Below are 288,358 nucleotides of genomic sequence, written 5' to 3' on the forward strand. Positions count from 1 at the left end.
TTGATATATTTCACGGATTATGTTGAAATGTAATTTTAAAATATTAATAATTTTATTTGAAAGGCAGAGTTTATTCGAAGTGCAGAATGAGAGACAAAGATCTTCCATCTACCAGTTCACCCTGAAATGGCCATAACTCCAAAGCCATGAGCCAGGAGTTTCTTCCTGGTCTCCCATGTCGGTGCAGGGGCCCAACATCTTGCCTTCTTTCCCAGGCTACAGGCAGGACATTGAATCAGAACTGAAGGGACATGAACTGGCGCCCATATGGTATGCTGGCACTGCAGACAGAAGCTTAGCCACTAAGACATGTTGCTGGCCCACGAAATATAATTTTTTAAGCATTTCTTGATTTTTATTTGAAGAACAGAGAGATGAGACAGAGACATTTTTCATCCATTGGCATACTCCTGAAATGATTGCAATAGACAGAGAGCTAAGCTGATCTGAAGCCAGGAGCCAGCAGTTTCTACCAGGTCTCCCATATGGGTGCAGGAGCCCAAGAACTTGAGCCATCCTTCAATGATTTCCCAGGTACATTAGCAGGGAACTAGATTAGCCGGGACTTCAACCTGGCTTCCATATGGGATGCTGGCGCTACAGGCAGAGATTTTGTGCTCCATATCATGGCACAAGACCCCAGGGTACAATTTTATGCCCTGTGAGTCTTATATTAAAAGGGAACATGTACTTTTTGTCTTTCTTTCACTCATAATTTGTCGATTTTATAAAAGTTACCAAACCTTTGGATATTTTTTTAAAATCTGATTTTTCGCAATAATTTGAAAAGCACTGTTCTCTGCTATTCACTTGACTTACCAAATCATCAAAAGCAGAGAAATGAGTAACTTTTCTAAAATCAATATAATCCTTATGAAGTTTTATTGTCTATAATTATATTGCCCCAAACACTGCAAACCTGAACCACTGTTTATGAATCCGCTATTAAGAAAGGCTTGAAAGTTAAGTAACAATTAATGCATTCACAGCCATATCTACAGATCTCATCCACCATCCTGGACTCTTAGAAGTGGAAAATCTCCCAGAAAACATCACCTTGAAATTGCGATGCCTTCCCAGCACCATCCTAAGCATGTGTCCCCTGGTGTGAGCCTTGGTGGTGGGCTGAGAGGGACTTCAGCAGTGCATGGGAACCACCACTCTGTCTCAGATCCATTTTGAGGAACAAATTCTCTCACTGATCCCATAAAATGAACACCATAGTTTGGCCTGGCAGCTCTAAACTGGAGGTGGGGGAAGCTTTATCTCCTTATCCAACATTTATCAATCCAGGAGTACTTTCCTATATTCTGGGATGATGAAGACTTGAAAAAGATTAAATAAAAAGAGAAAGGCTGTCAGCAATAAGAATAACTGCCAGTGTATTTCAGGAAAAAATGAATAAGCACATTCATGCTTTAAAGAAATCTTCATAGAAGTGTAATCCATATCACACACAATTCACCCCCATGAAATGTACTTACCTATGTAGTGGCTTTTAGAGTAGTGTTAGAGTTGTACAACTATCACCACCATCTAAGTTTGGAATATTTTAATGCATTCACTTTTAGATATACATGAATCGTGCACACATACCTATTCTAGGTTTTATTGAATAGAAAAACAAACCTGTGGTCACCTCCCAGGAATTGAAATACCTGCCCAAAGGAGCTTGGCTTCCTGCCACCTGCCTGTTTATTGCTCCAGATGGAGTCAGGTGAGCAGCCCAGGGCCTCACAGGTGGGCTGGAGCAAGCGCCTGTCTCCCCTGCTGAGACTCTATCCTGGCTGAGTGGTCCTGAGCAGGCCCAGGCAGGTGTTGGCTGCAGCCGGGTCTGGCCAGCCTGAAGTCACCCGTGCTAGCCTCTCCTCAGTGTTGCCTCTTGTCTGGTTGCAATGACCAATGAATTTTTTTTTCCAACAAATGACACTGATTTATTTTTAATAAAATTTCAGTTCTGATGCTACACTTGAAAATCTATGGGATCATGAAATATAGAAGTTGAAATTGTATAATAGGTGGAAACATTACAATAAAAAATCCATGGAACTGGAGAGAATTCAAAGGGCCAAATGACTGGATTTAGGAAGGAAGGGAAGTCTTCACGATAAAGGAAAAGAAGACTGAATGGAAGATGGAAGCGGTCTTTCATAATCAGTGTCGCGAAGTTAGAGGAATATCCACACAAATGAGTTGACGGTTAAGTTCTGTGTGGGGAGAAGGTGATCAAAATTCAATACAATTCAAATAATGATTGATTTGCATCAGTAATATCCATAGTGGAAAAAGTTATTTGTCTTTCCATCAAAGAGCCCATTATGACAGACCAGGGCCTGTAAATCATAGCAAATAGCCCCCAACCACAGAGCGTAAGATAATGAATTTCCTTCCCACTAAGCTGAATTCGGTTCAAACTGGTTGTCCAGAGAGAACATCTAGGTTTCCTCATTTCCTCCTTTCCTGTGTGTCAGCCCCTAAATTTCTTAAACCACTTCCTCCTTCCAAACAGTGATCCCCACTCCCCTTGATTCTCATCCTTTCCTTTGACTCCAGGAAATGGGATTACCACTCTTGGGAGGGTATCTGGGATAAATGGCTTTGATGATCAGTTATTATTTTAGTGGATAGGCATTCAGCCAGAAAAATATTTTCCTAGATGCAAATAGTACATTCCTCTTCTAGTACACCACCCTCAGAGTGTCCTAAGGGCAACCCCAGCCTCACATGGAAAGCTTTGTGGATTAAAACAATAAATGTGTTCATCTGGGAAGAAGGAAGCAAATGAAAATGTTATTTTATCGGAAAATCCAAATGATTTAAAAATAAATAGAGAGAAAATATAGCTCCCTAATGTAAACTTCACTGTGAAAAGGCAAACATCATAAAACTGTGGTCTCTGCTTCAGGTGTTCTGGAAACACGCTCACTTACAGGGTGTGGGGAGCCCGTCCAAGCAGCGACAGAAGGAACAAATCCTGTGTTTGCAGACCCGTGTTGTGCCTTCCTTCCGTCCTTTCTCCAATAATCTTTTCTACCTTGCAAATCCTTAAGGCTAAATTTGGGTTCTGATAAGTAGTTCATCAGTGGCTTCGATAACATGCATTAACATAATACAACATTTGAAAATATTAAATAAAAAAAATACCAGCTTACTTATCTACCAGGAATTGACTGAAAATAATTGTCTGTGTAAAAAACTTGGATGGTAAAACCACAACCTGAAGAAGAGCCCCTCTGTGTTTTTGGAATTCCCACCATGAGTCAGTACTGGCCAAGAGTCCAACGGGACCGGCTCTCACAGAGTGAAACACTCTAGAGTAGTTCATAAGCAGCCATTAGAAAGCAGAAGGACTCAATACTGATTCCACCTGGGGCCATGGCAGAGAGCCTACCGAAGGAAGGAACCCTCTCAGAGTGGAGGTGAAACACGGGGTTCTTACAAGGAAAATGAGTTGTGTCTCATTGCCTCACTGTAGCATCAGCAGACACCAATCCGAACACAAACCTACCTTCTCTTTCAGTCCAGTGAGAAGCACTCTCCCCAAACCCAGGAAACTTCCAAGAGAAAAATAAATATCGCCTGAACCCATCTGAAAGGAGAGTATTTTCTGTTTTGTTTTGTTTTATTTTTTGACAATGAAGGATATCAATTGCAAGTTTTCCAAACAGGAGCAAACTGGCCATGGTTTCCAGTCATTTTTTCCTCCGATTTTCTCAATTTTTCCAGCATCTGTTTCTACTCTGTTTGCTAGGGTTTTCACTAGAAAAAAAATACTGCATATACAATTCCTTTTTGTTATTAATACATATTGTCTTTTCTGAATGATGAATTCAGACAACTAAAGTCTTTCTGTCTTTATTTTCCATCATTCTTAGTCATAAATCCTGCAACCTACAAGTGATAATGTGGTTTGGCTTCATATAATTGTGCTGGCTGGAGCTCTGGACTGTCATGGCTCCAGTTTTATTGTGTTGGGAAGACAGACAACTCTTCCAAGTTGCTGATGGAGATGTTGGCGGTGGCCCAGCTCTCTTGGGTGATGATATGTGGTCTGCTCTTGCTAAGGGATTGGTGTCTTCCAGCAAGAAATTCCCCTCACAACTCTGTGTTCATCCTTTCTTTGCAAGACTACAAATTCAGCAGACATAAGTCCCCTTTATCAGTGAATGACAGACTGAGGATGAAAGAGTATGCTGAGTTTGACAGCCTCAAAGAAACCAAGAAGTCACCTTAAATGCATGCACATGGATTCTACTACTCTTTTCTCTCACTTCTCTTCGCTCCCTCCCTCATTCCTTCCTTATTCTTTCTTCCTTCCCTCCCTCCTTTCATCCTTTCTTGCTTCCTTCTCTATTTTCTACCTCCCTTAACTCCTGCCACATGTGTTTGTTAGATATTATATATATATGTCCTGCACTACACTACACATAAAATTCTTACAGGAATTTTATGGTCTGTTATGGGAGAGACAGCTACAATGAGACATTCAGGGAGGAGTGTCAGTTTTGATACTTCTGTGTCAGGTTGATTTTAGTTGCTATAGCAATAAATTTCAGAACTTCAATGATTTTGCACCCCAGAAGATGAATATACACATGCTAGTCCAAAGCAGATGTTCCTTAGCTGTGGGAGATGTTCCTCCATGTGATGATAAAGGTCTCGGGCTACTGTTGTCAGGCCTTTCCTTACTCTGCAACTTCAGATTTGCTTCCAGTTCTCAGTGAGCAGAGAAGGCAGAGCCACTTCTTAGACACCCAACTCGGCTGAGTTTTCATTGATGAGAACTTGCCACGTGATGCCAGCAAGGTGCTAGCCACAGGGTGGAGGAAACAGAAAAGCTGAGTGGGCAGCCACAGCAGATGAGTGAATGCTCTCTCTTAATGATGTTTAGATGACAAGAGGACAGTCGGTAGCGAGACTGACAGACATACAGGGACAAGACTGAAATAGAACAAGGATAGTTGTTGGTCCAAAGGCATGAAAACACACATCCAACCTCCTGTTTTTCAACTTAGGTCATAAAATCATATTCATGACTCTTTTCTTTGTCAAATCCTCCAGTACAGTGTGATTTGGCTCATTGTTATGTTCTTTTTTTTTTTTCAATGAAGGGATCATAAAAATTAAGCCCCAAATAAACACAATTCTTCAGTTAGCAGGTTCGGCTGCCCTTTAAGACACCTAATTTACCAAGCTCCCTCTAATGACTTGGTGTCTTAACTCAGGGAAATGAGCCACTACCTGCGGAGTCAGGTTTGTTGGTTTTGTTTTTGCCTCAATCTCCTCCATTTTTTCTCACAGCTTCAGTAAGCACAGTTTCTTTTCATCCTAATGTGGCAGGGGAGAAAATGAAAGGAAATATCCCTTGATGCAATAGTGAAACTTTCCAGTTGTGAAGCACTTAGAAATGCAAACTAATTAATAAACACAACTTTGCGCTAAAGCAGTCAAGGTTGCTGTTCTCAATTTTCACAGCTGAGAAAATTGCAGTTAGAAGAGTTGGCCCCAGGCTGTGTACCTTGTCTATGGAAGAACTTGGAGGCGCCAGCCCTGTATTCTCTCAGGATAGCATATTGCCTCTCTGGAGAGTAATAGAGCTCTCTTACACGGGTTGGAGCTAAGAATGACTTCCTCAATGACTCCACAGTGCCCTTGGCACCAGCCAGGCAATTAGTAATGTTCTTACCACAAAGTGTGAGTGACCCAATGAAGAAATAAAGGAAGAGCAGCTCACTTGATGGTCCTATCACTCAGAGACTGAAGAAGCACATTGCCGTCCTAAGTACCTCTGCTAAGTGGGGAATCTGAAAGTTAAGAAATGTATTCTTGCTATTTCACAGATAGACATGACTGCTGTCACTGCTAAGTCACTAGTGGACCTCTCATCCCCATGCCATCCTTTTCTCTCATTATTCACACTGTGGCAATGTACTACTGTACATGAATGGCACTGCTGCTATTTCAGTAAGACAAATCTTGTCAGAGGTGACATTATGTGAGAGGGTTTCCCTTGGCTACATTATTTGGGATGGAGTAACTGGTTTCAAAGTGTACAGTAGCTGCACAGTAATGAATTAGATCCACGGTGACAAATCTGTAGCCAGCCTGTGAAATCCCAAGTGCTTTTTATTGCTCTTACAGTTAAATGGTTATTTTTTCCAAGACTGTCTCATAGTTTGGTTATGAGGTATGGGACCTGTCATTATAAACACCACTGGCTGTCATAAATAAGAGAAATCTGAGAATACAACATAGCTCTTTTTCTCTCCTTTCTTGGCATACATGCTATTTATGGAAGAGACAGATTAGCAGTCACGGGGAAACCCAGCCAGGACACTCTGGGTTCATTTTCATTTGTGACCATAGTGACATTTGCTGTTGATGTTATAAAACCACATTGTTGAACATGAGAGCCACTAGCTACCTGTGGGTAATGGGCAAGGCAATGAGGTTGGCACAAATCAAGAAATGTCTTAAATCAAAAACAAAACAAAATTGAATTTTGAAGATTTTTTTGTGAAAACAAGGTGGCAAAATATCTCATTACTTTTTAATGTGGATCACATATTGAAATAATAATATTTTGGAAATATTAGATTAAGTGCTATATATCATGATAGCTCATTTGACTTGTTTGCTGTATCTCTCACTATGTCACTACTAAGAAATTGAAATTATCTATATGGATCTCATATTTCTACTAGAAATTGTTGTTGTAGAAACTGAACCTTGTAGGAGTTTGCTAAGTAAAAGACATTGAGACTAGCAGAGTTTCAGTTGTTAGCAACAGTTTCCTTTACAAGGCACAGGAAAATAATATTCAAGGGAAAGAATGTTTCTAACATTAGGATTTTAAAGAACACAGATCTTTCTTTGCTCCTGGGCAAACTCCTACACATCCTCCAAGACAGTTCCACGACACTGTCATTTGGAAATCTTGCCTCACTTTCCATTATTGTGTGGCCAGAAGCTTGGTCAGACACTCCCAGTTTGTAATACCGGTATGGTATCACAATTATAACCATTCAGCTATTTGTCTCCTCCTTCTGCTTTCTATAAAACACTCAGGTCAGAGCCTCTGACTTTGCTTTGTGCATTTCTCATGTAGCTCAGTGCCTTGGAAGCATTAACTGGAAAATGAATGAGTAATAATAATCCCTTAGTTGCCATTCATAACAGCAACTACTATCACCAACATTTATACAAGTTACATTTGCACAAAAAAAACAATTGGAGGGAAATCCTTCCTGAATAGAATTACCATATTGTATGATCATAATTCTTTGTAATTATTTTACTTGAATTCAGGAATACTGTGTGAAAATAATACTAAGAACTATATAAAACTAATAAAGTAAAAATGTTTATGTATTGATATGGCACAAACCAGATCAATTGGTAATAGAAACATTATAGTATGCTACAATTAAGTATTATAAAGTACATTAAGTATTTTGCAGAAGTTCAGAAGATACCTATAGAAAAATTAATGTGTTTGGGACACCATGTACTGCACTGTGCAAACTCAGACACTTTGAGAGTTGCAGGGAGTGTTAATTATTCTAGCATAAACTGGAATGTCAGAAACAAGCAGGGAGCAATGTCCACCCTAGTTCTGTTAAATGAGAACCATTTCTCAAGCAAGTGACCTAAAGTACACAAAGGAGAGCTGGATTCTCCCTACAGGTTGATGGGAAGGAAGGACACTCACTCTAAATGGGAGTCAAGAGTTAGAACCAGTGGTCCAAGCATCTGTCTTTTCTGATGGCCCCTCCCTACTTAATGGATGAATCCTTTCAACAGTTTCCAGTGGGTGGGGAAAGCTCATGGTCTCTGTGATTCAAAACCCATTTGAAATTGCTAGAATAAATCTGTCCCATCAGTTGCAGGGAGAGTCCTTCTTTGACCCATGCTTAAGTACCCAACCATTTTGCTCTTGCTTTCCACTCTCCTGTCAAAGAGCCTGGAGGGAAGAAGCTGTCACTCTTGCCACCAGTCTCTGTCACCCTGCAATTCGTTCCTACTGGCCTTGGAGAAAAAATAACAGCCAAGGTATCTTGATCAGTGCTTTCAAGGAAAAAACATGACTATGGCCTTCAGCCTTCATGTGCGCTATAAGGAAAGCATGACTGTGAGATTTTAAGAGATTTGCCCACAGCCTCATGGTGAAGCATTCTGAGACCCAGATAGAATGTACTTCATACTGCATGGTGAAGTCTACATTGGCATGATCTTATTTATAATAGAAACTTGGAAGATTTGCAAAGAAATAAAACATGTTGGTCACTGTCTCCAACAGATGTGGTTTTTACCTGAGTCCTTTTCCAGGTTTTCCCCTCTGGGTTGGATGTGACTTGGTGCAGTTTGTAAGCATGGTAAGTCTAGCAGAAGCCTCTGCTGCTGGGCTCCGTGGATGCCGACTAGCATTATGTAAGTTTTCATTCAAAACCTCCTTTAGGATACCTTCTGTGCACCGAAAGTGCCCATTCAAGAAGATCAACAAATGGCTGAAGACAGATTTTTCAGCCAGAGGAAAGAATTATTACTTTACCATCAGTCTAATGAAAACAGAGGTGAAATACCAACCTGCACTAGATAAACAGCACACCAAGCCATCCATCACACTCAGCTGCACTGAGCAGAACACCCTAAACGATTTCAACTGACTTTACTGAGCCTCCCGAAGACAGGCGTCCAAAGCATCAGAGAGCTGGGACCTTTTCTGGCAAGTTTCTGTCTGAATAAAGACCTAGACAGGAATCCTTTAAGTCATTCCCTCTCACAATCTAAACTCCCTTTTCTTCTAACCACCTACATCAATAGTTTCTTGGGGACTTGCTTCTCATTCCCATGCTCTGTTAAGCTGATGTGCCTTGTAGAGAACTGGGCTTCTACCAGTGGGTCTATTTAGTATCTTCCATGGCACCTCTCTCTCCAGACCTCCCAGCTGAAAATGAGCATGTCCACTCACTCAAGAGAAATAGAAATCTAGATAACAGACACTCTGTGCAGAGAGATAAAAGCCCTTCCAAGAACTCAGAGTCTATGGGATAAAATGGAAATTTTGCAGATTTTTTTTTAGGGTTTATTTATTTTTCTGAGAGGCAAAATTTCAGAATGTGATTCACTCTCCAAAGGTTACAATGGTCAGGACTGGACCGGGCTACGTCCACTTGAGCCATTCTCAGGCCTCAGGCAGGAAGTGGATCGGAAGAGGAGCAGCAGCAATTTCAACATGTGCCCATATGTGATGCTGGCCCTGAAGCTGGGAGACTAATGCCATGGCAGAGGCCCCAGATAGCAGTTTTAAAAGCATAATCCATGTTTTACATATTGTTAACTTTTGAAGATGTATGTATGTGTTTGACCTACAAACCAATGCCAGGGAAATTCATCCTGATGTTCTCTATTTAGTGTCCCTCACTAATATTTAGTCTTGTAAAAGATGAGATATGACAATATAAATAACCAACTATTTTCAATTATATTTCAGAGAGGTAGAAGTTCATGATGGTCTTCATTGGTTCAATAATGAGATTGATCAAATTTATCTGAAGTACAGAATAAAATCTTTAAAGTAGGGATTGTATCAACATCCTACTTGAGTTTTGCTCAAGTGACTTCCATGTGTGTTTGACTGTGTTTTCCAACAGCAGGTAAAAGAAAGCACTGCACATTTTATTAACAATGGTCTGATGAGGAATGCAGTTGAAGAGTTCTCACAGATGATAAAGTCGTGTTGAAGTCTGTCATCTTTGAAGAAAAAATAATATAAAGAAATAACATAAATAAAACTGAATATTAAATGTTTCTGCAATGCTGATGGCAAGCATTAAACATACATTATCTTCTTATCTTTATCTTAGAATGTTAACAAATATGACTTTTACAAAAATGCTGGAATGATGATGGAATACGACAGACCTGAAAAAACATAAATGTAAACACAACGTAAATTGGCATCATGGGGCTCAGCGCGCTAGCCTAGTAACTAAAATCCTCACCTTGTACTTTCCAGGATCCCATTGGGCTCTGGTACATGTCTCAGCTGCCAACTTTCCATCCAGCTTCCTGCTTGTGGCCTGGGAAAACAGGCCAAAGCCTTGGAACTCTGTATCCGCATGGCAGACTTGGAAGAAGTTCCTGGTTCCTGGCTTTGGATTGGCTCAGCTCTGGCCGTTGTTGCCACTTGGGGAGTGAATCATCAGACAGAAGATCTTCCTCTCTGTATATCTGACTTTCCAATAAAAATAAATAAATCTTTAAGAAAAATTGGCATTGTGACCATGGGAGATCATTGCAAGCTGGTTTGGGAAGTATTGTAGGATTGTGTTTTTCAGGGTAATGGGAATATTTTCAAAAATTTGTGGGAAAATGAAATTAAAAGATGCTCATTTTGTGTAAAAAAGTTTTGAAATCTATGTATATAAGAGATCTTTTAAAATTTCATTGCAAATGTGTATTATGAAAGCACTAGGTTTGCATTAAAGTTTTCGTACTAAAATAAGCTTATGTTTTTTCCTTTTAAAACATGCATCTTATTGCTAACTCATTATGCATATGATTTAATTTTATATGAACTTTCTAAAGTACCCTTATACTCATGTTTCTATAGTTACTTTTCCCATTTATCTTCCTCAATTATGCATTTATTCAAATAACTTAATGAGTAGAGATCAACCATTTTCCCTATTTTCAATCCCCAGAAAGACACCTCACTGTCAGCACCAAGTATGATCTACTATTTATTTCCATTACTTCTACCACTTGGTTGGGGAAAAACATTTGCATATTCATCATTTCCCTGGGACTGTGTCGAACCATACTAGCATCTCACACACTGTGGCTGCCTTATAAAATGTCAAATAGTAAGAAAGGCTGAGATTTTTAAAAAATTTTTCCTTTATAAACGTGAAACTTGAAAGTAATCCAGTTATTGGGTCAAAACCAAACTTCAGCTGCATAGTTTCAGATCCACCAAGTGTACCAAATGCAAAGATCAAATTATACAGTTAGGTGTGGAAATAGGGGAAACTGAAGTGGCCAGAAGACTACATTAAGTTGAGTACTGCTGGGCAGGAATTATCAACCAAAGGGGCTAGATACTTCTCAATGTGCACAGTTCAAGATCAAACCTAGCAAGACCTTGCCTGTAGCTGAAAGGCACACTGAGGGCACACTTGATGTATGATCTGAACTTTGTTGGCGCTGACCTGAGTGTTGACAATGGACTTTGATCATGTTGCTCCAAAAAGCCACAGCATTTCAGACCAAATTGAAGCTCAACTACCTCTCTAATAAAGACAAGAGGTGGAGGAGACTAAAGGAAAACAAGAAATGCCCCAAAGTTCAGTCATATGCTGGGGAAATAACACCATGTTGAGAAGCAGGTGATGCATCCCATTTTCCTCTAGTTATTAAGTTCATGAACGTTAAATAGTTTTTACACGCACAGTAGTATTTATTTCTCCTGTGCATTTACACTTTGTAAGCCACATCGTACACTAGGGCAATCTGAGATGTTTAACATTGCCCAGACTCTGAACAAGTATAACAAGAATGTATTTCGACAGAGGCCAAACCAAGCTCTTGGCTGAAGAGCGGTCCCATGATTTTGGAGAAAGGTGTGGAATCTGTCCTTTTTTGTGTGCGCATTTTCTTAGGAGGTTTGGCTCAGGGAGTCTGGGAGCAAGTGTTGAGAGAAGAGAAGCTGGTGATTGTGGCGTGTGCTGATGGAGCAGGGGCGGCCTGGGGAGCCAGTGAGGGCTGTGCTGAATGACGCTCCACACTGTTAGCCTAGACCAGATGTCAAGTACAGAAGGGATCTGTGGGCTCCATACAAGTTATGAACTCTGGGGCCTGAAGCCATTGAAATTGCTTCTGCTGGCATCTCCCTCTGGCATGTCTAGCAGGAGGCATTCCCAGCACACAGAGTAACTATGATGTCACTGGTGAAACAGTTCCTTTAACAGCTAATTGATGAGTACTACAGGAGACACAGTACTAGCTCCAGATGCCTCTCAAGATTACAAAATTATAATGACCTCTGCATTGTGTGATTACATAATTTTTCACCCCCTGCCTTTGCCTATGAAAGCAACTCCTTGTCACTAACATCATCTACCCCCATCTGCAGGCATGAATCTCCTAAAAAAGCAATGATAAAGAATTACATGCTGAGCACATTGCACATGAGAGTTTGGCCTTTTACGTAACAGGTGTTTGCTTGTGTTGGGATTCTTTTACTCAACAGGCCTACAAATAACTGAGTGTTGCTCCAGGATGAATTATATAATTGTTTCAAAGCACTGCCATTTAAGATAGTCCTCAAACCAAAAAGACATAGCCTTACAAAAAGACATCTTTTGACCTAAAATGCAGCACTTATTAAGTAATAAAGACCTCACTCCTTTCATAATCATGTACATAGTTACAGGAATAGTGTCCCCACTCCACCTTGGCCACCCTAGTGGGAGCTCCCCCAACCCCAAACACCGTTCATTCTCTCTCCTTGATTTTTTCTCCTAAGCATTTCTGCTTATACTATAGATATATACAAACTGTATATTTCATTTTTATCTTGTTTGAGAGTTTTTCATCCCAAGCAGAATAGGAAGATGGAGTATTTTTGTTTTGTTTCACGGTGAGTTACTCAATAGAAATTTTTGAGTGACTGAAGTGAATGAGCACATGGGAACCAGACTGTCTGGTGGCCACTCATGATCCAGTCAAATACAATTTCTCATCATGAGGAGTTTACCATTTCCACTGGAGACTGGAAATCACACAATAGGTTGCCTTTCACTTAGTAGCATTCATTGGCATGTCTTCCATTGCAGTACATGGCTTGAGAGCTCATTTCTTCTCAGTGCTGAATAGTATGCCATGATCTGGATGTACCAGTTTAGTCATCCATTCACCTACTGAAGAACATCTTATCTGCTTCCAAGTTCTAGCAATTATGAATAAAGCCACAGAATAGATGACTTTCTAGATGTTTTCACGCAGACACACACGTTAAATACGCAACATCTGTCTTTTCCATGAGACTAGATCTGACTATAATTTAAACAGGTTTTTGAAGGCTCCTTATATGCATAGACTTTAAAACATTTTTTGCACCAACTTACCTTTTAAATTCCTTTTTCCACAAAGTTTTAACTGCCCTTACAGTTCTGTAGGTTTATCCAAACAGCACCATGGATGAATCCTGATATAAACTCTATCTGGGTGATAATAATGTGTGACTGACTATAGGTTCATCAGTTAAAAAATGTATCTCGGATGGAGAGGGGGAGGATGTTTGAAGAAGGTGGGAGTATATAAGAGGTTTCTGTACCTTGCATTCAATTCTTTTATGAATCTAAAATTGCTTGAGAAAATAGTCAAAAGACAGACAAGTGTACAAACAATGTATGAGCAAATGTAAGTGTCAACAAGATAACTAGTTTGCACATGAAAGGGGAAGTGCATTACTGTTGGTTAAAAGTTTATTGTAGGTATCTGGCCATGGAGGCTTTCTCGAGCTCCCTGTAAAGTGATGACTAAACCAAGGTCTGGGCTTTATGTGCAGGGCCAGAGGTGACACATGATATGGCAGGTTCCAGGAATGGAAATAATAATAGCAAGTCCCAGATGGCTGAAGCTCAGTGCAAGAAGTGAGAAGGTCTCAATCATGCAGTGAAGTTCAAGGGGAAAGCCGAACCAGGCTGCAAAGACCTGGTCCATGATCTTCAGGAAACTGAGTGATGGAAAACCTGGATGGCTGTCAGCAGGGAAACAATATAAAGAATAATATTTTGGCAAATTTGCAGGAAATAAGAGCAAAAGCTAAAATGAAGTAGATCTCTGCATGTACAGACCATCAAATCTGTCCCTGCAAAAGCTAACTGACTCTGCACAGACAAAATTACTAAGTCCCTAGAATGTAAAAATGAAATAATTTCTTTTTAAAAAAAGATTTATTTATTTTTATTGGAAAGTCAGATGTACAGAGAGGAGGAGAGACAAAGAGGAAGATCTTCCATCCGATGATTCACTCCCCAAGTGAGCCGCAACAGCCAGTGCTGTGCCGATCCGAAGCCAGGAGCCAGGAGCCAGGAGCTCTTCTGGGTCTCCCACACGGGTGCAGGGTCCCAAGGCTTTGGGCCATCTTCGACTGCTTTCCCAGGCCACAAGCAGGGAATTAAAAGGGAAGAGGAGCTGCCGGGATTAGAACCGGCGTCCATATGGGATCCCGATGCGTTCAAGGCCAGGACTTCAGCCGCTAGGCCACGCTGCCGGGCCCAAAATGAAATAATTCCTAAGGATTCCTATAGTTATGGGAACACACTGACTCCAGCCCAGCCTCAGCATTTCTACCCACCATGTCTTCCCGGTTGGAAACATTCCTTTTAGCCATCTAAACCATCTCACCTTTCAGAAACACAGGTGCATCCTACCTTGGCTGGAGATCCCTTTTATAGCTCTTCCTGTCCTCATTAGTGTTTCTTTCCTTTGATCTGGAGCACTCAAACACAGGGTACAGGCCATACAATTTAGTTCTTCATGGTCCACATTTTTGGATCACCTGTTACCTTATTACCCCAAGTATGGCATCCCCTACTCCCTAACAAGGACTTGTACATCCCATCCCCCTCTTTCCACCTACCTACAGCAGGGATGAGAACACTTTATGAAACACACTGCAGTTTTATATTGACATCTTGAAGAGTCACACTTTATAAAGGATAACAGAGGATATATGTGGGCCAGCAGTGAAAGCCAAGGGAAGCACTGGGCATTAGATTTGCTGTGGGCAATTCTAGCATAGTTGAGTACCCCCACCCCCAAAACTTAAAAAGCACCCTAAGATAGTTTAGTATTTGTGAATAACAAAGGCAGAATATCCAAAATTGAGGGGCAACTATCTGAAATGAGGCAACTATCACAAGCATACCCAACAGGGCCAGAAAACCAAACTTCAATGAAATTTGGTCACCATATTCATTCCACTGCAGTCAGCATTGGCATCCAAAATAATGAGTTAGACACACAAGAATAGCTCTACTTCTGGAGTCTGACACCATAGCCCTCTTTCCCCCTCTCCCTCCCTCTTTCTGACACTGAAAATACTAGGAACAAATTAACTGGGGTGTACTTCAATCCCATGTGTTTCCAATGTCTGGCTGTCAAGGACCAGGCCACAGATCAGTATCAAATACTGTGGCTTCTACTGAGTCCAGTTTCAAAATCTGAGGAGCCTGTAGTAAGCTAGCCTTCAGTGGGAATTTGATGATGTCTTAGTAAGCCCTTGTTGAGAGACAACAATGAATGGGTTCCACATTGCTAATGGTGACCCTGTCATTTGTCAAGTGGTACAATGCACTCATCCATATTAGTTACAGTAGGCTCTCCCCCTGAACAGGGCAGCAATTAGCCTCGGTTTATTTTGTGTATCTGTTTCAGTCTGATGGGGCTGCCAATCACCCAGCTCTAGTTACAGGTGTGTCAGCATTTCTATTCTAGGTCTTTATATTCAAGAGTTTGTAACTTGGCCATCAAAAGTACTCACAGAATGAATTGTAGCATAACAAAGTCACTTCCCAGAAGAATTTTCTTTTTTAAATACAAACCAAGACATAGCTCTTCATGCTTTACTGCTCTGACATTACCCATGGGCTCCCAAGCGAATAAACAAAACTTTATCCCTTTTTTTTTTTCTCTGTGAAGGAAATGGTGTCCCCCACAGCCTTTTGGTAGATTTTGAACTTATCTGGTAACGATAATCACTTGGCATGAACAGCATTAAGCTCTCCAGTGTTACACAAAAATACTTTCTTCAACACAGTGATGGGGGGAAGGAAAGTTGAATCTCACTGAAGCCTCAAGTTTGAGTTCAAGGCTATATTTCTGAATGTAAATAAGATGTTAATGTTGCCATCATGCATTTAGATGCAGTCTTTTTTTCTGAAACAGTCTCAAATTTTAGTTAATGTCAGAACCAAGATTCAATCTTGTTTGACCTGGCAGATTCAGTAAAAGGTATTGACTGCCTGCCAACGATATCCTAAATATTTTGTGAACATTATGCCATTTAATACTCACGCTAGCACTTGTTTTAGCAATGAGGAAACCGAGTCTCAGACCAGTTAATCTGTCAGGGGTCACACAGGGTGGAGGCAAAACTCAGGCCCATAGGCAAAATAAAAATCTGTGAATTCCATTCATCAAAAGAGATGTTGGTCATGCTAGAGAGCGTCAGTACTTAGCCGAAACAAACTTCTCATAGTTCAATACATAGTGCAAAGGACTTGAGGCTGAGCCTAAGTAAAACGCTAACAAAGGCAACCCCTCCAGGCAGCATGCCCATTTTTGTCCTCAGTATCTTTGGCAATTTCTCTAATTGTCTTTATTCAGAACATTTACTCTAACTGTGAATTATTCCTGATTGCTGGGAGGTAGTATTAACTCAAAACGAGAAATGTTTTTGCTAGCAAAGGCAGCTCCAATTTGGGGACCTGGGCATAGCCAAGTTTAGAGGCTATGCTCAAATGATGATCCATATGCATGCAAGTTGAACTTGTCCTCAAATAGCTGCTTATTAAGGCTTAACTTTGATCGTCTTCTCCAATATTTAGTAGTAAAAGTCCAATTTATTCAGATTCCCAGGTTTGTCACTTTTCCATGGTAAGCAATTTTAATGAAAAGAGAAAAGGGAAAAAAATCTCAAAAACATGACAGTTTACCACCTTTCATGCTTTTTATAGTATATTTATTTTTATCATAAGCTGGACAGGCAAAGATGACATCAGTTTCAAGATTTGTGATAAAGCTTGCTGTGCTATTAATGATAAAATATCAATCATTATTGTAACTCATTTTGTTGTTCTTAGGTGAATATTTTTTTATAGCTTTCATAAGCTGCTTGAGCATGTAAGATGAGTAGTTTAAAGTCTAAATTCATATTTGTGCCAAATATGTAGCACATATTTTTCATAATTGTTCTTGTCCCTAGAGTCAGTAATATAGTTTATAATCATCATAAAATTTTATTCTTAATTCTTTTTAATTTATTGGAATGAAAATATGTATGGTTATTACCCAATTAAAATACTCCTGATGCTTTTAAGGTAGACATGAGGTTTAGGGGAGGGCATTCACTGAAGATAATTAGAGAAAGAAACAACAGCTGTAGGACTTCAAGTCGTTTGGAGGGCCCTCAGTTTGTGGGGATATTCAGCTGTTTCACAGTGCTCTGTTCCCACCCTTCCTGATCTCACCTCACCTGTGATGCATTCCGGCGGGCCTGAAATGCGTTACCCATGCAGGAGGTACTGAGTGTGTGACCAGAGGTAGGACTGTCATTTGGGAGCCCTAGTGAATCCTTGCTAGTGCTTGACCGCCTTGGCCTGCAGGTACTAAGTGCAGGAACTAAAGAGAGAGTCACCAAGACACTCTAGACCAGTAAGAGCCTCTGAGTCTACGTCCTTGGTTGGACCACATGTCGCCTGTTTTATTTGAGACCCAGAAGTTTGTCTTGGGGATAGATGCTTTGTGATAGCACTTGCTGAAGGCGTTTTTCTCCTGATAATTCACACACGACTAGTTCAAAGATGGTTGGGTTGTTGGCTGGACACAACACAGCAGAAAGTGCTCTCTGACAAGTCCAAACTTTCTTCTAGGAAAAATGAGTCAATGGGTTTATATCCATAAAAAGAAAGTGCATGGTCATCAAATTGCATTCCAATTCGTGATGAAAGAATTTCAAGCAGAATTGAGACTGACATTCCTTTGACAAGCTTACCTGCTTGTCTGGTTTCTTTTCTAGCTGATCATAATCTGAAATCAGAACTGTGTTGAAATCCAGTTTTCTTTCCCTCTTATCAGAATATCTTAATTTCATGTGCAGGTGTACTTGGTTCTGACACAGTTCATAAACTCTAAATGTTTATTATCAAGGTGAAAACATTCTTGATGAGAAGCACTGTGATGGTGCCTTATTTGTGCCCAGGGTATAAACAATTTGGAGCTCCTTCAAGGAGAACAAGCTGATCTTGGCAGTGGCAGGGAGCCCAAGGATTAATTCATGCACATGGTAGAGACAAATCATGGTAAGTAACACATGCAAATAATTTTCAGTTGCAGGGTGTATTAGAGCTGACAAAGAACTTTGGCATAGGTTGTGTCATTTAGTAAAAGTAAGCACACCTACAGTTCCTGAAAGCAATTCAGTTATCTCCTGATACATGGCTCGCTCTAAGCTGACACTTGGTTTTTCATTTGCATTTATTTTCAACGTACTTCATAGGCAGAGAGAGACAAAAGAGATTTTCCATCTATTGGTCCAATCTTCCCAGAAGATCCAATGTTGGGCCAGGCTGAAACCGGAAGATTATACCCAATCCAGGTCTCCCATGTGGGGAGCAGGGACCGAACCACTGCAGCCATCACGTGCCGCCTCCAAGAGCAGTAACAGGAAGCTGGAATTGGCACTGCAACACAGGATATGGATGTTCCAACTGGCATTCCGACCTATACAGTCAGCACTCAACCCAATACTGTCTTTTTAAACAGGTATATGTTTACTGAACCATGCAACTGTTTGATCCATATTATACAACATGGTAAAGTAAGATACATTCAATTTTTTCTTAAAAATTCTTTATTTTTAGCTTACTTGAAAGGCAAAGGGACAGAGACATGGAGAAAAAGCGAGATTTTTTTTTTCCATCTGCTGGTTTGCTTCCTAAACACCCGCAATAGCCAGGGTTGGGCCAGGTTTAAACTAGGAGCCAGGAAATTCATCTAGGTCTCCCATGTGGGTGGCAAGGAGCCCATATACTTGAGTTAGCTATCATCTGCTGCCTTCCCGGGTGCATAAACCGGAATCTAGACTGGCAGTGGAGGAGCCTTGACTAACACCAGCACTACAATATGGGATGCAGGTGTCACAGAAAGGCAAATTATTCTGTTAAGCCACAACATTCACCTCAGGATACATTCTTAGATGAAAATAAAATTGCATTTTACAAAGGATGTTTGTTGGGTTATTGCCTAAACAGGTTCCACCATCCCAGCCACGATGACACGTTTGGCACCAGTGATGTGTTTTGCTTTAGCATGCAACTGTAGTGCCCTGTGGACCAGTTACTCCGGTTCTAAAATGCTTAGGATCTTGATATACAGCTCCTTGCTATGAAAGCTTATCTTTCGAAGGCTTCACCCAGATATGACTCCGGGCTTTTCTTTTAGGCTCTTCGACCTGGAGGAATGAAACTTAAAACACCAGTCTGCAGGCACTGACTTGCAAAGCAGAGTCCCACAGACACAGTGTTCAGTGAGCTGGTAAACTCCAGCCAGGAGTCATTCAGAAACAGCCCATGGCCCCCAGCTCTTAAGGAGGCCAGCCAAAGAGGTACTTCAAAGACAGGAAATCCCTTCAAACATTAAGTTGTTAGGGACACACAGTAACCTACGTACAGGAAAACGGTGAACTAGTAATTTCGTATCATGTTTGTTCCAGCTTAATGAAGCGTGCTTGGTAGATAGTAACTGGTCCCTACTCCAAGGAGCCGCAGCCTTTTCCTGCAGAAATCAACATTGCCAAGAGCTTATTTTTAAAAAGCCACTTGAGTTCTCATCAGATGGAAATGACCATGTAAAGACTCTCTCTGGGCCAGTTTTCACCCTTCACATGAGCCTGGTTTAAGATTACAATTACTAAGAATGTTTGCGAAACTATGAAATTGGTTTCAAGTCATTGTGAACATCAAAATGAAGGGAAAGCTACAGTGGCAGCCTTGGAAAGTGTGCAAATGGCTTTGCCTGGAAGTACCCCCCTGATAAAAGGACTCTGGATCTCCCCAGTCTTTCTGCCCAGTTAAGAATGCAAAGTCTAGATGTATATCTTGCCAATCCTCAAAAGTGCTTAGGGCTGTGCTAACAATATGAACCATGCATCAGTATTAAATTCCTGTCCAATTTGCTCAGAATTAAGAGAGGGGTGGGGAGGAGGGGGGCATTGCGGAGGAATGGCGCGTGCTGCTTTCTCAGCCTCTGACTCCCCACATGTGGACAAATGATTCAACGAATATGCAAGCGGCAGGGAAGTGGACGAGGGACAGCCAATCCCAGAACAGAAACAGTTGCCCTTCCATGTTTACATGTTCAAAAAGGGAAAATCCAAAAGGGGTTGAGATTGGAAAATTCCTGGGAAACCAAAAAGCTTAAGCCGCATTCCAAAGTTTTATCAAGTTAAGCCTGTTGGAGCAAGAAGGTCAACGTGAACTCTGCCGCTCGCTCACAAAGGGAGTGGACTTATTTTGTATGTATGGCTATACACTGTTTGCAAGTTCCCTAAGTCAGGCACTCAGGATGAATTATGAATGGAATTAGCTCCCTTGACTTGGAATTTCCTCACTTTTACTGGTCTTTAAACAAGATTTTTATACATGTGCATGTAATCGATGGGACCAACACATGAAATGGCCCCTCACATAAAACACTCTGCTTTGGAGCGGTTTTGCAGCAAAGTCCACTGAAATCTGAACTTTCAGTGTGGAAAAGGTGGATTTTACATGCTGCCTTGAGGTGGAACTGGAAAACTGATGAGCTGGCCACAAGATTTGTGTCAGAAGTTGAAATGAAGTTTGTATTTTAAAATACAATTTCAAATGCTAGCTTGCTTTCATATGAGCCAATCTGTTTCTCATAGCCTTACCTTAAGAATACATAAATGTGGCACTTGGTTCTCGAGTTTTGAAGTTGTAGGTTTGAATAACTTAGATATTCATAAACAGCTAAAGAAAATCCTTCCCCAGTGTAAAACCACCTTTAAAATGGCCGTCCAAAGGAGGGGGTGCTACACCTTCCCATTTAATTTCCATTACTAGTTACTTCATACCTCAAATTAATATTCCTCCACCTAGAATCAGCACTGTCTTCAAATGCTCCTACAACCAACACGTCCAAATTGATTTCAACAGCAATTTGTGTGCATGAAAGGAAAAAAAATCAGATGATGTGCAATGCCAGGTTTTAGAGAGAGAAAGTGGACTTGGATTAATTTTTACACCAAGGAAGATGTTCAGATTTTGTCCCATGGATATCAAAAAGAAGATTAATTTTAGGGACTCAGCTGTTTATGCAGAAGTTAAAGCGGAAAAAAGTCCAAAAATTTTGTTTATCCAGAAACTTATACAAAGGCACTAATGAAAACACACAGGAGATTTTCAAAGTAAAAAAAAAAAAAAAGTGCTGGAAAAGCAGTTCTGCAACTTAGAATGTAAGTGAAGGGGTCGAGTTCCTGTGGTGTGCAGGGGCAGAATGTACTTCTACACTCTTCTCAACGTTGAAATGGTCAGGAATATTCTCTCTTCACAAGCCTTAGGAAGCATCTGCCACCTTCAAAGAGCTGTAAGAGTAATCACAGTTTTAATACCTGATCATTCTGTTTCTATAGGATTAAAAATAGTCACTGATTTTTCAGAAAGAGGAGAATGACTGTAAACCAATTCTCATATAGTTGTGATGTTTTAAAACTCCTGGAAATATCTTTTTCAGGACACATGAACTTCAGCCCGAAACGTGAGCACACAGCAGTCTCAGACAGGCAGCATTCATCAGCGAAGACGTGTTCATCGTAAATTCTTGAACACAGCTCTCGGGGTCTGCGCCACTGAGAAAACCTTGGGTAGTAGAATAGGACTTCTGATCTTCCACGGACACGGACACTTGCAGCCTTCAAAGACGTGAGGGACCCTCCACGCTCTCAGAAACACCGGCAGCAAGGGTTGCTACCCCTCTGGAGGCAGGCCCTTTGAGTCAAGATGGAATTCTTTTAAATAAATTTCCATTTCCTATCATTCTGTCTTTAATCAGCTGTCAAAGTGTTTGATGGCTTTGAAACATTTGATTGTACCTGCTTTTTAAACTCTTCCCGCTCCAGGCTGTTTCAAATGCAATCCAGTACTTAATCAATGATAATCTGAACAAACAAATCGTGAAGCTCCCCTTTCAAATAACTTATGACCAAATGAAAAAATTTCCAAAACACGCAGCATACACTCTCACCTAGGAATGAATTGTTTTAGGCTAGAAACAGCCAGTGAAGCCGGCTTAGCTAGAGAACCTAGGTTCTCTGCCCATCCCTGAAACACAGCTTGGCCGCTGCAGGACCAGCTCCCAGACGCGCTGCTGAGTACCTGCGCTGCCTCACTGGGCAGCTGGACGAATCCTTTCAAGTCCCCTTGAGGTGGTTCTTCCAGGGTTTAGGGACGGACTTATCTTAAAACACACACACACTTCTTTATATTTTTAACTGTCAAAAATAAAGTTACTGCTTTAAAAAGTTATTTAAAAGCTTGGCCCTCCCCAGAAGCAAGCCGAGCGATATCACGGAAAGGTGTCTGCCCATTTATTTCTGATTCCTCCGACTTGTACTTCGCCCCCTGCTCCTGGCTCCGGAGATGCAGCGTCAGCGGTTTGGGGAGCTGCACGCGGGACCTGGCACGTGGGTGTCAGTTCGGGCCAGAAATGGCCCTTCTCCCCTGTCCCTGGTCACGGTAAGCTATGCCTTCTCCCTACAAGAACTGCTTTTCGGAGCTTTTACTGGCTTTACCAACCTGCAAGGGCCTCTGGGGGGATGGAGAGGCGAAACTCGGGGAGGGAGTCGCTCTCTTCGGCAAAGCCAAGGCCGCCTGCCAGGGCGCGCGCGGGGCGCTCAAGCCGTTTCCAGCGTCGGCTCGGAGCAGCCTGGAGACGGCATGGATGCTTTCCTGGGCGAAGCTTCCACGATGGGCTCGGAGGGGAGCCATTTCCCTGGCGTAGGGGTGGACATGGGCCGGGGGCATGGCCAAGGCACAGCAGGAGCGATGAGCGCCCCACCGCAACCATCCCGAAGCAAGACGCGCAGGGGTTCGAGCCCCAGGCAAGCGGTCCCGTGAAGCTGGGAAGTCCGCGGAGAGGGGGGCTCTCCTCCAAGTTCGTGGGACACCCTGAACTTCGGAGAGAGGGGCCGGGCTGGGGAGAACTCGCTTTGGGAGCTGCGATGCTCACCTCAAACGCACTTGAACCAGCCGGACGTCGGCCTGGCTTGCTTCTTGGTTTCCCAGTCCTGGGAAGCTCGCCCGCGCGCAACACCCTGACCCTCCCCTATTCCGCCCCGGGGCCTAGTGCCTCCAAGGAGGAGAGCATCCCTCTCCCGAACCCCCTACCTCAAAGCCTAGACCCAGGGCCCGTCTGCTGCAAAGCTCGACTTACACTTCATTTTCTTTTGATTTGAAGAAAGTGTCAGCGGCGAGGGGAACACACACACCACACATACACACACGCCCCCGAACCTAACTGTAAATACTTTTGGGGGCCGGGAGGAGTTGGGGGGGAAGGTGAGGGCGAGGACCGCGTGGCTGCTGGCGCGGGGCGGGCAGCTTGGGCGCGGGTGCGGGGTATTCCCGGTCTCGCAGCGCGCCCTAGTGGACACCCTTCGGCTCCCCGCCGTCCCCACCCGCTCGCCGGGTCTCCCGTGCTCATTACGATCTGCAATATATTATTTCTTCTCAAGTATTGACAATGTGTGAGACTGCAGTAACCCCGCCCCCCCCCCCAGCTCTTGTCTGTAATCGGCACATTCATTCGCATCGGGCAGGAGGTGGGGATGCGAATTCAGTCCCTGCGACCCTGATTGCATTCCGTCGTCCTCCCCCCTCCTCTTTTAAATCCACCCCACACTGCTTCTCTGTCTATTACATGCTAATTTAATTTTACTGTGGACGATATTTTCAGCATTTGCTGAGGACAGTAAATTTTGTAGTTTATGTTATTTCACTTTTTATGACTTTTTAACACTTAATAAAATTTTATTAGAGCACTTTTGTGTTTACAAGGCCACAAAACTCTTGGCAGGTTGTCAGAAGTCCTTTTTATTATGATCCTACTGATATACTGCGAGTAATGAAATAATCATGTCCAGAAATGTACCAAAGGCCAGAGGGATTATGCCACTTCATAGCTCCACAGATGCGCCCAGAAGAATGCCGGCCCGCGGCAGGACGCGCAGCAAGGCTGCGGCAGGCAGGAGGCGGCCCCTCTCTCTGGTGTTCACCACTTCGCTTGCTTTCCTAAAAGAGTAACAGCAGGGTCATGTGACTTTCCGTTGTCTCAATAAAAAGAAAAAAAAATAGAATTTATTCTATTGCAAAATGTGCTTTTCCTTTTATTCTCCTTGTGTGGGCATTTCAGGATGCTCTAGTGGCAGTGGGGCTGGCTCTGCATATCCGTGTCTGTCACTTTCCTCCCTAAATGTACTTTTTGTGACACTGAAGCGGGCGGTGGTGACATTGGTGTTGAGGCCAGCGGCTTTCCAAGCCCCTGCTGCAGGCACTGGGAGGGACCAGGAAGGGCACAGGTGTGTTATGATCCTCCTCCTCCCAGCCAATACCTTTTTACCATTGCTTTTAGGGTTTACTGTTTTGCAAAACAGGGGAAAGGGGATTCCAGTTCTCTGCCTTGTGCCTTGTTGCAGCTTTTATTTTCACTTAATTTGGGGGAGGTTGATAAGAGGTGCTACGATAACTGAGCTTTTATTTCTTTAAAACATTTTCCCATTCTTTTCACTAGATCCATCATCGCTTCACAAGCGGGTGCTAAGTTCATCCAGGCTGCAGAAGGAGAGCCTTGTATTTCCTGACCCTGAAGGCAAGGTGGGTGGCTTTGTTTTCTAATTAAATGTTCTGTCCCCAGCTTCCTATTTCTCTTCCTCTGGTATTTCCTAAATAGTGTGCCAAAGCCATGGACGAGATCCGGCATCCACTCACACATGGAGGGATTTTGAAATCATTGGCACTATGTCCACAGCATGTGTTCTTCTAAACTTTGGCTTTGTTTTTCACGAGAAAGTGTGTGTGTGTGTGTGTGTGTGTGTGTGTGTGTGTGTGTTCTAGCACATCATGTTTGCATTGGGTCATCAGTCATTGCTTAAACCGACCCCTGGGAAACAAGTACCTCTCTGGAGCCCCCCTACCACACACATGTGTGTTGTTCCTAAGTAGATCTACCCAAAGCTGCTCCTGGGGGCACTTTGATTTCCACTCCAGGGGAACAGTTTTTGTTCTTTGTAAGTCATTTGCTAAGCACGGGTACACAGAGCTCCTGATCCAGCGGGCTTCTGCTTAGCTATGATGGTCTGCTTCTGCAAGGAGCTGCTGAAGGCTTGCTCCTCTCTGTTTAAAAAATTATGCGTTGGGACTGTTGGGGAAGCCATTTTTCTCTTTTAATGGTGTTTGCCATTTGCAAATATCAGGCCGTTTTTCTTCTTTCTCTTTTTTAGATGAATTCTTTAACAGGGTTGAAGAACTGAGAAAGGAAGTGATGGCAGGCTCTAAGTAAACATTCTCCCTTCCTTCTGATCTTTACTGATGGTCTGTGTTCTTTGTCTTTTATCACAAGAGATACACAACTTGTCAGAGAAAAGGGTTCAGATCGTAGCTGTCCAAATTTCTGAGTGTTTTACGTGAGGGAATTTATGCCCTGGTGCAAAAATCAAGAGGAGCATATTAATTTTTATTCTGCTATAAAGTGACAGTTCCATTCTATAAGTAATTTGTGTCTAGAACAATTTAAATAATACTCCAGAGGCTACAAGAGCTTTTCTATTAGAAATCTATTTTATGAGGTTATGAAGTAAATCTCCTCTAAGGTGGATATTTTTAGTTCATCCAGGTTTGTATTCTTGTGACTCTTTATTTGAAAAAGGAGAGCAATCGGCTTAAATAAAACTCAAGCAACACAGCCTGGTCCATGGAAGGTCTACCTGGTGTCTGCGAGGATTTCTCAGATACTTTGTGAAGTGTGAAGTGTGGAAAGGGAAGACCTAAACCCCCAGTGCTGTCACCCAGCGAGTCCCATTTTTTCACACAGTAAAGCCACCACGCCTGAAGCATGAAACAGTCCCTTGTGTGGACAGGTGCTAGCAGAAAGCAAGAAGGCGTGGGACCCAGTGGGGTAGCCTTGGGGCTGCTTGCTCCATCCCCATCCTGTTCTGCTGTGTGTTACCTGTGTGTCTTCCTCTCTGTGCTTGGTTTCTTCCATTGTATGATGAAGTGGATGCTAGCACTCACCTGCTAGCTTTTTTGAAGCATTGTAAGAGTTCTTCCACGTGGTATGCTTCCAACAGCTCCTTCAGCCCCAGGAAGATTGACCGGCACGCCACCTGGCACAGCACTTGGCACTTGGTGGATCCATAAATGTTGGTTGCCTAAGTGCCAAGCAGATTATTGCATTGACTGCTAGAAGTTGTTCAGAGACGACCATGGGGCACGAGGGTCAGCCTTCAGTGTGGACTTGACTTTGCTGGGACTAGAGGGATCTCTAGAAGATGTGTCCAATTGTTGTTTTGTTGTGTCTGTGGGGTTCTGTGCTGTCTGCTGATAAGCAATTGTATCTCATTTGTTTTGGAGGAAGGGGTCAGTTCAAAAGTGTGAGCGTTGCCATTCCACCCAGTTCAGTGCTTTGTCCATAAGTAACAGATTCTTTGGAAACAACCTAATAGACCATGCAGATCAAAGCACTCCAGCATCATCTGTGATTCTCCGGCCAATAGTTGCATGGATTGTGCTAAATCCTTTGCCTACATGGTCTCATATCATCCTCACACAGAACTCTCGCAATCCTTATTTTTAGAGATGGAAAGTATGAGACACAGGGAAGTTGAGTGACTTACCCAGGGTCACACAGTAAATGACAGATCTGGGAGTTTAGCCCAGTGAATGTCAAAGGTTCAAGGTTAGCATTAATGCATACTGCCTCCCAGGCTTTGGGGTTTTATAGACAGAACTCCTGATTAGTTTGACCATTCGTTGTGTAAACCATGATGAAGATGGGAATGGCGAGTATCTGGGATCATCCTCTATATTTGAATTATCTTAAGTCTTGACTCAAACAGTGGTCTCAGGGGAGTGAAACACAGGCCTGCCCCTCAGGAACTTGTTCCTTCTAAGCTGCTTCCGCTGTGACCAGTGGGAAGCGCCAGCACTGGCGTCAGGTTGCTTTTCCCTCATTCGGAAAAAAAAAAAAAATCATTAACCTGAATTTATCTCCACGAAGCATTAATGCTTCAAGTGAATGGATTTACATGGCTATTAAAGACTAAGAAAGTAGAACTTGGACAAGTGGTGGCAGGGAAATTTTTCCTTTTAAGCAAAAGGTTTTTTTTTTTTTTTTTTTTTTTTTTAATGGGTTTCAAGGGTATTAATTCTCCCAAGGTACTTGGTGGGTGTTCGGGCTATTTCAGGAAACGGAGAACAGTCTGAGATAGTCAGGCAAGCCTTGATCCATGTACAAGGTTATTTAATGAGTAAGCAAAGGGTCATGCAAGAGTACTCGGCTTGAACCGCATGATTAATTGTGCACCCTGGAAACGAATGCATGCAGAACTCCCCACCCCCACCCCCACCCCCGGAGCGGGGGGTGGATCTAAAAATCTCATGAGTTGGTCTTGAGAATGTTCAATGCCCTTCTGGCCCAAAACTCATCCATGGCTAAGATTCAAAAGTGGATGATGGGCTGATGAAAGCTAACCGCAGCTGTGCGGTGAATCCTCTGCTTTGCCTCAGAACCAAGGGCGCAGGCGCGGGCATGGCGGGCCCCTTCACACGAAGTCTGCCTGGACTCCTGACTTCGCGGTTGGTATTGCTGGGGACCCCGGGGGAAGACATGAGCGCTCCTGCCGAGAAACCAACAGAGAGAAGCACTCTGCTTGTGGAATAGCACAGTCCATGTCCACATTTGTTTCTTCGGAGGGTAGGGCTGGGCCAAGGTGTTGGCAGTGTTGCTGGGACTGCGTCCTGAGGTTTACCAGTTCTCTGAGACAGGTGGCTCTGGGACTTAAGGTCATCTTTTTCTGTTGCTGCCTTTACCACGGGGAAGAGAAAAGTCATCAGAAATTAAAACCACGTTTATGGTTTTCTTTTTTTTTAATTTCGGAACATTTAGAGTTGGTGTTGAGCATTTCACTATGAAGTCTCCATATTTTTATTTTTTTAAACAGATGAAGAACTTACTGTGTCTTCAGAACCAGAGAAAATGAAAAAAGCAGTATCAATTGTTTCAGTTGCTAAATTCAGTCCCACCACAGTATTGATGCCACACAATATATGTTGAACGAGAGATTAAAAATTTCTAGAGAGGAGTATGAAGAGACTAGAGCGCAGCCCACAACACATCAGAGGTAATTTTTTTTTAAAGATTTATTTATTTTTATTGGAAAGCAAGATGTACAGAGAGGAGGAGAGACAGAGAGGAAGATCTTCCATCCGATGATTCACTCCCCAAGTGGCGATGATGGCTGAGCTAAGCTGATCCAAAGCCAGGAACTAGGAGCCTCTTCGGGTCTCCCACATGGGTGCAGGGTCCCAAGGCTTTGGGTCGACCTCGACTGCTTTCCCAGGCCACAAGCAGGGAGTTAAAAGGGAAGTGGGGCCACTGGGACACGAACCAGTGCCCATATGGGATCTTGGTGGGTTTAAGGCAAGGACTTTAGCCACTAGGCTACCGTGCTGGGCCCAGAGGTAATTTATATATATATTTACACACATATGTATATACATATATACATGTATATGTGTATACATCTATTTTAAAATATATATACATATATATTTATTAGTTTGTTTACTTTGAAAGTCAGAGTTACAGAAACACAGAGACAGCAATCTTCCATCTGCTCCTTCACTTCCCAGATACCTACAATAATTAGGCCTGGCCAAGTCAAAGCCAGGGGGCAGGAGCTTCATCTGGGTCTCCCAAATAAGTGGACCATCTTCCACTGCTTCTCCCAGGCCATTTGCAGGGAAAAATGAATTGGAAGTGAAACCACTGGGATATGAATGGCACCCATACGGGTTGCTGTTGTCACATGCAGTGGCTTTATTCACTGTACCACAACACTGGCCCCACTGGAAATAATTTTAAACCATCATAACTTTTAAGGCCCTTTAGCCTTTTTCTTCAAATTTGATTTGCCTGTGTTTCTGTGTCTGTAAATTTGCCAAGTTCAAGTTTATTGCTCTAAGAGGCAGTGAATGATAGGGCATGTCTTTTAAAAATATCTGAATACTTTATAATGATCTGACGCAAAGGATACTTTCACTTGCTTGCCTGTCTTTCCAACTAGCTCTGATGTAACTAAAATCTTTCACCAATGTATGTGCTCTTTGTAGGCTGATCTCAAATGTTTCATTACACGAAAGTCACAGGTGACAGCTGAGCCCTGTTCTGGACGAAATGGAATCTCAGCTACAATCCAGGTAGCCCACCTGTAGATTGACCTGCCTGTATTAGTGAAGTTTCAGATGTGTAAAAGTGAAACAAAACAAATGAACAAACAAACAAATAAAAATAAAACAAAAAAACCCCACAGCATGCAGCCAAAGCCAAAATGCAAAAGCCCAGGCAACAAAGCAATGAGCAGAGGCAGGCTCCTGGGACAGGAAGCCGCTGGAATCCGGTTGCTAGGAGACACCCGTCTTTGCTGGCAGCAGGAAGATGTCCTTGAGCATGCTTCCCCTGTGGCTGGCTTTGGACAAGCCATGAATCAGACTGTCCTCTTTGGTGCCGCCCTCCCAGCAGGCCGACCAGCTCACGGTACAGGTGCCAGCAAGGCACAAGGGTGGGTCCTCCCTCTTGGAGAGTTCCTCACGAATAACCTGCTCTTCTGCTGTCTTCTTCAGGAATCAACACAAAACACTGGTTCTCCTTTGGGCTGTGAGAACATGGAAAATACAGCTTTCTGGGTGGTGCTTCATTTTGTGGGAAGTTTACCAAAACAGATTTATACTCTAAACAGTGATGAAGCAAGGGCTACAGGGAGTGAAGGGCAAGAAAATCCATGGTAATTGAAAGGGGTTTTACAGAGGAGGAAGGCATGGATTCTGGCATGGGACCCTCCCATCTCCTGGGGTGAGCTCTCTTGGGAGGCCTGGAGAGTAGCAGAGTTGTCTTTTCTGCTCACGGAAGCACCCCAGGACCTAGGACAGAGCTTGGGCAAGAGATTAGAGTTGAATGTGAGCAGGAATACAAAGATACTGAGAGATGGGGCAAGGGTGGATTGCACCTGCTAGCTACTCAGAGAAGGTGAGGTGAAGGCCGGCCTTGCATCAGAGGCTCTGTAACAAAAAATGCTGAAAGATGCTGTTGGCCAAATAGGTGCAGCCTACCTTAAAATGCAGCCACCACATGGCTTCATAACCATGAGGAAGCTGCGACAGGATTTTGAGCGTGATAGAGATCAAAGTTTTACGGTTTACATATGTTCTTTCAAAGGCATTATCTCTTAAGTATGTGCAGTTGATTACATGCCAATTAGAGCTCAGTAAAGCTGCTAAAAATGCATCCTCTCATTAGATGTTCACTACTTGATTAAATGGACCTTACCATTATTGCATTTTTACAGATGAGGAAACTGCAGTTTGTGGCTTGCTCAAGTCCACCAGTTTCAAGGTTCTAGGTCTCCTGCCCCCAGGCACCCATTTGCTCCTCTGTGATAGCAACTATGCACAAAGAGACTTGAGACCTGGCTGGCCTCTGGCTAGGGAGGCCCTGCTGGGAAGCAGTGATGTGTGTCTATTAGTGAGGGGACCCCAGAGAGGAAAGTGGGAATGTAGCTTTCCATTGGTTCCTCCCTCAGCAGGTCCACCTCCACTCTTGCTTGCGGCCTCTCTGGCCCTCAGCCTCCCAGGGACTTTCCTGCAGATCTCTCTGTGGGTGGGCCCCTTGGCTGCCACTGCCTCTGTTGGAGAGCCAGCGCTGGCGCAACACTGTATGGCCCTGGACCAGAAAGAGCTGTGTGTTTTGGCTTAGAAATCATACCGGCGGCACCTCTTAGGAGAGATCTGATGGAAAGGAAAAGTTAAGCAATGAGTTTTGCAGTCCACAAACAATATTTGTGTAATTTGTATAATATAGTATTTGAAATTGTGCATTTAAATAAGCATTTAAAAAATCATCTAGGGCCCAGTACGATAGCCTAGTGGTTAAAATCCTCGCCTTGCATGACATTTCTAATCCCAGTGGCCCCGCTTCCCATCCAGCTCCCTGCTTGTGGCCTGGAAAAGCAGTCGAGGACAGCCCAAAGCCTTGGGACCGTGCACCCACATGGGAGACCCAGAAGAGGCTCCTGGCTCCTGGCTTCAGATCAGCTCAGTTCCAGCGATTGCAGCCATTTGGGGAGTGAATCAGCCTATGGAAGATCTTCCTTTCTTTCTCTCCTCCTCTTTGTATATCTGACTTTCCAATAAAAATAAATAAATCTTATTTTTTTTTAAAAAAATGTATGTAAGCCATTATCCAACTCTCAATGTGTGTGTGGGGGGAGAAAAGAACATTAGATTTTGACTGAATGTGAAGTGGCCTTTATTCTCAGTAGCTGGACCCACTGTGGGCTGCATAGGCAGATGATTGAAGCTGGGATCCACACTGTGTCATTTACCATTACTTAAACCTCTCTGAGCCTCAGTCTTCCCATCTGTAAATTAGAAGTGATGAGTTCTGTTTAACAATTCTGCTGGGGGCGGTGGCACAACAAAGTAAACTGCAAACCCTCCCCCAGTAAAAGGGGTTCCCAGTGTCCTTGTCGGTCTTTGAAACTCTGACTGCTCCATGCTCTTCACTCTGCCAAGGGTGAAACTTAAATTCTTAATGCTACCACGTTAATAAGCATTCCCTTTGCTGCTCTATTGGCCACCTTTCTTTTTGACTCCCTTGCCCACATGGAGCTATTTGCAAAACAGACAGATGATTTCTTAGTGTCAGTGTGTGAAATGAACACTACTTCATTCAGAGCAAGTACATTTTCTCTCCCTGGTTCCAATGAGGATTCATCTGGTCTCGAGGGGTGGGGCAGTGGTTGGCATGCGATGTTGGTAAGTAGGAGGGATATGGCACAGGTGGTTCTGTGGCATCAAGAACTTCTTTATGCCATCAGCACAATCATTTGGAAATACCTTTTCTGCAAGGTAACCAGTTGGCAAAGCAAAATCTAGTTAATTACTTCTTTCATGGAAAATATTCAAGTTACAAGGTATTTTTCTCCCACTAATCCAATACCACAGCGTCCTAGTTAGATTGACTCATTGTTTCTTCCTGGCAGGCTTGGCACCAAGACTCCAAGACTCGTGAACAATGTTCTTTCCGTCCCCTAAACACTTTGCCAACTGACCCCACCCCTTAGTCTTACTGGTTCTAATGGTTGTTTCATTGTGGAATCCCAGCATGCATCATGGGCAAGGAAGAGCTGTAGAACATTAGTGTTAAGCAGTTGAATACAGAAGAAATGGGAATAGAATATAAAGCAAGCATGGAAACACCAAGAAAGGTCAAGAAGCCTGCCAGAGTAAAGACACTTTGGACCAAGACACAGCTTCGCGATGATTATTCTATAAACTACTATAAACAAGAAATCTCTTCTTAATAACAGTCAGAAAAACACACCCTTGAATCCTTTAGTTATACCTTGAAGATAATTTTTTAAAATGTATTGAGCCTGTAGTTTCATTATGATCATGCATCTTTCTTCTACATTCTTTTAAGAGTGCTAGCACCAATGAAAAGTTTGAACAAATTCTAAGATCCCGGAAAACCTTACTTTACAAGGCTCTTCATCTGAGGCTCAAATCACCATGCCAGCATCTGTTTTGAGGCCTGTCACAGCTAATACAGGTTTAGTTTTCTCTTGAACCATCATAGCTGAGGATTTAGACCTGTGTTTCTTCAAATATTCTCAACCCAAATGTCTCATCCTAAATGAATATCAAACTAGACTATCAAGATTTGTGTCTGAAAAACATTTCTTTTGCCAGCATACATTTGTTTCTATCTATCCACCCCTGCTTTGCTTGTCTACCCATCCGTTTGTCAGTTAGAGAACTTTACACATATTATATGCTCTAATAGAGACCATGTCTGCCTTCTTAATCTTTAAAATTTAACCCATGATTGGCACGGGGTAACACTAAAAGGCATATTTCATCAATAAATGAATGGATAGTTACCAAAACCCACTCTGTATTTTGAACAAGGAGTACTAATAGGACAAATCAGTTTGTGATGCTCACTCTGATTTTCCAGGATGGTTCTCGTACCCTATGAAACAAAAACAGATTTCTCGGCTTCTAAGGCATTTGACATTCAATTGGTAGGCAGTTTCAAAACTTTAGGGTATGATACACTCAAAACAGATGCACAGTTCTCCTAAGAGAGAAATGAGGGTGAGAAACAACCCAAACAACTTCACATCAGACAAACTCAGATCCTTTATTCCTAAAAGCACAGCACCTCCAGGCACTAATGGTTGAAAGAGATTTTGGGGGACACTTGTCTTAATGCACCATTTCCTACAGGTCTTGTTAGTTCCTGAAACCATCTGTAAGAAGTTATGCTATTTGCGTTCCTTAAACCGTATTTTTAAAGCAAGACATCTAATTAGTGCTTGTTAAGGTGTTCCGGGTGTTCCGGCCACTTCTCTCACCCCTGCTGTTCTGCTGGGTCAGCAGGTTTTCCGGATGTGTTGTTTCCGGGAGAGGGCATCAGATGCTGTGGCTCAGGGTAGAGGATGCCTGTGTGCACCCTCAGAGTGAATTCCTGGTGCGGATGAAGCAAATGTCAGGCTGGCTGACCAGCACAGGCCTCTGGCTGCCCAGCAACTGCTTTTAAAGGCTTCTGCTTTGGACATTTGATGGGTTGAGACCGCAAGGTGGGGTTGGGACTACTGCAGGAGTGTCTCCTGGAGTGCTAGGGAAGAATGGCACAAAAAGGACATGATTTCCACGTACTAAATCTAAGAACCTTTCTAAAGACTTCAACAGGAGAGTTCACTTGGAGGGACACCAATTTTTAGTTACTCTAAGAAACATTATAAAGCTACAAAAATGGTTCATGGTATTGAAAATTCTACCGATGCTCATTACATGAATGAATGCATTGAATATAGTTCCCTTATTTTTTTTTTCAAATAATTAATGCCCTAAAATCAATTAAAATTTCAGATGGTTTCTGAAAATAATTATAATTCTGAGTTTTCCTGAAAGTTCTTTGTCCATATTTACATTCAACTGGCTTTGTATCTGCCTAATTTATGAAACACAATTACGTATCAAATCTGGTTAGATAAAGAAGTTAGTTCAAAGCAAAGCAGTCTGAAAATGAAGAGAAAAGGAAACAAAAGTAGATGAAGCAATGTTGTATAACCTACTAAGAGAATTTATTCATTTTTTTCAAAATATATATATATTACAGAAGCCAAATGTTTCATTCTGATCATTGTTTTAATGCTAATTTGATGATTGTTCTTTCTCTCTGTATTTTACTGTGCTCCTCTAAGGGAAACCTTGATTAATAAGAAAGTACAATAGATGTAATATACACTTAGCCAAAGTATTATGGCTCTATATTCCATATATATAGTAATGTATATTAGGATATATTTTCCCTCCATAATCTAAACATTTAAATATAGTAAAAGCTTCAGTCCAGGACTAGCATTTAACAATGGTTGTCAAAAACTTCCCTGCTGAGTCCCCAAACCACTAACAAGCTCTTTGGAAGAAAATGGAGGAAGATGGGGAGGAGAAGTGTTGAGTTGGCCAACTCTTGACATCTGATACCTTCATCCATCACAGCAACTTCCTCTCTGCGTTGTTGATTTGTTTATACATCTATCATTCACTCAGACTCAGTGTTTAGTTGCAAAAGGCCTCAAGACCATCTGCAACCTTGATGGGTAGCTGAAGTGGCGGGACCAGACATCAGCTAGAGAATTCGAATTGTATCCCAGCTCCTGAAGTTGTGGCTGGATCACGCCCTGCCGTGGTGCAGCAGTGCAGTTTTAGGCCAGGGCAGTGAGGCACTGAGTCAGTTCCTGGCTTTGGGCTAGTTGGAAACAAGATTTATGCAATGAGGCAGGCTATCCATTTTGCAAAAAGGGAGGCTGTTTTCGTCTGCACGGGCTTCGTGAGACAGCGTTTTCCTCTGCAGCCTCCGCGATTCACTCGTTGAACATACAGAGAAATAGTGCATCTGAAAATTATTTCCGTGGCGTTGCCATGTTTACTGTTTCCTGTTGTCTTTGCCAGAAAGTGTTTTGAACAAAAATTAGGGTCCAGCGTTAAAAATATCTGAAAGAGGGGATGAAAGGAGTTGTTGTTGTGTTTCCTTTCCAGGTTAATGTGGCCGCCTTTGATTTAAGCACCATCGACCCAGGACAGGATATGACACCAATTAAAAACATGAACCTTAATTTTTTTGGACTAAACAATCACGTAATCCTTCTTCTGGTATCTGGTTGAAGGTTACTGACATGGCATTTATTTCTGAGCTGCGATTCTAAATTTATAGGGTTGGCTTTATTTAAGGTACATGGGGCAACTAATATTAGTGCATGTAAAAAGCCTCACAATGTCTCAGAATGTAAAGCAGCTATTATAAAGGGAACATATTTTTTCCTGATGACTCTGTTTGAGGTCAAGACACGTGCAAACTTACTCCGTGAGTCCCAGACGCACTCATCTTGGTTGGAGGCAGATTTTGATTTAAGGCCTAAATTGAAAAACAAATCAAATAATTTTATCCCCTGAAGTACAAGGGGGAATGTTTTTGGAACTAATAACTTCTCCTTAGTCTTAAATTTAAGTTGCATTTCTCTCAAGAGAGCTTTCGACTTTCCTGAAAATAAAGTTCAGATCATAATCACGATACATTAATTGAAAAAAGGAAAAGCAGTGTATTTGGGTAGTATATTTCAAAGATAAAATTGCGTTTTACTGTTTAATGCACAGAATCATTAAAATGGAGGCATGCAAATATAATGAGCCAGGTCAACCTCCCCATCTTTTCACGTTGACACCTTGTTTAACTCTAGCTAATGATCCTATGAAAAAAGTATTAGCAGTTCCAGCTCAGCCCCTGGTGGTCTATGTCACATATTGCATAACCTGCTGGAGGGTCGTCCAGGGCTATTTCTCACTCCCAGACAGTAGCCTTTTATAATTTTGTCTGGAGATGGAGCAGGGAAAGAGGGTGTCCTCTTTTAACCTATTCATTATACACTTGAAAATAGTGAAAATGTTTCTAGAACAAAGTCGAATTAAATACTCTAAAGACACATTGTTACATTTGCATGTTCAGATTTGAATCTGCCACTCTAGCAAGTATTCAAGTAATGTCATTATGTTTAAAAGAAACAAAGCACTCGTGGCTTCTGGTCCATGTGGAAAATTACCAAAGGCTGCAGTTTCTCAAACCACAAACATTCCCATTTCCCATGTGGGTTGGTTAGCCCTGCATTGTGTCCCCAACGAGTCTGGGTGCATCTGAAGCCACTGCAGAAAACGGGAATGTCCAAGGCAGCGTTTGGAATCATTAAAAATAAGGAAAGGGAAGGATTGATTCTTGCTTTTCTCTTTCTCAGGTAAAAGATAAGAAAAAAGATTGTGGGGTGCCCAGGTGAGAGTTAAATGTGAACTTGCTTTTAATTCTTACAAGACATTAGGATACAAACAAACAAACAAAGAAGATAAGGTAAGAATAAAACAAAAAAACCAAAAAACCCACCTCTCTTTAATGTCCGAACTCCAAGTTGCACGTAATGAGTGCTGAAATGCAGGGGCCATCACGGCCAAACGCACTGGGCAGGCTTTGTGAGCGGCTAGAAGCCTTTTCCAGGAACTGTGCTCTGTCAGGTTTGCTTTCACTCTCAGCTGGAGTGTTAATTTTTGACTAGTCCTCTCTATCCTTGTATCAAATGTGCACGGTGGCTGCTTTGGGGGTTGCTCCTGTGTGCACACACAATCTCTACAAATTTCAAGGAAACAAGCAATTCTAGTCCCATGGTTAAAAGGAGGGGGGGAGAAAGAGAAAGAGGAATGCAGCTTGCTACTTGGATTTGAGCGTAGGCAACTCTCGTGGGCACAATGTGCTAACTGCGTGCAGTGCCACCATTTTATTGTGTGCGAGCGGACAGCAAGATGGTGGGTGCGGCATTTTGTTGCAGGAGGGCGCCTGTGTGTTCAGTGTGCGTTCTGCCAATGGAAAAGCCAGATTGCTCGGTTCTAGGGGCTGTTTAATGGCACATCCACACAGATCCCCTTCCAGTCACTGTTTGACAAATGCTTATGCAACAATTTTAGATATATAAATACAACGAGAATAAATTTTGCTGGAAATAAAAAATGCGATCTAAATGAGATTTCATTTAACTATGTAAGCTCATGGTGTTGGTAAATGCGTCTGTTATTAATAGATCTTCCTGTGTCATAGTTAGTAATCTACCTTGAGAAAAGATCCAGGACAGAGTTAACGTAGGGAATGTGAATGTTTTACTTGTGAATAAACGATCCTTCCAGATCAAGGTTGAGGTCATTGGCAAGCTAGTTTAGGTGAGCTCATTCCGCAATTATTTGCACATGCAAATCGAGGTTCTATTTTTTAATATATATATTACTGCCTTTTGTGAATATGAAGAACTCAGATTTATTTATTAAGATGAGAAGTGTTCAAATAACTGAACAACGTACTTTTGCTAATGGCATTCAGTTTTCATTAGTCCTAGAACAGAACAGAAGCTAAGATGAATTTTGACTTAGCCTGAACTGGATCTCAAATTGAAGAGAGATGAATTTGACTAACAGAAGGATCTGACATTGCCTTCTCTTACCCACGGCTGAATTACCACTCTCTTTTGTCTGAAGAAAAACATTTTCTTTCCAATGAGGTCACTATTTTTAATACTGAAGAAAACATAGGCTTATATTCTATTGTGAGGTTTTCTTTACTTTGGGGTGTTGTGTGGCCCTTCGATTGCAGTTGTCAAACATTTGAGATTATAAAAATGCTCCTGCTGCATAAAGTAGTTCTGCAACAGCACTGTTTATGGCACACACAGCAACATTATTTTCTGCTGTTTCGTGTGCCCTAGTTGTAAATAGGAAAACGCGTAAGCCATTGAATCTAGTAGCAATAGGACTCCAAAGTGAGGTTTATTATACAATGCATTAAAAGCTTTACTTTTTATCTCTCTGTGTTAAATTTTCATGTTGGCAACAGTATTGTAGCTCTGGAGATAGTTATCTGGTAGCATCGTAGGGGGTTGGGGAAAAGAAAATGGACAGATGTCCATAAACATAGGGCTCCACCTGGTGGTAAAGAGGAGGCATGATTGTTGGGGAGAAGTAAGGCTGCAAGGAAAAACAGATGGAAGGACAGCAGTGTGTGTGTGTGTGTGTGTGTGTGTGTGTGTGTGTACATGCATGCTATACATCTTTTATAATGAATTTGTTCAAATGACAGAGAGCACTACAATTCCCCCACTTTGAATTCCATTGTTGTTTCAGTTTTCTAGCTAGCATAATTTGATTATTTCAAATTCCTTTCTTTCCATGCTTTTACACATTATTTTATTCCAAATACATACAGCTGAATAAACATCAACACGTGTCCTGACAGATATTAAGTGCAACAGAAGGCAAATTATCCCTAATATCATGGGATTATCACACCTTTTAAGTAGAATGCTGTCCAGCAGACACATTTAAACAAAGAAAGCATTTGCACCCACATGCAAGTGTTCTCTTTGGAAGATTTAGTGGTTCACTTTGGAAAACTTGCAAAGGATGTTGTGCAGGGCTTGATAAAGGTTTCAAATCCATCTTTTCCCATTCCTTCCTTGTGCATTTGAAGCCTTTACTGAGCCCTGCACCACATCCTTTGAATCTGTCTTGTGACTCAGCCACCTTTTCACATTCTAAAGTCATTGCAGGAATTACATATATCAAGTGCTTATATGTAAGATGTAAAATGGGCACCCTGTTTATGACTCTCTATGTAAGGCAGAAATTAAATCTTGAGCTTCCAATGAAATTGTACTTTTGTAATAAAACTGCTGTGCCTTGACGCTGAACTACATTGAATCCCAAATTAAACACCCCATTTCCTGGACCAGAGCGAGCATGAGCATTTGCAATACTGAACAACACTGGGGATGGGAAAACGCATATGCTTTTGCTTTATCATATACATAGCATTTCCAAAAACTGTCTCATTCCCCACCTCCTTCTTAGGATGCAACATATATCAATGACGACAGTTTTAAGGCTTGTCTTTCATTGCTAAAATGCATTTTGGTCCCAAATTCTATCAATCAGCATCTGTGATGAGGCCTGAGAAGTCAATCAGGTAGAATCTTTACAGCATCCCACTGCATTTCAGGGATAACTCACGCTAGTAAGTAGGGACAGCTGGTGTGCTGAAGGCTGAGTACATTTCTGGATGCATTATATAAGATGTAGATGCTTTCCCCCCCGCACACACAGGTACTATTGTCTCCATAGCCACATCTGCAACCTCTACACACTGATCCCTAACCCCCGCAGGTTTCCAACGTAGGCTCTGCTCCTACATGGTAGGCTCTGCTCCTACATGGTAGGCTCTGCTCCTACATGGTAGGCTCTGCTCCTACATGGTAGGCTTTGCTCCTACATGGTGTGTGTTCCTCTCACCCAGTAGTGTTGAGTTAGAAGAATCATCCTGGAGGGTCTCATGGAGACGATCTAATACAGGTGGTTCCCCTCTGCCCACCAGGCCGTGGGCCAGCCCGGGCTGACTTTTGGCACCTCTGAAGTGCCTTCACTAGAAATGCAAACCTGCAGAGGGTGGGGACCGGAGAGCCGTGGATACTAAAATCTCCCTTCCCACATCAGGCGTGGAAGAGCCAGGCAGGGAGCGAGCCTCCCTTGCCTCTCCCCAGCTACCCTCTAGTGGACGGAGAAGGGAATGTCCTTTCCGCGCCACCGCCACCTCACCCTGCTCGCTTCATTTCATAAATATGCTCTGCTCCCAGCCCCTCCCCAACTCCCCGGAGATGGTTGGATATTATTAACCTTCAAGCACGATACAGTGAGATGAATGTTAATCATGAAGGGATTTCTAATCAAGTTTAATGGTGTAGGACATAGAGAAGTTGTGTTAGCAGTTTTAGTCCTACTAAAAATGCTAATTGTTGGGTTTCGTGTGGTAGGTGAGGATAACATGGAAGAGGTGACAGCTTTTGCATTTCAGTTTGGAAGCTGTCGCCCATAATTTTGAGCCCGATGTGGAGGAAGGAGAGAGACTGCTTCATTTGAAGGGCTTGTCAAGAAGTTAATTCAGGATTGCTTTTTCATAGAGACTTGACGACTACTCAGGAAAAGAAGTCCCTTTGGGGGATAGGGAAGTTCGTAGTGTCAGAAGTCAATGGAAGAACTTTTAGCCCTGGAAACTATACATTGCAAAGGTCGTGGTACATTGCTGCTTTTGTCAATGGTAATTTTTAAAGGGGTAGATACTTCATCCTGACCTAGGAATCAAGAAGTCCCCTTTTGGTGTTTGCTTCTCCTAAATTTTGCAGCATGTAGGTCTTGAACACTTCCCTGGTATTTTCCTACTTTACAGATTTCATTTCAGTGTAGAAAATATCCAAATGATAAATACAGTTGATCAAAAATAATCTGCTAAGGAGCCTATATGGATGCAGATTATTTAAATGGTATTATCCTGGAGTCCAGATGTAGCCTTCATCATGATCTTTTAAAGATTCTAAAAAATAGATTCACCATAGAAGAGGCATGGTTGACATTCGGAAACCACAATGAGGTATGATACCAGTAACCAACATGATTTTCTCATCCATAATGATAATAATACTAATTAGTTCAGGCCTCACACCTGTGCAAAACCCTTATCCCTATTTTACAGATGTAGTAACTGAGATATTAAAGGTTAATTGCTTGCCCCAAGCTATGCAGCAACTCTGCGAGTACCATAGTTCACATCTCACATCCTTGCTGCTTTGGCAATGGAACAACTACATCTCTCTGTAAAGAAGGAACATTATTATTGCTTGTATCACTAGAGATTGGTGTTGATGAACAACAGAGAAAGAGATCACACATTATTTTTTTGTGGAAAAAATAATTTGGATTCTTTTTTTAAGTATTTATTTTTAATTTAGTTTTATTTCATTATTATTTTATGATACAGTTCTATAGGCACTGGGATTTCCCCTCTCCCTCCCCCAAACCCCTCCCTCTCACTGATTTCCCCTTTATGATTACAATGTGTAGTCCTTTATGAACAGTCATAAGTCCATTATTCTGCTATTTAAGTGTATCCTGACATTATAGATATGGATAATGGCAGCGAGTCCAGCATCTTATTGTCAGGATTTATTTGACAGCTTCATTGGGAGTCCATCTTTGATTTGATGTAGAGATGCATACTGCATTGTGTCTTCATATCTGGACAGGACAGCCTCTGTTACACTTTGACTGCACATCCCCTTTTTTAAAAGTTAGAAAATAAAGCCCACAACAGAAAGAATAGTAAATTTAGAGCAGCATGAAGTTAAATGTGTTACAGAATGACCAATGTATCACTAAAGTGATGATAAAGAAAATAAAAAACCTTCTTGAAGAAAATGATGGTACTTCATTACCCATGTGGCATTGAATAAATCAGTAAGAAAAGGAAAACAACAAACCAAAAAAACCCTTTTGTGAAGAAATTGCAATAAAAACAAAAATATCAAAACTCATGAATGTAGCCAAGACAGTATTGAAAGGGATGTTTATAACATCAGATGCTTACAAACATCTGAAATGTATCAAACAGATGATTTAATAATGCCTCTCAAGGACTTATTTTAAAAAGAAAAATGAGCAGGAAGCATGAAATGATACTAATTACATCACAAATACATAGAATTGAAACTAAAAAGCTACAAGTTTCAACACAGGTCATTTTTTAAGATAAGCAAAATGAACATTTAGCCATACTAGCATAGAACAGCATGAGAGAAGAAACAATTAAAATTAGAAATGAAAACCAAATGACTCAAAACAGCCAGGGACTGGTACAAAAACAGAGAGGAAGATCAGTGGAGCAGAGTAGAATCACCAGAAGAGAGCCCACACATGTACAGTCATCTAATCTACAAGAGAACAGAAAACAACCCAGGGAAAAAAGATGGTCTCTTCAACAAATGCTGTTGGGACAACTGGGTAGCAGCCTGCAGAAGAACAAGACCCTCACGTTTCACCGTAACCCTAACCACCACCCACTTTTTAAAAGAGTGCAAGGGGTTTTTATTTTTCTTTCACTTGTTATGCCATGAATTCATAAGGAATGGGGGCTAGCAGCTCAAGTTCCTAAATCTAAATGGATCAAGGACCTAACCCTATTAGAAGAAAACATAGGAAATACTCTACAGGATATAGACACAGGCAAAAACTTCCTAGGAAAATCATTGAAAGCACAGGCAGTCAAGACCAAAATAATCAAATGGGACTACATCAAACTGAGACACTTCTGCACAGCAAAGGAAACAAACAGTGAAGTGAAAAAGCAACCAACAGAGTGGGAAAAAATATTTGCACACTATACAATAGATAGGGAATTAATATACAGGACAAAGAAAGAACTCCAAAAACACAGTGAGAATAAAACAAGCAAACCAGTTAAAAAATGGGCAAAGGGAATGAGTAGACATTTTTCAAAGGAACAAATCCAAATGGCTAACAAACATCAGAAAAAAATGCTCAAGCTCCCTAGCAATAAGGGGAATTCAAATAAAAACCACACTGAGGTTTCACTTAACTCCAGTTAGAATAGCCCATACACAAAAAACTACCAACAACACCTGCTGGCGAGGATGTGGGGAAAAAGGTGTCCTACCCCACTGCTGGTGGGACTCTAGACTGGTGTAGCCATTTTGGAAAATCAGTGTGGAGAATACTCAGGCACCAGAAAATTCACCTACCATATAACCCAGTAATCTGTTCCTGGGAATATATCCAAAAGATCTGATAAATACACATGAGAAAGCAACCTGTATTCATGTATTCATTGTAGCACAATGAACAATTGCAAAATCAACCTAGATGCCCAGTGAAGTAGGACTGGATAAAGAAACTGTAGTGCATCTACTCTATGGAATACTACTCAGCTATTAAAAAGAGTAAAATCTTACCATTTGCAAATGAATGGCCCTAATTAGAGACCATTATGCTCAGTAAAATGAGCCAATTCCAACAGGACAAATATCATATCTCAGTTCTAATAGGGGACAACCCCCGTGGAAGATATAAAACAAAAAATAAAAGTAAATAAACACATACATGTAATCCCACAAACAAAGGCGGTAATGGAGACCAGAGTACCAAGAATCAAAGAAAATTGATAGAATGCATCTCTTCTGTGGAATAAAAGTAGACTCCCAGTGAAATTTAAAATACATAGACAACAAAGTATTGGACTTTATACCGTTGCCTGTACCAATAATATGACCCACATAAAGAACAGAAAGTTGGAGACAGTATTTGAAGTTGTCAGCTCTTCTTTGTAGAGTCTTCCACTGTGTTTTCAAAATCTTAGTTACATTAGTATCAAATCCTCCAACTTTGAGCAAAATCCAGTAGTTTTCCATGTAAGTGAAGAGAAAGTGATTTGATATAGGACCAACCTGAACATATCCACAGATAGTGTAAATTCCTTGAGCTACCTAATTCTTTTCAACATCTTACACAGAAGAATATGTGGGTTTTACCCAGCAATGAAAACTGTAGTTGTGTACTGAGAGGCAGCTTTGCATATGTGTGTTCAGAGGACAATGTGTAGCATTTATCCCTTGGGATTAAAAAAAAAAATCACAATAACAAATCTAAAAACAGATGGTTCTGATACAGTCTGATAAGAATGTAAACAGGAAAATAGCTTTGTTGACTTATTTCTTAGTAATCAGTAATAATTAGTTATTGTCTAGAGATGAATTGTAGATTTCACAACCCTGGCCAGGAGCAGCTTCTGAAAAGCAAAACTAAATTTCTAACATCAATGAAGAATTAATGATTCCTGCTGAAGCTTCCTCATTAACATTCCCCTTGGTTGATACAGCAGAGTAAAAGCCTTCACAAGGATAGTCCTGCATTCTTTGTTGTTTCTTTGATCATCATTTGAATTACAGATATTAGACCCTACCAACGAATCCAAAACTGACTTCATTTTAAAAAAAACTGGAAATTTCTTTACAGCTTAGAGTCAGATTGGTGTTTCTATGTGTCATAATCCTTTGCCAGAGTTTTTCTTTCTTCATGGTTGTTTAGATTTTGTAAGCACTGCATGAATGCTTCTTATTTGCCATATCTGTGCTAGGCAGTGGACTGTAAAGTGGAATCAGACACACTTTCTTCTGTTTGGAGCTCATAGCACAGCTGAAGGGGCTGGTACATGAACAACTGTTACTTAGTTGGTTGAGGTGTGGCTAAGTGGCATGGCAAGAAATGAGAATGATTTGTTCTTTGGGAGAGCAGGGAGCTTTGCAGAGGAAGCATTAGACCAGATATTAGATATTCTGATCATTGAGCCTGGTTGGAGAGACACCTAGGCTGTTGACCATGGCATCCTGAAATTCAAGTTGCTGACCAGCTGTACTGCTTCACAATAGTTGTAATATTTAGAAAATAATGTCAATACTATAAACTTCGACAATGTTAATACTATGCCATGATAGAAGGCCAGAGATGAAGTATGTTACTTTCTTAGGCAAAAATATTAAGGTCAGTAACTATTTCCTAAAGCTGCCAGATTCAGAAATGGAAGTATAATTATATCACTTAAAATTATACAGCTACTCAACTGAAGTACCAAAAGAATCATGAATGAACACAAATTGAGGAGAATATGAGACGAGAAGGAAAGCATATAAATGAGTGAAATTCATCTTTCATGGAGAGAAGTCAATAGCGCCTGTCTTTTTGAAAAATCAAGGAAGAGAACTGTAGGCATATTATTTATTTTAGAGTTAAATGAGAAGCCACGGTAAGAACTAAAATATAAATTTATCAATAGTGGCTCCTTTTGGATAATAGTTGATGTAAGAGATGGGGTTAGAAGGAAGGTATAATTTGACATAAACTTGGCTAGAGAAAAATCTGGCATTCCAAAAATATATGGTTCATTAACCCAGAGATGGCATTGGGAAAGCAATATTATTTTGGGCAGTGTTAAGATAAGTTATACTGGACAGCTGGCAAATAATATTTGCATAAAACTTATCATAGGTCAGATTCTAATTTGAATATTATGCTTTGGATCTGTAACTTAAAAGATACGTGTGAAAATTGTAGAGCATTCATGCTCAGAAAGAGGGAAATGATGACGGGGGTTGGAGAGTATGTACAAAAGGGAAGGAGGTGCGTTGTTTATCTTGGAGGACAGAAGGCTGGAGGGAGACAAAATTAACGACCTACAGGCAGTGAGGTGGAACCTTGGAGAACACTAACCAGCTGGCTCCATCTCACTGGACCGAGTGAAAGCAAATGGGGTTAGTTCTCATGAAGGGAGAGTCTATTTTTATTATTATCATTATTATTTTTTTACTTGAAAGGAAGAGTGAGCAAGAGAAAGGACTTTCTTCTGCTAATTCCTTCTCCAAATGCCCAGAATCACTGGGACTAGGCCAGGCTGAAACCAAGAGCTGGAAAGTTAGTGAGGCTATCCCACATGGGTGGCAGGAGCCAAGTCCATGAGCCATTGCTGATGCCTCCCAGGGGTCTCCATTAGCAGGAAGCTAGAGGGAAAAATTGAAGCTGTAAGTCGAACCCAAGTACTCTGACAGGCAGCGTGGGTGTCATAAGTGCTAGGTCAAATGCTTGCTCCCAAGGCTGTTTTTTTTTTAAGACTAAGTGAAGACTTGCTGATCTGTTAGTGGGACTGAACCAGAGAACAGGGCTGTTCCAACACTTTTAGAGTATTTTAAAACTAAGGTAAAACTACTCAACTTCAAATTAAGCGTAGTACTAGACTTGAAATATTTGTGGAGATGTACCACACACAGCCTATAGCCAAATGTCTGTGATTTTACATATGGAGAAAGGTTAATGCCAAAGTAGTCTAGATCATCCCACCTTGGCTGTAATTCCCAAGTAATGTTTCATTAATGGGAAAAATCAATAGTCACACTTTTTTTTCCTGAAGTTCTAACTGTTGGTTCCTTAAAAACATTTATGCATACATATATGCACATTACTTTATATATAATATTTGAAAGAAATTTATCTATTAGAGGTAGGGTTCTTGGTTTGTGTCATTAAACTACGAGGGCACTTTAAAAATTCATTGAAAGTGAAGTAAAAAGAAGCTTATTCCAGTGCAAAAACTTTGAAATCCATATGTACAAGAGGTTTTCATAAAGTTCATAGAAATATGTATTATGAATAACCATCTGTGAATTTTTAAAAGCAGCAGAATAAACTTATCGTTTAATTTTATCTTTCTATGAACTTGAAAAATTTTAGAAGTTAACTAATTTGTATTTATTTGAAAGAGACAGAAAAATCTCCCAGCCAAAACTGGGCTGGACTGAGACTTGAAGCCCAGAACTCAACATGAGTCTCCGACATGGCTGACATTGGCCCAGTTACTTGAACCTCACCTGCCTCCTGGGCTGTGTCTGAGCGGAAAAGTGGAGTTGGAAGAAGAGGTGACATTTGAACTCAGACCCTCTCAACACAGGATGCCAGCATTCCAAGCAGCATCTTCACCACTACGTTAAAAACCCCTCCCATTTAAAAAAATCTTTGGAATTATTCTCATATTTATGATTTAAGTGTATAACAATAACTTGAATGTTTTTGGTGCTTTCAAAAATTTTTGACCACACAGCCCAAGAAGCAAACAGAAACCTGCTAATGAATTTGGCCCTGCCTTAGCCTGAGTGTGGCTGAGGGGTCCGTCTGGCTCTCCCTTTGACAAGGGTTGGTTTCTTGGATTCCTCCTTTAGGCAGCGAGGAAAGAGTGCATGGTGGGTTGCGCTCAGGCTTCATCGTGTTTCCTCACTGCAATCAGATCTTGTTTCCTTCAACTCTGACACCTATGTGTGGGAGTAATTAGAAATGCAGCCACCACAGAGTGTTGACTTCCTGGCACCTAAATCAGGGGCACTCCCTTTTGCGTCGGATCCCTCCACTTAAAGCTTTGGGTCTGAAGACAGAAGAACCCTGTCCACTGACAGTAAAGGATGCTGGAGATTTCACGCAGAGGGGCAGGGACAGGGAGGGAAGGAATCATTGTTGGTTCTTTCCCCAGCAGTGCCAGGATTGCAAAGGTAAGGGTGCTGGAAAATTGTGAACCATTACTGGTCCAGGTGTCCGGGCACTTACTGGCCACATTATTTTACTAACTAGACTTGAATATTTGTCTGGTCTTATATCAATGAATATAGACTTGAATTATGTGTTTAGTCTCATGTCAGTGCGGTTCTCATCTTGCCCATCACCTCTGCCAGCTCTGCTTAAATTGCTGAGTCAAAATGATATCGAGTTTCTCTTGTTTTTCTCCTATTGCTACAATGACCATTCAGGAAATGTAGGTGCTAGAGTCCTTATTTGTTAAGCTGATGCTACAATATGCTTACATTTTAGGTCTCTTTCTGCTTACTAACTCTTGGCTGGTTGAAACTGCTATCAGCACACACACAAACACACACACACATGAACTTCATACAATTGCTCCCTGGCCCTGCAGATTGAGCTCAAAGAAGTTTAGCAATAGAAGGAAACTTTATAATTTTAGACTTTTCATTTGCAGATTAAAAAAACAAAAACAAGATCCAGAGACTGAGGGTGTCACCTCAGCACATCCATCTGCTTCCTGGCAAATCTAAGACTACAACTTGGGTCACCCATTTCCTAGGATCTGGCTGCTTCCTCCAACAAGAATGGCCAGAGAAGCCAATCAAGGGCAGCTGTATGTTCTCCTGGGCCCTCATGTTCTTTTCTGATCTGAAGCTGTCAGAGGCACCAAAGCATTCTCTGGTGAGAGCTGCAGGTTCCTAAGTGTTGATAGTTCAGTATTTAAGGAAAGTTGCTATTATTAGATATCCTGTGTAACATAGCGAATAGATTTATGGTATTTATGTATAGTAACCAGAGCTTTATATGAGGAGATCTGTGCAAAAAATTACTTTATGATACCAACCAATTTTTTTTATCCTTCTCAGTTTCAAAAATTCTCAAACAGCACATTATTCTTGTCCTTCCAGTTTTCAATTTCCTTTCCATAAAATAAAGAAATATGAGAAGGTCTCTGAAGATTCTTTTCAAATCTTGATGACCTTGAATCTCTGCTTGCTGGTTTTCAGAGGAGTAAGACTTAGGGGCCTAATTGAGAATACTTCAAAATGAAACCATCTAAGATACATTGTAGACAGGATGTAGGCTCCCCAGGGTGAGCCAAGATCAAGTGCAAGAAAGTTCCCATGCAATTGGTTATCTACCAACAGCAACAACTGCAGGCCTAACACCACATTCACAGCCATGCAGTTTTCAGTTTTTACATTAGAAGTGGTTTTTGTTTCCAAAATAGTGGAAAAGCAACAGGAAGAGAAGATGACCCCAAAGCCACTAATGATAGGGGAAATTGGCCAATGGCAAAAGTCAAGTGCCTTTTTACAACCAAAATGTTTTCATTATTTTTTCCTACTTCTGTCATCTGCACTTCCCTCTGAGTGTGTTTCTTCTGTGCTCATCTTGGTCTAATGTGTGGCCAGTCTAACCACAGGGGATGATACCAGGGGAGGACCCCTACAGCTCAGGAATGGAAAATAACCCACAGAACTCAAAGTTTCTTGTCCAGGGATAGTGTCAATCAGAGACTCTAACATCTTGGTTCATTTATGTAGAATGTGGATTTGGTGCATCAGTAGTAGGATTCTAAACACATAAAGGTTCTCTGACATGAAAACTAGAGTACTTCTAAAAGTTCACGGAAAAATGGAATTAGAAATACGAATTTATTTTTATCTAAACTTTTTGAAATCCACCCATGATAATATGCATTTTCCAATATTATGAAAAAAAGTTTTTGCACCATAATAGCCTCAACGTTTTAACTTCATTTTCCAAGAACATATTGGCTTATTTCTTAGTTGATTCTAATCTCTAGTTCTTGTTGCTGCGTGACCTTCTCTAACACTCCTGTCGTGACTTGCTCAAAGGAAATGACTTTAAACTGCCCTCTCTAGACTGGGAGAGATGGAAGGATGTGGACTCCAAGAACCAGGGCAGCAAAATATTACTGTCTAGTCTTGTCTCAAATCGGTCCAAGACCCAGCCAACCTACCACTCTAATTACTTTCATACTTGACTCCATCTTCAGTTGTGGAAGCTTGAAAATATCACAGATATTCACCTTTAGTTGAGTAGAATCGAGACACACATGCATTATACGATATACAGATATAAATGTGTATATATTATATAACTATAGGTAATGCATATAATACATACATATTATCAGGTACCTGCATGAGAAACACACACAAAGCAGAGATAACAATTTGAGAAGCCAAGGGAACTTTTTATTTTATGTAATCAAAACCATTGGGAAGGATTCAAGAGGAGGCAAGAGTCCACCGGGGCATGTGGATACATGCTTCGCAAAAGTTTTAGTTGAGAAGAGCATTTGCGAAAATTTCACTGGGTAGGTATGAGATATGGGAACAACATGCAGTGAGAGGAGTTAGAGGTATTTTGCTGGGTAGTCTTCCCTGTCAGCTTTCCTTGTCACTGCTGACACGCCGCAGTCTATGTCTATGTGACTTTTCCTTGGTTTTGGAGTCTGTGCAGTGAGAGATCCCTCTCCCAGCTCCCAACTCACTTGAAGTTGAATTGTCTGTATTCAGCAGCAGATATTGTCATTGACAAGAACAGAAAGGCACCCACAGACAACGTCAGAACACCGAAGTTGAATACGCAGCTCCATACTCCACCCCCGCAGTCTCGGTTGCAATCTTCCCTTGGGGTCTACTTTACTTAATAGTTATAAACCCCCATAAAGGTTGTGTTGAACACTGCCTTGTGCATTAAAAAAAGTGCCTATAAGAACAAAACGGGAGCATTCTAGCCAGCTGTCTAATTTTGGAAAATCGTTTAAGCTCCCTGGGTCTTGTTTTTTGTGTCTATAAAAGGAGCTTAAAATGTCTATGATTCCAAGCAGCTGGGCATTAAACTCACGACTAGCACACCTGTGGCACAAATGTATTTTGGAGTTCGTCATGCTGTTTGAATGAGAAATTGATGGGTAAGGCAATCTTTGTTGTTAACCCACAAAAAAGATGTTGACCTTTGTCACTTCCAGGCTCTTGAGTAGCAAAAGAGAGACCAAGCATGCCCTTGTGGCTTTGCCAAGGAATTGATTCCGTCCTGGGGCCTGATCTGCATCCTACCACAAAAATAGGAAGAGAGTAGGGCTGTATTTTCACCAATGGGGGCCTGCAGCAATTTTATGCTTCCTTCTCTGGGAGGTGGAAAATTCCATTCCTGTGAGCAAGACTGTCCCAGTGGTCAGGATGGACTTCAGCGTGAAGTATAGGATTTCCACTTACCCTTCATGGACTCAGAGTTCATCAAGGACCTCCTCTTTAGGGCTGGTTTACCACTTAGATATACCTACAGGGAGAGAATAGCTGAAATATTTTGGCTCCTATGACAGAGCTCATTGTAAATTTTTCAAAAAGAGGAATAGCTGAGAGTGATGAAGACAGAATTTGAAGAGATAGGATATAGAAGAGATAGAGAAAAGCCAACAGTGGAGAAGAATTGAACAAGATGGGCATCCTTGAGTGATCCTGAAAGAAATTTTGTACAACACAGGAGTAAGATAGGAGGGTCTCAGTGCATTTGTGATGCTGGGTTCTTTATAGACTCTTGTGGAAATGTCAACTGTGGATTTGCCGTATAATTAATGTGACATTTTGTGATTATCTCTAGTAAAGGATTTCAATAGCTTATTAAAAATTGCTTTGTACATGAATAATATTTATTGCAAATAAATAAAGAATACAGAGGCTGACACATCAAGTAGCAAGGTAAGTCTCTGCCTGCTGTGGTGCAAGCATCCTGTGTGGGCAATGGTTCAAGTCCCAGCTGCTCTACTTCCATACAGCTCCCTGATATTGTGCCTGGGAAGGCAGTGGAGGATGGCTCAAATTCCTGGACCCCTGAACCCATGTGAGAGACCCAGAAAAAGCTCCTGGTTTCTGGCTTTGGGCTGGCTCAACTCTGGCTGTTGCAGCAATTTCAAGAGTAAATGAACAAGTGGAAGATTCTCTGGCTCTCTTTCTCTCCCAGTTGTACATCTGTCTTTTTAATAAAAGAAAATACACTTTTAAAAAAAGAGTAGAGTGGTTGGGCCCGGCGGCGTGGCCTAGCGGCTAAAGTCCTCGCCCTGAACGCGCCGGGATCCCATATGGGCGCAGGTTCTAATCCCAGCAGCTCCACTTCCCATCCAGCTCTCTGCTTGTGGCCTGGGAAAGCAGTTGAAGACAGCCCAAAGCCTTGGGTTCCTGCACCCGCATGGGAGACCTGGAGGAGGTTCCAGGTTCCTGGCTTCGGATCAGTGCAGCACCGGCCGTTGCGGCTCACTTGGGGAGTGAATCATCGGATGGAAGATCTTCCTCTCTGTCTCTCCTCCTCTATGTATATCTGCCTTTCCAATAAAAATAAATAAATCTTAAAGAAAAAGAGTAGAGCGGTCAAAAATCAAATGAATATGAATCAATTTAAAGCTGGAACCAGTAGATATTGCTGAAGAGAGATCTTGACTGAGAATTTAAAAATCTCTAAGATGTGAAAAGTCCGTATTTGTTCTGTATTTGTATGTTGACCAACTTTTCCACTTAAACTTGTACTAACGACAGAAAAGCTTGACTTTCCAAAATTGAATAGATTTCCAGAGACCTCCAGTAAGATGTGAAACGTTAGTAGCTAGCAGGGGATCTATATTTCTTAAAGGTCACTTAAAAAGTATTATAACAACTATGAAATAAGTATGTAGATGTATCTATCTTAAATTGCAAACTAAAAATCTTCAAGATAACATGAACACAGATAGCCTCAATCAAAAAAGTGGGGGTTACGTCTTAGCAGCATAAGAAAACTATAATTACAGAAGCCCAATTTAGGCATAACTGCAATTATTTTAACATATGCTTATAATTTGCTTTCAATGGTAGGATTGGGTTATTAGCATACAATTTACTTCCCTTAGTAATCATATTAGCAGAAATAAAACATCCAGAAACTTTAGGAAGTTGACTAGTAATCTACATTCTTTATTAATGGGATAGGGGGCATATTACAGATTATAAATGTACAAGACAAAAATCCCAGGTTACCAAGTGCAAAAAAATAAGTTTTCATATACTGTGACAGGCATTGCTTGCTCTTAACTATTTATAATACTTTAGAGTGTACTAGCACTTTTTTGGTAATATAAAAAGTAATAGAATCTTAGTAATATGAGGTCCCACTGGAGATATTTGCTATTAAATTGTTGCTGAGTGTGCTGAGTTTTTGGTGAGAATTATCGAGTTTGCAGATTAGCAAAGCAGGTTTTGGCAATGTTTTAAAATTGAATCAGTGATACTTTAAAATGGGGTGTATTTTAAGGATCCACAATAAGAATTTTAAAATAGATGAAGAGGTTGGCTTGTTATCCTCAAACAGTAGATGGTAATTAGTGTTTTTATGTAAACTAATTTCATGTTGATCTACAAGTTTAAACTTACCCAAACAAAGGAATAGGGAGTGAGGCAGAATTTGGGAGAGACTAATTGAAAATTAGGTGCGGTATTGATTTGAAATATTTTCCCATATCCTGCCTTTTTGTTTGATCTTTCCCTTTCAACCATTTTTCAGAGCTGCAAAGCATTGCATCGTATGAAAATAAACTTTTGTCTATGCTTCTAATTCTGAATTTAATGTACTTTCAATTTCACTGTGCATATTATCAGTGCAATGTCTTCTTTCCTGAATACTATAGTCCTGTGGCCATGCTAAAAGGAAGCATTTTCCAGAGTGTCCCTGTGGGATTTTCCACAGGGACTCTTTCACCTGTGAGTGAAGTTGTACCAAGAGAATAAAGCTAATGTTGATGGCAGAAGTGTTCGATCTAATATCTTACCTGTGTCTACCAGTTTAGAAATATAAAGAATATAAAGGACAGTGACAAGACAGAATTCCTCACAGTTACCAAGCAAGTGTTTGAATTGTTTTTATTAGTCTATGTACCACCTAGGGTTACTGGAAGCTCAAGAAAGAAATACTAGTAGTTTTACAGTATAAATTTTCAGCAGCTGTGTTTAAAATTTAAGATGGTTATTTAGGGAATGGTATTTGGCATAGCTGTTAAGGTCCTTCTGGTAAATTTGCATTAAATATTGGGATTCTCAAGTTCAAGTTATGCCTTTGCTTTGGGTTCCAGCTGCCTGCTAATGTGTATCCCAGGAGGCACCAGGTAGTGATTCAAGTTTTGGGGTATCTTCCACTCACATGAGAAACCCAGACTGAGTTCCCAAGCCTGGGCTGTTGTGGGCATATAAGGAGTGAACCAACCCAAGAAAGGTCCCTGTCTCTCAGCCTTTCAAAGAAGATAAAATAAGTAAGTACATAAATAAAACTATTGTTTAAATCAGAATTTGTTATTTGGCCAAATATAAGCCATTTTGATTTGCAAGGATCCTGACAAATTTTCCAATTTAACTTCCATCTTCAGAGAAATTGGGCTGAAGCATTTTCTTATTGAAAATAATTCCTTCTGCCCACACCTTAATTGAAGCTTTCCTTCCTCAGAAGGCATCCTAAATGCTTTCTGTGCTGAATAGGTGGTAGTTAGAATTAGTCTCCCTGGATTGTAGTTTTTATGCCTGTATCCTAACTCTCAAACTAGAGTGCCAGCCTTCCGATCTGATTTTTGCCTTTCCCCCTTTCTTAAGATTGTGATCTATCACAGACAATTCTCATTATCCTTCAAGAATGATCATATAGATTTATCTTGGAGTCTTTGGTACTTTCTTGATATTTTATCAACAACTTGAATTCTAAAATAGTTGTTTCTCAGCTTCAGAAACAGATTTGTAACCTAGTGGTATCTGAATCCCACAGGGAAGTTATGGGTCCCATGCCTGACTCCTGACTCCAGCTTTGTGCCAGTGCAAACCCTGGGAGGCAACAGTGATAGTTCAAAGAGTTGGGTCCTGCTACTGGGTTTTGTACTTGAGCCTTGCGGGTGTCTGTAGAGTGGGAAAATGTATAGGAACTCTGTTTCTCAAGGAAGTGAAAAGAACTTTAAAACATGTTTGGGACCTTGGAGATACTCTAGTCTCTATTTTACAGAAAATGATACTGAGTAAAGCTCAGAATCCAAAATCACTTGTCTAAGACACATTGCTAGCATTTGACAGAATTTGGAGAATTTCAGTTTCATTAGCTGCTGTTCAAAGTCTCTCCTTTTGGGATAGATTGAATGTTAATGCCAGAGTACAGGCCTGACTTTGGGATCCAGCTTCATTGAATCTAACTCTGCTCCCTTTAGGTTTGTTCATTTGAATGGATGAGCAGATCCTTATGATGGTTAAGGTGCCAGCCCTTGGCACAGTCACTGACAGGCATATTGTGTAACGCTACAGTGCAGTGTTAGATCAGCTAGTGACTCCAGAAACTCATTTACAACAGTCAGGTTGAGCATATGATCTTCTTCCAATTTTTAGCTTTTTTTTTTTTTCCTGTTGCTCATGATGTGAGGGTTTGCGAAAGAGCTTTTCAACATTCACTGCTGATACAAGCTTGGAAATTCAGGTCAGTGAAATTGTACATCTGTATGGGTTGGGGCTATTGGAAGCATTCTCAGACATGTAGCTAAGCAAGTCTGGGGCTCCCTGACGTTTCCTCATTTCTCTGCTAAACCAAAGATCTCGTTAAGTTTGTTGTTCATCACATCTTGTGTTGGATTGGGAGGGTGTTTGTGCTAAATTCGGTTTCATCCTTTGCCAACCTCTTGGTGTAACCCTGCACTGTAAAGCTGTCTTTCAGGCGCAACTGCTTTTGTAAGACACTGCTGGGAGAGTTTGCAGTGAATGAGTACAACGTAGAGTTTTCATTTGAGACAGATGTTATCTTTCTTTTTCAAAATGGGTAGGAAAAGCACCACCCATTTTTCTCTGACTCAAAAAAAAAAAAAGATGAAAAGATCTTCCCAGCATGAATAATAGCAAAAAAAAAAAAAAAAAGCACATGACCATTGAAGCTTTTGAACTCTCCAACAGATGGGGTGCTCAGCATCACAGTGCTGTTCTTTAATGACTACAGAACACCATGTGTGTTACCATCCAGGTAGACTGAGATCTTAAGCAGCCCTGGTATCACGTGGGGAGTTTGTCTTGACCTAGTAGACTGTCTGGTTGGAAATGAATGTCCCATCATGAACAACAAACTAGGTACAGGCAGGTTGGCTAAAGCCTTCACTGGCTTTGGGACATCTGCTCTTCAGTGTCTCGAAGTACTGTTTGAATCTGGGAATGAAATGATTCTGAAGTTGCTCGGTGAATAAGTGTGTAGTTGTGAAAACGAGGATTCAAAGTGCAGCCCATGTGAGCATAACAATAAATAGAAACAGATTGTGAAAACTTTACCTGTAGACAGTAACACACACAACAAGTTGCAGACCCGGGTAGGAGAGGCCCATCTGGGTTTTCTCTAGCTCTGTTCAGGCAGTCATGACAGCAACAGGAGGGCATTGTGGCTTGTGGTGGGAGAGCTCATTCACTTGGATGAGGGTGGGCTAAGAAGCCAGGCGCTGTGGTCTGCCCATTACTTTACGTTGGCATTTTATGAACTAGAAGAGTTTCCAAAATTAGTTTGAGGTACAATGAAGAATTGCCCTCTTACTCCCAGTCCAATGAAAGTGAGTGAGCACACCCTGTCTCTTTTCTCCCATGTTTTATGCAGGGATAGAACTTTTTGTACCACAGTAGAAGACCACCATGACTTAGAAATGAAGTAGTTCAAGTGGGATAAATTTAAGTTTATGTTAAAGCTTCTATACTGTCCCTTTGAAAAATATTTGCTCCTGTTCTGTGAAAATCTTGGCATACAGTTCCCTTTGGGAAATCACTGTTGTAGCATGGACAACATAGACAACTCACTCTGCTTCTGGACATAGCACAGCGTGGTTCCCAGCCCAGGATGACTCTCTGGGCACTTGATGCTCTCATTACAATTCCTATTGAATGGCAACCGGTGCTGGCTGGAGCCCTCTTCTGTAGCTTTGCAGGCTGCTTGTTGCTGGTATCATCTGCATCGATCCGTTGGCCCATTTGCTTACTTTTAACTGGCCAGAGAGAATAAGATAAATGTGTTATCCTCCAGGAGTCTATAGTTGTTTTTCAGCGATATGTTAATATTCTTTAAAAAAATATTTATTCGTTTAACTTGAAGGTCACAGTTACAGGGAGAGAAGGAGGAGAGGCAAAGAGAGAAAAAGTTTCCACCTGTTTTTTCACTTCCCAAAAGGTAGCAATGGCCAGAGCTGGGCTGATCTGAAGCCAGGAGCTAAGAGCTTCATCCAGGTCTCTCACATGAATTCAGGGTCTCAAGGACTTAAGCCATCCTCTTCTGCTTTTCCCAGACATATCACAGAACTGCATCACAGTGGGGAACAGCCAGGACTTGAACCAGTGTTCATAAGGGATGCCAACACTGAAGTGAGAGGATTAGTGTGCTATGTTACCACACCAGCCCCAAAAATCTGTTAATATTTTAAACTATCCTTTTATGTGTTCCATGTGGGTTTAAATAGAACACAAGCAGACATTATGAGTATTTGTATAGATCCTATCTATTTTATTGGCAATTCTCTTCCCCCCTCTCTTTTTCCTCTGTACTATTCAATGAGACATCATTTTTGGTAAGGGAAGGTAGAAGTAACTCATATAGATAAGGTTCTGATAATAAGAGTCAAGTCACAGAATCAAAATTCAGGAACATTTAGAGAATGCCCAACCCCTGGCATTTAGTCACTCAATCACCACAGTTTAAGGAATGTTCATTACTCTCCCAACTTCTAAGTAAACCAATCACTAAGAAAAACAAGGGTTTTTGTTGTTGTTTTGTTTTTGTTTTTTAAGAGTTAAAAGAGGAAGCTCTCTTTAGTGGAATCAATTATTTTGTTTTATTTTCCACAATAACAACATTAAGTAACCATTTGCCAAATAGCTGTATTACTTTGTGCTGTGCAGATCCAGACTTGGATTGTCGGGCAAAATCTCTCATGGCTGATGAGGCTAAGAAACGACTTCTATTTTTAATAGAACAAGGAATATTCAAAATCTTCCTCAGTTAAATTCCACCGATGGCATGTTTACAATGGAAAGGTTTTTATGTAAGTTTTTAAAATTAGATTGCATTTCAAAACTGTGCTTTGCCCACTGGACAAATTTTTGCTCACAATTTGAGATTAAACTAAAGGAGTCTTTAGGCAACCTGGACATCACTAAGTACTTGGAGATATACTGCTACCTGGTGAAGACCAAGCATGTGTTTTGCTGATGAATAAATAAGTAAATGGATTTGATTAATGGGTTAAATGAATTATCACATCCTCTTGCATTGCTATCTTGCTTCATATGGTATGATCTCATATTTATCCTTGCAGTAACATTTTAAGTAATTAGGAATTAATTTAGCATTTTGGATTCAAATTTAAAGATGTGAAGTCACCTAATATGACCTTGGTGTACAGTGAAAAGCATAATAGAAATGTTCTAGAAGTATGAATAATTAGAAAACAGAACAAAAATACATATGAAAACCTTAGCAAATAAATTAAAGCTAAGTTAGGAATTCAAATGGTGAATTGAAAACTCATGCTGCATTTTTTTAAAAGACTTATTTATTTGTATTAGAAAGTTAGATCAGATTTATGGAAAGAAGGAAAGACAGAGAGAAACCCTTCCGTCATTCCCAAATGTCAGCCACTACTGGAGCTGAGCGGATCCAAAGCCAGGATCCAGGAGTTTCTTCCAAGTATTCCATGTGGATGTAGGTTCCAGGGCTTTGGACCATCCTGTACTGCTTTCCCAGGCCATAAACATGGAGCTGGATGGGAAGTGGAACAGCTGGGATTAGAACCAGCGTCCATAAGGGATCTCAGTGTGTGCAAGGTGAGGATTTAGTCATTGAACCATTGTATCAGGCCCCATCAAGCTGCAGTTTTTTAAAAATATATTTTTTATTTCCTTTTAAAAGATTTATTCTATTTGAAATGTGGCAGAGTTACAGAGCGAGAAGGAGAGACAGAGATCCATCCACAGATTCACTCTCCAAATCATCACACAACCAGTGCTAGGCCAGAAGGCAGGAGTGCCATGTGGGTCCCCCATGTGGGCGGCAGGAAACGAAGTAGTTCGTCCATCTTCCACTGTTTTCCTATTTGCATCAACAGACTGGAAGTGGAGCAGCCCTAAGTGGATGCTTCCCGGGTCCCAGTTCCAAAATGTCCCCAGGCACAATCTCTCTTTCAAAATCAGTTGCAAAAGAGAGAAAAAAAAAGATATTAAGAAGAAGACTCAATGTTTGTAGGAAGGTAAAAACATTTTTCCACCACTAGCTTTTATGTATCAAGTGGCTCATGAACAATCAGTTACAAGCTCACATCAAAGGAGATTATGACTTAGTAGGAGACATATTTAAAACCAGAGGATGTGGGCTCCCTCCCAGTAACTCTTCTTCCCCTTAACAGCTGAGTATCTCTGGGCAAATCACTTGGCCCACTGGAGCCTCCTCTGTAGCACATCCTCAGTTTTTTTGAGGATATGTTGAAATAACTAGAGCAAAGGTCTTTCTCTACTATAAAGTGATGTCCAAACAGGTGCTAATATTGGTAGTTATAGGCTGTATGAGACTGATCCTTTTGTAATGAAAACAATAGATTGCATCACAGGACATTATAGAATTACATGAGCTGCCATGTGCTGAAGACAGGGCATGGTGGGCAGGGGTGTGGACAGATGTGGATTCTAGCAAAGCCAAAGACTGTGCCTGTGCTTTTTAGGCTTGCAGCCCTAATTTTTGCCCACTTGTTCAGAAACTCTGTTTTGACACTGTGAGTGTTGACAATCTGTTCACAGTGTCGAAACCCTGAGAACTGCTTGAAGAGTTTCTAGCAAAATGAGCTTCAGAAGTAACCAGCCATAAAAATTGTGGATTCCAGAAATCCGCAAGACATCCTGGTACTGGAAAGAGAACTGGTCTAGAAACCAGGAGCAGTGCATTCGTCCTACTCATTTGCTAGTTCTTCACTTTACTGGACCTCTGCTCATCTACAAAATAGCCCGTTTGAAATACTTCCTCTTAGAAGAGATTCCAGGGGTAGCTTGTGTGAGTTCTTGGTCAGCCATGGCTCTGGGCTTGTCAAGCACCAACAACTGGCCCACCAGAAAGGTAAGATCCACTTGGTGTCAGATGAGGTCACTTCTCGTGACATTCCAGGTGCCTTCATTACACTAGATGCCACCACCACGTCCCCTAAAAGACAGAGGAGGAAGACTAGCCGATGAGCCTGGGATGAGATGATAGCCTGCTGCTCAGTTTCAAGAGTCTCCACTTTTCTCCTGTTTCCCACACTAGACTGAAACATCCACAAATGCAGTTAGAAAGCTAGAAGTGGAGTTGGTTACAGATTTCCCCCCAGGAGAACAAGAATTACTGAAGTTGGCTAGAGAAGATGAGAATCCATGAGATGAGGTAAAGACACAGAAATAGCTGTTGCAGAGGGACCAGAACTGGAAAAGGATCACAACTATGCTAGACAGTTCAGAAACACTAGCTTGCAGCCTATCCGGAACCCCCAGAGTGTTCTGGAATGAAAAGTTCTTAGAGTGTCTAAATACTGACCTACAGACCTGAAGTTTTCCAGTCCAGTATCAACACCAACATCAACAATGATCAAACCTGGCTTTTATATGGTATTTGGTCTCGTTAATATTTGTTCATAAGAGGCAATTTACTGAAAAGGTTGGTCAGAGCTCATAATAGCACAGTGAAACATAGAACCTTTTTAATTCTTTAAACGTATCATCATGGATATTTGCCCATCCAGATTATCAAATATTAAAATGCAATCTCTCAATAAATAGTTTTGCTTTCATTTTAATGAAGAGCAGTTTGTATCATGCTTTGAAATACCTGGAAAGGGAAAAAAAACCCTACAGATGATTAAAAGTGCATTCTTAAAAGCATAAGAAATCTAAAAAGTGGATTTTCATTGAAATGTAAGTTGAAAAGGTAACTTGCCAAAGTAAGAAGTCTGTTATAATATTACTGGAATGGTCTTCCTCACTGAACCAGTAACACCTTTCGTTTCAAATTAAAGGGAGGTGGATGTACTGACATTGCATTCTTCACAAATATTCTGGTTGTTTAATAGTAATTTATTGTAGTTTTACTGGAAATTTCTTCCTTTTGGTTCTTAAAAGGTTTTATAGGAGCAATTAGCACCTTTACTCCTAATGATCAATATTGGTTTTTACTGTATTCATTTTACTTCTAAAAAAGAATTATCTTGAACTCAGATCTCAGGTCATCTTAAAGCCACATACCTCATTAGAAATAATCAGGCTCATGGGGTAGACTTTCACCATTCTCTGGAAAATGATGGATTTCTATTTGTTGGAGATGGGTCCTTTATTCCAAAAACAAATTACAGTCCTGTGTAATATGGGCTTTGTAGATTCTAAATTGCTGGCAAAAATATATAAGAAGAATATGTGCATCATTTTCCAATATCTTCATAGAACTGGGAGGCAGGGGTTATTTTTAATTACATTGCAGGTTGTGTTTTTAGTCTGCCTATTTCTCTTTGCACTGTAGCATGTTTCGGGTGTCAAGGGGCTGTTTCTCCCACTCAGAACTCATGCTGATCTTGCATAGCGTATTGTCCAGCTGGGGCTCACAGAGCGGGCCCCCAGAGTGTTTTGAGATGTCCTTGGTGAGGATGAGAGACACTCCGCAGTGACTCCTGTTCATCCAATGTGTTGTGATAGTGAGGTGGATGTACCTGTGAGTTTTACATTCTTAGACATTATCTCCGCCTACCTCTTTTCCATACCTGGCTTTTCTCTAATCACATGGGACCCATGGCATCCAGGAGGTAAATGTTTCACCAAAACTATTGTGTGGCATTCAGTTTCATCTTTTGAAATAAAAAACAAATCAGGGTTTGGATTTGCTTGCTTGGTGCTCATTTTTGGTTCTTTTTGGCATTCAGCAACACTTAATAGGAAGATCATTTTTAAGGACTCCGTGTTCCAGTCACACACTTGACAAACATCTGAGCTCCCTCAGCTTGGCCAGGAAATGTCTACCGCCACCTTAGTGATGTGATAATGGGCTGCACATATCACCTAGATGTTCATAGCATTGAATAACTTCCTGAAAGCAGCCCTGTTCTCAGCTGGCATCTTCCACCTTGTTCTGAGCACAGGGAACTTTGTGTCACAGAGGTGAAAGTCAGAGCCTATATTCCTCTTATTCGTTGGTGTGTGTCTGCGTGTGTTTCATCTCTACTGAACGAGTCCACTGATGCTTGATGGAAATGACTCAAACCCAGTGAGTTGCATAAAGCATTCCAGGGTCTCCAATCTGCTCTGCTTTGTGACACTGTGAAACTTCTAATGACTGGGGACCTCTAACTGCTGCCATAGCCTATCAAAGGTGCAACTTTACTCTCTCCTAACAGCACTGTAAGGTGATGAACAGTCATATCTGAAAACGTTTCCCTGAACTGTGCAGATGTGGCTGTAAAAGAGGCCTGGATGCCATTGTCTATTTATAATTTGCCTCCAGAAATTAGGTTGCCTTCTGATAATGGCCGAGTGACTGCCGCATAAAACTTCCTACAGGTGCACACCCATGAAAACAAACAAACAAAAAGCACAGTCTGAAAATCAGGAGCTGCAAAATAAGGACAAATCAGGACTATTATTAACTGTAAAGGCATTTGCCAAGGAATTTTACAAACAAAAATATTCTTCAGTGTATTAATGATATTTTTCAATGAACCAAAATTAGATGTGTAGGTATTTTTCAGACAGGAACCTGTCACATAAATGGAGACACAGACATTCTTCAATAATTGGTTTTGTGGGATTTTGTGGCAGGGAGGGAGAAATGTAAGCTGTGAATTGATATGTTGTTGATAAGCTTATTTAAAACTTGGCCATCATCTGTTTTATCTGAAAAAAAAAGCAGGCCTTGAATTATTGTTCAGAAAAGTAAAATGCATGCTTTCTAAAACTCTTTTGAGTTTTAACCTATTTCTCCTCTGAGGACTGTGGACTTGTGAATAGCATACATTCTTCATTTTGCCTTCCCCGTCTAATCTGGCTCTTCAGCAATCACACAGATAGGTGTAAACAGATAAATAGTCACCATACACCATTGACTGCCACAGCTCATTTTTCATCTTTTGAAATAAAAGCCCAGGAGAATTTTTGTCGGGATAAATTGGGTTTTTTTTTTTAAAAAAGGACTCTTTTGAAGTGAATACTTTGAACATGGCAGATTTGTGGAAAATTTTTCTTTTGATTTGACTCCTTTAAGAACTAGAAGTCTCTCCAAAACCAAAATTTTATTATGTTTCCCTACATGGCAGATATGATTTTATGTTAACGAACAACATTGGAGCCAAGACTGGAGTTGTTGTAGTTTTGGTAATTTCAGATATGTCTATCAGGTTTAACAAGAAATATAAACATTATAAATTAGTTGACTTTCCCCTTAATTAGCCATAGCTATAGTGCACTAGAAATGCTGAATAGCTAAATACTTGCATTCCCCTTTACAGAAACCTAATGACATTATTATCACAAACAATACCTCCTTAATGATGCTTTGAACAATATTGTCTGTGTTTTCTTCCTCCGTGAAGACTTTCCATAAATGTAGTCGACATCAAGGCAAACAGTGCATTCAGCACATTGTGCGATACGGAGGAAGGCAAGTTGGAGAAAACAAGAGGACCACGCCTCTGTACTTGTTACCAGCTTCTGGACCTCTAAACTGTCAGATTCATACTAGATATGGACGTTGCTCATCGGAGTCTTTTATCATCCCCTTCATACAATGCCATCCATCACATTTCTAAGGAAGGCAAATTACTCACAGGAAGATCTGAAGATCAGAAACACTCATCTCAGTGTGGTGACATCGAGAACATAAACTAGGCAATGAATAATAACATTATTACTGCTAATAAAGGAAACACATTGGCCAGATTAGTGGTCATATTTTACCAAAGTCTTCTTAGTTAAGGCCCCAAAGGCCCTATCATTTCTGATCTATCTTCCTTGTTGAAAACAAAATAAAACAACACTTCCAGCAAATCCCTCTAGACACTTTAAATCCTATGTAGGATACACCAGAATTAAGGAGCATTACATAGACTTTCAGATGGCAAAGCTACAGAATTATTATCCATTGCATTACACAAAGTAGCTTTTCCTCGAGCCCAGGGTTTGTGTGTTGTTTTTTTCCTGTAGTCAACGCTTAACATAGCAGTTCAATGAGCAATTCAATGTGTCAGTTTTACTTTTCCAAAGAAATTTCTGTTCAAAGGATTATGTTGTGGCCTAGTGACACACATTGCTCTTCAATACGAATTTCTTTATTTTCCAAAATTCGGTTTGGCTCTGTATTCACTTTTCATGGACTGCTTGGGCTCACACGCAAAAAATATCTTTATACGTGCCACATGCCATGGACTCATGACATAAATTACATGATGTGAATTCAAATACATATCCTTTTCCCATTCATTTCCATTCTCAGTGCCAACTTTGACTTCATAAACAATGACCGTCAGCTTAGCATGAAGGAAGCAGCAGTACGTAATGTACGGAGCAGTGCCCCTCCAGAGAATGAAATCCTTCAGAATGGCCAGAAAAGAAGCAAAGACAGCAGACTGTGGAGCCAGGGAAATTCAGCCATCTGAAGCCAGAGCAGCAAACTATGGAGAGTTTGGGAAACATTTATTTGGCACAGTTTTGCTGATCAGTGTTTAAAACATGACCCACAAATTATCCCCAACGCTATAAATGAACCGAGGACCTGAAATGGCCATGGAATTGAACAAGAATGGAGACTACCTGATTTATTTCTTACAGCACACACTCCAGTCTCCCCAAGAAGCAAATGGAAGCATTAATTCTTTCCACATTGTTCAAAAACATGTTCCAAAAGATTAAGGAAGTAAAGGTGGTATAGGCACAAATTGCTGCTTCACTGGGACGCTTTTCTGGCCTGGGAGACCTCATGTGGTACCCTGGAAGAGCATGTTTATTGATTTCCTAGTTGAGTTGGCCCCAAAGACTTATTGCAACCTCCATGGTGACAAATTTACTCATTGCAAATGAATTGTGTTAGGAAAACACTTTCCTATCTGGAAATAAAGTTGTAGCATAAATCCTGTTCTCTTCAGTAACTTGTCTAGGGAGGTTCCAAAGGAAGCAGCTAAAAAAAAGAGACTTCCTTTTATTCTAAAAACTTTTGTAGATTGAACACAGTCTTGGAGCTCCAAAACCTTAGGCTTCATACTCCTGTGCATTTCTATATAAGCATATTATATTATGTGAAATATATATATATACACATATATAGTACATGTGTGTATTTATATATTTCTGATCCTAATGATCTAGATTCAGGCCATAGTACTTTCATTTCTCACTGATTTTCACCAAATTAATTTCATGTCTGTAAGCCTCAGTAATGTCCTCTGCGGAACTCAAGTAAGAATTGTAGCATGTTAGAGAGTTACAATAAAATAAAACCATGTTTTTAAAGGTCCTAGCATCGTGTTGGACACATTGCAAACTCTCCAGAAGTGATGTCTCTTATTGTCTTTGGATAGACCTTTCCAGATAGTTAACCTCAAACTCCAACACAGCCACAAATGGCACTCTGAGTGATCTAGAAGAGTCCAGCAGGCAGTAGTGACATTAACATGTAAACAGTGGACTATACACATTTTTGCTGACTCTGCTCAACATCTCCTGAGCATTGATCCTGTTCTGGATAATGTCCTCTTCTGAGCGGTCCTAACATGGGAAAGTCCTGTGAAACTCCATGGAGAGAAAGGAGACTCTTTAACCCTTAAGATGGTGAAAAATATAAGGAATTACTTTTAGAACAACATAGAGCATATCTCTGCCTGTACAGATGAGCTAACCATGAATTATAAACAACTTAACCATTTGATAATAGTTAACACTCAATGAGGGCTCATCAGTAGTCAGTATTGTGTTAACTTTTTAAAGAGTTCTTTTATTTAATACTCACAAGAAGCTGAAAAGACAGATGCTATTATTATATTAGATTTAGAACCCAAGGATTTTCACTCCAGTGTCTATAGTACTGACATTATTCTAACTACTATCCAAGGGTAATATTGATTGCTAACTTATCATTTTTAATTCATGTATTTATTTGAAAGGAAGAGAGAGGGAGGGAGATAGAGTAGTCATAGCTACTGGCTCACTCCCCCAAATGCCCACAATAGCCAGAGTGGGCCAGGCCAAAGAACTCAGGAGCTTGGGACTCAGTCAGGGCTCCTGGGCTGGTAGCAGGGACAACTGCTTGAGCCCTCATGGGGCCTCCCAGGATCTGCATTACTAACAGGAAGCTGGCCTCATGAGCCAGAGCCAGAACTTGAACCCAGGCCCTCCCAAAAGGGACAGAGGTGTTCAGTTGGAGTCTTAACTCACAGGCCAAATGCCCATCTCTACTAGTCCATCTTTGGAAAGTACTAGATCCCTGTAAGTACATCTTGTCCTCTTTGCAAACTTAGTTCTTGCGCTTTGTGTTCATGCTGAGTTCCTCAAGCAGAGCTGCAGCTGTGTTAACAGCCACACTCTCTTACAGAGTCACCTGAAATTTCCTGCTAACGGACAGGTTTTATATACTTTGTTATTTAGACCCCACATTATACCAGGAAATGTTAAGGTTCTCCTTTATGTCATCCCAACCAAGAGGCCATTTCTGTCTCTCTTTTGCTCCTATAGAGCCAAGTTTCAAACAGACACTTCACTGCTGAGCAAAAGCAAGTATTACTTGAACTCAGATTTTTGGATTTAAATACATGAAGCCATCCTCGGTCTTTAAGCATTGGATATAGTTTATGAGACAGCAAAAGAGACTTTACACTTGATGAGCAAACCTTTGCATCATCCGTCTGGAGCCAGCTCATTTCCAGCACATTCAGTCAACATCATCGAGCGCCTCCCAAGTACTGTGCATTGTCAGGAGGACAGAGGTAAATCAGACACAGAGCCTGACAGTGAGGCATTTATTTGAAAGAGACAATTAGAATTTCACAGGCTAATTAATTGATTAATTAATTTTTAAAAATAGGCTATAAAGGAGGGATTGGAGGCCAGGGCATCTTCGCTGCTGAGTTGCAGCCCCTGTCATGGGAGGCGGCCACCTTAGTAGGGGAGGGAATAGATGCAGGAAAGGGCTCAGCTGCTTGACTGAAGGAAAGAGCCGGAGAAGGAACGGTGGGGAGTCAAAGGGTTCAATTTGGCACAAAAATGAACGAAAGAAAAAATAAAAGGCTGCCTCTGAATTTTATCTTTCCTACCAGCTGTTTTGTTTTCACAGAAACGGCACGAACTATTTTATGAATGCAAATGAAAGATTTCACGCACCAAACGAAAACATCTGAAGGTTCTATTTCCACTTATTTCTTAGTGTTGCCTTCATTTTAAAGTTACCCCATGCTGTGAAAGTACTGAATTGAAAACACCTCCGGCCAACATACTGAGGCAGTTTCCCTTTAAGAAAAGATTCTGGGCCTGCTTTTCAGATGGTCATTCAGTGATACAAACCTGTAGGACTGAGATAAATTGCTCCTGGAAACATTTTCCTCTTGGAAAATCACAGATGAGACTAAATGAGACATTTTATATATATAGTAGCAAACAGTCATAGGTACATTTCATCTTGAAAGTCCCATCTGTCTTACAGCTCAAACGGGTTTTGACAGTGCAGAGTGATGGCAGCACTTTAGGACATTGGAGAAACCAGAGATACACGAGACGAGTCAGGAAAGCTTGTCATGTGTTTACCGTTTGGGCATTGTGAAAACACAAAAAACCGAAAAAAAAATTTTTTAATTGCAGTTATAGTTCTTGACCTATGTATACAATTGTATTTTGCAAAGCCCTTCATGTAACTGTAGTTATTCTAACAAAAGAGAACCAGCAAAGCTTTTCCCCGGGATTAGAATTTTAATTGATATCATTAGAGCTAAAAGTTTGAACATAATGGGAATAAAGACTGTGGGTGTTTTTCAGCACCTTATTATTCATCTTACATCTTTATGTCAGCTATGTGCTCAAGTCTACAGAGTCTGTAATATTTAAATTAATAATGTAGATTTAACTATTGCCATTAAAGCAAAGAGCTAATTAGGTCCCTGCTTGCTGACTGGCAGTATGATGCGATGAGTAAAATGGTTTGTACTGATAGTCAACACTGCCAGGAAAATGCAACTTGTGTTCACTTGAGATTAAACAAGTCTGAGATTCCAAAGGAAGAGAAATAAAAAAGTGTCGAATCCCATTTTTCTAAATAAAAGAAAGTCCATGAAGATATGCAAATAGCTCATCAAGCAGCTGAGAGCAAAGTTTCTAAGATGTTGTGCAATTATTCTGTGCCTTCCATTCAATGGCTCTTTTCCCAAGCTCACTGTAGAGAAGCGATTTTTCTCAAGCATCAGTTAAAATGCATGCTTTCTTCCACAGTTTTCACGTGCTAAGCCAGCTAAGCTTTACCAGTTTCTAACACCCCTTCTAAATAAGAACTAGCATTAACAATAACAACTGTAAAGAATGAATGGGTTCCTATTTGCCATTGTTCTGATTTTCTAGAAAACAATTCAACAATAGGTAACCAAGTGGAGAGGAGAGCAAAATAACGCTTTTTTTTGGTGGTGGTGGGGGGGGGATTCAGATAAGGAGTGACTATCCCAGAACTTTTAGAAAAAGAAAAATAGTGCCGACAGCCTAAAAGGCATAAACATACTCCAATAAAAGTAGCAAAGCCTTTATGATTGTCGAAAACAGAATTTGGGTCTTCTGATGTTAGGTTTTCCTTTTGAGATGAGTATTGGTTTGCTGACCCTCACAGGTAGGTGCACTGGCAGTTTCTGTGACCTGGGACAGCCCCAGCTCTCTGCCAGCTCTCTCAGCTTTGATACCACACAGGCTGTTTGAACACTTACTAGGAAAGTCTGGCTGATCCAGTAACTCTGTCTGAAAGGCACAGTGGAACAAAAATTGGAGATGAGACAGAAAAAGGTGGTTTTGGCTCAACATGCTTTGTAAAAATAAGCTTTGGAGCCCGGCACGATAGCATAGTGGTTAAAGTCCTGGCCTTGCACACGCCGGGATCCCATGTGGGCGCCGGTTCTAATCCCGGCAGCTCCACTTCCCATCCAGCTCCCTGCTTGTGGCCTGGGAAAGCAGTCGGGGACGGCCCAATGACTTGGGACCCTGCACCCGCGTGGGAGACCTGGAGGAAGTTCCTGGCTCCTGGCTTCGGATTGGCTCAGCTCCAGCCATTGCGCCGCTTGGGGAGTGAATCATCATCGGATGGAAGATCTTCCTCTCTGTCTCTCCTCCTCTCTGTATATCTACCTTTCCAACAAAAATAAAAATAAATCTTAAAAAAATAAGCTTTGAATGTGATAAAAATAGAACAGTATTGATAAAAATTGAACAGTTCATTGAGAGGTGGTTTCATATGAAAAGACTCCATTTTTAAGGACAATGCTCTTGCTCAGAAATTTTTTTATTTGAATTGCTACAATGTAACATCAATAGATACACATCAGCCTTATTTCATTTCATCAAATGACAATTCAGACATCTGTAGTTAAGAGTATTTTCTTTTCTGCAGATTTGTTTATTTATTTGATCAGCAGAATAACAGGAGAGAAGAAAAGAGAGAGAGAATCCTTCATTCACTGGTACACTTCCCAAATATCCAAACAGGGAGAGCTGGGGAAAACTGAAGCCAGGAGCTTCTTCCTGGTCTCCCATGTGAGTGGCAAGGGCCCAAGCACTTGGCCCATCTTCTGTTGCTTTCCCAGGTGCATCAAAACAGAGCGTGAGTGGGACAGTTCAAACTGGCGCTCCCATGGGATGCCAGCATTACAGGTGGTAGCTTAACCTCCTGTGTCAGAGGGTTGGCCACAAGAATATTTTCTTCTAGTAAATTCATTTATGCTGTACTTTCTCAAAGCGTTCCCTTCCCTGCCTCCCCCTTTATAAAGTGTTACCTAGTGTTTCTTCAGGGAAGTTGTACTGATTTGTTTATTGCAGAAGTCTCTTTCATTGTGAGTAGTAAAGACACCATATACCATGAGCACTGTGAAACTTGTTCTCTGGTGTAGCAAGGCACTGGAACGAAACACAGAATAGGAGTTTTAATTCCTAACAAGTGATGCTGGGTGAAGGTGTTGGTCAAATTATTCTTCCAGAACTTATCTATATGGCATCAATGGCTTCTGTTCCAGACTGAAAATATGCTTCCTGTTTTCTTAAACCTGGTTATGTGGCCTCACTGGGGGCAATGTTGCACAGTGATTCATAAAAACAACAGCTGCTATGTGTTGAGATGCTACAGAGGTTTCACATACACAGTATCAGCTAATCTGTAGGACCAGTTCATGCCTAGCTTTGCAGTCAGATCAGCTACGTTGTCTAGGAACGTCATGTCATTGTCTTTAGGGAGGGGTAATAAGTCCTTACAGCTTTTTGTTATTGTTGTTAGGATAAAAATGAATTCATGGGCCTGGCAAGACAGCCCAGTGACTAAATCCTTGCCTTGCATATACTGAGATCCAATATTGACACCGGTTCGTGTATTGGCTGCTCCACTTCCTATCCAGCTCCCTGTTTGTGGCCTGGGAAACAAATCCCTTTTCATATTGAGACTGTGTTGGAAAGACCATTATGTTTATACCTTCAAATCTTCCTCCAAGACCACTGCCAACTCCTGAAAGCATCCAATAGACCCTCAGAACTAAAGTCTCACTGCACCAGTGCCTGGATGTATCAGCTTGAATCCAACCTCAAATCTATGGATGGATAGCTTCAGTTCTCAGTTTTGAAATATCTCGGTGCTGTGGTTTATATATTTGTCTTTTCCTCTTTATTTTGGATACTTTCCTCGGGAGTGATTTCTAGAGATAAGACTGATGACTGAATTGAGAAATGTGAACATTTTTATGGTTCTTGATTAATATTGCCAAACTGCTTTCCAATTCATAGGACATTGTGTATATTTAGTTGCAACAAGCTCTAGTCTAAGCATAAGTTCTTTTCTCTTACATAAAATCATCAATTAAAACCTATTTGCTGAGCCCGGCGGCGTGGCCTAGTGGCTAAAGTCCTCGCCTTGAAAGCCCCAGGATCCCATATGGGCGCCGGTTCTAATCCCAGCAGCTCCACTTCCCATCCAGCTCCCTGCTTGTGGCCTGGGAAAGCAGTTGAGGACGGCCCAATGCATTGGGACACTGCACCCGTGTGGGAGACCCGGAAGAGGTTCCAGGTTCCCGGCTTCGGATCGGTGCGCATCGGCCCGTTGTGGCTCACTTGGGGAGTGAATCATCGGATGGAAGATCTTCCTCTCTGTCTCTCCTCTTCTCTGTATATCTGGCTGTAATAAAAAATGAATAAATCTTTTAAAAAAAAAAACCTATTTGCTAAGGCAGCATTATGTTGAGTGATCTAAGTATTTATTGGAGGATATAATAATAAAATATATGCCTAAACTCCATGTATCTCTGGAACTTGGTAGACAAGGAAGAATTGTCATGTTACATCCAAAATCTGTAGGTAGGAGTGAAAAAATGCACTAAAAATTGTCCTGGCCTACAGGAAACATAATAGAAGAGGTAGCTGACATGCTTTTAGGTCATTCTGTAGTAGTAGTCAGGGCTATGTTTTGTCTTAACATGGAATGGCCCATCAAATCTTTTCTAACATCCCTTTGCATAGATGAGCACACTTCACTAGCATCTGCAAGTGAGCACCTGAAGCTTTCCAAAGGGAAGGGACAGACGGGTTCATCATCAACCCAATTTTCCTGTTTTGCATCCCGGTTAGCAATCGCAAGGTCTTTTCTGTTAGCCTCAGGACAGGGCCATCTCAGATGAGGTTAAGCAAGGAAGAAGTAGAAAGACTTATGAATCGGTCCCTTCCCAGAGCCCTCAGCACTGTTGATGCCACTCCGATCTACACAGAATGTGGCCCGTCTGCAAACATGGCCAAATTACATGACAGGGGTTCGTGCCAATGGACTGGCCTTCCATGAAGCCTTTCTCAGTCTCTGAAACATAAACATGCCTGCATTGCTGACCAGACCAGACCCATGGGCTTTCCTGTTTGCCTTCCCTTTCCTGAGCAAATGTATTTCTCATGGGCAATGAATGAGAAATGCCCTTTTTGTGCAGTTCCCCTTTGTCCCTCTTCCCATGCCTTGGGCCATCAGAACACAGGACTGTGACATTTTGTGGGATTTGTCTCTGAGGCACAAATGTCATGAAAGTTGCTGGGATTATTGAATGTGCCTCACCAGCCCATGTCTTTGGGGTCTTTGCATTGATTTAACTTCTGAGTTTACAAGATGCCCTGGTGGACTTTGACTTTGCTGCCATGGAGTTACTGGAACCGTGTGCATGCAGAAAAGAAAAGCGCAATTAAAGGAGAAAGAGATGGAACAGGTTGACTTCCAAAGTGCACTATGAGGTATAACTGGACCATCTGGCTTGTTATATTTCCAGATAGAGTCTCCCTTCCACCTCATCAAAACAAACATCACATTGGCCAAGTCCCACTGATCTCAGCAGGAATGCCCCAGAGCGCCCTCATGTGGCATTTTCTTGTCTCTCACGGTCCTATTTCTTCCATACTGTTTGCCCTCATTAGACATCTTCTAGTGTTACTGACTGGTTCCTCTGTTGTAGGAGTGTATGACCTTCCTGCTTCCAGGTCTCTGTCCCTGTTGATTCCTCCCTCTGCAGGTACTTTCCTCCTGACTGGGCTCTGCAATGTCATCTCTCTAGGAAGCACTCCCTAACCACCCCAAACCTGCTTACCTTTTTCTTTTATAAAAGGTCTCCTTACCCACATGCTTTTCCCATTGGCTGAAATTTCTTTTTCCTTCCCAATCTCTTCTCTAAACTACAGAAGGGTAGAGATTGGTCCTTACAATATTTTCGTACCTGCTCCTTAGAACAGTGCTTTGCTTATAGATACTGTTTTGTAAATGTTATCGTGGACATACTGACTACTGTGGCTTCCTCAGATGACCTTCACACTCACTTAAGGACATTAAACGTATAAAATATACAGAGGTAAGTATCCCACATAAACTCTAATGTGGCTGATGATGTTCCACACTCCTTCCACTCTGTTCGAACATGGACATGTAAACTTACAGAAAGCTTCCTCAAAAACAGGCTTGGTTGGGTAGTGGTTGGTTGCTCAGCTATGAAAAGGGACGTTAGAAAAGATTTGATGGGCCATTCCATGTTAAGACAAAGCATAGCCCTGACTACTACAGAATCACCTAAAGGCATATCAGCTACCTCTTCTATTATGTTTCCTGTAGGCCAGGGTGGTTTTAACATATTTTTCACTCCCACCTACCAGCTTCCTAAGATGCGTGGAGTTTGGGCAAGAGGGATTGTTTTTGAAACTCAACAGAAATCCGCACAGACAACCACCAAATAGATCATAGAAGCAGGTTGTTATTCTTGGGGCTACGTGACTATCCCAAGAGTCTTGCCAATTGATGAAAAATACAACATGCTTTCACAGAATTAAAATGCTTGCTGAGCAGATTGTTTAAGTTCAAACAGTAGCTTTGTTTGGAATCACCTGGTGAAAATTTTCTCAGTCTTCTCTGGACATGGGGTGGGAACCAGTACTTATCACCTACCTCCTGCCCGCCTAACCCAAAGTTTTTTGCATGAAGGCAGGAAAAGAAAGTTTTATGTAAATAATTTGTGAAGTTCTCTTGAGCAGACAGTGCTATATAAATGTGAAATGCTATTATTAATAATAAAAGTTGGCTAACCTAAGAATACTGTAGAATTAAAGTAATGAGGTTCTATTTTTAGGCAGACTTGCCAATAACATGCAAGTATGATAAGGCTGTGATTTAAAGCTCCCTTTAACCTCCCATACCTCTAAAGAGCACATTTTCTGGGCCACCTACACACAGCAGTCAGCTACACAAAGCTCTGCTAACAGTAATGTAACTCCAACTTGCAACCCAGAATGCCCAGAAAAAAACAAAAAGAAAAAAAAAAAGGCCTTGGTCCCCTTCCCTTGTGAGCAAGGCTCACAAATAGCTTCATTTTCAAAAGACAGGGATTAGCCCTTTGCATCACCTTGCAGACTCCAATCACAGACTTCTAAATGATTTTTTTTTAAGTCTCTGAAATGAGTTTTGAGATTTCTGTATTTCTACGACTATGCAAAAGTATCATATGTATTTGGAAGACTCAGTAATGTTTAATTGAGGGTAGGAAAGAAAATTTTAACAAAGGTCTGGGTTCCAGATGAAAAGAAGGCCCACTGCTGGGGGAAAAAAATAATTAGCTCTCTCTCCACTAATGCTCAGGTCAATGCTTTGTCAATAACAGTAACTCTTCCTCACCAATTTAGTTCAGCCTATAAAGATCATTATGACTCATAATTGCAGATACAGATTTATGTCAGAATGCATGTATAAATCTCCAGTTCTAGCTACGGGTCACCTCTTATCAGAAAAGAAGATTTGTGTAAAGTGACGTCCTCCTTGATCCGTGTGAACATTTTTCTCTTTCCATTTTGGGGATAGGATGGTAAGATGTTGCTCTCAGTGACAAAATATGCCTGAAGCACACTGCAGCTTCACAGCTGGACAGAAGGAGAAGCTGACTTTGGTGGTGGGTGATGGAGGAGGGCACAGAGCTGTGGGAATATGCTTTCTGGGATTCATGTTATCTGGCTAAACGAGGAGTACTTTCGGAATATCTGCAAGCAGAAAACTGTAAATCACAGGGAAGGTGATGACCTGAACTCAGGGAGCTGGGTTTTTAAGTGATAGAGACGCCTGAAGCTGGAGTCTGTTGCTGGGCTCCATATCGTAGGCAGGCCTGGTCCTGATGAGTTATCAGATTCCATGGAAGGCCGAGTGACCCAGTGAGGTGTCAGGCTGGCCTTGCCAAGGATACTGTCATGCTAGGATGTGGACTGTGATGCACTTTTGGCTTTAAAAGTCTGTGCTTTAAATATCACTTGGTCCCCAGAGGCAGGAAGCAGAAGTTCCCTGGTACGCAGAGGGGATGTGAAAGCTGTCTTCTCCCTTTCCATGTAAACAGGTAACTGCTGGCCTTCCTATTTGGTAGCCACTTAAAAGCTGGATCTGAGAGATAACTTTCAGAATGCCCCCAATTCCATTTTTCTGCTTATAGATCTCAACCATGTATACTATGAAATGATAATAGGTGTTTAATGTGCTGATCATTTCAGAAAGTGTTAAAAAATGCAGAGAGATGTATTCACCTGCTCTATGACCAAGCAATTTCACGTCTGGGAACATATCCAAAAGAAGCAAGTCACATATGTCCACGAGAATACTAGTGCTACGATTTATTCATCAGAGCCCAGTTCTGGGGATCTCCTGGTTGTCCATCATCAGGTGAACGGTAAACGTGTTGTCATATATCCCTGCATTCACCTTTGAAAGGCAGTGAGCTACTGATACCCCTACAACACATATGAATTTGAAAAATGTTACACAAAAGAACCTAGAGTGTGTGAATCCATTTACTATGATTTTCAAGGACAGGAAAAAACCACGCAATGGAACTCAAAGGAGATGAGCTGCTTCAGAGAGCTGAGGCTTTTGAGTAGACTGGGAACTCTCTGGGTGATGAAAATATTTTACATCTTAATCTAGGCAGTGGTTAGTATGGCAATTCATATGTAAAAAATTAATTGGGCTGCACACTTAAGAACTGTGCACTTTACTATTTGTAAATTGTAGCTCAATAAATGAACGTTTTTAAAAGCTGTGTGAAAAAACACATGGAGAAAAGCACCTCTTGTAAGGAAACAAACATGATCAAAGTCATGAAGATATTCTAAAGAGTAAGTGGAAAAGAATCAATGGAACAATATGAATCATCTTTTCTCATTTGTATCATAGGCTCTCACTTTCATCATAGAACATGAAAAATGCTGGATCTTGGGAAACTAAAATTCTATGGTATGCTTCAGAATTAACCTTCAAAAGTTATTGTGCAGAATGCTCCTCTTAAACTAGGAATTGTGGATTTACACGTTTCTCCTTAGAAATGTTGTTTAAGCATAAACAAAAACCATGGAATAGACACTTTGGGTTAATTCATCACTTAACCATTGATCAAGAAGACAATGACAATGGTAGCTTTAAGCCTGCTTTCAGTAAAATGTATTTCATTTTTTTGGAAATTTATATTAATTAAGGTAGGAAGGTATGGTGTTTGTGACAAAATTGGTATTAAATCTGCATTGCCCATTTTTCATACAATAATACCTCTGTCTTTTGTGTTTTTCTTAGGATAAAGATTTCCAGGTTATTAAAGGGTGTCTTTCTAGGGTACTTGCCTTCCTGTGTCACAATTGAAACATAAGCTTATTTTTCAGTAACAATCATGACAGAACTTCTACATGGCATCTGCTACTCATTATTCAGTTGACATTTCCATTTCTGGAATTCTGGGGTTTGTCTGAAATCATTCATGACATTTACAAAATGCTTGTTGAATTTTAAACTGGACCCGAGAGATCACCAAGTCCTTCCTCCTCATTTAAAATGAGGAAACAGTGATCAGGGAGGGGTCAGTGACTTGCCAGGGTTGTGCTTCTCTGGCTGACTGTTGTGTGGCGTTTGGATGCCTTCCTTGAACCCTGTGATAACTGGATTCTGTGATCAAAGCGATAGTGCTGTTGTGTCACTGCCAAGCACGTGCGCGTTTCACAAAGATTGTCTTTGGGAGCCTGTGCAGCTTGCTACCTCTAGATAGTTATTCCACAGTGACACTTCTGTCACTGTCTTTGGACTGGATCCATCTATCCCATTTCTCAGTAGCAATACCTCTGAACTCCAGGAACAAGAAAAATGTCTGTCGTGCAGGTTGGACATAGCCTTGCCTGGGTTCCCTTCTCATTTCACTACTTCGTCAGCTGTGGACCTGAATCTGTCGCTCTGCAAATTTTAGGTTCCTGAGCTGCCAAATGGGAATAATTTCATGGTGGCTCTTTTTAAAGGTTTTTATTAGATGATGCAAATCAAATTAGCCTGGCCTTTAGCAAATATTCAGTGTGGGATAACTGATCATTTAAAATGTTTTGGAAAGAAAGTTATATTCCATCTTAATTGGTTGGGTTTTCCCACTTCCCCAGTTTTGTGCATCCTGGTCTTTGACTCTGAATATCTTCTTCTTTCCTTAATGTCCTTGTTCAGGTTCTCTCTCAACTCCTTCCATCTTCAATCACTTTGTCTCCACTCCCTGCCTGATTTTATTTTTCTTTTGTGCTCAATGAATACTTTAAGTTGACTCTTGTAGGATTTTTTTTTAAAAGATTCATTTACTTATTTGAGAATCAGAGCTGAATCCCAGATGACCACAATGACCAGGGCTGGGGTGGGCTGAAGCCAGAATTCAGGAGCTTTATCCAGGTCTCACATGTATTGTGACAGGGGTACAAGCACTCTGTGTCATCTCCTGATGTTTTTCCCAGACTAGTAGCCAGGAGCTGGATTGGAAGTGGAACAGTCATGGCACAATTGGTAGCCATATAGGTTGCCAGGCATCAAAGGTGGTGACTTTACCTGCTATGCCACAGTGCTAGTCCCACACTCGTGGTTTAATTTATTTGAAAGAGAGGAGAGGAGAGGAGAGGAGAGGAGAGGAGAGGAGAGGAGAGGAGAGGAGAGGAGAGGAGAGGAGAAGAGAAGAGAAGAGGTCAAAGAACTCTCATCCACTCTTCAAATGGCTGGAATGGCTGGACCAAGCCAAAGCAGACTAGAACTCATGGACAAGCATGTTTTTCATAAGTGTGGTATGTATTAAGTACTTGAACCATCTCCTGCTGCCCCCTAGGGGCATGTGCATTAGTAAGAAATGAAAATGAAGAGCCAAACCAGGATTCAAATGTAGGCACTCCAATAAGCGATGTGGGTGCCCTAAACAGTGTGTTACCTTCTGTAGTATATGCCTGCCTCCCTCATGTTTTCCATAGCATATGTAACTTACAATAAATATTTTAACATCTTCAGCATGACCTGGTTCAATGAGGGGGCATATGACAAATGCTTGAGAATCATTATTAGAAATAAATTTACTAAGCAGCATCAAAGGATTAAAACACTGATTCCAGTGATGGCTACCAAAGTGTTGTAATAATTATGTTCTATAAAATCTTATTTTAAAAGTATTTTGTATGTTAGGAATGTAGTGCCCCTTCCCCCAAATTAGAAACCAAATCCTTGTTGGGAGTGGAATCATGACTTTCCTTTGCATCCAAATTCTGCAAATCTTGGGTTTCCTTTTAGTACTGTTGGACTATATTATACTTAGTATTGAAAACCAAAGTCCTGCTTTAAATTGTATGTAACATAATGATCCAAGGCCTGAGGACAATAATGAGACTATATCTCCAGCTCACATTCATAGTCCTATTCTTTCCAAAATGTCAGGAAGTGACATAGTCATCAAGAATATACCACAGCAATGCTATGATTAGGATCAGAGATTACTTTATCACAAACTATTCGGAAAGCACCCTAAACAGTTGGGCTTTATGATAATACTGCCGTGGATCCTGTCAGTCTGGTTTTTTTTTTGTTGTTGTTGTTGTTTTTTAAGGTTTATTTATTTATTTTATTGGAAAGGCAGATCAGATTTACAGAGTGAAGGAGAGACAGATCCTGCATCTGCTGGTTCAGCCCCCAAGTGGCCAAAATAGCTAAGTGGATCTGAAGTCAGGAGCCATGAGTTTCTTCTGGGTCCCTCACACAGATGAAGGTCCCAAGGCTTTGGGTCATCCTTTATTGCTTTCCCAGGCCACAAGCAGGGAGCTGGATGAGAAGCAGAACAGCCAGGATACAAACTGGTGCCTATATGGGATCCCAGCACTTGCAAGGTGAGGATTTAAATATTGAGCCATTGTGCTGGGCTCTCAGTTTGTTTTTGATCCCATGGTTTCCTAGCATCCATTTAACAGATCTTTCTCACATAAAGTAGAATTGTTTGGAGTATTACCATTTAAGCTGCAACTTGAAACACTGCAAGGCCTTGGTTCAGTTTTGTGGTTTATTTAAACAAGGAATATTTTTCTCTATTTGTATGTGTTCCTTACTAACACAGGAATCCAGATCGTAATTTTTGTGCAGTTCCTTGATAGTGGCCAAGATATCCAAAATGCCAGAGGAACAAGGCATCATGCCCTGTGCATCCCCAAGCAGTTATACCAATGTTGGGGTACTGCTCAGTATTTTTTTAAACTGGGTGTCTGTTCAGGTATTGGTGTCTGATTGCAATTATTAGAATAATGTACATATTTCAAGGCAGTCATGCAGCTACAAGACAAGAATACTGCAGAAAGTTTATGGGAAATGTAACTATAAGAAGTCTATTTTGGTGCAAAGGATTGGAAATTCATGTGTATTTTTTATAATATATGTATTCTCTGAAGTTTTAAAAAGATGCTTTACATATAGGGTATTTCTGGTATAGCCTATTAATTTTCATTGACATATAAAAATTGTGTTTGCTTGTTTTGTTCCAACATGAGATTCTTAAATATGCATATGTTGTGGAATGGGAAAAATCAAGCTGATGAATGTACACATTACTACATGTACTAGGATATTTTTGCAATGAGAACATTACAAAATCTCTCCTAGCAATTTTCAAGTGCATAATACATTGTTGTTCAGCAGATCTCTTATTCTTCCTAACTGATATCTTATATCCTTTGGGCAATATCGCTACAATCTTCTCTCTGTCCCTCCGCCTTCAGTAACCACAATTTTACTTCTTGTTTCTGTAAATTTGAAATCATACAGTATTTGCCTTTCTGTTCCTGGCTTATTTCACATAACATATTGTCCCCTAGGTTCATTCATATTTTTTTCAAATCACAGGATTTCCTTCTTTTTAAAAGTTTGAATAGTATTCCATTGCTTATACAAACCACATTTTCGTTACCCATTCATCTGTTGGTAGGCACATAGATTGATTCCATATTTTGGCAATTGTGAATGGTACTGCAATAAACCTGCAAGTGCAGATATTTTTAGAATACACCGATTTCATTTCTTTGCATATACAAAGGACTGTGAAAATATTTGTGGGAAGGTACATATGTGAAAAACTATAATTTTATTTTTAAAAAAACGTATTTATTTATTTGAAAGAAGAAGAAAGGGGGAGAGAAAGAAGGAAAGGAAGAGAGGAGAGGGAAGAAAAGAGGAGACATAAAGAGACCTCTCTTCCCTCCTCAAATACCAGGAACCAGGAATTCAATTCATGTCTTCCCATGGGTGGTGGGGTTCCAACCACTAGAACCGTCACCTGTTATCTACCTCCCAAGGTCCACACTGGGAAGGAGCTGGAATTGGAAGTGGAGCTAGGAGTCAGATTCAGGCACTCTATCATGGTCTGAGGGTGTCCTAATGGCATCATAACAACAATGTCAAAATGTATGACTGCCAAAATTTTTTTCCACAAGAATAAACACCTTTGAATCACCTGTTTTTCTATGAGGTGGATGATATAATGATTCTATTTTTTTAATTTTCTGGTATATCCTCTATTTTTTCTTTTTCCTCCATCCATTCAACTAATATGGTTGTCAAATGTGGGGCAAAGCAGAGAAGACCTCACAAGCACCCTTAGCACTCACCGAGTTTAATTCTAGAATCTTTTTTGTCTTTGTGCTTCTAGGATCTTCCTCCTCCTCCTCTTCCTTCTTCTTCTTTTTTCTTCTTCCTCCTCTTCTTCTCTTTCTTCTTCTCTCTTTTCCATAGTTCCCATCATTATGTTTTCACAACAGTAACAGTTAAATTTGCAATGATAATAACCAGTAAAAACTTTTAAGAATTACTTGTTTCAGACTATAGGACTATGCATATCTCATCGTCAAACTATTGTCCAAATTCATAATTGTTACTTTTTAAAATCTAATTTTGTTTCTTTCTTTTGACCCTCTACAATGACATTAAAGTATATAAAGGAAGCTTTTTGTTGTTTGAATGAAGAAAACTGGAATTATTTCAATTTACCTTATATATCTGAGTATCTGTGTTACTTGCACAATTTGGTTAATGGACTGATGTGTCCACTGATGTGCTTCAGAGTCTAGTTTTGTTCTTGATAAATTGTCTACTGCTTTCTTTGTGTTTGAAAATAATTTTTTGTTTGTGCCATTTGTTGCACCAATATTTCTCTTTATTACTTTATAAATACTGCCAGTGATAGCATGTAAAGTTTAGTGCTCATAGCATGTCTTCCATGTTTAAATTTGAGTGCTAGGTATGGTGTAAAGCTCACAGCCGGTGGTTTTTCTTTTTTTCTTTTTCTGTTTTCCTTCCTTCCTTCTTTTTTTTTTCTCACCATAAGTGATTAATAGAATATGCCATATGTTTTTCACACCAACATTGGTGATAACTGACATTATGCTAGGTGAAGCACAATTCAGGATGTCCTTAAGTGTTAATTGTTGCATTAAGTAATGATGACTTAATGAAGGACTAAGAAGATGAGTATAGCTTCAAGATAAGTAGAATTCCTCTGCTACAAAAGAAACTATTTTTAGAATTGCCAATGGTATGTTCATCCCTAGGACCACAGTGAGATGAACAGGAAATGGAGAAATCTTTGCTAATGAACAAGGATCAAAACCCAGGAAAAGCACAGACCCTTCCTGTTTGGAAGGGCAGTGTTTGGAAACCCCGTGACTCCCCCACATTATTCCACCCTGGAGAGGCAGTTGGTTGTTCCCATCACAGAGATGCATTCCAGGATGCAGAGCTATGCAGGAATGTAATTTGAAGCAAAGAGCAGTTGATAAGTCATGAATTGCAATTATGAATGGAAGTTATGGATTACAAAAAATTTAGTTATGTCCCTAACTATGAAAGTAAAATATTTTTTGGAATATGCTTGTATTTTCTAAACAGGAATTACACAAAATTACTTGGAATGCATAGCAAGATGAGGTGTTTTCTGTTATGAGATTAATTAAGTGAAAATAGTGAAATAAAATAATTCAGATGGACAATAATATTTTTAGAGTGGATTTCATTTGTAAAACATACTATTTACTACTAATTTTACTATTACTAATATTTACTATTTACTAATTTTACTATCTTTTATTTTGTAACCCTATGATATTAATGCTTTGTAATATTCCTTTAACAGCTGGAGAAATCACATGTCTCCCCCAGGTCTAACTGTCAGTATTTGGGATTGGGGTTCCATAGCCTATAACTATAACCATATTTCTTTTTTCTTTCTTTTTTCCTCTCTTTCTTTCTTTCTTTCTTTCTCTTCCTTCCTTCCTTCATTTCTCGCTTTCTTTTTTTTTTCTTTCTCTCTCTCTTTTTTTTTTTTTTTACAAGTAGTTTCTTTGAACTTGACTGGACAACAAGATGATGGACTCTATGTTTGGTATATGCTTGCAATGGGGGAATCACAACTGAACTTGAACTGTGGTTATGCAACAAGGTGGAGGAATCCACCATGGTAGGAGGGTTTGGGGAGGGGTGGGCAGAATCCAAGTACCTATGAAACTGTGTTACATAATACAATGTCTTTCTCTCTCTTTTTAAAATGGTGCCTCTCAGGCTGTAACAACAGAAAAGTTTGTATTATTTTCTTCTATTACTTGTGTCTTAATCAAAGGTCAAATTCATATCTTTTCCAGATGGCCTTTTTGTGGTTGTTCATGGAACCTGGCTTATGATTCCTCTCGGGCACCTCTTTGACTTAAGATGCTAATATCCAACTTTCTAAGTTCCCCTGCATGAGTAGCTTGATATGATCTGATACCTGCTTACAATACTTTTAGTAATTCCCTACTGGCTTAGGATGGCTCTGGGTGTTTGTGCTTAGTAAAACTGTCTGCTACCTGCCCTTAGAAAATATCTTGGTTTTATATCTCGCAAACTGCTTGTTGCTAAAGGCAAAATGTGGAATGGCAACTGATGGAATTTCACTGTGCTATAGAAATTAGGTGCAACTACTTATATTAAGAGTGTTATAAATCTGAACTTTGTTTTGGGGGAAAGGGAAAGAATAAAAGTAAAACATGTGACAGTGTAGGCTGCAAATTGCCAAGGTGAAAACGGTTTTCCTTAAGAAACTATTAAGCCTTTCCATCGAAAAGTCATGTTTTATCTTGAATTGCCCTTAAAATGTGAAGGAATAACCCAGGTTTCTAAACAATTAATCAATCAGTTTTCTGTAGTGCTATTCCACCTTGTTCAGGGCATTTCTCTTTGCTCTCTATTTACTTTTTTAAATTGAAAGACGAAAGAGCGAGAGAGAGAGGAGAGGGAAACTGTTCTATCCAATATACTCTCTAAATGTCCACACCAGTTGGGGCTGTGCCAGGCCTAGTCCAGGAACCAGGCCAAATCTGGGGACTCAATCCCTTGAGCTATCACCTGCTACCCCCAGGCATGCATCAGCAAGAAGTTGGAATTGGGATGTGGGCATACTAAAAAGCACCTTAATTATTTGTCAGTTGCCCACCCCTCTTTTCCAGTATTTGAAACAAAAACAACTTATTTTTAAAGTAATTCATGTTAATTGTGGAACACTAGGATACATGAGTAAAACAAAGTGTATTTAACAGAATTTATTTATACAGAAATTATTGTCAATATTTTAGTATACTATATCCTGCGAATATTTACTTTATATACACAGACACAAATTTCAGTGTAAACTGTTCTTTTTAACACAGGATCTTTCCATCTCATTAAATATTGTTTGACAGCCTTATTTTTAATGGTCATCTACTAGTCTGTGTGTAATTATATCTTAGCCAAAACTGTTGCGGTGGAAATGGATAGTTTCCAGTTTTATACTGTTACAAGCAATACGGCGCTGAATGCTTTTGTAGCTAAATTTTGGTACACATTTAAGATTGTTTTTCTTAACATAAATTTCTATAAATGAGAATATTAACAACAGGATTTGGAAATTACACAATTGCTCCTCCAGGTGACACTGATGCAATTTCACACATGGCAGTTTTTTAAATTTTTTTTTTCAGAAGTATTTTTTTCATTTCATTTCATGGCACAGTTTCATAGGCTCTGGGATTCTCCCAACCCCTCTCCAAACTCTCCCCCATATTGAATTCCTCCATATTGTTACAATAGTACAGTTCATAACCAGTCATGATTCCTTCATTACGGGTATGGACCATGCAGAGTCCAGGATCTTATTGTCCAGACCAATTCAACAGTTTCATTGGGAGACCAATCCTTGGTTTGAAAGTAGAGCTGGCAGAATATCATCCCCACCAATGAGATACCACTACACAACTTCAACAACAGGAAGAAACATGGAAATTAACAGCATCATGAAGTTAATTAACATGATATTGAGTGACCAATATGTTAGAAAATACAAGTTTTTTAACCACATCCTGTAACTATTTCCTTGACATCTCAATATTAGTATATACACAACCGGCTGCTATAAACCTAAAAATGGTTATAGAGTGCTATTCAGCTGTCTCGTGTCTATTTTCATTTTTATATTTAGCAGCTTATAGAATTCAAGAGTGATTTTTACTGTACTTCGCGAATTTTAGTATGTTCTAAACAGGCTTATAACTCTAACAAGGCATATGTCAATGATTGAGGAACAGGACAATTTTCAGAGGGGTGTGCAGAAAAATCTTCAATACCTTAGTGAGGAGTAACTGATCTTTGTGTCTTAACTAGTGAGGTATATGGTAGTCCAAGCTGACTTTTTCCTGTCTGTTCTAAGCTTTCCTTATTGCTCTCTATCTGTCTATCTGATCTAATTTTGGGGGCTCCAGAGTGACCCTGATGGTCATTGCAAGAGAGAGTAGGGAGCCAAAGTTGGAACTAACTAAGGACCAGAGAAAGCTCCTCTCCTGAGTCCCGAAGGAAGTTTACTGTTCTTCTGTTTCTGAAGACTGTTCAGGGTTCCCAGCTGTTGTTCCGATGACATTAGATCCTGTGAGGAAGGATTTGGGCTTCTTCCACCCCAAGTGGGAGATCCAATAGGGAATGGTTGACCTCAGAGTTCTTGGCCTACGAAGGCACTCCAATTCCCTCATTGACAGTTGGGATATAGTCCTTAGTGCCCATACTGATAGTCTTTGGTGAGGTACTGGGAGTCTCTGGGGTTAGGATACAAGCCTCGTCCTGTCCTCCTGTTCCACTCTGAGATCCCCTCCTGTTCTGTGCATATGTCCTCCTTTTAAGAGGCTATGACAGTTTGTTTTAAAAAATATTTATTTGAAAGAATGTGACAGAAAGAGGAGAGACATGGGAAAAAGATCTTCCATCTGTTGATTCTCCCCCTAAACAATGGTGATGGTCAGGACTAGGCCAGGCTGAAAGTAGGAGCCAGGAATACCATCTGGGTCTCCATGTGGGTTGCAGGGGTCAAAGTACTTGGGCCGTCTTCCACTGCCTTCTGAGGCACATTAGCAGGGAGCTGTATCAGAAGCAGAGCAGCCAAGACTCGAATTAGCACTGTTACATGAGATGCCAGCATCATAGGTGGTGGGTTAACACAGTGCACTACAATGCCAACCTCCAACATGACATTTTTCATCATTCTTTGGAGCGATTTGGTGTGTTTTTATTTATAGCCATAAAAACCAGGGCCATTCTTTATCTTTGTTCAATGGCAATGGATAAGCTGATTCCCAGCCACCTTTCTATCCATATCCATCTCTTCCTTGGGCTTTATGTTTTCCAGTTTGGCACTTTGGTAAGGTTAGTTCATGTAAAGGAAACCAACAATAGAAGAGCAGAGTGGAGAAAGAAGTAAACACATTATCCTGTTTGGACTTTGGTGACTGTAGGACTGTCCTTGTAATGATGTTCTGATTTTCTTCCAGTTTCCACAGTCGCTAGCATTTGAGACACATCGCTATAATAAAACCAAAGAGACAACAAATCATGTCCGTTGTTTCAAAGTTTTGCCCCGCTAAGTGCCTCCTCAGTATTATGGCCTTAGTTCTCCCTCTGCGCAAGACTCTACTTGTTCTCAATGATCCAGAGTGGCCTACCATAGTAACCTCAAATGGCTCTGGCCTTTAGAACCCCAAAGACCTTCTTTAATAATTGAGTTGGTCTCCTGCAGCGATGAAATTTGCTGTCAATCTTTAAGGGACAATTTGAAAAAATAAAATCCCAGCCTTTTACTTTTAGAAAACATGTATGGTGGCTGATCATTTTTGTCTTTCCCATGTAGATCGCACATGCATAAAGAGTAACATTAAATTCTTAGAGAGCTTGTAATAAGGGAATGGAAAATACATTTATTCAAATAAGATGAGTCCACGTAAGATAAAAATAGAGTTATTTTTGTGGTTACCAGCCTTTTATTACCCAGTAGCATAATGACACTACAGGCCAAACTGCTTTAATTTTATTTAATTTAGAGAGAGTCATACAGAAGAGAAATTCCATTTTCAGTTCTTTTTGTGAACAAGCAAAATAAGTGATTTAATGTGAAAAATCCTAGGGATTACAGCAGATGAGCTGATGTGGTTCATTGACCACAAAGAAGAAACCAGCACTCTACAATTAAACATCTAGCAAGTGGCTATAGTTAAAGCAAAGATAAGTTTTCTACCTGGATATGAGTGTAAATAACATCTATATTTCTCCAAAGAACTTACAGGAATAGGCTTAGTTCAAAGAATATGTAAAAAAAAAAAGAATTGTTACGTGTGGAGTATTAATGTGTCATAAATGGGTTACTCAATGGTTATTTGAAACTGGATTATTTAAAGGTTTTCTTCTATTCCATGTTTTCAAAAAATAGTACTGGTGCTCTACTAAATTATTCTGTGTTCTAAATGCAGTTTTCCTCAAAATTCCTCAGCTCAACCTAGGTTACTGAAGCTAATACACCCCTTTTTTAACCTATAAAAATAAAACAAAGATTTTATAACAAGTTTTATTAATGCGTCATCAGTCCTGTTATTTCCTTAAAACAGAGTTTTCTCTGATGGTATAATTTAGCAACAATCAGGACATCAATATCCCTAGCAGAAAGGAAGACTTTGGAACTACGAAATACACAGATCATGAGTTTGTTAATATCACTGGCATTCATTAAATAGCACACCCAGGTCAATGAAGGGTCTCACTCATTGGGAGTTAGAATAATTTTAACAGGCTTGAATTATGTCAGTATGGTAGCAAATTAACTAAGGTGATCTGTGGATACCTAAAAGAAGGATCTTGCAAAGTAAGAAAGTCCAGTGTTCTCTGTACTTCAAACAGGTAGAGACAACAATGGAAATATAAACAATTAAACCTCTTCCAGCAGTCCAAAGCGTACTCGGCACTTGAAATGATAGTGAATATCTTAAAATTCTGTTTAGAAATTATAACCTCTAATGAAGTCAAGCCCAAGAAAAGCAATCAAGAAATACAATGGTTCTTGAACCATGAAACCACTGAATTGTTAGAAGTTTGGCTAAGGTGTTGTGACGGGTTCTCGGAGGAAAGAGGTGTTGCTTCTCCTCTACCCAGAGTATCCCTGCTTTCATCTGAGCTGTACTCTGAAACTCTAAGTCTCAGTTAAAGGAATATTTCCTAGATATTTGTAGCAATGTTAACAATAATGATTTTATGGGCATGTGTTGTATCATTGTGGGTTAAGCTGTCATTTGCTATGCCAACATTCCACCTTGGAGATCTGGTTCAAGTTCCAGGTACTCTACTTCCAACCCATCCCTCTGCTAATGCACCTAGGAGCAGAACATGGCAGAAGGCAGCAGAACATGGACCTAGGACTTGGGCCCCTGGCACCTATTTGAGAGATCCAGATGGAGTTGCAGGCTCCTGGCCTCAATCTGGCCAAACCCAAAGCCCCACTCATGGCAGCTATTTGGGGAACCAGTAGATAGAAGATCTCGCCCTCTCTCTTTCCCCATCCTTCATATAAATAAATAAACAAATAAATATTGTTAAAAGGTTAAAATATAGAACAATATCAGGTAACCCTAAAAATGTGATCTGCTCATGCTTTAAATACGGCCAGAATAAATCCGTCATGGACACCAACACTGGAAGATTCGCTAATTGCTTATGGACTAGTTTTAGAAACTGAGTTTAAAGCAGCCCAATGACTAATAAAAATGGCTGCTTGATAAATACTGATGAAATGAATGAATAAGCTCGTAGAAGAGCGGGAGGAGTGTTGAGTGAGTTGGAAATTTGGATTCAAATTCTGATTATTTGAGGGTTTTCTCTCAGCTTCCACTTGTCAAATTCTGTTGGGGAAGTTTAAACTTTACCAGTTTTGAGCTCCTGTCCAGTTGTGTTTGGCATTTAGATCAGAAAAAAAAAATGTATGCTGTATTGGCAAGGAATTGGAAGGAGAACACATGCTGATGACCAGAGAAGCCAATAATGATCACGCCCCCAACAGCATCTGCAGTGCGCAGCAGAGCCTCCCTGACTGCCTCTTTGCTCTTCACAGATTCCCCCACAGGCTCAGAATGTCTTCATCCCCATTTCAAAAGTGGCAAAACTGAAGTTCAACAGGACGAGCCCTTTGCTTTGTGTTACCCAGTGATACAGCTGAGATTGGAAATTGCATCTTCAGGCACTCAACTATATAACAAGATTTTATAACACGGCCTCCCAGGTGGAAGGGAAGCATAAAGTGGCAGAGATTCCACAGAGTTGGATAGCTTGATTCTCCTCTCCCGAGAAGGAAGCTCGTAACCTAAGTCTCATAATTTCCCATCCAGAGTTTCATGCATGAAACTTTATGGCCTCTTGAAAGGTAAATGAGTAGGTTTGATTCATTGGAAGTCAGAAACAGCTTTTTAAACATTTGGGAATCAAGATAGGTAGTTAGTCTGCCTTGTAAAATTTTCTTAGGGATGTCACCCTCAGAAAAATTTATCTTAGTTTAGTATACTGCAAAGCTTATTCAAACCCTTCACATCTGCATAGCCAGTCATTGTGCATTAATCCTAGCTGCCTCTAATTCCCTGTGATCTGGGAAAGTAGCGACTTGTTTGCTATCACCAAGCCTCACCCATATAAAATAGGTCACCAAGATGTCACTTTTTATGAGGTTATTTACCCCATCTCTTTCTTTTTTGAGGCTGAGGATTTTGTGGTTTATTTTTCTTCTGTGTATTAGCGAGAGGAGTTCAGAGTGCTGAGTTTTGTGTGTTGAGTTTTGCTTGTTGTGAGTCCTGCGCAATTAAAAATACGTAAATAATATGAAAGACGGGTCAAGATACCTTCTAACTTTACGTAACAGTGATTGAAAAAAATCTTAAAGCAAAAAAGCTCTGCCATTCTTGATTTCCTAATTTATTTATAAATTACCAGAATCTGCACATGTAAATTTCAAAATTATTTAATTATATTTTAATAATCCTATGTGTGTCCTAGTAACTATGTAGATACACACACACATTCCAGGATAACAGTCAATTATTGATTTTTTTTAAAAGTTCTTTTCCAGTACTTGCAGTTTCTAGACATTTGGACATATAAATAATTTTCTATATATTTAAGATAGTTAGCAAACACCAAGTATGTGTCTATTAACATACTAATAACTCTAAGTTCTAGCTTGTCCTAATTGTTTCTAATCATCTTGCAGGAGACAAATATCCCCAAAAGCATGTATGTGTGGAAGATAGAAAGCAGGTTGGAAAGTACTGATTTATTACAACCCTTCATTAAGGTTAAAAGCATTCCAGGGAGATGAAGACATCTGCCTTGTATTTTCACATTGCAGAAGAAAAGTTAAGGACAGGAAGAACAAAAAGGAAGAAAACAATGTTTCAAGCTGAATTCAAGCCAGGTTTGTGGAAAGTAATTCCTGCTTCCTATCTACAAGTTTTCAAAAAAATTTTCACCAACCCTTGCTTATCACCCATTATGCCACCAAATAAGCTTCTAATTGTTTATTGACAAGGGAAATTATGCTATACGTCCTTCAATTATTTTTAAAATTTTTATGTGTAATTACACACATACATCTCAATTGTTATTTTTCTTTCTTACCAAAAATAAATAAAAAGTAGCTTCTACCAGAAGGAATTAAGATACGTTAATTATGCAACATATTAGAAAAGGGGTTTTGAAATTGAACACTTATTTCTTCTTTTAAAGGTGGGCCTGGGTAAAGTTGGCAATTAGAGGCTTTAGTGAATAGTCATTTGATATCTTGGAAATCAAAGGAAAGGGCCGCTGGAGAGAGGCTGAACATAGCTGTTGCAGGATTTTTATCTCTCTAAATGAGTGCTACTGACAGGAACCATATGTGTTGCTTGCCTGAGTTAAGGAAAAGAACACGGGTGGTTTCCCGAAGAGCTGTGAGCTGCCTGTGTGTGCATGTCTACCTGTGAGCTCATGGACAAATCTGATGTATTTATGATGTTTAATAAACGCTTAGAGACTTGAAGTCCGAAAGCTTGAAGACTATGTGTTTCTCTCCTTTGAAGGATTAGATGTGAATATCCAGGTTGATTTCACCTTAGAATTAAAATCAATCTTGGTTTTTAGTAGTGCTTAGAATTAAAATCAATGTTTGCTCTTAGTAGTGCTTGTCACTACTCCAAAATATTCATAAATGTATTTGGCTTCTTTTGAAATGACAGAAGATTGAACAGCTCCTAGGAAAGCTATGTTTTGCACACTTGAAAATAAGAAATGGTTTACGCAGAGTACATCACCCTAAACAGTAAGTCAAGGATTTCACTTGAGCAATCCAGTGAGTTTGCTTCATATTTGTTTGAAGTAATGTTTTAATTTGTGTTTTAGTAAAATAACTGTTTCTATCTTTTCAATGTTAACTTACTTATTATATACGAAGTGAATTACTTGTAGAAGCATAGCAGCAGAGTATGTCAAATGTAAAAATCCATTCTGATAACCCCTTCTGTACTGATAATATACCATTTATATTTAATATAATTGATACTATACATTTAGGTCTTTATATTTTCTATTCATTTTCTTTGCTTCCTCCTTTTTTTGTTCTGCCTTCTTTAGACTATATGAACATTTAGTTTTTTAGTGGTTGCTAGAGCGATTATATTTCGTATGCTTAAATTTTCAAAATCTATTTTAACTCAACACTTTTCTGATTTCAAGTGGAATATAGAAAATAGATGACCATACTGAATCTTTTAAAGATAAATTTTTAAAAAGATTTAATTTTTATTGGAAAGTCAGATATATAGAGAGGAGGAGAGATAGAAAGGAAGATCTTTTGTCTGTTGATTCACTCCCCAAGTAACCACAATGGCGGTAGCTAAGCTGATCCAAAGCCAGGAGCCTGGAGTCTCTTCTGACTTTGGGCTGTCCTCATCCACATTCCCAGGCCACAAGTAGGGAGCTGGATGGGAAGTGAAGCAGCCGGTACATGAACCAGCACCCATAAGGGATCCCAGTGCTTACAAGGTAAGGATTTAGCTGTTGAAAACATTGCATTGGGCCCTATGCTGGAGGTCTTGAATATTATATTATGAAACTCTGACTCTTATTAGGAATCCATGGGAGAGTATTGATACTTTTCTCATTTGGCAATCGATTCGAGGATATTCAAATTACAAATTCCAACTGTTCCATGAGCTATAGGGTCAGTTCAGCTTTGAAAGCCTAGTGTTATTCACATATCTACCGAAAATATATCATTCAACAGTAAAGTGTCGTGCCTTGGTAGGAGTTTTGTATATCCTGATCAAGATGAAATTCATGTCTGTGCAGTTTTTTGAATCTAGGAGATAATAATAATATAATTATAATAATTTTGAATCTCTTTTCATAAACTCCTGTGTTTTCTTGTTTCCATTCAGAATGGGGGCCTCTGTCATGCACTTCTGCAGCTATTCCTAGGTTCAGGGCCTCGCTGTGGGGGATAAGTAATGGAAGCTCACACCAGTTCAATGTATTTTTGATTTTAGTTTTCTATCTCAATTTCTTCTTTTTACTATTTACTCTTTGGAATCCTGAACTAACTTCCCTGTACACTTGTCCGTGTTTTACAGCTGCATTCTCATAGCAGGTGGAGCGTGTTTTCTTTGTCTAATCCTGAACCTGAATCCCAGAAGTGACATTTTCAAGTGACACTTTGTTACAATAAGCTTGTCAAGTAATTTTTCAGATGTAGGACTCTGAATTTAAAAAAGTGATTTTTAAAAGATATTTAAGTCCTTCAGTCTCTTAATCTTATAGAGAATGTCATGTTTAAGTAATAAACCCGGAAATAGCTGTGACAAAATCAATACAGTAGTGCATGGCATTATAGAGTTTTTCAGATGACTGTATAAGATACATATGCAACGCTGGAATTGCCTCATTCCAATTATTGTAGTGTGTCTACATTGGTGCTTCATACAATGATATCATGAGGTGAGATATTTTCAGCTCCCATGCAATCCTTTGGTTGTGTGTACATATATGCTATGTGTACACTCCCTGCTCCCATCACCAACTGTATTTGAAAACTGACCCATTTGAAACTAAATTCACTGAAAACTGTAGTTCTCAAACATTACCAAGTTCTACCTTTAGGATTTTTGTTCCAGTATTTCTATAGTGAGGTGTGTTTTCATTCTGATAAGATAATGCCAAATGATCCAGTGCCACTGCTTTCAACCACTCTTTGAGAATGGCTACCATAAAACAATTAACAGAATTTTATGTGACCTAACAAAAGCTTAAGCTGAAATGTGAATAGTACAAGTGAGTTTCTATTAACTTTATAGACCTTGGCTCAGGGAACATTATGACTTTATCAAGAAAAAATTCATTATAGCCTTGAGTTCCCGCAAAATTTTGAAGTTTTGACCAAAAAAAAAATGCTTTGAATAAGTTTCATTTCTGATATGGAAAGATCTGTATATTAACCAACTGCATAGTTACCATATCATATTAATGTTAGATTGATTTGAGAACAATTCGTTCAACTAAATAAATTATTTCGTTGTCCACTGTCCAAAACAAGTTTGAAAACCAGTTGCCTTAACTGATTCTCATATGTTGAATTCAATTCACTTTTAATCTAGAACAGTGTTTGCTATGTTTTTCTTGTGATCCAAACTTACCTCCTTGCCTGTTTCTATTTGACAAGTAAATGAAGAATGGCAATTGTATCTTTAAATGTTGTGATAAAAGAACAATGGGCTGCCACTGTGGCTCCTAGGGTTAGACTGCTGCCTGTGATGCCAGAAAACCACATGGGCAGAATTCCCGTCCTCACTGCTCCACTTCCAATGCAGCTACCTGCTGTGTGCCTGAAAATGCAGCTATGGTGGTTCAAGTCCTTGGGTTCCCGAACCCATGTGGGAGACCAGGAGGACATTCCTGTCTTCTGGCTTTCACCTGTCTCATCCCCAGCCATTGTGGACATTTACAGAGTGAATCAGTAGATGGAAGAGTTCTGTCTTTCTCTGTCTTCCTCTCTGTAACTCTACCTTTCAAATAAATAGACAAATAAATAAGCACAAGACAAAAGGTATGTTGCATAGAAACTGTACATGGCCTACTAAGCATAGGCTATTCGCAGTTTTGATTTTTTTTTGGTGGTGGGGGGAATGTTTGCCAACCCAGATCTAGAGCATGGTCTGGGTACATAATTGGAGCTTCATGAGATGATAAGTGACAGGATTAAGAGCAGTTGTGTTGTCAGATTGTCCTTGTTCAAGTCCTGCCTCACCTAAACACTTTGTGTAGCCTCGAGCAAGTTAACACAATCTTGCTGTGTGTTTATTTTTTGGGGGTGTGTGGGCAGCAGCGCCCCTTTATTCGGCTATTTGAGGGTGATGTGTGTGTTTATATACTTCTCTACAAAATGAAGATAACAAAAGAAAATAACTCATAAGTTTACTGTGAGTTTAAATTAGTTAATACATGAAAAGGCACATGGCATGAAACAAATATTAGTTCCATGATAGAATTCTGTGTAAATATAACATGGATAACATACTGAACATTCACAAAACATATAGATATGTCTATTCATATTAAGTGAAAAAAGAAAGCAAAGCAGAAAATGACCTGTAACTCTTTATGGAATAAACAAAACATAAAAGGATATTTCAAAAGCTCATGGACAACGGAATTAAAAGATACAAAACTATGTATTTGAAAAGAAACACAGGAAGGAAATGCTATAACTTACTGGCAGTGACCCTATTCTTTGGATGGAAGGATAGATGAATCCCCCCTGCAATTGTTCCCAATTTTCCCAAAATGTACTATGAACTTCAGCTTGATGGCTGCCCCTCAAAAATGGCTTGTATCCCTGCCAATGTGCTTATCTCCAAGATAGAATAACAAGATGAACTAAGGCTGCAGTGGTCACCATAATTCTGCCAGTATTTATTTTGATTTCTGTAAGTCGGGCCCTTCACATTCTTTGTGCATAGTTGTACTTAATTAGGACTCCAGCTAGCCATAAAATGTACATTAATTGTCTGTTATTTCATAAATGATGGCCAAAATAACAGCCCTTGATAGGAATAGTTTGAGGGTAAGCGGTAAGCACCATGTGGTCTGTTCATTTTCCAAGTCTCCCTGCCCCAAGCAAGAGATTTCTATTTGTTATCTCCTTTTATCCTGCAGAATTACTAATCCTGCACTACCATATTAAGTACCAATTAAGCAGAGATTTGTCATTCCTGCTTGAGAACATTGAGCTGGGATGTGGCTGCATATTTCACCGACTTCTGACAGGAATTATTTTAATTAGACTGTTGCTAGCAGCATTTAAAATAGTCTGTATGGCCGGAGAGAGGAAGAATAGCTCTCCAGTCAGATAATTTACTTATTTTTCTTTTTCACTCACCATAAATCTTAGATTGTGGTTATTAAACCTTTCAAGGGGGGAGGGGAGAGTGAGGAAAAGAGATGGGCTAAACTTTATCTTACTTTAAATACCAGAAGAGAAAAACTTCCCACAGCCTTAATGAAAAAGATACAGTCAGAAGGAAAATGTGTTCAAGCAAATTCTGACACCTAATTATAAATATGTAACACGCTTAACCATGAACCTTTTGTTTGTAATTAAGGCAGCTAAGTCCTTTCCTTTTTTGTCTTTGTGATGTCCCCAAAATTGAAGTCATTATTTGGTAAATATTAGATTGATCAAACACTGAGAAGCAATGTGAATAAGTAACAACTGAACTGAACTCTCCCTTTAGTAAGCTTTGATTAACGAAAACATAACCTGTATGTTATGTTTATGAGTATACATTTGATGTTATGAAACATTTGCTAAGATGAGAAATTGGAAGAGTGTTTCTGTTTTTAAACAATTTAAATTAGATTTATCCCCTCATTCACCAAAATTTCTGATCAAAACTCAGCTGACTGGTATGTTATTCAAAATTTCAAATGTTATGATTTATTTAACCAGGCCAAATTTATTTGGGCACATATTCCAAAACATCCTATAGTATTTGGCTGTAAAATGCCCTTTCTCTTTGAGCTCCTTGCTCATACATATGGTCTGTCTATGAAGCAGCTACAACTTCATCATTTTATCTTCAGTTGGCATTTTAGCGCCTTGTGGCTTCTGTGAGACATTCCCAAGGTGAAAGCCAACAGATTCTCAAATAATAGGATAAATCCACAAAATGCAGTCACCTCAAGGGCTTTGAAAAACAAGTTAAAAATCCTTTGCAAAAATCCTTTGCATGCTTACTACTTAACTGTAAGTGAAAAACATCAGTATCACGTGATTTAATGGGAAGAGTAGACAAGCAGGAGGAGAGATTTACTTACAGATATCCAAACCTCAATGAATCATCCTTCAGTGGGCCTGGCTACAACACTATGTCAACTATTTGCTGACTACTGTGTCTGTTTTCTTTTTATAGAGTTGACATGGAGGCTTATTTGCATTTCCTTTAAATTTTTTTTCTTTGAAGGGCAGTTGGAAGAGAAAAAGAAAGCAATATCTTCCATCTGCTGGTTTACTCCCCAAGGGCTGCAATAGCCAAAGCTGAGCCAGGCTGAAGTGAGGAGCCAGGAACTCCTAGATCTCCCAGGTGGGTAGCAGGGATTCAAATACTCCACTGCTTTCCCAGCTGCATTATTAGGGAACTGAATCAGAAACAGAGTAACCAGGGCTCAAATTTGCATTCTTCTATAGGTTGTAGGCATCCCAAGTAGTTGTTCAACATGCTATGCCACAACACCCTCCTTTACTGGTTGTATTTATTAATATAAAACATTATACATACAGTAGAACATTTTTAGGGGAAAAATGAGATCAAAAGTGTTATTGAATATTTCAGACTCAAAGGTGATCACGATTCAATGAGTTAAATGTTAGGGAAACAGAAATAGTGGCCATACCCAATGCAGCACCAAAGAGGGTAAATCTTCACATATGCTCAACAAGTTCTACATAAGCTCTTAGTGACCATGAGAAGATGGGCTCATGGCCAGAGGACAGACAACAATGGAGATAAAAACCTAGGTTCCTCTTGAAAGAGTTATTGGCTAGGAAATCACAATAACTGGTATGTTAATTAAGTCACAGTCTTGAACTGTTTAGCTCTTCAAAGCCATTTTCTTAAATTCAAGAAACAGACAGGGAGGAGAGTGGGAGCAGACAGGAGAGAGAGAGAGAGACTCTTATTTAATGGCTTACTCCTCAAAATACCCCCAACAGCTGTGCCAAGCTGAAGTTGGGAGCCAGGACCTCAACACAGGTCTCCCACATGGTTGGCAATAATGAACTACCTGGGCCATCATCTGCTATCTATCGGAGTCTGTTAGTAGGAAGTTGTAACCATAGCAGGACCTGATGCTCAACTCAGATACATTGATATGGGATGCAGGCATCTTAAAGCATCTTAAGCAGTGCCTTAAATGCTGGGCCAAATACCTTCCTCAAACCCACATTTTTTGAAGTGTAAATTTCTCTCAGGTAATTTTGAACATATTTTTCTGCTTCTATGTATAGTTTTACTAGAGTCTGAATATTTCAAACATACCAAATTTGCATTGGCTGATACAGAAATTTCAGACTAGTGCTTATATGTTCCTTTGGTGATAAAATGAGAGACATGTATGAGCTTGCAATTTCATGATGATTTTTTGCCATGTTTCAAAATCATTCTCTCTTCCTTGTCAACATATGTTTTGTCTGGTATCTTCTGAAATGAACCAGTTTTTATCTACATAGATTGTTAATGTTCCACCCAGACAGCACAGGAACAATTTAACCATCACAATACTTAGATTTTACACCCTGCTATAGGACTTCCCTTCATCATGTGTAGATTCACATAGCCCTTGACACTGAAGAAAAAACTTTAGCTGCTAACAAATATTATATGAGATCCATCATCACCATGAAGTCAGAAGCCAGCCCACAGACTTCTCCTGAATTACTCTCTGATTAATAGGATGCAAGTCTTGTGGCTGAACCTCTAGTCCATGGTTCTCAAAGCATGTCCCCCAGGTAGGGTTAGCATCAACTGGAAACTTGTTAGAAATGCAAATTCTTAACCTTTACTCCACACCTAACTAATCAGAAACTGGGTATTGGTCCCAGGCAGCTATAGTTCATAAAGCCTCCAGGATTTCTTATGTTAAAATTTGAGACCCACTGCCATAGCCCAAGTTTGACTGTACACTGCAATCACAGTGTACTGTGTGAGCTTTAAAAACTACTGGTACCTATGTTCCACCACTGGAAGTTCTAATTTCATTGGTTTTGGTGTGTGGCTTGGAATCCATATGTTAAAATTTCTTGGAGTCAACATGTAACAAGAGATGAAAACCACTTTAATCTTTCAAAGAAAAGTTCCTAGTTCAATTATTTTTTTCAAATAATTGTCTATCACCCATGCACACATGGGTTAAGACACATTAAACAATTACCCTTTATCGTTTAGAATTATTCTGACTACCAAATGTTTCATTCTGTGTAGGTGAGATTCAGTTTTTCCTTAGCACTTTCAGATTCTAGCCCTTTCATGTTGACAAAACGTTTACTGTTTTAATCATATTTGCACACTTATTATCTTCAGGATTCTTAATGCTTTGGTAGTTATCAACTATGATAGGTTAAAAATATTTATCAGTGTCTCCAAATGAAGTTTAGACACAACAAACATAACTTTCATAACATCTATGGATAGTAGATATATTACTGTGCCTGGTCTTTGTAGGATTATTTTACTCTCATCAGAAAATTTTTCCATTAGACAAATTATTTTACATTATTTATGTCTACATTCCCATTGAGAAATGAATTTGGGCTAGACTAGTGTACATATAGACATATCCATACATACAGCTTGAGGCTTCTTATAATGTTCCCACAAAAATATCTTTTGGTATTTAAACCAATATCATGCTTACTCACTAATCTAGTCAACAAATATTTAGTAAGAAAATACTACACAATCAATAAACATTTACATAGTAGTACTGTATTGTCCTTGATATTGACTGTAGTTCAATAGATATTAGAAAAATAACTATCTATTACTTGTCAGTTCAGTAAGAACTTCATCAAGAGTTTGCCACAGTGTCTCATTTTAGGGTTCTTACTGTTTAGTGGTAGTACTATATAGTGTTGATCCTCTAGACAGAGGCAATAAATAGGTACACAACCCCCACTTGCTACTGCCATGAAATTCAGGAGATAGCTTAAGTGTATGCTGTCTTCTACACAATTCCAGCTCAACTAATTTGATCCATATTGAACAGTAGCTATTCAACAGTTTCTGTTTCCAAGCTGCCAACCTGTATCAATAGGAAAACAGTGTTACTCACATGTTAATATAGGTAAGCACTGGTGGCCGAGGTCTGGGCTAAAGTATTCCAATTTCCGGGGTAGCCATACCTGTTTGACCATGACTGGATTATTTGGTGGTAGGTGGTTGCTGAGTCCTATGTGAATAAATACATTGTCTATTATATGCAGGTTTCACCTTGTGTGTAGCAAAGAATGTAGACTTTTTTTCATGAAAGGGGCTATTCACTGGCTAATGGCCCAATGAGATTTGGGGAATGTCTGCTATCTGACTCTCCTTTCTGGTGAGAAGTCAAAAACACGCTCGTGGGAGGACTGCCATCTGACTCAATAGTCCAACTGACTTCAGCAGCCTCTCCCCTCCAAAATGCACAAAAAGGCCCACTGTTTTCCGGGTACCGGGTGCTCTTCAGCCCTCTCCCCAGCTTGCCCATATTTCAGCTTGCCTGGCTCCACGGTCCTACTGTGTTGGTGCCATGAGTTTCCAGGGATCCCAACCTTCAACTTCAGACACTGTAGGGTTTGGGGCGTGGGACCACTGTGAACCTGGGCAGAGAGGGATGGGTGTCAGGGGATGGGACCAGGAGGAAATCAGAGCAAATTCCTTCAACACAATCCCACAGGAAATGACAGAGTATCAGCCGACTGCCGCCCCACTCCTCACTTGGCGGGGGGGAAAGTTCTTCCTAATCACGCGCCGGTGCCAGAGTGCAGTAGGTGAGGATGATGAAATAATAAAGCATTTCCCGTGTGTGTTTTTCATTAGCCCTGTTTTGTTTTTCTTTCAAGTGCTGGGGAAACAGAACAGAAGCCCGGCTCCAGGCCCACACCGCCATGGTCGCTTCCCCTGGGAGGAGCAGCTGTGCTAACAGGAGGGGCACCCTTGCTGGGGCGGGGTTCTAACACCTTCCTCATGGAAATCATGATTTGTAAAGCCCTCTTTATACCGGTTGCTACATAATTAGTGGCCCTGAAGAGCTGAAGATTAAAAATGCTGCTTTTACTCCCAGCACTTTGGACAATTTGGCAAAACATGAAAATGTTCCCTTCTGAGAGGCACACAGGGAGGGGTCTTTGGAATGGGCTCCGTGCCGGTCAGGCCGGCAGGTTGGACCAGGTCCTTGGATCGCTCAACACTTATTACACAGACATTAACTGGCTTGATGGCAATTCCTGAGAATTTGTTAGCAGGCCTGGGTCCCAAAGACCTCCCCCTTACCCAATTTTTTGGTTATTGTGGGCAGTATGGAAAGAACCTCCATTTAAGTGCACTTCTAAGCTGCCGCAGGTTGAATCACCCTTGGTGTGTGTGTGTGTGTGTGTGTTTTCAAGGCCATGGTGAATATCCATGTTGCCCATCTCTCAGAGAAGGTAATTAAGAGGGGCTCAAAAAGGAGGCTGTCTAGGGTCCAGCCTGATAGCCTAGTGGCTAAATCTTCATCTTGTGTCTGCCAGGATCCCATATGGGCGCTGGCTGGTACCCCGGCTGTTTTCACTTCCCATTCCAGCTCCCTGCTTGTGGCCTGGAAAGCAATCTGAGGATGGCCCAAGGCCTTGGGAGTCTGCATCTACTTGGGAGATCCATAGAAAGCTCCTGGCTTCACATTGGCTCAGCTCTGGTCATTGCAGCCACTTGGGGAGTGAACCAGTGAATGGAAGATCTTTCTCTCTGATCCTCCTTCTTTCTGTAGATCTGCCTTTCCAATAAGAAAAACAAATCTTTAAAAAAGGAGGCTGTCTAGAAAATTCCCTTCAGCCCTAAGACATAACCAATCCAAAATGCCTGTTGTTAAATGGGTCATAAAAGCACTGGGAAATCAATATTTGACTTTCTGTTTCAGAAATGGTGTCTGCTCCTCACAGCTTTAGATCAATCTGTGAGCATCAGGGTGCCCAATACCCAAATCATCCCTGTGTTAACCTGGACGCTTTGAAGGCAGAGAGCTCACGGGTTTATCTTTCAGTAAGTAATTACTCCTCCATCCCAATAATGGGAAGCCCATGTAGAATAAACCGTGTGATAAATACAATAAGGATTCATTTTATTAAATACCCAGGGGAAGCGCTTGGGTGACCTGAAAATGTAATTAAACCTTTAAGTAAGCAGATTACTGACTGAAAAGTGAGATTGATAGATGGACCCCTTCAGCTCAAAGGGATTGCTTAATGGACTGAGCAGCGAGCTTGGACTTTCTCCACCTCGAATCGCAGGTCCAGCATCAGGCAGGCACCGCTCCAGCACGTAGTCCTCTCCTAAGATAAATGAAGCTGCTGGAGGCCTCCTTGAGAAGAGCGCCCACAGGTGAGACCTCAGGCTGTGTGGGGACAGGCAGCCGTGCCACACTCTACCCCCCCACAACCCTGGCCACCGTCAAGAGAGCCAAAGAGGAGCAGAGCACCATTTGAAGGGATCCTCTGGACCTAGGATCTAGAGTCCTGAAGCATTTGCTCATTTCAGAAGTTTAAATTTATTTCTGACTGTTCAAGAAAAGGCTCCTAATGGCCTTAGGAAATGAGCTGAGAATGAAGTTAAAAGTCTCAGTGGGAAAAAAAAAAGTCTCAGTAGAATAAAAATAAGCTAAAATCATGAAAAATTACTAGTTGTAATGGTAATTTTATTATTAAAAAAAAGAGCAAAGAACAAAGCCAGATTGTACCCTCCTGATTGATAGGTGTGACAAAGTTTCTGACTCTAAGCTTTTTAACTTTCGTTTCTGGAGGTGGATTTTGTGTCACTTCAGTTTCAATAAAATTCAGCCTCAATTTGATAAGACTGGTGTATTTCAAGTTTAAATATGAGCAGCATTTTGAATTTATCATCTTGGTTTTATGCTTCATTTAATTTTTAAAGCAGTGAGTAACACTTCCAAAAATTGGCATTGTCAAAACACAATGTCTTTTCTTGGAGGTTAATTAGATTTTGTAACCTACCTTATCAATACAATGTATTAGGCAACAGAGGCAGCAGCCATCACTTCAGGGCTGGTTGGCCAAGTTGCAGGTACCATAGTTCACTGCTGTTTGCCATGCAGGGATCTTTGCTGTCTTGCATGATCAGTCTTCAGTCCAGCATCTCACTTGGAAATTTACTCACAGTAAGATTTGGCCCACAATGTTTACTATCAACCCTGCAAATATAACCAAATGGATTCCTTTAGTGATACACAATTTTCCTGTCTAGTTTTTCTTTTGAAGTATCACTGTGTCTCCAACTATGACAGAGAGAATTCCATCCTCTTCTCATTTCTGGAGGAGAGCAAAGATATAGTCCTCATTCATGTTAAGTCCTTGAAGGAAACCCTAAGGTCATTACCACTTGTAGAATTCAGCTAGCTAGCAAGTTGCAGTTTTCTTGGCCATGATACATGACATGGAAAAAAAAATGAGTTCAGGACACATGTCCCGATTTGGAAGGAGTGGTTCCCTATACACTAATCGCCTAAAGCTTATGCAATAATGAACTGATAATACTATGAGCACATGAATGAAGCAACAGTTTGACATCTATAATTACACATTATTTTTCTAAAGTTTACCTTAGAGAACTTTGGTAAGGGGTGCACCTTGAGTCAGAATTGAGTCCAGATCATCAATTTCTTATTGAAATAAGGCTTATGTGCTGATGTCAAGAGACGTCCTAGAGCTTCATGGTTTGATATGTAAACTCTTAAATCAGATTGTCTGGGCTGGGCCAGAGCAGTACCATCTGTTGCATTCTTGCAGACTTCTCTGGTCTTTGTGTGCCTCAGTTTTCACTATGAAAGAGGGATAGTTATAATGTCACCTGCTGTAGTTGTAAGGATTAAAAGAATTGAGGGGAGGGGTAATTATCATTATTATCTACTTGGCACATAGGAAGTGAGTTTGAGTAGGCATTAGCTGTTATGATCATTCTCTTGTCCTGCTGGGTGTCATTCTCGGCTTAGACCAGCCATGGAGGGAATTTAGCAAAGGACATCTGTAGTACCAATGGCTGTAATAACGACCCATGCATGGCACAGAGGAGCTTTATGCTCCTCTCACCAGAATTCCCTCCTTATCAGAGCTGGGGCAGTTCACTCTCAGAAAGTACTCAGTAGCCTGCTTTCTCTAGCCAAGATTCTCTCACCTTCTTCCCTCTCCCAAATCTTTCGATTTTCATCAGGAAGTGTCATGTCCGTACATGTGTAGATCAAGTAAGGCCTTTGGAGTTCCTGCAAGCTGATATTTCTACCTCTGTCCTATCCTCACAACTCATACACAGAGGAATCCTTCTTAGGAGGCAGCAGAGAGAGAAAAGTTGAGGATAATTGTACTGCTAATATTTCTAACTCTGTCATAGTTAATAACTTTCTAAAATACATGAATATGATGCAATGAATCTTTCTCATCTGAAGGCAATACTTAGAGTTGAGTCATTGGCTTATAGAGCAGTGGCAAATTTATTTTTTTAAAATACACTATTCACTGTCAAGCATTCTGGCAGCATGATAGAATCATTGCTTTATTATTATTTGTTGTTTTTAAATTACTATAGCAATCTACATTAAGAAATCTACTGAAACCTATATTTCTCTTTTTACTGGATTATCAGAATGGATTGAAATTAATTTCAAATCACTTCTTGAAAAGAATATGCAGTGTTTCCTTGTTATTCACTACTTGGATGACAAAGACAAATTCTGTTTTGAAATATTATGTGACATTACCTGATACTGTTCTCCTATAAAGAAAAAAAAGTACACCTATTTTTCTGGTTAATGAACTAGGATAACTGAAGGCTATGGCACTCAATACATCTTGTAGCTTTTATGATCTTGCCCAGTTTTGCAAGATTCATAATTTACATCTCAAAGGGAGAAGGTGGGGGTGAGTGTGAATGGAAATTACAAATCTGTTGGGTAGTACTGTTGAGTACAGAAGCTTCTTGATCATTAATTCAAAGCTCTTCTCCATATGTGCAACAAAACACCAGCAAAGACACATCCTCGCCATACCTCCATTACTACTATAGAGTAACACTCTACAACCTCCTCCTTCCAGGGTAAGCCAGAGGAGACATTTGTTGCACCTTCCCTCCTGCTGCTTGTTACCATCCATTCTCTAAGCAGCAGCCCAGATTCCTATCCCCTGGCTCCTCCTGGCCCATTCTGTTTTCATAACAGCTGCAACAGTTGACTGGCTACCAAAACTCTGTGCTACACCTTCTTTAGTGTCCTGGGGAGTGGCTGCCTGGGGGACTACATTTTCCAGCCCTACTTGTGTCTGAGTGGATCTGTGGACTAGTCCTTTCCAGTAGTGTGTGAGTGTCAAGAGCTATTCAATCTTGGCCAAGATGTTTTAAGAAATTCCTTCATGCCCTCTTTCTCCTTTTGCCACTGTCAACAGGGAATCCTTAAGGATGATAAAATTGCAGTGTTGAATGAGACTGGGTCTCTCACTTTCCATGTGGAGAAAACTGTCCATTCATCTCTGTGTCTATCTTGTTCTGTTACATAATTAAGAATGAATATCTTTTGTATCAAATCCCTAAAATTTTATGGTTTGTAAGAAAAGTACGACTTACTCTAGCCTGGACAGAAAAGCTTCAATGTCTGTTTCCTTCTCAGTTGACTAAACACGAATACCATAGAGTAAGTCAGGGGATTATAAATAAACTCCTTCCAGGGAGTTCGCTGTCCATGGGAGAATTTCCCACTCTTTTTCCCAACACAAATTCATGATTGTACATGCCGAGTATGTGGAAGCTGAACCTGTCACTCATAACGGAGAAAAAACAATACTAGTTGGAATCATGGGCCTAAGTTCTAATGACCCAAACTTTATTTGGTCCTAAAGAATTGCTAAGATTCTTGAGTAATAGTTTTCTCATCAGAAAAAAGGGAAAGGAGTACACTGTCATGAGCAAGGCCTTGGGACCTCACAGTCTCCAAAATATGATGCACAAGAAACTTTCTTAATCTTTTCAAGTCTTTGTTTTCTTCATTTTTTAACTTTTACGTTCCACTCTGCAATTTTGTAAGTATAGAGTTTCCCCTCTTTCCCTCCCTTTCTTCTCTTCCTCTTACCCTCTGCCTCTACATTGTCCTCTGTATTTCTTCATTTATACTATGTAGATAAAGGATGTCTATCTCAAGAGTGTGTTGTCACACATTCTTTTATTCATCACTTCAAAAAGTATTGAGAATCTACTTTGCCATAGACATTATGAATACAGGGGATTTAGCTATGAACAACACAAAGTGTCCTTCTGAAGCTGATGTTAGTGGATACAGCAGGCAACCATAAATAAACCCATATTTAGGGTTTATATGGGGAGGTAATGTGAGCAGTTGCCTGAAAATTGCTTACACTGTGCCTGGTACTGAGAAGTAGGGATTAAGATAAATATTAGCTATGAGTATGAAAATGTTTAGTAATTTTGTCCAATAGCATCTGAGTGTTTTTCTAAGGACTGGATGAAGTATGAGTTTGTGAGTTAGTTTTAATTATCCACTTGCAGGGTGATTAATTGAAGCAAATATTAAGAATATTTTATGTTCCTCTTCACTGTTTGCAATGTTTGTTCCCACCCAGGCTGGGGCACTTTTTGCTTGGCATGAGTTGCTTTCATCTTCAAAGCAGAGCAACCACAGACATCATCTATGCCATGTCCCATGCCGACGTGGGTCGTTTTGCTGAAATGCCTTGCACCAGGCCTCAAGCAGCAATTTTCTTATCTTGTCGCAGTGGGGTGAGAATAGCTTTCAAGTGGCCTTTGTACCCTGGCATTGGCACAGAGGGGACAAAAAGTCTCTAGATCTAGAATGCAGGTTCTGATCCGATCCAGTGTCTCTCAAAACCCTCGTGTGTAATAACTGCACATCCTGGAGGAATAAATCAGTGTAGTGCTTATTCAGGAAAGGGCAACGGGTATGAGCAGGCGGCGAAAAATAGGTGCAGAGACCTCTCTTGTTTTGAGATGCTTAGCATATAATGTTTCCACAAACTGGCAAGCAGAATGTTGGCTGATAGTTTGCATTGCTTAAATAGGCTGTCCACAAAGTTTATTATCCGTTGTGGGACACTTTTGAGAGTGAAAAGGGACAGTATTAATAATGACACAAAGAAATCAGGAGTAGGTCAAGACTATCCCAGGGCACATGTTTACCGTAGACAAAAACCTTTAGGAGTGTAGAGCCCTTAATGATTGTTACTACTTGTGGGGTGTTTTAGGAAGTGGCTAGATTAAGTAACAATATTCTATTCTTTGTCATAATGAGAGCTAAATATGTACTAAATATTTGGGACCCTCTGTCCTTATGTGAAATAACTTGCGCTGTGCCTTAGAGGAGATGTAAAGTGGGCCAAGATGTCTTCCTGGACTCCAAGGAACTTGAAATGAGAAGCTGCGCATGGTCGAGCTCATGGCAGAATGTCTCCACGCTGTGAGAGGGGAACAGCATACTGTGGGTCTTGCAGCAGATTTTCATTTCTTGTGGGAATTCCAAAAGACTGCATGAAGGAAAAACTCTTGTTGGTCTCTCATGTTTGGGTGAGAAGAAACTCGTACCGAGTGGAGGGAGAGGATACATCAGGCGAAAGGAGGCTATAAATAGTCTCTAAACCTGAAAAATCTAGTTGAGGTTAGAGATTAGTGGCAATGTAATGTTTCTCCATGGAAATGTTGGAAGGTGAGAATCCAGGTGGAGCTATGGATTGTGAACAAAGGGTAGGATGCTGTGAAGGATACTGCTAGGGTTTGGAATGTAATCCCTTTGTAAGAGGTAGAAACTTAATCCGCCTGTGGGGGTTGAACAACTGTGAAGAAGAAAGACAGCAGGGTTGGGTAGAGGGATGAGGTCCTGTGATGTAGTCATGACAAAAGCATCAGCCCTGTCCCATGGAGAGCCCTAGACTGAACAGGCCCTTCATGGCTGTCTCACATTCAGGAAAAGAAGTCAAAGTTTTGGATCCCTGTTCCCTCCATTCACATACCAGCTATGTATGTATAAATGATGCTCTCCAGTGAGGAGGCATGGCCTTGGCTAAACTGGCTCTCAGACATTGCTAAAATGTCTGCTAAGAGCTGACTCCTGCCAACCTTCCCAGAGCCTGGGGAGGAAGTCCTGCAGTCCAGAAATAGGAATTGGCCAGCACACATGGCATGCAGTGGTTCCCAAACCTTTGGATCAGAATCACTAAGAAAGTTCATTAAAATGCAGACTCCATCCCAAGTGTTTTTGATTCGTTAAGTCTGAAGTATAGGTCAGAAAAGTTGCATTTCTTGTAGGGACTCAGGCAATGCTGAGGAGGGAACCCTACTTTGAGAACCACTGTACTATACCAAGTATTCAGGGTGTCTTGTTCTGGTGTTAATAGTTCTTCAGTCCTTTAGCATATAACTGAATTGAACATTTCATGCCATTCTTTTCTAACATCTGAGTTTGTCCTGGCTGTTAGTCCAGTTCCTACTCTGGGCACTCTGAGAGGTGGCTACAATGGCTCAGAGACAATTGAGTCTCTGCCCCAGCATGGGGGAGACCTGGATGAAATTTTGAGCTGCTGGTTTTGGCGTGGTCAGCCCCAACTTCTGCAGGTATTTGTTGAGTTAACCAATTGATGAAGTATATGCTCATTCTCTAATTTCTCACTTGCTTTCTACCTTTCAAATAATGCTCCATTACATTCAGTACTGCGAGGAACAGACTACATAGACTAGTTTTCAACCCCAAACAACCTAACTACAAAAATCAAAGTAGACAAGCCCCCCACAAACCCTGCTAAGGTGTGGGTAGGATGCTGTAGTGGGAACCTTTTGGAGCAAGGTTTGCTCAGACAGCACTGAGTAGTGAAATGAGTTAGGAATGGAAGGCAAATGGAGCCACAAGTAAAAGTTCACAGTATATGTGTACCAAGTGCTCTTTTGCAAGTAGAAGAGGCTTCATCCATTTAGTCCAGGATGGAACATGCACAAAGATAATGAGATCCTAACGTATCTGACAATGTTGTATAACTATGAACAAAGTCATTGTGACTCAAACCTAACCTCTCTGCAATAGTAAGTCACATGCACTTAATTGTTGCTCTATAGATAGCCTGCTGCAAAAGCATAGCCACAATGGAGGAAACAGCAGTTTCACAAGGCAAGAAGTCACAATCTACTTATTTCACTAAAGAACACAGTGGAATAAAGTATGGATTTATACCAATTGTATATGAACTAATATGTTGTTGACCTCTATGACTTAAGAATGAGAAATTCATTTTTAAAAAAATAAAATTCAATATTGAGAATTTCTGGTGATTTTTTCCCATTCTTACTCATTTTTCTCAAGATGAAGTTTAATTTTCCATGACCATCATTTCATCAAATGATATGTATTCACAAACACATAACTTTCCTTTGAAAGAATTCAATATCATAATCACCTGCAGGGCCTTTATCTGCAGTGGAATGCTTTGTATAATTTCACACCTTGACTGAACTCTTTGAATTTGTATTGATAATTGTGTATGATTTGTTATGAGGACAAGCTCACATCAATAGGAGCATTGAATGCTACAAATTATACTTGCAAATAGAATGAAACAATCTTCTATTTTTGACATTTTTGGGGGCATACAAATTTTATGTACTTTCTCGGTGTTGAAAATGAAACTAGGTTTTAATCAATTATTCAATTACTTTGAAGCAGTTTTAAATATGGCCTTTTTTCAACTTATTAACTTTGATTTTATAATATTCCAACTAAATAAAACTATCTTAAAGATCACTGTATCTTGCTCTCTAATTTTCAAAGGATATTATTGCTGCAGTAGGAGGTTATTGATGTCTAACTGTTAATTCACAAAGTTGCTCATTTTCCCCTGACAGCCAATAACTGTTTGGTTTTTAACAAAGGTTTAATGAACAAATTCAGGGGTACTGCAGTATTGTAAGGCAAAAGGTTTGCAAAATGTGCCACAAGACATTTACTAGTAGGCAATATATGTTATCATTAGTAATTAAAATCACATTACCCTTGTCAAAATGAATGACAAAATGAATCTTACGGCATGCTACTCTTGTATTTTATCATGCCTGCTTCTCATCTGCTTATCAGTGTGCTTCATGGGGTCTCCCATTGCAGTTTATGCTTAGCCTGGTAGCAAAATTAGAGAGCAACATGAAAGAACATGATGAATTCACCGCTTGTTTATGCACCAGGGATCCACTGTGCAAATCCTATAATCTGAAGTGGGTCTCCCCAATGTCATTAGTGAGTAAAGTAAGCAAAGTTACTCTTTCTTGATTATTTCAGAAAAGTGTTCTAACTGCATCTCTTTGCTTTCCCTTAAAATTCTGGTAAACATAAATTTCCCTGGTTTGTGAAAAAATTTCCTTGAAATAGATGGTGATAAAATGGAGACAAAGAAAACAATAACCAATCTTTCCTTCCTGCAACATGCTGCCTTTTTATTTATCCTACCAAAACTTTTTGAGTATCTACCATTTCACAGAGCTGGACAAGCAATAGTTTCCATTCTGATTGGAGAGACTAATGCACAGATGAACTGATTGAACTAGAATGTCACAAATATAGTGACACAAATGTGACTCCACCACGGGCATATGTGTGGACTCTTCACATGGCAGTGAAAGGAGCACATGGGAGACATCTAGCTCAGAGGAGGACCATCCAGGAAGCCCATGTGCAAAGCCATTGGTTTGACAATTACAATCAAGGTAGAGGAGAGAGAGCAGAGCGCATTCCAAGGAGGAGCAAACCTGAACAGCCATGACTTGTGGCTAGAATGGCCAAATGTAAAGGGAACAGGGATAGAGACAGTGTTGAAAAATGGGAAATGGAATTGTGCCCTGCCACCAAGGGCAAATGTAGCATGTTGAGGCTACATTTGTAAACGTGAGTATATGGAAACAGAAGCTAAAATAGATGGATCTAAGGTTTAATAAAGTCCTAAGACTGAGATTCTGACTCGATGGAAATGGCATGCATCTAAGAAACCAGAGCCCTATAGTGAGATGAGAACTCATTTGAGCACTGGAAAAGAAGTTCCTTGTAAGCCAAGAGAAGAGGTGCCAGAAGGAAACCTAATTTGCTGGCTTCGTTTTTTTGAACCTCTTAGTCTCCAGACGTGGGAGGAATAAGCTTGTGTTTATTAAGTCACTCAGTCTGTGGTGTTCTGACCTGGCAGCTCCTGCAGTCCAGGATACTCTACGAGGCAGGGACTAAAGGGCTTGCCTGTAGTACTAAGGGATTTGGACTGGAAGCAGTAGATGGTCACTTCCCTGATGATTGTCTTGATCACATAGGGACTGTTGGAAGACTTCTCTGTTGGTAGTGGTAAGAAAGGGTGGAAGGGATGACAGACCGAGGTCATCAAATATGTGAAAGGACAAGTAAACAGAAAGACAGATTGCACAGCCCTGTTCCAGGAGCAGCAAGAGGCCTATCATTAAATCCTGCTCTTTTTCTGTCAGAAGCTGTTTTATCTTGGGATTATCTCGGTAACCTTCTGTGCCCACACTTCTACTCTTTTATAATCAAGAGAGATGTATCATAGGTGGTCACTGGGACCTCAACTAATACACTTCTTTCTCTGAAAACGTGTCCCTCCCCCTTTCCATGCTGTATTTCAACCTCCTGATCCTTCCTACCAGGCTGGAACCAACTGGATCAGAAGCATTGCTTGGATATATCTATTTCAATAGTTAGGGGCTGAAAGTCACAATGTCTCAGTACTGGAGACTACTGTGGTCTATATGTGTACATCCTCCTAGAATTGATGTGTTGACACCTAATGCAAGGACACTAAGATATGGGAATTTTGGGAGGTTATTGCCATAGAATTGAAGCCCTCATGAATGGGATTGATGCCTTTAAGTGAGCCTGCTTATTCCTTCTAGCACTTTCTAACCTCTAGAAGTAAAGGAAATGAATTTTTGTTGTCTATACATTATCCAGTTTCAAGAAACTTGAATGGACAAAACCCAAAGCACATGAATATGAAAGTTTTTGGAAACCTACTCCTGCATCCCCAGCATGGCCCTCATGTGTCCACTCCCTAAGACCTGATTGGTTCACTTTTCTTTGAGTTGGGCTTGAATTCTAACTTCCAGATATTTAAATTGTCTTCTGTTTCCTTGTTCTAGCTTGAGTCCATTCCTATTATTTATAACCTGAAAAGTGCCATTGGAACAACTTCTTAATTAACATTTGGTGAATCTTGAGACAAGGACATGACACACATTTGTGGCTGGGCCTACCATAGCCACATTCAGTCCAAGTTGGAGGAATGGTTATTAGGGCATTGTAAGATGCTAAATCTTCCTGCAAGACTTCACTCTTCTGCTCATGTGCCTGATGTCTTCACTATAGCGTGCATACCTATGCATAAAATATGTCTGCAAGGCCACTGTCAAAAATAGTCTTCGATCATTAGACTTGGTGCCTACTAATCTATTAGAAAAATGCCCCAAGGGAGGTTGTGAGGATAAAGAAAAAAATAACCAATTTTGAAAGATCAGTGGCCAAAAACAAGAGAGCCTGGATCAGTTGAGCTGGGACCTGTTGGTGGCAATCAGTGTCCAAGAGTCTCTGGAGGCGGGGCAACAGTGCACAAAATGGGGGAGTGGAAGGGGTGAAATCCAGTGCAGAACTTACATTTTTATTGTGGGTCAGTTTTGTAACTAAACGGATTCTGAGCAGAGTACTAGGAAAGTCACATGTTTTAGGTCAAAGCCTAGAGACAATGCATTTCGTACTACCTACTGATTCAAGACTTCAGGCATGTAACTCATCCTCCTGTACATTTTAGTTCCATTTCTTCCAGGGTGACTGTGAGTAGAGAGGAAACAAGTAGTTCTATAGAAAGATGATTGGTACATGTTCACATGAAAAGATAAAAATACAGCTACCAGAATTAAGTGAAATTTTCAGACACAGTTTTTAACAGGGTGTTCTTAAATGAGAGGAAACTAAGAGATAATTAGTTGTGCAGGAGAGATTGTTCAATTTGATGTTTTGCTGCCAACTGAAGGATTTAGAAATAGATTGATTCCTCAGAGAAACATTTGCACTGCGACAGCAGTCTTGCATCTCTGCCTACTGGCATTTTATGATCATTTCAGCAACATTGCTCTGCTTGGAAACCCAGGGCCTGATTTGTAATTCTGCACTTTCTGTGTGCCTTGAAGTGGATGGTCCAGCTCTCAATGCTGTAGTTTCTTTATGTCTAAAAACAAAAACAAGCCATATCTTATGGGTCCTCTATGAGAAATAATTATCAAAAATTGATAATCATTCTTTCTGTGAGTACAAGGTGCTTCAGATATATATGTATACATTTTACATTTACACACATATATACATATTGACTGTATAGTATTTTAGGTAAACTTTGGGAAATAGAGACCTATCTCCTCATCTGCACCTATCTCCTCATTTGCACTTCTGCAAATAGAATGAAAAAGTATTTGGATTTGATTAATTTCATCCTTTGATTTTGAACCACAAGGAAGAAGACTGCACTCATACATGAATACATGTGAATGGCATTAGCCACATATCACCATATACAAGTAGTACTGCTTGCAGTGGATTACCTGGAAGCCATAAGTGAACCATGCTTTTGAGTGACTTTCTAAGTGATGGAGGAAGAAACCACTGACAAATATGGGAATGGTTGATTCGTGAAGTGTGATTACTGCTGTTGCAATATGCTGGCCTTCACTGCAGCACTCCCTTGGCTGCAGTGACAAGGCTGGCTCCATCCAGAGCCTCACAGGCTTCCCTTGCATTGTTTCGGTTGGAAACAGAAGTGACAACAACCATCTGGGCTCTTCAGGGCTACTAGGTTGGCCTGTGATGCCTTCACCAATCCTTTTCCAGATGTCCAGCACACTCAGCAGCCAGAGTTTACAATCACACAGGAGCACCCTAACCATGGGAAATGGTTCCACAGTCCTTTTTTAGAACAGAGAGACAGCCCTGAGAAACTTGCACAATGTTAGAGCTACAGTTCAATGACTATGTCTTTGCTGAGCCAACAGAGGGCTGCAACTCCAGTGGGGAAAGCTGGGGTTCTCTTAATAGGTAGTCGGCAATGCTAATCTGAACCCAGTCTCTAACTCCACTAATTCAAACTGTGATCATGGACAAAGTACTCAGTCTTTCTGATCTACAGTTTCCTCAATGCTAGGATTCACAGCTGGAATCAGAGTTATATGAATAAATTAAGGGATTATATATCTATATATATATACACACATACATATATATGAAGTGTGTATATATATTTTTGAAATATATGTGAAATGTAAAATATACATTTATATATAAATATATATGAAATATATATGCATTTGTTTTCTTCTCAATTATAAAGCCATTGGATTTATTCACGCTTACGTACGGCTGCTAAGTTCATTTTTTTCTCTATGAAGCAAGTGGGTTTAACCACAATAAAACATTTGCTTTATTGACTGGACAGAGATGAACTAGCATAGACAATGAAAGCATATTTGGGGGATGAGTCTTGCCAAGGGTACTTTGATGTTTTTGTTATACAAGAGCAAAGCCAGATGGAAATGATGGAATTGGCTAAGCTTGGTGCAAAAATATGAGATGAATGTATTTTTCACTAGTTCTTATCCAAAGAAATATTCCACACTCTCCCCAAATTATGGAAGAAGATAACTTCTATTCCAAGTATGTATATGTGTGTGTGTGTATATATATATCACAACCTTTATCCAAACACTAAGAGTCCTTTAGCAAAATGTGACTGAGTTAAAAGCAGAAATGAGTTGTGAACATCTGCTTGGAGGCCTCAGTTAACACGCTTGCTTATCAAGCCTCAATCAGAAGGGATGCCAGAAACATATGGAAAAGCCTGGCTCTCTGACCTTTCCACCATAATGTTTGGAAATTAGAGGATTTGCGGTACTTTGGGATGTGTTTGAAAGACAGGTCTCTGAGTCTAAATTCAGTTCCCTGGGCATTTATCAAACCTGTCTCAAGTGCCCGACATTGTGCTGGAACATCACATTAGGAACATCACAGATGTTCCAGAAGGCACATAGTCTCCAAAGCCAAAATGGCTCAAGAGCCATGGCACCTTGGTAAATTTGCATGCACATGTTAGATTTCCATGTGACATTTCTTATTCTGTGTTGCAGATTGGTCCAGCAACAATACAGCCATTATGAATTGTCTTGTATGTGTGAGCTCACAGATTTGGGAGGCATATACAGCATGTGTTTATGGTAATTTCAAAGTTGATATTGCACCAGATCTGAAATCTCTGTCATGTGATTTAATAATAATCTAAAATCATGGGATAAATCATGAGGAGGGCAATAAGAAGAATAAATTCCTGATTTCTAAATGTTTGTACCGATTTGAAGATTAAATGGAATAGTTAATGGAACTCAGCTAATTTAGTGACCAGTCCAGCGCAGATCCCTTGATTCACACTGGGCATCATTGGATTTATAGCAGATCAGAGAATGGCCATGGCAAACAGGGCAACAAGATCATTAGTGGACTTAGGTAATAATCAAAATAATTATGAAATTTCTGAGTTGAAAGGGATTTTGGAAATTCATCTGATCTCTTCCGGTAACTAACCAAAGTGTGTCTGCCCTACTTGTGAGTCCAGCTTCTTGCCCTGTCTCAGCATGTCCAGTATGAATCAACTTTTGATTCTGTTCTTCATGAGTGTCTAACATCAGAATTGTATCTAGTTTTTTTTTTAACCAGCTACATGTGCTAGCCAGGGAAAGGTGTTTTTCCTCTAATTTCATAGTCCAACTTCAAACAGCAAGTGTCCTTACGGAAAGAATGGCCAGACACAGGAATAGATCTCTGGGAGTTGTCCTGGTTTCTTTTTAAATTAGGCAATGAATATACTTTTTGACATGCGCACAAAAGATTTGTAGCAAAAACACCCTTCTTTCATGCAACTGATTTTCCTTTAAGCCCAACTTTAATGTATATCCTTTTTGATGCATAATCTCCAATGGGCTTTGAACTAGTGAATGCTAACTTCGAATAATGAAGAAATAAATGACAGTTTACTTTACAGCTGAGTTCAGGATACATGGGATAACAGCTCACCTTTCACCTTGGCACAACAGGTAAAGTACTAAAGGGAAGTGATTAGTAAGAGGTGACAATAAGTTAATACCCAGAAGCTGAATGTTCCCAGTGCATTTGCATTCCTTGGTTTGTAAGGCAGTGTTTAAAAAAAATCACCGAGACAGAAAAACTGCTACGGTTATATCACAGCACACTGAGTTGCAAACCTTTTAATGAAAGACATAATTCTTGGGATGTCTACATCGTACTATATTCTCATGCAAAACACTTTAATGCCTGGTGTAAATTATTTTAGACGTTCTTAGCATGTATTACATTTTTTAATCATGGGTGTTCAGTTCTATTTTCCATTTGGAGTCCAGGAGAGCAATATCTAAATAAAGCCAGATGAGCCCACATCTCCAGCCTCCCCTTCTCTGGTCTGGTTCTCCCCTGACCCCTTTTTCTCTCCCCAGTACTCTGCTGTTTGCCTTCATTCACCCTGGCTTCCAGGGCAGCTCCAGTTCCTGGTGCATCTTTGTTTGGAGGTGTAATCTGGTGTTTGGTCAGGAAAACATACACAAAAGCAGCTGCTTTTCCCCGGAAGGATGTTGGAGTAAGAGGTCAGCAGAAATGCCCGGCCCAACCCATCCTAGATCCTACTGTAGAGAGAGGGGCTTTTCCAGTGGAGCCCAGCCCTCCTTAAATAATGCGGTTTACAATGGCCACAGAGAGCCATACATAGCCCATTAGCTTTCTCAGAAGGATTCTGCCAAAGGAACTGTGAAAAATTTGTGTAAAACAACATAGCCCCAGGCCCAGTGGCGGACTGGGCTATTGGCTAGGCTCCATACTCCTGTTATGGTTATTCTTCTGAAACAGCGATCAAACTAATCTTTACTAGACAAGCTGTTCATCTTTCATTTCTCCCTAAAGTGCAAAAGGACTCTTTCATATAGGGCTTTATAACATTGTCCATATTAATGTAGTTAATTTTGAAAAGGGGAGGTGGAATGTCCCATCTGCTGGGTCATTCTCCAAATACAAACAACAGCAGAGTTGGACCAGGTCAAAGTCAAAAGCCGCATCCACGTCGCCCATATTGGTGACAGAAATCCAAGTACTTATGTCATCACTTTGACGCTTCCCAAGGTGCACATTATTAGGAAGCCTGAATTCAGAACATGGACAGAATTTGAACCCAGACCCTCCAGTGTGAGTTGTGGCCATTCCAGTGAACTCTTGGCTGCTACTCAAAAAGGCTAACCCTGTCCATATACTATTCTGATAGCATGTGCCACAGTGGACTGTAGCTGGTACACAGTGTCTTCTTTGACTATAAGAAATTCTGGGACCCAGATGGATTCCCAGGGCATCTGAGGGCAATCCCAGAGCAAAGATAGTGCACATCTGTTCAGAGTTTGCTGAATGAATGTTATGTTCTATGGAAATAAATGTCAGATTTATTTATTGCCATTTAAATAGTATATATTCTCATTTCACAATCTCTAAAGTTTAAACTGAAATTAGGAAATACTCCAAGGCCATAACACAGTTCTAATATGCTGTACTCTGAACAAAATGTAATAAGAATAAAATGTTGAATGTATTTAGTATTTAAGCAAGTTTATTTCAGGACATTAGTAACCTGGCTGCATTGGAGGGCTTTTTTTTTTTTTTTTTGAGGGGGCAGGGAGTGAAAAACTTAATAAGTACTCTGCAGGAATCCCCTTTTGTCCCTGATGGAAAAAAATGCAGCTTTTACTTATTTATCTATAACCTTTGGAGGGTTCTATTTTTTCAGCTGGTTCTTCCCATCCAAATTCAGGGTCTAAGTAGGGGGTTGGTCCAAGGTTAGCTAAAGTCCTGGATGAGATGAGTTTTGGCATCTGTTCCTGTGATTATTGATTCTGGGGCTGTGCCAGGTCTCTGGGAATTGGAAAGATCCCCTATCTGAGGCCACTTGGCTACAGAAACTCTTCCTCCAACTCTTGCCAACTAAAACACAGTATGAGCAAGTGTTGTATGGCAACGGGTATAAACACAACAGTTGGAATGCTTCAGAAAGATGTCTGGATTTCCTGGTTAAGTGTATTCAATGTTAAAACAACAAGAACAGTGTTAAAAACACATTTGGGGATTGTTAAAGTGCTTTACCCACTGATTCTCATTATGACTACCAGAGGCACTGGATGCGCTGTTGTCTCTGAGAAATATTCCATAGGGACTGTGTTGGAGGCTGTGTCTATACAGACAAGATAAGGCAAAGAAATGAACTAAAATAACACCCCCAAAGTAAATGATAGTTAAACCAATGCCTTGCATTCGAGAGTATAGCATAATGCAAGGGGAGTGAGGGGGCTTGGATTCCACTTTTGACTAGAACCCTTATAAGCCAAGATTTTCAATTTCCTTATCTGTAAAATGGGTATATTATTTGTGGAAATATCTGATATGTTTTCTAGTACTGCAGCTTGGTGAGCTTTGCTGCCCTATGCAACTGATCAATGTCCTCAGCCCCACATATTTGTACTTTATTAGAGAATAAAGGCTCTTAGTTTCTAACTCATGGCTTTTGATTTTGGCAAAAGGGCAGAGAATTCTATGACTTTCTCTACTGGGGACTGCCTAGAGTGTGGAAAGGCCATGTATGGGGAGAACTATATCTAGAACCAAGAAGTCCAAACCCCATGTCTGAGAATATAACTTTATTTTAGATATAGGGGCTTCATAGACTTAAGCAAGTCCAGGTAACGTCATGGGGGTGGCTATTTCAACATGATGTGTGTGGTTATTAAATGGAGAGACTGGGGTACAGATAGAGCCTGGGAAGACATGAGTGAAGAAACAGGCAGAATGCCACATGATGAAGACAGAAGGGAGACAATACTTCCAGCAGCCAAGGATGATCTGAGGACGGCAATGTTGGAGAGGCCAGGAAGTTACCTTTTGAGACAGTTTACAATGCAGTCTCTAGAGTCAAGGCTCCCACCGGGTCATCTGGTGGGAGGGAATAGGTATTTTGCCCTGGGCCTGTGTTATTTGACATTTGCCAGGTCAAAGAGTGGACAGGAGACAAAAAGATATGAAGAGGGAAAGAGAAAGACAAAAAAATTAAAGGATAATTTGCAAGAGCATGGAGAAAGCTAGTTGTTGCCAAGGCTGATCATTAACTCATATACATAGACACAGCTAATAATAAAAGGATTTCTTTGCCAATTTGCAAGTTACCCTTGCTCTAAGTCCTGTGCCTGTCCCATGACCATTTCAACTTCCCCTGCTACTTGACTATTGCCTCTTTCTCTGAGGCTACTCCCAGATCTTCCCCCGAATCTCCCACTCCAAATTCCACCAAATAAGAGATGTAAGTGTGGTTAACTGGTACTATGCAGTTGAGCTTCTGCATCACCTAAAAACCACCTTTTGGCTTTCTGATTCTTTTCCAAGAGATCCACCATTGATAGAGAAACACAAGAAAATGTAGAAAAGAGGACCCAGTGGCGAAGGGTGAGAAAGAACCAGATTCACAGTGGAAGGGACATTAGCCAGGCCTTAATTGGGCCAGAACAGATGCTGAGACAGGTGGACCACCTCTTGTTGCTATCCACAGAAGTTTAGCAGACGGGCAAAGCTTGGCCACAGGAAGGTGTAATGATGGTGTAGCTGGCAGAAGAGTGGGTAGAGGCAGTGCTATTCCCAGTAAAGCCATTTCAACCTCTCTACCTGGATCATCTCACTTCATCCTCACAAGACCTTTAAAAAGCATGAATCATCACCATTGCGGTTTACAGTTGAGGAATCTGAAATGCAAAGATGTTACAAAATAATTTACCAAAAGGCTAGTTAGAAATGAGGCCAGGATTCAGATTTAGGTATATTTGCCTCCAACACCTGGATTGTTAACCACTGATCATATGTCTTCTGTCAATAGGCTACTTAGCCATGTGTAATTCAGAAGCCACTTATCATGTGTGTCATCATCAAACTAAATCCCCAACCAAGTAAAATCTTTGATCAGGTCAAGATGACTCATGTAGATAAAATCATGTATTAATGAGCATTAATGGATTCTATACATCTTCAACGTCTTGCTGAAGTGACAATTTAATATTTACGAATGTCCATTGTACATTGAGTATAGATAGGATGCACTACGGTCATGTACTGGCATTTCTTACAGTTCCTATTTTGAAAGCAATATAAGAATCCTAATTGTCTGCCATTAAGCAGTGATCTTGAGAGATAAAATGTTATCCTTACTCTAAAGCTATTTTTATACCTATAGGAAATAAATAAGTATTTCATAAATACAATTTGGATTTATGGGTAACATAAATCCGATTATACTAAATAAGATTTGGCTTATTCATCTGGTTGGCTCTTGAGCATTCTTACCTCTATCTATGTTTACCCAGTCAATCCTATTTGATACACACCACCCAAGCACACTCTAAAACACATAGCCTTTTGGAAATCAATGTAAATAAAATTCCACCAATATCAGCTAAGGTAATAAGATCTGAAAGGTCATAATGGTACCAGACATGCTATGAATAATAGCAGCAAATATAACTCAATGATTGATTCAACCAATGACAAGGAAGGACCTGGGAGAAGCAGGCTATGCCATTTTCTCATACTCTAGAGTGTATTTTAAAGAGCCTTGAAATTTGGCATTGGTTGTCAGGCTCATCGTGTTATCATCAATTGCATTAATATAGCAGGCAAAAGTAAAGCAAATGGAAATAGTAGAGGAACTAGATTTTATTGCCATACTGTTGTTGTTACACTCTTCTGTCATAGAAACATCCTAAATAATACTCTGTGTTTTCCTTGCTCCTGAAACACATTTCTTACAAAGGGAGATACAGTGGGAGAGGGAGAGACAAAAGGATCTTCCATCAACTGATTCACTCCACAAATGCCTGTAAGGACCAGATCTGGGCCAATCTGAAGCCAGGAGCTTCTCCTAGGTCTCCCACGTAGGTGCAGAGATGCAGAGACTTGTGCACATTAACATTGAGCTTGATTGGAGGTGGAACATTCAGGACTTAGAAATAGCACCCATGATGGGATGCTGGTGACATAGGTGGCAGCTTTACTGGCTATGCCACCCAAGGGGGATTGTGACATTTAAGCTGAGATCTAAATGAAAAGAGAAAGTCAGTCATGTGGTGACAAACTCAGCATTATGAGTTGAGATGAGGTTGTCCAAAGACTGCAAAGCTAGACAAGCTTTGTAGCTGGATGAACTTCTAGTCACAGCAAAGAATGGACTTTAAGAAATGAGGCAAGATGGACAAGACATTGTTAAGCACGTCTGAACTATAACAGTTAAACAAAGACACTATATCATAATGTGAGTTTGTTTCCTGTTTGGGAGGAATATTTTTTCTTTTTTTTTGCTCAAGTTACAGCAGTAATTCTTTAAAATCCAAAATATCAATTGACAACCTTTTTATTTTGTCATTATTTTATTTGTGTCCTTTCATATCTTTTTAATCAAAGTGTTCTGTTCCAAGATTAAAAAAAAAAAAATCAGGACCAGAACAGTAACCTAAGCAGCTAAAGTCCTCACCTTGAATGCGTCGGGATCCCATATGGGCGCTGGTTCTAATCCCGGCAGTTCCACTTCCCATCCAGCTCCCTACTTGTGGCCTGGGAAAGCAGTCAAGGATAGTCCAAAGCCTTGGCACCCTGCACCCACGTGGGAGACCCAGAAGAAGCTTGTGGCTCCTGGCTTCGAATTGGCTCAGCTCTGGCCATTGTGGTCACTTGGGGAGTGAATCATTGGATGGAAGATCTTCCTCTCTGTCTCTCCTTCTCTCTATGTGTCTGACTTTGCAATAAAAATAAATAGATATTTTTAAAAGAAAAAAGAAAAGAAATGAGGCAAGAGTTTGCCTTTTGTTTTAGGAGTAATCAGATTTTATTTGATGATTTTCAACAAGAATAAACATGACCTGATTTATGACTCAGTATATTACTTGGTTGCTCTTCTGGGAGAATGGAGGCAGCACATGAGAAGCAGGGAAACTATAAGAACGAGACTGACAAAGCGGTGAAAGCCAGAGTACAGATTAACTAATCCTCCACCTGTGGTGCTGGTATTCCATATAGCTGCTGGATGGAGTTCCAGGTGCTCTACTTCTGATGCTGACCTCTGCTAATGACCTGGCAAAGCAACAGAGGATGGGCGAAAGCTTTGTGATCTGTCAAATGCTTGGCACTTTCTTAATATTTTCTCTCTGAAATGTCCATTTTTATGCTGCCTAGGTAAGAGCAGGGAAGTGAATATTAAAATATCATATCCATACTTCAAAGCTGATGCTGCATTTTCATGTTTTATGATCTATCTTCAGCTTTTAGATTGAATGGCAGTCTGCTGTTTAATCAAGAGCCATGTGTTATTCTATAGAAGTGTACTGTATCGTAAAAGTGAATGTAAAATTAACTTCAGGATATATATTTAATTATATACCTTTATATCTGAATCAAATTGACCATTGCCACTCAAATAATAAGCTCACAGTACTTCCTTATGGTAGACCTGGAAGAAGCTCCTAGCTCTGGCTCCTGGCTTTGGATTGGCTCAGCTCTAGCCATTGTGATCACTTGGAGAGTGAGCCAGTAGACAAAAGATCTATTTCTCTGTATCTCCTTTTCTGTAAATTTGCCTTTCCAATAAAAAATAAATAAATCTTTACAAAAAAATCTTTCTAATTCTTTCTCTGTAATTCTGACTTTTATGTAGAATCAACACATTTCTAAAAAGAACAGATTGGCATATGGTTTAGAGATGGGGTCCGTGGAGCTTACTAGGGCATTGAGATTTGAAGAATAAAGGAGAGAAAATGATGCCAATATTTTCAGTTGAGTAACCTAATATATAGTAACAAAGTGGAAAAGATCTGTTGGAGAAGCCCATTTGGTGTGATGTGTGAGTCACAAGTTCTCCTTGTGCAAAGTTGAAACATGCCTATCCAAAAATCATGTCAAGATTTTAGTAAGCTGTTGTCATAGTAGTCTTTGCATTTTGTTAAAAACTCTTCTTTTTCCTCATGGCACATAGTCAACTCACTTGTTGGTGAATTACCTTGGGTATTTCTTTATGGCCACCTTTCCCTTGGCATTCAGTTTAACTAACCAGTCATTCATTCACAAAATATAGTTTTCAGAACAGGTGGTATAGATAATTACAGTTCTGGCATCTCATATACATAGTTGGTTCTCTACAGAGGCTTACAGAACAACGGATAACAACTTAATAATTCAAGTGTAGAGTAAAGAGTGGTACATTGGACAGGAAAGGTATTATAAAGAGCTGTGTGACTTTAGAAAGAGCTAGGATATTTAGGAATAATTTCTTCAGTCAGGTTCTCTTTAGGGTTCAGCACCATGTCATAGCAGGCTAAGCCTTCACCTGCAGCATCAGTATCCAATGGGAGTCCTGGTTTGAGTCCTGACTGCTCCACTTCCTATCCAGCTCTTTGCTAATGTACCTGGAAAAACAACAGCCCCTGTACTCATGTGGGAGACCTCAACGAAGTGCCTGGCTCCTGGCTTCAAACTGACCATGATCCAGCCATTGTGGCCATTTGAGGAGAGAACCAACAGATGAAAGATCTCTCCTTCCCTCTGCAACTTCGTCTTTCAAATAAAAAAAAATCATGTATATATATATATATGTTTTTAAAAAAATTAAATTTTTAGTGGGAAGGCAGATTTACAGAGAGAAGAGACAGAGAGAAAGATCTTCCATCCACTGGTTCACTTTCCAAGTGGCCACAATGGCCAGAGCTGAGCCAATCTGAAGCCAGGAAGCAGGAGTTTCCTCCAGGCCTCCCACGTGGATGCAGGGTCCCAAGGTTTTGGGCTGTTCTCTACTGCTTTCCTGAACCACAAGCAGGGCACTGCATGGGAAGTGGAGCAACCGGGACACGAAGCAGTGCCAATTAGGGATCCCGGTGAATGCAAGGCAAGGATTTAGCCAATAGGCCAGGCCCAATAGCAGGCCCAATGATAGATATTCTGTTAGGGAACTCATGAACTCCAGCAAGTCTGAGGGGAATGAGGAAGTTCTGATTATGTTCTGTTTCTTGAGTTTTCTTTGTATAGGAATGTTTAAATAAAAAATCACCTTTATTTTGTGCCATGATTTGTGTTACCTTCTTAATATATATGTGTCAAGAAATGTGAAAGGCCTGAGATTTTACCCTGCTTGCACACTTGCCAATGTTTTATGGATGCTGATAGAAGACATAACCCCCTCAGCTCAGAGACCAGGGAAAATGTATCCCTGACAGCAAGGCAAACAGCTTGAGCTTTGTCTTTTCCCCAGGGTCTCCTTGACCTCCTCTGGAGTCATAAAACAGGCTCATGCAACAGGTGTGAGGAACCCCAAATCTAGGGAACCCCAATCTTTCAGAAGTAAACAAAGCTGGCTTCCGTGTGAGAAAGAGGCATCATCTCTCTCCCAAAGATAACCTTCTCGCAAACATTCTCGAAAATTTGTCTAGAACAACATCACTGCTACTTGGCTCACGGGACATGCAGAAGCTTGACAGAATCTGGAGAACTGTCAGACACAAAACATGCTTGAATGAAGTGTCCAGTCCCAAATCTGTGGCATTTTAGCTAGTCCGTATTTGGGTATGATCAGATTAAAAGAGAAATGGCTTTTATGTCAGGAAAAATGAACCATTTTGCTTGATTAGAACTAAAGGTTTTGCCTTTGAGGGGTAAGTAAAATGAAACCCATATAAACTACAAATGTTATTTTAACTGCTTGCACAAAGGTTTGTAGAAGGGGTAAAAGGCAATCACAATGAAGAGGGAAACAAGGATTTAAGGAATAATCCTACTTAGCTTCTTCTTGCTCCTCCAACTGTGCATGAATTAGAATTATTTAGGGTTGAGATTTAGAAAATGTTTCCATCATAACATATGCACAGTTCCATAGATTTTATTTTGGAAATAAATAAATAAATAAATAAATAAATAGAAGAAATAATAAGCTCAAATGCATCTGAAAGTGTTTTATTTCCATAATTGAAATGTTTAAACCAAAATTATATTGTCCTAATTAACTTTACTTTGAAAGACAAATCTAAATTTCCCATATCTTATTTTGCAATAAATCTAGATGACCCAATAGCATTTTAAGCAGAAATGTTATGTACTTAATGCTTGACATTTTCTTATTATTTTCTCTCTGAAACATCCATTTTTATGCTACCTAGGTAAGAGCAGGGAAGTGAATATTAAAATACCATAACCATGCTTCGATGCTGATGCTGCATTTTCATGTTTTATGATCTATCTTCAGCTTTTTGATTGAATGGCAGTCTGCTGTTTAATCAAGAGCCATGTGTTATTCTATATAAGTGTACCGTATTATAAAAGTGAATGTAAAATTAATTTCAGGATATATATGTTTAATTACACAGCTTCGTGTTACATATCTGAATCAAATTGACCATTGCCACTTAATAGCTTTAAAAAGTTTAGAATTAATTTAAGCAATGGAGCTTGAGGTTTTTTTAGGAAGGCTTTTTTCAGCTCGTAACTCAGCTCTTGAAGATGGGTCTTTGGCAGTCTTTGCAATTTAGCCTCTTGAGTGGGAAAGTCAAGAGATATTACATTTATTGAATGTTTGTTATGCACCAAGCAATAGGAAAGATGGTTTATAAAAATCAGTTCACTTTAAAGCCTAACAAAATTTCGTGAGGTGAGAGTAATTATTCCCATTTTTTGATGAATAAACAAATGAGGAATAAATTACTTGAGGTCACAAATATCCAGAGCAGTCTACTCCATACTAAATTTGTCTCTTTTTTACATTATAAAAATTTATTTTGTTTATATAAAGAGAACCAATTTAATGTATTTTATATATACAGTGTTAAGAACATGAGAGTTCTCACTTTACCCTCTCTCTTACCTCCTATCTTAACTTTTAGATTTTGCAATGACATACTTTCAATCACAAGCTTAATCCTGCACTAAGTAAAGAATTCAGCAATAGCAAATAGAAGAACCACTATTCTGTAGGAAATCAGAAAAAGACTATAAACAATAAGCAATACCCAAAATATCCATTTTACTCACAAACATTATCTTACTATCACAAATCAGAGAAAACATGATGCATTTTGGGGGACTGATGTATTTCACTAAGCATAATGGTCTGCAGTTGCATACCTTTTATTGCAAACCACAGGGTTTTTTTCTTTTTATGGCAAAGTAGTATTCCATTGTGATACATGTATATGTGTGTGTGATATAGATATACATATGTATGATATATATATATCACAATTTTTTATCCTGTTCTCAGTTGATGAACATCCCGGTTGACTCCATATTTTAGCTATTGTGAATTGAGCTACTATAATCATCGGGATATGGAGAACTCTTCTGTGCTGATTTCATTTCCTTTGGGTGAATTTCCAGGCGTGAGATGACAGGATGATGTGATATCTGTACTTCAGATTTCTGAGGAATCTCCATACAGTCCTCCATAATGGTTTTACTAGTTTACATTCCCAATAGCAGTGTGTTAGGGTACCTTTAATTCAACATGCTCATCGGTGGTTTCTTTTTTGATTTTTGGAAGACATCCATTCTGTGAAGAGGTAAAATCTCATTGCAATTTTTATATGCCTTTCTGTGATGACTAGTGATCCTGAGAATTTTGGCATGTGTCTGTTGGCCATTTATATTTCCTCTCTGAAAAGTGCCTGTTTACATCATTATCCCGTTTCTTAAGTGGATTGTGTATTTTGTTATTATTGTGTTTCTATATATTGAGTTTCTATATTCTAGATATTATTCCTCTATCAGGTACATAGTTTGCAAATATTTTCTCCAATTTTGTCAGTTGCCTCTTCACTCTTTTGAGTGTTTCCTTTGCTATGCAGAAGCTCCTCAAGCTTGATGTAATTTCATCTGTCTATTTTGGCTTCTATTACATGTGCTTCTGGGTTCTTATCCAAGAAGTTCTTGCCTATGCCAATGTCTTGCAGTGTTTCCTATATGAAGATCCTTGAACCACTGAGAATTTGTGTCTAAAGTGTAAGAAAAAAATCTTGTCTCATATTTTTGCATGTGGATATCCAATTTTCTCAAAATCATTTGTTGAAGAACATGTCCTTTCTCCAAGGAGTGAGTTTAACTGGTTTGCCAAAGATATGTTTGCTGTATATCATGTGGATTAATTTTATTATGTCTCTAATCTGGACCCAGTGAGATTGCCTGGTGGATAAGTTCTCACCTTGCAAACACCAAGATCCCCATATGGATGCAGGTTCATGTCCCAGCTGCTCCACTTCCCATCCAGCTCTCTGCTTGTAGCCTGGGAAAGCAGTAGAGGGTGGCCCAAGTCTTTGGGACCCTGAACCTACATGGGAGACCCAGAAGAAGCTCCTGGCTCCTGGCTCCTGGCTCCTGGATTCAGGCCTGCCCAGCTCTGGCCATTGAGACCACTTGGGGAGTGAACCAGAAGAGGGAAGATCTTTCTCTCTTTCTCTTTCTGTCTGTAAATCTGCCTTTCCAACAGAAATAAATAAACCTTTAAAAAAGTTTTTGTGTGTATGTCTCTAATCTGTTCCATTTATCAACACTTTTGTCAATTTGTCTATTTTCGTGCCAGCACAAAGCTTTTTTGATAATAACTGATCTGTAATATGTCTTGCAATCTGGTATTGTGGTAACTCCAGGTTTCTCTCTCTCTCTCTCTCTCTCTCTCTTTTAATTAAGATTGCTTTAACTATTTGGGATAGCTTGCATTTCCATGTAAATTTTTGGACCATTTTTTCTAGCTATGTTAAGAATGTCCTTGGTATTTTCACTGGGAATGCAGTAAATCTCTAAATTGCTTTGGTAAATTTGTAAATTTACTATTGATTTCAGTGTGTTGATTTTATATCCTGAAGCTTTTCCAAACCCATGAGTACCTGCTGGTGGCCTGGAAGAGCAATGAAGGGTGGCCCCAGGGCCTTGGGAACTTGCACCCACATGGGAGACCCAGAGAAGGTTCCTGGCTCCTGGGTTCATAATGGCTCATCTCTGGTCACTTCAGCCACTTGCAGAGTGAAGCAGCAGATCAAGGATCTTTCTCTCTGTTTCTCCTTCTCTTTGTAGATCTGCCTTTCCAGTAAAATAAATAAATGAATGCATCTTAAATAAATAAATAAATGTATCATAAGACTTCAAATGAACTTGAGAAGTCATTAAAGAAGATGCTATTAACGGCAAAGGATCTATTCATTCAGTTTCATGACAGGATTTTGAGACAAACAGAAAGATCTTCTATCCACTGATTCACTTCCCAAATGGCCACAGCAGCCGGAGCCGAGCTGATCCAAAGTCAGAGGTCAGGAGCTTCATTTGGAAACCCAGGAAATGATCATATGACCTTGTGCTCCTCCAGAGACTTTAAAGATCAAGTTTGATCCAGAAGATAACCAATTCAGAATTCCACTCCAATCTGGAAAGATTTAGTGGGTCAGACTCAGGTGGCTTAATTATTACTAAATCATATAAGCGATAAAGAATCTTGCTTCTCTCTTCCTCTGCTAGTCTAAAAACGTTCTAATTGCTTATGGAAATCACCTGGAGTTATTTCATTACTCTCTCTTACAGGATTATCCTGCTGGTTATTTCTGCTTTGTTTCTAAGACTTATTAATTTGAAAGGCAGGGTGAGAGGTTGAGGATGGAGACAGACATCTCTCATCCACTGCTTCATTCCTCCAAATGCCCACACTAGTCAGGGCAGGACTGAAGTTAGGAGCCTGGAATTCCATCTAGGTCTCCCACATGGGGGCAAGGGTCCAAGGTCCAAGCACCGGGACCATCTGTTGCTACCTTCCAAGGCACATCAGCAGGAAGCTGGATCCAAAGTGGAGCATCAGGGACTTGAATCTTCACCCATACAGGATACCAGCATTCTAGGTAACAGCTTAACCTTCTGTATCACAATGCCAGCTCCTACTGAGTGTTTTATAATTAGCCCTGTATCCTGGTAACAATTTAGATCAATATTCAGTAGTCTTTTCCCTAGTAAATGTAATTGTAAATTTTCATTAGTATTTCCAAAGTTAAATTTGCTCATATGAAGCTGTTGGATAGAGAAATGTAGGGGATTATAGTAGATGTAATGGGTGTGTTATCCTTCTTCTGAACTAAGCTGCCATCCTAAAGCAGCCTGGCAACTTACAACTAAGGTCCTCCTTAGGATTTGCCCTTGATTGCTGGGATGTGGCTTACTCAAGTTTACATGCCCTTTTTAGATGCAGCCCACATCCAGTGCCTGCCTTGCCTCAGTTTTGGAATAGCCCTGAAAAGCTATCCAAGCTCCAGGTCTTCCTGCAGGATTGCATGAGCTTTCTAGGCCACCCCAGTTCAAATCCCCCATGCTCCCAGTCCTTCTTTCCTCATTTACTTACAAATATTGCTATAGAGACTCTGTCTCAGAGTGTCTTACTTGGAGAAACTGGCCGAAGACTCACTTGTTTTTCTCAAGACCTTCACCCTATCATTTTGCCACTGGTGAGCTATAGAAAGAATACCCAAAGGTGAAGATCTCAGTAAAAACTCCATGAGGCAGATTTCCAGATGAATCACTCTTCCTCTATGTGGGCTTGAGCAAGGAATTAGCCACCTAGACTCAATCAGCAAGTTTGCTCTGAAAGGTCTATAACCTTGCTCTCAAAGCCCTGGAGTCCAGAGCTGCATTGCTTGTTAGCCTCTCACTGCCAACAGCCTTTAGAGTTATAAATAAAGTGAGCATAGATATCAATCCAAGGTCAGAGACTCCAACAGATCTGAACCTTGGAATAACATACGATTGAAGGTTTCCAGTACAGGGCAGAGGAGAGATGTAACCTCATTGTGTGACCCTCTACAACACAGGATCTGTTTTTTTTTTTTTTTTTTTTTTTGAGGGTGGTACTACTTCTATTATTAATCATGTTCTACCACAAAATTGAGAGAGCCTGCTTGCTTTGAGTTTGGGTGACTGTAGTTTAAAATCTGTCCTGGACTTCAAAACATCAATACAAAAGCTAACGACATTAGGAGAGTAAGATGTCCTCAGAGGACACTTGAAGGAAGTATATTATTCCTTTGTAACATCTCTCTTTATAAAAAATATACTGGAACAGATTGCAGTGGGAAAACTTGGCCAATAAAGACTTCTGCATTTAATCACCCATGTGGAGAAATGTTTTCTTTAACATCAGCAAGAGTTATTTTCCCCAGTACTACCATGACTGTTACACATTTTGTAGAAACCACCCCACCTACAACCCAGAACTTCCCCTAGACAGGATCTGCTAGCACCATCCACACTCATATTAGTGACTGATTATCCTGAAACCCAAAAGACTCTAAGAGAAAAGCTTAAAAATAATGATGAGAGATGGCTTTCTCTCTTGCTAAATTTGTCTCTCTATGTCTCAAATAAAATTTCCTCTCATAAGCATTGCAGAAATATTTACAGTATGAAACAACTCCAATCAGTAAACTGTGTCATGGGGATACATTTGTAAAAAAAAATTCCTGTGGTCAGGCAGGGTATAATGTTCTATAAAAATCAGACTATTAAGAAAGCTGTTTAAAAAATAAAATAAATAGTTCATAACTCTCTTGTTCACATTGTTTTGCCAAAACTGAAACAAAACCATAAGTTTGACAAGGTTTTTTTCTGTTACCTAGATTACTAAGAAAATCAGAGTCAAATTTAATGTCTAATTACAAAAACCATGCTTGGCTTAGATTTTCTAATAAAATCTCTCTCCCTTTCTCCCTTCATCTTCATCCTGTCCTCCAACATACAGCAACTCCATAAATTTTAAAATGAGTGTAAAAAACTTACTCTAGCTGAAATATAAAAAGCCAAGAAATAGTTTGTTAATGTCAGCTACGAAAATATTAAATAGTGCTAGTTCAATATTTTAGGGCTGATATAGGGTAGAGTAAGTAAATCATAAGCAATTGATAGGTGAGCAATAGGGTGCAGAAGGATGCTCAAAGTGTCTCTAAAGATCAAGAATTTTCTAATGAATGATTGAATAGGGATTATAAATCCACCGTAAGAAAGAGAACAGTCTCTTCAATCAGGATCTGTTTTCCCAAACTGAATAGATCTGTGCCTCAAATAGTTCCACCAGGTAATAAATTGTGTCATAAATCTTTGAAACTGCTGGGCTAAAAACAAATTTAGATGTAAGTTTCATTTTCTATAACCTATGTTTAAGGTTTCCATTTGGGTCTTCAAAATGATTAGCTGCAATGCATTTGGTTTTGGTGTCCATTCAACTTATTAACCTGTATATAGTTTTTTGTTGATAAAAGTTCACATTAACTTCAATGATCTGGCAGCATGGAAAGCTCTCAGACTAGTTATCAACAATCTTCATGTTTTTAGCATATTCAGATTGAATGGATTGAACCTTTGCAAAAGCTGACATTATGTGATTGTTTATGTTAATGCCTGAATCAATTTTAAAACATCTTTCTGTATACTGTGAATATTGGAACCCGAGATAATGAAACATACATGTCAAGATACTGTGGGCTCTGATGTGATAAAAGCAGAACCCTGGAGCTGCAGGGACTTAGCATGATGAACCTTTATTTCTCACTCAGTTCATCCTAAGATTAGTCAACAAATTCTTTAGGACAGCTGCCTTCCACACTGAGACTAGAAAACTAGGCTGTCTGCATCTCTCCACTTCATTATCTCAGTGCATACCCTTCTTTGTATCAAACCAGGAGAAAAGAAAGCCAGATTTGCTCAGGATACTTGAATACCTTAACCTAGAAGTGACTCTTGCTCATGGCCCATTGCCCACACCCTAGTCATTTGGGAGCAGACAGATACTCAGTGAGCAAATGCTTCAGTCTTGGGGAATATTCAGCATTCTAAAGGAGCACAAAAACTTGCTTCATTTAACTCTATGAAAATATAGGCTCTGCAATCATCACTGCTCTTTTTTTTTTTTAAAGGTATAGTTTAGTAGTTATATCTGAGTGAATACATAAGAACTGTGCTTAGGGGCCAACATTGTGGTGAATAAGGTTAAATCTCTGTTTGCAAAACCAGTAGTCCATATGGATGCCTGTTCCCGACAAGCTGCTTCACTTTCTATCCAGTTCCCTGCAAATGTGCCTGGGAAAGCAGTGAAAAATAGCCCAAGTCTTTGAGCCCCCTGCACCCAACTGGGAGACCCAGAGGAAACTCTGGACTCTTGGCTTCAGCCTGGCTTAGTCCCTGCCATTCAGAATATCTGGGGAGTGAACGAGCCGGTGAAACATCTTTCCATCTCTGTCATTCCTTCTCCTCTGTAGCTCTGCTTTAAAAAAAAAAAGATCAAAAAATAAATCTTAGAAAAAGAACTATAATTTTAATTATACATCCAAAAGTATAGCATAGCTTTGTTTCATGCAAAAAATCCTCTCTGTCCTTGTTTGTAGGTGATCCAGGTTTTGTGGGCATTGATCGTTCTTTTTTTTTCTAACCGTATTATTTTATTGCTTAGCTGTAAAGATCAAACACATACTTAATGCAAACAGAAAGTAGGGAGACAGTAGAATGCTTTTCTCAAAGAGGATGACACTATTAAACCACTTCTCTTACGTATTGAGATGAAGGAACACAATAAACATACAGGGCTTGGGGAACAAGGAGCCTAGGCAGGAAGTTATCAGAGGGAGCTAATCCTTTAGAATAAAATTTAGGAGCGAGGAAATACAGGACCTGAGACCTTATTCACAACCTCACTTCTCAAAGAATACTCTCTATGGCTTAGTTTATCCTCCAGCCAACTTTTAGAAAAGATGCAGAAAGTCTTGTTAGTTTGGATGGATATTGGAATGCAGAAGGTGAGAAGATTCTCATGTAAGGCTACCTTTGAGAGACAAAGGCAGAGCTCACCTCACTGACTATCAGTGTAATGTTTGATACAATGATAGGAGGTGAATGAGAGATGAGAGAAGGGAAACAGAGGCCAGATTACATATTTGCTTCAAGGTCAATATAGAGTGACTATGCGATTTATACCATGAAAACACATGACTAGATTTTCATTCTGGGGACCTCATCTGGGAAGCTACTGCAGCAATGCAGTCTGGAAATGATGATTTTATGAACTATGACAGTGGTGGAGATGAGATCAAATATTTGGCAATAAGCTTCACAGGACTTGTTGAGCCACTGATAGTGGGAGTGGGAAAGTGGCAAGTGAAATGGGATGACTTCCAGGTTTGGGCTTGGGAAACTGTGTGGTGTTGAAGGTATGCAAACAGGGGAAGGGAAGAAGCAGGCTGAAAACAGAGAAGATAACAGACAGTTCTGTGTCTGTTGAACTTGAGCTATTTGAGACATCTTAAATAACTGAGTCTCTTACTAAAAAGAACAAAAGAACTCCTCACTCTTACAGAGGAACCTGTCTTTCTTACAAGAGACAAGTTTCTCCTGATAATTGGAACCCACAAAGAATGCTGAAGCCTCCTAAATAATGTAACATATTATATATTAATACAGGCTCAATTCTTATTCAAAGTTATCCCCATTAAAGATTGAAGACACTCGTTCTTACCCAAATCCTGATACAGTGCCCTGCACAAATAGCTGCATCTCCTTGTCTGACTGCTTGAACTGTAGCTGTATTTTCCCAATCCTCTGAAATCTACACTGGCCATCTACAGTGCTAGTACCCGCAACAACACTCAATGAGCCCTTCATTTTTTACCTTACTTCCTCAGACTCTATCTGCCCCACCCTAGATCTTGCAGTCCTGATAATCACCTAACTTGCTTCCTATTGCAGCTCTCAGGACACTGCTTGTGGCTGTGCACAGGCTAATTGCTTTCTCTGGTTTGCAATCATTCCTACTAAAGTCACATTCATCAACCACATCAGGACTATCAAAAAATATTTTTGTTATTCTCTGGACTTCAGTGAGACATTTAATTCAATGGTTAGCATATGAAAAACGCTTGGTGATTTTTTTTAATTGAAAGAATGGGTAATAAGATTAAATGAAAGCTATTGAAAAATAGACCTCTTATTGCTCTATTGATGCACCTTACATTTCCCATATATGTGAATTCTTAATAGCACCTATTACCATGGATACTTACAGCTTATCTGCAGATGAACCACACATGTAGGGGTGAATACATCTTCACTAAGCAACTGACTATAAACACCTAAACTCTTCATATATACATGTAGCCTAAACATTTTACACACAAATCAAAGAGGAATGGTAAATATGTCACCCCTGTCATGACACCACCTTACAAAAAGTAATATAATAATGATTCTGTTTACAGACAGGGAAGACATAGCAGGAAAAAGAATGATACATTTTTAATTAGGAACATTCATATTTACTCTTAATTCAGCTATGCAGCAACCATTATTAGATTTGCATCATGATGGATCTTCGGTAAGATCTGTTTTCATAAATGTAAACTTTCCTGAATATAGTTCTGATGGATCCTGACATTTTAAAATATGTCCTATTGTCCCTTTCTGTGCAGTAGACCAAGCACAGAGTGTTCACTCCTATATCATTGTCACCACACTATCAGACCAGATGGCTACTTCATCACAGAATCAAGAATTGGGAATAATTTATGCTGTTCCTTGCTCTAGAATGTGAAAACAGGCAGCATTTGCTGCCCACATGCTTGGGAACAGCAGCCCGACCCAGGGGCAGCACCACCGCAGCGGGCATTTGGTGTTGTGGCTGCACTGTCTTAATGATCCGGATTTCAGAGCCCTAGACTCAGGCACAGTGAAAATTGCCGCAACACATGAGTTGATGCTTCACCCCATAACCAAATTAAACTGATAGTGCCTCTTTGTTACAGAAAACAAGTTGCAAAGTTCTATAATGGGAAAGATGATATAGCTGAACCCTCCATTGTTTGATATTCTAGGATTTCTCCTCTCCATAGGAAAAAAAAATACACATGTTGGCTTAATATTCAGAGCAGTTGTTTTTTTGTGTCTGTGAATGTTGAATGCTAAAAACGAAAGAGCTATTTATCCTTCTGCCTGCTGAAGAAAACATTGGAAATTTCTCTTTATTGGTGTATAAATAAGAAAAGTCTGAACACACTCTTTACTGGGAGAAGTGCCCGGCAATTCATTATACACACCAACTGGCTCATCAGGATTCCTTTATCTTATATTGCCTTAAGTGTGCAGACAGAGACATAGACAAAAGAGTGGGTGTCCTCTCAGACTATCACATGTATTTAACCCAGGGACCAAACAGCATTCCGTAGGTCCGTAGGTGAAAGAAAAGAAAAATGTATAGGGAAACATAAATATTTGTAGTTAACAGGTGCTGCTGCCAAGAGAAAGCTAATGGTACAATGAACAATAACTGTAACTAAACTCTGATGTGACAAATCCAATGGTTGCTGCTTTTATTATTATAAAATCATGTACTGCCAGCTAGGAAGCATGGTACCTTTGAGCCTTGTCTATATAGAACTTAAAGTAACTGCTATATTCAGTAATTTTAAAATTATTTTATTTTTATTTATATTAGAAATATATTAATAAAAGCAAAAAAGCAATAGAATCCTCTCAAATATCAGTGAAAGATGTCTGATTGAATCCTATAGACCAAAGATCTAGTTCCATTAATTTTTATATGTAAATTATTTGTGGCTATGAACATGTAAGAAAGCTACTGAAAATGCCTCTATTATCTGAGCAATATACCCTGTTCTTTCTATCGGAATCCCTTTAATATGTCCGTGTGTACTAACTTTTTAAGACATGATAATCCACAAAACAGACAGTTGTACTAGGGGAGTTTAGTTCTGTAGACAAAACTGGAAGGTTGTCAGCATGAAAAGTGAGAACAGGCAGAGAACTGAACAGACTGGAAAGGACAACAACCAGCAATAGTCTGGTTCCCTTGCCAAGGAACGAGCTGTGCCTGCTTGTTCCCTGGATGTGATTTGAAGCTTACATTCCTATTAATGATGATACCTCTTCCATCAATATCTTGGATTATTACCAGTGTTGGGGAGAAATTTTATTGGCTGCTGCAGTTCATTGAGAATTAATTGATATGACATACTTACTCTACATGAACTTGGAAAAAAGTCTACCAAGTGAGTGATTTAATTCATTTTATGTTAATTATAAATTATGCCAGGAAACACAATTATGGATAGACTTGTTTCCAGTCCTCCGATTGCGGGTGTGAGCAGTTTGTAGTTCTGACATGCTGCACACCCTGACTTTGACTGACTGACTAACACCTTAGGAGAGGCATTAATTTGGCATTCACACTAATATTTGTAACGTGGCGTGTTCTGAAACAAATTAGGCCAGGAGGAGAGAGCAAAAAGCCCCACTTATCTTTATTTGTAATTGAACCAACATTATGAGAAACAACCTCCAAATTGATTCATTTAAAATTTCTACTCTGCATATTTTAAAATAATCTCCTAAGTGATTCATAAAACTGAAAAGGAAGTGTTTGTGTGGGGGGACGTGTAGGGTGGGATGGTGGATTCCTGCTCAATCAAGTTTAAAAATATATATATAAAAAAGGGCTGCTGGTTGCATGATGGGGTGTTGTCCTGAAGCACCCTTTACTTTCATTTCCTGTCCCATCCTACTGATGAGTGGGTGCCTCCTCTTCTCCCTCTCAGGGAGCATGCACTAGTACTTTTATTAAAAGAAGTCCATCAGAACGGGGTAGTTGTTATGCAGAAGCAGTAACTCACATAATGGGGGATGGCATTTCTTTCTACTCTTGCTGGTCCGCTGGTTCTAATAGCAACCTGGAGCTCAATTTCCTCCTCAAGAACATTGCATTTCATGTGGAATGTCAATTATTAAAATGCAGTGTCCCGTGTCTTACTTCTCACTAGATGAATTCATTTGCAAAACTTGCTAATTTATGCAAATGAGCCTTAACCTGCAACTGCCTGGAATCTATTTCATGGCTTCTAGTTTTTGGCAGCTTGAAGCCTACATGCAGGAAAGAAATTCATGAATGCAGAATTTGTCAGTTCTGTCATATTATATTGGTTATTGAGTTGTTTGGGAAAAAAAACCACCATCACCACCACCAACAGATAAAAATGTGTTATTAAGTGGAAGTCAGCTGACAGCTAAAGCTGAAAAATCTGGAGATTAAATGAAAGATAAACCAGGATGAGAGGATCTGATACCTGCATCTCCTGTCACCCCTGAGTAATGTTAGAAGCTAATGACCTCTTTTTCTGGAAGAAACTAACTGGTTAATAACCCACAGAGGGTCTATCAGCTATTGACTAAGACAGATACACAAAGAGCGGCAGGATAAAAAAATTCTTCTTGGGAGTAAGAACCGTACAAAGCACAAAAGGAATCGTATAGCTTTGAAATTTTTTCAGTCATGGATACGTGAAAGACAAGGCCACAAAAATCATGGCTTATCAGGAAGAGGATTAGCATGTGTACACGCATGTGCTGAGGTATGTGTGTGCACATGTGTGTATGGCTGTGGGAGGTATGAGCAGGCCTGCTTCGTGTTTCTGTGTTCCCACAGGTATCTCATACATCATTCCTGAGGCATTTTTGTGAGTGAATTGAATTTTATACTCGCCAACATCAGTGGTACCATAATGTAATCAGCAGCTCTGTGAAGATATGCTGTGATTTTTGCCCAGCTACTGTTAGGGTCTTTGAAAAAAAAAAAAAACGTGTTGAAAGAGTTTCTGCACTGCCTTTTCCTTTTCTTAATGGTGGTCAGGAGAAGGATTTAGTTTCCTGACCTAGCTTTGGAATCCACAGGACAGGTGCTACACAAATTCAGTTGTGCAGGCAAGATTAGAAGACTATCAGTATGAGAAGGGGGAACAGGCATCATTTTTGCTCAGCGTTCTTCATTCAGACAAGTGTAAGAAGGTTGAGAACAGCCTGCGTTGGGTTATTAGCTAAGGAGACTTGATAAGGAACCTGCCGGCTCTGTCTTTCTCTACCTCTCTGTCTCTGACAGTCCGTATATTTGTGTGTGTGAGTGCGTGCGTGCATGCACACACACGCTCATGTGCTCATGCACATGCATGCAAGATGCACAGGTGGGCCCTGGTTTGTGTAGTCACTGGACCATCAATCCATTTGATTCAACACATTTCCAAAGGTCCCCCTCCACTGTGCAGAGGGACTCTGCTGTGCTGAATATGGGCTCTGACTTCTCTCAATCCATGCTTCACCTACATGGATACAAGCTGCTGTGCAACCCACTCTTCTGCCTTGTTTTTCCTCTCTTCCACAAATACTAATAGTCGCAAAGTGGGAAGAGGGATTTATGGTGGATGTTGGAATGGATTGTTTCAACTCCACAATGGATTCCAATTAAATACAAATAAAGAATCCTCTCCTGGTAAAATGGATACTTCAAAGAATCTGTCCGAAATCCTGAAGAATAGTAATAAGGGAGTATAAATTTAATTGCTAATCTCACTCTTGTTTCTTTCAGAACCTTGTCTCTTTAAATCTGTGGAGGAAGATATTCCTTCGGGCCCACAGGATGCCAAAATGACTTGATGATTTATTTGTGCAGCGCTTGGCAGCCCATAGTCCAGATTGTGGCTGAAGCTGAATTTTATGAGCCTTCCCCTAGTGAGTATATTTTAAAATGATATTAAAAATATAGTTTTTTAAAATCTCAGTCATGTTTGGACCAGCCTCAGGCCCTGACAATGATGGTGATAGTGCTAAGGAATTAATATTATTAAGAACTTAGCTGATGAAATTTTTATTGTAAGAGCTTAGAAAACTATTAAGCTTTCATTTGGTGGAGGGAAAAAATGATATTCAGATCTAAGTGTTTTAGTGCTATTGAATGTGACCTTTTCTCTTTGTAGCAGTTGATCTGGTCATTCAGCAACTGTTTATGGGACATACTATATTCCTGGAAGTATTCTTGACTCAGGGGACTGTGAAAAGAGACACTGTCACTGCACTCCAGCAGCGGACAGATGGATGACAAACAGGTAAGTAAACACAGGGTAGGTGTGCTGGGAGGGTGGTGTCACAGTCCTGTAACAGTGGTTCCTACGTAATAAAAAGGGGCTGTCAGCTTTGACACGCCTACAAAGCGGCAGGTTTGCAGTTTTGCCCAAGCAGACAGCTTCTTAGATGTTAAATCATACAAATAGACCATCTCATAAACACAAGTTCCTGAATAATTTTACTTCTGCAAAATCCAGGCTAAACCAACAAATAGGTTCTCAAACTCAAATCAAAAGATTTAGACCAAGAGATCAGAAATTGAAGATACTAACATGACCAATATAGTCCTAAAAGTAGCTTAGAGTTCAGTGTGGCTGAATTAGTCTTGTATTTGTCATGACAGCAGAATACCTAAGGCAAAGGACACAGGCTCGTTTCTGCTTCCGGTTCTGGAGTTTCACAGGCTAAGAGTGCATTAACCTCCTTGGCTCAGCATTTCACGAGTGAGGCAATGGCGGGGAATGTGTGTAGGAACAATCACATCCAGCTAGCAATCAGAGCGAGCCATGCAGTGAAAGGCCCACCCTGGCTTCTACACCCAACTCTCTCATGAAGGCTGCCTGCACGAGCATGCCTCCAGGGATCTAAGGCCTCCCTGCTGGGCCTTCCACCTGCAGCCCTGTAAAGGATTCAGGACCCACTCCTGACTGCCACTAGCATAAGACTTTGGGGCTTAAGAATTAAGCTACATCGCTTCTCGGCCTTTTGGCTAGATCAAGTGAAGAATTAAGCTACACTGTGGCCTGGGGAGTCATATCTTATTCAAACTGTGGCAGAAGTCCAAATTTACTAATCTACACTAAGGTCAGGGGGCAGTTTTTTTTTTTTAATTCAAGATTAATTAATTTATTTATTTGAAAGAGAGAGATTGTCCATATGCTGCTTCATACTCCAAGTATTCAAATAATAGGCACTAGACCAGGATATAGCCAAGAACCGGGATCTCCCAAATGGGTAGTAGGAACCCGAGTACTTGGACAATCATTTACTACCTCCTAGATCATCATCTATCACCTACCCTCCAGACACCTGGATCAGAAACAAAGTAGCTCGGAACTGATCCCAACACTCCAATATGGGATGCCAATGTCAGAAGTAGCAGTTTAGTGTACTGTGTGCCACACTACCTGTGTGGGGTAAGGTCTTGATCAATGGAATAAAATGTAATACATTAGCGACAGGACTTAAGAATTCCGGTTGATATTTACTGACAATTGTTTCTAGGAATGCCTCCTACTTGAATGCTACTCTTTTTTTTCTAAGAATACATTTCAAGGGCCCAGCCTGGTAGCCTAGTGACTAAAGTCCTCGCCTTGTACGCACCAGGATCTCATATGGGCACAAGTTCTAATCCTGGCAGCCCAGCTTCCCATCCAGCTGCCTGCTTGTGGCCTGGGAAAGCAGTTGAGCACAGTCCAAAGACTTGGGACCCTGCACCTTCATGGGAGACCCGGAAGAAGGTTCCAGCCTCTAGCTTTGAATTGGCTCAGCTCCAGCTGTTGCAGCCGCTTGGGGAGTGAATCATCAGATGGAAGATCTTTCTCTCTGTCTCTCCTCCTCTCTGTATATTTGATTTTCCAATTTAAAAATTACATAAAAAAGAATACACTTCAAATTTTTGTATCCTGCATTTTCCACATTAATTTTGGAAAGTATTATAATTCTCATATTAGATGAAGAAACTAAGTCACAGAAGAGTCACACTAGCTTAAAATTGGTGAGATCTGGGCCCGGCGGCGTGGTCTAGCGGCTAAAGTCCTCGCCTTGAAAGCCCCGGGATCCCATATGGGCGCCGGTTCTAATCCCGGCAGCTCCACTTCCCATCCAGCTCCCTGCTTGTGGCCTGGGAAAGCAGTTGAGGATGGCCCAATGCATTGGGACACTGCACCCGCGTGGGAGACCTGGAAGAGGTTCCTGGTTCCCGGCTTCGGATCGGCGCGCATCGGCCCGTTGTGGCTCACTTGGGGAGTGAATCATCGGATGGAAGATCTTCCTCTCTGTCTCTCCTCCTCTCTGTATATCTGACTGTAATAAAATGAATAAATCTTTTTAAAAAAAAATTGGTGAGATCTGTCTTTTCGCCACAGACATTAATTCAAAAATGCAGCTACGGTAGACCAGACTAGGCAGGGCTACCACACCTGTGTGCCTCATGTGGACCAGATCAGGGAAAAACCAGGCTGGGCTGATTTTTCCTACTGGTGCAATCTACAATTGGAGTGGGTGAGTGTTGTTGGGCTTAGCCACAGCATCAGCTGGCAGAAGTTGGCACTGGGGGCTAGTTCTGTCAAGTTAAACCATATTACCACCTGAAGAGTGTACAATCTGGGAGTGGGGGTGGCCTGGGAGGGAAATAGTGAGCTCCTCCCTCTTGGGTTACCACCTCCCATGGGAGGGCACGAAAACTAGGACAGGGACTGGGGTGGCTATACAGAGAGACACCCAACAACATCTGTGAAGGCTGGATAGTTGAGCTGGTTAAACGGAACAAGGTTTTAATACCCATTGACATGTATGAGGGCAGAAGGGGATGTGGGACAGACTGGACTAGTCTGCCACACATACTGGCAAACCAGGGTAGGGTCGGGCCTGGTGGGGGTTATTGTGGGTCTCTCCGACTAGGTTGCAGCTCCCACTGGTTTATGTGAGGGCTGAGTATGTGGTGGGCAGAACCAGGCTGGACTGCAACACCCATTGGTTTCAGTGGAAGACAGGGATGGAAAACAGAACCAACCCAGCAATTGCAACCACCAGCTGATCGAGGCAAGGCACTGTGCCGGGCCCTGTTCTTGCTAGTATATACAAGAATCTGGTCTGGGAACACCTCACACAAAGTCTCTTTGGGGATTCCCCCCAATCGAATTTCCAGACTCAGAACCCTAACCATCAAGACAGAGGACGGAACAAGTCAATCAACCACCTCAGCTATATGTTGGCAATGAAAATACTGGGCAAACGGAAACTCTATGATGGACTAAATCAATCAGTGGATTCTCCAACGACCTCATCGTGCTTGGAGTGTGAGAGTGGCAGCGATTCAGAACTGTTGAACTATCAAAACCACTTGAGCAAGACCCTTGGAGCATGCCCCACATCTGGGACCTGGGATGGGTGGGAGACAGGGTGGGGCTTCTCCCTTAAAATCCCCTTTTACATCAGATAGATTAAGGAAACAATACGGAACTAATTGTCTTGCCCATCTTCCTGTAGTGCTTGAACCTTTTTACCCTAATTATGTCAAGATTGTAAAAAAATTAATTAATTAAAAAAACCAAAAAATAAAAATGCAGCTACAATTTTTTTACATTATTTTCTCTTATTATTATTATATTTTTGACAATCTTTACATAGTTAATTACGGTTAAAAAAAAAGGTTCAAGGGTTATAGGGAAGGGGTAAGACTATTATTTCCATATTGTTTCCTTCATGCATCTGAGGTAAAGGGAATATTGAGGGAGAAGCCCCACCCAGTTTCCCTCCCACCTCCAAGTCCCTGATGTGGGGCATGCTCAGAGATACTTGTTCAAGTGGTTTTGATAGTTCACCAGTTATGAATCTCTGCCAGTCTCGCCACTCCAAGCATGATGAGGTCATTGAAGAATCCACTGATTGACATAGTCCATAATAGAGTTTCTGTTTGCCCAGTATTTCACTGCCAACATATAGCTGAAATGGTTGATTGACTTGTTTTGTCTTCTGTCTATTTTTGGTTAGGGTTCTTAGTCCAGCATTTCGATTGGGGAGATCCCCAAAGAAACTTTGAGGGATTCCCAGACCAGATTCTTGTGTGTTCTAGCAAGCACAGGCCCCGGCACAGTCCATCGCCCCAATCAGCTGGTGGTTGCAATTGCTGGGTTGGTTCTGTTTTCATCCCTGTCTTCCACTGAAACCAATGGGTGTTGCAGTCCAGCCTGGTTCTGCCCAGCAAGCTACAACGCAATGTTAAAGATGATTTTATATACTGCTTCTGCAGCAGGCTGAAAAACTTCTAGTATTTTATAATTTTGATGCTAATCTTATCAATTTTATGCATAACTGAAATTATACATTTTTCTTAAAATTTTCCATCTATTTATAATAAATTGAATGTTTCATACAATACTGATTAAGAAGCAAGAGGGTTCCTCCCTTACCCTGTCTTCCCTATTTCCTCCCTCCACTTAACTTTTTTCCCCATAATATTACAATTCATTCACTTCACAGTAATAAGACTAACATTCTGGAAATTAAAGATATCATTACATAGGTAGTAGAAAAGAAAGAAAAAAATTGAAATCCTGCAGTTATATATAGCAGATAATTCCCAGTATGCTAATCTCACAGACTATGTTTTTTTGTGCTATGTGTATTAGTTGTCACAGATCAAATGATGAGATTTCTTTCATTTATGGCTGAGTAGGATTCCTTTAAGTAAATATACACCATGTTTTCTTTACCTAGTTATCAGCTGATAAGCATCTGGGTTGGTTCCATATCTTAGCCATTGCGACTTGTGCTCCTATAAACTTGGAGTTACAGGTAAATTCTCTCATATGAAGATTTCATTTCTTTGAATCAATTCCCAAGAGTGGGATGGCTGAGTCATACAGCATATCTGTTTTCAGATCTCTGAGGAATCTCCACACTGTCTTCCATAATGGTCGCACGAGTTTACAATCCCATCAAGAGTTGATTAGGCTACCTTTTTCTGTATATCCTTATTGGCATTTATGAAATACTTCCAAAGCACAAAAATAGGTGCCTTTTTCACCATAGCAGTCAAGACATGACTTGGGATGCCATCACGGTGTATCTGAATACCTGGATTTCAGTTCCAGTTCCGCTTTGATTCCAGCCTCCTGCTAATGCACACCCTGTGAGGAAACAGCTTAATGCTCACATACTTGAATCCCTGTCATGTCTGGAAGACCCGTATTGAGTTCTGGGACTCTGGCTTTGGTCTGGCCTAGCCGGAGCTACTGCGGATATATGCGAAATGATTTCTCTCTTTCTATCTCTCTGTCTTTCAAATAAAATGAAAATAAATAAATAAAATTTAGAAACTACAAAAACAACCACTTAAATAAGCAAATGAACAGCAGAAATACTAAGGCTACTTACCAAATTCCTTAAAGCAATTATTTGCTGTGAAGTCAAGCAAGTGAGGAATCAAGTTGGAAACAAGGAATCAAGTTGGAAGCCATGGTCCTGCTCTCATTGCTGACATGAGCTAACATTGCCCTTAACAGTGAAAAGTGAAGATCAAAGTGAGGCCTGGGGTTGTGTCTAAGTCTAGACCAGATGATATGATGGGCCTTGTTTCTGCTAAAAACCGAAACCAGGAACAATTGCTCCAATATAGACTTTCACTGAGGAATTGCTGGCCAAGGAAAAAATTAATCATTCAAATTAAACTCACTTAAATCATCTTAATATCCCTTTTTGGTAAACAAAGACCTTTTCTCAAACCATAAAATTGTTAGGAATTCATCACTTAGAAAGAAATGGTTGTAATTATTACCATGTAACTTTAATTGAGTGTCAAAAACATTCTAATTAATTTATTGGGTACTAGTCATGTGCAAGGATTTTGCATGGAACATGAAATTAGACACTTTCCTGCTTATTGAGTGTCCAATTATAATTCAAAGGAAAGATGCAATTCAATAGCCTTAAGCTAATATGAATCTATCACCAATAAACTTAATAGTGATTATCTTTTTTTCAGAAATACATTATTGAACAATTTCTCCTGGGTTCCACCTTGCACAGACTTTGATGTGAACTTGCTTTATGACAGAATGATGTTTGTGTCCCCTTGAATGTATTTAAGCACAGATTTTAGCTAGGATTACAGTAGTTTTCTTGTCCAAATGTATTTAAGGGGAGAAGGGTCAAATAGATGTCTGTTCTTGTATATGCACAGCTTCCAACAATGTTAAGGACTGTTAGGAAGCCTGTTTGGGTATGATCAAATCACATATTCTTGGGAACATGAAAGAAAGTTCCTGCTCTATTCTGATCAGAGTTCATAGTACTGCCTCAGGATGACAGAGTTCATGGTGCTACCTCAGGGATGACAGAGTTCATGGTACTGCCTCAGGGATGACAGAGTTCATGGTACTACCTCAGGATGACAGAGTTCATGGTGCTACCTCAGGGATGACAGAGTTCATGGTACTGCCTCAGGGATGACAGAGTTCATGGTACTACCTCAGGGATGACAGAGTTTATAGTACTGCCTCAGGACGACAGAGTTCATGGTGCGACCTCAGGATGACAGAGTTCATGGCGCTACCTCAGGATGACAGAGTTCATGGTGCTACTTCAGAGATGACAGAGTTCATGGTACTACCTCAGGGATGACAGAGTTCATGGTACTGCCACAGGAATGACAGAGCTGGGCCTCCATTTTCTACATGAATTCCTAGCTGAACCTGTCTCAGACAGCTCCATTCACGTTCCAGAGGAGAGATCTGCAGTTTGTTCAATTACTCAATCTCCTGGGATTTAATAAAATCTTAACTCATCCAGAGTCAAAACTCTGAGTTGTTTGATCTACCATTTAATACAACACTGAATTAGTCTCATCCCTTTTCTACATAATGGCTGGGTTTTATTTTAGGATTATTCTAGAAGATTCTTAGTCAAAGTTTCAGTGAGTTCAGAAAGGCTAAACAGTGAAACGATAGTATTAATGGAGAATCTAACTTTGGAATCAGCTAGATATAAATTTGAATATCACCAAGAATACGTTGTAGGTGAATGTGTGCTGTTATTACATTACTGTTTGAGCTTTAATTTCCTTATTTTTAACTGTAAATGGTCATACCTACCTTAAAGGACATTGTCTGGATGAAATGAGAAGAAAGCAAAGGCCCAGTATCTAATAAGTGCTCAAATGGCACTTTCCTTACCATTTGATTTTGAGGATCTCATCTTATAAAATTATCTCCATCTCACATTCCATTTCAAGTCACTCATACACAACAACATGGATCTTATGGCTGAGTTTTATAGGACTGCATATTTCAATTGAAATTTTCTTAGTGCTTCAGTTAGGAGAAGGGAGCTGTCCTTTGGTGCTACACTTGGATATCTTGCTGCAGTACCTTTACATAAATACAGAGATGTAGAACACTATCAGATTCCATTGGATAGGGAGGAATCAAGTTAAATCATCCCACCTTGTCACATAGTATAAGGTGAAATGAGGAAAATGAGGCCTTTAAGATCCTCAAACGTGATGTTAAATATCACTTTTCAGTTAGGATAGGACTTAACAGGACCTTTAGCATTCCAAAGCAACAGTTCAGAAAATCAAAACCTCAGGTAAAGAATTCTAAAGCATGTTATTACTACCATGAAAAAAAACTAATCAAAATGCTGTGATTCTTTCTGTCCCATCAGAAGCAGGATTGGGGTCTAGTGTGGTAGTCCAGTAACTATCGTTCTCGCTTTGCATGCGCTGGGATCCCATATGGGTCCCAGTCTATGTCCTGGATGCCCCACTTCCATCCCATCTCCTTGCTTGTGGTCTGGGAAAGCAGTCAAGGACAGCCCAAAGCCTTTGGGACCCTGCACCCACTTTGGAGACCTGGAAGAAGCTCCTGGCTTCAGACTGGCTCAAATCCAGTCGTTGTGGCCACTTGGGGAGTGAACCAGCAGACGGATCTTTCTCTATCTCTCCTCTCTGTCGATCTGCCTTTCCAATAAAAATAAACATTTAAAACAGCAGTCTTGTCTGTATAATTATATGGAATTGTCCTGAAATGAATAAGAACTTTGTGCTATTCAACCTCAGTCCTTTCTTGCCTGCTTCCCCCACCCCCTGCTGATCCAGCTGCAGCTTAGGCTACAGCTGCCCCTCCCCTGCCCAGCCCTATTGGGCTGGGGGAAGTGGCTGGGAGACCTAGGCTAACCTGAATAAACCACCTTTATGCCTTAAAAAAAAAAAAAAGCAGTCTTGTCATATGAAAAAATATTCAGACTCCCTAGCTGGCTGTCAGGGAAATACCAAAAAAACCACATTTAGGTTCCACCTAATTCTAGTGACGCTAGCCTACATTCAGAACTCTACTAACAACACCTGCTGGCATGGATGTGGGGAGAAAGGATCCCTCCTTCACTGTTGGTGGGAGAGTAGGCTAGTGCAACTATTCTGTAAGTCAGTATGGAGAGTGCTAAGAGAACTAAAAATCGATCTACCATATGACCCAGCTATTCCACTTCTGGTAATATATCCAAAGGAAATGAGATCTGCATATGAGAAAGGGATCTGTAATCCTATTTTTACAACAGCACAATCTGCAATAGCAAAGACATGGAAACAACACAGATGCCTGTCCAAAGAGGAGAGAATAAATAAACTGTGGTATCTCTACTCCATAGACTACTACTCAGATATCAGAAAGGGTGAAATTCTACCATTTGCAACCAAATGGTCCCAACTAGAGATCATTATGCTCAGTGAAATAAGTCAATCCCAAAAGGACAAATATCATATGTTCTCTCTGATGTAAGGCAAACTTCATACAAAATGCAAGATCAGCAGCCCTTTTAATACTGTTTGTGCCCCATCTCATGGTTTTTCATATTTTTATTTTCATTTTTTCAAAAAAGATTTTTCTTCTCATTAATTTCTTCACTGAATCACAGGTCATACAGTGACATCATTTTTTTCAAGGAGGTTTTGGGTTGTCTTCGGTGACACTTGGTCATTCAGTAGCATGTTATTTAACTTCATGTTGCTAGTACTTTTCTATTTTTTGTTCTTGTTGTTTGATTTTATTGTATGGCTTTTCATTTAAGGGGATATATAGTAACTGTGTAAAAGAGACTATCATATCCACATGCGAAGATACAGTGTGGTATGCATCTCTACTTCCAAATCAAAGATGAAACTGTTAAATATGTCTTGACAATAGGATGCTGGACTCTTTGCCATTGTCCATACCTACAATGTCAGGATGTACTTAAACAGCAGAATGATAAACTCAGGACTGTTTATGAAGGGCCATACTATTGTAATAATATAGGGGGAATCAGTGGGAGAGGGGAGAATTTGAGGAATGAGTAAAGGAAATTGCAGAGACTATGGAACAATATCATAAAATAATAAAATAGATTTGAAAAACACCTTAAGAAAAGCAATCATGTGATTTTCACAGAGATAAGAATTTGGTTTCTTTTTAATTAACATGAATCCTCAAAGGCAAGCTTATGAACAGACTGCAATTCCTAGGGCTGTCTATTTCCCTAAGAACCCTCTAGATAGGATCAGTGTTGTTACTCCAGGAGTTATACAATGGAATATGGGGGAGTTATAGGTAATACCTTTTTTGGAACTAGCTTGAAATAAAAATTAAATGGGCCTTGAGCGTTTGTGAATTGCAGTGTTTCATTGGGGCCATGGAACACTAAGTGAGACTCAGAAACAGGGTGTAAATTCAGGCCTAATCATTTAATTCCACTCTGTTATGCGCCGTATTTATTGCCCTCCTGGATCTGTTTTCTATGGCCTGATAAAGAGACAGTGATTCTCTGAAGCTCAGTCAGGGACCATTTTATTTATATCGTTAGCCCAATAAAAGCACTGGCTTCAGATTCCTGCTGTTATTTTCTGTTTGTAGTCCTACCATTAACTATGAAGATGCTGTTGGGCTTTTCCTCTAGGGTTGGAGTTATTTTCCTGTGGAAAAGGGTTTTGTAAGGAGTGGAACAATCAAGGGTAGAGTGTATGTAGAAAAATCAAGTTTGGTGTGACTCACTGCAAATGTCAGGGAACTAACTCATATGTTGGCAGCAAATATGAACTTTGCATTATTATGTTTATTAATGTTGTGAAAATCCACTGATATCTTACTAGAATGCATTTTATGCCCTTTTAATCAGTGATTCTGGTTTTGAGTCAGACAGATGTCCTGTTTTGTTTACTTCTTTTGAAACATTAAACCTCAATGCAACTCCCTGCAAAGTGAAAATAGTTCTAGTTTCACATGGAATGGAGTGGAATGAAGCTCTATTTTTATATATGTATATAGAATGAGGGCAAAATTTTGAAAAACCATAACACATGTACAATAAGATCACACTCACATCCTCTTTTTTGTTAAAAAAAAATACTATTAACTACATAGCTTAATTGTTTTCCTAGAGTCTCCTAGCTGTTATGCAAAGGTCCAGAAAAAGAAAATTATTGCAAAAATCAGATTTATGGAGGTTACTTGAATTAATGACTTGGCAATCAGCAGGTAACACAGGTACACTAATGTAACATCCTGTGTAATTATTAGTGTTTCCAATGGAGTTAATGTGTAGTTACCCATGTAATAATAGACATTATTTCATAGAATATATGTAATTAGCTCATATCATTGGTGTGTAGTGCACAAATGAAGCAAATCATTACTGTTGTTTCAGCACTAAAAAGTGGGGACATTTTTAAATATTTTCCAAGTCTTTCTGAGGCCTACATACCCTTGGAAAGTCAATGTGAAAATTATGAACATCAATACATGTATTAGAGTCATTAGCTCTATGCAGAAAGCTGTATTTGTGGGGATGTGAGAGAAATTGTATCAGTAGACTTGCTTGGAAGTGTGTATATCACTAAGAGTTCTCACATTTTCATTGAAAGGTAAGAAATGAACATTCATTGCTAATATCAATGAAGATCTGTTGACTGCTTTCTAGGGAAGCAGACATCTAATGATTTCACTTCTGCCTCAAAGCATGATGATGCTAGAACTTTCTTGCTATTTGCAAGGTGGCAAAAAGCTGTGGGGAAGGCAGAAATTTTCACAACCTTCAAGGCCATGCGAAGGGAGTAAAATGAGTGATATGACTGCCTCTAAATACAGACAGATCTACTTTGAATTGGGGGCAGGCTTGGAGACTGGTTTGTACAGGGACATGTAGTAAATAGTGATACCACTTCATATTGCGGAGTTGATGATTCCTATTGTTATATACTATCCTGTTCAATCTCCCATCTTCCATCTTGTGAATTAGGTGGGCCAGGATTTTCATTCCACAGCAGTGGTTAACTGAGCTTCTAAGGGCTTACATGGCTGATCCAAGGTCACCTGTCAAGACGTTGGCAGAATCAGATCTTCACATCACTAATCCAGTATAAATCTGCTGTAAATAAAGACTGTGAGAGAAGCTGTAGAAAAGAATGGTGCTTGGTCCCTGCCCACTTCTACCTTCCATGAGTGTATAGAAAGTGTCCAACCATGAGTTTTAGAGGAAAATGGAGTGTGATCAACAAATATGATCTAAAGGAAAATGTAGCAAGTGTGGGAGAGGCAATTGGATGGCATGGTGAAAACACTGGAAGTCAGTGGATTAGGGGAGGAGGAGGAGGAAAGCACAGAATCCTGAGACTCAGAAAGTAGAGCAGGTACAAAGCTTTTATGAAGAGAAGCCTGGGAAACATATATTGAATGTTAGGTAATTCCTAGATGACAGAGGCCTTGAATGCAGAAATCATCTGGAAGAACATGGAGAACAATAATAGCATCGGGTAGGAGAATGATTAAAAAAAATGGCTTCTTATGAGAATTTGTCTAGTGATGAGCAAGAAAATGTAGCTATGATTGTCAAAGATAGAAACGAAGAGCCTACAACATTGTCCAAGCATGTGGGTGAAGTAATATTGCTCAGGAGAGTATAAAGCTACAAGATTTAATAATTCCCTGGTGATTCAGAAAAAAATAGCTATTTTTAACTGTTCTAAAGTATTGCAATAAATCAGTTATAGCTGGTTCCCCTCCCTAAGAAGTAACTTCAAATCAAACTTGGTTTTCAGCAAAATTGGGTGATCACCTAAGAATATGGGTAATACCTTATTATTTAATAGGTTCTCAATACATTTTTATTTTATCATGAGGATTAAAATATTCACTGTGAGATAAAGTTCATATTCTTCTATATGTCTTTTTTTCCAGCATTCTCTATTCTGTTAAAATATGATTTATAAGGCTGCTTTAACTCATCCATGTATAGATTAAATACATAAACTGAGATTAAATAAAGGCTAAATTTGGAGGTCAATAAATGATTTTTTTTGTTCTGTCTAAGCTGAATGATGCAGAATAGTATAGGAGTAAAAATAAAGTGCGGTGGGGAGGAGATTTTGAATTGACTCTAGACTCTTTATTAGAGAAAACTCCACAGAACTGTGGCATTTGCCAGGGGTCACAATATCAATGAATTGAAACCATGACTTTAAAATTAGCCGGTCTTATTATTCATGGACAGGCTCAGGATAAATCCTGAATTAAGATAAATTAGCTTTGTGAGAGGCTGGGTTCTGCAGCATAAATTGTCACAGTCGTTGGGTAAACTTGATGAGCAGATTCCTTAATGTACTAGGTCTTAGTTTTTTCATCTGGGATATGGGGAAGATAACTGTAACATCTGTCCTTTCAGAGAAACTAGGTAAATAGCAGGGACTCTTGCAATGCATACCCTAACCCATTGAATGCCACCAGGTCCACACCATGTCTTTGCAGCAACACAGCATTGTCTCTTTGTCCAGAGCCTAGGTTCAAGTGAACTTTCCTTTCCTGACTCCCAACTCCTCCAACCCTGTGCCCTAATTTCTGCCTTAGTTGATAATCTGCTGCATGGCAAGATTTAGTAGTCTTGCCAATGTTAGTATAGTCTATTAAATAGCCTTCCTGGACATCTTACTTGCATTTTAACAGAATTTAAAACCTAAGCCTCTACACTGGCAAATCTGAACACCAGAACAGAGTGTGGGTCGAGCTGGGTTTTGTCGCGACAAAACCAGTGCACAATATGGAATGCTAGGGTGAGGTTGCCTGTACTGGATCTGACTGCAGCACCCATCCAGCACGCACGAGATCCAGGAAGGGAGGGGCAGAGCCCATGGGGGGATTAAGGGGCTGGTCCCCTCGCCAGACAGCTACTCCTACTGGAGAGCTTGGACTGGGATGGGGACAGACCAGACTAAGCAAGGCTGCAACACCTGTGTGCCGCATGTGGACTAGATCAGGGAAAAGCCAGGCTGGGCGGATTATTCCTGCTGGTGCAAGCATAAATTAGAGTGGGTGAGGGATGTTTGGGCTTAGCCGCAGCGTCAGCTGGCAGAAGCTGGCACTGGGGGCTAATTCTGTGAAGTCAAATCACGGAACCCCCCCGAAGAGTGCATAAACCGGGACTGAGAGAGACCTGGGAGGGAAATAGTGGTTTCCCCCCTCCTGGGTCACTACTCCCGCACAGGAGGGCGTGAAAACTAGGATGGGGGCTGGGGTGGCTAGACAGAGAAGCACTCAACAACATCTGTGAAGGCTGGATAGTTGAGTTGGTTAGATGGAACTAAGCTTTAATATCCACTGACAAATACAAGAGCCAAATGGGATGTGGGACAGACTGGACTAGTCTGCTATGCATACTGGCAGGTCAGGGTGGGGGGTGGGCCAGATGGGGGTTATTGTGGGTCGCCACGACTAGGCTGCAGCTCTCACTGGTTGATGCGAGGGCCGAGTATGTGCTGGGCAGAACCAGACTGGACTGCAACACCCATTGGTTCCAGTGCAAGTCGGGACTGAAAACAGAACCAACCCAGCAATTGCAACCACCAGCCGATCGTGGTGATGGACTGTGCCGGGCCCTGTGCTTGCTTGAACATACTAGAATCTGGTCTGGGAATACCTCACAGTTTCTTTGGGGATTTCCCCAATCGAAATGCTGGACTCAGAACCCTAGCCAAGAAAAGACAGAGGACAGAACAAGTCAATCAACCACCTCAGCTATATGTTGGCAGCGAAATACTGGGCAAATGAAGACCCTATGATGGACTGTGTCAATCAGTGGACGACTTCATCGAGCGGAACTGGCAGCGATTCATAATTAAACTATTAAAACCACTTGAGCAAGGATCTCAGAGCATGCCCCACATCTGGGACTTGGGGTGGGTGGAAAACTGGGTGGGGCTTTTCCGTCAATATCCCCCTCTCAGATACATGATGGAAACAATATGGACATAATACTATTACCCACTTCCCTATTCCCCCTGAACCTTTTTTTTTTTTACTGTAATTAACTATGTAAAGATTGTCAACAAGAATACAATAAATTATTAATAAAAAATAAAATAAAATAAAATAAAACCTAAGCCTCATAGTTAACTGGTACTCATCTTAAGTTTCTCAATTAGCTGGTGAGAAGATTCTAGCTAGGATGGAGAGAGGAGTTAGGAGGGAGGCGGTGCATCTATATCACACCTATCCCCTAGAGTATACTCCAGGGAACCCCTCACTTTCTGTGGCCTCTTAGTGGTTCCAAAATCAACAACTAACATGAAGCTGCTCCAGCCATATACCTGGCCCCCTGAGGTTAGTCCTGTGATTAAGTGGATTTTTCTGGTTAACAGGGTATAACCCTGGTCCTTCTGCCTACTGCAAATGCAAAGGATGTCCTTGTTGGCTTCATTCAGCATCTATGTTTCCTGTAGGGTTGGTAACAAAGGGCTGCGTTGAGGTCTACTGTTTCAGCTACAGGTAGAGCCCCAAGGTTCTCCTCCTCCTGTGTTTAAAATAGTGGCATTTAATCCACAGCTAGGCTGCCCATTGCTAGAGAAAAGTGCTGCCCGGCACCTCTACATGATAGTCGCTTTCCACTCAAACCAATTGTGGCACTTGCTGCCTCAGTGCTGGCGCCTACCTACAGCTGTGTTTACTGAAGTGCGACTGTAATTTGCTACAGCATGCCAGAGTATTAATAGACAATTATTTATTGCAAGTCTGAACCATTTATACTGTTTACTGGCTGACATAATGTAAAATTCTGATCCAAATGTTAATGTGTCCATGACATTGCATAATTCTGTTCCATGCCATGGTTTTTCTCTTCTAAATGAATCGAATTTGCAGTACAAGGAAATGGCATTTTTAATGGATGACTGATTTATAGCCACGAACTTATAAGGCTATTATTTGTGTAACTAAGGGAGAATTGGCTAATTGCAATAACACAGCAAATTAGACAAATTTAAGATTGTAGCAGGAATGAATTCATAGAGATGAAATGAGAATAACTCACAAAGTTCTTAAAGGGTAACTGAATAAATCTCACTTTAGCTTTACAGGGCAGTTGTATTTTGGGGAGATACCAGGTATTTGCAAGGCCAAACAGACTTATAAATATTCAATTGAGTAGAACATAGATAAAAATTACCTCTTCATAAAGAACCATATGTGTAGGGGGAGAGCAGTTCCAAGTCTCCAAATGTTTACCGAAATTGCCTACACAAATGTTTTCAGCACTTGGGTGAAAACAAAGAGCTTTATAGTCATGTGGGTTTTTGTGTGTGTGTGAAAATGACACCAATCTTGGCATATTTACCTTCTATTTGTTGAACATGCAACGCAATACCAAGGAAGAAAGGTTTCCTAATGGAAAGCATCGTGATTTTTTTTTCACAGCATGAAACACATCAGAATAAAATTTCTTTTTTTCTGATGTTTTTCTCTTTGGCTGTTTGTATTGATGCCTGTTATTTCATTACCTCTACCCACAGAGAGATTGTGAGGATACAATGTGCCTCCACAGAGCTCTAGTGGCCTGAAAACAGAACTGATATGTCTAAATGCAAGAACATTCAAAGTGGGAACTCCCCTGCATCTCAGTTTCCAGTCTCCCAGACAGTAGTGAAGAGAAGAAATTGAGTCATGAGTGCTCCTTAAGTAATAATAAAACATTTGTGTGTCCTTCCAAATCAAGTACAAATGGCCTTCTCTTCTTCAGATGCCAAGACCCACACTCTCTCTCATGGGCATTAGAGATGGTTTCTTTGGATTCTTTTCCTGCTGCCTGCACAGGTGGCATCTCCTTCTAATCTGTTTTCTACAACTTCTCAAACACATTTCTTATCTTGCCTGTCCTCTGCCAAAAAAAAAAAAATCCTTTCCAGAGTTAACAGCATAAAATCCAAGGGCTTTGCCATGATACATACAACCTTATAAACTAGACACTCTTGGCTTGCTCCCAGCTCCTTTGCAGCCCTCTTTCCCTGGCCCCCTGGCTAACTCATGAACAATACATTCCCAAGGTCCTGAAATTCCTTGGAACAGGCCATGTGCTCTGTCATTGCCTATTCTTGTGCCCTCTCCTTTTGTAATGTCTGCTGCATTCCATTTGCATGGCTCTGATGAATGTGTCAAGAATGGAGTTGGACTTGTGAAGATTCACGAAAGATACCCAGTGTAAGGTTGGAGGAGAGAACAGTGGAAAGGGAGTGAACTTGGGGAGATGGAAGGGAAACCCCAGTGCCTATTAAACTGTGCCTAATAATAATAATAATAATAATAATAATAATAAAGAATGGGGTTGGATGCAGTCTCCCCTGAGAAACCTTTCCTGATCCCCTTTTCAAGGGTTACTTTGTCTCATGCCAACTCCTTTCATTCAGAGTGGAGAGCTCTGAATCTTTAAACAGCTTATACACTGGGCTGCAAGCTCCTGAATGGCAGAACATGTCTCTTTTACAGGGCATGGTCACAGAATAAACACCCAGTCTGTATGTATGACCAAACTGAATGTATGTGGAAAACTGAATGTTTCTTGTGTATTTACTTTATCCCAGGCACTGGACAAGGAAAATGGCTTCTACGGTGTTCTCTCTCTCAAATAGAATACAGTTACATAAGGGTGATGGGAGAAACCCAGAAAACAGCCAAACAGAATATGACTATGGCCACAAAAAGGAAGACTTAATATAGGATTTCTGGAAATTGTGAATCATTCTTTTAAAATTCTCTCCCTCTCTCCTTCCTTTCTTCCTCTGCTTCCTCCTTCTCAACAAGTACATTTGGAATTCAATCCTATTTCAACCATTTATTAACTGTGTGATGTTGCACATTTACTCTACTTAAGCGTCAATTTTCTTCTATAAAATTAAGAAAATAATATTTATGTTATAGGGCACATGAAGATTAAGTGAGATTATTCAAAGGACCAAGTACATAGAAAAAATTCAGCAAAGGATGCTTGGAATGTTATGTTTTTAAAGAGTCTATTTTTAAAATTTTTATTGGAAAGGTAGATTTACAGAGAGAATGGGAGACAGAGAGAAAGATTTTCATCTACTGGTTCACTTCCCGAATGGCCACAGCAGTCAGAGCTAAGCCAATCCAAAGTCAGGGGTCAGGAGCTCCTTCTGAGTCTCCCACATGGGTTCAGCGGCCCAAGGACTTGAAACACCTTCTTCTGCTGTTTTCTCAGGCTATAATTAGGAAGCTGGATTAGAAGTGGTGCAGCCAGGCTGGTACAGCCTCTATGGAAATCAGTATGGAGAATATTCAAACAACTCAAATTCAACATACCGTATGATCCAGCAATAGCACTCCTAGGAATATATCCAGAACACTTGTTCTATGAGAAACCAACATGTACTCCTACGTTCATAGCAGCACAATCAGTAATTGCAAAAACATGGAAACAACCAAAATGCCCATCAAAAGAGGATTGGATAAGAAAGCTATGGTTCATCTACTCCATGGAATACTACTCAGCTATTAAAAAAAACAAAATGCAGTTCTTTGTGGCCAAATGGGCCAAACTGGAAACCATAATGCTAAGGGAAATGAGCCAATCCCAAAAGGTTAAATACCACATGTTTGCCTTAATTTAAGATGACATGATGTTATGTATAACATGTTATGTTTTGAATGTTATATGTTGTGTATAAACTAAAATTGAAGTATAGGTGAGGTGGTCACAGAAGGTGGCTGGGAACCCGCATTTACTTTTAACATATTGGTTACTCATTACTATGTCAATTAATTCCATAATGATGTAAATTTTTGCTGATGGTATGTTGGAGCTTTCAATTGACTGGGATGATACTCTGCTGGCTCTGTCATCAGACCAGAGAGGGTATACCTAAGAAACCGTTGAACTTGACGGGACAATAAGATGCTGGACTCTATGTTTGGTATACGCTTGCAATGGGGAAATCTCAACTGAACTTGAGCTGTGGTTATGCAATAAGGTGGAGGAATCCACCATGGTGGGAGGGTTTGGGGAGGGGTGGGGAGAACCCAAGTATCTATGTAACTGTGTCACATAATACAATGTAATTACTGAAGTTAAATAATAAATAATTTAAAAAAAAGAAGTGGTGCAGCCAGAACACGATCCAATACCCATATGGGATGCCAGTGCCACAGGTGGAGGCATAGTGTACTGCACCACAATGGTGGTCTCAGCTTCTCCTGTATCCACTCTCTAATTTTCAGGTTTTATTGTCAACATGGCACATTTCAGTTTTGGGGACATTCTCTTAGAACAGGAGTCTTAGCTACTCTATAACAAATAATCTGTTTTCAAATTAGGATGCTGATTCATTCCATTATTGACTGGTAATTAACAGAAAACACTGCCTTGCTACTCATAAGATTTAACTTGAATTTTTTTAAGTTCTACTTCTTTATTATTTTCTATTTTACAATTTTGCAGGCATAGGGCTTATTCCCTCTCTCCCCCTCCCCACCAATCCCTTCTCCCTCTCCCCTACTGTCCACTGTGCTTTATTATTATTATTATTATTTTATGATACAGTTCCATAGGCTCCTGGGATCTCCCTTATCCCCTCCCCAATTTCCCCCCGCTAGTTCCTCTATATCATTACTGAAGTATAGTTCTTCATACACAGTCATATGTCCATCATTGCAGGCATGGACAATGGCAGAGAGTCAAGCATCCTATTGTCAAGATATAGTAGACAGTCTCATAGTAAGTTCATCTTTGATTGGAAGTAGAGATGCATGCCACATTATATCCTCACCTCTGGATATGTCAGTCTCCATTTCACAGTTACTGTACATCCCCTTAAATGAAAGTCACAATACAAAATCAACAACAGGAAGAAAAATAGAAATTTACAATGCCATGAAGTTAAATAACATGCTACTGGATATGATAGTCTCCTTACACAGTTACTATACATCCCCTTAAATGAAAAGCCACAAAACAAAATCAACAACAACCTAACATCCAACAGGTTCCGGGAAGATCAGCACCACCAACAACCTAGCTATATAGGACACCTGGTGTCTTCCTAATCCTGGGAACTGCTCCAACCAGAAGTGGTAGAAACGTTGTACAGACAACAGTGCAGCCTCAGCTCAATAGCACAGGAGGTGGAGAGTGGTGAGCCAGGAGTTGGGGCTACAGAGACCGTGGTGGAAATCTAACTTCAGATTTAACTTGAATCTTTATGAAAAATTTTGGATACAACAACACAAATCATAGTGTATAGATTATGAGCAGTGTTTTACTGTTGAATTTCAATTGGAAAGCTTTTTGAAGTAATGATTTATTTATTCAGCACACAATTATTAAATTTAGTAGACTCTTTTGTTCCACAGACCACCATTAAGAATGGAAATGTACCAGGGAAAATAAAAATGTGAACAAGAAGTGAGTCAATGACTAAGTTGAAATTAGATTAGATTTTAGGATTTAGTTGCACTGCCCATATTGAATAATGGCCTATTGCATATTACAATAGGGGACCCAGGAGTATATGGTGGTTAGGAATTTGGGTTACAATATTAGATAGACTGGCATAAATAGGTGATTTTGTACAAATTATTTAATCTTTTTAAAACCCCAAATCTTCAACCATTTCATGGACTTATAAAACCTATCTTGTGGGTCAGCTGAAATAATGCATATAAAGCACTTAGGAGGAATGCAATGCTTTGGCGTTTTTTTTATTATCATTTTAAAGATAAATCATGGACTCTGTGGCATTTTAAAAGGCATTAAGTCAGCCAGTGTGCAAGAGACTTTTACACTGTTATTAACTGACTACCTAGTCCATTCTCCCTAGATTGTGCAATGTTGTTCTGCTCCAGACTGACAAAGAATGTGGCAGGTGGGAAACATGTATTCAAGAAACAGAATCAATAAATTTCACAATCCTTATTAAATCAATGTAAATAGCAAGACTGAACTACTTCGACAATTTCCATAGTAAAGCCTTCACCTTCATCATTTGTTCTGTCCAGGCTTTCATTCTTCACTATTTAGGAAAAACCTTCATAGAGGGTGAGACATTATAGCACATAGTGTTAAGCTGCTGCTTGGTATGAAGGTATCCAATAGTGTCATCTCTATGCTCGAGTCCCAGCTGAGCTTCTAACTCAATTTCTTGCTAATGTGCACCATGGAGTGCAGCGGGTGATGGTTCAAGTCCCTGGATCTCTGCCACCCATGTCTGAAATCTGACAAAATTCACCTAGTTTCAATCTGGCACAACCTTGAATATTAGATAAGAAGCAGGGATGGAGGCTCTCACTCCTTGTCTTGCTCTTTCAGTTGTTCTGCCTTTTAAATAAATAAAATAATATGTAAGAATTTAAAAGGAAAATATTGCCAGGAAAGAAATATTTGTAGGTTCTATCTCAGAAGTCAAGAAAATTAGTTCAATCCTCTGCCTTTAGGAAAAGTCTCAAATTGCCTTTTGAATCTCTGTAGCAACAAAGACACACTGACAAGACTGAAAGAAAAATGCAGATAAATTTCAACCTGGGGTCCCATTTTGCATCACAAGACTATTAAGAAAGACTTTTTAATACACATCATTTAAATATCATTGAAATGACAATTATCTTGCATTAAATGCATTAAATCATTAAATTTGATAATGTTTTAAAAAGATTTATTTAAAAGATAGACTTAAACAGAGAGAGGCATCTACCATTCTCTAGTTCACTTTCCAAATGGCCTCGATGTCCAGAGTGAGCTGGTCTGAAGCCAGGAACCAGGAGCTTCCTCTGGGTCTCCCACATGGGTGCAGGGTCCCAAGCACCTGGGTCTTCCTGCACTGCCTTTCTCAGGTGCATCAGGGAGTTGGATTGGAAGTGGAACAGCTGGGACACAGACTGATGCCCATAGGATATGCTGGTTTTCTGGGTGGCCTAACCCATTATGCCATAGCACAGGCCCTAAATTTGTTAATTTTATTAATTGAAAATATGCCACAAGTTTTGCAATTCTGATTAGATTCTTCCTCACTCTTTCATACTCAGAACACCATGAAATTAGTAGTAACCTGGGCTGCTATTTTGATGTCTATGAATAAAGTTCTTTTTAACTCACTCATCTGGTTAATATTTATTTTTGAGTAATGGGGATAAAATAGCCCCTTTTTTGTATTCGATGCATTTATTTTACTTTCATTTACCATTTAAGAAGAGAAACCATAAACAGGAAAATATTGGTTGAGAGTCAGTTTTTAATTACGTCCAAAGGAAGACCTCGATAAGAGTTGCATAGGCCTGTGTAATTGATGTACATCAAGAGGAATTCAAATTTTATATTATTTGTTCTAAACCAGACATTTTACTTATTATTCATAATACATGTTGAAAGCAGACACCAAAATGGCTCATTTGGAGCCTTTTTGTGCTCGCCCACTAATGCACATTAACGCCAGTACACATTCTGTATTACAGATCCATAAAATGCATTTGCATAATATTGAAATTATAATCCCAAATGTATACTAAAAACCGTTATGAAAAATTGTGACTGCTCAGCTACTATGCTGTGGCTAATTTTTAATCTTCAGCCTCTCCGCTGCGAGTAAAGATGGGGTATTCTTTAAATAAAAACCTCACGAGTAAAAGCATGGAAACTTAACTCTCTGTTCAGCAGGCTATTTTTAGGGAGAGGAATATAATACTCAAAACGTTGAACAGCTGTCTTCCTAGTGCCCGTGTCTCTGGTGGACTCTGATTGGCTCACTTCTCATACACCTGTTTGGATCACCAACGGATAAGGTTTCACGAACCCACAGTGGGAACTTCTTCCTACAAGGAAGAAAGCCTCTGGTGAAAAAGCCACGGGGCAAAGGAAGGTCGCAAGTGTTTTAGCAGAAGAAACGACTGGGCTTTCAGATCATGCTTAGTGTTCTAATGGAGGCTCCCCAGAATTAGCATCCTCAAGCATCATTCCTACCAGGCCTTTATTTGATACATTAGTTTGGTAAGAAAAACCCAAAACGGATGGGCTAAACTCTCCCTCTGTGCCTGGTGGGACTCTACTGTTCTATGGTTCTAGGCACAAGTTCACTCTCTGTGCAATATTAGGCTTTTCTAACCAACCCACAAATTGTGAAGTCAGGAAATAGTCTCTGATGCTCTCTCACCAGATTCTGACCCCTTTGTGCTCTTCCCTCTTCCGAAATTTTACAGCTACAGAAAGACAACAAGAAAACCAAAAGCAAACAGGCCCATCTCCACTGGATGCTCATCTTATACCAGTATACCAGTTAAGAATCAAGTGGCAACCAGAAATAAGGTAGAATAAATACCCCACTTAATTTGGGGGTTTGGCTTGGAAATGTGTTCTCCTATTTTATTATTTTCTCTTAGTTATTTACTTAATTTTGGTATCTTCGATTTGAATAGATTTTAGTCGCATGCTATAAATTCAAATGGCATACTAGTTAAGATGTTTTTTATATGCTAGAAAACATGTCTTTTTTCTATTTCCTTAAAATAAACAGCAAAAGTACCTTATATGTGGTATTCTGCAAGATAATTTGCCTTCATTTTTCTTAGCTTTTAACGGGGACATATAGAACTGCCTCTTTGTTTCAACTCAGATAAGCCATAACTTGTTTAATCAGTCTTGTTTTGATGGAGATTTTCATGGTTTCCAAATGTATTGGATGTTATAAACACTGTGACATTATGGGTCAGTTTGAAGTGTGCAACTAGAACTGTGAGATAAAGTCCTAGAAAGTGTAATTGCAGAATTAGAGAACATGTGCACTTTGGTTGGGGTACACGTAAGAGCCTGTCTACTCCATTCCCCTGCCCACTGGCAGCAGTGCATGAATGTCCCTAGGCCTGAATTTTACAACAAGAGGTTTTGGGGGACAATTTCTCGGGCTTGTGAGAAGTTGGATTTGGCTGAAAACTTGAAGGTCTGGCTCAGTGGATAGCTTGCTGGACAGCTAGCTTGTTTGCAGGCAAGTGACAGAAAAGAAAAACTTGGAAACTCTTGGTGAACCCATTCTATTAATTTCAAATGATTCTGAAATAAACCCAAACAGATGGGTCTCCTGTTGACTGCTAAAAATCTCCAGGAGGTAAATTTAATAGCCTTCCCTGTAAACTGTTCAGGCTCCTCACGGTTCTTCTGTAAGTCCAGGCATTTTTCCTTTATGTTTAATATAAATCTCTCCTGCATCCATCCACTTGTGAAAAACATGTGCTAATATCTCCCCTGAAGTAATTCAGGTCCAACAGGCTAGACAACATGATGCTGTAATATCATGGCTAAATATATATATATATAGTATTAATAAATATATATTTAATAATATTTAATAAATATATATTTATAATATATATACACACCCTTAAAATAGCATACAGACCCTAAATCCTTTTAGATATCTTTAGTATCTACACACAGGATAGTAGGGAACCTCTCCCCTCCCCCCTATCTTTTTAATTCCACATTTAATTTAGCTGTATACTTAACAGAGTATGTGTATGTGAGCTAGTGCATGTGCTCACAAGCACTTTAAAGTTTTGCAGTGCTCCGTTTTCTTCTTCCTGCATGTTACAATTACAGAATTATGATGCTTTCTCATTAGATGCTGATGAATGCATTGCTTTCTTAAGAGAATCTGATATCACTTCTGCTGGAGGAGACAATGTCTCCGCAACTGAGAGGCTTGTAGATCATTTCTTAGGGTATCTTTCTCCTGCTGTCTAGATACAATAACTATTTTAGGAACATTTGGCATCCAAAAAATCCTCGCATTGTGCAAATTAAAACATCTGCTTATACTTTGACACTCTCATTCTTCAAAGGTTAGTTGGATTTGCGGTTGCTTTGTTCAACAAGAGCCCAAGGATGCACATTTAATTATTGGAAAGATGTGTTTGACAGAGCTGTGGGAGAAAAAAATTACCCTTCATATTCAGACCAACATTAACATTTTTATAGAATGAGATTGCCTGTGAGTCAAAGGAGGAAGGAAATCTCTGGGAAAACAAATATGAATCTATTTGGTCACTGGTCTTCTCCTACTGATTTACAAGATGCCAACCAATGACTCCTTGCTCTGTTCCTGAGAACTCATCAGCTTGCTGTTAAACAGGCATTTCTGATTTCTGCTGAGGTTAAAGACAGCAAAGTAAACTCCGCTTGTAACAATAAATAACAGGGAGTTATTCTTTTCATTCAAACAGGCTTTAGATCACAGCCGACAGCTACAACCAGGTGCATTTAGCAACATTTATCATTGCCATGAATGCAAAACATGTTAAGAATCTGCTGCCCATGGGTCTAAATCTACCCTTTTCCTTCCTCAAATATTTTTCCATTTCCAGTTCTGGCTGAGTTGTTGTCACCCATCTCCAGCACAATAACGAAGGGCTGAGATGCCAGGGGCAAAGCCAGCACCCCCATGTTGGTTTGTTTATTTATGCAGGTCATCAAAGCCAGGTAGCAGATTGTACTCTGGAAGGCTTCCTGATACCTCACGCCAAAACTGGCAATCTTCTCCTTGGACCATGCTGAGATAACACATGTCAAGATGTGGCAGTGGCTGGTAAGCCAAAACCCATCACTCATTCACCCTCTGCCCTACCTGGCTCTGTCTTGTTGCAGTCTTTCCATTGTCATTGTAAAGGCCGCCAGACCTCAAAGGTTGGCTAAGCAGGAGAAAAAAAGGCAGAATGCATAACACGTGCAGCAATAGGGATTTGGTAAGGCAGGAACTAGCAGGTGAACTAATAATTCACTTGGAAACGCGCAGCTGGGTGTGCATTATTTTGCATCTTAGGGACCTTTCATGAAAGTGGTTTGCCCAGTTGTGTGGGTGCATCAGTTGCAGGGGTTGTGTGAAGTGGGAATGAATTCTCAGAGAGCAGAATTACCTCCTATCTAATTTGTGCACGCGTTAAGGGCAGACACACTGCTATCATCAGGGACCTGCTGCCAAAAAGCTGCATGGTTCGGAGATTTATTTTCCTTCTGCCAAGTCTATTACTTCCAAACTTGCCTTTCCAAGATCTTGCAAATCTTCTTGAAAAATGATTTAACAATTTAACAAAAAAAACCAGTAACCAAACAAAAGCCGTGCTGATGAGGGACAGAGGTAAGGTTGGGTTTGAAATGAGTGACGAACCTCATAATGAGGTGTGCAGCTTTGTATATTAAGTGATTTCTCTATGGTACTTTTCCAGATGTGATGGAATACATTTATTTTTGTGCTCATCTGAACTGAAATAATATAAATGAGATACTAAAAAGATATCATTATGTGCAGAAGTAGGCAAAGAATTTAGAATCCCCCTTCTAGAATTTAACAGCTTGTGTGAAGCAATTCGGAACTGCTTCAAGTCTGCAGGCTGCCCGGGAAGCTCCATGTAGCTTGTACAGACCAGTGATGATCTACGTGTGAATCCTGCATGTTGATGGCTCAAGGCTACTTTATTTCAGGCAAAAATAAATAGCTGGCAGTGAGAAGTCTGTCTCCCCCAAAAACCTGCAGTAGGGCTGAATATAGCTGCTGCAGCAGTGTAATAAAATGGGATGAGTTTAAAACTACCAGATGGTACCCTGTACAGTGCCTGAAATAAAATAGAGAATTAAGGTGCCCCAAGGTGTGCACAGGAAAGGCAATTACATGAAATAAATGGGCCTCGGGCCTCTAGGATGTTCAAGTATGCTACACAGGAGACATATACTACATCTGGTGAACAGATTTTATCACACACTAGAAAGCCATAAAGCACGCTGTGGAATATAGGAGCCCCATCTCACAATGACATTTTACCTGTGTTGGTATTCAGTGCTGTTTATTTTAAAAGGTGCTGTAATCTCAATGATGTGTTTTAAAAGCCTCCTTAACATTGTTTTCTACTCTGTCCCATTTTGAGGAGGACAGACTGAGACAACACAAGGAAAGACTATGGACAAATACCCGGCTCCATCGCAGGAGATCATGGTTTTATTTCATCTATCTCATTGCTGATGTGATTTGAGTAATAGGATTATACTTGTCAGCACTCCCTGTTTGGGAAAACGCCAGCATATTTTTAAAGCTAGTTCCCACATTTCCATAGCTCCAGCAGACGTGTCCTCCCCTCCCGCCCCTCCTTTTTCTTAACGTTCAAAGAAAAAGCAATTTTAGGCAGTTGGCATAGAGCCCTGTCTTGTTTCTTTCTCCACAAATGCAAATCTGTTTTGTGTTTGAAAATGGTGTGCTCCTTTTCTACTGGAAAAGAGACCCGGGATCGCATAACATTCATTATTGTTGTAAGAGTTGCCGTAATAAAATCCTCTCAGTACTTAAAGATAGTTTTAGTGTCCCTCCTAGGATTCATTCTGCTTTGATAATTGGGTAATTGCACCCCCTCCCCCACCAATAAATATTTTCACCCAATTAAGTTTAAAATGATAATAAATTCTAAAGAATTATGATCTAAAAATTCATACCCTAGAACTAGTATTAAGTATGAATATTTATCTTAAGCCCAAAAGCAGTGCAGCCTATTTATAGGCTTTTCAACCTGTGCCATGTCCCAATTCCTTGGAGCTTCTGCTGGCAGTGTTGCTGCCCAGAATATTCAGCAGGCATGCAGGGCCAGGGCCCACACAGTCCTCCAAGCCCACGTTCACACTGCTTCCAGGTGGCATTCACTTTGTTTCCATTCATTCATCCATTCATTCACTCACTCATTCCTTCCTCTGTTCAGTAACTTATTAAGTCCTTGGTCCCAGGTTTGTGGTGGGGGCTAGAAATGGAGAGAGGTGCAGAATGGAAACTGGCTACCAACATATAGTTCACGTTCCACTCTCTCCCATTTACTCCAATTCATCCAGATGAAATTTCCAGATTTATTACAAGTAAAGTCTCTCTTCTAAAAGAGCACATCCTCTTATTGTTTAAGAACAAGTAGATGACACCTGCTCTCTAACCCCCCACTCAGAATTTAAATGAATGCCAAAAGACAATGCAGTCTTTCACCCTTTAGTCCATTAGCAACTCCAAGATTCCTGTTCTTATTCTTCGAAAACAGTTGTTCAGTCACAGCTCCAAAAGCCCATAGCATTTGATATCAACCATGTTGGAGTCCTCAGACCATGAGCAAAGACCAGCTACCATTGACAAAGCTCACTCAAGCCATGTAGCTGCAGCAGGGAGACAAAGGAGAACTGACAAATGGGTAAGAGAAAGAACCAAAGAGACTATGGTTAGGCCTATGTGGTAGTGAGGAGAGATGGTTCCTAGTCTCTGGGACACAGCTGGGTACCAACCTGGTCTTCCCATCACCAGGGCTTCCCTAAAATCTGTTGCCTTCTTTTGTCCACCCTGAACCTCGCTCCTTCTATATCGTTGCCCCCAAATGCTTGATCACATCATTCCTAAGTCACCCCATCTGCCTCCACCATCATAGCTTAATATCTCTGTCCTATTTTCACCAATACTCATGCAATGAAAACTAATGGCAGTGCTACATGCCTGGGTATTCAGCCAGCATTAGCCAGGAGAATATTAACTGAACAAGCCGAAAACAATGCTGGTGATCTCCAGGTAACCTGATTTTGGGTGCTGACTCTTTTCATGAAACACGCACCAATAATGTGATTAAGTTAATGGAAAAAATGTAAGAAGGCAAGGAAAAACCTTAGGTACACACATTCCATATACAGCTCAAAAATTTCTGAGGATATCAACAGGAAAGTTGCTGTTTGAATTCAGGATTATATTCCACGTTGGCTCAACTAGCTAATCCTCTATCTGCAAGTGTCAGCATTCCTATTGACTGCTCTGCTCTACTTCCCATACAGCTCCCTGTGAGTGGCCTGGGAAAACAGCAGAGGACGGCCCAAGGCCTTGGGACCCTACACCCACATGGGAGACAAAGAAAAAGCTCCTGGCTTTGGATTGGCCCAGCTTCAGTTGTTGCTGCCATTTGGGGAATGAACCAGTGGAGAGAAGATCTTTCTATCTCTCCTTCTCTCTGTATATTTGCCTTTCCAATAACAACAACAACAAAAAAAATAAAAATTAAAAAAAACAAATTCAAGATTATAGGATCTGAAAAAATCAGAACCTATAACTCAGTTTTTTCAAAAACCTTTCTGATTGGTGGGGACTTTGGTGTTGGCAACTGGTATTTACAAAGAAGAAAATGCTAGATTCTGAAAACCAATGGCTGAGCTGGAGCTAAAGCCACTCTGGTATTTTGGCTTCTTTGCTTCATAGGCAGAGTTGATTGAGATGATGGTAATAATATTTCATGTTCTATTTAGTCTGAAATGTTTTAGACAATTGTAATTAATTTCAGAGATTTTATTCACAAAAATAAAAGTAATATATTTAGGAAAATATTCTAAAAGATAGGCAGGAAACTATTTCAGGAGAGAATTTACAAGGAATCTGTTCTTGGGTCTGAATTCAATTTTTATTGTCTTTAGATGTGTTACTAGTTCTTTATAAGCAGTATAAAGAGAGGTGGCAGGCCAGGGCAGGAGAAAGAGGTTGGTGGCTCTAGTTGGGGGAAGCTCCATGTGAGAGCTGTTTGCAAGTAGTTTTGTGATGGAGAGCATATTTGTTGTAACCTTCTCTGAGGGCAGACAGAACTGCAGGTGGCTGTCTGAATGCCAGTTTCAGTTGATGTGCCACCTGCCTCAAGGATGAAGGTTTTGGAAGGGATCAGGCCAGAATTAACCAATATTCCAGAGAGTCTCCCATGGATAGAAGTAGCCTAACTCGGTGTGGAAAAAGGTTATTTCCATGGCAGCTGTCACAAGGCAACCTGCCAGGCAGGCTGTCTGCTCCTTAGCCGACTGGATGCGAAATGTCAGAATATCTCATTTGACCCATTATGTAGGCATTCTGTAAGCAGCACTGAGGCATGATGGATAACGTGGGTGCAACTGTTTGAGTCATACTTTTCTAGTCATGTAACCTTGGCCAATTCATTCCATTGTTTTATGCCTCAGTCCTTCAATCTGTAAAATGGGTATGAAAAGTTACCTTTTACTCATAAAAATGTAATGAGAACTATATGAGATAATCCATAGAAGAGTACCAGTGCTGACTCATAGTAAGAATTCCACACTTAGTTGTTGTTACAAAAATAATAACTGTAGACAAACATGAATGAACTACAGTTGTAGAGAGATATAGAGGGAAATGAGCACTACAGAAAAACATCAGAAGGCACCGAAGAAAAAAAATGACTCAGAAGAAGGCACAGCAAGGTGGAGGGTGTACAGGTGCTAAGGAATAGAATTAGACACATTTTCCATCTAATGTCCATTATAAAGAGTCTTATCCAACAAATGAGAATCCTTTGATACAAACAGAGACGAATTAGAAAGTAGTATAGAAGCTGGCTTGATGCAATAAGTACTGAGAATTGCATGGCAGTGTGCCTGGTAGTTCCTGGATGTGGTGAAAGGTGGGTTCCTTTTATCATGGGACATGCAGATATAAAGAGGTGGGCAGTGGAAAGATGGATCCTGAAAGCTAATAGTGACTATTAGGAAGGAGGTCTAAGGTACAAGCACTCTAGGTTGTGACCCGAGAAGTGTTCCCATTGCCCTTTGGAAGTCCTCAAGGACAGGTGTCTCCAAAAGGGCCTGGGATGATGCAAACGGAAAGGCTTTGTGCTGGTTTGGACTGGTGACACTGAGGAGCACAGGAACCCTTTTGGAAGAGCTTAGATGAATATAAATGATGTCAGGTGCTGCTATTTCATTTTTTAAGGTGACAGAGTAAAATACATTTTAATTTGTAAGGAAAATAGAAATGCAGTAAAATGTGATACTTTAATTGATGTAAACATAATTCCAGTATATATGAAAAATGGTTGAAATGTCAGAATATACAAGTAATCTTATAGTGCGAAGCAGAAATTAACCAGGTTGTGGAAATATTCCCATGTCAGTCCCATTAACTACACAAATTTGAGATGTATAAAGCTTAAAGGTCAGCAGAGACCTTGCTATCACTAACTTTTCAGTGCTGGATAAGTGGGTGTTATAAAACTGAATGTTCCAGGCTGCAAACAGTGGAGAACTATGACTAGAAAAGGTAGCAGTACTTCAAAATATCCTCCATAAATGAAAGCTCCATACATACATGCCATATTTCACAGCATTTTGCAAGAGATTTCTGTTTCCTATCAACTTGCTCGTCTTACTGCCTTGCAATTTGCATCTATTTGACTCCAAAAATTTCCATGTTTCAAAAATCAATTGTGTACATATATTTATGTATTTGATGCATGTTTTTCATGAATTGGTGACATACAGGGCTCTGTGTTGGATACTGGGTGGGATGACTGCAGCCCTTGAGGAGTCTACAAACTGGGGAGATGATAGACATAATGCAAGGAAGGAGATCAATACCATGAGTTTTATAGTGACAGTGCTTTGAAGTTGTGATACAGGATGTGGGAGCTATGAACTATCATTGTGTGAATTATAAAGGATTTCAGCACAGAAGGCCGGAATGTGAGACAATGTTCTAAGCAGAAAGGCACTGGAATGGGCAGTTATGCTCTGATGATGGTCAGGATAGATAATGGTACAAATACCTTCCAACTGTAGAGGGCCAGACTTGATGTATGACCAGCTCTACGAATACCAATGATATTGTTCTCAGCCATGTGATACAGACAGATCAATAATTCCAGGGCCAAGTAACAATGACCTGTGGTGAACTGAATCTCTTGTTGAAACTGCAATAAGACAAATGGAAAGGGCAGTTGGGTTTGAAACACATGGTGGATAGAATCAAAAATGATCAAGGAGATTGGGTAAGATCTTGGGCAAGGGCTTAGAATGCAAGATTCTTTCCAAACTTTTCCTTCTCTAAGCTCTCTGATGAATATGGAATTAATTACCCCCTCTTGGCTTTGGGGAGCTTTCCTGTGTTTCTTTTAATGGGGTAGCACTACCCTGCTTGTCCTGGTCATGAGCAAAAACTTAAAAACAACCTTTGGCAAGAAGCTTGGCTTTTCCTTCCCAACATTCATCTCTTCAAAAGATTAATGTGATTTGGGTCAAGTCTGAGTTAAGTGGTAGGTCTTCAACCATGACACTTTAGCTACCACGCTGAGATCCATTCCCATGGGAGAAGAGAAAAGACAGAGACTCAGCTGCAGGTGTGTACAGATGTTACCTTAGGGAACTGAAATGTTTCTAAGACCTTCTTGGAGGACAAACTTAAGGCTATATCACAGAATGCAAAAATAGTTTGAAGTTCATTCCCAAGATAGCGAGTTTTAAATAGAGATATGATGTGGAATGGGAGACATAAATCTTCCCAGGCTTCTGCATGAAGCACACGTTTGATCCAACAGACAGCAATGAGTCTTTAAAAGCTGTAATGGCCCATAATGTCAGGGGTTATTTATGGATTTACAAAGTCTTCAGATATCTGGATCTTGTGCAAGCATGATAAAAACCCTCTGAAATTTTTGCTCAAATAAACGAGTGCTTAGCTAGCTGTGTTTCTTAAATTAAATGACTCAGCCATTGTTCATTTGTAAAATACCCAAGGGTCCTAGTCTACATTTTGGAGTAATGTGCTACAACATTTCTGTTGGATGAACAAAGCTGTTTGGGGGCTGTAGGAAATCACTAACTTCTATTTTTGCTTTTTTGCACTGCTAACTTACTAAGAAATATGCTGCTGAGTGCAAGTTGCTCTGGCAAGCATTTCTCAGGTCATGTCTCTGGTGACAAACAAGGGTGATGGGAGAAAAATAGTTTTGTATATAGAAAACTGATTTTGGATATAGGTCAACAATGTGAGGGAACAGAGATTTTGTTAGTCTCCTAAATGATAGAATTTAGAAGCTAATGGTTATAAGAATGGAAATCTGTGTAAAATCTTTGAGTTCTGTCTCTTCCACCAAGAAGTTGCATTTTTTTATTTTTGATTATCTTTCTGTCCTTCATCTTTGAGGATGAGAAAATTTGAGAGTTATTTTGTGTGTTTTCATGAAATACTTTTTTATGGTTTATTTTTAACGAGCTTTTACCAGATTTAAGGTCATTTACAAATACAATTCTAAGAGCCTGAAGATATTCCTTCCTCCTTTCCTCTCATCCTTCTTCCTTTCCTTTTCTTGATGATTTTTACTTTTTTAATTTTTTAAAGTTTTTGAGATAATAAATTCTAGATCTGGAATTAAAGTACCTTATTCTTTAAATGTTTTAAGTAAGTTCTCATAAATAAAGCCTTTGACAAGAACTTGATACTACAACAGTCAACTCTGCCAGAGGACTTTCAGCGTCCCCAGGGGCTGCTTTGTGGCATAAGCAAAGGTGTTTTTGGCTCAACTCAAAATCAAAGATCAAAGATTCTGGTTTGTATCAGGAAGATAAATCTGGATCCTAAGGCGTAACTGCTTTACAACAAAATGAAGTGCTTTCCCAACCTATACTTCTTTATGATGGTCAGTACTAGAGAGGGGCTTTTTAATTGATTATTTGTTTTGGGAATTTGAGTGTTGAAATGGGAACTTGTAACATAGTGATAGCCACCTCTGGAGCATTCTTAAGAAAGGCTGCAAGCATCATTAGCATCACTCTGACCCACCCAGGCACTCTCTTATGGTTCAGCAAAGCAGGGCTCTATAGCTTGTTGATATGGGAGCTAAGATGGAAAAGGAGTAGAGGAAAAACAAGATCTGTACGCTTAATCGTTATCAATTCATCTTACAGGCAATTTTCACTATCCCCCTTATCAAGAAGAGGGTGTGCTAAGGTTTGGATCATAGTTTGAGAGTAACCCAAAGGATTCATGGGTTAAAGGCTTGGTCTCTAAAGCTTCATAGTAATGAATAATTGATTTAAGTTAATGGTTGAGGAAATATGGATAGAGGCTTGATGCAATGATGGTGTCTGTGAGGAGGGCCTATACTGGAGATATGACTGGAAAGACTGATCTCATTAGATCATTTATTTTAAAATCCAATTCTGGCCCCGCCTCTCTCTCTGTTGTCCCCAGCTCACCATATGATCCCTCCTCTCCCAATACTCCATCATTGTCATTCTTTCAGATGCAGATAAAGGAAAACTGCTCTACCTTGGTCTGTGAGTTTCCAAAACCATAACCTAAACTAGACTTCCTGCCTTCCTAAGTAGATGGGAATTAGCTGTAGTGATGAAAAGATAACTAAGAAAACTAATACAAGACATATCTTGTCAAAGAAAAGTTCCATTTAAAAAAAAAAAGCAGCCTCCACTTCATCTTACACTTCACTTAAGTGACTGAATATTCATGGAACACTAAAAAGCCATATGGAATCGAGGCATCCCCTTAGAATCACAGAGAATTCAAGTCAAATACTAGCACACACATAAAAATGGATAGAAAGTTAGAAAGCCAGAGGCACTGGGACAGCAGAGATGATTTTGTTCTGAAAAGATAGGAGATTTAATGGAAAAAGATGAGTCTTGAATCCACTGAAGTGACTCTTCAAACAGACCCCAAAATCAACGTTGGGCAATATGTGGCTTCTCAAATGTATGTTGAAAGCCATATATGTTTTCTTGGTTAAGTGAAGGTGTTGAATCCTTCTGGCAAGACAGAGATTCATGTGTGAATTCCAACTTAATCTTTCTTCATTCAAATCACTGAGGTGTGCTTAGAGCAAGGTGTGTATACTCTAACTCTCTCTCCATATATATAATACATCTATATGTATATATATACAGACATATATGTGTATGTGTGGGTGTGAGAGAGAGTTAGAGAGAGAGAATATATATACACACACATAAATATGTGTGTGTGTGTGTGTGAGAGAGAGAGAGAGAGAGAGAGTTATTTAATCCTAGCAACAACACTATGAAATGGGTCTGGATTTTATTCCAGTATACAAAGAGGAATCCAAGGTTAAAACACAGTTTCAGAAACCTCACTAAAGCTCATTGATAGCAGATTATAGAGCAACAGAACAGCAACTCAAATCTAAGTCTTTCTAATTCCTGATGTCAAGCCCATTGACCTTGTGCCATGTAGAACATCAGCACTTCGCCGTTTCCTGCACAGATGTTACCCTATTTCTGGTCCAGTCCAATGGTATGAGAACAAACTAAGCCAAACCACACACTTCCTTCCAATTCAATACAGAGAAAGAAGTCTATCTATCCTTTATCATGGAATACTATTTGAAATTTGATCTAGAATGTGGCACTGAGATTCCAAAAGAAAGGAGTTATTGAAGAATACAGGTCTAGTGAATTCTCAGACCCATACAGCATGGGCCAGCTCTAGGTCCTATGAAAAAGGAACAGAGTGGGGCCTGGCGGCATGGCCTAGCTGCTAAAGTCCTCGCATTGAACGCCCCAGGATCCCATATGGGCGCCGGTTCTGATCCTGGCGGCTCCACTTCCCATCCGGCTCCCTGCTTGTGCCCTGGGAAAGCAGTCGAGGATGACCCAATGCCTTGGGACCCTGCACCCACGTGGGAGACCCAGAAGAAGCTCCTGGTTCGGTTCCTGGCTTCAGATCGGCACAGCACCGGCTGTTGCGCTCACTTGGGGAGTGAATCATTGGATGGAAGCTCTTCCTCTCTGTCTCTCCTCCTCTCTGTATATCTGACTTTGTAATAAAATAAATAAAATCTTTAAAAAAAAAAAAGAAAAAGGAACAGAGTGTGCCCAGCTTCAGATTGTCCCTTCTTCAAGGGTTTGCAGCAGGATTAATTCCTGTCACCTTGTAAGGACTTTCTGGCATGGACAGTTTCCAATCTCAAGTTGTGGCATTCACGAGAGAGTAGAGAATCATCATACTGGAAAGAGGCTCACAAAGTTTTGGGTCCAATTATTTTTTTTAAGATTTTTTTTATCTAAAGGCAGTATTACAGATAGAAGGAGAAAGAGTAAAAAAAACATGCATGAGAAAGAACTATCTTCCATCCACTGGTCTCATACCCTAAATGGATAGATACAATAGCCAGAACTAAGCCATGCCAAAGCCTGGGGTTCCATCTAGGCTTCTATGGCTCACAGAGGCTAGTGCTCTCCCAATGCTTTCTAAGGCACAATAGCAAAGAGCTTTACCTGAAGTGGAGCAGCTGGGACTTCAACTGGAACCCATATGGGATGCTAGCTTCACAAGTGGCAACTTAACAAGCTGTGAGCCACTATGCCAGCCTAAAACATTAATGATATGTCTGCTCCAAGCTCACTTGGCAGTCATGTCTCCCAACGAAAGCAGATCAAGCAACTAGGTCTCTAAGGCCAAGACTTCACCTACTTCAATAAATTGTCAGCTAAAAACATCATTCAGTCCCAAAGGGAGGTACTATTGTTGACCATCAGTTAACTGCACACTACGAAGAACCTCTAAGAAGTCTGATGGTATAAATAAAATAAACAAAAGATTAATATCCAACATTTACATGCATGCAATACATCATTAATGATCATTATGGAAGACTTGCTTAGTTCAAATGAGGTTCCAGAAGACAGGAAGCGTTTCACTGAAGCACCAGTATTTATAACAATCACCCTGGGGAATAGCAGGCCCATCAACTTGACATAGCTAATATGCAAGGTAATGGAAATAAGGAGAGGTGAAATGGAGCCACATGGACACTGAATTATCTTGGGAGCCAACTTCCATGCAAATAATTAGAAACCGCTCTGCTTATTAGCAAAGTGGAGAGGACATTGCCTCATACACCTTAGGTCACATTTTAACTTATCATTGAAGACTGATACACCATGTTACCCTGCTGCTTCAAATCACTGTAAAAAGCATTGGATGCAAATAATAGACAATTTTCACTAAAATTTGAGGGAGGAGTTGGTTCCCATGGTTTGGGAAGCAGCATGACAATGGCGAAGCAGGTTTTTTAAGTCCCCGTCCCAACAGACTCATTATCCAACAGTTTTCAAGTTCTTAACCCATCCTTTTAGCCATGTCAAATGTACAATGGGATGATATTGCTCAACCTCCTATCTTACAGTTTGTATAAAAAAAGATAAATGAGCCTATAACAAAGTACTTTGTAGACAGGATAAGAGCACACAAATGGCTACCTAAGCCACGTGGTGCATGTGGGACATAAGGAATTATGAGAGATTGCCTCTGGATCTCTCCCTGCTTGGCCCATGTGGGAGACCCTAGGCATACAGCACACCACATCCCTGGGGTAACCCTCTGACCAAGACCTCAACATGACCTGTTCATTGGTCATACAAGTGAGAGTGGGGGGCTGCACCCCAGTCTGTCTTTTCTGTCCTTGGATGAGCTGTGTTGGGACTTCTTAACAAGCAACTCTGACAAGTCAGTGTGGTCCCACGTTGCCTGCCAGCCACACTTAGTGTGGATGACCTTCAGCCCACCCACGTGGTGAATTTGACCTGTGGCATTCCTAACAGCTATGTATATTGTACTTGACCTGTTACATGGTTGGAGAGTCCTGAGAGATAGACATGTCTTCTAGCCAATTACAGTGTCTGCTGGATGGGAGGACTGTCAGGAGATGTCTTTCTGCCCTTCCATAACCCTATATAAGTTTGTGCTTGCTTTACAACAAACATACAAGCTTGATCAGATTGTCTCCGGTGGTTCGTACTGAAGAACACCATCAACTCACCCCTTGCTGCCTTCTGTGGAAGACCCAAGATGGGATCATGAGGATTTTGTGGACAGGTGAAAGGATAGCCTCTGGAAGAGCCCTTTGGCACTTGGTTGTCATTATATGCTGGCATGTAGTACCAGCACCATAGGCAAAGCTTCACCTGTTACAGTAAAATTGCAAATGGCATTTCTTTTTTGATGAGAAATGTTTCAATTTTCAAATGTAGCAGATAAAAAAGCACTGTTTATGTAGGCTGCATTCTGTGTCTAGCAATTAGCCATGTCCCCAATGGATCATATAGTGTAAGAACTGTTGGGAATTTTATTAGTTAACAAAAATAATAATTTCTAACACTTGGAGAATTATATAATAGAATATTTGCTGTGCCATGACACATAGAGAAACTTATTTTCTCTATCTTAATTGAGGAATAATTGACAAGCAAAAATATATTCATGATGTACATGATGATTAGACAAGAACTCTTTTTTTTTTTTTTTTTTTTTTAGTAAAGATTTTATTATTATTGGAAAGTCGGATATACAGAGAGGAGGAGATACAGACAGGAAGATCTTCCATCCGATGTTTCACTCCCCAAGTGAGCCGCAATGGGCCGGTACGCGCCGATCCGAAGCCGGGAACCAGGAACCTCTTCCAGGTCTCCCACGCGGGTGCAGTGTCCCAAAGCTTTGGGCCGTCCTCGACTGCTTTCCCAGGCCACAAGCAGGGAGCTGGATGGGAAGTGGAGCTGCCGGGATTAGAACCGGCGCCCATATGGGATCCCGGGGCTTTCAAGGCGAGGACTTTAGCCGCTAGGCCACGCCGCCGGGCCCTAGACAAGAACTCTTCAAAGCATTTTCTGAAAAGGTAATATTATAATGCTTATTTTTGTGCTCACTTCAGTAGCACATATACTATAATCTCTATTTTACACATGTAGAAACTGAATGAGATCATCTCTAACTAAAGTTACCTGAAGTCTATGGAAGTCTCAATTTAAAAAATAATAATAGTAACCTTATACTTTTAGTTCAGTAAAAAGTATGATGTAGAAGTCCTTCACTCTTACATTTTCAGAACAAACACCTTTGCTGTCATCATTTCAAGGCAGTATTTATTCCCATCTTGGTTAATTGTGGATCTTTCCCTAAGCCTATCTTTTTATTAGTTTCCTAAGCTGGAAAATGTGGATAATATTTACTAAACTCCTGGTTTGTACTCTGGATAAAACAACAAAGAAGAAACTGTAGGAGAGTGCTCTGTAGGATATAGGACAAGACAGAGACATGCAAATAGTTTTTGTTAACATTTCCATGCATCCATTTACTTTTCTTTAGCTTGCCCCAACTCATGATTAGTGTACTAAAGAAAAAATAATCTGATAATTAATTTTTATTATAACTGGGCAAAGTACTTAGTGATTGGGAAAACAATTTCTTAGCCTGACTTAGATATTGGAGCTAACATTGAAGTGGGAAAGTTATGCTGCCCAATGTCAATTGCAAGGCAACTTCAAATGCCTGGTAGTCTAGAGGTAGTACAATAATATTTTTTCTTATCATTCTTGAACATTAAAGGCCCTGCCAGAGGTCTTTGCTGGAGATCTAGAAGAGATCTTCAAGGTCTAGAAAGCTATCTCCAAAAAGTCTAGGAATAGAGAAAAAGAACACTTTCTGGATAGGAGAAAGCTACTGTTTCTCCATGAATAGGTCAAGTGATCTAGTGAGTATCTGAATGATGAAAGAAGTGATTTTATTTCTCTGTTGCTTCTCCCTTAACATGTCTTTGCCAGTTTCCTTGCTTATCAGCATGACTATCAGAGAATATCAAGAACAGTTAACAGGTAATGTGCTGGGATCAGCATTTATTGTAGCAGGACATCTGTGTAGGACACCCTCACCCCTTTACAAAGTGTCTAACTGTGAGTCTGAGCTCTTCTTTCCATCCAGCTCCTTTTGAAATGTAGAAGCTAAAGTACTCGGGTTCCCCGGAGGAGACCTGGAATGAGCCATGCTTCTAGCTTCAAGTGGAACCAATACCAACTACTGCAGGCAATTGTGGAGTAAACTAATGGATGGAAAATCTGTCTATTTATTTTTCTCTCTCTTTTTGGGACAATCAGTAGAAAAGACCAATTTAGTGGTTACTAGCAAAAGATTAACAATAAAATAAATTTCTGATTACTTAAAATCCTTAAAAATACAGAAACCTCCTGTTCCCTACCTTTCAAATTAGTCTTATTTCCCGTACGTTGCTTTTCTCTGTCATTTCCAACATTCTCTTGCATCATGGAGGTGAAAGGCTCTGAACTGATAGAGAGCCAAAAATATATATCACACAAACACTTGGCCAAGAAAATCATAAGGAAGGGAAGTTAGAATCTTACCAAGGGTGAGTGCGTGGACTTGAATGAGTCTGGTGTGCATGTGAATGACCAACTTGGACAGAAGAAAAAACACCAAGGGCAGCTCAGAGGCAAAGGGATTCATATCACCATGCCCTTGTCAGTGGGTGCAGACCTGCATCCTTTCCCTTCCCGTCACTGCCTGAGTGTTTCCCCAAGGAACCTGGAGAACAGAACAGGATGTGTGTAACCCTGGAGGGAATCTGAAACAAAAGGCAAGAAAGGAAACTTTCCTTCATGTACCCTTCTGCAAAGGAGCCCTCATTCTGAGAAGCAGAATGTGGTGTTTCCTCAGCCATCAGGGAATTCTCAGAAGCAGCCACAAGAAAAAAAAAAAAAACCTTGGGATCATGACAACTTGTAGGTAATCTTCTCAGTAACCATGAGAAAGGAAGTGGGAACCATTAGGAAATTCCCAAGAATAGGATATGCTGGGAGCAAAGGGAAGAGTGGTAGAATTGATTTAAAGAAAAAAAAATGAGTAATACATATCCTCTGTAAACCTCAAAAAGAGCTTAAGGAGTCACTGGGTCCTAAGCCCTTTCTGTCACATGTGGTGCCAGACTGTTTATAGAGTAGGGGTATACACTTGGCACCATGCTAGAAATTTTCTTTTGGTAGTCTTCAAGAAAAGGATTTTTTTTTTTTCATTAAGCAAAGTTTCATATTTGGGAGTGGCTTTAGAGAGGTCATGAGAAGTTTTCTTCATCCTGAAGCTTAATGGCAGACTGATGTCCTGGTTCTTGATTGAAGAGGGGTGAAGTGTGTAAGGCTTAATCCAGAAATGGGCATCCCAGAGGCAGCAACATTTAGGACAACAAAGAAGTCACAGAGTTTTGGAACAAGATGCAGCCTATTGCAGGCCCAAACTTAATGCTCTGGGGAGAAGCAGATCAAATTAAATTGGGGACTGGCTTTCAGTTGCCAAGTTTCACGCAACTTTTCAAGTTTTGGAAATGAAGAGTCAAGAGGCAGGCCCAGAGCAAAATGAGCTGAGTCGGAGAAGGAGAAAATAGATTCAGAATGTAAAAAGCAGAGTTCTTTGATGGGCTGAAGAACTGACACACGGAAAATGTAATGCATTATTGACAAACACGTATGCAGGCTGCAAAAATAATTAACACAAGCAGAAAATAAATAGGAATGAAATGGAGCAGAAAGACTTTGAAAGATTGTGAAGTGGCCGCTGAAATTGCCAAGATAATGTCAGAGAGATGATTAAAATTTTCCAATAGAACAGGTGAATGGGTACTTAGGAGAGTGTGATGTAAACCAAGAGAAAGTGGATCATTATATGAATCTGCACTGAGGTGCTAATCAGCATTTTATGTGCAACTTCTCATTGCACATTTTAGCAGATGGAGAAAGCTGTTAAAAGCTGATAGCTACACTGAGTCTGACTGCCTTTCTCTTCCATAATAACCATCACTGGAATGGGTACTTGTTCCAAGTGAGCAATGCAGAACCAATTCTCTAAACAGAATTCCAGAAAAATCAATATGCTCCCAAAGTTGAGAAATCTGCAGGACTCCAGAAACTAAGAAAGAAAAGAAGGAAGAGAAGGGAAAGGTTAAGTCTTCCTAAATGAGGATACCTGGTTGAACAGTCTCCAGAGAAATAAGCTGGAAGCTTGGCCATCAGAATTCAAAGTGAAGCTCAAACAGAGGCTATCAAAAGTTCTTCTCTAGGCCAAAATGTGCACATGCATGCAGGCATGCATGTCCATACACACAGGCATGCATACTCACACACATTCTTGTGGAAACTGTATTGCTGCAATAACAAAAACAGTTAGATGCTGGATTGTGGGTATATGAAGGGAGAATAATTCTTCATGATCAGAATGACTTTTTTGCCCATTCAACAGAAAAAGACTCTTATTTTTTATTTGTTGGCAAAGCCAAATTAGAAAAAATATATATCTTTACGACCACAGGAGACAAATGAGTGATACCAAATATCACTAAAAATGCTATTAATCTACAGCGATATAAAATTACCATCTCAGCACAAAGAAAGCCTATATAATCTGAATTTCTCCAGCATCATAAAAACGAATGAGAAGCGAAATTGAGAGTAAGTATGCTTTCGAGATGCCGTTAAGAGTTACATGCACTGTTAACAAATGTGGCTAGACAGACTGTGATTTACCTTGAGTAACAAATTTATACAGACACAGAAAATGTTCAAATGGGGCCAACTCATCACCCTGCGTGTTGGTTGATGAGACCTTCGAGAATGTGATTCTCTTTTCTTAGATATTTAAGTGTTGCTGATTAGCCATTGACTTTATGGATTATTTCCCTCTTTTCATTTGCTCATTTTCTATGTATTTCAAAAGCCAAAAATAGCTCTTGGTACACTGAGGATGTAAAGGAAAAGGATGTGTGTCTGCTACCTGGCTCTGAGGACCATGACTAAGGGACCTTCCGGTGTATGAACAAGGCCCACCTGCTGAGAGTCCTTCATCCCTTCTTGCTCAGTCCAGAGCAGTAGAATATCAGCCCACCCATATGTTATTCCCACAAACCTCTGGAAAAGATTGTCAGGTCAGTGTCTAACTGGAAGGAGAGGGTAGTGGCATTGGGCTGTTGAGGGGGTGAAAGTGCAAGAAACATGTGGACAGGGAGGTGGTGTAAAGAGAAGGATTGGGGGGGGTTGCTGGCGTGATGGTTCAATTGGCTAATCCTTCCCTTGTAAGCGCTGGGATCCCACGTGGGCACTGGTTCTTGCTGGCTGCTCTGATTTCCATCCATCTCCCAGTTTGTGGTCTGGGAAGGCAGCAGAGGATGACCCAAACAAAGCCTAGAGACTGTGTGGGAGACCTGGGGGAGGCTCCTGGCTCCTGACTCAGCTCTAGCTGTTGTAGCCATTTGGCGAATGAACCAGAGGATGAAGGATATTTCACTCTATCTATCCTCTCTCTAGATATTCCTTTCCAATAAAAATAAATAAATCTTAGGAAAAAGATGGAGATTAGGAGCCAGAATGAAATGAATGTTTCCATTCCTTCCAAGTTAGAGAGACAGAAACAGAGAGAAAGATTGCCACCACTAGCAATAATAGTTTGAGGATGCTTAGAAAGGGACATACAATAGTTTTCCACTTTCTAAGGGTAAATAAGTAATATATTAAAAATGATAAAGCTCTACCAATATGCTAACACTAAGCACTGGCAGTTTACTGTCAGCCAGGGATAGATGCAAGAAGGGAGAGTAATAGCCTTTTCCCTTTGTGTTGGCTATCATCTATAAAGCACAGATGTTAACATCTATGCTACAGAATCTCTTCCAGGACATTCCTGTGAGATGAACTGAGACTTTTTTTTAGAAGCCCTTTCTTTTTCTTTTTTTTATTTATTCATTTTTTATTTTTGGCCCAACCTGTCCCTGTACCCTCCCCCCTCAGTGGACCACCCCACCCGGTTGCCATATGACATTTTTGGTTTTTTGCTTTTGTTTTTGTTTTTGTTTTTGTTTTGATTATATTGCATTATGTGTCATGGTTCTATAGGCCCTGACATTCTCCCCCCCACCACCACCATAATGTATTCCTCAACCTTGTTGCACCACCACGGATCAAATTCAGCTGGGATTCCCCCACTGCGCGCATCCACCAGGCAAAAAGACCCGCATCCCATTGTCCAAATATGTCCATCAGTTTCTTGGGGAGACCATCTCTGGTCCAAAGGCAGAGCCGGCAAAGTGGTTTTGATAGTTCTACAGAACTGTATTGTTGCCAGTCTCACCACTTTAGGCACGATGCGGTCATTGGAGAATCTACCGATTGACATTGTCCATCATATAGTCTCCAGTTGCCCGATTTTTTCATTGTCAACACACAGCTGAGGTGGTCGATTGACTTGTTCTGTCCTCTGTCATTTGATGTTTATCTTCCAGAGACCGAAAGCTCGATTGCGGGGATCCTAAAAGAAACTACGAAGGAGGTGCCCACTATCTCCCTACTAGGCCTCTCGAGCTTCTGGGTCCTGTTTTGTTTGGTGGATCAGTCTGGCTCTAATAGTTCTTACGGGTGCTCTCATTCAAACCTTCAGGTCTCTGTCCCACTCTTGCCCTAGTGTTTATGGTTACTATTACTGGGAATACACAGAAAATTATCTCTCACTTACACAAAGGCTGGCCTTATTTAAGGGTGGCCCTAAGCAGCGATTTCTGATAATAAAAACTCCGAAGCTCACTGCCGGGCGGCCAGCAGGCAGAGCCTGGCACCATTTGGTGCACTGACCGCCCATAGCCAGGGACCCCCTCACTGCCTTGCAGCAGTGGTCCTGGCATGCTGAGTCCTTGTTCTCAGATCCGGCCTGGCTGGGCCGCCCCCCAGGACCACGCAGAGTCCTGTGGGGCAGCCCAGCGACTAGAAGCCCTTTCTACAGAACGTAACAGTTATCTGCCTAGAGGTTCAGAATTAGAACAGGCTAATCTAGAAATAAATGCAAGTCCACTCTGCTCCACTGCGCTTTGCCTGAAATGGAACCAGGAAACTTTTGCCAACACCCCAGTGGCAGAAATACTGTCTATCAAGACCTAAAAGTGATGAACATGACTTTAATGTCACAGCATAAGTTCCAAGGTTGGCCTCGGGGATAGCCCTGGGTTTATGGGATCTGAAGTACAGACCTATTGGGCACACATAGGAAAAAAATTCTTATAAGATGAGCTTAAAATTAGGAGTGAATCTAGAAATTTATTTTGAATAATTGCATCAAACCAAAAACTGCAGAAAACTGACAAGTATCATAATTTCAAAAATCCAGAAAAAATACATTTTAGTAATTAATTCCCTACTCCAGTTCTAAAATACTTGTTTCCATTCATTTTTTGCCATCATGTTTTTGGTTGCTTCTTACATAATGATTTTGTAATTTTCCTAGAAAGAGAATAAAAAAAAGTATTTCAGTCTTTCCACTGGTATGGTTGATCAAAACATGGTTATTGATGGTTTTGAAGTAACTTTTCACTTAAAACTTTTTATTGACAATCCATATTTCTAAATTTCTCAGCAGATTCTTGCCTGAAGCTAAAGGGTTTTTTTTTTATTTTAAATTTATCTTCATTTTATTTGAAAGAGAAGGAGGAATATTTTCTATCTGCTCTTTGATTCTCAAAATGTCCACACAATCAGGGCTGTGCCAGGCTAAAGCTGGGAGAAAGAAGACTTGAGCTGGGCCTCTCCTTTAGGTAGTAGGGACCAAAGTACTAGAGACATCCTTTTCTGATTCCTAAGGTGCACCTAAGCAGGAAGTTGAATCTAAAGCAGCAGAGCCTGGATTCAAACCAGGCACTCCACTATAAGCTATGAAATCCCTATTGTGTCTTAGCTGGTGCACCAAATGCTTGCCCCAAGGCCAAGACTTTTGGGCATGCCCATCTTCTGATCCAGCTGGGGGCAGCCCCTGGCAGTCCACTTGCTCACAGGCCTTATCTAGAAGGAAAAGAATGTGAGCCTTGAGTCACAGTTTTAGGTTTTTCCAGCTCTGCCATGCATCTGCATTAGTTAAGCAATTGTGAAGCTGATGGTTCATTTTCAGAGCCCCCTTTCTCTGTGTGTCATGTGGGAGTATAACTACAGAGAAATTCATAAGTAGGGCACTTACATAAAGGTCTAGAGCTGAAGGTTACTTCTGCAATCTATCAACAAGAAGCTGTCAAATTCTGATGAGTCTTGTGAGAGGAAAGACTGAGTTCTTTGGGAATACCTTCTGTAACAAATAGGACAGTATTGTCTTATGAAGGGTCAATCAAAGATTATGCAGCCCAAAAGTGTAAGAAAAGAATATTGTAAAGGCGTGTTCCCTCACTTCCCTGGAGCCCAGAGGAGCCCTTTCATCCCTGGGATGGACCCAGCATCGTGGAGCTTGTTCTTGACTTGCTGGAAGTGCTCACCAAGGCAATAAAAATTGCTCACTCAAGGTGTCCCTCATCTTAAGTAACTGAATGTATACAAAAAATGTTTAATATTTAACGAAAAGTGTTGGATTCAATGGAGCCAGGAGGGAAAATGTTATGATGTTGTTGGAGAGCATTTTCTGAATTAACACAAGAGACAGACATATACATGAGATTTAAGTGTTAGGAGTCAGTACCAGGTCTGAACTTAGTATGTTTAAGAATTTAGAATTGCATGTTGTGTGACAAATGTCATAACATTCTTGCTAGTCCTAGTCTCTTTGGAATGAGAAAAGGGAATTGCTAGTTATACTTAGCCTGTAGAATGTGAACGCACCTATCACAGTGCCCCACATAAGGTGCTTAGTAATGGCAATTTTCTTCCTACGACTTTTACAATCCAGGCTCTTGGATTTTACAGACAGTTTGCTATGATGTCTTTCATCTGTACTAAATGGTACATTTATGCAACTTGAATTCTTGCTGAAACCCAAGAGATCCCATTGTTCTCAAATCTTCTTCACCTAAAAACCAAATCCTGAACTCTTATTTCCATCCCATCATGCTGTGCCCATTTTGTGTGATGCTGACATTAACACTTAGAGAAAATAAGCTGACAGCATTAGATCATTTCTTTTTTTTTAAGATTTATTTAATTTTATTTCAAAGTCAGATACACAGAGAGGAGGAGAGACAGAGAGGAAGAGCTTCTGTCCGATGATTCACTCCCCAAGCGGCCGCAATGGCCCGTGCTGTGCCGATCCGAAGCCAGGAGCCAGGATCCAGGAACTTCCTCCGGGTCTCCCACATGGGTGCAGGGTCCCAAGGCTTTAGGCCGTCCTCGACTGCTTTCCCAGGCCACAAGCAGGAAGCTGGATGGGAAGTGGAGCTGCTGGGATTAGAACCGGCGGTCATATGGGATCTGGGTGCTTTCTAGGCAAGGACTTTAGCCACTGCGCTGGGCCCAACCATTTCTTTACACAACATTTGATGCTGAATCTTATTAGAAAGACTGGCAGGCTACATCTCTCTTAGGGGTGTCTCAGGTATTATGATGCCAGCTTCCACTTTTTTCTGATCCTCAGACATCTCCAGGCTACATGTGTTTCTGAGTTCAGGAGTGTTTGGAAACAGTTAAGCGTCAGGCACTCTCATATTCAACAGCCTCTGACAAAGCTGCCCATGCCCAATCAGATGATGTGCACTCATTTACTCCCAATCTTTCCTTTGAAATGGGTGCTCCAATGTTTCATACTGTCTAAAATCCATAAATATGCTTTTTCCAGATCTTTTCTTAAACCATGTTCATTTTAGGGCCTGTGGCAGAACTTTTTCTCTACCATTGGCTGTTGAAAATATATCTGGATATATGGGGGGGGAGATATTTCTGTGTCTGCTTATAGGCAGATAGAGAAGGCTGGAGAGAAGGAAGGTGATGTAGGATTATGGCTCAAAACGACTTGTTGAAAAGGTGGTGGTTACTGTTTAGATCCTTGACCTCACTCTTTATCAGAAGCAGTATTTCGAAAGGTGAAAAACCATGGCTACAAATGAATTGACAGGCATGTCAGGATGTTTAAGTAGTCCACACAGACCTGGACTAAGCATTGGCCTCTGGATGGCACAAAAAGAAAGACTAAGCTCTGCAGATTCATTGAAATGGATAAACTTAAAGGAACAAGGAAATTATTTACAGAAATTTTAACTTTGGCAAGTATGTTTGTGGCATTAGCATAGCACCTTGAGGTCTTTGGACTCAAATACTGACTAAAATTTCTTAGTTGAAGAACATTTTGGTCACAATGATAACCAGTTCTGTTATTGTATGATGTATAACAAGCTAATTTGATTTATAAAAAGATCATTTTATATTAAAGTTTCTCAGAACTTACTGGTCAATTGTCAGTGTGTTCTCACAACAAATAAACCCTTCTGAAGATTGGCATATAGCAAAATGAGTTAAGCCAATACCTATGATGTCAGCATCTCATACGAATGTTGGCTTGAGACGCAGCTGCTCTACTTCCCATCCAGCTCCCTACTAATGTGCCTGGGAAAGAAACAGAGGATGCCCCAAATTCTCAGGCCATTGCACCCACATGGGAGACCTGGGGGAAGCTCCAGGTTCTTGATTTCAGCCTACTATAGCCCTATACTTTGTGGCCATGTGGAAAGTTAACCAGCTGATGGAAAACCTCTCTCTCATCTATCTCTTTTCCTCTCTCTCCATAACACCGTCTTTCAAATAAATGAAACAGAAGTATTTAAAAATAAAGAAATACTTCTGACTATGGGAGTAAACAGACTGTGCAAATTAAATTGTCAATCAGAAATCAAAATGATTTAACCAAATCCAGTCATTTTACAGATGGAAGAACAAAAAGGCTCAAGTTGCTCAAGGAAAGCCAACATTCTTTGACCATCTGCTGTGACTACAATATGCCTACTCCAAAATTCCTATGATGGAAACTTATTCCTCAATTTAATGGTGTTGAGAATTCAGTCTTCTTGGAGATACTGGAATTTCCAGGACTCTACCCTAACCGTGGATTAATGCTCTTGTGAAATAAGCATTTAACAATGGCTTTTCCCTTTTCTGTTTATCAGCCAATTGAGACTAAAGCTCTCCTCCCATCCAAAGGACCCAGCATTTACGGTATCAACTTGGAAGCAGAAAGACTGGGCCCTAAGAAAGGAATTTCTGTTCTTTGTAAATGGACAAGGCTCAGGTATCCTGATATAATAACCTAAGCTGGACAAAGATGCCAGCATTCTCATGCAGGTGTCCTAATGTCTACTAACAGATAAAAACTGATGTAATAATATTTGTACTCCATACTGGAATAAACTAGAGGAGACTTGGGGACATGTAAATGAGCTAGGTAAAAACATTTACTGCATTTTCTTTATATTTTATTATGATGATAGTAAAAATAAAATACAGAGTATAAGAAATGGGTATTAAATATTGAGTTTGTATAAAAGCCCCAAATAAAATCTTATCCCGAATTTTTAATGAGAAAGTTGAGCTCGCTTCCATGCACATAACTATTTTATACCAAGTTTTATGTTTGAAGTGGCTACAAGCAAGTTCTGATAAAGTCTTTTTAATGATCTCTTCAAATTCTTGATAGTCAACATTGATGAGAAACTTTGTTCACCCAAGTAGGTGATAAAAAATTTAAAGCCATCTTTTACAGTCATTCAAAAATTTACAACAGCTGAAATTATCTTTAAAGAATCCAAGAGCTCTTCTTTTTTTCCTGGACTGACATAAATGTTGGGATTTCTTTTGATAATGAAAATGGATTTCAAATCCTGTCAATCCTTTTTATTCCAAGCATTTCAGAAGAAACCCATATGGGAGACACAGAATAAACTGCTGGCTTCTGGTTTCAGACCAGCTTAACTCTGGCCATGATGGCCACTGTGGGTGGGAGAGTGAGCCAGTGGATAGAAGTTCTCTCTCTCTCTCCCTTTGTTTCTCCTTTTGTCTGTAAATCTTCCTTTCAAATAAAAATAAAAGTAAGTAAATATTTATAAAAGAACACACCTTAGCAAATGGGCATAAGTACAACCATATACTTATGGTGTTTGTGTGTGTTTATGATGAGTTTTATCCCATGGATATCAAGACTCTTCAGATGCTCAATTCTCTGTGTAAAATAACTGAGTATTTCCTATAACCTATGCACATCCTCCTGTATGCTTAAATCTTCTCCTTGTCACTCAAAATACTAAAAATAATGAAACTGCTATGTAAATAGCAACCATTTGGAAATAATAACAAGCAGAAACCTTGTACATGTCCACCATAGACCATCATTTCCTCTTCCCAATGATTTTCCAATCTATGGTTGGTTGAATCTAGGGATTCACAGAGTCCACAGATACAGAAGGCCACCTGTACATGTGAAGAAAGAGCTTCACGGCAGCCTTCTGAACTATGTCTTATCTGAGTCCCACTGGTCTTCCTGCCTCCCCACCTTATGCCCTCAGGACCTGACTTGGACCACACACATTGTCCTCAAAACTCCAGGATCAGCATGTCTGCAGCCTCAGATCAGTGGGCAGCAGCTTCTCTTCCTGCAGACCACTGAGGTAGACAGCAAGGAGGATAAGCTGACAGCATTGACTGATTTGATTTTTTTAAAGACTGATTTATTTATGTTGGAAAGTCAGATAATACAAAGAGAGAGGGAGATCTTCTGCCCACTGATTGACTCCCCAAGTGGCTGCAATGGCTGGTTTTGATTTTGAGGAGACCCAGTCTTAGGAATGATTCAGAAGCTTAGTTCACCCAGGCCACAAGGCTGGACATTCACCAGGTCACAATGCACCTATGACCCCCTGTTCCAGCACAGCACCTAGAAAACCCAGAGAGTACAAATGGCTCACCAAAATCTGTATGTAGCAGTCTAGGCATAGAATTGGACTGCCTGCCCCCAGCCTATATTCTTTCCTCCTTACCAAGGCTCCTCCCCTTTAAAACTGCTGTCAATATAGTGTCTTGGAAGGCGAGAAGGAGCATCTCTCAAGTGCTACCAGTGGACCAGCAAATGTAGTTTAACTTCTCTGATCTAATAAATAACATGGTTCTGCACATTCATAGAATTAATACACAATCAAAAATTTTTATCAAGAAATTAAAAATAACAAACGACTCCCCACTGTGAGACCCAAAGGCTTACTGTCAACAGGACATGTTCCACTGACCAGGCTGAAATCAAATGATCATCGCTATGAGTAGAAAAAACAAAAACAAGCAATTTCTCTGATCATTTTTCCACACAGGCCCATTTATTATATGACTTTGCATACGCTTCATCCATTTCAATCCCCCTGGGCTGAGCAGTTTATGTTATGAAGAGCTGCAGCCTGCACTGAAAATGCCCTGCCTCCATCTTTCTTTTAAGAAAGAAAAACATTTCTTTTTTCTGTGCCTGGAAAGAAGTGCTGAGTGGACAGCCCTGGAGGCTTCTGTTTATACTGTGAGCAACTGTGGCACAAATCAGCGCCAAGTTTCTCTTGATTTCTGCCTGGAGCAGTATTACCCTGCAGGGAGCTACTGTGGGGGTCCATAGGGTGATGGATTCCTTGCTGTCAAATGGATATGCCTACGAGGGCTATTTCAGCCCCTCTGGTGCTACCCAAGACCATGCACAATGCTGGGGAGGAGGGGAGGCATCTTGCTATCACACCCTTTGCATAACCATTCAGCAGCACTGATTGAGGCCCTACTATATCCAAAGCCGCGTACTAAGTTCTACATATTAAGTACTACAGGTGCTATCTTCTGTATAGGATGGATGTAATTATAAACATTTATTGAGCATTTCCTATATGTCAGACACTAAATCAAATAATCTAATTAACCCTCACAATGATCCAATGAAGATTGCATTATTTATCCCAAATTAATACATAAGAGTAATATTACTCCCAAGATCATGGTGCCTCTAAAAAGTTCTAATTACCACATGTAATATGAATGCCCTCTCTCCCTCTGAGCTTCTTGTTTCCTTTACAATACTTATCATGCTTTTTTTAAAAAATCATTTATTGGACTAGACTCCCTTACTAGTTTATGATTCTTTTTCAGTGCTATAGTTTTGATTCTGATTGTGATAGCAGAGTTCCTGGGCACATAGTATAAATGTTAGTTGGACGAATTAACTAATCCGTGAATTAAAAGATAAATGAATAAGGTTGAATGAAGTGCCTTGCCTAATTTCTTAGGGCCAGTGAGTGACAGAGCCAGGAATTCAGTGCCCGCATATTTAAATACATATGTGTTCTCACCTAGTTACATAATAACTCCATTTAGAGATTTGAGATGTAGACATAAAAACCAATTCAGAGGACTGATGGTGGCTCTAAGGAAACTTACAGAAGCAGTCTGGAACTACTTACTATTTTAAATTCTTAGCTGAAAATGGTTTGGGATTCCTGCTAGCTGTACTAATCCACTGTCCACATCATTCATCTTTGACTTCATTGTTTCCACTTCTCTTTGCCACTCAGAAGATCCTGGGTTTTGGCTGCTCCTGGGATGAGCTGGAATGCAGCTCTTGCAATCCATCTACCATATTCCCAGTGGAAAGTACGGAGAAACTGAAGCAAGCGCTCATGAGATGACTGAGCCAGCCCACAAGCAGGAGCTATGTAGGATCATTCATTAGGAAAACTAAATTCATTATCTGATTTTGCTCTCAGGTGTATGCCCAGATGCCCACTAGCGGATTTCCACTCCACAACCCCCACTGATACCAGACCAGTTGGATGAATGGAATGATTACATTGATGCGGGAATGAGCTTACAGGCTTCCCTCACATGCTGGGCTATGAAGAGGAAGTCAAACACCGTGCTCAGGGCTTCACCCACAGTAGACACTTAACAAATATTTATTGCTTGAATAAATGAGTAATTGACTGAGTGAATAAATGTTTCCCTTCATTAATAGTGACTCTTTCTGTTAAGTTCCTCCTGCGAGAAAATTTTAATGGGAAACTCTGACTCATAATGTTGTAAATATTAGTTTCTATCTTATGCAGTTCAATTATTGCACTGTAATTATCTTTCTTGGGAGAACCTTCCCAAGAAAAATGAGACTTCTTAGACAGCCAGCTGTTTTAGGATTTGCAAAACTTGACATAGTTTAACTTCTGCAGACAATAGTCATCTTTTTTTTTTTTATTTAAAGGAGTAGCAAGTGCAATTGAGTGTCCTATCCTGAGTGAAAAATTGTGGTAATGTCCTCTTCTTCCTGTTTGGGATCAGGACGTTTTCCTGCGTTAAGAGTGGATGTGACTCACATTCACATCCAGACCATGGAGCATGGAGGGTTCTTCTCTGTCTCTGTCTTTCTGAAGAAGCATCTCCATGTGATGATTCTGAAGTTCTCAGGTTTTCTATTAAATATGAATACTATATAGAAAGAAAAGAGGCACATTATCACTAGCCTGTGAGTTTTAGCCCTGAAATGATACAGTGGAATTTCTAAAGAGGCAGTATCTTGGTGGTATTCTTCCACCAAGACCAGGTTATCTGTTGGGCCAACCCTACAGTTCAATGTAGATACCTCCACGATCAAGATAGTTTCAAGAGTACTGATGGTGGGCCAACTGGACATTTCAACCACATTGATAAAGCTATGGAATGTCTCAGTGGCCTCACCAGTTGTTTATTCAGATGCCCCCTCTTTACTAATATGATCTCAAATTTCTCTCTCTGGTACCCTTCCAACTCTGGCCTCTCTGCCAAGCCCTCCCAGTATGGCCCTGAAGAGTGTGCAAGTGACTTTTCCTTCTCACATATCTGTTCATTAGACTTGATTTCAAGCCTCAGATTGAATTCAGATCTGCTCTGTATGTTTTCTTTGTCATCTCTGGACCACCAGAATAGCCACATATTTTTCCCTCTTCTGACAGAGCCACAGGAACAACCATTCCCGTGATCATACTTCTAGTCTTTGCTACTGTCATAACTGTTAATGTCCCACTGGGCAAGGCAAGTCATGTGGCCAGACAGAACTTCTGTAAATCAGAGGGATACATCTCTCCAGGTCCAGGGAGCAGAGGGTGTGAGGATTTGGAACTAAACAGGTGCAGGATGATAAAGTCATCTATCACAACATTCCAATGCAGACCTAGATGGTTGGTAAACATGCTACCAGATGCAGTCAAGATTTTGCAGGAGACAGTCTGCACCAACACACTTGTGGGGAAGAATACATCCAGGCCTCATATTGTGGAGCCATGTACACAAATACTTCACATCAGAGCATTACCACTGGACTTTTTGGTCAGTTCCCAGATAATCTTGTTTGAAATAGTCATGGCTTGCTTAGTGAGGGATTCCCTAGTTTCCAGAACTAATTCAGCCTTGTCTGTCAAGATATCATGCCTTCTAATGAATTAATTAAAAAAAAAAAGATACCACACCTTCTTTCTCTACCTTATCTTGCATGCTCTTTGAATTGCTTGGACTTGGCATCTCCCTCTTCCTCCATTTCCAGCTATTTTGTGGTCAGACCCATTTCCCTGTTCCACAATGTTTCTGGAGAAATCAAAGGGTTAGAAATATTTTTCTGTCATTTTCTTCCTTTCAGCTTTAACTGGATGTATGTGCATGCGTGTGCACATGAGTGAGTGTGTGTCTGTGTGTATTCATTATTGGCAATGGAGCAGGAATTAAACAAAAAAACAGCAAAGACTTTTTCCACACTTGCCCCTTCCTATAGGTGGGGAGGGAACAGCACTAGGTGTTAGCAGCCTCTTGTCAAGACTGTTGTATAAGCCTTTGAGGGTGTGAAACAGCAAAGGGAAATTCTCCTTCCCTGGGACAATGACATTGCTTTTAGTCATGTTTAATTCTTCAAAGTCAATATTTGCAGAAAACTTAGGCACAGCATGATACTGCCTTTTAGTGTTGATTAATCCCTTTCTGAGGTTTCCTTTTCTTTTGTTTCCTTTTTCTTTTCAGCTCATCATTAGTCTGGTAATGGTGTGTGGGCCTGTTTATGTGAGAGCATTATCACATTGCTCTGAAGCCTAAAAATGGAACTGTGGTGAGCCTTGACTCTGGATTAAGTAAGACAGGCCATGTTTCCGTCTTGCTCCATGGTCAGTAAGAACTGAAGCAGGACTTACCCCAGCAGCTATAGGAAACAGAGATTGGCTGGCGAGACCTGAGAAAAGGAATGATTGAACTGATGCAATCTACAAGCTAGGTATGTTAGGGATGCTTGTCATCAGTTTATGAAGTTAAAATGTCACCATGAAATATGTATTCTTTGAAACCCATTCTAGGTGCAAGGCAAAGGAGGCACAAGAACATTAAATGACAAATAGGACCCGTGCTGGGAATTGGTGAAAGTCTTGAGTGAACTTTCAGAGTCTGGACTTTTCTGGTACTGCAGTCCTCAAGTTGGTCACTCAGAATTTCCCATTGTGCCAGCCCTTCCTTCTTCCCCTGGATTTCAGTTGGGAACAAGTAGAATCGGGAAAATGTATGCAATGTTGCGGGAGAAAAGTGTAAGAGAATGTGTAAGATAAAAGTGAGCCATTTTCCACCTCCTAACTACTTTCCATTCCTCTTTTCTCAAGGGTTAGGCACACTTTAATCACAAATCCACTGGGCCATCGCTTTTCCAACCCATCTGCTACTATGTAAGATAAAAAGGTTTTTTTGTGTGTGAGTCTATCTAATATGATTGCCTGTGGACTTTCAGAAGGATGTAACATTGGCTTCCTTTAAAGATTAGGGCTTTACTCTATTTTATTTTCATTTCTAAAAAGGTAGTCTGAATGTCTCAGGTTGGGACATTAAGTACCAAGATATTAGCTGAGCAAAGTGGCTCATAGAACTAAGGACAATTATCATTTCTTGCAAATCTGAAGAGAACTTCCAAGTCAAAGCCATTCAATAGATCTCATGTTAAATGCAAATTCCACTAGGTTACATAAAACCTTTTTGTATAAGGCACAATGCAAAAGATACCTTGCAAATCATTTGGAAAACCTGAAAATCATTCAGACTTCTCCAGGCACAGGCCGTCATCAGGTTTTCGGCTAATGACTGAAAGCCAAAGCAAGAAATGTGCATTCCCCACCTCATTCCCCACCAAGAGCTGAATTCAAATGCCTCATGATCTGCCTGCTTTGATTCTTCTGTGCCAGCATATCAGCTAATGTCCCAGGCGGCTTCCTTTACAGCCGCGTGATCATCTGTGTATTATTAACTAAACACAAATTAAAGTCATTACTTGGTGCTCAATTTGATGTAACATTTCTTTGTAATGTGTACAAAAGAAATTTGCTTTTAACAGGAGTTTGGTAAATAGCATGTGCCATGATTAATTAGGAAATAAAACGGGTCTGTTCACTTGAAATTAAACAATTGCACAATTTTCTTAAAAATAATATGTTAAATGGAATTTCAAGATTTCTGAGTTCTTCCCAAACGGAAAAAAGAAGAATGTATCCTGCATGGATGAACTTAATACCCTGCATCGAATCTATTTTTAAGACTTTGCCTGCTAGAAAATTCACTTTCATTTTTCTCAAATGTTTAGACACCCTACAATATAGCAACAGCCACACAAGCAGTTCTGAATCCCTTTGGGAACAAGATGGACCATAAGTGAATAAAGCAACAATCGTGAAAATAAGTAACTACTCAGAAATCTATTGCATTGCCATCTAGTCCACTCCTCACAAGCTATACAAGCTCTTTCTCTGACTACTCACAAGCCCACTCCCACATTTAAATTGCTGCACTTGTTCCTCCTGCCTGAACATCACTCCTTTCTGGATCGTCATTATCTCAAATCCCAGCCAAGGACTTTTCTGACTGTGCAAGCCAAAGATCCCTCCTTGCCCTGGATGGTATCACATCCCTGTATTTAACATCTTACAGAGCAAATCACTCAGCAACACCATCTGGCTCCATGTGTCTTCACTGTTCATCCTCTGTCATCTGCAGAAAACAAGATCCTCAAGAGGAAGCAATTGTCTGCTTTGTGATTCCTGGACTCCTCACACTACAAAAAATCCTCGGCACATTAAGAGGTGCTTAATAAATTTCTGTGAAAAGAATGAATGAGTTACATTGCCCACAAGCCAATAATTAGCCATGCCTCTAATGGAGAGAAAGCATAACTGACTCCGAAGGTTTTCTCAAAGAATGGGGCTCGTGTTTGGCTCGGCTGTTAGGACAACACTTGGAATGCCTGCATCCCATAGCTGAGTGCCTCAGTTCATGCCTCAGCTTTGCTCCTGATTCCAGCTTCCTGCTATTGTGCACCTGGGAGGCAGCAGGTGACAGCTCAGGCAGCTGGGTCTCTGCCATCTCCAGGGGAGCCCCGGCTTCAGTTCCAGGCTCCTGGCTTCAGGCTGGCCCAACTCAAGCTGTTGTGAGCATGTGGGAATTAAACAAGCAGATGGAAAATTTCTCTCTGTATGTACGTCTGCCTTTTAAATAAAAATGAACAAATAAATAAATCTCAAAAAATGTTTTCTCCAAGGAACAAAAAGACAAATGCAGTATTTGTTGACCATTCATGAGATGCCTTGTAAGGAAATGAAGAAGGAAAATGCTAACAAATTAGCTGACTGGAAGGGCAGGGTGTAAAATGGTTGTAACTAATGGCTTAGTTTGTGTGCACACTAAATACCAGCTAAGGAGTAAAGCCTTCAGTCAGTGGGCACATTCTGCTTTTGTAAACCCAACAAATAGTTCAAATGTTCCCACTAAAATGATTTAGCTAAGCCACCCTTTGCATAATAGATCAAAAGCTCTGAAGACGCTGACAAATATTAGGAAAGAAAAAACACTGGTAGGGAAATTATAAATTCATTCTCTATTCTTCCCACATTTTGAATCAACTAACTATATTTATAGCTGGATTTTTAGGATTTATACAGTGCTCTGCTACATAGAACTATGAAGAATTAGATAAAGATAGTGAGGTAATACCTCAAGAATTCCTAATCTAAAGAATTAAAATATAGAGGCTTAAATCTGCAGGTTGTACCGTACAATATGAGGGATCTTCAAAATGTTAGTGGAAAGTATACATGAATTACAAATATATAAATTCTGTATTATGGGGCCTGCTGTGATAGCCTAGTAGCTAAAGTCCTTGCCTTGCATCTGCTGGGATCCCATGTGGGCACTGGTTCATATCCTGGCTGCTCTGCTTCCCACCCAGCTCCCTGCTTGTGCCTTGAGAAAGTAGTAAGGTATGACCCAAAGCCTTGGGATACTGTGCCTGCATGGGAGACCCAGAGGAGGTGACTGGCTCCTGGCTTTGGATTGGCTCAGCTCCAGCCGTTGTGGCCACTTGGGGAGTCAATCATTGGATGGAAGATCTTTCTCCCTGTTTTTCCACCTCTCTCTATATATGCCTTTCCAATAAAATAAATAAATCTTGTTTTTAAATTATGTACTATGAATGAATTTCTGAAAAATGAACTTTTCTTTTAATTCCATTTTCTATGAATTTTCATAAGTGCTCATATTTCAGTTTTATCCTCAAAATTTAACAAACTCCTCTTTTTTCCCATAGTTGTGTCTTTCAAAACTCTTCTGTAACTCAGAAAATACAGATCTTCTGGATCAAGCCATTGAGAAGTTATCTAACCTTATTAGCAAGATTTTATTCCCAAGTTGTGAGTGGGTTCTGGGTAACTTTTCATTGCTGACAATGAACATACATCTAGATGGTTCAGTGTGCAGTGAGTCGCAACAACAACAGGTTCAAATCCCATCTCTGCCATTTTGTAATTGGAAAGTTGGGCAAGCTACCTAATTTGTTCTGACTCTCAGTTTTTGCATCTGCAAATCATTTGGATGAAATGTAAAGCATTTACATTTTTAGCAAGTTTTTTTTTATTAATTACATTGCATTATGTGACACAGTTTTATAGGTACTGGAATTTCCCAACCCCTCCCCAAACCCTCCCTCCATGGTGGATTCCTCCACCTTGTTGCATTACCACAGTTCAAAATCAGTTGAGATTCTTTCATTGCAAGCATATACCAAGCATAGAGTCCAACATCTTATTGTCCAGATAAATTCAATAGCTTGTTAGGGAGACCATCTCTGGTCTGAAGGTAGAGCCACCAGAGTATCATCCCGATCAATTAAAAGCCCCAACATAACATCAGTAACAATTTATAATGTTATGGAATTAGTGGACATAGTATTGAGTAACTAATATGTTAAAAAAATGCAAGTTCTTAACCACGTCCTGTGACTTCTTCATTGACATTTCGATTTTAGTTTATACACAACCGGGTTCTATACACCTTAAAATGGCTATAGATAACTATTCAGCTGTCTCATGTCTATTTTCATTATAGTATTTAGCATTATATAGCGTTGAAGCATAATTTTGCTGAACTTGGCTTTTTTTCCCCCCTCTCTCTTTTTTTTTTGGGTTGTCTAGACTGGCTTTTAAATATTTCCGTATATCACTTTCTACTTTATACATTTGTATTGCAGAATGTAATCTAAAAGGCTGTCTTCATCCCAGGTAATAGAGTGATTCATCCAGGATATTCTTTCTAGTTTAGTCAGGCAGTGCGAAGTGGCATTTCAGACAGTGACTGGCCATATACATGATGAGATTCTGTCACCTGGTGTGTTTTATCTGTCTTAGTTTGTATGAATGCACTTCATGATGTTCACACCAGGAGGAAACAGCTTCAGACTCATTTTGCACAACATTTCCCTGTCATTAAGCAGTACACACCTGTATTTATGTGTTTTAACTTTACACAGAGATTTCTCATCCATTTTAAACAAGAGATAGCTGCAATTTATCTCCAAGCATATGGTTACAAAGATATCCTAATACAAACATGTATGAAAAAAATCAGTATTTTCTTTTCTAGTCAAGGATATCACTGTTATCATATACTAAATTTTCATATGCAGTTAGATCACTTCAGAATTATGGAGTTCTTCCCATTTGCTTATTTTGTCATTATCACCAAGCTTTTAAAATTAGAGGTTTGGGATATGTTTTAATATTACATCTTATTGTTCTTTCTGAGAGCAAATTTTTTGGCTCTACAATCAATTTGTTCAGCTCTAGCAAAAAAGCCTGATAATATTTTTACTTCCATTTCATTAAATGTTTAAATAAATATAGAAATAACTGAGATCTTTCTGATGTTGAGATTTTGTCTGAAGATGTTTACTTTTCCAATTGTTTAAATCTAATTTTACATATTATATTTATAATTTACCTATATTGATTCTGAAATTTATTGTTAAGTTTACACAGGGAAGTTTTTTAGCTGGCAGACATGGGATCTCTGTTCTATCATATCCTCTAATTGATTTTGTTCCTACTGATTGAGTAATCATGTTGTTAGGGTAGTGCTGGTATTCTGAAATGGTTTTGTGCATAGCGTGCAATATTGTGCAATAATGTATGAACTTGTAAATAAAGTATATATTTGTCACTGAGAATTTGGATTTTCAGCTTGGGTAAGAGTAGACAGATGTAAAGTCATGGAGCTCTGAAAAAAATCTGAACTAGTAGTACTAATTCATAATTTGCTTTATATTTAAAAGTACATATTTTGGGGAGCAGGCATTTAGTCTTGTGAGTCAAATGCCAGTGTCCCACATGGGAGTACCTGGGTTCATTTCCTGTCTGTGGCTCTTGACTACAGCTTCCTGCCAAAGGGGACTCCAGGAGGCAGTGGTGACCACTCAAGGAGTTGGGTTCCCGCTGCCCATTTGGGATCACACTTCCAGCTCCCAACCTCAGCCCAGGATGTGGTGAGCATTTGGGAAGTATGGAAAGTGAATCAGTGAATGGAAGTCCTCTTTCTCTCTCTCTCTCTCTCTCTCTCTCTCTCTCTCTCTCTCTCTCTCTCTCTCAAATAAAGAGAATAATTAATGTCTTAAAGTACCCATTTTCTACTTTTGTCCACCTGAAAGATGTATAAGCAATGGATAATCACATAACAATGAGCACTCCAGAGACCCTTATTGTGTCTCTACTTTCCACCAAAAGGAACCAGGCCTCTCAAAGAAGTGGTTGATTCCAGGCCTGATGCAAGAAGTTTACTACATGAGTCTGGAAAATCTTATCCTATCAGCTAACAATAGAGCTATAAAAAACTAATAGGATTCTGTCCAAATGATTTGAGTACCAGCTTTTAAAGGATCCAAATAGGCAAAGGTAGAATAATTTGAGCATCCCTACGATGATGAATGAAATGAATGACTATATTTCAAGAGCACTGCAATCCATAAACTCAATATAATATCAAAACCTAAAGTTATCAATCACTTTTTAAGCATTCTGGTGAACCAATGTCTTTTGCTGAGAGAGAGAGAGAGAGAGACAGAGATAGAGTCAGTCTGTCCCAGTATAGCAAAGGAATACAGGCTATGTTTCTTGTTGCAGAATTTTTCAGCTATAAATAAATAGTGAATGATAGAATTCGGAAATTGGGATCCAACCATTTTACAACTTAATGTAGTTCTGGCATTGGGGGAAAAATCCCCAATTATTGTTAACATCAGAGAAAGAAAATATAATCCCTCCTACCAGAAGTACTGAATGCTATGTATGAAATATACTTGACAAGGTAACCAGACTCAATTTTCTGGAAAGTGCAGTAAAATCCTGCAGAACGCTGGTCTTTCTGAGGCATATGATATAGATAGCACATTCTTTTCCATGTGAAGCATGTATGGTCTCCTCATGGATGCTCAGCCACTTCCCAACAGGAAGAAGCCTTTCTAGGAAGATGGGGACAATAAATACATCTTTAGCTGGTGTAATGTTGACAATATCGTTATGTTACCATCTGAATCTTTGGGAAATGATGTCCTGTTCATATTAAATGTCTGACAGTACCATATCTTGGCCATAGCCCTAAAATTCCTTGTTGATAGGGTGCCCATTTCCCAGCTGTGGTCTAGTGACCTCTTAGGCCTGAATTTATCCAGACAATTATAATATCCTCAATGATCGCAAAGCATTTCTGGCCCTGTTGTCTACTTGCTATTACATCATTCTGGACCAGGCTATCAATGTAGAACCAAGAAAAAAACTGTAGTGTTTAAAGAATTATCAGGAAAACTCACTCTGTCAGACCAAATCAAATGAGGCTTATACACATCTCTGGCATTGTTTTCACATCAACAATATGCTGTGTTTGGAATCCATTTTTCTCATCAAATAGGCAGGGGCAATTCTCTGAGAGCATGACAGAATCCACATGTATTTCCTCTTCCAGCCAACTGTTCCCAGCTCCCCAACTGAAAGGTGATGGGGCTGCAGGTCCTTAGAGTTCCAATGCCAAGACCCAGAACACAGGAGTCAGACAGTTAATGAAACATTTATGCTTTCAGAACTATGCCCTTGGCCACTGAAGCCTAGAAGAGGTGGACCCACTTGTCCAGCAACTGCCCAGAGATACTGTATTTGAATCCAGGTGGGTGGTTCTCATGCATCTAATACTTGGACTGCCATTGCCCTTGGCTTGTACAGTGCCTCCAGAATCCTTACTGCCCCAGCCCAACACAAAGAATACGTACTAGGGAATGAATACACCAAAGTTGGCTTAATCCAACCAAGGTAGCAAGCAGTGCAGCAGCAACCAAAGATCCAGGCTTTTCCAGTTCTGGGTGTACCAGCCCAGACCATTCTCATTGGCACTAGCAGCTGCAAGAAGACCTAATTTTATCAACTGGGCCCTGTTTAGATCTGGATTCAAGGGAAAAAGTATCATTACGTTTGCTTTTGAAGGAAACCATGATCAGTATAGGATACATGAAGTCAGTGAAGCATGCTGTTGAAGTTATGAAGAATTAGAAACACTAGGGTTAAAAACTGGGGAGGGGTGAAAGTGAAGGCCAAATGAACTGACGTCATACACTGCCCACCTATGCAATACTTGTCACAGCCTAAGTTTCAAAGCTGCCCCTTGGTGAAATAATTGGGTCTAAATAAAAATCTCAGAATAAGGATTCCACCAAAGATTAATTGTATTAAACTGTGCACTCTATTTCGACTATAGAGAAAACTGGAGAGAAAGGATACATATCTCTAAATTCAATTCTTCTATCTACAGTGATGTTTTATGAGGAACTGATGTCATTCACAAAAGAGATGTAGTTTCCCCAAGGGAGACAGCAGGTGTGCATTTTCTCTCAAGGTTATTTAATTGCTGTCAGGAAGACATATGGTTAACAAAAACCAAATGCTGGAAATATGAAGTATAGACAATTTTAAAGTTGTTTATATAGTGGATTACAGTATATCATACAATATGTTTATTTGCCATAAACCTTTCTATCACAAACTGTTTGTGCACCTGTGCACTGGCATTAAACAGCCTATCACTTAGCTGCATGGAAATTCTGGGCTGTGGGCAAGGCCAGCAGACAAAGTAAGTAGATTTCTCTCTGGTGGCCTCCCTAAGTGACCTCCTGTGCACCAGCTTCATGGTGAGAGTTCTTTGAGCTCTAGAAGGAATGCACTATGGGGATGACTGGCCTGCTATGATCCTTGCTATCTTTGATGACATTGCCACTGCTAGTGAGGTCCGGAGTCTGTTTTCTGCTGATTCCTATGGATTTAGAGCAAGCATTTAGAACTTTTGAGAGCACTCAGTAGCAAAGTTCATGTCTGATTAGTCTTACAAAACTTTTTTTAAATGGGACTTGAATCTTGGGTGTATAGGTTGTTTCACTTTTTTTAAACATTTATTTATTTTTATTGGAAAGTCAGATATACAGAGAAAAGGAGAGATAGAGAGGAAGATCTTCCTTCCATTGATTCACTCCCCAAGTGGCTACAATGGATGGAGATGAGCCAATCCGAAGCCAGGAGCCAGGAACTTCTTTTGGGTCTTTCATGTGGGTGCAGAGTCCCAAGTCTTTGGACCATCCTCGACTGCTTTCCCAGGTCACAGGCAGGGAGCTGGGTGGGAATCAGGGCTACTGGGATTGGAATCGATGCCTATATGGGATCCCAGTGTGTGTAAGGCGAGGACTTTAGCTGCTGGGCTACCATGCTGGGCCCAGTTGTTTCACTTTGAAGTTACTTTTATGACACTCTATCAAGTATCAGTCTGTGACAGATTGCAAATTAAAGAAAGAACTGCCCATTCACCACTGATAGTTTGAGAAGCCCTGCTTTAGAAGGATGACCTATGTGCATCCTACAGCCCCAAGCTCCACCAGAACACTTTTACAACTCCGAAAAAGTGGCCAATGGCCTAAATGAGGATCCACAAAGATCACCTTCCAAAAAGAGTCACTCATTAGAACAGCAAATATCTGAACTACTACACATGTGTTAGGTTCATGCCAAGAACTGGGAGGTCTAATAAAACCAGCCCAGCTGACTTCTTGTCACTATTTATTAGACTTTTCAATAACAGTAAGCAACAGCAGTAGCAGAATGGTACAAGGAAGAGGATGAGGACAGCTAAGACTTGAACTTACTAAGAGCCAGGTGCTGCTCCATACAAACTTGCACATAGTCTCTCTCTCTTTGTAATAAAACACCCATGTATTCTAATCTACATACACCTGAAGCGAAATGTGGCATTAACTCTGCTTTCAACAGTTCACTATATAGCCATGAAAATTTACTAATCACTAATTTCTTAGTAGAATATTTATAAATATCATGCCAGACATACCAAAAGTAGTAATTAAAGAATGGAACTGTAATACCCAGGAAATAAGAATTTGGTGTTCAGATATGGGTCATAGGACAGAGCTGAAAAATTATTAATAAACATCTTCCAGTTTTGAAAATTATATGGAAGGCTCAGCATTATGGCATGATAGGCTAAGCCATGCCTGTGACGCTGGCAGACCATGTGAGTCTTGGCCACTGCTCTTCTAATCCACCTCCATGCTAATGTGCCTGGGAATGTAGTGGGGATTGGCCCAACTACTTGAGCCCTGTACATGTGTGGGAGACCAACATGAAGCTCCTGGGTCCTGGCTTGGGCCTGGCTCTACCCTGGTTGTTGCAGACATTTGAGGAGTGAACCAGAAAGTGGAGGATCACTCTAACACTCTTACTCTCTCTATATAATTCTTTGAAATTAAATAAATCATTAGAAAATAAAAATATATAGAAAGTATGACTCTTTTTGCTTTTGCATTTGAACATTTGCAACCATGAAAGACAACAAACAAATAAGAAATAAAGATAACAAACCAAAACTTGTATCACAGCATTGACATTATTCAAGATCCATTTTTTTTTAACCATAAACTCTGGATGCAACAAACAGTCTACTTGCTTTGTTCCTCTTAGAATGAGTTTTCTTAGATTCAGCTGTGGGAGCTGTTTTCTGTCTCTTCCCATAGTTCCTATAATAACCAGAGCTACACCCATTACTGTTGGCAGCCAGATTCCCTACTTGGCTTTGGAATGGTGGAAAAGGTTAATCACACATAAATTTTCTGTGTATTATCCTAGAGAGGGATTAAGGACTTCCCCCAGAGAAGCATAATTGAGGGGACAGCTACGTCCTACCTCATCTTTCCATGTCCTTTATTCCTCCTCAGGTTCAATGAAACAGCTGGTGCTTAACTTTGTGGGAAGTATGTACAGTTCCAAACCCACAAGAGAAGGAAAGGAGATGTTTTCTCCATCTGACTAAAATTTCTTCTTCCCATAAATTTAAAGCACAGTAGTAAAATGGTAATGTTAATCACAAAGAATGAATATTCACTGGGAGTCCCTAACATTCCAGAGCCATGATTCCTGTCCCCAGGAGCTTCATCCTAATTAGTCATGACTCAGAAGAGAGCCTTGCCCACAGTGTAACCTGGGAGATGAGGTCATGATTCTAGGTCCCCTTCTGAAGGTAGAGGATCAGAGGGGTGAGAGGCCAAAGGAATAGAAAGACACGAGGTGGCTAAGTCAAGAACCCAGAGGAGAAGGACATCTGTCAGTGGAGATATTTCCAGAAGTCTTTCTGCCTGTCTACCTACCTTCCTTCCTTCCATTTTTCCCCCAGCCCCAGGTTTATGTGTACTAGTAGCATAGGAGAACATCTACCCATGCAAACAGCAGTTGGGGGTGGATGGTACAGTCACACCAGTCTTCTTGTCCTCACATACAGACAGAGGTATCAAATCTGGAGCTTTCAGGATATGCCTGGACACCTTTAACAACATGATGTAGAGCCACTGTCTTAGCCAGGACCTTGGTTTGAACCTTGACCTTGGCCTTGGCCATTGGTCAGTAATGCCTGAAGCTCTTGGCAAATTGGGTATAAATACACTTCTTGAGCTTGGAATTGTTGATGCAGGAAGGTTGGTTAAATTTATGGCTTATGCTTTCTGGGATCTTGGGCTTGACTTCTTTGGACTTTACAAAGACTTTGATAGCTCTCATTCATGCCCTTGGAATTGTTGGACCACATCTTTAGGCTTTTCTTGTGAGCTTTTACATGAAGCACATTTTTCTCAAAACCTGGAAAAAACCTGTAGGCAATTAATATCTTTGCAATACAGGCTTCTTCATGCAATTTCTCTTCCACATTTGGGATTAGTTTTGTATGCTATGCTAAGGTTTCTAAAATCTTAATAAGAAATGGGGCACAGTTTACTTCTGTGTGCTATTACATATGTCTCTAGTACAGCAAGTAATAGAGTACCTCACTCAAAATACCTTCAGGACTATCATTTTGACTTCCCAACAAGGTGATGAGATAGATAATACCTGCATGTGACAGGTGAGGAAACCAAGATTTGGAAAGAGTAGGTCCCTCCCCTGGCTGACACCTTTTTGAAGCATAATCAGAATTTGACAAATGTCATTTGTCTTGCTGCCTAGTGTTGTTTGACCTTGACAGCTGCCTTGAGTGCCGTTTTCTGTGTTTTTTCTTTGGGATGTTTCACAGTCATCTCAAATCTAATTTATCTGAAACTAAATTCCTAAATCTTTTCTTTCTCTCATTGTTCTGTATATGAAATCAGGGGGTTGCAGGGGAGGAGAGTTGTCTTGACAGTTTTTCCCTCATTTTCCTGTATCTAAACTAGCACCAAGTTTCTTCTTCTTACTTGGTACTAGTTCTTCTTGTTCCACTACCCCTTTCAACCACTCTGGCATTTATTTGTTGAACAAATGTTGAAGTAGCGTGTGTCCAATTAACGAAGACAGTGGGAATACAGAGTAATTGGAGTGAAACAGATTTCCTTTTCAAAATAAAAATTTCTGAGACGTTTTCTTTATTTTTTAAAAGAAAATAAAGAGAAAGTAAGCTGATTGTCAGCATCTTTGTTTTAATAAACTGGGTAGTGTCAGCTGTAGTCATAGTAACTTCTTAAATTTGCATTTTAACTTCCCTAAGTACATCTGAGAATCTTTCTGGACCAAGCAGTTCAAATTAAATGCACTGTTATTTAATAGCAAAAGAATCTACTGTTTTAGGTAGATTAACTTCCCCCCTCAAAATCACTCTTAAAAATAGGCAGACAGATGATTTCATAATTTATGGATGGAGAAATTTGGTTCACAGAGGCACAGGGACTTGCTCAGGATCCTAGAACTGAGACTAAACTCCAGAATACTTCCATGTCCACAGGTGTTGTTTCCATGGTTTTTAACTTTATTTATCTGAATGTGTGTGAGAGAGAGAAAGCTCCTGCCCACTGCTCACTCCTCCCATGCCCAAAATAGCCAGGACTAGGCCAGGTCAAAGCCCAAGCCCAGTGCTTTAATCCACGTGTTTCATGTGTGGGTGACAAGGACCCGATGACCTGAGCCACCATCGCTGCCCTATGGTTGGCATTAACAGGGAGACAGCATGAGAAGCCCAAGCCAAGGATCAAGCCTACATCATCTGAGGTGGGATGTGAGCTCCTTAAGTGCTATGTCCAACAATTGCACCACACATGGCTGTTTCCTTCCTAATGGGTTCTGCTAAACTCTACGACGCATTCACTCCACAGAGTTTCATGCTGACAGCTGAGAAACGGCAAACAGCAATGGAAGTCACTGATCTACAGACGCCTGCACACAGAGCCCACACTTGTGGCAGTACCCTGGGAGCCAGGAGTGCCTGCAGTACACCTCCTTCTCCTCTTTCACTTCCTCTTTGTCTTCCTCCTCCTTGAAACAATGTGTGAGCTCCAAAAAATGTCATAAACAAAAACACAGATCTTCATAAGAGGCTTTCCTCGTTGGTAAAATAACAACTCTGAAGAGGAAAAAAACATAAACATATGATATATTTCTCTTTTCCTCTCTGCACAGATATTTTTTGCTCTGTATACTAATCCTTCACTAAACAGATGTAAATGCTGTCAAATCTTCAAAACATTTTCTGGAATGTTCTGTTGTGTCCTTTGTGATACGAGAAAAAACATTTTATAAAGAAATCCAGGAAGAAATCAAAAGAATTTAAAAATTCACTGGTTTCCATAGGATTGGAGCACTGCAAAGAGTCTTTTTGGTCATGTCTCTGCAGCCTAGGCAAAGTATTTATTTTCTTTCCAAGTCTATGTCATTGAAAAATTTACCATGAACTTCTCAAAAGCAGGCCTTTGTATTAAAACACACTTCTACATGTGCAGACAAAGGTTATAAATTAGGAAAAATTTCTCAGTGATGTAGTTAGAAAATTGTTAGAGCAATTCCTGAGGAGCAGAAAAAAAAACCTCCAATGTTTATATAATCCCAATGTGCACACATAGCTTCTACTATGTTTTCCTGCTAAGACTCACCTGGCTTTGCTCAAGACCCAAATACAGTGAATTCTAGACAGCACCTAATATTTATTCATGCCATTGTCAAGAGCATCTTTGCGGTTCTTGCCAAGGTCTGTCATTGCATGTGTTTATCCAGCTGCATCGGAAAAATATAATACAAAGTCATCATTTTACTCAGTCACCTACTCAATATTTTCTTTTGTGATTAAATTAACTCATAAATATTATACTTTTAATGCCAGAAAGCCATGGTTCATCCAGCCAGTTGAATGCCTGTTTGTCCATTTTCTAATGTTGCCGGGCATTTAGTCATTTCATTAGAGGGTTGAAATAATGAAAATCATTACATTTACTTAACATGCACAATAAACAAAGCAGGATCCTTCCAAGAACTCCTTTATTATGCCCAGCAAGGCCATGGAAGAAATTTTGTAAGAAGCACTGAGGAACTGTGGGAGCTGTGTTGAAAGTGATTTTGGCACATGAAAACAAATCTGTTGTGACTGTCTAAAGCCAAGGACAGAAATTCTGGCTCAGTCAGAAGCTGGCACAATTTCTTGCTCAACCAAAGTAGGTTGGAAATAAACATACACATTTTGAGCTTGCTTATTTCCAACTCACTACCAGACTGAGCTCATGAACCCTAGAGATTATTCTCATATTCTGTGCCATATCTGAGATGCCTTTGTCTTAACATCCACACTCTGTTTGGCTTTCTAAACAGTCTACAGATGGCTTTGCATGCTCCTCTTCAAAGTATAACGATTTATACTTAAGGGCTAAGATTCGCCTTTGTGTTTATGGCCTGCCCTGTAGTAACATCAGGACAATCCGTATCACAGCCCAAGAGGCAGAACTATATTCCACAAGACCCTTTTAAATTCCTTCCAAATGAGATGTTTATGGTTGGCATTGCAGGGCAGGTAACTTTTCCAGAATTACACCTAAATTTGTTCAGTCATTCTGGGAATAACCTTGGTTAGTGATTGTTCATAATGCCAAAGCTTTCGGAAACTTTTTACAGTCATTTTTGGGGGGTTTTATGTCAAAAATAAAACTTAAAGGAGCTTGAAAAGTAGGTTTTGAGATGATCACATAACAGCCTGATTTCCATGGTTTCATTTCTGTGCATTTTACTTTATGTGCAACCACTGAAATTAACCAAAATTAATCCATATTTGAACAAAGACTACAAATACAAATGAGCCCTAACTTCCAGGACTACTTGGTGTGATGCACTAGCTAAAGCATTTGAAATGCATTGGCCCTGGGAGGCGAAGAAGTTATGGCAAACAACATATGGGCTTTAAAATCTGGAACTATCCGAGATAGAACAAGAGAGCTATTTTCATTTTACTTGTTCCTTTTTTTTTCTTGCAGAAGACGAATGACTCCTAATCACATCTTATTTTCATCTTCAGAGCTGAACCCTGAAAGAGCAAGGTTGGTTTAAAAGTGCTGGTGAGTATGCAGCTTTGTCCAGTGATTACCTAATGCATTTGTGTCATCTGCTTTCCTTGTTGTGAGAAAACACACTGAGGAAATGTGTAAGTCCACTGAATTGTTCCCAACTCTTTCTTCACCTTTCAGCATGCTAGTTCCTTCCCTTGGTGTTGATATCATTAGGCATTTGTCAAAGACAGACTGTCACTTTAGGGCCTCTATTATGTGCAAGAATTGGCAACAAATTTTGCCACTGGGATTTGCTTATATCCTCTGTATGTTATTGTGCTTCTTTGGCATTCAGTAAATTCCATACCCCCTCTTCTTTGATGTTCATTCCAACTCCTAAATGTGGAAACAATGACTGAGATTTTGGATCAAAGCAGTGTGGAGATGGCAGGCAGCACAGCTCTCTGATAATTCACTAGAACAGAGAGCAGCCCTCCCCCCCTGACCATCTATGCCAATGGTCCTCCAAGAACAGCAGTGGCTTCCCCTATGCAAAGTCACGAAAGGAAGTGTAGAAAACAAGTCCAAGGTTTCAGTAAAGAAAGGAAAAAAAAAAGACTAAACTGGATAGCTCCATTGAAGCTCATGGTCATTTCTAAGTATAGAGAACACTAACTACTGTTCCAGTTGGTTTCCCTGTTTCCTCTCCCTGCCCCCAACCCCACCAGCTATGCTCTTGCTAGCACAAGAACTGGGCCAAGAATTTTCAGGTTTCGAACAGTCTCCAGAGCTAACAATGTATAATGTCAGCTACACATGATGGCCCAGACTTGCGAAGTGGATTTTTAAAGAATTTTTAAAAAAATAATTGGGGGAAAAATATCTCAGAACCACCAGAGTTTTAGTTAGTAACTTTTGCAAACTGGAATCAGCTGTCTGGAGCATACTTCCAATGTTTGCTTTTGTTTCACTCCGGGGATGCCAGTGCAAATAATTACTTCATTCAATTTATTTCACAGGTCAACTTTGACTCATAAAAGCATTAAAACAGGTAACCCTCTGGGGACGCTGAAAAGACAGATGAGTAAATAGATATGAAACAGTATGAGCAATTTGGGGATAAGGTACTTTATAAATCCAGGGTATTTTATGATTATGCTTTCAGTCCACCCCATTTGGTATCCAGAATGTGCAGGCTATAATTAATAGGCAATGTTAGGAACTATTTTAAAATTCTGCATTGCTTTTAAATATACTGAGGAAAATAATTGTGTATGGGGAATTTCATCCAGGGTAAATTAGAAGAATTCCCAGTAGAGTAGCATAATTGAGAATTGGGGTGGCGGCTCTGAATGGCAAAGAGTGTTTGACTGATAGCTTGTGTTCAATCCAAAGGCAGAGCACCAAAGAGGCAACAGCTCTTAAAATACCAGTTTCAGATTATCTCACTCTATAGGAAGTTCTTACTGCCAGATGTGTGCAACAGTGACATCCAGCGGTTACAGAGGTAATTGCAAATGTATCTTGTCCTACAACTGTAAACTAGTCTTATATTATATTCCCATCTTTTTGTGCTGGTCAGTGTCGTTTGTATTTCGTATCTTGCCAACAATGGAATGTCAATAACTCAGGCTAGATGCCAAGTTAAGCTGCATTTTTCCATTTTTCTCATGAAGTAGTTTCTAAGATCTGTTCTGTTAGTATTTTGCTGTCTTTTATGAAAATCCCAGCAACCTACCCTGACAGTCTCTGACAAGCATGAATGAGGGGGTGCAGAGCCCAACCTGCCCAGCAGACATGGGAACTGCTCTGTCCCTGGAGGAAATACTCGAGGGAAAACATCTGTGATTGTGCATTTGTTCATTTTGCAGAATTGCTTTAAGAAATGATCATAGTTTTCCCTAGGTCATTGAAAATGATGAGAATGAAAGAGGAAATAGAAGAAAAACAAAGGCTAGAAGGAATGAGAGGAAGGAAAATAAAGAGAAGGGAAGGAGAAAAAGAAAGGAGGAATAGAAGATAAGAAAGGATAGGAGAGGAAAAAGAAAAGAAATGAAGAGAAGGAGAGGAAAAGAGAGGAAAGGAAAGGGAAGGGAAGAGAGGGAGAAAGTAAGAAAGTTAGGGAGAGGAAAGGAAGAAGAGAGGAGAAAGAGCATCATTATTCACTGATCCTTAGTAAGTTTTGGCAATAAGGCCACCGATGTGACAATATACAAGAGGACTCAAAGATATCAGCCTAAAAAGTCTTCCTTATTTTAAACCACATTGTTATACTATCAAGTAAAAATCTCCGGCAGTACCACCTGTAGGAAAATGCTGGCAAAGTGCCCCCTGCCTTCCACTAGGGACAAGCCTGGGAAGGCAGATTAGCCTGTCTGCCATTAAGGTCCAGGGCAAGCTAAGGGACTCCAGTGGCCACTCTTTCAGAGACTGCTGGCTGAAGCCAGCTGTTCCTCATTGCAAAGAAACAAACATCTACCGAATTCCAATATGAAACAGTAACACAAAAAATATAACTAAAGTCTTAAAGCCTCTGAATGGCCTTTAGTTAATAAATCTTATCCTCACTCTGCCCCCGAAAGAGAAAACCATTACAGAAAAAGTGGAAGAAATAGCTCTGTGTGTGTGTGTGTGTGTGTGACACAGAGAGAGAGAGGGGGAGAGAGAGAGAGAGAGGGAGAGAAAGAGAGAGACCTGTGATTTGTGTTGGAGTCAAAGAGAAAGGGATGGTTCCCATCTGTGTCAGTGAGAATTAGGGGAAAGGTGCATTGAGACAGAGCAGGTTAGCCCACAGCCTGGAACCAGGCTGGTTTGGTTTCATAAGGGCTTTGAACTGCAAAAGCTAGATTATCCCAGATTCTGCAGAGTAAGTACCATCCTACACTCACACACACACACCGCCCTCAAAGCGTCCTCCATGAACCAACCCTCAGCCTCCTTGCCTCTCTTAGTCATTTTTGTTGTTGGGCTTCATGGGGGATATATGGAGGACTAGCATGCCAGGATCTCACTGCTCCTTTTAATTCTGCAGGAATCTGGCTGGGTTGGCTCTTACCTCCTGCACCCTGGGAACCTGATTGGATGATTTCTGGAATGGAGCCAGAGCCCGTGGAGATTGAGTTTTCCCCTTAGCAACAGCGGCCTCCTCCAGCAGCACAGCCACCCTCTCCTGCCGCATTACCAGTGCCTGCCAGTCTGAGGAGCAAGAGGCTGGTATAAAGAATCATTCCCTTCCTCCCTAAAGAAGCAGCCTGTCCTGCGGAGCTCTCTTCAGTGTTTCAGAAAGGGAGTGGGGGGCTCGGGGAAGCAGTTGCACAACCTGCACAGCCTCTCCTGGCCTACAGCTCCAGGGTATCGTTTTTACTACAACATATAATCTAATAATCCATTTAATTTCTTTAGAGAGATGTTATATATACAGGTGGCATTTGGAAGGAATCACATGTCATAAACCTGTCTGCTCCTATCCGGGTGCAGAATGCAGCAGAAAAATCTATTTTACAGGCCTTCTAGAATTTTTACATGGTCAATTGGCTGGTTTTTGTATTCTGGAACATATCTGAGCATCTGTAGGGAAAAGATATATACATATATATACATATATATTTAATCTATAAAATGATGGCAAGAGCTCTGATTTACCAAGAGTGCTTGTTTGAATTTTCACAAAAATACTTAGCTATAGGACAATGTACCAGTCGTATTCTTAAAGGTAAATAACTGCAGCCAATAAAAGTTTGGCCCATAAAGGGTCCCATCTTCCACTAGTTTTCTGCACTGAGAATTACTACCAGTATAATCACGGCTCCCTGCACACTAATATTTCCTCTGATACAGTATGATCAATGTTGTGGAAAAACATTTATTATATTTCTTCTAGCTACTTAAAGGCATTACTGAATTATGGGCATCGCAAAACGAATGCACTGTGCATTTTTTCTTTATGTGACATTTTTACAATCTTCATTTTCTGCTTTGCAGCCACTGAGCTATAGAGATCCACACTTCGTCCCTCTTACAACTGCCACCGCGGCCACCTTCTCCTTTCTGCTTTATTACATCTGGAATGCACTTCATATGATAACCTTCCTTTTCATTCTGTACTGGACTCTTCTTGCAAAGGAAGAACTTGGGAGAGGAATTAGGCCATCAGTGTGGCTGGCAACAGCCCTTCATCTCCTTACTTAACAAAGCTTATGAAGTTTAAGACTGAGAAAAGGACAAAGAGCAGAGACAGTTATTTCCTACAACCATTCCAGAAGGGCTGATGGACTCAGACTTGGTGTGAGCTTTGTGGCTTTGGCATTTAGTGAGTTTATTTACGTCTTCCCATTTGATGCACCTGTCTGCAGGATCTGCAGCTGAGAGAGGATGTCCAGCTAACAGCTCGTGTCTCAGGCCCTGCCAGGAGGATGAATCAATTAGCAAGAAAAGCCATGATGCAAATGCACCAGGGTCACTTGGGATGCTGTTGGCCTTTTTGATAAAGAAAGCCAGCTATAAATAACCTCACACCTCAGGAAATCATTCCGGGAGGCCCCGATGCCAGTGCCGGCAGGGCTGCTGTTCGGGGACGAGGACGGAAGGAATCATTCGCTCATTCTGCGTTTTTCCCCCATCGCAGTCAATGGAAGATTTGTGGTAAAATCAAAGTATGTAAAAGGAGGACAGTGTATGGTAACAGAGGCATGTTTCGTAAATTTTTTTTAGTACCAGAACCTGTGATTTACGACCCAGGGTTACAGCCAACTTTATTACAAAAATGACTTCACCTATAATAACCTTACACAAGGCTCTCTGGAGAATGACAGAGTGGTCTACAGCATTATAATCTGGCCAGTATGCACAAACAATTCCCGCCTCTGTCTCATTCCCACCTGCCCTTCCCCCCAGCAGCACCCCCAGAGCAGGTTTCCCACATTACCTGCTGGGAGAACTGGGCTTACCAGTAAGGTTTTGTGATTTTTACATGGCGATTTACTTGGATTGGCACATTTTCAGTAAACCATGACCGAGAGAGCAGATTTCTGGGTCCCAGTCATGTCCTCCCAGCCTAGCAGCCTGAGGAATTAGGGGCAGCAGATGTCCACTTGTCCTTCATCCTGCTCACCCTGTACCCCACCCCCTGAGCTTTCTCCATCCCTGAGTACTCCCACCCCTTGACTCCAGAGCTCAAATTCCCAGCACTCAAGACTGGAACACTGAGCTCCACCTCTCCTTATAATTGCCATGGTAACCGAAAGCTGCACTAAAACTGCCAGGGCTGGGTGTCCAAGCAAAGGTCCCCTGGGTGTCCCAGGATCTAGGAACTGGCTCTCCATCTTGTTAAACTCTGGTGTCAGTTGCTAGCAATTGTTTGAAATTTACATCCTCAGAGTGGCTTAGCAGGATTACGTGTCCATTTGCATTAAAACAGGTTTCTGTCATTAAACTGCCATACAATAAACTTCCTTGGGACAAATTAATGAGCTCTAAATATCATCAAGTAGAAGTTCACTTCAGCATGGCAGCGAACAAGGGGGGACTGAAGGAAGCGGCTGCTTAGAATCTTAGCCCAGGAGAACCAAGCGCCAACTAGAGAAGGGACATGTCTGTTTCTGAGTTGTCAGGTGTGTGGTCCTGTATGAAGCTGCCTGGGAGCTTTTGGCAACACTCCTGCCATTCACCAGGATACTGCAGCTCCCCTCCTCCTTTCCCCTATTCCAGACAGGTCATCAGCCTGGACCTTGTCTGACAGATGTGCTGCTGAGCAAGTGGTCTCTTCCTTCTGTGATGTGATGCAGCCCTGTGTTCTTGACCCTGTGGTTTGTCTCCCCTGGAGGAACCTGCCTCTCTGTGGCCTTAGGTGGGGGCTGGCAGGGGGAGGCAGTGTGCAACCATAATGAGAAGCCCCTGATGCTCACATGCCTGTAGGATTGTTTCTGGGTTGTCTGGCTTGTGGGTCAGGGGGTCTAGCTCCTGGAATGCCAGCTAGTATTGACAAGGAACACATTTTCTTGTCATCAAGGAGCACACTTGGGAACAGAGAATGAATTTTTTGGGGGCCTGTATTTGCCCTGCTCACAAATATTGGCGATGCTTGCCTTTGCAAATACATACATGTGTCTCTAATTTTTTTATTATATGCAAATAATCCCTGACCTTTCTCTTACATAAAAGACAGACTGCAAGACAGACTTTCTGATCCAGTTAGGCTGTGATCTCTTTTCTCCTTTCTCTGTGGCTTTAATAGGGGACAGCAATGTCTGATGGAGACACTGCTATATTTAGGAATGACAAAATGAGCATTATTAATAGCTTAATTGACATTAAGGCAATTACCCCTACCCTTATTACAGTTTGTAGAACCACACAGAAAATATTGTCTGAGGCATTTTCCCCCCTAGAGATACCCAAGGATACAGCATTTTATTTTATGCCAGATCCCGGCTTTGACATTAGATACTTAGCCATAGAATGATTCCAGTAAATCATTATAAATGCATTATAATAAAGATGTTATGAGCTATCAGATATTAACCCCCAACCCCTAAAGAGAGATAAATAGTCCAGTTGCATGATCCCCACTTTTGTTTCATAAGAAATAAGCTTTTGCAAAGAGCAACTGACTAATGAATTATAAAATGGTATGTTGAGCTCAGATAATTAAACAATGCATTTTAGTGTCTAGTGCAGGATGAACACTAAATCATTCACAAATAAAAAAGGAAAAGCCCCAAACCCCAAGCCCAACTCCTATTCTCAAATAGCATTAACATTGGCCTATCGTCCAGAAATGTTTCACCTTTTATCTGATTGGAAAGGCATATCAAAGAAAAAATCAGGACACAAGGAAGTAAACCAAACCAAAAGTCAGAACAAGAGTTCTGGAAGGGCTAATTTCAGATAATCCTACAAGGTTAATTTAATGGAGATTTTACAAAGAGATCACTTTTTCCCCCTAAAATGAACCTGGAAGTTTCCAAGTGTCTTTATACTGTCCAGCTATTATATTTTGCCTCTGAACTCATAATAAAATGTATTACTGAGGACAGGGGAGCAGGGTGAAAATTAGGGTACTGACGGTGATCTTGGCCTTCTATTGTCAAGAAGAGAAACATATGCTCTAAACTCCTCTCTGTGCTGTGGAGGTGGCAATGCAGCAAGGCTGGCTAGGGCTCCAAGCACTATCCTCACTGTCCAGCAGGGCTCCACCTCTTGGTCAACTCTCGCTCACCATGACCTTTCTTTTTGGCAGAAAAAGAGATTTTAATATAATAGAATGCGTGAATACCAATTCTACTTCTTTTCTTGTTTCCTTAATACACATAAAATTACATAAATAATCATAACTATTTTTGTGTATTATTAATGTAATGTTCAACAATAACAATGAAATGTAACAGAACAGGAGTTTTGTTTGCTGAAATTTAATTGTAGAAATCATACTCCACTAATTATCTTCTGATTGATCAGTAGGTATCAATAGTCTCTTCTGGTAAAAATCTCTACTTTGATTTAATTAAATTAGAATCTTTTTCAAAAGACATTTCATTGGCCAGCTTATTTTGATTCTTACAAGGCTTTCCTTTTTGTTTTTTTTTTGTTTGTTTGTTTTTTCTGTGTGTGTGTGTGTGTGTGTGTGTGTGTATTTGTTTTCCCTTAATAAGAAGAATATTTTATTTTCTGGGATCCAGGCATACACTAAGGAGATTGTGACATGCTTCCTCCTTCAGACTTATTTGTTACTGTAAACATTATTTATTTCTTTTTAAATACTTTTTATTAATATACAGAGAATGGGTTTTATGTATTCCATAAGTACTATTACAAGAAGACAACCTGCTCCCCCAAACCTCCTCCTTCCCTCCCATCTTCATCAGTTTTTGCTAAAACATAATTTTAATCCATTCTACATTTATAGACATAATTTACCATAAATCATAGCTCTAAAACAAGTAAAAAGTAGGAAGATAACAATTCCAGAGCAGTATAAGCAAGGTTTAAATACAACAATCATATCATTCTAATGACCAAAATGGCCATTTCAGTCTACCTTTAATTGCCACTTATCAGAGAAAACATGATATTTTTGTTTTTGAGATTGGCTTATTTCACTAAGTATAATAGCTTTCAGTTCCATACATGTTTTTGCAAAAGACAGGATTTCATTGTTTCTTATGGCTGATTAGTATTTCATGAGTTTCCAAATTTTCTTTCTTCAATCATCTGTTGATGGACATCTGGATTGGTTCCGTATCTTTGCTACTTTTAATCGAGCTTCAATAAACATGTAGAGGGTACAAATGGTTCTTTTATATGCTAATGTCATTTCCGTTGTTCTGTGACTGCCCCAGCTCTGCAGGGCGGGTTTGCCATTGGCTGTCATTTCCTGGCATGTTACTGATGCTGATTTTCTCCACAGTTTGAAGCTGTGATCCAGCATGTCTGGAGTATGTGTTATAGTCTTCTGGCTTCTCAAGGATGTGGTGACTTCCTCAGGACAGTCCCCTGCTTCTTGGTCAAAAAAAACACACCATCAGGGATGGTGTGGCCCAAATTAGAGGTTGTGTGGGCATGACCACCTGTGCTAGTGAACAGGGCTTCCTTGGGGCACTTAGGGCACCCCTTGATCAGTCCTCTTTTATGCTCCAATCAAGCTGGATCACACAGCCCAATCCTCCTTACATTTCCTCAATCCCACATCAGCCCTCACCAATTAAGTGAACTTTGGAAGATTTACAGTAAAATGCTGCCCCATAGGGCTGTGTGAACATTAAATGAGATCACTTAAGTTATGATCTAGCTATGCTAGGTCAGCCACAATTAAGTTTTGTCCACTTTTGGTTATCTTATATTTTTCTTATCCTGTGTCTTTTCTCTCCAGTCCAATTTAAAAAAATATATTTATTATTTACTAGAGAGAGAGAAAGAAAGACACACAGAGAGGGCTCCATCAACAGTTCCAATCTCCAAATGCTCGCTATGGCCGGGCCTTTTTGTGTCTTATTATATTGCATATAAGCCAGGATCTAGGAAACGCAATGATCTGAGTGGCCAGCCACAGCTTGCTCCAAAGGTGTGCACTGGTGAGATGTTGCAGCCAGAGACAGGCACTGAACCCAGGCACTCTGAGGGACGTAGGTGTCATAATCACCAGGCTAGAGGCCTACTCCCAGGCTACTCTTAGTCTTTCATCTCTGTGACTCCCTCTCTGTCCTACTCCCTACCTTTTTCTATTCCATTTTCTCTCATACATGTATGTACATGCTTACAAATATGCAAAGGCAAACTTATTCACTCAAACTTACCATACTGAGTCTAGCGTACTGTTCTGTAGAACACAATTAAACATGCTTGCTATCCTGAATAATATTAAGAATAAGTTAATAATAGTTAATCTTTTCAACTACTTAGTCTGACCCAAGCACTATGCTATGTATCTGCTCCTCATTTCATTCTCACCAGTAAATGAGGTAAGTACTCTTTACATCCTCATCTTCTAAAACTTACAAATGCTATAAAACTTGCCCAAAGCCACACACACACTCATTAAGTGGACAACAAATATGTATGGCAAGAATAGGCCTGAATTTGGGTGTTTCAGCTCCTTTTACTGTATCAAGCTGATTATGTCTGATTTTCCCCATGTCAGAGTGAGCCCCATAGAGGAACGAGTATACACCCAACCTCAGAACATTGATATCTAGAATTCCAAGAAGTCCAGATGTGTACATTCCTTCTAATTAACAGGTACTCAAAAATCATTACTCCATACAAGTAAAGCCATCCAAAAAGACTATACTCATTCATACTCCATAAAGATAACTCTAGGAGGAGGTGCCTAATGGAGATGTGGTGTTTCACCCTGTATGCATGTTGCTAGCCATGACCCTAGAGCTACCCTGTCATGCCTGACAGCCTGGAAGACTGACAGCCTCTCTTTGGTAAGGGGTGATAGGTGAAGGATGACTCCCAGTTTCATCTCAGAACACTTAAGCTCCCTAATGACCCAAAACTGATAAATCCCACACATCCCTTAATTAAACAAACAGGTTAAGAGGAGTATTTCAACCTGAAGGATGAAATATTTTACTAATTTAAGATTGGCATTTTATTAGGTAACAGGACACGCATGAGTTTATGAAAAATGCTACCTTCCTAAACAAGAACCCATAGAAGAGGTCATGCTGGGGCTGTTGTGTGGTCAAAGGCACACTTGCAAAATTGCAAGTGAAGGAGCTAGCAGTTCTGCCTACTGCCACAGATCCCAGGTTGACTAGTTATTCTACTCGTGTCCTTCAGTTTCAGAAGCCAGATGTCTGGGAGTTTTCCATAGTCTTCATTCCAAGCTCGTTTATCCTGAGGTATGTCCAGTAGTTGTAGGGGGAGCTACTCCATGTCACTTCCAGGCCAAACTATGGCTGGGAGGCAGTCTAGATTTCTTCTTCCCTGCAAAATTGATCTTGGAATCATGTGTTGAGATGACAGAGTGCACAATATCCTGAATTCCTGGTTGACCTGGTGGTTAAATCCACAGGCCCATCCTAGACATGTAACATGGGCAAGAAATAGACTTTTATTTGGCTAAACAACTGACATTTGGAAGTTGTTTATTATCACAACAAAATCCAGCCAGTCTTGACTAGTCCAGGAGCTGACTTTTTGTCCAGAAAATATAGCCCTTCTTTCCAAATCATAAACCCTTATTCCTTTTCCAATATGTTTCTTCACTCATTAAATGGCTTACACATCTTTTTGTATTTATCATCATGTTTATGTTATTGGTAGAGAACAAAGACATTATGTGAAAAATTAAATCAACCATAAGACATAGTCAAGAATCTTGAATTTTTTTTATCCTTTCAGTATATTCTCAGATGCCTAAAATTGCCACAATGACCTTGAAACTGGAAGAGTGGTAGTTTGTCCTATATCCATATCTAAATATACTCTAGAACAAATGATGGAAATAAACTTGACCTTGAAACATATCATGGCACACTATAATCATGGAAGAAAAAGAAGGAAAAGCAGAGAAAAAGAAAGAGACAAAATAAAGAATAAAAAGTGAAGGAATGTAGGCTAGGGAATTAAACAAAAGATGGATTGTTTATCTCAAGTTAGTCATAGCCAATGATTCTGGATTCCTCTCCAAAAAAAATCTCTCAGAATGACTTTGATCATCAATATCTGCATGTGAATGTGCCTAGCACACATGCCAAGATACTCATGAAATGTTGACTGAAAGGATAAAGGGATGAATCTCCTTTATATCATCTCAGAAGTATGTGTTACTATAACTGGTCTATGGCTTTGAATGAGCATTCCATCACACATTAAAAGGCAATACAAAAAGTGAGAAAGGAACTAGAAATAAATGAGTTTGAATAGCTCTTCATAACCTTTAAGTCGGAGTCCTTGAAAAGAGCAACTATGAGGTCAGAGCAATAATTCTTTGTTCTAGAAACAGGACATCACTGATAACCCAGAGCAATCTATTTAAGAATGTGTTCAAATAAGCTGGTTGCAAATGACCATATTTACTTTCCCTCTGGCTGGGCGGGTCTGGGGGTACAAACAGTACAGCCTTGGCATGGTAGGAGGTGGATAAAAATTGCTGAATAATTTAGTTTTACAAAACTTCAAATATGTAAACAAACACAATATATAGGGATTTAAAAAAAAAAAGCTGTGAGCCATTCCACTGCCAATGTCACCAACTGGGAATCCTAAGTAGAATATTCACCAGGTCATGGGTTAAATCATTTTTCCTGAAATATACAAAATGTCTGTGGTCAGGCTGCCCACAATCAAGTATACTCGGAGGTAAAGCCTAAAAACACAGGAAGCAGTTGGCTCCTTAAACCCTGGGGGAAAGTATGCATGCAAGGTCTCCTTTCTGTTGGTTTATATGTGGGTGAGGGCTCATACACAAGCCTAAGATACCCAGGATGTGGAATGAAAATGGACAGCACTGACTGAGTAACAGAAATCTACACAGAAGGATAACGAGGATGACTGTCACATAGGACAGGTGGAGAAAAGCACATCATACCGTAGGAGGTGTTTCTGTGGATTACACAGAAACACAAGAGAAGTTTTAGTCCATCCTGGTTGTAGTTTTAAATAGAAGGAAGATTTCTTAGCATCAATATCACTTGAAGATAATCACACTCTATATATCCAAATTCAAATCTATTATCTTCCTTTAACCTGTCATCCCAAGCAAAAGCAAACAAACCATTCTTATTTCCCTGCCTTAACTCTTATAATTCATGAGCTCCTCTCCCCTACTTTTCTCTTCATTCAAACTCTTCCCCTTCAAAATCTTTCCCTCTTATCTCCAACACCTTCCACCAAGAACATCTATTAGTTGGTCTACCCTATTCCAAATCATTGCCTTCCTACAGGAAATAATAGGAAGAAATTAAAGGGGGAATTTAGACCTTTGAATCCAACTATCTACTAAGGATTAAGAGTTAAACATTGTTGGAGTTAGCACAGTGACATAGTAAGCTAATCCTTAGCCAGCACCCCATATGGGCACGAGTTTGTATCTCAGTTGTTTCACTTCTGATCCAGCTCTCTGCTTATGGCCTGGGAAAGCAATGGAAGATAGTTTAAGTCCTTGGGCCCCTGAATCTGGAAGAAGCTCCTGGTTCCTGGCTTCAGCTCAATTCAGCTCTGGCCATTTCAGCCAATTGGAGAGCAAAGTAGCAGATAGAAGATCTCTGTCTCCTTTATCTCTCTTTATTCCTTTCCTCTCTGTCTCTTCTCTGTAAATCTACCTTTCAAATAAAAACAAATATTTTTAAAAAGTTAAGCATTGTCATAAATCCCATATTATATGATATCAATATATCCACCCCTGCTTTAAAAACATACTATTGTATGTATAATAAATATATGGCTTGCATATGAATATGCCAAAATGTTAAAAAATAGTTACGCCCAGTAATCACACAGGTTTAAGATACACAATTCCGTTTCCAAAGGCCCAAATTTTATCCCCAAACTTCAGCATCTGACTCTAACTTTCTGCTAAGGCAAACTCTGGAAGAAGCAGTAAATTATCAAGTAAGTGGATTTCTGTCATACACGTGGGAAACATTGGTTGAGTTCCTTCCAACTGTGACCCAGCCCTGGCCATTGCAAGCATTTTGGTAATAAACCAGCAAATAGGAGTCTCTCCTGCCACCCTCCCACCAACCCCAAATAAGGACATAACTTTAAAACAAAACAAAAAACAGGAGGAGGTAATAGGAAGATGAAAATAATGAGAAGTTGTTACCATTCCTTTTTGTTTTCGAAAGATATTTAATTGATTTGAAAGGCATCTTTACATAGAGAGGAGAAGCAGAGAGAAATTAATTTTCATCTACTGACTCACTTTCCAAATGGCCACAACAGTCAGGACTAAATCAAGCTAAATCCAGCATTTAGGAGTTTCATCCAGATCTACCACTTGGGTGAAGGGGTCCAGGGACTTGGGCCATCCTTTGCTACTTTCCCAGGCACATTAACAGGTAGCAGGTTAGAAGTGGAACTTCCAGGACTCAAACCAGCACCCATATGGAATATCAGCATCACAGGCAGTGGCTCCTACCACAAAGCCAGACACATCCTTCCTCTTAAAATTATAGCCAAGATGAAGAGCAAGATCATAATACAATGCTAAACAGCTCCCTAACTGACCCAATTCTCCTATTTCCCTCCTTCATATATAAGGGGTCTCTCGATTCTCCCCTGAATCTCCATTTTCTTATTAGAAAAAAAAAGAGTTTGAGTTAGATGGAAGTGTCATTAGCCCCGTAAATTCAAAACATTTTCTTGGTAAGTCTATTTGCTATGCAGTGTAAGCAGTCATAAGTTCCCGACTAAAACCTACACCTATTATATACCCCTTCCCCATTTTCCTGAGCATTTTTCCTATTCCCTAACATTTTATTCTGGTTATTCTATTGATCATGTCTGATGCTTCTTTCCTACTACAACGTTTCATTCTCAATACTCCTATCAACCTGTGGGAATTCTCTTTCTCCTGAGCTTTCAAGTTCGGAATTACTTGAAACATTTAAACACCAAATGGCAATTCAATACCCATGTCAGTAGGTTGGCCTTGGCTCCACTTGAAGGCCGGATGTAGGAGTGGCCACCCTCCACAGCAGCAGTACTGGTTTCCTGTTATGGTCTGAAGGACTGAATGGGAGTCACAAACTCCACACTGAGTGCTGATTCTGTGACTTGGGGTGTGACATCAGAGGAAATTGCTCCTCCTCTAGGCTTCTTTTGTAGAGTACAAGCAAGTTGTCATGCAAAGTTCTCTGAAAAGCACTTCATGCTCCAAGGCCAAATGTTAGAGTCATTAAGATAATAACAGCAGAGTCAGCTGCCCTCTGCCTGAGCCAGGACTCGGTCACTCTCAGTGTCCTCACCCATAGCCCAACCATCAGAGACATGGCAACATTCACACGGCTCAAATTCACTTTTCACATTTAAAGGAAGACGTTTTGTAGTTATTAATGGTGTATTCATATGATTACCCATGAGTGAAGGGCATTTCCATCTCCCACATCTTTAGTGGCAAGTAATTAATGATATGTTAGAAATTAACAACAATTAACCATGCATAGGAACAATGGCAGAAGGTCAGAAACTCTAAAGACATATAGTGTGGAGCTGCTCAAGCAGAATCCAGCCATTTCACAGGGAGACTCTGGGATAATGTGTTCTGTTCAACATCTTGCTATTATAGTCATTTCCTCAAATGGGAAAAACATCCACTATGGCTCCAGTGCGGTATAATAGCTTGGATTTCTCTGGTAGGCCATAAGAATCAGAAACCCAGAATGCCTCCCTTGGCAAAAATGCAACTTATTTCCAGGACATAGGCCCAGACATAATAGGTTTTTAAGACTGAAAATGTTAATGGGAAGAAGAAAATAAATACCCGGTACATCTATTAGGCTTGTTGGTTTTGCTAAACAAACAAAATATTACATGACATATTTCATCTTAGCTACATACTAATAAATATTGCTTGAACTAGAAAACAGATTTATAATTGAACAGTTACACAACCATTTTCAGATTGTAGTTGGTTCTAGTGGATTTCTAAAAATAACTCACTAAAGAGAGATAATATAAAGATATATATATATATATAAAGATATTGTATAAGTATCTTTACACTCATCCCTCAGAATCCATGCAAGTTGATTCTAGTACCCCTCATAGGTACCCAAATCAACTTTTTCTAAAGTCCTTTGTAAAAAGTGGCATGATAGGGCCCACTGCAGTAGCCTTCTAATCAAAGCAGCCCCATTTCCAATCCAGCTCCCTCTTGTGGCCTGGGAAAGCAGTTGAGGACAGTCCAAAGCCTTGGGACCCTGCACCTGCATGGGAGACCCATAAGAAGCTCCTGGCTCCTGGCTTCAGATCAGCTCAGCTCAGCTCTGGCCATTGTGGCCACTTGGGGAGTGAATCAACAGATGGAAGATCTTCCCCTCTGTCTTTCCTCCTCTCTGTATATCTGACTTTGCAATAAAAAATAAAATAAATATTTTTAAAGTGGCATGATAAATGCATATAAGTCCATCCCCCATATACTTCAAATCATCTGTAGATCATGTATAATGCTTAATGTAAATGCTACACAGATACATTAATACATGATAATATGAAAAAAATCCATCAGTGCTCAACACTGATATAATTTTTCAAAAATATTTTCACTACGGGGTTGATTAAATCCACAGATGAAGAATCCACAAATAAAGGAACAACTGTACACAGAAACTTGGAAGTGGATGTGAATATCACATTTTTAGTGGTTAGTCTAAAAGTGTTATTATAAATATGAAAATGCATTTATTGCCTTAAATTTATTTATATAATAGTGCCAACAATATTACAACTTGTGAGATCTCCCAATTTCACCTCATGATTTTTCTCCATTTTTAAAGATGCAAGTAGGAGTCCTTAGGCCAAAGTCTCATGTCACAAATAGTGCATCTAATTTGCAAATTCATGACTTGACCAAGGTATCACCAAGGGTATCCTACTACAGAGCAGGCAAAGGATATATATATATATATGTATTCTGCTTCCACCCACAAAGTAATTACAATTATAATTACATTACCTGTAATTATAAACATAATTAATTATATTCCTGCAGTGCTTTAGAGCTAACAGAGTACCTTCACATACATAAGCATTTAACCTCATCAGTACCCTGTAATGCAAGCATAGCAGAAAACCCACAACACAAAACCAAGAGCTTCATACTGAGCCCAAATTTGTCACATCCAGGTGGTCTCGTCCTTCTCCTTTATAATTATCCCCTTAAATCAAGCCTATGCTAAAAGATTGACAGGAACTCGTTTCTACAGGCAATGATGTTTCTGGTTCCTCCCAAATCTGTAAATGTGTTTTGAAGGGAAGGACAGGCCCCGGATTTGTCAGGATGTTAGTTGCAGCTACTTCAAGGATCTGGTTTGGTTCAGGTGTGCAGGAGCAGCTGCAAGAGCAGCTGAGCCCTCAGATGAGTCATTTGCAGAACAACTGACTTTGGAATTAGAACAAACATCAATAGCAGATCTCTTTTATGCACATTTCTGGGAATGCAGAGAAAAAGCCCCTGTTCCACATAGCTCGGGTCAGCTTCAAGGAACCACCAGGGTAAGGCTTTAGCTCTTGTGTTTTGCAGTTTAAGGGATCAAGTACACCCTGACCTGCTTTGCAAAGTTCTCTACACTAGTCTCTCAAGATCCAAGTCTCACAGTGAATGCGTATTGCACATTTCTGCAGGCTGACTTCCCATTGTGCCTTAGTCTCCTTCATTGTCACCTTCCTCCTCTCAGCATGCTTCCCTCTGATCCTATTCCTATGTCACTCGGTTGCAGGGCTCTTATGCTGCTGTTGTATTCAACTCTTGCCCTCCTTCAAGACCCAAAGGCCTGCCTCCTCCAGATATAAGGCAAGGTGCACATTGACTCCACATGGTCTCCTTAGAAAAGGAATTTGACTTGCACTGGCAGAAGTTAAGATGCTTAGTACCCTAAATCATTGCTAGTTGAAGTGTGACCATCATGAGAAATATCATCTGAGAAGTCATTAGATATCCAGTACCTACCTTCTGAGTAAAGATACTCGAAGCATGGCTTCAGCATGGCAGTGTACCATCCTAACCCTTGGTCTGTAGTACTGACATCCCATACGGGCACCAGTTCATGTTCCAGTGGATCCATTTCTGGTCCAGCTTTCTGCTTATGAATTGAGAAAATAGTAGAATATGGCTGAAGTTTTTGGGCCCCTGCACACATGTGGGATATGCAAGGAAACTCCTGGCTTCGAACTGGCTCAGCTCTGGCTGAGCCTAGCAGTGCAAATTCTTGGACTCCTGTCACCCCGATGTGGGAGACCCAGGTTGAGTTCTTAGTCTCAAGCTCCTGGCTTTGTTTTAGCCAAGACTGAGTTCTGGATCCTAAATGTTGTTGCCACTTGGGGTGCAAACTAGCATAAAGGACTATTCTCTCTCTCCCAAATAAATAAAGCAAGTAACAAATACATAATTTTTTAAATAACTGACCTCTGTGAAAAGTAAAAAGATGGAGTAATTTATTTCTAGGGAAGTTTTCGAAAAGACACTTATTGCTACTTGAGGGGTGACCCTTTAAGACTGATAGTATTCCAATACTCAGAGATAAAAATAACGCATGCAGAGGCAGGATGAAATCCAGGAAGGTACATGGTACGGTCTCAGGGAAGCAAAAATTCACAGAGCCAGTGATTGGGATCGCTGGAGAGGAGTTGCTGGCCATAAGGTTCCAAATACTGATGGTGCCTGATAGGCAACATTTACTATACCATGTATATATCTAGGTGCTTCATTTATGAGAATTCTCTCATGGTACTCCCACAGCCTACTGAGTAAAAAAAATATAACTAGATTATTCCCATTTAAAGATGAAAACTTGAAGAAGGTAACTGAACTACCTAAGTCATGCAGTTTGGACTCACATCTTCACAGCAATGGAGATACAAGTTGATTTTGGAGCTCAGCAGTCCCGTGGTCACAATTCAACCTTAGGGTGATTTTGGAGTGACCCAGAGATTCCTAACACACAACCAGATTATTAACGAAGAGATCAGTGTCACAGCCACTATCATGAAGGAGGACAATAAGAGAACCAGGATTAGAATTGGGGCAATGGGAATGAAAAGAAAGGGGCAGACTTCAGTGTGTGAAGGGCAAGAGGAACAGATAAAAGACATAAGAATGTAGGGGCAAGAATGTCAGAACTGCCCTGAGAGGAGGCTGGCACTCTAAACAGGACCAGAGAATAACCATGACAACAAACACATCATCCTCTTCTTCCATGTGGGATTTTGTTTATGCAACACATCTACACCAGACTCTAGTAAAAGCTTTTATGTGCCCCAGTATATTTAATTTTTGCAATCTTAAGCAGCAGTTACTGTTATTCTTCCAATTTTACAGTCCAGAAAACTGACGCAAAGAGAGTTTAAGTAACTTGCAACAGAGTATACTTTTTTTCTAGCCTAACCTTACTATAAAACAGTACTGATGTCTTTTTAACATTTGAGATTTTTGCTTCTTCAAAGAGTTTAAACAGATTTCTTTCAAACATGGAAGCAAGCAGAATGTAGCCAAGTGAAATCATGGGTGAATTCATTCAGTGGTTCTGAATATTTCTAGTGATTCAAAAATATTTACTGGGATTTCAAATCTACCAAAACTGGGATCCAAAGTGTAGAGTATAGGATTCAGTTGGGTTGTGATGAGGCAGATGCAGCATTTGCTTGTTGTTCATATCTCCCAAGATGTTTGATATACAGATAGCACAGAGATTATTGCATATATCCACTGATGAGCATTTATCACTTATCTATCATATGGTAAGAGCTGTGCCCTGTACAGTGGTAAATTCCTCTGTATTCTTCCAGGCCCTAGAGTTATTACCTTGAAGGACCTGCATGAGACTTGGGGAAAAAGAAAAATATTGGGGAGAAGAGCAGAGGGCATGAATTGAGCCAGTGACCTAGAATTCATCCCCAGATCCTGATAGGAGAAATAGGGAGGACTCCAGAAGGACAATGTTTATACTACATGAAGTAGATAAGGGAACCTCCAGAAATTGCTGTGTGAAGTTACACCTCCACTTCAGAGGTCAACTGGCATAGACCAATTTGTCATCCTCTGCCTCCCTTCTCTGCAAGTAGAGCTCTGAGTGGCTTACACATCCAGGCACAGGTCAGGCCCTGGCGCCTGCACCACTGATGGGGAGGCACATCTTTTTCTTGGCCAATGGGAAAAGAAGGAAAACATTTCAGCAGCAGCTAAATCCCTCTGTCGTTATTTGAATTTCCCTAGAACAGGCAAGTTAATGGTATTTATGACTTGAAAGAATTTCCATCTGCAAGTTTATCTTCTTGTTAAAATTCAGCCATCCCCCTATCCAAAACAACCAGAGACAATAAATCACAGCTAAAGTAAGAAGCAAAAACTCATCTTTAAAACAGGAATCCTTGCAGTTGCTACCTTACTGTTTTCCAGTATCAGACATTGTAAGAGGGTAAGTGATTGGGGGGCAACAGTGAGCTCCCCTTCAACAGGGTGCCCAGAATACATGGAAATGAGACCACTTGTTGTTAAAGCCACAGGAGGAAGAGCTGGGCTACCACTTTCTTATCATGCCAGCCCCCATCAAGGCTTTCCCTCTCTTAAATGAAAAACTGTGATATTGATTTGCTCTTTATAGATTGTGCCAGTTGATGGTCATGCTCTCCAGTCTAGTTCCTTTCTCACAGAAACAATTCTTTCAAAACAATCATGTCTCATGTATGAAGACTTAACAGATATATGGTTTTATCATTGTCATTGAGGGGATGAGAGAAGAGCTGAGCAGCACTGAACTGGTGCTGTGATTCACTACAACGGCATTAAACATTAAAAAGGTACTAGTTGGTGCCTGAGTCTGCTCTTCCAATAAGGCTCTGTTCTTCTCATCTACCTCAGTGCTCAGGCATAATATTAGCAGCAGCTGGCCCTTCCCAATGCCCAATTCTCTCCTGCTGTATACCCACATCATATCAGATGAAGTGGGGTTGAACTTCATTCATAGGAACAGTAAGAGCAGCCTATGTGAGTAAATTTTTGTTGCCAAGTATGTCTACTGATCAAGCTGCATGTCGGTAGTCTTTCTTGTCTGAAGACTTTATAAAAAAAGATTTTTTTAAATCTTTATCAATTTTCTTTTGGGAAAAAATGAGAATACTGTTTGTGCTCTCAGAACTTATAAAATGTACTTCACCCATGGAATTTAGTCGTGAATGCACTTCATCCACAACTTAACTTGCTTTTTGTCATTTATACCTTGTTCTCCTGTGATAGACAACACTCTCTCTCTCTCTCTTTCTCTTTCTCTATCTCTCACACACACAGTAGTGATGGGGGCAGCATGGAGTTTTAAACCTATAAATCAGTGTGAACATTTTGCTTGGTTTAAGACATTTGTTAATATGAGCACGTCATATATCGGAATGCCTGGATGCTATACCTGGCTTCGGCTTTCTGATAGCGCAGACCCTGAGAGGCAGTAGTGACAGCTCAAGCAATTGGAGTCATCACACCCACACGGGAGACCTTGACTGAACCGAGTTCGTGGCTCCTGGCAGCCCAGGCCCAGCCTTTGCCAGTATTGTGGAGTGAACCAGTAGAACCAGTAAACAGGCTCCCTCTCTTTTGTTTCTCTCCCTTTCTCCCTCTCCATCTATATACACATATTCCTCCCTCTAAAACAAATATTTTAAATTAAAACTTCAAGCCTGAAGTTCATGTTCGTGGAAATTCTCTGCTCTCAAACAGCATTGCCTCTTTGGCACCTAGAGCCTCAGTCTCTGCCATGATGAAAGAGGTTGCCTTTGCTTGTGAGCGATGTATTGAGGTCTGTGACGTAGACTAAGGTGAGGATTCATCAGAAAAGAAATGAGCTGTCCTTGGCAAAGTTCTCTTCCAGAGAAAGCCACACATCAGCCCAGGAATCTTTCACAAGAGAAGAGCATATTAACTGGCTCCTCCAAAGCTCAAAGGAAACTTCATTACTGGGTTCCTCTGAGAAAGTTTTCTCCCACTCCTTCCTCTTTTTCTTGAGAAATGTAAAAGATATAGAAAGGGTGAAACAAAATCTCACATTCATACTTGTGAGAATTAACAAGTGTTAACATCTGGTCATACTTTCCTCTTTTTTGGTGAAATAATGTGTTTCCGACTCCAAATCCAGGCCCTTTAGCCAGCCCACTCCTCCACACTCAAGGAAAAGCACTTTCATGAGTTGGGATCATTCCAGGTCATTAGAATAGATATGTTTTATACATCAAGAATGCCACAGGCAAGATACAGTATTGCTTTCTGTGTGGATTTTGTCATTTAAACAAATAGCATCATTTTTTGTAATTTCTGTAATCTGCTTTTTCTCAACATTAAACCTTTGGTAATCTATCCCTGTTGAGCTATATAGATCTAGTTCGTTCTTTGTCTTTGTGTACATATCATATGTCCACACTCTTGCGCAAGTCTCTTTCAGTATACACGTAAATGTTTCTTTGGAAAACACTCAGTAGCAAACCAATATAACAATACACCTTTCCACATAAGTCCACAGACATACAAAAATAACTTACACATTTCTCTATAGCTCCTTACAAATTTTAAAGACAGAACGCTATAAATTCTGTTCCAAGCTGTCTTTTTCACTTAATTATTCTGTCTTAGTTTACACAAAGCTTATTTTCTTTCTTTCCTTTTAATTTATTTTGTTTTATCTTATTGGTTTCAAAGATTTCTTTTTAAGAATGTACTAGACATTACCTAAACATTTTCTCTGATTAATTAGGTTGCCTCCAATTGTTTACTAAAAGTTTGTACTATAATGAATACACATTATTTTATACATACATAAATTTCTGTGAGATAAATTCTCAAAAGTGAAAAAATTGTGTTTAAAAACAGTATTATTAAAATGTCCTCTAAATACTCTCTACTAATTTACAACTCCACTATCATTGTCTATGTAACTGAACTTTTTATAAAATTAATGTGACAGCCTGTATTGTGGTATACCTGGTGAAGCCATTGCCTACAACACCAACATCTCACATGAATGACAGCTCAAGACCTGGCTGCTGCACTTCTAATCCAGTTCTCTACTAATGTGCCTGAGAAAGCAACAAGAAGACTTCCAAGTCCTTGGGCCCTTGTCATCCAGGTGACAGAGTCACACAGAATTCCAAGCCCCTGCTTTTGGCCTGCACCAGCCATGGTTGTGAAGACCATTTGGGGAGTAAACCAACATATGGAAGATCTCACTCTTTCTTTCTCCCCAACCCTGGCTCCCCACCCTATAGTTCTGCCTTTCAAATAAATAAATAAATAGTTAAAGAAAAAATATATTTATCAAAAGCCAGTCATGTCTACAAATCTATTACTCATGTTTTAAAGAAATCAAATGGAAAATGTCAAAATAACTAAATAACACAGAGAACTCGGGTGTGCTCTTCACCTAGCCATAATAGTTCAGAGACTATGTCAAATGTTTCCAAGGCCTGTTGGATCATTTTGCAAATAAATTCCAGGCATTGTATAATTTCATTCACAAATATTTTAGTAGTCTCTCTAGGAGATATAGATGTTCTAAAAAATAGCCACAATTATCATTATTGTATCTTTAAAATTAATAATAATCTTTATAAATACTTAATGATCAGTCAGTGTCCACACTTCCTAGTTACCCACAACATCTTTTTATAGTTATTTTTTTGGAACAGAACCCAAGAAGTCTACATATTTCATTCTGTTGCTCTGTCTCTTATCTATTTTATTCCCTAACAGTCCCCACCCTTCTCATGTTCTCTGTTTATTTGTTAACAAAAAACACATCATCTGTCCTTTCGGTTGTATTTTATCCATGTTTACAGTGGATTCTGAGTTGTGTTTTGGTTTTTGGCCATAAAGAGCACACAATGATACTATTAAATTTTAATGCCTTTCCCTCTGTGGTGTATTTTGTGTGTTTGGTTGAAAAATACTCTCCTTACTCTTGAAAGATTTTTTAATCATAGGTTTAGAATTATCTTTATTTAAGATCTCTCATCCATCTGGAATTTATGTTTGTATATTCCATGAAATAGAAATCCATTTTAGTGTTTTGCACTGGGCAGGTCTACTATGTACCTTTTTCATTGACTTACAATTTGTCTGACAAAAACTAAACTCTGGTGTTTACATGTCTCTCTCTCGTTACACTGATCTATATCTTTCCTCCTACCACAATATCAAACTGTTTTAGCAACTACAGCTTTCTAATATATCAAGTCATCATTAAAACAAATTTTAACTATCACTATCATTACTGCAAATTTGTTTTAAAATTTTGTTTAAGTGCAATAAAATCAGTCTAATAGGAGCCTCAAATCCAATGATGATGGACCTTGGTTTAAGAGAGTAACATTTGGCAGTTTGTTGGAACCGAGATGGCCACCTTTGATGTCTTAAGAGATAAAATTTAAAAGCTCGATTTACTTTGTTTGGAAACATTTTATGCTGTTTTTCTACAAGCAGAGTACTCGTGCAATGTCTTCTCAGGTCACAAAGGATTTAATTCTCTCTCCCTCTCCTCCCTTTCTTCGCTTTCTCCACATGTGTGGGCAGAAAGAAAAGCAGGCAGAAAGCTCATGAATCCAGAAGATTGGCAAAGGTAAACATTTGAATTTTTGGTTTACAGATTAAGAAAACAGAGGCCCCAGGAGTGGGAAAAAAGTCAAATCACAAGCCATAGGAGTCTTGTTATTTGCCATCATGCCAACCACTAAATTAGTGATTTTATCTAACACAAAAGCCAATAGCAAAGTGATCATGATGAATTCATCAGACACATGCTGCTTGGCCCATCTTCAGTGTGTGGGAGGAAGAGCAGCAATGAGTGAACTGATTAGCTCGCAGTTGAGAAAGGAGTGTTCCTGCTGCAAAGGAAAGAACATGCAGAGCCAGGGACCTGTCCCATATCCTCAAAAAGGATCAAGGAAACAACTTCTGCCTACCTCAGTGTTAACATCACTCCACAAACCAGGCACTGTGTTCTTTTCTTCAGGCTCCTGAGATCATTCCATAGCTTCCTAAGGTGAACTAAAGAATGTTTTGATTGTAAAGCACATCAAGGTCCAAAACTAAAAGAAATGCACCTGGGAAAATTAATTTGGGATTAGGGTACAGTATAGAATTTGAAATGTGCTTTGATACACTGTCTAGAGAAAAAAACTTACTTAAATTCTGTACTCTGATTTGATGAAGCCCAAAGAAAACAGACATCATAGCCAAGAAGAACAAAGGTGTGCTATCTCTTTAGAGATATCACAAGAGGGGTAAAAGCAGAAAAGTTCATGAATGTATATACAAGAGAGAAGAGTGAAGCTGCTGGTGATATATTATCCTAGGAAAATACAGTTTGTTTAGCAGAATGATGAGACTAATATAGGAAAAAACTCTTGTTGATTCATCCAACATTTGCTGGACCTGACTCATGCTGAGGAATCCATAAAGAATAGGGAAGGCATGTATGGTATCACTTTCCACAGTTTCCATGCCAGAGCCAAAAAGGCAAATATACTAAGAGAGGGAGAGGTATAAAAGCTGAGGGAAAGGCCAAATACAGGTAGCCTTTGAAATCACTGGGGAAGGCAGAGCTGAAGTGGGACACTTTGGTTGGGGCATGAAGCAGGCAATGGTGGGTGGCTAAATAAAGCCCATGGAGAAAAAAGTTCTTAACAGAATGAATGGTAGGTTAAGATTCTTCAATGCATAGAAGCTCAGCCTGGTTGAAGAGCTAAAAGGAAAGCAATGAGTTAGGGCCTGATAAAACTCACAGGGGATTGCAAGAAGTGGAGGTGGTTAGAGATAGGCCCTGGGGTTGGGGGACAGGGCACAGGGAGACAGTCGGAGCCTTAGGTCAAAATAATTCATCCACATTTTAATCCTAAGAGCAAAAGCCTTGGCCATTTTTAAGCAAGAGTAGTAAGAGTTGAGTTTCATTTTTAAGAATGTGGAGAGGGGATAGAGAGATATTTTCTCATGAGGGTCATATGCAAAAGGAGAGCTATTAAGTATATTTTGGAAGTGAGTTTGACTAGGTTTGTGGAGCAACTGTACTGAGCAGGCAAGGAAAAAGTAAAATTCCAGGTGACTCCTGGGTTTTTGGCTAAAGCAGCTGGATAAAAAGTTATATCTTTTACTGGTACAGGAGAAATGGAGGGAAGTAGGCACAAACTGGAAGGGGATGTCAGGTGTTCCATCTGGAAAAGTTAAATATGCCATCATGAGATTCTGAAATTCCTTGGTAGAGTTAAGTAGTGGACAAAAGAAAGGAACAGACCCAAAGTTCGAAGAGCCTCAAAATTAGAGGTGATGATACAGGACCAGAAACGCCTTGCCTGTGAAGGAAAAGAAAAAAAAAAATGGGAGAATGTCTTATTATGGAAATTGAAAGGATAGAGTATTTCAGGAAGAATATAGAAGATCAGCTTTGTTGAATACTGTGAGAATCCTAGGGGGACTGGGACTTGGTGGGTAAACTGGAAGGACACACCTGATGTTGCAGTTCCTGGCTGTCAATTCCTCAGAAAGCTTCTACTTCTCTCCCAAGACTTCTACAACAGGAATTTAGAAATGAACAGTCCAGGAAGATGTATGTATCAGTGCCCAATTGCTATCAGGGTGTTTCTTACATGGGGGCAAACTCCAATAGAGTCCATCACAAGAGGTCAGAAACTCAACCTCTCATTCCTGGGCCACCATAACAGTTCCCTTTTGGCGGCCCTGATCCTAGACTTCCTGAATTTTATTAAATGCTAGTTCAACATTATTCCTTACAGTACTGCTGAAAATTGGAGAAACATTTTTCAGAATTATTTGTCATGATCCATTACACCTTTAAATGTTTATGCATTCTGATGTGGCATTTTTGGCATTTTTATTCCTATTCCACCCTCAGGAGTTAAGGTAAGTGTTCCAGGGCAGTATTATTTGCAAGAGTAAACAACTGGACTAGTTTAAATATCCAACTGTAGGGAGGTGGTAGATAATAAAACACAGGACATTGATACATTTGAATGTTATGTAGCCTTTGGGTAAAATGCAGTCTTTCTTGATGCATCAATGTGGAAAGACAACCAAGATACATTATTTTGGTGCCTACTCAGTATACTCTTCTCTCCCTTCAGCTTCTAAGAAATTAGTCTTGTTCTTGTCTCCACCAATTCTCTATAGCAGAATTTGTGGCTCTGTTGGTAGCTAATATCCATGTTCCATTAAGAACCTTATACTGAAAATCAAGTCTTTCTTAATTCCCAAAGCTATATATTTTTAAATTGCAATCATATCACCTTCTCCTTGCCCTTGGAATAAAGACCGAAATCCTATGCATCAACTTATAAGGCTGGGCCCAGCATGTTGCCTCAAATATCTAAACCTCTACCTTCTAGCACAAGCATCCCAGATGGGCACTGTCTCATGTCCTGGCTGTTTTACTTCCCATCCAGCTCCCTGCTGAAGCCTGGGAAAGTAGTGAAGCACGTCCCAAAGTCTTGGAACCCTGCACTTATGTGGGAAACCTGGAAGAAGCTCTTGGCTCCTAGCTTTGGATTGGCTCATCTCCAGCCACTGCAACCATTTGGGGAGTGAATCAATGAATGGAAGACCTTTATCTCTGTCTCTTTAAGTAAACCTGCCTTTCCAATAAAAAATAAATAAATCTTAACAACAACAACAAAAAAGGATCTGTGAGGCCCTGTGTGATCCAGCCGGGAGTGACCATCCTTCTAACTTCATCATTCTCCTGCTGGCTCCTCAGGCTCCAGCCCTGCGGCCTCTTCTCTGTTTCTTGGATCACAACATTTCTTCCTACCACAGGACATTTGAATATACTGTTTTTTATATCACCAATTTTTAGATAGCTTGAATGTTACATTCTCAGGAGATACCCTAACACATTAGATCTGTTTTTAATGCTAGAAACCACTGTATATTTTTGCCTTGTGGTTCTTCTCATAAGGTGAATTTATACATTCTTTGTGTAGTTAGTTGGTAAGTATCATCTTCCTCACTCAACTCCGAGACCTCTAGGAAAGACTGCATCGATTTTGCTCAAAATTTTAGTGCCCACTTAATGAGACAGAGTAGGTTGCTCTATAAATGTTCAGAAACTGATTAAATCTGTAACTACATCACACACAAATTAGGGGTTTACTGACAATCAGTGAACAGAAGTCAGTTGGAAATAGGATTTTGCCTTGATCCTGCTATTATATCAATGGATATGACTTTAAGACTTAACACACATCATCCTCATTCCACCAAAGCCATGAGTAAATCCTATCAACTTTACCTCCAAAACACATTCCCAATCTTTCCACTCTCCATCATCTCCACCATTACCTTAATTCAGATCACTATCAGTCCTTACCTAGACACTTGCTAACATCCCCCAGATGCCCCGTCTCCATCTACATTCTTGTGCAGTTATACTCCAAGTGGTAGACAAATGAACCTTTTAAGTAAATCATGTCAAACTTTTGCTTAAAACCTTCACTTCCCAACATACCTAAAAACATTCCTGATATGCAGTTCAAATTCCTTTCTATGACTCCTGAAAATGTCTTCTTTTGTTTTTAAAGCATAAGGACTGAAGCTATGGACTTTGTTAGTTTTATGTTTGAGAGACATATTGTGGATCACTCCTCAAACACCCTTAAAGGCCAGGACTGAGCTGTGCTGAGACTGGCAGCCAGGAGGCTCAATCCAGGTCTTCTACATGGATGGTAAGAACACAATCACGTAAGCTGTCACGACTGCTTCCCAGAGTCTTCATTAGCAAGAAGCTCGAGTATGGAACTGGAGACAGTAATCCAGCCCAGGCATTTTGGTGTTGGATGAGTAGATCTTCATTGCTAGGCTAAATGCCAGCTTTGGCATCCACACCCTAGAAAACGTCCTTGATTTCGTCCCATAATCCTCTCAGAAACTGCCTCTACCTTATAACACACATGTTTTCCTTTCATTCCCCACTTAGGGCAATCTGTACCCACTGGTTGGTATCTTTGCTGGCAGGGCCTTCTTTGTTCAGCCATCCCTAACCACCCAGTCTAAAGTAACCACCAATCATACTCCACCACTCTGTTATAAACTATATATGGTATTTTTTTTAGTTTGTTTCTTCAGGTGTATTGCTTACTGCTCTAGTAGTAAGTAGTGTTCCTAGAACACTACCAGGGCAGTGGGAAGTGATTAATAAATTTCTGTTGAATTATTACTTTCCATAATGCTTCACAAGTGGATTTCCAACTCCGTTACTTTGCCAAAAGTACCCACTCTTTGGCACTTCCAAAACGGCTTTTTCAGGTTTCATCCTCAAGACCCTGCCTCCTTGTACCCTACTGCATATTAGACTTGCATCGTTCCTTCTAATGTTTATTTCCTTTCCTTCTGTTTTGACTCTTTCCTTCTCCCTTTCGATTTTTCTGCCACTCTCACACTTAGAACCTCTTTCACGTTGCATTCTTCCCCCTTTTCTTAAAATATCATCTGCCCAGAGATTTCTGAGGCAATCTCTGTTCTGTGACTCTGTCACCTACACCTCTCACCCTAGCGTTTCATTCTCATTTCCATCTTCTTTTATTGTCCACAATGTTCTCAAACCCCATGTGTTAAATCTCCCTTTTTCAACTAGTTTTGACTCAAAAAGTCCTCTATAAGGTTAAAAGCATTATGATTCATCCCTGCCGCCTAGTCCAGGAATTGAATTATGATTAATTCTCACTTTTCTTTTGACCTAGACAGCCAAGCTGCCATGTCTGCTTTCTAAGTCTATAATCTTGGATTCAGTAATTTTTCCATTCTCTGTGCTCACTTTTTATTTATTTATAATAAAATAAACTCTTATCACTTTCTAAACACTTCTTTTAGCTCAAAAAAATCACAGGACATTAGGGCTGGGAAAGTCCTAAGATATAAATGATCTCTCTCTCTCTCTCTCTCTTTTTTTGAGATGAAAAACTGAGTTCCCAAAATAAGCATAATTTGTTCAGTGTTGCAGTGAGGCATTCAGCTTGAGAGATATTCCCACACAGCCTGCCACACCAGCCTCTTCCTCTCCAGAATGTTTTCTCTAACTTTACTTTCTTTCCTACACATCTGTGATGTCTATCTTCCTTGAGGTGGAAAAAATTTTGTCACTCTCCTATGCAAAAACAAACAAAAAACAAACTTCACAGGTTTCTACAGCTCTAGTTAAAGGAAGATATCTACAGACTCTCCCTAAATAGACTCCCTCCAGATTTAAGCTCAAACTTGGCATTCAATTTTTCCCTAAGGGAGATACTTCTGCCAGTCTCAGAGGGAAAAAGTGGGAGTTCAACAGGAGCAACAGGTTAGGAGACAAACAGAGATTCATATGAAGATTATTAAAATGTTTCTCCAAAGCCAAGAACTCTCTGAGGCCAGGCAATATTTACAACAAATGTTGGAGAGACAGCTTTTATCATGGAGGTGGGGAAAGGAGACTGATTGAAGACCAGGATTCCTTACAACTCTGAATCCCAAAACCCTGCATCTGCTCTGTCTTACTCAGTTTGTGCTGCTGCAACATAATACTGTTAACTGGTTAGTTTAGAGAGCAGAATGCTACTTCTCACAGTTCCAGAGGTCAGCATGTCTCAAGTCAAGGTGCTTTTTGGGAGGGCCTTCTTCTTTCCAGAGTGGAAAAAGTAAGTAGTTTCTCTTGCCTCTGAGACAAATGCTCACCCTATTCATGAGGTTCCACCCTCACAACACGATTTACCTTCCAAAGCTACCACCTCCAAATGTGATCACGCTGAGGACTAAACTACAACATACAAATTGGGAGGTAGTAAAAAAAAAGAAACAAAAATTTTACTCATTACATTCATTACTCTAACTAACTTCCGTAGAAGAACAGGCATGATTATGTGAACTGAGACCAAAGAACGTGAACACCGGAGATGTGCCCACTTAACATCAGGAGGATGAAGTGGCAAAGTTGCCCCAAATATTTTTTTTCCTGAGCAATGTACTACGTGGTGAAAAGCTTATAATATGTTATGGATCCATGACTTAACACATTGGTGCAATGTCTGGATTTCCTGGTTTGCTTCTATTGACCTTTGGCTGTTAGAAAATTCGTGAATGAGATAAGAAATTGATCCTTATATGGGTTTGATGTGGACAGTGAGGCCTTTGTGCAGATTTATGCTCAGAACTTACAGAAGCTTAGGAAGAATTACAAAATTGAACGGCACAATATAAGAATTATTCCTGAGAGACAAATCACTCTGAAGCCTGGTTCCAACTGGTCTTTCTGCCTAAGCTTTCAGGCCAAATAATGGAAGACAAATATATTGCTAGAAAGTGGAGACATAGCATTTCACTCTTCCAAATATTTCCAGGAAGGTAACTTCTACAGCAGAAAAAAAAAAGTCTTCAATCAAAAGCAGAATTAAGCCAAATCTAAGACCTTCATTCATCCTGTGACTGTAGAGCGGGACAGTGAAATCAGACAGAGCTTCTGAGTATTCTGAAATAGACCAAGTGAATTCAGGTCAGGAGTGGAGAAACAGTGTTCTCCCTCCACGGAGCCCACAGAATGCTCTTCAAAGGCAGTTAGCAGCGCTGATCAAGTTATCAGTTTGCATCTCACTAACTTCCACTGTAGAAGCATTTTAAAAAGTTTTAGCAGAAGGCATAGTTTCTTCCATTCCGTACTGTGCTGATAGCTCTTTTCAAACAGTATGTTATGACCTCTAATTGTTTTTCTGCCATGCTTGCATAGAGGCAGCCCAGTTACATCTCATATTTGGCAAGTTTAATGAACTTCCTCTCCTATCTCTCTTTTCCATCGTTAAGATCATTCTTGAAACATGTAAGCAGGAGTAGGCTCAGCCTAAGAATCATAAACACTGCCCTCTTCTGCATTCTGGGTCATGCTGACCGGGTTTTGGGATAGCCACACTGTGGCTGCCTCCTATTAGCTAGCTGCACACCCAGCTAATGGTGGTGTGGCTTATATAGAATCTTCTCTAGATTACTAATGACTGTGGCACATAAATGAGCAGTAAAAGCCAGGATACGATACAAATAGAGTGTATCAACTGCTGCCTTTCAATCCATCAGGCCCTCCCATAACCACAGAACCAGACAAACAGGAAGTGTTTATTCACTGTTAACCCTATTATCCTTAAAATTTTCAAAATTATCCTTATTCTACTTCACCAGATTGAAAATAAGTATACTTTTCATTTGCTAGGTTTTGGGGTTCCAATTTTGGTCATCCGTGTTAGCACGCTCTTTTATGTTCTTGTGTAAAAACAATCACACCACACTTTCCATCTCTCGATTTTTATCATTAACATGATTCCAGACTCCTTCTTCCCCAGTATCCTCTTGTTCTGGACTGTAGTCCAGGAAAGAACACAGAGAAGCTTTCAAATGAGAGGCTGTTTCTTTTCCACAGTAACTTTGTCCAACATCTGATGGATTCAGAGCTTGTCTGTCTCCTTAGTATTGTTGTTCTCTATAAACGTGTATGGATTAAACGGCAGTCGTTAATGCCAGGCTTCAGAGGTGTGGTAGGATGCAAAGTGCCTGACTCAGACTTCCCTACAAATCTGAGAAATGAAACCAGTGAGTTCTGTTGATTCCTTAGCAACTGTCACTGAAGAAAAAAAGATGGAGAGAGAGAAACAGAGAGACAGAAAACAGATGCTCCAGTCCCACCTAACAGAGTCAAGTTTAGGACAGATGGATCTACAGCAGAACAGGCATATTCTCAAGCTTTCACCCCCAAGAACCAGCAATGGAGCACTTCCTTTTTCAAAAAAAAAAAAAAAAAAAAGATGCTCCAAAGTGGGTGCACCAGCAGCCTGTGGGACTCCACAACCCTTATCAGGAATCTAACGTTTGCCTAAACTTAGGTGTTCCATCGAGTAAAGGGAAGAATAACAAATTCCAGGTTACTATATTTAATGAAAGCCTCAAGAACACATTAGTTTCTCAATTCATTTAGGATTGAAATAGCATGCCCTAAACTCTCAAACATCAACTGAAACACAAGTTAGCTTATTTAAACCCTTTCTTATTAACACTAATAGCAATTAATTACAAGCATTTATTCTGATTTATGGACACCTGCTTAGCATCAGCAACACAGACCCACCCCTCCAATTATTTAGTGATCCAATGGCACATTCATTTTGTTCAACGAAGTCAAGACTTTTCTAATTTCCTGTGTAACCACCTTCAACTCTGTGCATATCTGCTCATTTTAAATTACCAACAGGCCTCAAACATATTTGCCTGGTTTTGAAAGCAGTAGGAGGTGCTTTTTGATGTTTCCAAAACACACGCAACATGCATGCTGGCACATGCACATGCACACACATACACACACAGAGGTCACTCAATTTATTTATTATTATTATTTTATTTTATTTTTTATTAATTATTTTGCATTATGTGACAGTTTCATAGGCTCTGGGAATCCCCCCACCCCTCCCTCTCCCCTCCCCGAGGTCACTCAATTTAAGCACAAACGATATTTTGTCACAAAAGTTTTCTGAGGACATAATAATATTCAGACATACAAACATCCTATTATGATTAGATGTGTTTCTTATTTACAACACTAACTTTTGTGGTCACAAAGAAATACAAGAGAAGTGATGACCAAAATGACTTTAGACATCAGCCTAAGACATTATTTTCTTCTATTAGTCCTTACAAATGTCAAGTCCAAAATTTAAATTAACAAGCAATTCCCTTATTGGAATGACTTCAGCACTTTTGCTGCCTTCCATTGATTTCTATTTACTTTGGCAGCCACAGGCAAGAAGAATATATTTCTGTGCCTGAAGAAGCAACCTACAACTTCACTAGGCTATACAGATGTTGCGTGTCATGATAAAATGTTGCTGTGAGGTTATTTTTTAAATTAACAAATACAAGAGAGACACTATTTATGTAGTCTTTCTCCTGATCCTACCTTCCCGTTAGTGTTGTATTAGAGTCATCTCCCAGTTATATTTCTCATATTAACACTCATTCTATAGAACTTTAACCAGGCAGTAAATATGATGTCAAAGTTAGTTTAATAGTGAATAGCTTACCTGTAAATATGTTGTATGTCAGATATTCTGGACCAGAAATTAACCTTGGCCCTTCCGTAGCTCAGTGGAAAAGAAAGTAACACTTTCAGTAAATTATAAAGTTGCTATGTGACAGGTATAAATAAGAGATAATTCTTCATTAGAAATACTAATACATAATTCTTTCATTCAAAATGAAATAAATAAAAACCAACAGAAGGGCTTGGCATGACAGCCTGTTGGCTAAATCATCACCTTGCATCTGCCAAGATCCCATATGGGTACCAGTTCATGTCCTGGATGCTCTACTTCCCATGCAGCTCCCTGCCTGTAGCCTGGGAAAGTAATAGAAGATGGTCCTTGGGACCCTGTATGCATGAGAAAGACCTGGAAGAAGCTCCTGGCTTCATCTTGGCTCTGCTCTGGCAATTGTGGTCACTTTGGGGAGTGAACCAGTAGACAGATGATCTTTTTCTTTGTATCTCCTTCTGTGTATATATGCCTTTCCAATAAAAAATAATAATAATTTTTAAAAAATCTACAGAGCTCCAAAGAAAGCCATGGACCCATTGCCCAGTGCTTTCTGATTTTTAAAAAACTGTTAACTTCAAGTTTCTTAAAATTGAAAGGGCCAATGGATGGGAAACAATCAAAATATATCTCCTCTCTTTGTTTCTCTTCCCAACTTCATCCTCTACAATAAAAATGCAATCATGTAATGACACATTTAGTTCGCCTCCAAAAGTTGACATGGACAGAAATGTGAATTCCCAAGTTTTTCTTGGACCCTGTTTATATTGTGACATTTCAACCATTTGCCAACACTCAATGGCATCACTGACCTCATCAATATTATAGAAACAGAAAGCTAATCTTAAAAAAAAAAAAACAGTTCAACTCTAGAGGACCATACAAGATATTTTTTTCATTCTGCTTTAAACTTAAAAAGATTTTGTAGATCTCATGTCAACTGAAAGCAATGGCAGGAAATATCCCTAGGATGGATGAAGAGTACCCAGGTATGTCCCCATAACCAGGAACTTGTCTTGCTTCACTTTCTTGATAAAGGTAGATGTTCTTATTCAGGTCCTAAGCAGCACTATGAGACAATATGTACAAAACTACGTTGGAAACCATACCTTCCTACTTTACCTACTGCTCTGTCTTGCCCCTTGCCTGGTCTTTTGTCATTGGGAAGCCTGTATGGTTGACAGCTGGACAGAAGAAGGGGGCACAGGCAAGAGGCAGTTAATTCAGCTGCAACTAACCCTGTGGTGTGCAGAAAGGAGAGCATGCACTCCTTTAATGTTCCCAGTTAGACCCATTTTTATGTCTTATTGCAGTAACTTGGAGAGCAGACTGTATGTTGAAGCAGCTGTGGGATCACATCTATACATCTTCTGGGGTGAGCTGTACCTCCCAATATCTTCCTCACAGGCACTCAGCCTGGGCCAAAGCCATTGACTCAAAGCAGTATCTGTAAAAGCCACTTCTTGGAATTTCTGAATTACTTTTGAATGATGCTTCAGCACTCTGAAACACTGGCCAATGATACTCAAAGGAAAACATCAGTCAGGCCCCTAAGTAAGTGAACAACTCCTGATGAAGAAGTTCCTACTGCAGAGAATATCTCACAGGTCCTCTGCCACTGTGATCGGTGGCTTCCTAAGCAATCATGCTACTAACGTCTGTCAGTAGGCATTTTTCAGTCAGTCTTCACCCTGCATCACCTCCACACTCTCTCAGCCCTTCAACTAACCTGTCTCCTGACTCCTCTGGGCTGGGTGCTGGGAATACAACCATGAGAAATTCTGACTGTGTACAGCTCTTTAATAAGCTCCTCAATTAATGCAAATAATTACTGTGAACTCAGATGAGTGCAAGCAATGTGAGAACCGAAACTGTATCAATACTAACAACAGTGGCTCTCAAGACAACTGCACAGAGGCTACTTTCAATTTAAAAGTTCACCTTTAGATGGAAAGGCAACAAGGACCTTTGACCTACTTTGGCTGAAAAGGAATGGGTCTTCCAGGCCCTGTTAGGAGTTTTACCAATACTCTTGGACATGTTGCCAGTCTAAAAACTTAATGTGGTTGTCTGTCACTTTTTAACAGAAACAAGAACTGAATTTGTTAGGCCTTTCATCTAGTGGCTGATTTCTTCATAAGTGGTATTCCTGAAGTTCAGCAGAAAACTACTCATCCATTATATAGACGACATGGTAATGCTGAATGTTATTTCTTCAGCAATCTCTTGTGTAGGCCTTTGTGCATTGGGCACCATTGTAAACACTTGATCAGTCTTAATCCATTCAAGCCTCATTGGAGTCCTATGAAGAAGGCATTTTCACTTCACTTACAGATGAGGAAAATGAACATTAAGTGGTTAAGTAACTTGCACAGGGTCACAGAGCAAGTGGTACTGGCTACTTCTGCAGGATTCTTTCAAAGCTGCACCAGTTTGCCATGGAAGCTCTCTGAAAACTACCTTTTGAGCAAACTATTCCAATTCTCAAGACTCTCCTTTCTCTGCTGCGTTTTGCAAATGCTCTTATCTGGAGCCCATGTCCAGGGCAAAACGTGTTCAATGTCAAGTGCAGCAGGTAACCACATCCTTAATATTTAAAAGTTACTGGAGATAGGAAAGAAAGATACAAAACAGAGTCCATCCCATGTTATTCCTTGGCCCTAAACTTTTGATAGGAGAATGTGGTGCCAAAAGCAATGTCAGAGGAAGACAAGATTTAACAATAAAAGCTTTAAAGCATAACAAACAGGACTTTTCCCACAAGACTTATAAAGAACCATTGCTCCAGTGCTGGGTGTCTGGAAAGCCAAGGCAGTGCAGCTGGACTCACACCCATTCTGGCAGTCAAATACCAGAGTCCTTTGTAGCCCAGCATCCTCCCTGAACCCAGAAGTGCACAGCATGAAGTTCAGACTAGAAAAGGACAAGCGCCAGTTTCTTTCAGGATTCTGGATACTGTAAGGGACTCTGACCACATCAGTGTGATAGATACCATTAGTCTAGCTCCAAGCATTTAGTGAAGAACTACACTTACATCATAGGCAGTAACTGTCTATAGTATCATATCACATTAACTGTCTGCAGTTGTCAGAACACAAGGAATAAACACTAGAGACAAAATGCAGGTGAAATCTGTTTTCAAGAGGAACAGAATGAGCTCCCTGACACTGGGAATGTTCAAGCTTCACTAGGCCCTGATGCAGTAAACAAATTCAGACATTTTTAGACGGTTGAACTAGATCAGTGTTTTCCTTGCTTACATACTCACCATGGTCTCCTAGGGAACCTTGAAATACCCACAGCCAGCTCAATGTCACCTAGTCAGTCCTTAGTCCTGGGGAGGAACTTCAGGGATGTGTAATTCCCATAAACCTTGCAGTGATTCTAGGGCTCACCAGTTTGCCAATCTTGGGACAGAATGACCTTCCTGGTTCTTTTCAATGAGAGAGTCTATGATTTCTTACCAATGCTCAGAGCCTCACCAACCACATACTGAAAGACAGAAAAATGCCTGTGTAGACTACCTGTCACTGGGGAATGGTTTTCACCCCTGAACAATGCAATGGTTTGCATATTTGCTGATGTTTCCCCCCAAAAGCATGTGGGAATGAATCATTATTGAAACAATTTACTTTCAGTTACTGCATGAATGCCTTCCCATGATGCTCTGATGCTTTGTTTGTCCTCCTATAAAAATTATTTATGACCCAAGTGTGATCTTTTAAATCAGAATACTTATTCCTGAAATCAAAGCTTTAGCATGTTAATGCAAGTAGAAACCTTGATAATTTTTCAAAGCCATGTTGAATATTCAAAAGCTGGAACTGAAGGAAAGGAGTTAACATTAATTAATATTTGAAGCAGTAAAATAAAAGCAACAGTAAAGCTAATTTTGCAGGACAATTAATCATGAGTCTTACTAATTACACATGGGATTTTGCAAATGATTTTTTTTCCTCAGGTAGCAAAGTAAAAATGATAATCCGCTACCCATCAAAATCATTGGCTTCTTACCGATGTCCCCTGCAAGAGCAATTAGTGGAAACAGCAGAGCCCTGGTAATTGCATGTCAAGAGAGGAGAACGTTCGAATTTTAATTGCCCCAAATAAAGACCACTTGCTCATATGAACACCTGATTGTCGAAAACAGCCATGTGAGCCAGAGCAAGTATGCCACTACTTCCAGGTGCCCACATAAAAATAACTCTGTGGGAGCAGCATTCTCCCAGCAACCCATGCTGTTTGTGGAAGAAAATATCAATATGCATTCCCATTCTGAACTGCAGTGTCATCACTTGAATATAAGACCTGAAAAAAATTACCCACTTGGGAAAATGTGCATATTCTTTATATTTGCCAAATATTTATTGCTGACATTTTTTTTGAAGAACTTTAACTATCTACAAGGTGCCAAGGGCTTCAAATTTACTGAATTTTAGGATCCCCAATAAAATGTTTTTAACAAGACATCTCAAGAGGGCATAAAATAAAAAATTACCATATTCATGAGTGTAAGCCTTTAAGATTGCAATGCTATAAACTGGATGTTTATAATTTGCTTGTGGCTTTCTTAATTAAAAACTGGTAATTAGAAACTCAAGTACTATTTTTACACTTCATCTTCTATACTTTACATGCTACTGTTACTTTTCGGTTTAATATATGTACACATGGATGCACACAATTGCAAATGATCAATAATATTTAACTGTGTGTCTAAAACCTAAATGATGATGGATACATTTAAATATTGCTTTCCAGGAGATTATTATTACTATGGCCATGTCGTGGCTTAAACATTTAGTTTAAGCAAGAGACCTACCATTTTTTGCTCTAACATGCATCATTTACTCTCATTTTTAAGCTGAATTGCTGAATTGCCTTTCAAGTACTTCTGGAATCTATTGTCTCCCTTACCCAGCCTTGCATCTTTAAGTACACCATATTGAGGTGCTAAACCGCCATCCACTTCGTGCTATTAACTTTGTCAGTTGGGCACAGGATGCAGAGCTGTGATCATAACTTACTACCCCATCTTCTTTGCACATCCAAAATTGTGTATGTGGTTTACTACACCAGAACTACTTAAAGGCAACCATCAGGACACAAGGAGGTCTGCTTTCTTTGTTGAGCTGCCAGAAGATCACAGGTGTGCATCCCCCAGGGAACAACACTAGGATGGTGATTTAAGCGGTTAGAAGCTAGTCCTCAAAGTCTAATCATTTATCAGATATTGCTCACAAATGATATTTATTTATCCAGCCTTCTTAAGTGATGGCTTTTGATTTTTGATGGTAGGATTTTTCTGTTCAAGGCACAACCACCATACCATCTTTATGGTTGAATTCCTTCCTCAGGCTGTAATACAAACATTATCTCACAAGACCTTCATCTAACCTTTCCCTATCTTCTCCCAGACATTCATTTGAGGCAAAAACAAGATCTAAATCAGAGCAATCATTGCTTATTTAGGAGCATTTTGCCAACAAAGAAAATGCTGCTTGTTTTTGTAGAAAGATTTTAAAGAGAGACCAGAATGAAATGACAGGAAGGAAGGAAGGAAGGAAGGAAAGAAGGAAGGAAGGAAAGAAGGAAGGAAGGAAAGAAGGAAGGAAGGAAGGAAGGAAGGAAGGAAGGAAGGAAGGAAGGAAGGAGAGAGGAAAAAAGAAAGGAAAGAAGGAAAGAAAGAGAAAAGCAGTAAGTTAAATAAAGCCTGAGGATGAGTTTTGTCTGTGCCTTGGATGGCATGGAGGAATATGGAGTGAATGACAAGATTTGTGATTAGAAAAATCAGATATTTTAAAGATCAAGATGACAGGCAAAAGAAGCAAAGAGGAAGATTCTGTTTTCCCCCTGGGCTGTGAAAATTCTCTAATAGCAGCTGAAATGCTCACATAAACACTTTGTTTCCCGGATGTCTGGTATTAGCATCCAGAGATTGATAACGTGCTATTTATAGTGCCATTCATAGACAGGAGAAGCATAAGGAAGCTTTTTGATCAAAATGTGTGATTTCCCAACACTGTGTGAGTATAAAAGAGTGTTGTAGCAGTAAGGGATTAAGTATGCCAATAGTTTCTAAGTCAAAGTCTAAAACACTTCACAGTGATGTGGCAGAAGTATTCTGAGATTACAGCTCCCCATAAGGAACAGGGCAGAGCGTGGCTTGACCTTTGCCCCTCACAGCCCCCAGGACCTTCTGTGGTTGTTTCTTGACTATAATACCAGTCCACATGTTGGTAATTCTTAGCACCACAGCAGACTTCCATGTAATAAAACAACTGTATTACCTGGACCCTTGGATGGAGTTCATGGTACCACATCAATTAAATAAAGTAGTGAGAGGGTAAGCAGACTTCCTATCACCCATCACTTGGGAAGAGATTTCTAATAAAAGTAATTTTTATGCACACCTATCTGTAACATCAGGGAAAAGCAATGAAAGTATAAGTAAAGGAGAACACAAAGGGGAAAAAATAGATATTTGACACATTGATACTTCTGGATTTCAGCCACCTCCTCAGGCTTTGGGCCAGGTCAAACATTCTTAATTGGGTTCCAAAGATTGCCTATAGGATCCACTAATTCGGCTTAATGATGATACCCATGAGTTCCCAGAAATTACATAACCAAATGTGTATTTGTACAAATACAAGTTTTTCTTGCCTCAGCTATATAGTTTTAAGGAGATTCTCAAAGAACATAATCCAGACTGAGGATAAAAAAATTACTAGAAAGTTTATTATTATTATTAGAAAAATTGCTGCTCAGGCATTTTTGGATTCTAACCCTTTACTATTGAAGGATATTTAATAACATTGTTTCTAAATGAAGGTGACTCAAAATGATTCTCATATCCAAAAACAAATCCCAGAGTTCAAATCTGTTTTTGCTGTATAGTTCTCCCCTTAATCCATGGGTTTGCTTACCTACAATGGTAAACCAAGTTCTAAGAATATTTAACAGAAAATTTCAGACAAAAACTATTTAAAAATTTCAAATCATTTTTCTTATAGCATACTGTTATAATTATCCCATCTTATTATTAGTTGTTATTGTTCCTGGGTCACTTCCTGTGTCTATGCTATAACCTTATCACTGATAATGACTATGTAGGGAGGAACATACAATATATTCAGTGTAGGGTTCAATACTATCTGGTTCAGATATCTAGTGGGGGTCTTGGAACATATCTCTCATGAATAAGGAGGAATTACTTATAATTAAATTTTTAGTATAATTGCCTTATGTGATGGCATAGTCCTAGAAATTTGAGATCCCTCAGAAAATTTCATTTTTAATCTTTGATGTCTGGCTCTCCTTTGTTGTAGTGCTTTGCTGAGCTGCATTAAAAGCCACAGAGGAAGAAAAGAAAGGAGATGAGCCCTTTCCTCTAGAGCTGGCCTTTTTGCTTTCGTGATGGCCTGAGCAGGAACAGCTCCTTTATGGGTCAGGAGTATCTCCAGAGTTCATTGAAGTTAGGCTTCATTGTTACTATAACAGCATAGCAAATTTTATTTAATCAGTTGTTGGAAATGAACTATTACTGTGATCTTCATGCAGGATATTCTGCTGTATTCTATTTTTCAGAGTTGTTCCAGCCTACATACATACCTGAGGCTTCTAAGGTGCTGATAAAATCAATCATGACTCATGTCCATGAAAAACTAAAAAGTAAAACAGCTTGGTAAACTGAAAATAACGGGGCAAATTTGGGGACAAACAAGCGGCCTGGAAGCAGCTGGAAGACATCCAGCAGGGTGAAGCAAAAGCATACACCATGAGTCACTCAAAATCATTAGCAGAAACCTGATGCGTGTTTTCTCTGATTTGTCCACAGTGTAACTTGAAGGGGAAACCAAGGCAACCAGAGGAATATAAACTGCTGGAATTTATAAACGAGAGGTCCTGACTTTGAAAATATAAACATGGTGAGATGTCTGTTTCCTTGAGTAGTGAATCGATGGGATGATCTACATGTCTCTTGCTAACATCACCAGCCTAGAACTAAATCATTAAAGATCGTCAAGAAAATAGTGTTTCAGTGAAGACTGTGCAATAAGCAGTTATTACGGAGAAGGGAGCATGCATGGTTAGTGAGGCTGTGGCAGAGCAGCCACCCAGTCTCTCCTTCCACACTCTGCATGTTCACCATTTTGTCTGTTCTTCAACAAGAACACAGAGATCTTACCTGGAAGAATTGCTATTTAGTATAGAATTAGCAACCTCAAATCCATATGATTTAGTACCTCAAACACAGAAATACACATAATGTGGCATTTTCTTTCATGGAATTTTCCATACTGGCCAATGAAAATAAAGCTTTTATTCAGACACATGAGTCCCAACAGAAGTTTCCAGTAAGGCTGAAGGACACTGTGTGAACTAAAGCAAAGCACCTCTCAGTAGCTGTGCCAGAGGTCAGCAGGTTGGGTTGTTTGTGAGTTCCCTTACCACGAGCAACCTCAAGATGTCTGGGACCACCCTCCAGGCAGGGACCACAAGGGTCAAGCCTTTGCTACCCACCGCTCCCTCTACTTCTCCCATTCCAACCACATAATTTTCCCAGGACCAGGAATTAAACCAAGCAGCCTTTACAGCAGCCAGGTCCTCCCTTTCAATGAAAACACAGTGTCTCAGTAAACCCAGAAAGTGATAAAGGGGAGAGAGAAGAGAAGGACATCTAAGGTAGAGCTGGCTGGACTAATGAGAGAGAATCCTGGTGATCCTGCAGACTTTTTCTCCTCATAAACCTCTATCATGTACAATCAAGGAAGTTAGCCAGAAGCTCTGTCACCTTTCCAGCCATTATCCACTGTCCCTCCTCTGCCCCTTGTAGGGTGGGGAAAACTCTGGCCCTCGGGCCCTGTCCTGCCCTATGTCAACTTGGCCTTCGCAGGAGCTCTCCTCTTACAAATTCCACTCATATTTATGCTCTTCTTCTCCAGAATCTGTTAAACAAGCTGCTGACCAATTTTCAAATAATGGCCACTTACAAGGCACAAGAGGTAGAGGGAGGAGCAAAAGTACTTAGGTTGCCCAGAAGAAATGGCCAAATAATGCTGTTTGTAGAGACCTCTGCTAATATCCACTGAGGTCCCAGCTACAAGAAACAGGTTAACAACAATGGCACTGCCACTGTTGATTTCAAAGTCAGGCTCCAATGCCCTATCTCCCCATTGCAAGCTTGAAAATGGTGTAGATTCCTCAGCACACTGGGTCAACTCTTCCATAATAATACAAAGGGAAAATAGAAAAAAGTCTGCCTTAAAGATGCATTCTTTTCCATTTTCTAGATATTACATTTTCATGGTTTCCCACTTTCCTCTGCAAGGGGTTATCTATGAAGTATTTATAAAGCAATTAAAGGAATAAAATTTTTACATATAGAACTTTGCACGGTAGTTTAAATGAACTACATGTCCCATGAGGTTAGGGCATAGTATGTGATTAGTAAAAATACCAAAATTTCTCGTCAGAAAGCCAAGGATCTCAGGGCACTTTGGATTATCACATTTTGTGATGGTGAGTTAAAAAAAAATTTAAATAGCTAAAAACCTAAGTAGTTAGATGACAGTCATTACATAATGCCTACACTCCATGTCTAAGTCCCTCGGTTCTCTTTCTCTCTCTCCCTAACCACTTTACCTCTCTTCTCCACCCGTGCTCTTTCAAATAAATTAAAACAAAGTAATAAGCTTTTTAAATTAAATGCTCAGCACCAAAACTCCTCTTTGGAACTAGATTATCTTTACTTATGAAAACACTTTGATGAGCTTTGAGGGGAAAATGGTGAATCCCTAAGGATTCAGGCTTAGCAGCAGTCAAAGTGACAAAAGAACTGACGTGTTTCTCAGAGGAAAAAAGAGAGAGAAAAAAAGGAAACAGAAAAGCAGAGAAGCCCAAAAGAGGGCACATGGAGGTTAAGTCACTAGTAAGAAAGGCCCTGTAGCAGGTGAGGCAAATGGTTGGAGAAAATCTTACGATGAATAAATTCATTGAGATCAATCCTCTTGCAGTGATGTAAACCCCTCCTGTGTCTCCAAAGTTTTCAGGTAAACTGTACTGAACATGTGTCTTGGATTTCTTCTCTCTTGCTAGAAGTTAGGAAATGACATCCTGTGATGGGTATCAGCAATATGGGATGCAAAACACATATTCCATTAACAACTGCAGCATGTGGATTCAGCAGAGGGCAGTCAGAGGTGCCTGTACAAATGCAAACCCTCCACCTTCCCTTCACTCCCTCTCAAGAATTTACCACGCTCAGGGAAGACTTGGATTTCAGAGTTCAAGTCAACCCCAGGAAATAAGGAAGATTCCAGTTCAAATCTCAGCTAAACTTTCCTAACTTACTGTCCTTTATATTGAAACAATGACAAGACAGCCTCAATAGAATCTCCAGCCACTAATTTTTCAAGTTGTCTTGGCTTGCCTGCAATACTCATTGGTGAGCTATCTTTATAAGCGTGAAATGGCAAATCTAATCAACAACACAAAAAGTTATCTCTCCAGAGTCAGGCTCAGGCCATAGCTGAGAGGATAGGACACAAACACCACGGTCATTGACTCCTCCACCAAGGACCTGTTCCTGAATTTCAAAAGACCAGTCCAACTGGTGCACTGTACTGCCCTCTAACCTCACCCCGCTGCACATCCTCCAAATAACTTGGCCCCAGAGACCAAGGTCTTACCAAGGGCAAAAGGCCTTTGAGAAAGTAATCACAAACTCACCCATGCCCCCATTTACTTAGAATTTTCCCATCCCTGGAAACACCCCCAAAACCCCAAGCGATAATACGCCCAGCCTGCTGAAGGATTGGGCCTCTGCCATGCATTTCTTCTATCTGCATGCTGGTAGTTGGCCTACCTCTTAGAATTTATTCATCTCTAATAACACCATGCCCAGAAGATGGAACCATCTATTTGAAATTCTGATGATCAGGTGTGTCATTCCCTCAGCACCCTCCACTTTGCTCTTCACTAGGGCATTTATTTTCTAAGACTCCCTTTATCATGAAGCAAGCAACTTCTTTATATTCTTCTGCACAGGAAAAAAAAAAACAGGGTTTTATTTGCTTATTTTCAACTAGCTTATGTGTTTTTATTTGAACTCTCACCACACTTCTGTTTGATGTTCATTTTGAAATTAAGTTAACACATTTTATAGAGTAGCAGTTTTCTGTCATATTGCTATTTATGGTTATTCCTAAAAGAAAAATCATTATTGGTTCATATAAAGCCCTAATAGAGTATAATCTTTTATTTGTATTTATCTGTTCACTTTACTTCCTTGAAGGATTTGTGTGGTATTATTTTAATTAAATAAATATCTATTGACTTTATACTACATGTTAAGGGCTGACAATACAGGATGAGTTCATAACCCCTGTTCCAGAGGGCTCCTCACTACCAAGGCTGGTGAGGGTGACAGATGGGAGAACACAGCTGCAATGTGCCACAGTAAGACCAGGTCTTGGACCACATGGGTTGCTTTGTATCTCAAGGACAAGGTCCACCAGCCAGCTCCAGATCACAGATCATGTAGCAGATGATATAAACTTCTCTTTCTTACACAGTCAACACAGCACAGACCACTTCATCTTGGCATCAAAATGTAGAGACTTTTCCTCCATATAGGAAGCAATTCTCCAAGGGATCCAAGTGAGGTATCCTTCAATGCTTTGTAATCCTGACACTACTTGCCCTGAGATAGCATCACATCCCACAGGCTGATGGATCAGGTTCATAAGACTGCCTCCACTCTGGTAAGATGCCAGTCACAAGCAGGAGGTTGTTGCCTATTCTCCTAACTCACTAGGTATAAATTAGGGTTCCCATATGCCTCCTGCCGGTTTGATGGATTTGCCAGAAAGGACAGTTCACAGAAATGGAAGAAGCACTTGGGTAAACTAGCTTAATATGGAAAGTAGTAAGGATGCAGAGTAGCCAGATGGAAGGACTGCATATTGCAAGATGTGTGGGATGGGACATGAAGCTGCCATACCCTCTCTGTGGTTCTACTCACATGCTCAGCACTATAGGAACACCTCAGGCCCAGTCCCTGTCGATTTCAATGAAGGAGACTACAAAGGTGTGATGGATTACAGCATTGGCAACTGGTGCTCAACTTGACCTCACTCCCTTCTCTGCAAAGGAGACTTTAACACTTTTTTCTATTATTTTTTCTGTTTTCAGATTTAATTTTAATTGACATAAAAATTTTAAATATCACATTCAACCAAATAGTATGAAACATCATATACATTTAGACTAGTTAAAACTAGTCTTACTTTTTCATGGCTCACATTTCATTATTACATTCCTTTAATCCTTGTAGTAAACACATGCATTCATGGATGTCTATCCATTTAAAGATATCCAAGATAGAATTAAGTAACTAGATAATAAGAATTTGAACTCCCAAATAGGAAAAAATCCCATTCTAGCTACTTGAAAACTATGTGTGGGGAGGGAAGAAAATAGGGCACTTGAAGGGGAACTCCTGTGCCTGTAGAACAGTATCATGAAAAAATTTTTTAAAACTTTAAATTTAAGAAATAAATAAAAAATTAAAGTAGATCAGTTTTACAGAGAGAAGCAGAGACCAAAAGAAAAATCTTCCATGCACTCATTCACTCCCCAAGTGGCCACAATGGCCACAGCTAAGCTGATCTGAAGCCAGAAACCAGGAGCTTCCTCTGGGTCTACCTCACAGGTGCAGGGTCCCAAGGTTTTGGGCCATCCTGTTGCCTTCCCAGGCCACAAGCAGGAGCTGGATGGGAAGTGGAACAGCCAAGACGTGAACCAGTGCCCATATGGGATCCTAGTGCTTGCAAGGTAAGGATTTAGCCATTGAGCCACAGCACCAGGCCTTGTTCTACTTCTGATTCAGCTCCCTGCTGATGTATCTGGGACAGCAAAAAAAAAAAAAAAAAAAGGTTCAACTTCCTGGCGTTGCATGGGCTCAGCCCTGCCATTTTGGCCATTTGGTGAATGAACGAACCATCAAATAGAAGACCTCTTCTCTTTCTCTCTTTCTGTCTCTCCTCTGTCCGTAAATCTGCCTTTCAAGTAAAAATAATCTTTTTAAAAAAAAGTTTATCCCTTAAGTTGTCATACAATGAAAACGATAAGTTTGCAAAACTGCTCTCACAATGAGAATACAGAAGTTTTATCACCCCTGTGCTATCCTGCCCTCAGCCTTAAGCTCTGGCAACCGACCACTGAAGCTTTTCTTTCCTGCTATATATTTTGTTTTTGCTCATTGAGAACGTCATACAAATGGAATTATACAACATGTAGCTTTTAAGACTGAATTCTTTCATTTTATCCTACTGCTTCTGATTGATTCACACTGCTGCATGCATCAAGATTTCAATCCTTTAGTAGTGCTGAAGAACATTGCATTCTGTGGTTGTAGTACCACTTCCTCATTTCCCATTTGAGGGCTCTGTGGGCTATTTCCAGTTTGGGGTGACTATGAATAATTATTGTTTTTTGTGAACATAAGTCTACATTTCTCCAAGATTAATGCCCAGGAGCAGGATTGTTTGGCTATATAGTAAATGTATATTTAACCTCATAAGAGACTGCTAAACTTTCCTCCAGGGTACATTTTGAATTTCCAACAGTAACGTATGAGGATTACAATTCTTAGTACCTTCTTTTTCCTTTTTCAAAGCTATTCTAATAGATATTCCAATTTAACATAGTATGAAAAATTTTTCTTTTATGTTTTCTCTGGAAGTTATTTAATTGTATATTTTATATTTAAACCTATAGTTCATTTGTATCAAAATTTTGCTAGATGTAACGTTTTAGTTTTGGTTCTTTTTTAGGCTTATAGATGTTCAATTGGCTCATTATCATTGATTGTAAAGTATTCCTATCAAATCAATACACTTTGCATACATGTTGAAAGATGACATTATGGCCCACAAACATGCAAAATTATTGTTACTTTGAAAATTTTCAATAAAGATAGAAAAAGGGAAAAAACTGTCAAAATGAGATTCCTGATCTCTTTCTACACTTTCCATTCTATTCCACTGATCTATGTGTCTATCTTTTCATTAATACCACATTATTTTTATTACTGTAGCTTTATAGTAAGCATAAATGGATTCACACAATTCTTCATAATATACTATTTCCTTTGTTCTCCTCAGTTGAGTTAATTAACATATCCATCATCTTGCATGTATTTTTCTTAAAGACTTAATTTTATGTATTTGAAAAGCAGCTCCACACGGCCCCCCATCCACGACACACACACACACAATCTCCCATCTGCTGGTTCACTCCCCAAGTGACCGCAACAGCCATGAGTATGCAACTCAATCACGGTCTTTTATTTTTCTTTTATTTACTTTCTTCCTGTCACTCATATTGAACAATGTGTAGTGATGTATCTTTTTAAGTCAACTGACTTTTTACCCTGTTATAATTGTTGCTCAGCCCATCCAACAGATTCATTTTAGTAGCTATATTTTATAATTCTAAAATAGCCTCCAAATGTTTTCTTGAACCTTTTGTATCTTTGATACCACTTTCCTTTTTTCTTCACTTCAAGATAACTTATGATTACTTGTTGTCAGATTTTAATACCAATCACTTGGAAATCTTTACCAGGTTATTAAACCCATCAGTACCATGTTAAGAATAGCATTATTGATTGTTTTTTTTTCCACAGGTGGACTAAGTTCTTTGAATAAATGCTGGGTGATTGCAAATTATATCTGGATATCTTAAAAACTATGTAATGAAACTCTGGGATTTGCTGAAATCAAACGTAGAGCTTGATACTTATGTCTTACCAGGTAATCCATTTGGTTAAGCTCAATTCCTACTCACTTCCTGGCAGTTATGCTTTTGTTATCAGTTCCATTTCTAAAGCCTTTTCAATACTCATCAGATTTGTTCTGCAGACCTATTACCCAGGAACCAGTCTGGGACATGGGCAGCATTCTGTCAGTATCATATCCCAAAATACTCTATTTTGATTGGGAAGAGGCATGTGCATAGACAGTTCAGGAATGAGTCCTGAGGTTCATGAAACTTCAAAGCCTTGTTTTACAAAGCTCCTTCCTTTCTTCCATAACCTTATAAATCATTTCAGGTACTGGACCTCCTGGGAAGTCATTCTGTCCTCCAGCTGGCAAGTTGGGGCTCTGTGACCACCATCTGTATCACAACAGATTATCCTAAAACCACAGCTGTAGAGATCAGAAGAAAAAAATCTCTCTGAAAGTTTTGACTCTCACATTCAGACTGTTGCCATGAAATTCCTTGTTGATGAAAGAGAATGGAGAAAAGATGCTTGTAAAAAGAGAAAATAGGTGGTCTCCTCCCCATCTCTGAATGCCACCAGTCCCAGCTCCTGCTTCTCACTGCCAACACACAGGGTTTCTTTCCAAGTTTAACCTGGACCACGGTGCCTCTTCAAGCTGAGCTGAGTTCAAGTCAGAGAAGAAAACAATGACCAGGTTAATGGCATTTCAAATTCTAATTTGTCTCCCAATTCACTTACTCGTGTGTCCTCAAGTCACTACTCCATGCATTCTGTCCAGGTTTTACAGCTGTGCTCAGTGGGACAGGCAAGGTGGTGTGTGCTTAATTCAATTTTGTGGGAACCTGAATTTACTCAACACTTAATAATACAGTCTCTTCATCTTTGTGGTGGGAATGATCATAATCTTATTACTAGAGCAAAGGAGACAATAATCATTACCATGTGCCCAACAACAGTGGGCTGCTGTTATTATTTATATTAATTGTTGCAGTTGTTGCTGCAGTAAGGCTGAGAAGAGACAGGAAACGAGCAAGAGAGGGGATGGAACCAGTACATGTTTGAGGGAACAGATAGAGGCTATACCATATATTTCACACTTAGCTCATTTATACAATACAGGATTCTTTTTAGTTTAAGTCATGAAATTTTGCATCTATATGAACAGTATATTATGTATCAAATAGTGGAAGGCAGCAACAGTGTACTATTCTGTGCTTCTCCAAGGTAGAATACATATAGTTGTCTTCAGAGACATTTTCTTCCTTCATTATTGCCTTGAAGGAAGATAAGAAGAAAGAATCCCATGTATGTCAGCTGCAAATGCAAACACCAGGAGGGTGGGGACCAGTAAGAGGAAGAAAAGACTTCACACCAGTCTTTTTGGTTAATTCACTGTTCCTGTAAAATAGGTCAACATGACAACTATCTTCGGTGCAAAATACATCTATATATCATCTCAGAGTTGATTTTTTTCAAGAATATTTTATCTCTATTATTCATGCAATACCTTCAAAATGTTTCATATTATCCATATTCATGTATTTGAAAGGCAGAGAAAGAGACAGGGAGAGGTCCTTCATGTGCTGATAAAATATCTGGAGCTGGGTCAGTGAAAGCAAAGAATACACAGCTCAATTTGTGTCTCCCAGGTAGGTGGCAAGGACTAAAGTACTTGAACTATCACAGGTATGATACTCTGTCAGCAATGGAAAGCAGGGACTTCTTTACTAATGAATGTCTCCTTAATGCTTTAGTAACAGAGATAGCTCAGAATTTGGAAGTGTGTGAAAATTGCAATTTAAAAACTGGAGGTCCTATGCCATGCCTAAGCAGGTCATTTGGACTTAAACAATTCCAGTCTTGCTCCTTGGGCCTAACCCCTAAGAGAATTACAAGGACTTGGCGATTGGTCACTGACAGAAGTTTCCTGTGCCAAATCACTTTACAAAACACATATACAACACCTTACCTCTGTGGTCTCTTAAAGAATGAAGACTAAAAAGCTACCATATAGAGAGCACGCATTTCCACTTGGCAGAATTCTGCTTAGCACTTAGCTGTCATTATCTCAAATAATCCATTTGACACTTCTATAAACTGGGCCCTTCTACACTTGGGATATTTAAGCCTAAACTTCCCAAACATGTGCAACTAATACATTTTGCAGGGCAAGGATTGAAATCCAGCCCTAGTTGACTCAAAAACCCACACTTCTAACCAGTATCCCACCTAGACATTCTTCATTTTCTTACTTCTTCGTGATTGTCACTAATCATAACTGAATTCTGGACTTATGAAACATTGGTTATGCTAAATCATTATGTTTCTGCCAACTCCTAAGATCAAAATACATTTGCAATTCCCAGGGTTTACAAATCATTTTGCATTTAAATTTTTTCCAGCCATTCACCTGGAACTTTAGTATTCTTTTCTTAAACTGTTTCTAATAGTATTTGTCTCAATAAAACCTTCATGTCACAAAAAAAGTTGGTCCCTGCTACTTACAGTTCATGCAGAGTTTTTTCTAAAGTATGATATGTTTAATTTTATTACATTAACACCTTTCATTTAAGTGCCTTTTACAAAATCCTTTTGTATCTGGAGGAGGTTAGGGTTGGATCCATATGTAGGAGCACACTTCAAAAATACCATTTCTATTTTTAAAGAAAATCAGAATTAAAATATAAGCTTATTCTGATGCAAAATAATTTTAAAATAAGTGATAAGGTTTTCATAGCATATATTTTCCATCCCCTTATTGAAGACTGCTTGTATAATCACTTCTAAAAAGGAAACATAATCTTAAATGATTAAGTGATCTGCAAAGTTCATGTTACTCAGATGTGAGTCAGAATTGGAACCTGATCATCTTAACAAAGGTCCAATTTAATACAAGGAATGACTACAGTCATATTCCTCAGGAATGTTCATTTAAGCAGAAAACACTACTGGAGAAGTTGTGTGCTCCAAAAATAAATATATATTTTAGTTGAAATTTGTTGCCAATTTACTGGATGGCAAACTAGACAATATCTCTTGTTATCATTGTACAATTACAGTATTGCAGTATTATAATTATTTTGTAAATCACATTAAGTATAAAAATTGACTTGTCTAAGAAAAACAAAAATAGGCAATAGATTTCAGATGAGAGCACAAAGATGAGAGCACAATCCTATTATACAATTGATAGTTTAAAGAATTTCTTGGATGAATACTGGAATGGTTTTAGATGATCATTTTGATGTTACGATATCATCTGCATAGCCTTGTTAAAAACTACTCAAGGACTATTGTGGAGAGAAATGCACAGCACATGCTATGTTAGGTGCTCATTTTCTACTTTGGAAAAGAATTATTTAATATAAATGCATGTTTTTAAAGTTCATAAAAAGGTTAAGAATTGTGTTGAGTAATGGAATATTACCCTTAAAGATTTATATGCTTGAAATAGAAATGCATTATATGCCTAAATGCACAAAAGGAATTTAAATATGATGATTAATTCATCACCTGTTGACAAATAACATTTTATACTTAATGTTAGAGGAGAAATATTTTTCATGAAATGGCCAATTCCAATAAATATGCCAAATGCGCCTGTAAATAAAAGGCGATAATGGTAGTCAGCACCTTATAAACTCTCTGAACTCAATCTACTCTAAGTAATGTGAGTGCTAAAGAGATGGTTAATAAGAACACGGTGACAGACTAAGAGCTACTGCTAACTTCAGAGGGAGATGTTCCAGGTCTGAGGACAAACACCCAGGCATGGTTTGGCTCATCATTTATGCTTTCTCGAAGCTACAATTAATTTTCAAGAGGAAGTCACAAAACATCTATTTGACTGTTCCTGGGTATAGATGTAAAATGCCAAGGCTTTATCACAAGCTCAGAGAAAAGATTTCTGTGCTCAGAAACACTGCTCCTTTTTGGAGAAAGTTTATTATCTGACACTACACTGTATTCATTGTCATTTAAATTGATCTATGCATTTGCCATCATAGATTATTATTACCTTCTGACTAGTGAGTATTTAATGAAGCCAATGAATAAATAAAAATTGGTCCCTGGCCTATTCTTTTTAAAACACACACTAATGATTTTTCAAACCACGTTATGATCATTATATGACCAAAAGCAAATATCACATAAGATGAAATTAGAAAAAAGATAGGGAAAAATGAATGATTGCTTTGAAGTGACCAGGTACCTATTCCTCAACACGATGCTCATAACATTTGCTTCTAAAGCTCTGTAACTAGAAGTCAGGACCACCCATCCATTTTCCCTTCAGTTTCACAGCTGTACAAAATAAAGGCATTTCTTCTTTATCATATACAGTGCTTGTTACGAGTTGTCTCAATTTTTAAAAAATTTCATCTACCCAGTATTCTATTATTTCCACAGGACAAGGATAATGGGAGTTTCATAATAATTATCCTAAGGTGGAGTAAGATTCTACAGAATCCTAGAAAACGAATATCAGTGATACATTAATGGTAGGCATTTTAGACTTCAGCACATTTTATTACAATTTGAAAATTATCTGAGAATCCTTTATTTTAACACTAAATGATGCATAAAGCATTCAAATGACAATACGTGAGCTATTCAGGAAAGTGATTAAGGCTGTCTATGGGAAACTCGATCTATTTAATTTGGAATCCAGTACTGCTTCTTACTAGTAGTATGACTTTGAGCAGGTGATTACATCCAATTCCTCATCTGTGAAATGGGCGTTACATTAGCATCCAGCTTGCTGGGTTGTCACGAAGTTAGATAGACAACTGGGCACAAAGGCAGTCTCACAAAATATAGCCCAAGACAGTAGTTAGTATCATTATTTTAGGCTCAGTAACTATTGTGAGAAAATGTCTATTCATGTGTATAATAGGGGGGAAGCTACACAAAAATGTCCTCCAAAGAGCTTGACATAAGAAGGTCCACTCTGAATTAAATATCTCATAAAAATAAGAAATGTTTCAACCTTATCCCTAAAACAAAATGAAAGAGAATAACTGTTGAATAAGACAAATTTCCCTCTTGATCGAGTGTGAAAGAAAGCAGAATTCCACACTGTCATGAGCAAGTATTTGGGGATGAGTTTTGTTTTTTTTTTTTTCAAAAAAGAAGAAAGGCAGTGGTCACCCCAGTTGACCCTGCACCACCCAGTCAGTGCAGCATGTGAGGAGCAGGCCACATAAACGCCAGACAGCAGCAGGTCAGGACGGCAGATTCAGGCTAAGGCATCACGCATGGAGGACGCAACCGCAGAGGGGCCTGTCTCCTGCTTTGGGCTGCCCACTGAGCAGAAATGCAGAAGCCACTGTCACTGTAGCTTTTCATGAGCTTGTTTATTTACCCATCAAGAACCATAAGGACCTTTACTGCATAAAATGCCAAGTGTGCTGGTAATTGACATCAAACGATCCATGTCTACCAACAAATAAAAGACTGAAGCAATAAACATAGAGGGATGAGTGTTTAATGACCTTCAACAAATTTTTATTGTAAGATCCATAACAGTTAACTATATACACTGACATCTCTGGCCTGCAGCAGTCTCTGTTTTCAAAGTCAGAGGAAGAGGCCTGCTGCATCAGTTCATCAGAGCTAGTTTGAGAGTACCAGCTTAGCAAACACTAGACAAAACTGGTCAGGCTCCTCAAACTTCCACCATGTCCCCAAAATGATCATTTTTCCACCTAAAGGACTCCCTACTCCCAAACATATTCCTTTAACTCTTTCAATATTTAGATAAAGTTTTTTTAATCAGCAAATGGTTTGAGGCTATTTCTCCCTAAAACTGATATATATAGCAGACGAAACACAGTAAATACTGTTATTCAAATGCTTCTGGATTTTCATAACTTCAAATGCTGGCTTTCACTTGCTCCTGCAACACGTAGCCACAGCCTGCTATGGGTGGTCATTTTGTCAGTGTTAAGAGATGACCCTGGAAGCCTGTGATGCAGTGCAGTAGATTAAGGTACCTCCTGCAATGCTGGCGTCCACATGACCACAAGCTGTAGTCCAGCTACTCTATCCCTGATCCAGTTCCCTGCTAATAAAATTGGCAAAGTAGAAGACGACTCAAGTGCTTAGACCCATGCCACCAACGTGAGAGACATGGATGGGGTTGCAGGCACCTGGCTTTGGCCTGGCTAGCTCTGAGTATTTGCAGAAGGAGCCAGCAGATCGTAAATATCTCTTTCTCTCTCTCTTTCTCTCTCTGTCCCTCTCTCTCTCTGTGTGTCACTCTTTCAAATAAATAAATCTCTATTTAAAAAAGAGAATTTTGATTATAGAGTCCTTTTATATAGATTTTTTTTGTTACAGAGACTAAATACGAGAAAAAGCAAAAAAGAAATCACCCCTTTACTGATTAGCATAGGTGGCAAAATCAAAACCACTGCAGCACAAACCTGGAGGACAGCATGATCGCATTGATTCCCTTTTAGGCTCACTGCCTAGGTTTCTTTAGGCAACACAAGGCTTCATTGAAATCCATGGTCTTTAGCCAGGTCTTAATTTTAGGGCTGGACACATGTCTCTTCACTTGGGACAGACAGGCAGGTTTTTGTTTGTAAAATGTATTTATTTGAAAGGCAGGGAGCTATGCAGAGAAGATCTGGATTACACTCCAGGCTTCTTGTTTCAGCCATGTCTGGGCCTGGCCACGGCAGCATCTGAAGAATGAACAAGTAGCTCAAAGTACTCTCAGATCTTCTACCTGCAAATCATCTACAGGTTTCTATTCATCCCACTAATTTATTTATATTTTTCTAACCAGAATCACATAACTCTAATTACTGAATCTTCAAAATACATGTTTATCTCTTCTACAGCACTTTTCTCCCCCAGTGAATACTCTTTAATTTTATTTCAGAGCTATTTTCATGTATTTTTCCAAATGAACTGTATAACCAATTTTGTCAGCTATCAAAACATCTATTAAATGTTTTGCTTTTTCATAATACTGAATTCTTCCATCCAAGAACATAATGTTTAATATCTGTACTTACATGACTTTAGTTTTTTTTCCCTCATTTATTCAAGTCCTCTTGAATTTTTTACCATTTAAAATATTTTTCCTAATTTTGGTCAGGTGCTTTTCTAATTGTTTAATTACACAAAAACCCTATTTTCTTGTTATTATTAGTGGAACATCTTATTCCAGTCAATGAGAAGCTTGCCATTAAAAATATAAAAAAAATCCATTTAAAAGGCTACTGATTGTTGTTTACACATTTATAACTTTCTGGTATTTTGTCTTTACTTACTGATTTTTCCTTTTATTTTTTTAAGATTTTTTTACTGCAAAGTCAAATTTACAGTGAGAAGGAGAGACACAGAGAAAGATCTTTCGTCCACTGGTTCACTCCCCACATGGCCGCAACAGCCAGAGCTGAGCCAATCTGAAGCCAGGGGCTAGGAGCTTCTTCTGGGTCCCCCCACACAGGTGCAGGGTCCCAAGGCTTTGGGTTGTCCTCTACTGTTTTTCCAGGCCAGAATCTGGGAGCTGGATGGGACGTGGAACAGCTGGGCATGAACCAGTGTCCAGATAGGATTCCAGTGCATGCAAGGCAAGGGGACTTTAGCCACTAGGCTATCACACCGGGCCCTCCTTACTGATTCTAACAATCATTTATTTGATACCCATCTGCAAAGACAAAAGTGTTTCACTTTAACTCTAGCACTTATTCCTCTTACTTCCTTTGCTTGTCTGATTGCATTGGCTAGAACTGTCAAACAATTTTTAATAATGATAAAAAGTAGATACATTTTTGGCTTCATTTTCTAAAGCAAATTTCTCTAGTTTCTGTCTTTAGATAAATAATGTTTTATCATTTTAGATTAGTATCACTGTAATTCTACTTTAAGAGGTTTTATTAATATTGAATGTTAACTTTTGTTGAATCTGTTTCAGTCTTGTAAGAAGACAGGATTTTTTCCCCTTTATTTGATTAATAAAATTTCTTTTTTGTTGTTGCTTTTTTAATATTTTTATTTTGAATTTTGGATTATGTGGTACATTTTTGTATAGGCTGGGATTCCCCCCATCTCCCATCCCCCATCAGATTTTTTCCATTTTGTTACAATAGTGTTGATTAATAAAATTTCTACTGTTGACTCATCCTATGTCCCTGAAGCATGACTAACTCTTAAATTTTTCTTTTAATATCAAACTTACTTTTTTCATGATGACCTTTATAAAACAGATACAAAATACATCAATTAATTTACCTACTGATTTGCAGGAAAATTGAAATTAAGATCACTTTGATCTGTGTCAGTAGGTGTTGAAACTGCCATGATTATTTGGTTCCTTCCAGGAAAATACAAAAAAACTAAATTCATTATCTCCAGGGATAATGAATGCCATTGACGATACATCAATTCCAGCTAGAAAGTCTGTACTGGCTTGCAAGTAAACCTGTGCATCCTTTGACTTGCCTAATATTAAAGCAAATATAAACCAATGGTCTAATTCAACTCTTGTTTCTAATAGGAAGGCATGCTGGGTAGGTTCATATCGGCAAAGCACGCTAGCTTCAGAGGCCCTTAGCAGAAGGTGTTCCGTCAGTGCCAGGGAACAACCACTCAGGCAGAGATCATTCATGTGGTACTGACTGTGTCTGCCAGATCCATCTTTCCAAGTGTGCCAGTATGCTCTGTTCTGTCCTCCATCCATAGGGTGGTATTGTTTTCCTAATCTCACCAGGGAACTTGAACATGGCAGAGGGACCCTCTACTTGCTGAAAAAAAGTACTTCTACCTCCGCTCAACTACCTTAATATTCAAAATCTGTCCACGAAGACTAGCAACCTTGCCCCTGGACCCCAGTTTTCAAATTTTCATCATCTCCTCAGGGAAGAAATACCTCCCAACATCTAACTCCAATTCCTCATACTCTGTTTTAATTGCTGTCATCTTGATTCTGCCAGAATAGTCACTGATCTTCCAAAAAGCCTACGGAATAAATCTTAGAGTTGTCTCTGGGCCAGCACTGTGGTATAATAGGTAAAGCTGCTGTCTATGGTGCCAGCATCTCATGTGGGCACCAGTTTGTGATTTGGCTTCTCCACTTCTGATTCAGCTCCCTGGCAGTGTACCTGGGAAGTCAACAGGAGATGGCCCAACATATGGGCCTCTGCCACCCACATGGGAAACCTGAATGAAGTTCCTCACTTTGACTGGCCAGTGCTTGCCACTGCAGTCATCTGGGGAGTAAAGAAACAGATGAAAGATTTCTCTCTCTCTCTCTCTCTCTCTCTCTAACTCTTTCAACTAAATAAATAAATCTTTTTAAAAATCCAACCCTCAGTTTCATTCCTTTAATAAGGCTTTTGAACATGAACTCTGTATTGTGTATTCGTGCTGATGCCAGAACGAAAGAAGGGAAGCCAATAAAACCTTTAAAATAAAGACTGATCACACCCAGTTCCTGCCGTGGGAAATCTGTGGATTATCTGGGGAGTAAATACAAAAAAACACAAAATCATTCCCTAAAGGAATTAATCTTGGATTGTGACTTCCAAATGAAAATCTAAGATACAGGAGAATCTTATCAGCAAACATAACACAAAGCATTTCATGTTATTTGATGTTTATACAATCATTTTCCAAGAAAATAAAAGTGATTTATGTGTGTCCCCCTCAGCATCTATACATCCCTTCACCCGCCAAGGACCCTGCTTCCCTTCACACACACATTGGCCTTTTACTGACTTCAAAGAGAGCTTGGTGCATAAAGGCAGAGACCCACAGGGGCTGAAATGGACACATACTGCCATTAATCTCAGAACACCACTCTGCACTGGGGAGACAGGAAGTGTTGTGACAGCCCTTCAAAAACAAAGGAACTGAACATAAAGGCGAATCAACGTTTCCAAGCCAAAATGGTTCTTGGGAAATTGAGCATGGTGGTGAAGGGTTGCTCTGAAATCACAATGTTGGACATCGAACACCAGGTCTCAGCAATGCACTTAACCTTTCTGTGGTTTCTTCACTGGGAAGAAGGGTACACAAATAATGTTTACTGTGTAAGTTTTGTGGGGTTTTTTTTTGTATTAAGTGAGTTACACATGGAAATACTAGAATATTGCTTAATACATATTAATTATTGAATAAGCGTCAATAACTAGTATCCTGACACCAGTTATGCAAATGATTTCCCAGTCTTCTGCCTAAGTATTAGATTTAAATCACAGCCAAACCACCAATTGCAACCTTGAAAGTAGAAGTTGTCCCCAAGCCATTTCTCTGATTTAGAAACAACAGAACACTAACTCAGCGAACCTGAGACAAAATAAAGAAGCCTCTTTGTTGTAATGCTTTTCTTAATTTCATGATCCTGAATATGCAACCCTGAAATTTGTTTCAGCTGAAATCACACATTTCCATTTGCTGTGCCTCTTCTTGTTTATGGCAGGATCGCAAAGATGACATAGGGCTAGGAAGGTTCATTTTGCCCTGGGAAGATTACCTGGCTAGTCCAAAGAGATGTTGCCTTAGAGTCTCAAAGAAGGAAAGAACATCTCATTCTTATGGCTGAGCTGTAAAAGATTTTTATACCTAAATCAACGTGTCAAGTCATTCTTCATTTTTAGTTAGATTCATATGGGCCATATTATTATACGGTCATGGTTACTTGCCATGTTTCAAAAACATGCACAAACCAAAACTGGATATTAATAACCTCAACTTGCAAAGCCTCGCTTTTCATCATGAATAGGCAACTAAGTCAGTATATAGAAATCTGTATTATAAAGGTATTTCAGTGTCATAAAAGCATAATTAAAAATCCCTGAAAAGTATTACCACCAACCCACTCCCCGTAACACCCAGTAATGCTGTTGATTTATCTCTGCTATCTGGAGGCCTGTACTCATTTGCCTTCAGCAAAGCTCTGAATTCAACTCCATTTGAATCATTCACCTTTTCCTTTTAAAAAAATTGCTTATTTATTTCACAGGAAGAGAAATAGAGAGCAAAATGTCCCATTCACCATTTAACTCCCCAAATGCTGCAGTGGTGGGGGCTGTGCAGAAGCCGAGTCATGTGGGTGGCAGGAACCCAACTCCTTGAGCCATCACCACTGCCTCCCAGCTCACATCAGCAGTAAGCTGGAGACAGGAGCTAGAGCCAAGGCTTGAACCCAAGTAATCCAACGTGGGATGCAGACATCCTAACCCGCAGCTTAACCATCATGCCAAATACCTGATCCTATCTTGCCATGGACATGGTTACAATCAGGCGCTACTGGGTCTGAGCTGACGAACACAGATCATAGACTGAGCTCAGCTAATGCTGGACTCAGAATTTTGCTCCAGAGGGGCTAGCATTTGATTACAAATTCAGGTGACTTGCCCATAGTCCTTACAGAAGGTTTTAGCATTAGATTCACATGTCTGCTTGCTTCTTTAGAAATATTTTATATATGTGTGTGTGTGTGTGTGTATAAAATGCAAAAAGAAATCTTTGAAACATTATCCATTACTATTATTACTGTAACTGGAAGAAATGGCTTAAAACACATGTATAATTTCTAGCATATGAGGCATCAAAAGTATTGCACAAAGAATGCAGAAATTACAACTTTACCTTGCTAAAATGTAGAAAAGGACTGTGAAGTGCCAACTCTGACCCTAATGATCACACTTGCCTAGGAGTTGCCTGCCCCATCTGACAGGGCAAACCCCTCATTCAAATCAGGGAGAACCCTGGCTCAATTGAGGCAACTAGCATTCTCTCTCCTGATAACCAGGCATCTTCTTGACAGGTTTGCAAATAGTGTAAAGGGAGCTGTAAAATACCATCGGGGCAGCTGTGTATTTTCAATAGCATAAGATCGTCTTGTTCAGAAAAATCACCAAGCTTCCTGCAGGAAACAATGGCCCGTGGCTGAAGCCTGATGATGTCACACGGGAAAGTGGGACTGACAGTCCATCAGTCCTCAGCGAGCTACTCACGTTAAGAGGAGAGTGGAGCGCCTCCTCGTGGGAGTAGGACCTCATTGCATCAGCGATCCAGAAGGTTGCTGGGCAACCTCCCGGTTTCTCTCCTGGCAGGACTTTATGTCTTGATTGGCTCTCAGCTCCTCACACTCACCCAACATATTTTTAGCAATCTGCAAGTATTCTATACATTATTATTATTAACTATGGTCACCATTTTGCACAATAAAAACCCTGAACTTATTCCTCCTATATAACCAAACGTTTTGCATCCTGTAAACAACATTTCTCCATACTTTCTTCTGCCTCTCACTTGACTCCAGGAATGTATTCCAAGAGTCCTGATGAAATCCATCACCAAGGGCTTTTACCTTGGATTATCTCGAAATCCAAATCACAAGTAGAGGACAGATTGGAAGGCATGACTGGGAGCCATTACTTGTGACTGAAAGCAATGAGAATATATATGATCCCTCGGAGGAAGAGGGTAAAGTGGGAAAAGGGTCAAAGACTGATTTCTAGTGAAGGAAAGATATAGGGACAGGGCTGTGGGAGATGAGGAGTTGGAGAGGAAGAACAAGAACCAATAATAACATCAGTGAAATAAAATGAAAACTTGATGTGGAAATCAAGAAGGGTGCTTGGCACGGTGCTTAACCCTTGTGGGCACTTAGGAAGAGGGCAGCAGAAGTTGGACAGACCTTCCCTCTCTCTTTCTCACTTGCTCTCTTTCATCCTCTCAGTTTTCCTCTCCTTATCCTCCTCAATCTTTCTGTAAAAAATTTAAAACTCACTGAGCAATTTAGTCAACAAGGAATATAAGATCTTGGGACCGGCATTATGGCTTGGAGAATAAAGCCACCACCTGTGGGGATGGTATCCCCAATTGTTATTGGTTCCAGGCTCAGACGTTCCCCTGCCAATCTAGCTCCCTGCTAATGTGTGACAGAAGGCGGTGGAGGATGGCCCAAGTGCTTGGGTCCCCAAACCTCCACAGGAGACCTGAATGAAGCTCCTGGTTCCTGACTTTGGACCAATCAGCTCAGGCCATTGTGGCCATTTGGGGTGTGAACCAACACATGAAAGACCTCTCTCTCTCTCTCGTTGCAACTCTGCCTTTCAAATGAAACAAATAATACATTTTAAAAAAAGAGAAATGAGATCTTTCAGATTTAATTTCACTTACCTACCTCATCCACTCATGCAACACAGCAAGAACTGATACTTGGGATAATTACCCTAAAATAAAATATCCATAGCCACTGAAGAAATACTTACTTATGCTCATTTACTTCCTCTAACAAATTTTTTTAAACTTTAAAAGCCTCCATTTTATTTAATCCTGACATCAACTCTATGAAGTAGAGATTACCTGCATTAGAGCTAATCAAGTTCAAAGGGACTAATCCTCAGTTATAGACTGCCTATGAGCAAATTTTAGATAAGTGTGACATATCTATGAATTTAAGGAATAAAAAGTTGAATCATTTATGAAGAAACTAACTACATCTGATCGGAGAAAACATATTTGAAATATTCCATTCCTTTTGTAACTAATTTTTTTAACTATTAAGATGTTAAAAATTATATTCAATGATTTTTGGATACTTTCTGTTTTCCCCTAGGCTCCAAAATAACAAATTTAATAGGCTGTTAAGACTGTAATATGGCTGCCGAGAGTCCTATTTAAAAATCGGTAGCCCTGGGCCCGGCGCAATAGCTCAGTGGCTAAATCTTTGCCTTGCACACACCGGAATCCCATATGGATGCCAGTTCATGTCTTGGCCGCTCCACTTCCCATCCAGCTCCCTGTTTGTACCCTGGGAAAGCAGCAGAGGATGGTCCAAAACCTTGGGACCCTGCACCCGTGAGGTAGACCCAGAGGAAGTTCCTGGTTTCTGGCTTCAGATAAGCTTAGCTGTGGCCATTGTGGCTACTTGGGAAGTGAACCAGTGGACAAAAGATCTTTCTCTCTGTTTCCCCTTCTCACTGTAAATCTGCCTTTCCAAGAAAAATAAATCTTAAAAAAAATCTATAGTCCTTTACTACTTCACTATGCAAACCTACCTCTGGGGCTTGGTCTGTAGAAGAAAGGAGAAGGTATACTTCATTTCCCCATTAAGAAATGAACTACAGATTTTCAGTCAGTAAATATAGATGCCAAAATTTCTCCCGATTTTCTTTTTTATTTTATTTTACTATACATTTTTCTATCCATAGTAGATGCTTTGAATGTATTAATAAAATGAAGATTTACTGATTTAATAACATACTTACATCAGAAAATTTTGCATAAATCACCGACCCAAAAATTTTTGTATATAATTAGGAATTACAATTTCCAGCTGGAACACACAATGCCTCTCGTTTTCTCTACTTATCTCTTCCCGCTTCTCCCTCTCTTTCATATGAACAGGCACACATGCACACACACACACACACACACACACACACACATCAGCCAGCTGTTGTGTCTAGGATGTCTTTGTGGAAGGCTGTTGGTTGTGAAGTGACCACTGGGCTCACAGACCCCTCCGGGTTCTCAGGAACGGCTGACTCAATCTCCTTCTGTTGTTGTCAGAGGAAAGATGGCCAGCGTTGAGAAAAGAGCTGCTCCAGGAAAGGGCATCTGCGCAAAGGGCAGCTGTTTCCCTTCTCTCTCAGGACATTCAGGTGCCATTACTAAATTTCCTGTATGCAGAACCCTGGAAAAGTTCACTGACCTCAGGCAGGCAGTAGGAGGATGGGGAATACGTTTTTCTCTTTCAAGCTTCATGGTTTTTTTTTTTTTTTATCCATTGTAACCAGAGAATTGCCACTCACTATGCTGTCTTATAAATTATTCCTCTAAGATTTATAGCCATTTCTATGCTTCAAGTCAAACATTCTTTTAAGGCCAAACAGAGTAATTTACAGGATTTGTGTCTCTAAACTATCTTATAAATAGTTGCTCTCTGGTTCAAGGTGAATAACAGGCAGTGGCAAGCTAGTATCAAAGAATACTGATTGCAATTCAATTTTATTACCTTTGAGGATTCACCCTGAGAAATAGGGCAGACTGGTCTAAAATCTATAGGCTGGTCATCATGGCTCTGTACTGGAAAATCTTTTCCAAGTAAATACCTCCTATAAGGGTTTTTATCGCCTCTCTTCATTGATGATAATATTTTTTTCTCTCTCTTGGAAATGCTGAGACAACAGTGTTGCTAATCATATCTGCGGTTACGGCCGATATACACACTGTGGGTTCTTCCAGGCTACTTACACACAAAGCATGTGTCTGCAAATGCTTGTTTAGATCCTGACTCCCCAGTAAACTCATCCTTGACACCCTTGCAAATGGCAATGAACCTAATATCAATGCCATTACCACTTTTCACTCTTGGTCATTTCTCATTTCTTCTGCTATTGAAAGCTCACACAAAATTCTGGCAAGATTATCAAGAAACCAGATATTCTGTCTGGGCCGATTTAACTCTCACAACTGTAAAAATACTTTTCTTTTGCCTATAATCTTTGATTTGGCATAGTATTTGAAAGCATATGGGTATGGTTTACCACCTGCCAACCTACCAAGGGACACATAAAGTTCTTTATAACACCAGAAGTTGGTAGAATATTCCAAAATGTGCCAGAGGGTACACAACCCCCAGGAAAACTCTTGTAAGTATGATGGTTTGATAACATGCAAGATTTTGCGTTATGAAACAGCTCTGGTGATAACTTTAGCCTAGGGGGACACAATGTTAAACTTGCATCTGTTTCTGTTTTCTTGCATGTCCTTGAAATTTAGAGATCAGTTAGCCAATGTAACACTTAGCTAATTTTCTCAAAGCTTTATTCCTCTCATAATATCACTCTTCAATCCTGGAGCTGCTAATACTTCCCTGCTTCTCCAGGGATGAACTCTGAATTCAGCAAACCAGATTGGGTCAAATGTGCATATGTCCTGCTTTAGCAGCCAGATGCCAAGGGAAAATTAAAGGTGAAGAACAGGAAATGAAGTGAAAATGGAATTCTAATGTCTTTGATATTGGTGATGTGTACAGGAGAGGAACCAAGTTATCACTGTGGGGTGCCAAGGACTTGTGCTAATGCAACGACGAAGTGAACTTTATTAAAACTACCTTTCAGCTTCCTGGAGAAGGCTACTGCATTAAAGTAGCTAGTACCTTAATGTTCATCCTGTTAAATTGCTGGTTGCTATGGCATTATCCTCCTAGGTATTTGTAAGGTCAGAAAAGGAAGAGCTAACCCTCTTACTCCTAGAATAACTAATGTGGTTCTGTTACTTGCCTGATGTAAATGGTCTCAAGTGACAGCAAACTGTACATATAGTCAATTACAACTGCTCAAAGGAAATGATTTGTTGTAACAGCCGCTGTTCAACCTCTGTGACATCAATGTTTCTATGGAAACAGTTGCCTATTGCATTGCTTTGAATTGAGTATTGATCAAACTAGGGCCAACACTATTTCAGAGACTTACTACTTTACTGTGTGGCAATTTACGATAGGAACTCATAACATCACTGTATATTTCAAGCCCCAAGGAACCAATTTAGCAGACAGTTACAGTAGAATATTAACAGAGGTCAATAATGGAAGTCTGATTATAGTCCTAGGACAATTATTCAATGCTTTTGTTGTCTGCCCTTTCAACAGTCCACCAACTATTACGGTTTTCAAATAATAATATTCATGCCTGAAGAAAGTGCTACATTCATTCATCTTCTATCTTAAACTTTATTTTTCATTGTTATGTTATCTATCAATAAAATTATTCAGCTATATTAACCAAGCTATGACCCCTCAGAAGTAAATAACTATTGATCAAGGAGTAAAGATCCACAGGCGCTCAACACTGTTTTCCATTAATGATCCTAGTGGCCCAGCTGATAAGATGGTTCTCTCCAGACAACTGAAGATGCAAAAGTAAAGAAAACATGGGCCTAAATTCTAGAAAGAAGAGTGGTTCCATCCCATCTCTCTCTTTGCTGCAGATTGGATTTTCAGCCCACTTGGAAAGAGTAATGAAAACAAAAACAAAATTCCATGCATGAGGCCTCTGTAAGCTCTTCATTTTAGGTAATGTTTCCATTGTCCCAGGATGTTTCATTCAGTCTTATTTGGAAATGATCTTTGTATGGTCTTGCCCAACCTTCTCAGTATACACGTGATGAAACATCCTGCCTCTCTGCCTTCCTATCTTTCAGAAAATATATGTTATCCTTACAAATACATATACAAAAACGTGTTGTGTTGAAAAGAAATCACAATTTATACATTTGTCACTCATCTGAATGAAAAAACTTGCCAAGTGTCCATATTCTCAGATAAACGTGTCAAAAACTACAATCAACCAAGTCTCTAAAAGTATTTATACCTGTCCCTACTCATTCCAAAACAGAATTTAAGGTAGAGAGTCAACCAGTTCACTGTGGTGACATTGACCACAGCACAGCTATTTTTGTGATAGTAAAAGTTCATTTTTGCAATGAAGTTATAAAACTTCAGAAAGCACTTGAATAACATGGCTACATGCCAGATAAAGGGATATATCTGTGAATGAAATCTGTTTCAACACATGGATAAAAGCTCTAACTTTTTATTACCATAATTGAACTATTATGGCTTGGGGAACAATTCTTGTCAGGCAATAACAAATTCATTCACCTGCAAAAAAGAAACTCTTCCTGACAGGCGAAGAGGACATTCTGCTGACTTGGTTATCGATTTTTTAAAAACCATGTCCAGCTAGCTTAGAAACAAAAATAAGTTAAAAAAAATCAATCCAGGTAAAGACTAAAGTCATATTAAAATCAGTCTGAATTGCAAATCTTTTTTGTTTTTAATCAATCAATCAAGACTTCAAGATAGTATTCTTGGTCTTAAACATTGCCTGTGTTTGGAGCTGAACTTTCTTTGTTCAAACAGAAAACAATAAGTGAACACCACAAACACCAGGAGCTGCTCTGAATATTGAGACCTCAGGATTTCAGCCCAGGACTCTACCTCAGCAGAATCTTTGTTTTAATAATAAGTGTTATTTTCCATGCAGAATAGAGCATTAAGCAAAGAGGTGACTTCAGATTCCACTTGATGTTTTTCTCTTGTCTTTTTCACCACACTCTTTAGCAGTTTTCCTGGTTATATGTTTATTCTACTCTGCCTTGCTGTAAAAAGAATTTAAACACCTTACAAAAATAAAAAAAAAAAAACAGTGGGTCCAGCACAGTAGCCTAGCAGCTTAAGTCATTGCCTTGCATGTGTCAGGATCCCATATGTGCACTGGTTCTAATCCTGGCAGCCCCACTTCCCATCCAGCTCCCTGCTTGTGGCCTGGAAAAGCAGTTGAGGATGGCCCAAAGCCTTGGGAACCTGCACCTGCATGGGACACACAGAAGAAGATCCCGGCTCCTGGCTTTGGATTGACTCAGCTCTAGCCGTTATGGCTACTTGAATAGTGAATCATTGGACAGAAGATCTTCCTCTCTGTCTCTCCTCTCTGTATGTCTCACTTTCCAATAAAATAAATAAATCTAAAAACTAAAATAAAATAAAATTAAAAACGAAACAAACTGTGTCAGGTAGAACACAATTTGTCAGGTAGAAACAGAAAACAGGAAAATCAAACTAAAGCCAGGAGTAAAGTTAGTCAACAAAAGCTATGCCAGAAGATTTTGTATTCACTCTATGTACAAGTAAAAATAAATTTGACTGTGAGCTTCTTGGAAGCCATGCCAAAAAAAAAAAAAAGGTGAGGGGAGTTAGGACCATAATCAGTCATGTAATTCAACCTTCAGGATGTTAAAACAAGACAAAACAAAAAAGAGACATACACAAACACTACACTGACTTCCACTATTAAGACTGGAGCGATTCTCCACAGGTCCCTAGAAAGCCGACCCTGATGATGTGGTAAGTGACATTCTCAACACTTTGCCTTTAAATACACCATTGTGTCCAATAGGGGTAGAACCACAAGGCTTTTCAAAGTGCATTTATAACTATGGACCAAAGTGCTTTGAATAAACATAATTCTGTGGAGAACCAAACAATGCTAAAAGTCCTTCCAAATCTAATCTCATCCTAGACAAGAGCTGAAAGATCTCTGAAGAGCAAAATCCTGCTGGATTGGATTACCCAAGTTTTGTAGACATAGGAAAAAGAATATAGGAAAGGCTAAGCAAAGAATGATTAGTGGGCCCAGGGCAGGCAAGTTCAAGTGTCCCTGCACCAAGCTGTTTAAGCTTGCAGTATGGGATTACTATTGCAACTTTAGTCTTTCTAGTCCGTAGAGTCAGACTAAGATTTAAGCATTCAGGTCACAGACCCAAAGTGCTGGTAGTACACAAGTATTGTCACTGGCACAACTATGAGTATCTGAGAATAACTCCATTTTGCCATCTAATCAGAATTCTCCTGCCATTTTAAAAGCTGCAGTTCTTATTTAAAACTATCATTGGGATCAGTCCTAGAAAGCAACAATAAAATTGCACAGTGAAGATAAGGTATAAATTTTATTTCACTAGGGCCTGGCACGGTGGCCTAGCGGCTAAAGTCCTCACCTTGAACGCCCCGGGATCCCACATGGGCGCCGGTTCTAATCCCGGCAGCTCCACTTCTCATCCAGCTCCCTGCTTGTGGCCCAATGCATTGGGACCCTGCACCTACGTGGGAGACCTGGAAGAGGTTCCTGGTTCCCGGCATCAGATCGGTGCGCACCCGCCCGTTGCGGCTCACTTGGGGAGTGAATCATCGGACGGAAGATCTTCCTCTCTGTCTCTCCTCCTCTCTGTATATCTGACTTTGTAATAAAATAAATCTTTTAAAAAAATTTATTTCACTAGCTAACGGAATAATACACACACAATAGAAAGTTCTATAAGCAAATATTTCAGTGGAAATCTGAACTTTTTAATAGGATGCCCAATATTTTGTGGCAATTCATTGTATCATGATTTCACATAAGCCCACATAATTTTCCAATATCACTTTGTACCTTTAACTTTTCCTTTTAGAAAATTCACTGCAAAAAAAAAAAAAAGAAAGAAAGAAAGAAAATTCACTGCAACTACCCTTAACCTTCATAGTGAATAGGAAGAGTATGGTTATACATACCCCAATATTTGTTTCTTCCAGGCATCTGAAAAAATATTGACTTGCAAAATCTTTATGGTTTTTCTCAGAAATTATAATGTCATTGGTTTGGAGCAAAGAATATGCTTTCTCCAAAAGCTGTAATTTATGCTTGAACTGCCTCAGAAAATACAAAGATTGAGCGAATCCTAGCTACTTTTTCCCCTGCCTATTTTTAGATCTATAAACTCTTGAGTGTTTTGATGCTCTGTGGATCTTCCTAACCTCTGACAGCATTGCATCTCAACACACCATCACATTCAGAGATTTCAGTATAGAAACTCCCATCCCGCAGAGGTCCTTCACAGATGGAGAAACAGATCAGAAACAGTAGTGATAACAATCCACACAAGTGCCTTTGATCAACCTTCAGATCTCATGATCTCATTTCCACAGAGAACTGGTACAGCTGCCCAGGATGGGCAGAGATTGGACTGTTCCATGTGTGTATGTTAGGGCAGTAGTTAGGGATGTAGCAGAAGGTGAGGAGGGGACTGGAGAACACAGTAAAGAATCCTCTCAGGATCATGGCTTCACTTATTTTATTTTATGACAATTCATCCATAGAAACATATTACTTCCTATATTCCAAACTGAAATCTGACATATGATGGACATTTGACCACACATACACACTATGAGAACTTTCTTTCCAGGATCAGAAACGCATAGATAAGAAACAGGAACCCTGAGCTGGGCATCTGGCCTAGCAGGTGATACCAGTTAGGATGCCTCAACAAATCCAGTGCCTGGGTTTGAATCCCGGCTTCTGATTCCAGCCTCCTATGAATGCAACCCAGGAGCCAGGTCAAATGGTTGTTCCCATTGGAGAGACCTGGACTGAGTTTCTAGTGTTAGCTTTGGCTTGACCCAGCTTAACCAGCTGACTTGTTCGCACGCTCTCTCTCTCTTTCCCTCACTAGCTCTCCCCCAATCCCTGTCTCAATAATAATAATAATAAGGAAACTCCTGAATTTAAAAACCACTTGCAAATGGGTCTGTCTTCCCATTGGCTCATATCTGCAAGGCATAGGCGGGAACATCTATATCCTTCTTGCCCCATACTTTTCCTTCAGTCTAATTTGAATCACCTCGTTAGAAAATGACTTACAGCTCAGTGTGACGCATTGCTGTTTACTCTTATTTATTTGGTTCTCAAACACAAAAGATCCAGGGATAGCACTATAAACTCACTTAAATACAGAAATAAAGCTTGATATTTCCATAAGGCCACAAAGAAAGGCATTGGGTCTGGCTTAGCTATTCCCATGAGTTCTACCCTGAAGTCAGAGGTAAGGAAGCTGCATTTCCCAGCATGGACATAGCACACACCTTTATTACTGAAAGAGGATGTTTTTATTTGCACTGCATTATACCCATAAATTCCATCCACTCAGCAAGTCAAATTATTGCTGGCCTCCAAAATACATTAAGTTTGGGCTTAAATCAGTCACTTTTGAAGATATACTGCAGCCTACTTCCTAGCCATATTTGTAATATATTCACCCTGCAAATGTTCTTTAAAATGCATGGTTTGTGGAGTTGTCTGACTTCAGTCAGCCCTGGGAAGATATAAAGAATATAAGCTCTGATTTGCAGTTTCTTTGTGTGTGTGATTGTTCATGATCTCTTCCCATAGATTCACTGCCTGCCAAAATGCTTTCACACTATAGAGAGTTCTCTGAATCCAAATCAAATTAGAATTACTGGTACTGTACTAAACAGCAATGGGAAAACACAGGGCCCTGAGCAGTGAATTCTAGAATTTGGTGACAGCAGACAGGCTTTTCCAGATAATGGCAGGAAGCAGAAAGCCAAGGAATTATTTGGATTGCGTAATGGTGTATGGCAAGCTAAAAGTGTACTTAATGGAGATACTCAGAATTTCTTTCTCTTACCTGGACTTCCCATTTCACAAAGTCACATGCTGTGTTCTCCATCAATTGTCATTTAGATCATTTTAACACCACAAAGTGATTCAGAGCATGTGCAGGAGTTAGGTCAATTACCATTTTAAGTGGCTGAGAAAGGGAGATAGAGTGAGAACTAGACTGCCATCATTTCCTTGGAAAAGAAACCAAGGAAACGTTATTTCTGATCTTCCCTTTGACAGGCCGCTTTGTGTTGGATGGGGAAAACAGTGTGGCATGCAAAGGGATGTGGCCTGGTAGCCCCTCCCAGAGGCTCAGTTTCTCTTGGAGCTAGGTGTGCAAACTTGAGCTACTCAACCCTATGAAAAACAGGGCATTTGGACAGGTTTGCACCTGCCATTGTTGTTTATGCCTGCCTTATTTCAAAAAAACCTGCATGGTGTTTGGGGTTTTGTTTGCTTGTTTTCTTAGATAAAGCTGCCAGCGCCTCACCTATACAAAGAAGGCACTACAATATTCTGCACACCAAAGGCACCATTTTTAAAACAATGTGACAGAGACTGTTCTTTCATCTTGTAGAAATCAACCTCAGATTTTTTTCTTGTCAAGGTTATTTGTGAGTCACTTTTCCATAAGCCTACTACCATAAATATCTGGTGAGTACTGAGCTATGAATTTCACGTAAGTTACATGCCAGGGCCAAATAAAAGTGAAAGTATTCCACATTCTTTGATAATCACAATACTTGGGCATCGGTTTGATGACTGATACATTTAATCTCAGTATATGCTAGTATTAGCCACTACCACTTTGTGCACATACATGCCAAAAACCTTGATGAGCACTTTACAGTTATTATCTGCTTTATACTTACTCCTATCAAGATCTTTGATAGATATTATTCTTAGTTTGCTATATGCCACCTTTGTCTATCATCATAATATTGAGGATGAGGGTTGCTTATATCAGCTTGCAAAAGTAGATTGTTAAATTTTCAGGAAGTTTATGAACTGGTTGTTGTCATGTTAGTAGTGTGGCATTGGCCAAGGTAGAAATATTTACACCATGGAAACTGGCAATACTGCAAGTCATGGCTTTGAAAAAAAATAATGCTGGGGAGAAAAGCAGATGGCAGGGGCAGGGGGAAAAAAGATCTATGCCTGCAAAATTACAAAATGGAAAGAAAGGATAAAAAGGGATAGAAACAGAGTTCTCAAACACTTACTAACATTCTACTGCCAGGGAAAAATATTTCCAAGTATCATAGAATTATCTGGAACCCCTGCCCCGCAAATTATTGCCTTCAAAATATAACATGCAAAGTTATCAATAAAACAGGGAAAATAGGTCAGCCTCTCGGCTTACTACAGACTTCCCCAACGCAATCTCAGCCTCAATATCCATGTTGCTTTTCTCTATACTTAGTCTTAATCTGTTCACCATCGCTATTACTTGCCTGTAAGTTCCAAGGTGAGTGGCAGAGCAAAGAAAAACATCTGATAGTTGTTTTGATGGACAATTTTGTAAGTCAAATTTATTTCTTGTGACTCAATAATTGCCCAAAAGACACCAATGAGCCCTCTCTCAATATTGTTACCTTCCATCACATGATTACAATTCAAATCCAAGGGAAAGGTCCACCCTGAATACAGAGGACATCCCTTTATAACCACAGCCTAGTCTCCACTGGGGAGAGCCATGCTCACTATTTCTTATTGTTAGACAACTAACATTTATTGAGTACTAATAGTAAGCTTATATATAACACAGAGACCATGATTGTACCTGATTTTTGGCAGATTGTAGGAACAGCATGCCTTTGATATCTTGGATGGCACCGGGCTTGCTATAATTTCCCAGTGAAGTCAGTTGCTTCTAATTTACTGAACATCTGTGCATCAAATTCATTAAATGGCTAATGAATCCAGACATACAAGGTTCATAAAGATATTTATATCTGACATTAACAAAATAGCACTCCTGCTTTGTTCCTCTACGTGACATCCCTAAGATGATCAAGTTTTTGTCACTGGCAGAAACCTTACAGGGAAAGGTAAATGACTAAAATCGGAGTCTTCATGTTTTCTCCATGGTACCAGGGCTCCAGGTGGTCAGTGAACACAGAACAAAAAACTAGTATCAAAAGTGCAGTCAAAATCAAAAGATATTCAGATTCTATAAAGTCACTTATATTACAATTTTAGCAAACATCATCTATAAGATTTTGTGTGGACATTGTGTTTCAGCTCCTTTGAATAAAGGGAGTGTGATTTCTGGATCATATGATAAGAGTATGTTTAGTTCTAAAAGTAACCACCAAAGTAGTCTAAATTGGCTAAACCATTTTGATTTCCAATAGCAATGAGTGAGTTTTCAATGAATGAACATTTAGGTTAGTGAAACTTCTGTGTATGACACTACGGTGGTGGATATGTGTCATATACCTTTGTCCAACCGCATAGTTTTTTCCCCAAGAGTAAACCCAAAACTGTGGGGTCTGTGTGGCAATGAAGTCTCAACACGGGCTCAACAATGATAAAAATTGTGCTGTTCTGGTGGGATTATTGATAATAGGGGAAACTGTGAGTGTAGTGGGTGTGCAGAGGGTGTATGGAAAATTTCTATAGCCACCTCAATTTTGCAGTAATACTAAACTGTGTTTTGAAAAATCATCCTTAAGAATAGTCTCAGTAAACAAGAACTGAAATTTCCTTGGGTGATGTTGAGAGTGTTTAATGACCACACATTGGTCCCCTATTCACCTATACTCTCGTATCATTTCCTTTGTCCTTGTCAGGTGGTCCTCATGTCAATCTCACACTTAGGAAAATCAGTAATTATGATACTTTATCATCAGAAATGTAAACATTCTAGGGACAAATGAACAGACACTATTTGACTTGAACTTTAAAGTAAGAGTCTAGGATTGTCCTCTTAAGATTGACTTTCTCTGACAAGGGACCTAACACTATATTTAATTATGGCCTCAGGCTCTTTTGCCATGTGTATAGAATGAATGGAACACAGGTTCGTGTTCCTGTCCCATCCAATTCTAAACATCCTCAGCATCTTCTACCAAGAAGGAAAACAGTAGACCAGCAATGAATGTTTCCCAGTAGAACTTTAGCTCAAAGACTAAAAACAATTGCTGATGTTTTTCATTCACACCATTACAGAAAATAAAAAAGATTCAATTAGAGGTCTCACTGGGGAACTCTACAATTTCCTCTCTCATTTCTACTGCCCACTTGGTGTGGCTTAGATATTACTTTGGTTATCCTCAAAGACCCTTGTACTAAAGTCCAGGTAGCCAAAGTCTTACGTAAATGATTACAGATTAATGTTTCATAAGTTAAGGTAGACACAATTTAAACATCAGTCTGTGGGCATCAATTAGAGAGGATTGGGTTGTTAGGATGGGGCGACCCCATCAACATGGAGGATGAGCGTCTTCCTGACTTTCCTGCTTCCCTGATCACCGCATGATTGTTCCTCTAAATAGCTCCACTGCTCTCAGCCTCCAGCCTCACCAGGGAGCTGAGCCAGTGGGACTGCCTTCTCAGAGCTGAACCTCCAAACCCATGAGGCAAAACAAGCCCGCTCTCTTCATGAGCAGCTCATCTTAGGTGTTTAGTTATAATAAAGAAAATAAACCACTGGAAGTGAAGTTTTCCACACAAGGGAAAATATGATCAGGAAAAGAAAAACAAGAGTTTGGGGAGTTGGGAGCTCTGAGGCATCTTCCTTCCCTGATTCACAGGAGACCAGAGCTTACCAAAGAGCTTTTCAAGTGACCTAGAGAGATTTGGGATACCTGTTACCTTAATGCATGGACCCTCGTTATTCCTAACAGAGAGACAAGACCCATTAAAAGATTTGATATACTAGCAGGTCCATCCACTACAAGGATCCAGGGAAACATTTCCAAGTTGCATCTGTTAATGCAAAAGTGCCCTGATAATCAAAAGTATGCCAATTCTAATATGTTACTTACTCTGTTAATCCTTGAGCATTCAAAATGTGTTCTTCACTTATCTCTCCATCTTAAGCTGTGAAGTGGTGAAAACAAAGCTTCCATGGAGAAGGGAAAGTATAACTAGCTAGCTGAATCTCAGAAAGCCCCACCAGTGGGATTCACTGTGCTTTTTGAGTTGCTTCCATTGTTCTGTCCTGGAAGGATTTCCCCAGTTCCCTTTGCTGGCCCTTCCTGGTATAGCTCAAACTCTACCTCTAGCTGCTTCTCCTCACTAGTTCTTGTAGTATTTATCTCCTGATGTTTTCCATTCTGTGACACTACTCCTGTTGTACAATTACTACTGAAATTTATTATTATCATTATCTTTTACGCATGCATGATTGCCTGCCTTGATTATATACCTCTTGAGAGCAACTTCTCTTTCATTCACTTCAGAATGTTTCACAACCCCTAGCACATTACCACAGTTGACTCTACCTCAATTTTTTCATCTATAGAATGGAGGCAATGACACACATTTTGTAAACTTACAGTGAGGAGTAAATTTTGTCCAACTCTAAAATGTTAGATATCGCATTTTATAATGCTACTAACAATATATTTGGGTAAATTAAGAACTACAGAGCTAGGAAAAAGAAAACATGAAATCTGTTCCCACATTTATTAATTAGTAGCCCTGCAACCTTAAGACCCTGAGTTAGATTCCTTGAACCTCAAGTTCTCACCAATAAAATCAGAAAAGCAATATCTTTGCCATCTTTCTGTAAAAACAAAATAAATTATACTTTAAGGTTCTACAGAAGTATTGGTTCTCAGTAATTATAATTTGATTTGCAAATGATGTTGCCCTTGTCACAAAAGAAGCCTCTTTTCTCCCATTTGTGGCTGATGTATAGGGCTGGTGGCGGGGAACAGGGGTATTCTAGATCCTGTGAATTCTAATACTTAATATACATTTGACAATATATAGTGCCTTGACCTCCCACCATTTTATTCCATGTTTCTCCATGTTCACATTGAAAGGGATAATTTCTGTAGCACTTGAGTAACTACATTGAAATTGAAAATGTCCACCCACTTCTTTGTTTAAAACAAGAAACCTATAGTTTTAAATGCTCAAGTGATCTTTTGTCACCGCATGCCTGGTTAGACCCATGGACAGAAAACTTTCACAATAAAGCCAAACAGTGATATACACATCAGAGATCACGCAGCTTGCCTTTTAGGGACAAAATCCTTCTCCAGTCCAAGCAAGCAGAGCCTTGGCACAAGCATAGAATGGGCTCCTGTTCATGCCTAGGGAAAAGTACTGCTTTTATGGAAAAACTCAATATGTCACTAAATAAACTAAACAATTTGGTTTCTTCACCTCTTCATGACTAAGCTTACTCCTTTCCCTGTAAACCATACATATGATCATTGTTCCTCTTTCAGTCTTGGATAATCTAATATCAAGCATCAGATGCCAGAGGCAACCAACTTAACACCAGCAAAGTACCAAATACACCTTCATTCACCAAATGATTATTTAATATGCCCATGTAGTAGACACTGGAACATATAAAAATCAAGGACATAATCAAAAATTTGATATTACTTAGACAACATACCTTAGTGAGGATTTACCTATTTGCTGCTGTGCGAGCATAGTTTACAATGCTTTTATTGATGGCCCTTTAAAAAAAGAAAAAGTATTATTCAAGTAATAATCTAATTAAAAGACTTCAAGTTTTTGTATTTTCCCCTATCCTTTTAGGAATATTTGGAATATTACTTGATATTCTAATATGCTCATATTCATTGCTCCAGTGAAAACAGGACATGTTCAAGTATATTTCTACTGGTATAACAAAATTGCCTAATAAAAAGGTAAAGTATGGGTGAAGTATTCAGCCTTTATGATACTTCTTGAAATTACTCCACTTTTATAGAGGATGATATTCATGCTTGCAACAGCTGTAAAAAATATGGAAATGTAAAGAAGAGAGATTAAATATGAGATTTCTCTGGGAGTCCCAGCTCATTAAACCTTTAACACATTTGAAATATGACAATAACATACACCTTTCACATCAGGATCATAAAGGTATTTCAATGGTGACCTATACCTTCACTCCCAACATTTACATTTTTGTTGACTTAAAGGTCTTTTTACATATTTGCTTGACTTGTACCCTGGTAGCTCTTGACAGTTTAACAGACATCTGACATCTGTGTTGTGAAGCTATCCATGCTGACCTTCCGTGCAACAGGTGGAAGTCATTACTTGGACCCAGCTCTCAACCTCCCACAAAATGGAAGTTTATGCAATGCCACCTGGCTAGACACTGCAGCAGGAATAGGTCACACCCTTAGGCAAGGCAGGATGCCCAGTTCTAAATCCTCTGCCTGTGACAAACCCCTTACCCATATATCCAAGCAGGATCAGTGTTGAATATGCAAGCTGGTGTGCGGCCATGCAGCTTTTTCCCATCTGTCACCTGTACTGCCTCCTAAATGAGGCTCAAGGTGACATGCTGATCCTCTGAAAACAGTAAGAGGAGAGGACAAGTCCAACCTAGCATATACCACCTCTGCCAATATTGGCTATCTAATTATCATGGTCTGGAGAGATTCTGATTAGTTAAAACTGGGGGCATAGGGAGGCAACAACGAAATGAACACGGTGCCCATAACAACCAGATCTGAAAGTGTAGATGTAAGATAAGGCTTAACCCAGAAATCAGGTTTACAGAAAAAGAAAGAGCAGAACAAAGGCAAGTCTTCGGGCACCAGGGCACAGCAAGGGAGAGAGGTAAGGAGGCAGGAGACAGACAGCACAGTTCCCAGACCTGTCTTCTCTCTGTATTTCACAGAGCATCTTCTAGCTCTTTGGTCACTTATGTCTCTCTTATGTCACTGAAGTTGATAGATCAGAACAGTCTGGTAATTAATTTTTAAAATGAGAAAGCTCCTCAGAATTCCAATTTAAAATGGCATCTGGTTAATAACCCTGATACAATGTCTTCTACCAAAACACTCACATGCACACACACATGCATGCACAAACACACACACATACATGTACACATATATTTACATTGTTACCATGTATTAAAATTGATAGGTCAACCTTATCGCTAACTATAAAGTCAATAGGTATGAAGGCAATCAAAAGCCCATCTGTGCTTGCCACCAGATGTGGAGAAAACCCACCTGAGATTAGGTGGGTTTTTTTAGAAAGGCCATTGCATCTACCTCACTGTCTGCTCATTAAATCAGCCAGCTATTCTTCTACCACGTAAGTGCTCCTTTTTCACTTAGACTTTAATTTTCCTTCCACATCCAATTAACCATCAGCAGCTTTTTTCACTAGAACAGTCATGGAAGATACATAGTCACAAGAGGACATGGGGAGGCAGGCTTTGGCAAGGACTCATTATAAACAGCAGGTGCTCCCTTGAAGAAGCACAATGTAAAGGAAGAAGGAGAAACAAAGCCATGACAACCATGTTTACTGAGTACTGTACCTGAATTATATATATAGCTTTCATATCAGAATGAATGAAATGAAGGTAGAGTAAGAGCTAATATTTGCTCAACCCTAAGGAAAGAAAAGTCGAACACCAGAAATTTGAAGCTAGTCATATCAGATTTAAGCCTGCTCTCCAGATGTAGCTCTAGAAGACGAACTGAACCAGAATTCAGCAGACAAGAAGCAGGACCTGCTAAACACACCAAGTCTAGCTAGATCTCCTTTGTTAAAAAGAGGAACAAAGAGAGTAATTAGACATACATTTTGGTTAGTAATATAGAAACAAGAAAAAAATCTTTAACAAGAAAAGCAATCACTTTATGCAAATGATCAAGTAAGTCATACCTGTAAGCATTCTTCATAACTTTCAGGGTTAGAGATAAAAATAAAAGTAACCAACAAACATGTGGGCAATGGAGAGATTTTATTGTCAAGTAAATAAAACACAATTCATATGCTTTCCTTGCAATATAAATTCTGTAAGGATAAAAGGGTGAGCACCAAAATTTTGAGAAAAACATTTCTACTCAAAATATTATACTGAAACTAGTTACATTTTTTTTGCAAAAATAGAAGAATATTTTCAGATATGAAAGGGCTTAGAAAATATATCTCCCTGGACAACTACTGAGAAAAATTACTTAAAGAAACACTCGTTTTGATAGAGATGATTTAAAGCAAGCAATATAAGAATGGAGTTTGTAATATAATTTGAAAGAGCAACAATAAGCAGCAAATAAGATAGAGAGTTTAGCTCCATTAATTATTGCAAAATATGTTAAGAACAGAATAAAAATGTCAAAATTATTCATGAAGAAAAAAGTTATAAGAATAATAGCAACATATGGATCTTAAATTTAGGTTCATACAAACCAAGGTGGTAAAGCGGCAGGGGGAAAAGGAATAGGAGGACACCTACTTTCTAAGGAATGTTAGGAGATTTAAATTGATGATTTAATTTGGAAAACTTGGGGAATAGTAAAGAACTTTTTTAAAAAATCAATTGAAAGACAACAAATGTAAGTAAATTCAAAATAAGATTGCCTCTCAAGATTTCTATAATGAAAGTGACAAAAGTAAATTTAAATTGTTTGAGGACTTATTTAGTTGAAAGGCAGAGTGACAAAGAGAGACAGATAAATCTTCCATCTGTTGGTTTACTGCTCAATGGTCCCAACAATGACTGGGCCAGCAGAAGCCATGAGTACAGATTCCATCCACGTCTCCTGTTTGAGTAACAGGAACTCAAATATTGGAGCCATCATCGGCTGCTTCCAGGCCTGTTTGCAGGGAGCCGAATGGGAAGTGGAGTGACACAGACTCTCTGATAACAGCAGCTTAACCTGCAATACCACAAAACTCAATACAAAAGTTAAGTTTTAAAAGTTAGGAAATAAAACATATTTTCAGAGCAAATTAGTAAACTTTTAGGACAAATAAGGAAATAGCAAAATATTGGAAAGAAAACATTTATACTATGAGAAAAATTGTAAATAGGTTAAGTCAAAATGCAGCAAACAAAAATATAATAAGCAAGAGAAAGATTTAATTTTGTATAGGTAAAAGATATAACCTACAATTAAAGGATATTATTCACAAACATTTTGTGCACAAATTAGCACAGGAAAATTTAATAATAGGCTATAGAAACAATACTTAATTCCCTAAACCAGAAACTGTAAAGGCCACATTTCCAACTATAATACTATCAAACCAAAAACTGGTATCACAGACTTAAACATGCAAACTAATAAGTGAAAAAACAATACTTTGTAATTTAAAAAAATATTCCTTTAAACCAAGTTACAAAACAAATAAAATTCTCAATTTTAGTACTCCCTGTTACAATATGATTCATAGCATCTAAAGTATGAAACCAATCTGTGTCTTTCCACAGATGAATGAAAAAAATGTGAGATTTGAACACACACACACACACACACACACAATGGAATACAATTTAGACTTTAAAAAGAAGGGAATCTTGACATCATTTTTGCATCAACACACATGAATATGAAGGACATTACACTAAGTGAAATAAGCCAGACAAAGAAAAATGAACACTACATGATCTCATATGTGAAATCTTAAAAAGTTGTACTTAATAGGTACTGAGGGTAGAATGGAGGTTAGGAGAGTATTTGGAAGATATTGGTTAATGGGTAAAAAATTTCATTATGCCAGAGAAGTTCCAGTTCAACAGATCTATGGTATGTGGCAATTACAGTTAGTAATAATTTAGTGCATGATTAAAAATTACTGACATTAACTTGAAAGTGTCCTCACAATAAAAATTAGATATGTAAACTAATGTCCATATTAATTAGCTCAGCCATTCTACTGTGGATGCATATTTCTAGATACATATAAATTTTGTGTGTCAATTTGATAAATAAGTTTGCATGGAACAAAAAAAGAACTGATGATTACAATTTGGGGAAAAACACCTAAGTAATAAAAAGAGATCTATGAGATTAAAATATACTATAAAGATTCAATATTTACCAACTAAACTATAAAAATGTTGCCATCAAAAGACAGAGTTGTGTAAGAGTAAACAGTCTTGAAACACACCTGGTGTGTGAAGGATTTTAGTGTGTGATACTGTTACCATTGGATTAGTGCAAAATTAGTCCATGCAGCAGCAGAACTCTGCAGGGCTAGGGGAATGAGGTAAACAGCAATTAAATCCTTCCTTGAATTAGTTAGGGGCACACACACACACACACACACCGAGAGAGAGAGAGAGAGAGAGAGAGACAGAGAGAGAGAGAGAGAGAGAGAGAAAGAGAGAGAGATTTAAGATGTAAATGTGAAATTCAGAAAGTTCAATCATGAAAACTTTTGGAAGTAGATAATTTTATAACCTAAGGACTGGGAAAGACTTTCTAGGCATAAATGAAATTTAATATATAAGAAAGTTGAAGAAAGTCAATAGATCTGACTGCATAAAATAAACTTGCCTCAAAAAAGCAATATAAACAAAATTTAAAAGCAAACAATAAGCTGGTAAAATTTTTTTTCAAAATATGATAGATACAGCAAAATACTGTATGTATATAAAACCCCATGTAGTAAATTTCTGTGGCTTGGGTGACTGGATTAATCACTGCTCCCCTTTGGAGGAAATGCCATAATGGATGTACCACCTTCTGTCCCTGCTAGCTAGCCATAATAGGAGGCCATGTGACCTAAACACAACCAACCGTATATGCTCCTACCTGAGCTTCTGCACCCGTGAAGATGGGAAAGAAATACAGGATCTGTTAAGGATTATTCAGAGGGCAAGCATTTGGCCCAGCGGTTAATATCCCTTAGTCCCATGTGAGAGTACCTAAATTCAATAGCCAAGTTCAGCTCCTGATTATGAGATACTGAAGATTCTGGGAAGCAGTGATAATGGTACAAATAATTGGGTTCTTAAAAAACAAAATGGAAGGGAAAGCACAGTAGCCAAGCAGCTAAAGCCCTCACCTTTCACGTGCTGGGATTTCATATGAGCACCAGTTTGTGTCCCAGCTGCCCTGTTTCCCATCCAGCTCCCTGCCTGTGGCCTGGGAAAGCAGTAAAGGATGGCCCAAAGCCTTGGGACCCTGCACCTGCATGGGAGACGCAGAAAAAGCTCTTGGCTCCTGGCTCCTGGCTTCGGACCAGCTCAGCTCCAGCCATTGCTGCCACTTGGGGAATGAATCAAAGGACAGAAAATATTCCTCTGTCTCTCCTCTCTGTATATCTGACTTTCTAATAAAAATAAATAAATAAACAAAGTCAGATATACAGAGAGGAGGAGAGACAGAGAGGAAGATCTTCTGTCCAATGATTCACTCCCCAAGTGAGTGCAATGGCCGGTGCACGCCGATCCGAAGCCAGGAACCAAGAACCTCTTCCGGGTCTCCCACGCCAGGTGCAGGGTCCCAAGGCTTTGGTCCGTCCTCGACTGCTTTCCCAGGCCACAAGCAGGGAGCTGGATGGGAAGTGGAGCTGCCAGGATTAGAACCGACGCCCATTTGGGATCCCGGGGCGCTTCCAAGGCGAGGACTTTAGCCACTAGGCCACACCACCGGGCCCAGAAATAAATAAATCTTAAAAAAAAAAAAAATGGGAAACCTAAGTTGAATTCCTAGACCTAGGCTTCTGCTTGGCCTACCTCCCAGCCATTGCAGTATTTGGAGGATGAACCAGGAAATAGGAGGTCTCTTCCTTTCTCATTGTTTCTCAGACTCTCCAATACTTAAATATATTATGCATGGATGCTGTATATGGGGTTCAGAGACAAGAGCCCCTGTCCAGTGGTCGTGGTCCAATGGCCATGATGTGGCTGTTGTCCAATCGATTGCCATAGAGCCTTAACTGACTCTTCCTGCTGCAGGATGGGGAGCATACTTCTCCAAGCCTGATTCTGATTTCCCCCTAATTCCGCAAACACCTGTAGACAATTCTTTTCTGTCCAAATTAATCATAGTAGGTATCGTTTGCAACCAAGACTCACAACTAGCATCCTATTTATATATATATATATATATATATATATATATATATATATATATATATATATATATATATATATATAAAAGTGGTTGGGCCTATTGCAACTGTTGGGATCCCATATGGGCGCCAGTTCATGTCCCAGCTGCTCCATTTCCCATCCAGCTCTCTGCTTATGGCCCGGGAAGGCAGTGGAGGATGGCCCAAAGCCTTGGGGCCCTTTACCCACATGGGAGAATCAAAAGAAGCTGCTGGCTCCTGGCTCCTGGCTTCAGATTGACTTAGCTCTGGCTATTGTGGCTCCTTGGGGAGTGAACCAGAAGGAAGATATTTCTGTTTCTCCCTATCTCTGTAAATCTGCCTTTCCAATACAAATTAAAAAAAAATTAAAGAAAAGAAAGTGCTCAAAGGACATAAAATGGAAATACACTGTTAACAAATTTTAATAAGTTTGTTGTTGTTACATCACTATGAATTTCAATTTGATGACAATAAATAAATATTAAAAACAAACAAAACAAACAAAACTAACACCTGCTGGTTCACTTCTCAAACACCCTCAACCTCCAGAGCTCAGCCAGGTCCCAGCTGGGAGCCAGGAATTTCACCAGGTGTCTCACATGGGTGGCAAGAACCCAAGCATTCCAGCGATCATGTTCTGCTTCTCAAAGTGCAAGAAGAAGCTGCAGAATTCTAGGCAGGAGTCGATCCAGGGCATTCAGACATGGGAGTGGGCAACGTCTTAACCAAT

General features: G+C 39.9%; 1 long non-coding RNA gene across 1 annotated transcript; it reads left to right on the forward strand.

Moving 5' to 3' along the window:
• The first annotated feature begins 23,746 nt into the window (after positions 1–23,746).
• LOC131480380 (uncharacterized) lies at positions 23,747–211,447 on the forward strand. Its single transcript, XR_009245468.1, has 11 exons — positions 23,747–24,385; positions 24,598–24,680; positions 87,718–88,026; positions 88,864–89,067; positions 136,546–136,688; positions 136,934–137,062; positions 159,296–159,401; positions 205,647–205,686; positions 206,637–206,668; positions 207,013–207,124; positions 209,599–211,447. It is a non-coding gene; the product is annotated as an uncharacterized LOC131480380 (long non-coding RNA).
• Positions 211,448–288,358: the final 76,911 nt, after the last annotated feature.

The sequence above is a fragment of the Ochotona princeps genome, chromosome 5 (assembly GCF_030435755.1).
Source record: "Ochotona princeps isolate mOchPri1 chromosome 5, mOchPri1.hap1, whole genome shotgun sequence".
Taxonomy (NCBI): Eukaryota; Metazoa; Chordata; class Mammalia; order Lagomorpha; family Ochotonidae; genus Ochotona; species Ochotona princeps.